The sequence below is a fragment of the Sylvia atricapilla genome, chromosome 5 (assembly GCF_009819655.1).
Source record: "Sylvia atricapilla isolate bSylAtr1 chromosome 5, bSylAtr1.pri, whole genome shotgun sequence".
Classification (NCBI taxonomy): domain Eukaryota; kingdom Metazoa; phylum Chordata; class Aves; order Passeriformes; family Sylviidae; genus Sylvia; species Sylvia atricapilla.
This window is the reverse complement of record NC_089144.1, coordinates 10,744,749-11,033,106: the sequence shown is the minus strand read 5'-3', so window position 1 is coordinate 11,033,106 and position 288,358 is coordinate 10,744,749. Positions and strand designations below refer to the sequence as shown.

General features: G+C 41.4%; 1 protein-coding gene across 1 annotated transcript; it reads left to right on the top strand.

Annotated features, from left to right (window-relative positions):
- Positions 1-50,334: 50,334 nt before the first annotated feature.
- LHFPL3 (LHFPL tetraspan subfamily member 3) lies at positions 50,335-210,688 on the top strand. Its single transcript, XM_066319236.1, has 2 exons — positions 50,335-50,808; positions 210,357-210,688. The coding sequence occupies exons 1-2, from the start codon at positions 50,340-50,342 to the stop codon at positions 210,686-210,688; spliced, it is 801 nt and encodes a 266-aa protein (XP_066175333.1). The 5' UTR covers positions 50,335-50,339.
- Positions 210,689-288,358: the final 77,670 nt, after the last annotated feature.

Here is a 288,358-nt window from a genome sequence, read left to right as displayed (position 1 = left end):
GTCAAGGGCTGGAAATGTTTCAGTGTTTCAATGTTCAAATGTTTCGGGGCAGTTTAACAAGGCTTGGGAGGAAGGATGCTCTTACTCCTGGTGGTGGCCACAAAGGATGCACAATGTCCGGGCCTCAAGGACAGTCCGCAGAACGCCCGAGGTTAGCACAAAAAGTCAAAAAGCCAACCATGCCAAATCAGCTCCGACTGGGGGAAAGGTAATTCCTGCAGGGACAAATGGTGACCATGGGCCCAAGAAATCCCCAGACCCAAAAGAAGAGAAAGTTTGAGCATGCAGACTAATTAGCATGAGAAGCGAGAGAATCATTAGTTGATGAATCCTAATTAATAAGAGAACTCTATAACTTGTAGGAAATGAACACTAACTCCACTGTTTGCTAAAATGTACAAATAGTAAAAGGTTTTGATAAGTTAGGGTGTGATTTCTGGAATATCACCAAGTGCCCAGGCTTGTGCAACTCAGGAAAAAATAATCAGTGTTTCTCTTGAGTGTATAATTATTGGCTTATTGCACACCAGGGAACAAATCTGATATCTGTGGACAAGTGGAGCCCAGCTTACACATATAAAGTGCACATAACTTATATGTATTCATACACAAAACTGCGTAAAGCCAGGTCTGCAGAGTCTCTGCTCCAGTCAAGCCCTGAAAATACATAACCATATGTTCAAATTACAGCTGAAGTTGTACTATGCTTTAGCAGTGCACACTGTATTAGAGGGATAAATGTGACAACTGCATGCTGGGTTATGAAAGCTAAAGTGATAAACTCCTTCCGTACTCAGAGTTGGGTGAAATGTTAAATAAGTAAGTAAGACTTATGTGAATTAAGCATGGCTTATTTTTAGCAGTCAGAGGTTTTTGTAAATATGCATGTACATGCAATATCATCATAGCTTGGCCTGAAGAGTATTTCAGAACTTTAGATACATATTGTGAATTTATAGACCAAGACCAACTTGAATGGAATTAGATAAAGAGAAGAAAAAACCTCCATAAACAAACAAAAAACCCACCCAAAAACAAACAAACAAAAAACCAAACAACAACAACAAAAAAAACCAAAACACCAAAACCCAAACCAAACCAAACAAACAAAACCACAAAAAACCAACCAAACAAAAACAAACAAACAAACAAAAAAGAAAATAAAAGAAAACTCCAACTGATTTATGGTTATCTATACATATTTGTGTATGGTCTTTTTGGGTTTTCTTACTTTTTTAATGGCCTGCTTTATCACAATTTTGACAAACCATAATAATATGGTGGAATTATTGTTACTGCTGCTGAATTTGCATAGATGTGTACAAAAGTTGTAGTATTACCAGTTCAGTCCACTTCTTGACTTGTAAAAAAATCTTTATTTGGAACAGTAGGTATGTTTTAAATCATTATATCAGGGCATGTGCTTCCCAAAAGAGTGGAATACTCTTTTTTTTTAGCTTTTGTAACCATGGAATCTATAGGGGCAGATTGCTCTGTGTACAGATAGACCATGTTTCAGAAAAAAATTCCTAATATCACTGAAATAAGTCTCAGTAAGTCCACAATTGTGTAGCATATGTGGGAGATGAAATGAAATACTTTGGAATAAGTTCTTAGTGATGTTTAGAACTTGCATCTTCTATGGATGACTACTGAGCAAATCTGAAATTTGAGTTGGAGTTAAGCAAGAATCCTAAAAAAAGGGCTCAGTTTTTAAACATAAGATTTTTAATTCAGTGATTATGTTGGAAAATCAATGGTTCAGGCTGGAGTGCCTCCCAAGGTCACTTCAACACAGCATAAGTTCCTATTACCTCACAAAGGAGATTCTCACTCTCCCTGCTGTGTCCTCACTTCCACTCATTTTCTGGTCCTAGGATTTGTGTGGTTTATAAAGGGAGCTTGTTGAGAGAACCAGTCCAGCTGAAATCAAACCAAAAGATACTTCAGTGATTCCAGCCTCGCTTCCAAAATCCTGCTTATTAACTGGGTGAGACCTGCACTCCTGCCTCCTTTAGCTTCTAGTCTGCAGTTGAAACAGAGTACCCAGTAACAATTCTGTAATCCAAAGTGCCACCATTTTACCAAGAGGTAAAATTTTTAAAAAAAAGGTATGTAGATTTAATAATTTTAAATCATTGAGAATATTGTTATTGATTGAAATGGTGGGACTATAATGCTATGGTTTTGCAGGACTTACCTGAAGTAACTACCACAGAATCCTGGACTCTTAAATCTGCAAATGAAAAACTATCACAAAAGAGCACTGAACAGTTCTGACATCTGCTTGGACATATCAGTGCCCATATATTCCTACAGAAATTCTCTACTTCCCAATAAAACTACTTAAATTCAGTAAGTGACTTTTATTTTCATTCAGGAGGCCAAAACTGTTTAGTAGCAGTTGCTAGAGATAGAATTCATGCCTAAGTATAGCTGGTTATGTGTAGCAAAATGAATTTCAGTTTAGATCTTTCATCAAACACAGTTTTCACTGATGTCACTCAATATGCATTTCTGAAGAGCTTTAAACTATTCCTTAATTTATACTAAGCTGTCACGTGTCTTTTTATCTTATTCTGACTATGAGTTGCTTAGATACCAAATATATTCAAAATGAGAAAGTAAACAGTAAACTGAGGCTTGAACCTTGTATGTAACAGAGCAGGAGATAGACCTTTCTCACTGTGTTTGTGATCTGATATTTTATATTAACACTTTTTTCTTTGTGAAACTTATTTTCTATACAGATAGTGATTAATTTCCATTCAAGTTTGTGCATCTATAATTCCAGTTCAGCAGCAAACTTTAAATATAGAATATTTACTCATTTAGTTCAAATCACTGGGATTCCTCATTTCTTAAAACTCTGTATTTAAGTGAATTGTAGGATTTTATTTTTATACATCTTTCTATATATTTAAATAGAACCATGTGTAGTACCCATACATATTTATCTAGATTCTGTATGTATGTAGAGCTATACAGAGGGAATTGTGTATATAGAATATGTGCAGTACTTTTTTTTATTTCTCCCTTTCTTTCCAAGATACATTTTACCAGAAATGCCATTGTATAGAGTGCTATTGAGACTGCATCCAGGTTATTTTTTAGCAGTCTCTTCCTATTCCAAAAAGTCAATTGCAGCTGACAAAGGTGTAGAAAAGCACTTTGACAAAGAGCAGGAAGAAATTATTACTTTGGAAAGATGTTCACTTGAAAGCACCATTGAGGTGGTTTAAGAAATGACTGCCACCACATTTCCTGCCTTGTTGGATGATACAGTTCTTTCAACAGAGCAAGTGGAAAGGGTAGTGCCATTATCTACCTCTACACAAATCATCCACTTAAATTCCCAGGTAAAGATTATTTAAAATATATACGGGGTGATTTTTCTTTGAAATGGATGAGAAGATCTCAAGTGACTTATCTCCTCATTGTCCTGATAATGAAACAAGAAAGTTCAGGGTTAGTTAGGCTTTGTAAAAGCAGATTTGTATGAAAGGGCTTTGAGTTACCTCATGAGAAATAGTCCCTGGAGGCAGTTCTGTGGGCTGTGAATGGCAGGAGCACAGTATATTCCCTTCACATCTTCTGCTGACTCCCACTCATCCCCTGTGTCTGTGCCAAGGGGTGACACCAGTGGTGACCTGGCACTGCTCACAGCCAGCAGGGGTTCTCTTCCACCAGCACTTGGCAGCAGAATCAGAAACTGAGATTTGATCCATAATTTCTCATTAAGTTTGCTAAAGATAGACAATGATGAATGTTTAACAATCTAGTTGTTAGTGATTATAATCACCAACAGTGGATTTTCAAGGAATTAGGAGTAATTAAGCTCTCATTTAAACTCATCAATATGGAAAACAGTAATTCTATGGATTAAATACTCCTATAGTATCTAATGCAGACGATTTTGCAGACAGAATATATGATGAATGATCTAGAGTTTGAGATCTCCAAATGAGATCTCACAAAAATATCACCATAGGCAATTACTGCTAAATTTCAGCTGGTTGCTCAGACAAATCACTTGCACAGTATCATAACAGTTTACTTAGAATTTAGGCCTCAAGGGAAGCAAGCTGCTAAAAGTGAAGGAAAGAAAATAAATACCTTTCCTCCAGCTGCCAATAAACAAAGTCAATTCATACTGGAGATATCTTAATTTTTAGTTACATTTCCATTAATTCTAGGCATGTTTGTTTTCCAAATTATTTTTCTGGGAAAATGGTGTTCTACCACCAACATACTCAGCTAAGTCAATGTATTAACTAGTAGGCTTATTTCTCTAAGAAGGTACATAGAAGATTGCAGGAATGTACATACTCCTCACAGAGAACATTTGCCAGGAGTCTATCAGTTTTGAATACAAAACTGCTGAGGTTTGATACGTTATTTTGTATTTTTTATAAATCAGAAGACCAAGTAAGGTGAATATCATTATAGCTATGTAACTAAAACCTGTCACTTACCATTATATATTTAGATTTTAAAAGTTGTGCTAAAGCGATGCCATTTCTAGCTCAGGTTAGTTCTACCTGGAATTTCTTGGTTTACTTGCCTAAATGCCTCAGCATAGGCTGAATTAATTAGGCATGTGAGTCTAGACTCAATGAATTTGCATGACTGTAATTTGTAGATCCCAGTGTGTATTGAAATAAAACAGAACTTGTTTTCATCTATATTAAACTCCCCGTAGTGCCAAAGAGTAACTCACACTACATTTATCTTTGTTCATGTGCTGGGTTCCCCTGAACAGAGCCTGACAGCCTTACAGCTTTACCCCAGTCACAGAGTCTGCAGCACTGGGACGTGACATCCTAGCAATTTTAAAGTGACTTTTTTATCTCTCATGACATTTGTGATACAGAATTCATATTCCCAGAGAGCATAATCTGTTGAGAGGGTTTTGCTTTCCTCAAGTTGGACATATAACTGTTGATACTTCATTGTGAGATGGTTTTCTTTCATGTGAGGTTGATATTATTTTGAAAGTGGCTGAGTTGATTGTTGTTGCATACTCACAGCAGTATCATTTCCATAAGATTTTTTTTTTGCTAGCTTCCAATAAATTATGAGAGGTAGAGCACAACTTTTTTTTTGTTAATATAGATTTGAAAGTTAATTAAATATTTAAAAAGAAAATCAACTAAATATTGAGTCTGCAGGAGAATGCAGCAACTGAGTCATCACGTTTGTGGATCTGGAGAAGTAAAAAGCAGTTAAATTTTGTGGTCAGATAGACTACTTATTGAGGCTGTTAAGAAATCCTGTCTACTTCTCATCTTGAACTTTTCATTCAGCTTATTTTCCATGACCATATAACTGTCTCAGTCTTATGCCAAACTCTCAGCAAAATAAATTTGGCATTTAGATAACTGCATAGGAAAAAAATTCCATGCTAACAATTTTTAATAATCCTAATTAATCATTGATTAGTGCTAATGACAGCAAAAAAAAATATTGCTGTTTGCACTGAGCTGAATTAATTTACTTGCAAAATGAATGCAATTAACCACTAAGACTAACAGTGATAATGTATTAACCTCCCATTTCTAATGCACTATATCAATTAAAAGGTGTCTGTTAAGTGATAAGCAAAGAAAAGCAAGGTAATTCCAGGTGGTAAATCTATGCATTTCTCACCAGTGTGTTGTGGTTTCTTTCAACTACAATAAATAATACATGATTTGATACTGTACAAAGTAGTACAAACCTTGGTAGATACAGGTATTTTTTTCTTCCAGTACCCTTTGGGCAGCAATAAATGACCATGTAGGGCCGACCTCTTTCTTCTTCATGTCTTTCAGCTACTTTGTCAATATTTATAACAACTGTCATTTTTCTCAAAGCATTCTAGCACTTAACTTACACAACCTATACTCAGCTTTTATCTGTAGAAAAGTCTGTGCTGCCTTTGACAACTTCTACACTTAGAAATGTTTTTTCAGCTCTTTACTTACTAGTATGGTCTCATAGTCAGGTATGCCCTGTGCTTGTGACATGCAAACATTATTTTTGCTTGTTGTTATTATTTTAATAGTCAAAATTAAGTATTTTAATATCAGTATGGAAGCCACGTGCAGTATTTCACTGAAACCATATACTGAGCATCATATTCCACCTTCAGGCTTCTGTTTGGTATCCCCATCTGTAGGTCCAGCAATTGTTGGCCCCTTAATTTGCCTATTTTTATGAGAAGTTGACTATCAACAAGCTGTTTATTGGACCATATAGGTGACAAATATATATAGATGACAAGTATATGGCCCCTTTTTGGGTTAAGTGAAGGTGGCCTATCCTGTGTCAAAATGAGAAAGTTATAAGTGTGGGTGGCTCAGTCTGTCAGCACTCCGCAGTGCAAAACAGACTTTGCCCAACTACTAAGACTTCCCACTGCCCCCTAGGATCTTTGTATAATATTATTTCATTCCAAGGGATGATCACATGCTTCATAATTATGACCTGTATATTCTGTTCTGATGTGTGAGGTTGCAGTTCAAAAAATTGGATATACACAGACTGGAGACAGATCAGGTTGATCATTATAGTAAACCATAATCACAATATAGCAGAAGCCTGATTATTGCTTTGATTCTTTTCTTCCTGGGTATATATCATAAAAGGGGTAATGTTAAGGAAGATACTGGAAAGAGAGAGTTCTGCTGGAATATGAGATGTATGAAAACCTTTTTAACTGTAGATGATTAGGAAGGACAAGGTTAGTTGACACCATGAGCTGATCAGAGAATTCAGGCAACATTTCCTGTTAAAGAGTGAGGAGATGATGTGTGGTGATGGGTTATATATGCAAAATTCCTGCTCTGAATGAGACATCATTTCAGAGTAAAGAGATCCATGATGGTGATTGGGTTACAAGTGACCAGGAGGATGGAGATGTTGCCACAGGAAATCAAGAAAGAGGATTCAGGCAGGTTAAGAACTCTGGATTAGACCCTTTAAACGCAGCATGACTCAGAGGGCTGGTGTGAGAAAGAGAGGCTGTGATTTTTACTTTTGTACAAAAGAGGACTGACTTAAAAAGAGGGAGTTATTGCTGAGCTAGAATAGAGGTAGGAGCTAAATCTGTTTTCAGTAGAGAAGATGAGAAGATTTAAAAGAAAAAAGGTTTCTGCTGGTGCTCTATCAAGAAAAATTCTTTCAACTATGAGTAAAAAGTGCTTTCATTTGAGGACATTTCAACTGATGATTTCAAACTTCCAGACTACAGTAATTGTTTTTTCTGCAAAACTAGTGATTCTGCCAAACCCTATCTTTCTGTCAATATGTATTTGCTGATATCTCAGTTTTATTTGTTTACATGTCTCAAGACACTGCATGTCTAGAATTATGTTCCATTCTGAAAAAATCAAAGGCAAAACAGTATAACAGCTACATCAATTATTTATTAATCAAATCATGATGTTGGAGGTGTCATTATTAAAATACAGCTATGGCTCAAAAGAGAACGCTGACCTCTGCCCCAGCTTGGCCCAAGGAAGAAACTTGTATGCCAAAGTTGTTCATTTTTGAATTGCCATTGTTACCAAGACTGCCCCAGCAGATAAAACCCAATAGCAACAGTGATCCTTGAATCTAGGCATGGCAGAAATGCCCAGTGCTGTAGACCTCCTGCATGTCTTGGTGGTTGTCACATGTTCACAGAGCACTCTAGAAGGCACTGCTTCCCTTCCTGAGAATGTGATACTGTTAGGGAAAAGGGAAGTTTCTACTTGTATGGCAGCATCATGTGTAGCCAGACTGGTGCCATAGTGGTGAAAATGAAGCTGTTTAGACTCTTGGCAGCCTGGACTACTACATTTGGGATCCTGAGCCTTTTGTCCTTCACAGTCAACTGCATGAGCAGCACTGGCTTAAAAGGACGTATTTCAAACCATGACACTAAGAGATAAATCAAGAAGTAAGGAAACTTGGTACAAATTGCAAGGATGATCCCACACTCTGCATGCAAAGGTTTTGATGGAGAATAGCTACATGCTGTAAGAAGGCTTGCTTGGAACATCTGTCAGGAATATAAATAGCTGTATATTCCCAGAAGATACAAGAAGGTTAAAAAGAAAAAGATACCCTTTTTTATTTTTTTTTTACTCAGGCTTTGTGCCTGCTGCTGCTAGCCAAAATATTCATTAATATGGATCACAAGGTAGGAGTGAAATCTGTAGACAGCAGCTGATCCAGCTGTAGTCCATTTCTTATTAGTAGTTCTGTACTGAAACTCCACAAGCATTGAGAAAGGCATAGGGAATCTGTATGTTTAGGGTAAGGATAAGTCTCCTGTTACTGACGCCTATTTCAGTGCTGTGCAGGGCTTGGCAGTGTCTACAGGCTGCCAAAAATGTGCTGGTGGAGAATGGAAATGGCATTATCCAAAACAGGTTTAAAGAGCATCCTAACATCCCGGTGCATCACCCCCAGCTGAGCTTCATTTCAGAGGCAGCAGAACCACTAGTGACAGAACAGGAAAATAAAGTGCTCTTGTGTCTGTAACTTTTTTTCCTATTCTCCTGTGGGGGAGACTGTTGGTTTGGGCTTTGTGCCTTCCTTAATAACCTCAGAGACTTAAAAGCCTTTTGGAAATGAGCACACACTATGTCCTTCAGAACAAGTGATAACTTCCAGGATGTATGATGCCGTGTCCAACTATTAACACAAGGAACGTGTATCTACAGCTCCAGCTCAGAAAGCATGAGGGAACTTTGCTCAGCTTTGTTAGAGTGTTCTCTTAAGTGAAGATGAATTTTATCACATAACTAGATTTTCATTCAAGAAAGCACTTTTCCTTTCTAGAGTTATCTCGAAAACAAAATTCCGATATATTGCTTTGGTATTAAATTTATTTGGGAGCAGGAACTCCTGCTGTTACCCCAAAGCTATGTTTCACTTCTAAAGCATTATATTGAAGCAGAAAGATATTTGCAAGTCAGTCTTTAAAACAATAATATTTCCCTTGAGTTTCATTTATGTGGGGTGAGGAAAGAACATCTCCAGTGTTTTTATAGTATCATTTACATTGCAGTCAGATTCTCAATAGCTCACTTGGCAACTATTTGGTATTTCGTGGTTTCTGCTGCAGTCTACACTAAGCCAGACAGGACAGGAGGCCAGATGCCACACCACTTAGGGATGACCAGAGCCCTGCTCCTGACCCAAGATCTAGCTGGATGCAGAGGGTAAAAATGTGCTTCTACTTTGAATGCTGCTTAGTCTATCCAGGGGCCATAAAAGCTCTTTCTTGTTCCTTTCTCCTTGTCCTAGGGCTTCACCTGAGTAATGTCAGCTACAGACTAGCAAACAGAGCACACCCCTGCTATGTTGTCTGTCCAACAGCTATGGGAGTGTTGAAATCCTCCATGAGTGCAAGGATTTCAGAGCATGAGGCTGTCCCTACCTGTGTATAGAGGGCCTCATCTGCTTGGTGTTCTTGTAGGAGAACCCCACATATTTAATGTAAAGCATATGCTTAAATGCCATCAGGGTGCCTGGAACAAACTTTCACAGGAAAAGGTGATCAGCCTGAACTGATGTGCATCAGCCTGTGTTTGAAGCACAGTGGTTTCAAATACATTGTCAAATTCCCTGTGTGACTCTTGTGTGTGTTTGATTTAATTGCTGCATGTGACAGTCCTAAGAGGAACAATCTGATTTTTAATGTACTGTACTTTTAATGTACTTTTTAATGTAATTTTAATGTATCAGTTACTAAACCTCATGTGAAGGAAACCAGCAAGAAGTATGTGTAACATGAGAAAGACTAATGTTCATATTTCTCCTGTATCACTCAGGCTGTAACTAATATCAGCCATTCCTCCAAGGGTAAGGGCTCTGAAAGAAGCTTATACGGCCCCTTACTGATGGAAAAAATAGGATCCTTAAGTTTGGACTCCAGCCTAGCACCCCTGGAAATTCAAGTCTTCATTAGAGTTGAAATGGGAGGTGTCTGGTGGGGGCCCTTTGTTCTGGAGCAGACAAACAGGGGCTACTTCATACTGTCTTTCTGCATCATTGAATTCACCAGAGCTTGTGTTACCATTTCCATTTAGTTTTAAAACTGTCTTTAAAGAGAAATGACTGTCTTCTTCAGGTTTTCAGTATGTACTCTGCAAGAGATTAAAAACATTAATTAGCATCGGTGCCACCTTCTCTCTTTCCATTCAGCCAAAAGCCTGCATTGGACCCTCCATCTCCTGTGTTTAGGCTGGAGGCTGCTCAGTGCTCCTGTCCTACATTTGCTTTACCTCCTTTTACAGTGGCTCAGAAAAAGAGGGGACTGTTTCATAAGTATTTACTACAAGAAGGACCCCTGAAATTTGGGTTGTTTATATCATTCAGAACATTGCATTGCAAGCCAAAATCCCTTACCTTTCGCTGGGTTTACTTGTCTGTCCACTAGACTTGGACTGCTCACAGTCCATCCAAATAGAGTAATTAACAAATCATTACTTTGATGACAAAATATTTGCAATTTCATCCTTCTTCATTTGGATTTCTCTGTGACACAGGCCATTCTTCAGTCCTAGCTTTTGTTGTCTATGTGATGTCCAGTACATCCATCCTAGTCTCTGGAGAAACACACTTGAGTATCAGCCACTATTAAAATAAACTTAGTAAAGTAAAAAGCAAGCCCGACCATTGTAACTTAATTTCAGCAGCTTTTCCTTCCTTTCAGCAGCTTTTCAGTCTGTGCCCTAGGTTATGTGGGCACACTTCCACCACAGGAGATGGAAACATACCTTGGAGCATACCCAGAAGCAACATTTTTCAAGTCTACCTTAAGAATGGGCAGCCATTAAAATAAAAAAATATATGTATAAAGAAATAAAGAGATACTAGCATTTCTTATAACTTGTGGACAGCAAGTACAGTATTTTAATCATCCCCTGGTCTCTTTGTAATAGCATATTATTCCAGTGCACTGCATGGCCCTAAATGAAATTGAGTCCTGGCCATGGGATGCCATAGGACTGACTGCAACAGATTCCTAATTTCGAGTACACTAATGCTTATTGCAGCTTTAACATTTCTTTATTTGAACCTTTGATAAGGCACAAATGACCAGGTGAACTCCAGCAGTGGCAGGAGCTGAGTGCTGTTCTTCCCCCATCGGCAGCAGAGGAGTTAACCAGGCAATATCTGAGATGCGCACTGGCCCCCAGGATAAAAACAAAGCTAATGGCAAGTGACAACCTGCTCTCCTGCAGCTCCAGCTGCAGAATCCCTATGGCAACTTAGCCAAAATGAAACTGTCCTCACCCACGTGTCTCTGCAATTGCGGGAAGCTCTCTCTGAGTGCCCAAAAAAGCAAGTGAACCTGACAGCAGATATGCTCTCTTGTCACCACAGGGATAAGGTATATCTTCAGCAATTTTTTACAGAGACCATCTTATCCAGATCATCTCTGTAACAAAAACCATGACTACTTTTCACTCTATTCTTAGCAAAAAGAATCCTCACAAAAAATCCTGCAATGCTCAGCAGTGTGTAATTCACTGATCTCTGCAACAGCCACAGATCAGCAGTAACCTGCTCTTTTGAATACATTGTTAGCACCACAGACAGAGAGCATGAACTGACTGAAACAGATGAGTGTATTAAGGACATTTTAATGGTTATTTCAAGACCTCCTTAATCTAATCTCTGTACTTGAATTTACAGAATCTATGCTACAAGTTTTGTGTTTCAACCTCATTATGTCATCAAATACTGCTGGAGGTGCCTCAACACACTTAGATTTTTAAAAAAGTCTAAAAAATCTGAAGAAATCATCCAAAAATATCAAACAACCTTTAAGTAAGTTACATTCCCCACTGGTATCAGGGAAGGCAGCAAAATGTTTTGTGCCTGTAAGCTTTTTGTATTACTTCTTAGTTCTGTACCGTCCATGAAAAAAATTTGCTGAGCACATAAATTTGCATTTACTTGAGTCTGCCTTTCCATTCTCTTAACTCTAGATGTTTTGATTCCTGTACCAATAAAGATCCTCTCACTTTTATTTCAGTCTGTTTTCAGCTAAATATGAAAAATCCTAATAAAGTGTCTCCAAATTTAATTTTAAAAACAAAGGATGCAGAGTAGTCCGTTGTTCCTAAACCTGTAGAAGAGCAGTCCATCCAACATTATTAATGGAGGAGTTTAGTGTTGCACAAGGTATATAAGGAAAAGGGTCTCAGTTTCACCCCAGAACTTTTTAAGGGAAGAATGCTAGAAGTTTCTATGCCCTCTTGATCACAATTGGCTAGGTGACAAGACAAAAACACTGATAGGTCTCTTTACCTGTTCCTCAGAAATGTAGCTATTCTTTATTGGGCTGTTTGCCAAAAAACCCACCTAAATCATTCAATACTTAAGGGAGAGTACAAAGCTTCTCACTGCATTTTCGGGGTGTTGCAGGTGTGGGGGGCATGTCCCTACACTATGTTCTTTTGGGAAAAAGCAGTGTGCTTTTCATTCTACTCAAAAAGTTTTTGCCTGAAGGCTCTACTCTCTGTGTCCAGCTGCATCAGACATCAAATGGAGAGGTGACCTCTCCACACAAGGTTTGTCTCTATCAGTAAGAAATAACATCTCTCTTCACCTGCTCTGACGTAGAATCGCTATGATTTTTAACTTGATTTTCTTCTCAAAACTCTTCTTACTGAGACCAAGTGTCTTGAAATGATTTAAATAATAACACATTTCTACATATGCAATGTTCTATTGCCTCCCAATAGAATAATATACTCCAGCTTTAAAGCAAACTGTCCTTCCACAACCAATACGATAAAATGCAGGTATTTTCTTATTTTTCACAACATGACAGAAGTCCTCATAGTGTGATTTTTCAGTTGGAATGTGGATCACAGGTCAGGAAATCTGTCTCTGCTCCTCATCTGTCCCTCAGCAATTTTACCATGTAAGTAGGGGTCAAGCTGATCTGTGTCCAAGAAGATGCACAGCTACAGTTCAGATAAGGCTCACCCCCACACATCCTGCTATGAGAGAGTTGCACCTGCTCTGGGTCAGTGCCATGCTGGCACAGCACAGGGCTGGCTCCAGGCTCAGACCAGAAATACGTTTGCATCTGCCTGCACAAGGGCACACAGAGGTGTCTGTGCTTCCAGATCTTCTCTAGCTATATGCATGGTCATTTTACATTTTAAGGAACAGAAATTTTTGCCTCCAGAATTTTATAACAACATTTGCAGGTAAACTGTGATTTTCTTTGTGGTGATCCTATGGAAATTATTCATTTATATGACACGTTAGTTACAACTAAAAACACCCAACTCTTGTCATGATAGTAGGGTACAAGTAGTCCAGGGAACTCATTATCATTATTTACCATATGAATTGGGAAATGCAGTAGTACCTGCTAAACAATGAAAAGATGTTCAGGTGCCTTTCCCAGGGAAATGACTTCCCTTCCCTATTGTGTTGTTATGTATAGCATAATCTGAGATGGCAATGTCTATTTCTTCTCCTGAATGGTTAGAAGCCTTTCTTGTCAGAATATATTTAGAGTATGGTTTGTCTTTAATTGCTTTTAGTTCCCAAAACAATTGCATCTGAGAGATTTAGGACTGGACCAGTGTGAATTTTTGTTTTTAAACCGATGAAGCTTTATCTTTAGAAACCTACTATTGATGCATATTCTGGATGTGTGGGTGCTTACCCTGCCAGAATCATAATTTCCCTGATAATACTGAAAACAGTCTCCACAAGATGAGGATGGTGCTGCTGCACCTAAGTCAGTATGGGTAACATTATGTTATGAACTCCAGTTTTAGCAAGACCTAAGAAATAGATACAAGTTCAGTTTGGAGGACATCCTGGCTTCTCATTGCTCTCTGCTCTTGATTCTGATTTCTGTACCTGACTAAGGACAATTACTGCTCTGAGGGCATCAGTTCTGGATTGCCTACAGCCCTTACATGCAGAGGTAATGGCATATGCTTCCATAAAGTGAGAATAAAATAAATAATAAATAAAGTTATAATGGTGGCTCGATTGGGTGACAGTGTGTGTTTGTAATTATGTCATCTAAATTTATTTGGCAAATCATCTCCAAAGCATACATGACCATGTGGTACAGTGCAATTCCCTTAAATGCAAAGGAGAACACTAATTTCTGAGCAAAGTCATTTATTTAGCAAAAGCATATATGCAACTAAAAGTCAGATAAAACAATTCAAAGTCTTTATTTTTAATTTCTCCTTATGTCCTTATGGAAGAAGGAAGAGATGGTAAAGCAACAGTGGGAACAGAAAGAGGATATCAGGCAAGTGGGTCAAGTTTCTTCTTAGAGTAAGATAATTATTTGAAATAATGCAAATTAATTTAAAAGAGGTGAGAGTGCAAGGGCAGAGACAGAATATCCAGAGTGTGGAGATGAGATGGTCTAGTCTTGCCTCCTCTAGAACTGACCTATAGAAGTTTAATGGCTTTGGACTTAGTTTTGCAAAATCCTGTCTGGCAAAAAAATCAATCTCCTTACAAAGCATCCAGCCCTAGCCCATGCTCTATAATTCACAAAGAATAAAGTTTGCTTCTTTGGTAACAGAGATTGGGAGGGAGTTTCTGGAAAGAACTGACTGAGATTGAATGGAACTGGAGAGGCTGAATGCTTTTGTGCGAGAGGTGCAGGTATAGGGAGAAGAGTACCAGCTCCACTCTGCAGTGCAGGGCTGAATTTTAATTTCCATTAGATTTAGGAATACAACAAAAAATTTCTATGCTTTAGCAGGCTGTTTTAAAACAAACACATACAAAAAAGGTAATGCCACTAATGGTTTGTTTTGGTTATGGTCCATTCGAGTGTAGAAGCTACTCTTTTATCTCAGGCTACTGACACAACTTTGCACCTTTCTGCACATAATCTTACTATCTCTTATACAAGCAACACACATTCAGATGTAAAATACTGGTTTCTGTTCTGGCTAGGGATATAAAGCCAAATAGCTTTGAAATATAATAAATAATCATCCATGGTAAATCTATTTCAGACAACTGCAGCGAAGAAGTCCATGACTATTTCTCTGTGAGTGGAGGATAATGACTTGTCGGGCACTGAGAACCGTCTTGATAACTTTGAAACAATTAATATGTAGACCAGTTTTTAAGGCATTACACAGCAGTCAGCCATTTCTTCCTTCCCATATGTCAATGTATTTTTCCCTTCTCTCTTTCTTCCCTCAGATCAGGCCTATAAAAAGATAAGTTGTGTTTCTATAATAGTAATCTGAAGAACTGAGTACACAAAAGGGTATTTAAATCTTTCTCAGAATTAAATAACCTGTTGATCAGCAAGATCCTGTGTTCATGTGTTAAGACACAGTCCTGGTGTACCTTTTCCTGCTGTTTCTCTGGTAATAATAACTCAAGCTTGCACACCTTCACACTTTAAGGAGCATTAGCCCCTTGTTGCTTAGAATATTTGCAAATGTGCAAAATTACTTTCATACTTGCCCCCTCAAAGAGAACGAAGTAATTTAGAAGAAAAAGAATGTCATCTACAACGAAAAGGCTCAGCTTCCATGTCATCAGTTCTGTGGTACTGAAGGTGAGAGAGGATCATTTCTGCAGAGTGCCATTTGCTTCACTATTTGCAGGTGCTTTGGTAGGATTTGGGGAGGGCAACAGAGGTCTCTTTGATAAAGATATATTTCACACATGGCAAAGTCTGAATAACGGCTCTGAGCACTTCATTCCAAGCTTTCCATGGGGTCTCAGCCTCTGCTGCACTTGACTGAATGTATTCAATTTGGGCTAATTTCAGCAGTTAAATGTCACAGGCCTGTGCCATTACTTGTAAGCATTGGGTACCAGGGACACAAATGAAGGAGTTGTGGCAAAACCAGGCAGCAGGCTGTAAAAGCTAAAAAAAATTGCCTATAAAGATGGGGAAGACAGGTGAGTAATTTTGACCTTTCCCTTCTAAATGTGTCTTTCAGAGTTACCTATTTATAACTTTTGGTATCATGGAAGTGGTAGAAGAGTAACAAAACAAAAAAAGAGGAGGGAAAACAGAAAGTTGCAACTAGAGGAGACATCCTGAAGTTTTGAGATAGTGATAGATGAATACCCCCACAGTACTTGAGCTGTTGCAGTTTTAGATGTCAGCTCAGTACCAAACATGAGAAATGGATGTGACATACAGGGGACAGAAGTGCCTCACAGAGGTGGGAGGAGGGACTGTAAGTGTCTGATGTGACTGGAGGGATGGCTCCTTCCCATGTCTCTGGTTTGCACTTCCAAGAGGCCAGCAGGTCTTATCCAGGCTTGCTCTGGTTCCCAGACTTTGGCTCAAGGCTGGAAGGCTTTTCTGTCAGTATTTTTTCAGCAGATATTTTCTTCTGTTTAGCAATTTTCCCTTTCTGAGCAGGCTGTCTTGTTGCTGCTCACATCAAGGTTCGTTTCTTGTCTTTGTTTCCATTGCAGTTGTCTGCCAGGTTTGAGTGTTTGTTTTATGGCTTCTCTCTTGTCCTTATCATCCCATTGACAAGGTCCTGGATCAGACAAACTTACCAAAATTAGCCTTATTATATCCAAAATCCTCATCAGTCAGTGTGGCTGACTCCCATCACTGCGTCATATCTGTTGTTGTTTAGGTTTGCATCCCTGTGCCTGTGCTTGTGGTTTTCTCCTTTTTCTGTCATCCCCTTTTGCATTAGGAAGGCCCTTGGCAAAACATCCATGGAGCAGACGCTCTCTCCTTCCCCATGCCTTTGCAATAATAATTATGATCTTGCTGAGCAGTGAGGAATATGCTACCAGCAAAGGGAACCAGTGTAACATCCAACATACTAGTTGCAAGACCTTGATCTTGACACAAAATTTCACCAGAAGCCCAGCAGAGAGATTTTTAAAAGGGAATACTATGTTGAAACATCTGAGCACCCAAAAGACTGTGAGCTGCTGCATCCTGTATCAGCTGCATTCAAGAGATAACATGGTTGGTAACTCTGCAAACAAAGAATTGCAATAATCCAGCCCTGAAAAGTCAAACCAACTCAAAATCCTCCCCCCTTAGGAAGGAACACAACCTGCGGTTATTTCATAGGCAGCACAAAGAGGGCCTGGTAGTACAATGCACACATATCTGTTGATCAGTCTGACAATACCAAAGCTTTACTCTGGGAGATGGATTTAAAACTGCAAGATGAGGTGAATCCCAGAATGGCAGTCACATTCAGCAAATGTCTCTGACAGGAGCCTTTTTTGACTCCACAGTCATTGTTGTGTCCAAGGACTGACTTTCTCCTCTTACATCCCCTTACAGCTTGGCCTAATGCAGTTGCTGGTGTAACCTTTGCCCTGTCCTAGATCTGTTGGGTTTTTTCTGTCTTTGATCCTTTTTAACACAAAAAGCTCAAATATTCTATTCACAGCCACTGGGACCCCTGTCAGACAAGATACCCATTAAAGGTAAATGTAAATGGAAACTATTAAGGCATCTGCAGCTGTAATCATCCAACGAAAGAGATTTAACTGATAGCATTGAATGATACCAAAAAGTGATGATTCAAACTCAGTGTTGTTTGTCTCCATTTACCTGTCAGCAGTTACAATCATGGAGTGGGACAGGGCACAGGGAAGGAGAGTTAAAATACTCATCCCATTTTTCTCTGTATAAAAATAGAGCCCCAGATCTGCCATACTCCCCTTTGCCACAAGAGCCTGTGTCCGCCCCAACACCAACAACACATGATGGCTTCTGCTCTCCACACTTCTTTCTTCAGAAAATCCTGCCTCTGTGGGGTAAGACAGTGTTAAATCAGACTGCAGAAAGCCCAAGCCATTGCAGTTAAGAGAGCAGCATTAAGACAGCAAGGACAAAGAGGCACCTGCTACCTTTACATTAATCAACGTTTCTAATCTATCACATGCCTTGAATTAATTTCCAGCCAAAAAGCAATCATTTTTCAAGCACTTAATACAAACCACATGCAGAAATTAGACATAGCTTTGATTGATCGTGATTTTTCTGATCAAAATGGTTATTTGTGATGTTTTCAAATTTCATTTCAGTAAACTCCAATTTTTTTGTTGACAAAACTGAAGAGCATTCCCTTGGCGATTCCTGTACCACAGAGACCCCACCTAACCTTGTATTTGAATATCATCTCATTGGCACCATCAGACCTAGGAAATGCCTCTGCTGCAGTCACTGAGTTGATTATATGGAACAGAAATGTCCACTTTAGTTCACAGGGATGGAGGAGACTGTGCAGTTGATGGGACACCCATTAATAGAGCACAGTCAGGTAAGGAATCACACGATGCAGAGTAATTGTGCAGTTCACTTCTCCTTCTTTCTTCTGTCAACCTAATCAAGCTTTATCCGGTGTTGGAGCCAGCTCTGTCACTCCTGTGGCAGCCATACAGGACTCAGAAAGGACTAATTTAGACTCATCAGGAGAAAATACTTAAAGAAAAGAGCTCATTCCTTAGTCATCACTGTGAGAGAGAAGACATAGAACTATTCATTTTGAATTGCCCTAAAAATGTGTGATCATTCCCTGAGAAAAGCTGTAATCTCAGCAAATTACCACAAGGCAGGTCAGGGATGTGCGCAGTGGCACGTTTGCTACATTACTGACTGACTCAACAGGAGAGGCTCATGTGCAGTGTTCTTACAGGTGGATCTCTCAAAGAACCAGACCAAGATCCCAAGCCAGCATCCAAAATCTCCTGAACACATCTCCTGGGTGCTTAGATCGGCTTTTTCAGTGCCCTGGTTGGACTTGAAGTCTTATTCCTTCTCACTGATTATCTGCAAAAAGGGCAAGTTGGGTCAGGAATGGGATGCTTCTCCTTGAACCCTGAGATGCAATCTTGATCGTCTCTATGAGACTGGGGGAAACAGTCTCATAGGAGTAGGCCAGTCGAGGAGAGAAAATGGTCCTCCCTTACCTGCTGAAGGACACATAGATGACAGTCACTTGGTGAAGTGTCAGTCACCTTCCCCAGCTGAGCTGTCTGCAATAATACAGTCACATGCTGAGTTCACCCTTTGATACAAGCACACACCACTGCCACACTCTTCAGAGGCAATCCAAAGGGATTTAGTATTTAGGAGGCTATCTGTGGTGTTACAGGAGTAATTCACATAGCTCCTCCAAGAGAAATAATCTCAAAATAGATTTGCTTAGCACTAATGTGAAGGTACTCGTATGCAATTGTATGTAGTTTTCATGTATTGAAAAAGAGACATGCAGCCTCATCAATCTGCTTTGACTGTGAGCCATTTTTCTTTTGCTTTTAATATTCTCAAGCTTAGGGAGTGCCAAGGGGAATACAGGACAGGCTGACTACAGAGAAGTTATTTTCTCTGAACTCATCGTCATCTGTCTGTCAGGAGGTCTTGAAACAACTGCAATAAATCCTGAATTTTTAATATGGTTCGCAAGTTCAGAGACAGAAAAATCAGTGCTCAGACAGCTGGAATTTTGGTAGTTATCTACGATGTCAGGGTACACATGTTTTTGTAAAAGGAAATCAAACAGGAAACAGTACTGAAAAAAAGTGATCAAATATGGTTAGAAGACAAAGAATGACTGCTGGCAAGCAGAGGAAGATGAGTCAATAGAAATTAATACAAAAGGTCAAAAGAGAAAAATGAGCTCCATGCCTGTTTCCTTATTGTTCTACATTGTAGCCTAGTGTATGGGTCAATATTTGCCAATACCATACATGTAAAGCAACAGTGCCCAGACAGGGGAACACAGGCTGTTAACTCAGAAATCCAGGTAGTCAAATCCTTGGTTGCATTCTCTCAGCAAATGAGACAGGTTTCATTTGATGACCTTGCTGTTCGTGGATCACTGACTGGGAAATTTCTGAAATTTCTGTCCTGCACTCCTCAGCCTCTGGAGTGCAGCACACAGGGTATGCAGGGAGGAATGGCTGCTGCTCTGCATGTGTGTTTCACAGCTGCAGTTGTGGCCCCACCAAGGCCAGACAGTGATCAGAGGAGCCCAGGCAGCCCAGCCCATGGGAATCAACCTGTCCCAAGCCCATCACAGGAGAATGATTAAGCAATTTCCCTGTTCCAGAACCCAATAAGACTCTCAAGAGAAGAATTTTGCTCTGCAGTGCTCAGCAAACCAAGGGGGACTTTGTCCAAAGGACTTGTTATGGACTGTTGGAGTGCACTAGATCTGATGGTCCTTAACAAACACCTACAATGCAAATGCATCTCCACAAGATCCTCACTGTGGAGAGGTCATCCTCACAGGGCACAGCTGTATCTTTGGCTGCTGAAGATTAATTAGGTATTGGCTAGGTCAGTCTGAAACTGATGTGGAAGAGTTTGGCAAGTTAAAACCTACATAAACCACCTGCATTTCAGCAAATGAGAGATGAAGAGCCTGAGTATGTCCAGAAAGAGGAGACCTTGGATGACTTACACGACCTTTTATTTGGACTTTGTATTTTGGGATCTTGACAAAATGTAGCTGTTTTCACCTGAATAAGGGTCAGATGAAGAGGCAGAGATAAGAAAAGAGGAAGAAGTACTGCTCCCACTAAGGATGGGGTGGAATGCTACAATAAGGTCAGCCCAGCAGATTTCCCTGGGTAGGATCTGCACTGCTGTGCACTGTGAAAGCTGCCAAGGAAGGTCTCTCCACTGTGTACAGACTGTACACACTGCTAACAAACACCCCCTGCACAGCTCATTCATCTGCACACAAATCAATGCTTGCACTTTGCCTACAGATAGCTCATCCATCCATCACAGCTGTGACAGAACCTGTGGCATCAACAGCCCACAAAAAAATAGAGGCAGCTAGATGACACAGGCTGTTGCACAAAATAAAACAAAAATGGTGAAAAACATGGAATTTGTTGGTAGAAGCTAAGAGAGAGATGGGTTAGGTACTACTGTGTTTTCTCTTTCTTTACATATACAGGAAATAAGTGAAAGCATATTGTGCACATACAGAAATATACTGTGCAGATATTGAATTGCTATACAAAACTTGTTAAATGGTGCAGATAGTGCACAATCTCAGAAGAATGACAGCCAAGGACTTATTTCTTATATTCTAGGAATAAGACAATGATTCTTGCAACTCCTTTTGCATGCCATGGATTTTAGTGGGAGATGGAACCAGTTTATCTGTAAAACAATAATTGCAAGCATTGAGTGTGGCTCTGGGGAAAAGACCCTTTTCTGCCTCAAATGCTCACTTTCTGTGAGAGCAGCTGCCAGTGAGAGCTGCTCACAGCCAGAATGTCTCAAGGTCTTCCACACACAGTGCTCACCCAGGACTTTCAGGTGCTGGGTGTATAGAACCTGGTGGTAAGTGGCAGTTTTCTGGTGAAAACAGAAGTTTGATACTGAAGTGAAAGATGAGGCAAGTGTGTGCAATGACAGGAATTTCTACAGCAGCAAAAGATGCTGTCAGAATAATTTCAGGAGAGCTGGAAAAGCTGTTTGCTTCCCATAGGGTATGTATGCCCAAATAATAAATAAAAAGCCAACCACTGTGCTTTTGAAATTCCCATGGCTTCCAAGGCTTATTTCTTGATTTTAGAGTTTTGAGTGGTAATTTCAGACCTTGAGTGAAAACCTGAATCTCAGCTCTTTCATTTGTCTCTCTGAAGTGAAGCTTAGGACACTCTGAACTCCTATGCAATTGCAGGGGTTATTGAAACCATCAGGTCAAGGACAGCTTTCTTTGCAGAATAGTGTACTTTTCTTTATCTGTTCATAAAAACACAATGTGGACTCACAAGACCACTCCTCCACAGGAAATTTGGTGTACCTGAAAACAAGGAAACAGAATGGCAGAGAAGAAAAGCAATGAGTGGCCAATCAAAATGCAAGTAGTTTTTAGTTGATTAAAAATAATTAAAAGTAGCAACACTGCAAGATGTTCTGCGGATTCTTTTTGGTTTTGGTGATCTTCTATTTAATAGGCTGAGAAACACTAGTCTAAAACCTGAATATCCATCAGTGCCACTTAGTGCTGTTTTGATGGCTTCCACTTTTTATGAAGTTGTCCAGCACATCCCTACCAGTTTACTGTGTTGGTTGTGCGCACAGGGCCAATGGCAGAGCAGTAACAAAGCAAACCACTCGGCAGATGTGGCAAAATCCATGATTGTTATTACTCACATCTCTGCATCTGCTGGTCTGGAGCCCCAGAGGGTCAGAAAGTCAGTGCCATCATCATGAGTAGGTAAGAGCTGCATGAGAAGTGACACAAGGAGACTGCTCACTCTCAGCATCAGAAGACTCAAACTAGACTTGAACTGCAGCCCATTTGGGTGAAAGTCTGGCTATTACTATTTTATTAATTTGCTTTATAAAATTTATGTTCCTCCTGTCTTTAAGTTCTGTTTGTTTAAAATCAGCACTCAGATAAGGTAAAGACTCAGGTTTCCAGAGGGAAGCTTGCATTGGAATTATTTCTATTTCATTTCTGAAAGAACCATAATATGATGATTTCCAGCTAATCGTACCCTATTTAATGCCAAATGCAGCTGGCAAAGTAATTTTGTGTCTAAAAATACCAAGATTTTGTCCTTTGCCAAATGTTTGCAGTATTTTTCTGCCATTTATGTGATACCTTTCTTTTTCTGACTAAAGCTATCAAAAATAGCCATCAATCCATCAAGTAATCTTACTGCTGTGTCATATGGCCATTAGCTTCTCTTTCATGGAAAAATTTATTCACATTTTCTATTTGGTTTCAAGACTGTATGCATTTACTGTAGTATTAGTGGCAGCCTGATTTTTGATCCAGAAAAATTCCATAAATATATGTGATTTCGATAGGACATGCGATAAGCTGTAGACTCACATTCCATCTCCTCTGTGCTGTTCATGAAACCTCATCCCAGTTCAAGCATCCCATCCATTTCCTTGCAGATTCAATCTTTGCCATTTTCCACTAACTAAAATCCTTTCCCAGCTCTGTATGGGCTTCTTACCAGTCGGGGAGGTAGTTCTGAGAGGATACCAATACCTCTTTATGTCTGTTTGATCCAAATATTCCTGCTGAGCACAGTTAATGTCCACATCTGTCATTGACTGCCAGACACATTTTGTCTGGATGTAAGTGGATTAATCCATGCATACTGAGAGCAACTGCACATTGACTTCCAACTTTTAACATCCAATTTTATTACTAATATCACAAAGTAACCAATAGAGTTAATGATTTTTTCATATCTCTTTGCTCCCAACACTATTATTATCTCATATTCTGCAGTGGTTTTCTTCACAATGAATATGCAGGCACTATTTTGCACTTTAAAAACAACATCATTGTCTTCCCTGTGTTTCCAAACCTCCTCTTAATGTCTGATGAAGGGAGATGGCAACAGAAGAAAAAGCATGAAGGAGAAGAGATAAGACAGTAAGAAATCAAAAACAGGAGTCTGTTTTCTGGTTTGAAGGAGAGTGGAAATCTGGTGTTGAAGGAAGAATTTACAAAGGAATGGGGGTCAGGAAGAGAAAGATAGTAGCAAAAGTGGGTAAAGAGAGTGTGTGGAAGAACAAAAGATTATTTAGAGACCTGATACATCTTCCTGTTTAAGGAAGAAAAATATGTCCTCCAAAAAGAGAGAAAGCAGAAAAGGAGGTCTGACACAAAAAGAAAAAAAAAAAGCAAACAACAACAACAAAAAAAACCAAAAAACCAAACCAAAAAACCAAAAAACAAAAACAAAAACAAAAAAAAACCAAAAAAACCAAACAAAAAACCCAACCAACCAACCAAACAAAAACAAACAAACAAAAACAACAACAACAAATAAAAAAGGGGAACTGGGGGGAAGAAGGATTTGTGGGAGAAAAAACCAATCCCACAAATGGACATACCATCTGTGTTAGAGAGGCAATTTGTTTCTGTTAAAGGAGAGCTGTAGATTTTCTGTAACCTAAGCATTTTTAGAAACACTACGGAAGAAAGGGGAAAACTACCAGGAGAGAATTACAAGAGGTATTGGTCTGTTTGTCTTAGGTAAAATATCCTTCAGTTAACTCCTCACAGGAAGGTTATTCATCAATCTTGTGAAAAAGGATGTTAAATATTTTGGATGCCATACTTGACCAAGAGTTTATGCTTGTTGCTTTAGAATGCCAATGATTGTGCCAGATAAATCTTTCCTGCCCTGCACACCTCTGCTGACCTCCACCCTGGGGACTGCAGGTCACACTGCCCTCCACTTGGAAACACAAGTTGGCACCTGAGTCTAATGGTGAGGATAAACATTGTAGAACATGTCCAGGTCCTTTAATTCCAGGAGCTGGTCAGTGAAATGAGCAGATGTGCAGACAGCTTGCCTAATCCAACCGTATTGCTGATGTCCACAGAGGTAATCCCTCTGGAGTGCTGCTTACCTGGATAACAGCTGCTACAGCCTGGCTCACCAAGAGAAAGGTTTAAAGGGAATCCTCAGCAAAAAGCAACTATATCTTTGGATTCCTGCCAACTTTCACTCACTTAAGGTAGTGTACCTATGCCTTCTTAATTGAGAGGAAAATCTGATTTTGAAATTGCCATGACACCTGGCATATGTGCATGGTATGTATGAAAGGCCATGTGGATGCAGAATTAAAATCAGGGTCCAAGAAGCAGAGCACATCACCAGATTTCCCCCTGTTTGCAGTGGGTACCAACTTCATAAAATACTAGAACCTCCTTGGACCTAGACCTGCCAACTGCAGCTCAAACATAGCTTATAGTCACTTGTTTCAGGGTTTGGCTGTTTGCAATCTTTTTCAAAGCAAGAAATGGAATTGAGAAAAGTGAGCAAAATGATTCAACTGGGATGGAAAAGCTTAACTAAATGAGCAATCTCAGTGAATGATACCAAAGATTTCTGGCACTGTAGTCTTGTGCTCCAGAGGAGCTGCAGCTGGAGCATCAGCTTTACCTGCAGAGCATGTTGACCTTTAGTGGATCACACGGCAGTTTGCCCGTGTGCCCTGTCTCAGATGTTTTAAGGGATGAGGGATCAGTTCACTCACCTGCCTTTACCTATTTTTGGCTTCTGTCAAACACAGCAGAGCAGCAGGAGGTGATCTGTGAAAACACACGCTCCAAGCAAGCCACCCTACCAGCACATCCCAGCTGAACTATCCTGCATCTGCAGGACAACAGAGGAATTCTTACATCCTTCCAGCTTCCTGATGTAGCACCACATCCCAACACATCCTATTCTGAGTACAAGAACTTCACTGTAAGACTTCTCTCAGGCAGGTCAAAGTGCATTTCCACCAGCAACCAGGTGCTCCTCACTCCAGACAGAAGTGCACCATTTGTCTTCATTTGTGCAGTAATATGGTTCGTTTCCAATTACTCTGAAGTCCATGCTGATGGCTCTGCTGCTATACTCAGATCTCCTTTTGTCCCTCAGGAAATTTTTATCTTTTCTGAAAATGACTGCTTCATACAGCGAAGGTTTAATTCTCCATTTCATTTGCATTAGCATAGTACAAAGTGACAGAAGTAAATCAGAAAATTTAGTCTGTGTCCTACTGTCTTTTTTTCATCTCCTTCTACCTGGACAGATTGCTTATCATGGTATCTATTATCACCTCCACTTTTCATTATCACTTGCTGACATTGGCCAATTTGAAATCTCATTCAGATAAGTCTATTCCTTTTCCCTCACTAAGCTCACTGTGAGCTGGGATGGGTTCATTTCCCTGAGTTCAGCACCCAGAAAGGAACAGTACATTTGGCAATTACAGGAATGGTGCATCCCCACTGTCACATCCTTATCCATTACCTTTTAAAATAATTTCCTCTCACATCCTAAGAAAAGGCTACCCTTCTGGAGTCACCCTCACCTGGAAAATGGTCTTCACCCTGCTAGTTGCTGCATTTTGCATGATTCCCCATTAATCTACCTCCTAATAAACCACTTCTGTCTGTTCCCAGTTGTGCATCTGCAGCTGCTTTCATTTTCTTCCCGGACTATTGCAAGCCCTATCAGTATAGTTTCAGGTCTATATTCCTCTCTTGAAAGACCTCTCTTCATTTCCTACCTCCTACAAACACACCCTAACCATCCCAAAGTCCCCTCCTGAGGAAAATTTTGGTATCTGGGCACGGTGCTGCAGCCACTCTCTGACCCCTGGGCTGTGGCTCTCAAACCTTAGACCAGCAAGGGATGAAACTTGGGATTTTTTTTTTTCATCGCGGGATTCACTGCTGCTGTCATTCCAGATACAAACATGATTGTTTTTCATGCTATTATACTCCTCCCCTATTAAGACCTTGTCTCTTTCAAAATTTCAGCTCACAAGTGCTCCAGTTTATTTTGTTTACAGTCTTCCAGGCCGTGCCCTATCCCTGCCTTACTCCTACCAAAGAATTCCCTGGTTTATGGTCCCATATCTCCTCGGATTTTATACCACTACACCTTACACCATTTTCCCTTGCTGTAAATACTGTGATTCCTAGGGTTTTGCATGCAGAGTGCCTTATAAAAATAAATTGCTGCTCTTTTTATTGTTTTCTACACATCGGGGAAGGTAATTAATTTGTTTGAGGAGAGGGGTGTTGAGGAGCCACCAGTAACAGGTCAAACACCTCAAACCTAAAAGAGGCCACACTTTGCTGAAAGGCACAGAGAAGAAAAATTTCTTCAAGAAGTATTCTGGATATTTGGAGATCAAAGTTAAAAACAAAATTGGTTTGTATGTATTTCCCTTCAGTTTGTGTCACTTTATCAAATACAGAAATTTTCAAAAATGTCTCAGTAATAAATCAGAAATAAAGCTTTGGAGAAATCAATGAATCTTCACTTATTTTTCAAAGATGCTTTTAACTGGATAGCATCCCACAGATATGCATGATCTTTCTCTGTGTGGATATTTATTACTGCTTCATCTGCCTCATGTGCCTTTTAATAAACATATTAAAGTGTCAGTTAGATTCATTGCATCTCTAGAAAGAACAATTTTGCATCCTTCACTTAAAAACCAGTTTGAAACATCCCAAAGCAATTATTCCTCAGTGAATCACAACAGACGTCTTGGTATTGTTAGAGGAAAAGAGCCTAAGGGTACTACTCTTTTTTTCTTAAGAACCAGAAAAACAGCAATGGCACACTCACACCTCTAACCTCTCTGCTCTCTATGTCTCAACCCAAAGAAACTCTGCTTTTACAGTGACATCCTCAAAAAGTGTAAAAAGGCAGTTACGTAAGAATGTAGGGGAGTATGACGATAGTTAATGGCCAAACCTACACGAATTTTTACTTTGAATCTTACTGCATTTTATTTCTCAAAAAATATATCATTTGTTGCATCTTTTCACATCAGTCCCTTATTATGTAGTCTTTCCAGTAGATATTACATCAGTTGCTGCTCTCCTGTGTCACAACAGGAATTGTGCACAACTTCATTTGCAGTTTATATTAATTACAGAAGATGGCAGTACTTAAAGTAATTACAATGCATGGCTGATTGGAACACTCCTTCATCTTTTATTCCCTCCAAGTGTGGCTTTAGAGAGGCTGTAGCACACAAAGCTAGACTAGACTTCGTGGTAAAAAATTGCAAGCTCTGAGACAAGAAGAAATTTCAGTATCCTCAGGTAAATTAAAAGATTTGGGTTATATTCTGTATGAATAGGAATGTTTCCTTGTTTTACTTAATTATGCTAAACAATACTAGATATACTATTTCTATTAGCACTGTATTTCTGTCCACCTTCTCCACTAAAACATTTTGAGTGCCCTGCAGAATTTTGGAAATTAAAAGGAGATCAATCCATCAGTACTGGAAACATTGTCCAATGCGGAAAAATCTGTAGGGGGATCATTCCAAAAGGACGGGGATCATCTGTGTGGATTTGAGGGTCTGGAAGTGAAGTCCTCTCTTCCTCCCTCCACCTCATCCCCTTTTTTTTTGTGGGGCACTCTGTACCTCGGGCTGGGAGCAGAGGAGAGGACGAGGCAGCAGCTGTGCTTGGGTTTCTGAGTGACCAGCCCAGGCAGCTGCTGGAGGCTGCAGGAGAGCACAGTGGGACTGTGCTGAATGGCTGCTTATTTCTGGAGGCTACAATCAGTTTTAAGGAGCCTACCTAACCTGGAGCAGGACTGAAGGAGTGAAAATTCTTCAGGATGGACAGTTCTGAAGGTTACAGCCAGAAACACTATGTAATGTATTTTTCTTTTAATTAGCTTTCCTAAATCTACATAAACTACAAGGAGGTGCTTTATTACTAGAGGATGTGTTTCCTATTAGATCCTCTGTACAAAGGGAAACAAAAAATTGATTTCTGAGGATCATAAAACTCTTATCACAAGTAGCTGGAAAAAGTACTATCTGCATTTCTGTTCAGGACCTTTAAGATGTAAATTCTGCTGCAAGTGCACAAAGCTTTACTGATGAGTCTGATGCTGTAAAAACCTGAACCGCCAAAATCAGAGGTTAGGCTCTTTTAATGTCCAAGGAATAAATCAAAGTATTTGAACTACTTCTGTGATTTCATTATTATTTGTGCCTAGACTTCATTCTTCATCTTCTTCAATGCAGAGATGACATTCTGAGAAATAAAGACAAAAAAAATCTAGTTTTACTGCTCATTTTCATGGGAGTTAATAGCCCAGTTACTTCAAAAGAAATGGCACATAGCTCACCAAGCCTGAATTTGGTTCACAAAAATAAAGTGAAATACGCTTATGCAAAACAAAATCACACAAAAGTCTTAAAGGATGAAATTTCAGAGTCATGGAGCCCACAACAGAAGCAAAAATTGAACAGGAGAAATTCTAACTCTGCTACCACAAGATTTCACAATTTTTTGTAAGAAGTGTGGGTAAAGTGATTTATTTCTTTAAGCAGGTTGTTTTTTTACTTAAACCTCCCCAGTCCTCAGTGATAAGCCTGCTGCAAATAACACAAGTGAGAGTGTGCAGATAATATTAAAAAATGCTGCAGAAATGGAGAGGCTTTTCCTCTCAGCAGACCTCGAGTCCTTCATTTAATTTTTGGTGATACTGCTTTTATTAGATTATTTTCCATAACTTCAAAGTTAATTCCAAAAGGAATTGAGGATGGCAGAAACTACTTAAAGAACAAAGTGGGTAAGCCTACTTTACATTAACCTGCAAATTGAGACAGACAACCAACAATTTGAGGGAGAAGAAGCTACCTTGATGATCCACTTATGTGCATAACCTGGTTTCCAAGTAAAGGATATTGTCAAAAAAAAGTACAAAGCAGAGAGAAAAGAAGGGAACTCTCCTGAAATATTACTGGGATATGTCCACAGTTGTTGAATAGATTCCTTTTCCTCCTGAACATGTGCCTTTTTGTCATGTAGGTGCAAGCTGGGAAAACAAAATGGATTTAAACTTGGCTTAATCAAATCCTGTTCCTGTCAATCTGTCTCACCTTGAATAAATTACATCATAGTATTTTTAATCAAGGCAAAGCCAGGGCAGCTCTGCCCACAGTATCCAAAACCCAACTGTGCCCTCTTTGTCATTGCCCAGCTCTTGTTTCAACTAAGAATATTTTGAAAAGTACCCTGCCTGAACAATGCTGCAAAGCTTCCAACTACCATACAAGGGCCCAGTTTTACAAAATGAGGACAAGATTGGGATCAGTGGAGATTAACTTGCAAGAAACTTTCCCTTTCTGCCCTCTCTGGCTCACTGCAGTTGCAGTCTACTTCTGCCAGGCATGAATTCATGCTCCAGGATGCTCCGGGTCATTGCTGTGAAGCTGAAAAAGGTCTACTTTATTAAGCACATCCTCCTCCTAGATTTCCACTGACACAGCACTATTCTATCCTTCCAGCATACACTTTTTTTATACATCTGCTGAGCATCAGATGAGCACAAAGGACACCCCATATATTTGTTCTAGCCATGTGATTCTCTAAATGATACCGTTGAAACCAGTGGGTTCTAGACCACATTCTATCAAGCACTGCTTCTAGTTCTGTTAATGTGGGTCCCAAATCTTTTGTGGCTCTAGATCTCATACAGTCCTTGGTCTCCCCAACATACTTACATGGCCATATTTGGCCCTAGCTAGGTTTGGGTTGGATTGGACTTGACAGTGAAATTATTTATATATAGTGAAATTATTTATATATAGGCCATCATTTATTAATGAATCCAGCAATACAGAAGAGACAGGAGACTTGAAGCCTCAGAATGCAAATTTTAATAGGCAAATGAAAAAGGTGATTGTGCTGTGGCAGTGCTTAGGGAAGTGCTGGTATGCACTCCTGAAGTGGTGATGGGGTGTAAAGGCATTGCAGGCCAGTCCAATCTCAACTTATGGTAAAATAAGAAAAAACGTTTTAAAAATGTGTTTCTTTAGTAAAAAGTAAGTCACAGGTGTCACTTTGCGGCTTGGGAAAATATCATCAGGTATGAACTCCTTGTGTGATTTAGTCACTTAGAGGTGATATTCAGTACAGATGGTGAAAGTAGTGGGAATATCATTTTAATGGTTTCCTTTATTATAGGCACCGATAACAAGCACCTATGACCAGCACATGGGAGTGTTCGAGGATTTAACAGTGAAACCAGACAGCTCTTCACCAGTCTTTTGCTAGTAAGAGACTCAACACACAGAAAAATAAGTTACATTCTTCTAGTGCCTTTTATTTAGTGATCTTGGAGTGCTTTGCAAAGCAGATTCAACAGCCAAAGAGGTTGTGTTGCTTCATGTTCAGTGTTACAAGGCAAATCATCCTGGGCAAGTCAGGAGCATGGTCCCAGTGACTGATCCCTGGGGTCTGCTCCAAACCTATGCAGTTCAGATTTGGCAGTCATTGTCATTTAAAAAAAGGATTAACTATGAAGGTGTTGTTTTGCATATCCTGAGAAAAGAAATTTCCAGTACTGGCTATTTTTTGTAAACTATTATTTACAAAACTGGACAATTAATACTATTTTGTTCAGATGTGGTGATGTTAGAATTCAGATACCAGCAAATCTCCCTTAAATCATTTTGTACATTGCCTTTTCATTCCTACTGAAAAAGTCTTAACCCCATACTGGTTTGAAACACCATCTGCATTGACTTTATCGATGTAGCTCTTAACTTGAGAAAAACTTCCACTATGTCTCCTTGAAGACTCTTTAATAAAAAGCAACACAGCTCCTTTAGCTTTGCTTTATAGCCTGTTTTGCAGAGCCAGTGTAAGCTTTGTTGACCTGGCCTGTACCCACTCCAGTAATAATAACCTACTGATGTGTGCAGGGACGGATGTAATGCTCAGTATTTGAAAGAGCGCTTGTCAAGTGGCTCACACACAAAAAGCATTGGGGTTTTTTGTTGCTTGCCTTTTATTGATACAGCATTAGGTGTATTTTTCTTTCTGAGGCATTTGTTGACATGAAAATTCCAATTATTGTTTTCACACAGACTCCTGGTATTATTTGATTGTTCTATTTAGCACCTATTTCTTGGGCTGTTTCCTTCATCTTGAGCTAATTATTTTACAGAATTCTACTCTGAATTTCCATTACGGTCTGCTGGTGTAATCCAGCTAATGATCCATGTCCCCTGGAAGCAGATTGCATTATTCCTCATTGTTTGCTCCTCTCCTGGCTTTACCATCGCTCGCTTTGCAGTCTGAGGACTTGGCTCCAACTCTTGGCTACTGATGAGGGCAATGACAGTGCAGGTTTAAGCAGATGTTGGACAAGGTTATCTCCAGAGGTACTATCATCTCCTAGCACAACTCACAGTAGCCTAAAAGCTGCCTGAATTGACAGCAGGCACCGTTGATCCCCCCAGCTACAATTGCTGAAATAGATTCAACAAAACTGTGTGTGTGGTGGGGGTGGTATTACATAGTGTGCTCTAAATGGTGCCAGAGGAGGGGGATAACACAAAAGACCACTTTGTGCCTACATGCTACCAGTGATTTCTCCTACCAAGACTGACTTGATGTCAATTTTAAATTTTCTTTCAGGTGTAAAGCAATTAAGTGCTGTAAAGATCAAGACCTTATTTTCACATACTTTTTGATCATTTTGATGCAAAATTGTTGAATGTATCAGGGTTCTTAAAACTGTTTCTGAGCTATTCTAGCTGTAAAACTGGCAAGGCAGTAAATAACTGTTCAGGATCTGAATGTCACTTTTTTCTGTTTTAAAGGCATGCAGCTCTACAGTGAAAAGAAATAACTGGAATTTCAGCAACAACTGATGTTTAAGCTCAGATTTTGGGTCTAACACAGCTGGTCACCCTCACTACTGCTTCTGTAGAGGCAGTTTCAGAAAACACATTGACCATTAGACTCCCAACTAAATTAGAAAAATTGAATAGGAAAGATACCTTTCCTGACAAGCTGAACACTTGTGTCCTCAGGTATAGAAGTATTCATTCATTAGAAAGTATTCATAAGATGTCTTCAGAGTACAAACCTACAGCAATAAAGTTTCTGCAGGGTTGATGTTAAGTAATTGGAAGCATTTTCTGTAGAAAGGTACCTTGATTTCCATGTATGTTCAGAAAAAGATACCTGTTTTTTTTTCTTCCACAGTGATGAATGGTCTGTATTTGGTTTCCTACAAAGAGGTTGTAAAATACCCTACAGTATCAGAAATATGAGGGCAAACACAAATCAAAACCCTTGGGAGACCCTTCTGAGATAGCAGTGAGAGGCGTAACTGTGTTCTCCAGATGATATTAAAAACTCCACAGCAGACAGGGTGAGCCCTAAATGGAGCTTCAAGACATGTACCAAAGTCTTCCCTAGCATTATGTACAGTTACTTTGCAGAGACTATCTATGGTAGTAAAAAAGCCCTAAAAATGGTGAACAGTGGCAAAGAAAGGCACAGGGATGAGGAGAAGGTGTTCTGAATGGCAACTTGGTTATCTCTACAATGAATATGTGGGGTGTTATTTTTGCAAAAACACAGTGAAGCATCACATACTGTCAGCCCATCCAGGGCATTGCACAATTAACATTTTTTAGAAGCTGTGATTTATACAATCTTTTAGAAGGAAGGAAAAGATAACCATTGCACATTCAACTGCCTGAGAAGGTAAAGCACAGATAAGAAATCAATGTTGCAGAGAGGCTCTACATAGAGAGCAAGCACATCCTGGCCCCAGACGAGCCTGACAATGTTTGCATTCTCACAGAGAAGAAGAGCTAATCAAAGCTGTGCCACGGTTAAGTTCCCCTAAATTAGAAGATAAGGAGGAAGGAGAACTGAAGTCCCCAGGAAATTATTTGATGCTTCATTTACACTCAAGAGGCCACCCAACAACTGTCACTGTCAAAGGGGGGACAGAAATGCAGGAGAGATGCTGATTCCTTGAGATAACACTGAAGGAGCAGAGCACTGCTGATTTGTTTCCTCAGCCTCTGTGCCCCAGAGAAATCTCACAATGACAAGTACACTGGAAGATGCTTTTGTTGTTTATTGTTTCCCTTTCAGACCTTGATTTGTAATCAGGAATTTAACCTTTCTTTTATACATAGCTTGTTTCATAAATAAACTTGCCGAGCTTCTGAAGTTGAGGTGAATCTTGTAAAGCTGTGCATGCGTGTTGCTTCAGAGGCCATGAATTCAGGGAGAGTGAAGCTTGCAGGCATTCACTGAAGGGAATCAGGTCTGGAAATTCAGAAAACGGGATGTTTTGTGCTCCACCTGGAAAATTTGGGTTTGGGATGTGCAGCAGCATGTGCCACAAGGAGAGAATTGCCACTGGCAGGGTGTTACCAGAGAGAAATATGGGGTGGGATCACAACAACACTGTGGCCCTGAACATTATTTAACAGAAAAAAATGCAACAATACTGTTTCAAATGTTTGATCCCATTTAAAGTGGGCATTGAAAATTAAAATAGGTTTGAAGGCAGCTGCATTCTTCAGGCAAGAATATGTGAACCTCAATCCACTATAAAACAGGGTGAGAGTTACCTGACGTGTAGTTCAGGCTAAAAGACCTCCTGCACTGCATTTGACAAAACATTTGTCTAGAAAGACCTCTGTTCATTACCTTTAGGGTTCCTGCATGCAGGAATCACAACAGCTACTCTCAAATCCTGCCACTGCTTTTAAGAGCCTAAATGTAGCTGGAATTCATCTGAGTTCCATTTTGAGCCAGTGACTCATCATCTCCATTTGTCTAATGTGGAGACAAGACATCTATTACTGAGTTTCTTTTGGAATATAGGAAAGGATTGATTGAGTCCTCTTGCAACCTCCTGTGTGCTAATCACACAGATTTGAAGTGTAGGGTCTTCCAGGTTAAAGCATGATCTCTCCTTTCATTGCTCTTCTGATCTTTATGTAAACCATTTCTAATTAATTAATACTCTCCATTAACTGAGGTACCTGCATTACATGTGACAGTGTGTAATTATTGCCAAATGCTCTCACTTGTTTTTTTCCTGCACGTACATCCCAAAATCCCATCTGTAGAGATGTTTCCCATCATTCATATATGATGTTGATTATTTGTAACTTCAACTTGTAAAATTAAATGTAGTACTAAATTAATGTATAGAGATTGAATAATATGGTGTGAATATCATTAATATTCCGTTAAAAGTAAAGATGCAGCCACAAGTTCTCTTTTTTATTTTTCAGCTGTGTGTTGAAGGTTGTTCCAGCTTCCATTAAAAATGGTTATCTGCACTTAATGCTTTGTCTGTTTCCAGAATAGCTAACTACTACATTATTATAGTGTATAATTCTCTGGGTGGGACATTCAAGGACCACAGTCTCTGTAAAACTGATCTCTGGAAGAGGTCCTGGGAAAATGTCTTTATGGAGGACTCCTGTTTCCTCTGTTGGCATAGTGCAGTTAATGCTAGTAGTTCTGCAAATCAAATGTAGTGACATTACCCTTCATCTTCCATATTTTAGTGACCTCAAGGTTTTTATTCAGTTTTATCTTGGGATTATATTATTTCTTGCTTGTCAAGGCAGATATGAAATGTTATGGCACACATGGAAGGAAGATACCACACATTTAATTTTTTGTCTCTGGTGTCAAGGCAGATGACAAGAATAGATAAGGAATCAAATGCTCAGATGGTTTAGAGCCCTTATGGTTGAAACCACTCATAAAATTGTTCCCATTCAAAATACAAAACTAAAACATTAATGCTTCTGTGTAGACTGGCCATGCAAAAAGGTTAATTCTTTGGAGATTGATCCCATATGTAAAAAGGTGTCTGTTGGATACTTTCAGTAGTATTTAAGAGACTAGTAATTATTAGAATAAACCACTATCAGCCTTTTCAGTGATACAGTATCATGCTGAGATTAAGATAAGCAGGCAAAAAGATTGAATGTAAGTCCTTCAGCAAGGAGAGGTCATTCTGCTTGTGGTAGTGAGGGCAGCTCCCATCCTCCTGTCCTGGGGGCATAACAACTTTTGGTGAGGTGCTCACCACCCCACAATCATCTCAATTCACCTGCAGCCTCACAGACAAATAAAGTTTGCAGAGGGTGGAGGGGGGCATCAAGACAACACTCACTGAAACAAGGACACCGACTTCCCATGCAGGAGGACTCTGGAAATGGAGGGAAAATTACTCACGGATGCACATTTAAGAAGGTTGCAGAGAAAGAGCTATGTCCTGCCTGCGACCTGCTGCCTGCTGCTGTATCAATGAGTCTTTCAAATCTTCCAGCTGGGCTTCATCAAACATTTCAAAGTCCAGGGCAGTTGCTGCGACTGTGCTGGAATTGTACCTGAGTGGCATTGAGAACTTAGTCTAGTGTCCACAGTCATTCTGGCATTGTCTTCTTTCCAGCCACAAAGAAAAGAGTGACTTCTTAGGGAAAAAAAATACTTTCTCAATCTGTACTTTTTATGCACTTAGATTTTCTTCTGACTAGCAAATATAATTATGTTTTGCTTTCATGTGATAACTAAGAACTTAAGAACAGTCTCTTTTTTTTGGTGACTTGTCTGTCTTTGAAGAGTTGCAGCAGGGATTTTCTCTTCTTTTGGACCCTTACAAAGGAGGAGTTTTTAGGGTTGTACTTTGCTTTGATATATGTATTAAAAATAAGACAAAAAATCTGCAACAATTTTGTTTCAGAAGATACTGCACAAAACAAAAGTAAGGAGTAACTAGAGGAATTTCAGTAACCTTGTCATGCAAGATGAAATACTTAAATATCATATCATTCAAGGAACAGGACCATACTTCACACTGAGAATAGAGGATCTATCCACTGAATTACTGCAGGAAACATTTAAATCTCTGCTTGAGGGCGAAATAATACCATACACTGCCCATGTAAAAGAGCAAGGAAGAGGCAGCTGATAAAAAGACTTGAAGGCAATCCCCCAGCAGTCACATTTCTATGTGATCATTCTTGCTCTACTCCTCTGGACAATAGGGGAAAAAAACCCACAGGGGCAAAAAAACCAACAAGAGTGGGAAGAAAAGCTTTTGCTAATCTGAGTTTTTCTTGAATCCATGAAAAAGCTGCTGAAAGGCAGAAAGGCAGCTCAGCTTGCTCTTAAACACAGTCTCTGTGGACAGCTTTTAACCAGGTAAAATCTTCTTTTTCCAGTCCTTTTCCTGTCCTGTGTAGCTGTGGTCCTAAACCCATCAGCATGTGAACTGCTCAGTCCTGCAGCCACCACAGCTCTGCAGTCATGAGCCACCCACATGCCACATTTGGGCTTTTGGGTAAGGCAGATGGCCCACATTTGCTGGGAGCAGCTGTGCCTTAGGAGGCACACAGGATTTTTATTATGGTGGAGACTGGGATCCACCAGTTCAGGTGGAGGTTCAGGATTTCTGCCTTATCCTGAGGGGTAGCTGCTAGGTGAGGATGGGCAGGGGTCTGCTGGTAACTGCCAGACTATGGACTGTTTCTGAGGTGTCTGCAAAAAGTGACAACGTGAAAACTTGCTACACCAGCTCTGTGCCTTCCCTGGGAGATGTTTATGGGTCTACAAGCTGGAAAATCTGTGGGTCAGTGCACAGCTCTGCTGGAACCTGATGGCTGTTCTGCTGCAGCACTACTGGGAAAACCAACTCAGGAATGTGCTTCGTTCACCCTGCACAGGAAGCAACAAGTACAGATTCCCCAGCGTGCAGCAATTCGAGAGCCACAGGAGAAATACATGGGAGTGAGGAGGGAATCAGCCTGTTCTCCAGGTGGCAAAGAAAACGTGATGTGTAATTATTGAGCTGTGGCAGGTTCTGAGGCACAGCTTACTCCTTCTGCAGACCTAGGGGATAGCTCAGGTTCTGCTTATTATGAGAAGCCTGCAGCCTCCCTGTCCTCCCCCGGCTTGCCAGCTGCTCTTCCCTGGATAATGCCACTGTCACTTACTGGCTGCCAGAGAGGCAGCACAGGGTGTGCCACTATGGCTCAGGGTGTAAAGTCACCCAGGTGCTTGTTGGAGAACTATTGTGTCCCAAGATGGGGATACCTACTCTTCAGGAAATTACTTTCCTGAGCATCCAGATGGCTGTGAGGAAGTTTGCTAGCAGGAAAAGGATACAGAAAGTGCAGCCCTGGAAAAGAACAAAAATATCTGAGAATAAGGAGAAGCAAATTTACCGAGAAGGATAGCAACTTAAAAAACCCAATTAACCAACCAAAAAATCCTCACAACAAAATCAGAACCCGAAACAACAACAGCAAAACAACAACCAAAAACTTATCACACCCCTTCCCCCCCAAGAAAACCTCAAAATTAAAAAAAACAACAACAACAACAAAAAAAAACAAAACAAAACAAAACAAAAAAAAAACAGAAAAACCAAACACACCCCTCCCCTCCATAAAAAAAAACAACAAACCAAAAAAACTCCTTTCACCAAGAAAACTAGCCAAACAAACAAAAGAAAAAAATAAAAGTCAATCCCATCAGACTGAAGTCCGTCTCCCCTGCAGTGCACACCCCTGAATGCAGAAGAGGGACCAGAAGCTGCATTGAAGCTGTCAGCTGGATCAGGTTTGCCATACAGAAGGGGCAAGGTGTTACTTAGGGCAACAAAACATCTGTAGCTGCTTAAGAAGGTGGCTGTGTCTCCGCAGCAGGTCCAAGACTCTGCCTGCAGCAGTGACCACCCCTGGTTGGCAGCTCTGGAGGGCAGAACTGCTGCTGACAGGCAGCTCATCGGTCCCCAAGGTAGGGACAGGGCTGAGAGCACAGCAGAACTCAGCTCTGCTGCCCTTTGAGCCAACTGACAGGTACCAGGATGCATTAGATAAACATCTTCATCCAATTTAAGCGAAATAATTTATTCATAGGTGTCTCATGAGGAAGGGAAGCTCACCTCATTCAATATTTTATGTAGCTGATGTGGTTTGCAAAGGATTTGTAACTGACAGGGTAGTAAACAACCTTTTTTAAGCTCCTACACGAAAAGTGGGCAAATGGTTGCATTCAACCCCCTGCAGAAAACATTGGGAACCGTGTCTCTTCCTTTTAACAACATAGGATGTTTATAATCTTGAAGAATGCACAGGAAAAGAATAAAAAGTTATAAGCTGTTTTCTCCAGAAAGGCAATTATGCTGAAATGTGTTGAAAGATGTCATCAATTTAAATTACATTTGAAAGAAAAAATCATAAAACTTCAAGGCTGAGATGGAATCTTCCTTATGTCTAATTTCTTTGTTGTTGATATACATAGCTGTTCATATTACATGTTTACAATTTTTCTTACTTCATTTTGTGCAGATGAGGCGATTCGAAAAGGTCATATCAGCATTTATGAACTGAATTATTCTGTGATTTCAAAATTTCCATTTTTGTTATCTCTGGGCATAAAAATCAATCCCATCACCAATTCTGACCTTGGAGGTGGTGGATTGCACTCTGCATTCACAACTGTGCAACACAAAGCATAAACAGAATATAGTAAGGTCAGGAGAAAATCCTGCTTTGGAACTTCACAGTTCCTTTTACTTTGTCATGCATCCAGCATTCCTGGGAGAAGACTGAAGGAGAAAAAAAATCTAAGCAAGTCCTGTACAAAAGAGTCTGTCTATAAATAATTGGAAGAGTTTTGTAGTAAGGACTGTAATTCCAAGTATGCCTGTTTTATAGAGTAGTTGGGATTTAATTATAGTTGTTGCAAAGCTTTCCCAAGCTTTCGCTAATTCTTGAGATTACTCAGCCCATATTTAAAGCAGTAAACTCTGCAAAGTTTATAGACCCTGGTAAAGTGGAAATTCTGTTCAAAACTTCAGTGGCAATTTTTAATCATGCTAAATGGATAGCCAACAAATCATGAGTCAGTCAATGGTACAGTCATTCCTAGCAAGAGAGTGGGAGATGGGACTTTTTCAAATTAGTGTGCAAGAGTGAGAGTTCCACAGAACATTTAACCTCTGATTCAAAAATTAACACTATCCAATATCAATATTGCAAATACTAAGTTATGATATGATTTATTGAGTATTTCTTAGGAAGAATGCTTAAGAAAAACAGGAGTCTCAGAAAAGTTCTGTAGTAATGAATGCTTGGCCCAGTACTCATCTTTTGTTGTTGTTGTTGTTGCTGTTGTGTTTTAATAAAGTTTGGAAAAATTCACACACTATCAGAGTAGAAAATCATGATAAGAACTTCTATAGCACTGTATAAACTGAACACATATCACAGAGGAGAAAAAACAACAGAACAAGCCAACCAACCAACAAACCCTACCACAGCCAAGATTGTTGCTGCCTTTGAAGGACATGGAGTTTTACATTACTTGTCTTAGCAGAGCCAGACAATAGCTATCATATTTGTAACCAGAGATTGCAGTTCTGCCTGTGAACACTGGGGCATCGCTTTAGGATAAACAGGGCTGAAAACATTCATGATAGACCAATCAGCTGAACAAAAGCACTGATGACCAGATGGCTGCTGCAGGGCTGGACTGGGAGAGCAAGGACATTTTAGCCTCACTGGAATGGAGCCCCTGGCCTGAGCAGGTCTTGGAGCACCCACCATGTCACCAAACAGTCGAGTGGTCCCGGGCCAGATGTTTCACGGTGACTGTCTTTACTTCCTACCTGATGGTGCTGTGAGCCAGCATAGATGTTTCTTCCACCTCAAAAGTAAAAATATTATTTACAAATTGGCAGAGGTTCAGAAGTGAGACAGGCAGTTAATCCAACATCTGGGAAATGCATATTGCAGCGATCTGTATCTTTGGCACCTCTGGCAGCTTGGCTTTTTCAAAGAGTAAAAAGCAACTTGATCAAGGTCTTCATGTGAGAAATAGACACCATCTGATACATTTCAGTTCTCATACCTATTAGAGAAAGGTACAGCAAAATCTATTACCTGTAAGCTAAATCTAGACAGATAATTACCATTCTATTATATCCTAGATTTTCTGTGGGGTCTTGTCACAGGCTGTCACTGGGTACTTTTTTGGACAAGTAAATCTGTAAAACAGACCTAATATTTCAGTGTAGCATCCTGATGTCAAGACACACATTTAGTTTCTGACCAGTTACTGTCCTTAGTTCTTCCCCTCCCCAGGACAGACAGAGAAAGAAGCACCACAAAGGAAAAAATCCAGTATTTTTTTAGTCAGATTTGTTTTCATTTATGACATTTGACCGAACCAAAGCCTGAAGCAGCTTCCCTCTGCCAGGTGTCCCCAGGCACACCAGCCCTTTCCATCTTCCTGGCCACAGCATTCCCACGGTGAGGGAGGGACAGAGGTGCTGCAGGCTGAAAGCAAACACCTCTTCTGGCCTCTGCCCACCGTGGGCTTCTGCAGAGAGACATCCTGCATGGCCTTGTGCTAAAAATCTCCCTGGTACAGCAGGGAAGAGCTGAACGATGCTGATGCCCTTTGTCCCATCTTCTCCATCCCTGGTGGCTGGAAAGGACCAAGGCAGTGCTGTCACATGAAGGCTCCAGCCCATGGTGACTTCTACAGGATTTTAACAAGACCATACGGGATTTGTGGTTTGACAAGGAAAGCTCCCAAACTGAGTTGTTTTCCTAAACACATATCCTGAAGACCAAGCACAAGGTTTTAGTGTGGACACGCAGCATTCTGGGTGAATTGTTACAACGTGTGTTTTGCAAATAGGTATATTGTAGTCATTTCTCAAAATGACACACTATGAATCAAAAATCAATTCGCATGTTGAGATATTCATTTTGAGTGATAGTACCAGGGGAACACAAACAGGCCAGAAGTGCTCTGTTGCAATATTTTCTAGATGAAATGGTCTTGGCTTTGTTATCTAATACTGTTTCATTCTAAAATTGATCCATGTTTAGTATTAATAAATAGTAAAAATATGTGAAAAGTGAGTAATGTATCTAACTGGATATTAGTTTTCCCTAATTTATTTTCAGTTTGGCCACCAAACAAGAAAATCAATTATTCTCACAACTCTATTCAGTGTAAGTAAGTCTCTCTTCCAACATATTGCTCTCCACAGTTTTCTCCTGTATTATAGAGACTCTTACTTCCACCAGTTGTATTAACTCGTGGTTTTCCCCAGATGACGACTTCTGACATTTTCATTTACGTAAGTTCCCTTTAAATTTTTCTGCTGTTAGTTGTGATTATAATGAATTAGTTCTGCTGTAAGTTTCATTAACAAAATGTTTATTGCCTCCTTTGGATAATGAAACTATTAATTAAAATTGTATCTAACAAGGATCCACTGGGTATATGACTAAATATTTCTCCAACATTGGTTTTAATTATTTTCATTGTCTTTCAGAAGACATATTTTCACTGGCTTTCAGTACACATTGTAAAGAACTTATCCAAGTCACTTCAAATATTTTGGATAAGTTACTATAAAATGCAGTATCACGTTTTCCAATAAAATCAGAACGCTATCCCACTACCCTCCTACTCCCTCCTTAACTGGCAAGAACTATGTTGGATAAAACACATGCTGTGTAAACTCCCACTGTTTACTGCTGTTTTGTTCCTTTAACCTCTTCATGTTGGTGGCCATCTCCACCTATTTTTCCCATCATTGTACACATTGTACACTTTTTTTTTATGCAGAGTGTAAGAATATTGTCTTTTTCCCACTGTAAAAGCCTTGATCCTTTTTTTTTCAGGGCTATTAAAGTGCTTTACTTAACAGCTCTTTACTTTGCTACCACCATTAAGATGAAAAACTAGTTCAGAGACATTTTTGGGCCAACTATAATTTCAGCAGAACATGTGAAGTAAATATTTATTCAAATGATTGCTTGGAGCTAAAAAAAGGGAGGCATTCTAGAAGTCCATTTTCATCAGGAGAAGTATCAAAAGTCTACATAAAGTGTTGTAAGGGAAAATTTGTAACAGGTGACACAAGGACTTAAATTTGGTGGGATTTTTTTCCTTTTCCATCCTCTTGCATGTTATATTTGATCATATGATCATATGTCATTATCTTTATTATAAAGAGGTGAAATTCCAGGTGTGGAATAAGAATAGGTTGAAGACCATGTAGATGAGATTTCTTATTTTGGGAGCCTACAGAAATTACTGAGGGAATTGTAAATCATATAAGAGGCTGAGATTATAGTACAGTACACAAGAGGGACAACGGGTTTTAGAATATTAGGAAGATTATAAAAGACAAATACAGTGTCTGCATTCATAAAGGGATGATGGAGGAGTATGAACATGGAGCATACAACTGAAGAAATAACAGATTGGTAAGCTTTAATTCCTAGAGCAAGTAAAAACAAACTTTTTTTTATGGATACATGGAAGACAAAACAGGGCTGGGGAACACCTATAATACAGATTTATCAAGGAATGGTCCTGTAATGTTTAATTTGTTCTGTTCTATTGCAGGATAACATGTAGATAAAGGTAAAGATGTAGGTATCCTCTATCTCACCTCTTTTAAGGCTTTTGATGCCCTCAAGTAATATTTTCATAGCCAGATGAGAAAAGTTTTAGGTAAAGCTCCTGGAAGCTGAATGCAGAGGTAGGTGGCCAGGAAGGTTTTAAAAGAGCAGCTGCTTGCAGCTCACTGATATATTGAATTTGTGTATCTTTAGCAGTTCCACAAGAGTCTGCCTTAGGTTTGGTTATACTCAATACTGTTATTAATGGCTTGAACAGTGAAATAGGTTATATGCTTATTAAGTCACTAGATTATATTAACCTAAGTGAGCTGCAAGCACTCTGGAGACTTAGGCAGTTAAGTACTTAAGCTGTGCCCAGGTTAGTATAACCTGCTTGTCATCAGGGCTAATTAATCACATTAACATCTTGCTAATGTGACCATACTGCTTGGGGTAGCTGTGATATCCCTGAATGGCACTGCATTATGCCACAGAGATTCTCTCAAAGAGAGGAATTCCACACTTTCTCCATTTAATCACATTCCCCAGCCTGCTCCAGGTCAAGATGCTGATTTACTGGCAGGTCACTTAGGTACATTTAAACATTTGACCATAAATCCTCCTGGAAACAGCAGACTCAGTTGTGCTGTGTTGTGTAATGCCAGAGTGAATGCTCACTTTATGCTCGGATATCATCTTGCGCAGCATCAAAATCACACACTGCAGCTCCCAGGCTTCCCCTGCAGATTCCTCTATCCAAGTATTGATCAGGCCCTCTGTTAGAAAGGTCTGCATAGTTCCTAGTATGTTTACTAGAAGAGTGATAATTTTCCTGTTTTACATGAAAATATACTAGATTGCAGGAGGACTATGGTTCTAGCAGATCAATGCCAGAGGAGTTAATATCACCTACTTTTGCCTCCCTGTTGTACAGTTCTAAAATTAGAAGCAAGCAGAAACACTGTGCAGCATCCTAATTGGCTTGTCACTAGGGTAAAGTAACTGGCCAGCTTCTGATTTACCAGAGATCAGAAGTTCCTCCTGATACATCCTCACTGGTCTGTTGATTAGCCTCTTGGAAAGAAATATTTGGAAATAAATGTAACATGTATTTAATTAATTAGATTTTTAATCTCTTTAAAGCATATATTTTTATCTGGTGTGAGGTAAAATATTTTAGTCGTTCTCCACTGTGGAAAAAAAATTACCTGGCAACATTTTAAGTCACATCCTGACTGCAGTAATTTTACCTTGTTAAAGGCAAAGAAGGGGACTTCACCACTGCCAGATACAATTTTTGAGAGCAACATCAAAGTTATATTTAGCATCATATAATCCTAACAGAGATGACTGAATGTTTATGGTAGTGAAGTTTTAGCTACTACGTGATGCTTAGGGTTCTGGAAAGAAAACCTAAAATGCATCTTGTTGGCAGAAGAGTTTATGTACTTACCTTAGTCTAGGCTGGTCTAGAGAAATATAAGTCCTTCTCCACGTGAATTTCAGTCTAGGGGACATACATTAACTAAACTTTTATTACATGAAAAACATGTCTAGACAGCAGCCTTAGCTGCACAGCTGTCTTTGAAGATGTACAGCATATAGCCTGCAGCAGGGTATTTCACAGCACCTTTTGTGTTGGATCTCCTGACCCTCTGGCAAACAGCTGCCGCAGCAAGAGCAGCAAGATTCTGTCACTTCAGGGGGAGTCTCTGGTGGTGTCTCTGAACAGCACAACACAGCGAGGCACCTGGAAGCTCTGTCTGGGTTAATTAGCAGCCCTGACAAGCAGGCTATGCATGTGAGGCACAGCCCTGCACGGGGTGGCTGATGCTGGCAGTGGGATGACTTCCTCAGAGCAGGTCCAGGTGCACTGGGATGTGCAGAATGCCCCCGGCATTGTAACAGAGCTTACAGGTCCTCAAGAGGAACCATTCCTTGGAGAGCAGGGACTGGAGAGTTTAGCTTCCAGCTGGTCCGTGAAGTTTTCTATTTTAGACAGTGTGTTTCAGAATCATTTTGCAACTCCTCCAAGTTGGGGAGGTTGAGGGAAGGAAACTGAAGCAGGTCGTAGCTGAGTCATGTGTCACGATGCCTTAAGATCTCTCCTTCCTCACTTTGGATCTTAATAACTGTGTTCCCACTTTGCCTGTACTTTTACATCCTCAGCTGCATCTCCACTCCCACCTGCTCTCCCCTCCAACAGCCACTGTTCACCCCACTTTTATGCAGGTGAATCTACCCTGGGTTATGAAGTCCAATCTTCTTCCATCGCTGGGAACCCTGCTACTTAATCCCTTTACAGAGGCTTTTCCTTCTTTTCAAGGCTGGTGGGATCTTTCCTTCCTTTCAGTCTTTGCTTCCACATACAGCCCAACTACTTCTCAGCTTCCTCATGTTCTTCCCCTCAGGAAAGCTACTGTTCCTAACCCAGCCACCGTTCTCCCCCTCTCTGTCTGCTGAGGTGGACTTCTGTCATTTGCAGCCAAGCACCTTGATTCAGGGTAGACTTTGGAGTATGTGGCTTTTTTCTGGTGATTGCACACCATTCCCCAGTGCTTTGGGATATCAAGTCCTGCAGCCTTCAGGGAATGTGGTTTCAGAATGGCCACATTGTTCTTTCCATCCCTTCCCTTATGGGTGCCCTACATGACTCCCCCTCCACTATCACCACCACCAGCAGGACTAAATTCAAGACAACTGGTGTAAATTTAAGGTACTCTCTAATTTTTACAGTAGACCTAAATTGGATAATTTCTGACTGCAATAGTGATGGCAAGAACGGTTTCAGCAACATCAATAGCAGTAATTCTAGCCAGCCCTTTGCTGTGCCTCTCCCACAGTTGTTAGCACTACAGAAATAGAAAGAAATGCCATTTAATACTCCCCAAGAAAGAACATTTCACCAGTGCAGCTGGGTCCCAGGGGAAAGAAAGCCAGAATGTGCAGAAACTATAATAAAATAAGACATAATGTAAAAGTTAATGCTTTGTGATAGACCACTGGCGAGGCTGTGGGTTGCCACAGCAACAGGACTACACACACCAGGCTGCACATTGGGGCTGCTTAAAGGCCATCATCCTGCTGCCCTGAGCAAACACACCTGCAAGTGTTTGCAGCCAGCTCCAGACAACATGGGACAAGGGAAAAATCGATCTGGACTCACACATGCCTTAAGATGCTGTCTACCAGCAGTTAAGCTGTAATCAAGCCCAAAACCGGCATAGGTTATCTCAGTCATCAGTGAAATGGCACAAAAAGCCCTGCTTGGCCTTTAGCATTGCCCCAGCTTTGGCTCACACTGAATGCTGGAGAGCAGGGAGTGGAGAGAAGACCTTCTGATTTTTCAGCTTCTGCTCTGGATACCCACATGTCCTTGGACAAAGTCTACCCTGACTTGCCTTCCTTCTCTTCAAGACCCAGAAACCAGGCCAGCCCAAATTAACTGAGTCTCTTATTTGTACCTATCTGTATTTGTTAAAAGATTGTAACAGTTATATGTAGCTATTTAAGTGGGGTGAGAGTGAAATTCTAAGTTATTGATAGCCACTGGGTGAATATGGTAGCCAGTGAGGGATACCACAGAAAAACAGAAAATACCCTGAGGGGTAAAACAGTTCATGAACCCTTGCATGCAGCTACAGATAAAAAGAACTCCTAGCAGCCTAGAACTCTCTATGAACCAGAGGGAAAAAAACTGCTGAGGCAGAGCTGTATTTTAAGAGGATTCGATGGGAGACACTGGTCAGAGAGGTTGGCAGGAGTCAGTCATGTGTCTGAGCTGTCACAGAAGTTTGTCTATGTCTGTGTGAGCCTGTCCTCATGTGCTCAACAATCTTTCCCAGTTACCTCAACTGTCATCAAAACTTATCATTCATTGTCTGACACTTTATTGCTATTGATTCACTGATATGTAAATTCCTACTACCCAGTTCCCTCCTCACAAACTTTTTTTTGTGTAATTCCTCTCTCTTGACAACTCTTCTCCAATCATGCATTCACCCCTTCCCCATTCTGTTTTTTTCTTTATTTTCCACCATGTAATATCAATGAATTTCCAGATGGGCATTTCTTGCCAGACATTACCCATGGCCCAGCGACAGAATGCATCTGTTCTTCTTACCCACTGTGTACAAGGGTTTCCTGGCACAACATACAACCTCTCCCCATAGTGCTCCAATCAAAATATTTAAGCAGTTCTCCACCACAGCTCCACCACTGTAAGTAACTGACATGTTCCAAAGAGAAATGTTGTGATTAGGAACAGTAACTAAATAACTTTTATTATAACACTTTATTTTGTGTTTTGTGTAATGATCTATATAAACAAAAAAATGAGCACATGCATGGTCAGATAAAATGATCAGTAGTGCGCTCCAGGCAAATTTAGGGCACAATTATACGTTAAAAGATTGTATAAATTCTCTCTAAACTTGTGTATTTTTAACCACACATGCACATGAAAATGTTTTAAAAGCAATATTATGGCTGGAAAATCCAGTACTGAAGAGGATGTGCCAAAAAAAGAGCTGTCTGTGCCACTTGATTTACATCCCTTTGTTCTGCATTACACACTCATATGCTAATTGGTAAACAGGATCCTGCCTTATCAGGTGGGGGAGACAGCAGCTGCTGTCCAGAAAGATCAGGATGATGAGAATCCTATCTTACCTATTGAAGAAGAACGTGGTGAAAATCCTGGCTCAGAAGTCAGACTTTTTTAGATGAGACTAGATGGCAGCCACAGGGCTGGGACCCAGTTAATTTTCAGGGAGAAAAATCGTGGAGGTACAATATTGTTGGAGAAAAAGGATAATCTTCTGAGGATTAAGATGACAAAAGCTGTCTGTAAGAGCTGGGGACTATCCCTGCTTGTGCCACAGAATTCTTCTGTGATGCCAGGCACAATACTTAAAACCTTTCATAGATAAGTAGCACCTCAGCATGGCTCCTTCTGAGGCCTCGTTTTCAGAGCTGCTGCAACCAAATCCATGCGAGGTCTGCTCTGAGAAATAAGGTACCAGGTGCTTTTTAACTAGTCCAGAATATGCCAGTCTTCTATCTCATAGAAACATTGTATTTTCTAATGCTATGAAGCACACTTATAATTGTGGTAAGAACCATGAAAGTACCTCCTAAGCCTGTCTTCAGGTATTCTGAAGAAATTCCAATACCAAAAAGTGAGGCTAGAGGATTCAAAGCTCTAGAGAGGGGCACAGCCTGAGGGATTCAGCTGCCCCCAAAACAAGACATCTAGTACCACTTTCCCATTTCCAGTGCATTAAACTGAAGGACTCATGAGTATCACCTAAAGTCCATATGGAATACGTGCCTTTTTGGTGCTGCAAACCAGAGAGGATATCCTAGGACAATCAAACCAATCACTGCCAGCCAAAGGTCTTTTTTCCACAGTCTTTTACTCAGCTTTTCAGCAGAATCCTAGTTTCTTCCCCTACTTTTTTGTCTTTTCTTGTCAGGACTGGTTCCCACACTTACATACTCTAGTCTGACTCTTGTTCCCCAGGTTCTTCTCCAAGCTCAGTATTTTGTCCTCATCAGCTCTGTTTTCCCATTTCTTCTACAAGCAACTCATTTCTCATCTCCTGACTCCTTCCCAGGCCCATATCCCTTCTTCCTGCCATAACAGTTCTTAGGTTCATCTTTACTGTATGTGTGCATATTTACGGGCTCACTACCACTAAACCACTAAACCTCCCCATTTGGCACAGATTCCTTCCCCAAAACTTTTTTTTTTTTTTTTTTTTTTTTTTTTTTAGTTCCACCGAACATCCTTCCCAACCCTGCCTTCGACCTCCATTCCTAAATTGTCTTGTGCCACTTCAGTCTTCTTCCAGCCTTCTATATCTGGCTCATGGCTCATACCGCCCACACCTCCATACCCCACTGCCGCTTAGAGGACAGTGAAGAGGCATCCCGCACCGAAACCTGGCGCCCGGCAAGCCTCAGCCTGAAGAAAACAGGAGCGAGCACCGAAGAACCATCACTCCTCCTGGTGCTCGCGGCTGGAACGAGTTCAGCTCATCTCTGAAGGCAGCATATGAGCAGTCCGGTCACGCTCGGCAGCTGCAGCAGGAGCGCGGCGAGGCAGCGGAGCACGCCCGGGCACCTCCAGCAGCGCTGGACAAAGCGCATCCCCTGTCAACCAAACCTCCAGGAATTTTAGCGGTACTTTTCACATTTGGACCCTCCTACCTAAGAAAGCGAGGCAAGTGTGAGTATTTGGCGTCCGCACTGCCTATGCTGCCTGTGTCTAAGCAAACCCATGTCATGTGTGCCAAGGGCAGTGCCCCCACGGCCCGACTGCGCGGACACGGCTCCCTCTGTGCTCCCAGCCCTCGGCCACAGCTTCCCAAGCTCTGACTTCGCCCGATACGAGCGCTGCGGTCTGAAACTGGTATAGCTGGTGATGCCCCTTCCTAAACTCCTTCTGCGGGAAAGTTGGGAAGGGCTGGCGTTGTCTCTCCATTGGGCTGCTCCTGGTTAGTGGCAGCCGCGGGGTAGAAATCAAACTTTGCTTGAAACAGTCGAAAATTTAAGGAATGCCAGGAATCATTTCCGCGGGAGTCTCTGTCCCTCCCGCCGGCGCCGCCGGTGTTTGGCTGAGCGCGGCCCCTGCCGGCACCGCCCGCCCTGCCGAGCCTCCCGCTGCCAGCTCGGGCTCACGCACAGGTCGGGGGCTGCAAATCCGAGTGTCACTGCCACACGAATGATTATTACCAGATGCTAATTGCTCGCTAATGTGTGCTAATCACCGCTGCGTGCCAGCGCGCTCAGAGCACCGGGTGTCAGGCGGAAGGCACTCGGCTGGAGAGGAGCGGCTCCTGTCTCTCCCCGCAGCCTCAGCCCCGCGCCCCCACGGCTCCGCTGCGCTCACACCGCGCTCTCCTCCTCCGCCAGCCCCCTCCCGAGGCGAGCCGCGGTGGTGATTCCTGAACTCCACCGCTGTGCCCCGCGGAGGTTCCCTTCAGTCGGGAGAGGAGCGCCTCCGCTCCCCCCGCGCCGCGGCAGGCACCGCGGCTCCCCCGGCTGGTGCCGCCCCCGGCTGGAGAGGCGATGACGATGTTCTGTGCGGCGAGGGGAGCACCACACACACGTTCTAAACTTTAAAACCCGCTGCCTGAGCATGTCTCCCAGGACCGGGAGCGGGTCCGCTCGGCAGGCGCTGCCCCGGCGGGGAGAGGCGCCGGCGGGCCGAGGAGAGCCGCGCTCGGGGCTGGGTGGGGAAAGGGCGCGGAGCCCCTCGGCCCCGCCGCCGCCGCCTCCTCTCGGGCCGGCCCGCGGCCGCGCAGGGCGGCGGGCGGTGTGCGGGAGGCGCCGGCGGAGGGCGGGCTGCGGGGCGGGCGGTGCGCGGGGCCGGCGGCGCTGCGCTGCGCCCCGATAGGCGGCGGCGGGCGGTGTCGGTGCTGCCGCCGCTGCCGCGGCTGCTGGGGCTGGCGCCGAGCCGCTGAAGCCCGGCACAGGGGCTCGCCGGCTCTCGCACGCAGCGGCGGCGGCGGAGAGCGTCGCGTCGAGAGGAGCGAGCGGGGAGGAGGAGGAGGAGAAGGAGGCGGAGGAGGAGGAGGAGGAGGAGGAGGAGGAGGAAGGGGAGGGGGGCACCTTCTCGGCGAGGATGCCCGGAGCGGCTGCAGGGACGGCGGCTACAGGAGCAGGCTCGTCAGGAGCGGTAGCAGCGGGGATGCTCCCAGCTCAGGAGGCGGCCAAGATCTACCACACCAACTACGTGCGGAACTCGCGGGCCATCGGCGTGCTCTGGGCCATCTTCACCATCTGCTTTGCCATCGTCAACGTGGTGTGCTTCATCCAGCCGTACTGGATCGGGGACGGCGTGGACACCCCGCAGGCGGGCTACTTCGGGCTCTTCCACTACTGCATCGGCAACGGCTTCAGCCGGGAACTCACCTGCCGGGGCAGCTTCACGGACTTCTCCAGCCTGCCCTCGGGAGCCTTCAAAGCCGCGTCCTTCTTCATCGGGCTCTCGATGATGCTCATCATCGCCTGCATCGTCTGCTTCATCCTCTTCTTCTTCTGCAACACAGCCACCGTCTACAAGATCTGTGCCTGGATGCAGCTGACCTCGGGTGAGTGGAGGCAGCGGCCCCGGTGCCGGGGGGCTCCGGGCAAACTTGCGGCGCCGGCTGCCGCCCGGCTCGGGGAGGGCGGGGGTGGCGAGGGCCGGGGGTTCCCGGCCGGGGCAGGCCGGGAGAGGATGCTCGGGGATGCCGCGACACATCGGCAGCGTCGCAGAGCCGTGCCTGTGCCTGCCCCGGGCCGCCCGACTGGGCGTGGGCCGAGTCAGGCTCAGCCCGCAGCTCCTCGCACCTCTCCGAGGGCTGCCCCGGGGAACTGCCCGGTTTCGGTCTGTGAACCCACCCCTGGGCAGCTCCGGCAGCTCCAGAGACTGCGGGTTGCAGCGGGCGGGTGTCCTCCGGCGCGTGGTCTGCTGTAAAGGTCAGGAGAAAATGGCAGTGGGGACAATTCGAGCGGGCGACGGTGAGTGAAGGCACTGCCCGCCTGTTGAAGCTTAGTCCCGGTGCCACAGTTGCACCCGGCCAAGGCAGAGCCCATTTCGGTTCCGTGGGAGGGGTTTGTCGAGATCTTTTGCTGGTCAACTGGAAGGGCAGCTGAGGTCGTTGGATGTGGCAGGCACGAGTTTTGGTTGGGGTCTGCTTCACTCATCCACAAGGATTATTTTCCACTGGATGTTAAGAGCGTAAAGAAACAGAATTAATTTCGGTTGCTGATTTTGTCTCAGAAGATCTCCTGACTTCATTTGACTTTCCCCATCACATCCAGTGTCTCCCAGGGGAAAGCATATGGTGAGAAAGAGGGAAAACACCAGGACATCCCTTTTCGCATTTATAGCACAGCTTTCCCTCTGAGTTAGTGGAGAACTGGTTATTTGTGTACAGCTGGGACGGTAACAAGAAAAGAATGATCTGTAGAATTAAGATAGTAATACAAGCAGTTTCAGCAACACAGAAAATATTAATTGTTCCATCATTTTGGGGAAAGGAGCTAAAATCAAAGCATACCTGTTACATGTTCTTCTGGTAAAACCCTGAAATTGAGAAGTTTTGGAATAAGCAGTAGTAATCTGTTAGGGAAACAGAGCAAAATGTCACCAAAATGGGCTCACCATCACTTTTTCAGTCCCCTTAACTGACCTACATTTTTTTCAGTACCTAAGCAAAAAGTCTTTTGAGTTTTCTACCGAACAGCTTCAGAATTATTCAATTTGTCATCTAGTCCATGAGACTTGGTGGAATTCTCTGGTTTGTATGAAAAAGCCTTAACCATTTCTCTGTCTGAGTACTATTATACTTTTTTATGCTGTTTCCATCGCTGAAGTTTCCTTGTAATTTATTTCTGTATCACTTGGGGAGTGATCTGCAGGCACTTGAGGTTGGTAGGTTTTTCCCAATCCCAGTGAGTTTAGGTTTGGGTTTGTTATCTCTGTACATTTTCCTGTTTGATGCTGGTGGCTCCTCTGTCCATTCAGTAAGGCACATTCTGATAGAGTCTGGTTAATTGTACACAGTCATGTCACTTGGCTCAGGGCAGAGCAAACTGTTCCATCTTTGCACGACTGATGTCTCCTCTGCTCCATTAAGGACTTCTGCTTTCAACTGTCTCCTCTTCTTAAGGCTCTGCTGCTAAAAGGTGCCATGAATATTCACTGTTCTGATGCATTTCAGCATGTTTTTTTCATGTCCAGTATGCAGTAGGACAGTACAATTCCCAAATCTCTTCCACTTTCCAACATCAACATCTATTTATATGGTTGCGCTTTTTCATGCCCAGAGGTGCTAGTGCAAGGTAGATGAAATGAATTTGATTTCTTTACTGCGTTTCTATACAGGTGAATAATAATGTTAAGAAACCACCAAATGTGACAGATCTACTGGAGCCCAGTCTATATCACACTGCATGTGTGACTGGAGAGACGTTTTCAGGCAAAGCAACACAGAATTTTTGTCATCTCCAAAGCTGGTAGATACACTGTTGGCATTAAAAGCCAAAAAAAGAACCCTCATGTCAGCAGAAGAATCACTTCTCAGACTGCTTCTCTCCAATATAAGGGAATACACAATGCACAACCAAGTGGTTGTTTGCTGTCTTTCCCAATTTGTACATCAATGCCCTGGAAGAACTAGAACAATGTTGAGTGTTGAGAGAACCTGACTTTATTGTTTGCTGAACATTTTACCTTAATTCAGTATTTACCTCACTGTTCATTTACGTATTACTTAAAGTTTCCTCAAGGGAGAAAAATCTACCAGAAAGTCCGTATTGCTTTGGGTTGCATCCTTTGAAGAAAATAAAGGTGGTGAGACAGAAGGAGAACATAGAGCAAAATGTTCAGGGCAGGAGTGCTGTAATGATAAGTTTTCTCTGAGCTATATGGCCTACTTCTGTTATTAGTTTACTGTTTGGAGAGTATAAGTAATGGATAATAGTAAGCCTAAAATGCTTATCTCACAAAAAACAATATAGTAATGTCATCTAAGTATGCAGATAGCTCTGTGTAGTACAGGAACAAAATTGAGTCTGAGGTAGTGGAATAAAGAAACATGTGAATATAGCTTTGATTTTGCTTGCTATTATGTACCTTCACAGTGTTAACATTCGATTAGGTCATATAACACTTAAAATTGATGTAATTTCAATCTTGTTAGAATCAGGTTTCTGACGTGGGATTGTGCTTGGTTTAGGATTGCAAATAAAAGCTTAGGAACTGATTTCTTTAGGAGAAAGATTTGGATCACAGTCTGTCCAGCATGAGTCATTATAAATTGTCAGCATGATATAGCTCTTGTTTAGAAAAGGTGGTTTTTCAGTAAGAAGAAGTCAAACAGTTTCTTGGGGGCATACACTTTCAGTTGTTGTTGCTGTCTAATCATGTCTATGACTACACATGTCTATGAAATGATAAAGAAGAAAAATCCTAAGGAAAAATGTATTTCCTGTGTGTGTGTGAGTACAGCATAGATTTGATGGTCTTATGGTTTAGCCATGGCTTACATTGCCTTTTTTGTTGCATGTGCATAATGCTGTCAGGATCCACTTGATACTTTGAGAGCCAGTGTTGGCAGCCTCGTTCTCCATCCCCTACCCTCCTCTTTGCAACTGCAAAATCATAGGTAAAGCAGTTGCCTATGCACTCACCTAATTTGAGCAGCTGCATGATCACAAACTCTTGAAATCATTAGGAATTAGGTATTATTGTTCTTTATTATCCTACACCTAAAATTTGCAGGCAACCTCACAAATAAAGATAACTCTTGAGATTTATTCCTTTATAGCTTAAGTGAATTAAACACTTCCGTTTTGTCGTGATTTTTTTTTCACTATTAGATATTTGTCATTACTTTTTTTTCCTTTACTAGGACGTTTCAAGTTATAAGAAAGAAAAAAGTAAAGAAAGCAAAAGAAAGGCATAGAAGTGTCCCATAGACAAGTAGGATGAAACCAACATATAGGTTTTTCAAGAGATGCCTAAGCTCACGCTCACAGTAACAGGACCATTGAACAAAACATAAAATCTCTGTACTTTGGCAAATCACAGTCCAGTGATCTTTGATAGTGGTCTGTAACATGGGCCCACAAAAGAATCAGAGCAGCTCAAGCTCAATTTGCCCTCTGTATTTTTGGTTCTCCAGCACTTACAGTCAGGGACTTCCTCAGATGCATCTTGGCATTTAAAAGCTCTTTCTGGGTTTTGGTTTTTTGAGACTTTGGTTACATTTTGAACCTGTGTAAACTTTAAGCATTTACAGTGCCTCTGAGCAAGAGGTTCCACAGTTTGATATGTGCTGTGGGAAGATTCAATGGGTTTGTGTTTCAGATCTTGCACCTGCCCATTTCATTTGATCCTCTTGGCCCATACCTTGGAAGAGGCTGTTAACAGGGAACTTGGAGACACATTCTCTGTCCCAGCTCTGATTACACCTTTGCTGCATCTGCTCAGTTATGTGATTTTGAGACCTTTGGTTTCTTTGTCAGTCCTTAGTTAGGTTGTACTGAACTTGTGATCATCCCTGCTGCCTTACCTTTAGCCATTTCCAGTCTACTGTATCTTTTCAGAGTCTGTGGGACCAGACCTACACACAATACTCAAGACAGACAAATCAGCCATTCCTACAGTGACTTAATAATATTCTCTCTTTCTTTCTTTGCTCCTTTCTTAGTAATTAGTAAAACTCAATTTTTCCCTGTTAGTGAACTGTGGGTTGATGTTTTCACACAACTGCCTATTATAACCCCAAGATCTCAGTCCTGAAGTGGTAATAATCACCTTGGGGCACATAATTTTGTGTAGTTAGTTTTTTCCCCCCTTAAAGAAATGACTTCTTATTTATCTACACTGACTTTAATGTGACTTTTTATTGCCTAGTCACTCAGTATTATAAAGCCTTTCTTCACAGTCAATCCTTATCGTAGCTACCCTGAATGAGTACCAGCAGCTAACTTTGTCACCTCACCATTTATCCTGTTTTCCAGCTCATTTATAAATAAGCGAGTAGCTCCCAAGTTCCAGCACAGATCCCTGCAGGATTCCACCACTGACCTCGCTCCAACTGAAAAATTGACAGTAGTGTCCTACCATCTGTTTCCAATTATTTATCCTTGCAAGGGCATTTATTTTTATCCTCTGTGAGTCTAGGTTTTTTTAAGACTTACGAATGATAAAAACATCAAATGTCTTTTGGAAATCCACGTAAACATTGTTAATGAAAACCACAGTACATATTTTTTTTTAATTTTTAGGAGAACTTTAGTAGTTTTGTGAAAAACTACTTAAAGTAGGTGTATTAGTCCTACCTTATTTCCTTTCATCTCACAAATATGTTGTGTTTGTATATATGCTGACATACAGTTTCTTTTGTAGTTCTACTCATTTATGTGGTACAGCTGTTGGTCTTTCTGTGGTTCCCCAGGTTTTCCCTGGACTTGTTTTAAACTAGTATTTAAAACTCATTTCCTGTCACTCAACTGCCAGATCTTTGAGGCCAAAGCAGTCATAATGAAGAGGTTATTACATGCAACAGTTAAAAGCTTGTTTAAAAAAGGGAATTGTTTCAGGATGGAAAAGAGGAATTCTTCATTGCTACTGTGTTGTTTGCCTTTATGCTTGAAGTCAGTCTGCAGGACCAGGTGACTTTTATGTAAGAGTCTTAAAAGGCTTGACCTTGATGCTCTTGGAGCCTTTGTTCCTGCTGTTTGACAGATCTTGGTATAGGGGTAAATTCCAGAAGGCTAGGAGAAAACCCAGCCTTGCACCAGTATTTAAACAAGGTATCTCATCTCATGGAGTCAGACAAGGATCTTGTTTGTAGTCTCAGTATCATTAACAATTTGTTGAGAGAGTAATTTACATTTATGGCTCCTGAACTTTGCAGGTGGCATAACAATTATTTGTTTGATAAATGATAGTTATTTGTCTAATAAATTATAGTAAGGATGGCTAATTACATAGACTGATTTGGATGTCATAATACATGGGGTTATTTCTACAACCTGTATTATAATACACTAAATGCAGTGTAAGACTTCTAAAAATCAGGATCATGGCATCACAGAACCATAGAATGGCCTGGGTTGGAAGGGACCTTAAGGATCATCCAGTTTCAACCCCCCTGCCATGAGGAGGGACACCTTCCACCAGATCAGCTTGCTCAGAGCCCCATCAACCTGGCCTTGAACACTTCCATGGATGGGGCATTCAGAGCTTCTCTTGTCAGCCTGTTTCATTGTTTCACCACCTTCATAGTGAAGTATTTCTTCCCAGTATCTAATCTAAACCTACTTCTTAGTTTCAATTTGAATCCATTTCCCCTTGTTTTGCCTCTATGTTCCCTTGTAAATAGTTCCTTGCCATCTCTCTTGTAGGCTCCCTTCAGGCACTGGAAGTCCACAATTAGGTCACCCCAAGCCTTCCAGGCTGAAGAATCCCAGTCCTCTGAACTTTTCCTTCACCTTTCCTTACAGGAGAGAGGTGCTCCATCCATCTAATCACCTTCATGGCTCTTCTCTGGACTTGCTCCAAAAGATCCGTGTCCTTCCTGCACTGGGGATGCAGCACTGCATGTGGGGTCTCACCAGATCAGAGCAGAGAGCTGGAATCCAATATAGAGAGAAGGATGTTGTGAGGGACCAGGTGGCAGGCTTCACAGGAATCTGGATAAGTGACATCCATAGCCCTTCTCTTGTCCACTGGTGTAGTCACCCCATCATAGAAGTCCACTGGGTTGGCCAGGCAGGACTGGCACTTGGTGAAGCCATGCTGGCTGTCCCAAATCACCTCCCTGTCCTTCATGAGCTTTGACACAGCTTCGAAGAGGATCTGTTCTGTGATCTTCCCAGGCACAGAGGCTGACAGGTTGGTAGTTCACAAGGTCCTCCTCTCTACCCTTTTTAAGATGGGTACAACGTTTCCCATTTTCCAGCTACCTGGGACTTCACCTGACTCCTGTGACTTTTCAGATATCAGGGAGAGTGGCTTGGCAACTACAGCAGCCAATTCCCTCAGGACTCTGGGATGCATCTCGTTAGTTCCCATGGACTTACATATGCTCAGGCTGGTGGTCCAGCCTGAACCTGGTCTGCACTTGCAGGTGGAAGCATTCTGTGTCCCCACTGTGCAGTCCCACGCTCTCAAGAGGTGTGGGAAGAATGGTTAGCATTGAAGGCTGAGGCAAAAAAAGTTGTTGAGGACCTCAGTCTTCTTCTTGTCCATTGTTACAAATTTTCCAGCATTACTTATCAAGGGATACATTTTTGACCTTTCTTTTCTGTTAATACACCTGTAGAAGCACTTCTTATTACTGTTTCCATCCATTTTCAGGTTCAGTTCCCACTTCAAAAAACTGTAGGAGGCATCCTGCTGATGGGAGAATTATGAAATTATGTGTTATGGAAAACAGTTATTTCGAAGAGAAATTACAGACTGTGGTAGATGGACATCTGCATGTGAGCTCTCACTGCAGCGAAAAAGTCCAGTGTTGTCCCTAAATGTGTATGCAAAAAAAGGGGACTCCTCTGCCCGCAGTGGTTCCTGTGCCTGTTCTGTCTAGGTCAAATCTCTTTCAAGATGCCCTTTCAAGTATAAAGTAGAAAGGATCTCAGAACTGATTTAAATAAATGAAAGAAGAAGAGCTAAAAGGATGAATTTTCTTGCTGTTCAAAAGAAGATTAAAAATTGACAGATGATGGCATATGAGGACCTACAGGGGAAGATTTCAAGTCATGCAGTTTTCCTTAGCTTGACAAATGCTGTGTTTGGAAGCTGAAGTTACACAAATTTGCATTAGCCATGAGGTATGTGCATTTGTAACCTTTTAAGATGGATTTTTCATTTGTTAATTGTCTTTACTATCTCACCAGAAACAAAGGATCCTAACCAACAGTGCTGTCAGCTTTTGTTGCCACTACATACTCCACATGTACTGTGAGAAGTTACACGGGAGGCAAAAGGGACAGGAAGCTAAGTCCAGGATACTGAGCAGGTTTTTGAGCTTGAGTTTCATCATTAATGCTGATTTTAGTAAAACTGTAAATACACCCATGGCGCCTGCAGGGTGAGGTGACTGCAGTTATTTAGTGGTCTCTGAACAGTAGTAGATGTTGGGCCATCAGAGAGAAAAATCAGAGTCATTAAATGCTCTGACCATGGTATGACGAGTATTGCCTCTGCATTTTGGGGAAATGGGGTGCTGGAGCTGTGCAGGCAGGCAGGCAAGTGCTCTTTTTGTCACCAAATGGAGTGTCTCATCGAGCCTATGAGGACATCTAATTCAAACGGGCCTGGTGCACGTGCTTCTTTTTCCCAGAGGAGAAATCATGCTGCCAGTATGATTTTGTGTATGTTCAGCTCCAGAGGAAAGTATCCCATTGGGTTTAAATGAGATCCCTCCTGCACCCTTGCCTGGGAATGCCCCACGGTAGGCTGTGCTCTGTGCTGTCACACTGGCCATTGGGAAGTGCCTGTGTCCTAGTGTGAGTCAGAAGGTTAGTTGGGGAGGTTGGAAAAATTACCTGGAGTTTTTAGTGGGAAGTTGTGGGTGAAGTGAGTGATGGGGCTGTGCAGCTTTTTCAGTTTCATTACGCTGAAGTAAACATTTTCATATACTTCATGTTTGGCTATAAAAATGAAAGTTAAAAGTGTATCATGTGAATAATGGAAATGAGGGAGAAATGCTGTGCCCAGTGTCCCATCTCTAAGTAATTTCTTTCCCCAGATACCCTGTGCCTGTAGTACCAAAATTTCTCTCCTGCATCCCAAGATGTCATGCCTTTGACAGCTAAACTCTTCAGCTCCTCACAGGCTCCCTGTCTCTGTAGTTGACAAAGGCACAGCATGTAGTTGACAAAGGCTATACCTGGCAGAAAGCTATTTGTCTTTTGGTTTGATGCCCTCAAGTTGCCATCTAGATTTGTTAAAGGATAAACTATCCCTGTCTTTCCACTGGTGGGAAATTCGGATTCTTTCTGCCTCCAGCTTTTTCACAAAGCTTGCAGGAGTTTAGTGTCTTGAAGGCTTGTAGCATCAGTCCAGTTGGGTTGAAATTGGTCATCAGGCTCAAAATCACACAGTCACATCTGCCTTGATTCCAGAGGGAACCTGTCTAAAATGTGTCATGTAAGAACTGAATATCTTTTATTTGTATGAGTGATTTGAGATTTTGGTAGCAAAACTTGTTTTTCGAAGGAAAAAGGTGTTTTGAGAGTGGGGAAGAGATATTTTCTTTTGGTTTAGAGTGTAATAAAAATTTCAGCATCTTATAACTCTCCCAATTGCCTTTTATGAACATCCTGGGGGCTGTGGTCCACTGTTTGAAAAACAGTAAGGTAACAGAATAGTAAGATGTAAAAGGAAATGCATAAAGTTATCCAGGCTATTTGAGGATAAATAACACTTCGCTGGGAAAAAGTATATGTGTGAGGGAAGAAAGCAGGGGAGAAAGAATCTGGGAGAGAGTTTAAAAGAGGAGAACATTACCTAATGAAATGTGGGGAGCTGAGAACTTGGATATGGTTAGAAAGAGAAGTAGGGGTGGGGTTTTGGAAAGTGGCTGGTTTCAGAGCAGCTCTATTTTCTTGCTGCTGGAGGAACATCACTGGCATAGGATACAGCTGCTGCTGAGTTCTTTCTGGGATTCCTTCTAAAAGTTTAATTAAGACAATTGCTATATGCCAAAATGAAGCCAGGAAGAAGTAAACAAAGGGATATAATCAGCAGTAAGAAGGCATGGAAGAAAAGAAGTCTAGATTTCAGACAGGAAGGTTATTTTACTCTTTGTGAAGTGAACCTTTTTAGCACTGTGGTATAAACAGCATTAGCTTTGATCTTGCAAACATAAAGACAGCAGACATATCAGAACAGAAAATCTTTGGTATGATCAGATGGTGTGGACTCAATATTTGAAAACTAACAAAATCCAGCTGTGAGGAATGGCAGGGTCACAATATTGAGGCATTACAAAGGAAAAAATAAAAACATTTTTGCTCAAAAATGATGAAAGAAAAAAAAAAAGATATTAACAAGGCTATAACCTGGAAAATCTGCAGAACTTGATAACATCAGTTGCTATCAGCATGGTTAAAAATGCAGTGGCAGCAGCATGACAGTGAATAGCTGGAATATGCATTGCTGCGTGGAACAGTGTGTGGCTCCTGATTACTAAGAGAGAATTATGGCTAGAATCCCTATAAAAAGGCAATATAATAGACTTCAAGATCTGTCTATTCTAAGAAAGATATTATCTATCTTCACATTGGCATTCAGAGATGCAGAAGACTTGAAACAAGCTGGTCTTAGAATAAGAAGGTCATACTTACCGAGGGAAAAGGTTCTTTTATTTTCTCCTTGAGAAGCCAGATGCAAATTTATGAATTTAATTGATTTTAAAAGGTAGCTGATGGCGTCTGTGGAGAGCCTCTTTGACACAAGCACATCATGTGCTATTTCAGAGAATATTATTCAATCAAGTAATTGAGAGTGCATCAGAAGGAGAAAGCTGTGGAATACATGGTTTGAAATAAATTATTACAAACAGATGATGAGTTGTCACACATTCCACTTTCTTTATTTTTCTGGTTATCTTTCAAAAGGAAAAGTTTATAGAGAAGAAAACTAGACATGCTGTACTTGCAAGGTCAAAACCAGACATTTTCAGAGTTCAGAGGTTCGGAAAAAGCTATTTGTGAAACCTTGGGAGGTTCTTTTATTTACTTCTAGAACTCAAAAGTCATGTGCCTTACTTTGCAGAAGCTGACTGTATAAAGTGGGTGATTTCATGCAATTACCCTGGCCAGGATGTGTCTTGTCCTGCTGTGCTAGACTGTACCTCTGCAACCTACAGTAGTTTGCTGGTCATGGTGAACCTTTTGTGCAGTAGAATGTGAATAAAATAAGACAAGGTCCCTTCAGATCAGGGAAGATTTTAGCAATGTCTCTCCCTCCAGTTGGACCTTTTGCCTGTTCCTGTGGCATGACAGGCTTGTGCAGTGGCTGCAGAAGGTGAATGCTCCTCAGCTCCATGGAGTTTCTTGATGGGGGCAAGAGCCTTGGAGAGGGTTGTTCTGCCCAGATGTAACAGCCTGTAAGCATGGAACACTGGCATAAATGATCCTGTGCTTCCTGGAGGGACATTTCTGTACTGAGCCATCTCATCTTGCCGGGGCTCAACAGAGAGATGTGGTTGCTGTGCCTGTACCCACAAATTCGGGGGGTACAGAGTCCCCCTCTGCTGTAGAGTCAGCTGGCACACTGGCCAGTGTCCATACTATTGCAGTTTTTACCTTCTAAAACTGGGTCACTAGACTCATTCTGCCTGTTGGGAACAGTTTCTGGCATGTCCTGGCTTGCAAACTGTGCCCTGGCAATATTTTGGAAGATTGTTAGATGGAACAGACTAAAAACTGTCCTGTGACACATGCTGAGGGACAATTCTAACAATTTAATCACGTGGACAGTCGAGTTTCAGTGCCTGGGAATGCTCCCTGGTACTGCTTCATTTATCTGTATAGACATAACCAATATGTAGCCAGGTCTCAAAATAAGGAGTTCAAGAATTAATTGTGCAGGAAAGTTAAGGTAACATGGAATTTAGTCCTTTAATTTGAACTAATTTATAACTGCAACTTAGAGTCGTAGTATAAATTTCTGATTTGCTTAATTTAAATTGACAACAAGTACTCTCCAGATAAAAAATTTACATGAAATGTAGTTATCTTTGAAACTAGACTTAGTAATCACCTTGAAAAGGACAGATGTTTGTAACCTTTGGCAAGAGGAAGAAGTGATCAAAACTGTAGAACAAACCATAAAAAAAGGTTTTCACTTAGAGACAATTGAAAAATGTTACCCATGAGCCTAAAAATCATAAATGAGACTTCTCTCTGATGTACACTGTTTCAAAATGAGATTTCCCACAGGTATCTTCAGCTTGGCTAATACATCTTTGAACACTATAAAACTGTTATGTATTGAGAGCATATACTTAAGAAACATTCAGCGTCATTTCACAAAGAGTTAATTCAAAGTTTTAGGATTAATTTCATGAGAGAAGTATTAGAATTTCCATGAAAATAAAATTATTCATCCTTGTAGCTTTATGTTCCTCCAAAGAAAGTTAATTATTACTTGCTTGCTGTATATCAGTATTTAGCCTTCCCATTACTGGTGAAGTTATATCAGACCATCATTAAAATAAAAAGGCTGAAATTGCAATGCACGGCCATTACACTAGAAAAATATAGCCCAGAACATTCCAAACATGCAGATGTCTGACCAGCCACAGTCACTTGTGTTTATTCCTTGTCAGGCCTTTGGATTTGATCAGATTCCTCTGTCAGTGTGGCTCCCCAGCAGCCACTGCCGAGGTGACACGTGGCCATTTGTCAGCCTTGAGGAGAGAGGGGACAGTGCTGGCACAGGGAAAGGCTGTGCAGCTCAGGGTGGGGGACAGTGGAGATACCCAAAAGCCATCAGCTCACCATCCTGAGTATCCAGGAGCCTGCTGGAGTAGGGATGTTGGACTGGATGGACCTCCAGTGGTGCCTTCCCACCCCGTGATGCTGTGAGGAAAGAGAGGAGCTGCTCCCCAAAGGATGGCAGCGGGATGACAATGTGATGCTGCCCTGGACAGGTATTCATGGTCCTGGCACATACTTTGTGAAGTGTTTCCAGCTGATTCAGGGCAATGCTGACATAATTAAGGGTGCATCGTGATATTTCATGTGGGATTCTGGATCCTGATGAATGAATAGCTTCTGAATGAATAGCTTCAAAGAAGGAAAATCAGAGAGCAGTGACATGTCTCGGAAAAAGAGAACTAGGAAAGCTTGGTTAGTTTAATGTGGAAAGAGGAAGGTTGATAAGATGTCCATGCTGGCTGAAAACACCTGGAAGGGCTAAGAACAAGAGGAAAATAAAAGAACTGTTTGAGCCACTGATTCTTTCTTTGACTTGATTTGGTTTCCTAAACTTTTTCCAAAGGTGGTGCTACATGTCATGTAACATTGTTAGAACACACCACAGCCTACTTTGGCCTACTTTGCTTCATGGCACTTTAAAAATCTCAGGAGAGTTCATGAACCCTCTGGCATGCATGGACAGTAGAGTGAAATCTAACAAGTCTAAACTCATGGTACAGGAAGAAATGGGTATTAGCTGGATATAAATCACTTCAGGCTGAAAATGACAAGGTGGTTTCTAACTATTAGAGCAGGAATGTTCTACAGCAACTTTCTGAAGGAAGGAGATTTGGTAAAATACTGAGCTGCATACTAGAAACAGATTAATACCTGAAAGGCATTACAGAATGTAGTGTTTGTAACAGTGTGCCTTCTTCTCTTTCTTATTTCTGAAAACAAACTCATCGGGGTGAATGATCTTTTCTATTCTACTCCTATTTGATCTGTTTTTTCAAACAGTATCACTTCTATCTTGGTGACTTCTAGGATTAGAAATAGACAGTGACCAAGATCTGTAGATCTCTCAAGTAAGGCTCATTTTTACCTGGCATTCTGATAAAACAAGCAACGGCTTTCCTTAAATTTCCAGCGAAACTGTAAAACTTGGCCAACAACAGCTGTTGCAGTGGTGTGCTTCATATTTTCTCTTTGTCTTTGGCATTTTCATGCAATTTGGATATTTAATTTCTTTAAGAAAATCTCTTTCATGTTAACTAAGTGCTGGTGTTTGAACGTAAAAGCAATAAAAAAAATCTTTAAAATATCCTAAAATATCAAGGTTTCAGGAAAATAATTTTACAAATTGTCGATTCTGTGACTAACCTGAGATGTAATTTTGCTAAGGATGTTTCCTGGAGAAGTTGTCCCTTGTTACCTTCCCATGCACCTAATTATTTTGTGTTGATATGCTGCTACATAAAACGATCTTCCTAAATAGTCAAGAAACTCATCAGATCTCTTAATCTTTTTGATTTGCAACTGCATGTGCCATGTTTTGTGTGAATAGGTTGGTGTCAAGGGTGTTGGGTGTTGAAAGAAGAGACTCATTGAGTGGTCCTGGCTGACACCAGGATGGGTAGCAGGGTGATGCTGAGTTCCCTCTTCTGTCCTTGCTGCTTCTTTTCCTGCCTCCTGTGGAAGTTTCAGAGAGGGAGAGAGAGGAAGGGAGCACTTTGTCAGCAGGATAAACAAGTGTTCGGTGCATCAAATAACTGTATTTAAGGCACACCCTGAGCTTCTAGTGAAACACTGTGGATGGTCTGTGAAAGCTCTTGCATGCAGGATTGGATGCTTACAAGCGCTGCTCAGGATTTTGCACTCTTGGAGGGACAGATCTGCAGATACAAGGGTCTGGGTTTAAATTTAGTCTTACTGAATTTAGCAAGTTTATGTTTGAACCTAAGATGGTATGTTTAATAACTGAGTGTTAAACATATAAGACAGCATTTCATTTCATTGTAGCTGTATGGTACACTGGAGGAATTGTGCCGAGGCGAAAGTGAGGTGGTCTGTGAAATTGTTACTGCGTTTTTGTTTCTTCACAAGAGATTTAGTTTCTTTTATTCCCTGGGGCTGCTTTTCCCCAAATCAAGTCTGGACCAAATGCAAATCACACTTCTACAGACAGCTCCATTTTACTTTGCACTTCACTAGGTGATGGGTAAGCACAGATTCAAGGGCAGGGATGTGCCAGAGAATGTGCAATGAAATACTCAACTACACACATCTGGCTTACCCTGTCAGGCTGCAGTAGGGTGAAAGGACCATTGGCCTTGGCAGATGTGACCTGCTCATGGCAGGGCCAGTCGAGTGTTTCTGCACTACTCCTCCTCTTCATCCAGGAGTGGTCAGGCCCTTTGGATATGATGTCAGTCTGTGGTAGCCAAGCCATCAAGCAGTTGCCTACATCCAATTTTCCCAGCTTAAAATGCCTGGGGGATCCTGTCTGATCTCTGACTGCTTTTTCAGCAAGACAGAGGTGTTTTATGGGTTCTCTGTCATCTACACACAGATGTCTCACAAGCAGTAAGACAGCCCAAGTGACTCTTAGGCACCAGCATGCTGGCAAGGTGAATCAAACCCTGGTTCTACTCTCAACTTGCCTGTAAAACTTTCGCTTAGGTTTTGCAGTGTAGAGCTGAATCCTACCCTCTGTGGCTATGCTTGCTTGTCTCTTGAATTTATGAAGTTGAATTTAGGGAGGATTGTTTCTGATTAGCAATATTCTGTCAATCATAGTTCCTTCTTAATGTGCTTTTGCCTGGGATTAAAAATAAAGCCAGAGTGTCATGAATACAAGCATCAGAAAATGATAAAGGAATTTGAATTACCTGATGCTAAACAAGATTAGTGGATAGCGTAGGAAGAGCTGCAAAATACATATTGGCAATTGCTAAAGAAAGCTGTTGTTATTTATTGCTTCCATTTATCATTGTACCAAAAGTCAAGTCCTAATCATTTAAGTAAATATCTCAGTTCTGCTGAGCTTCAGTGATGCCTGGCAGAGAGGAACAAATGCAGGTAGTAATGTGCACCTAACATCAATTTCTGAAAATTCTGAATAGTCTAAAATGAACTTGTGTTAGTTTTTTTTATGTAGTTATTCAGTGCCTTAGTTTTTGATGCTGTATGCTCAACAGACATTGTGATAGGTCATTAATTTGTATGTGGATTTAGCCAACTGAAAATAGGGGCAAGGAAAGTCATTGTAAATGAATGCTCATTCTTTTGCTCTATAACATAATGTATTTAAATTGTGAATTCTCAAGCTCTTCTAGAGTACATTATGGTATTATTGTGCTCTTCTAGAATATGTTACTGTCAGTGAAAAGCTGGTTATTTCAACAGAATACATCAGCTGAGCAGAAGATTTATAAGCACATGCCTTGATGGACTGCAAACATGTTTTGAATGTTTGGCTTAATTGAAATCTGAAAAAAAAATGCCCACCCATCTGAGATTATGGATTAAATTATTTAGATAAATAAAATTAATATAATAAGAATATAAAATAATACATATCAAATATTTCTTGTATGCTCTTTTACATTAATCATATGAATACATGCATTATAATAAATTATAGGGTAGCAGATACCTGCCAGAAAATTTAGGAGTTGACTTCTAAGGACCGTTGAGCAGTCTTGACTTGGTACTGAGAAATCTTACCCTTGAAAATAATTCCATTGTGTCTGGTTCATTCAGTCTTAGAGGAGCTATTAATTCTTACATTAGACTTAGTTAAGGCTTCTAAAGAAGAACGGGTATATGGTCATTTGGTACACAACATTCTGCTAGCGTGGAGCCACATTAGGTTGCAGTGGGAGACAGTAAGGTGGGAGTAAATGTGTTTTTACTACTGCAGAGATTAGCAGCAGTCTTATGTTAGCATGAGGGAAATGAATCCATTAGCTCATGGCTGGTGTACCAAATTGTCATGTGTTATAAAATGCACAAGCACATAGTGTATAAAAAGGTCTACAGCAAAAATTGCCCTAACAGCTTATTAGAGAGTTGTAAAATTAAGTATAGCATCACTCCCTAAGACATATTGGGTGGGTGCAGTGTGAGTCAGTCTCCTGAAGAGCAGGATCCAATTGCTGTCTCTCAATGTAATCACAGACCACAGGAGTGAAAACAAAGTATTTGTGTAATGAAGATTATGAAGATAAACTGCTACCGAAGTAAATAGCCAGGCAACTGTCAATAATGCATTTATATTTCTTGCTAACCTAGATAACTTGAGTAATAATAAGTTTCCAAACTTCACGTTTATCCAAAGCAAAGTGAAACCTTGCACTGAGGTTACTGCCTTCTGTCTCTCCCTCTCTCCTTGCCTCCCTTACCAGTGTGATTTGTGTTCCCACAGAATTATGTCCCTACTGAGATGGCAAGCCCCCCTGGTGCAGGGACCGGATTTGATTTGGTGTTTGAACAGAGCCCAGTGTAAGCTGAATCCTGATTGTGGCCTCCAGCTTTGTCTGCCGTGCAAATTGCAGTAGAAATAATAATTATTGTTTGAATTGTATCTGAGTGGTGTGAGTAGCATAAGCTTGATGAGCTACCCAATTTGCAACAATAGTAACTATGTACTGAGCAGAGCCTGCTGTGCGACCTTGGGGAAGTCATTTCACCTTTCTGGGCTTTCCTGGCTGTAAAATGAGAGCAAGATAATTTCTTTAAAAATGCTCTACAGGCATGGACTGTTATTACTGCAAAGAACTGATTGCATGCTGATTCTGGTCTGCTTTGTGCAACGTGACCCCTTGCCCTCAGAGCAACTCAGAGATCTCTAGGCCGTCTTAGAAGTAGTCAGTGTAAACAAGGAAAAACTGTAATTACCTAAAAAAAGGAAAAGGCAAAATTAAACATATTTGTGGATGTACATCACTGTGAGCAACCATCTGTAGAATGATAAATAGTGGCATACATACATAAACACACTGCGTTGTCATTCCAAACAGCATATTCTGTGTATTTATCTCTGCGTTAATGAGGCACTTGGCTTGGTTTTGACATCTGTCACTTTGCAGTCATGGCAGTGCAGCTCTGAATTTGAGAACAAAATTCATGGGGGATTATTTTAACCTTTTATTCCATGCACTGGAAGTACTTGTGGTGCAACACATTTGTCTAAACCATGTTTTTCCCTTGGATGACAAGACCAAAATGAGTGCACAGCATAACCAGCTGATATAGCTTGAAAAGCATCAGTTCAGGAACCCAAACAGGTACCAAGGCTGTCATCATCATGGGAAGCCCTGAGAAGACTGCTTCCATACAGAGAGGAATGACTGAAGATAAGCAAAGTTTAGCTAATCCTATTTATTTGGTCACTCCAGCATTCAGCCGAGTGTTACACTTCCTTGTTGACTTGCTTTTTCTTTCAGAAGGGAACTGCAGCAAAGCCAGATATGTAGCTCATGGCTCATTTACTCACAGTGCCAGCAAGTGTCTCTACAGTGATTCTCTTTTGAATGTACATGAGTGACAGATTGTTCAGACCACTGGTTCTCAGCATCCCCAGCATGCTGGTGTGCTGTGGGGTGTTCTGTTGGCAAGAACTGCTGCAGGGAACAGATGTAACACCAGGAGTTACCAAAGACAGTCAAGCCACATCCTGGGACCTTGCCAGTGAGTGCACTAGCTTTAAGTTCACACAAGATTTAGCATTCCACTTTGTCCTTCTTCCTATACATGTTCTGAGTGTTCAGCTGTGACTGTTTGGAGTGGATAGATGATGGGATACAGGAAAGATGGCATGCATAGGGAAGAGGATTCGTTTATGGAGTGACAGAGGAACAGCAGCCAACACTGATTTTCTGCAACTGAGTGGAGAGAGGCAACCTCACCTTGATCAGAAGGACCAAATCTTGGAGACTTTCAGTGCACTGCACTATTAAGCAGAATTTAGTTTGTCTCAATAATGAGAACTTTCTCCTTCTTCAGTGTTGGCTTCATTTAGTGAGGTCTTTTCCTTATGAATATATTTGCCCTGCTTGAGAAGAGTCTGTGAAGCTGTGCTAATTCTCACACGAGGCATGCTGGTGAGAAAATACAGGTAGCACAGAATGAGAGGGATGGATAAGTAAGAACTCTTTGCGTGGTCATGCTTGATGGCTGCCCAAGTGAGTTCTACTGTAAAATTTTCAAAGATGGATAGTCATTTGTGGTGCATTGCTGCAAGCTAGATTCCTGAAAAGTAGAAAACCTGTGAATTGTCTCTGAGAAATTCTCAAAGGCTGCTTGTGCTATGTATGCTCTGGTTGTCACTTGCAGTTCTGGCAAACGAACTGATGTGAGCCTGAAAGTAAAGGGATAATAGTGAAACTCCAGGTAAATAATCCTTGCTATTGTACTACAAGTATATCTATTTCTTCTCTAGCGCAAATACCCATCTGGGAAGAGTTGCCTTCCAAAAAGCATGAAAGCAATAAGAAGATAACAGTTTTCACCCAAGGCTAGTAACCTGGCAAAGATCTGGATACTGCTCCTGAGCTGTGAGTTTCAGTGCTACCTGCAGAGATGGTGGATGGATAATTTCAATCACAAACACTTTGAAAAATCTGACATGGGGCACTGTTCCAGGAAAGCAGTGCCAAGGATAATTTTATTCTTCAGTGAGTTTTCGGGTGGTACTTACCTTATGCACTGAGAACCTTTTATAGGTTATTTCTTGAGCCGCATTTTGCCAATGAAACTTCTGCTCTTCAGCCAGAGAACACTTCTGTCTGGAAGAAAAAATCCATAGTGTTGGCAGCAGATTTTATGACATATTGGGTGATGTCATTAAGGGAGCTGTTAGCAATCTGTCATTTACAGAGCAGTTTCAACTAGTCCAACGTAAGGGAAGTGATTTAATTCCGTGTCTGCTTGGATTTCTCCTATATAATCAGTGGAGGCTCAGGAGAGTTAGGAGGCACAGCATGATCTCTCCTGATTGCTTTGCTGTCACCTCCAATTTATGGCCTAAAATGCAAGAGGATAAAGTCTTTGTGCCCACAGGGGCTCATGAGGGGTTGGTTCAGGTGGACCCCCAAATCTTTTAGCTGTGGTGGCTGCACAGGCTGAGCACTCTTGAGCAAGGACTAAGCAGAGTGACTGTAGCTTCTGACCCAGGTTATACAAATGTGGTTGTTGACAAATTGCGGAGGTGTTGACAAATTGCAGAGGTGTCCACAAAGAGGCACTGAGGAAGTGCTCTTCCTGATGGAAGGCAGCACATTGGTCCAGCTTGTACCTATCCCCTGAAGCCTGTTGTGGCTGTTGCAGCCTTCATTTCGCCTGCAGCTAATTTGATCCTTGAGTTTTCCGTGCCTTCAAAACTCAGGTCTTCCATGAGTTTTCCTGTGAAGGGGAAATGGATGTCCCACAAGGAAGACAACTAACTAGAAATGGAAACAGGGCATATTCTTATGCTGCCTTTTTCAAAACTCCTCAGGTCTTCAGTGTAATATTCTATTTCTTTTGGATATTTGTGGTTTAGGTCAAAAAGGAGAAGAGCAGAAAATTGCCCTAAATTGTGCTTTGGACAAGCTGCATAGCAAATCTAGCATCCTGCTTTTCTGAATGAACGCAGGCTTGGGAATACCATCATCAGGAAACAGGCTGGTCCTCCTCCCTGTCACTGCAGGGTGCAGAGCATGGTGCTGTGATGCACCACATTTTGTTGCTCCCGTTTGCTGCCAAAGGATGTGGAAAGCAGAAGCAGAAGTACAGGTTGCTTCAGGAAAGGATTAGACAATTAAGAGAGAAGAGATGCAGTGGTGGCTGTTACATGTTCTGGTCTGCATGTTTGTCACAGCTTCACGCTGTGGGGAGCAGACTGGTGGGAGTAAGGATGATGCAATGGGGGAAAACCACTTCAAATTCATCTTGCTTCCAAGTGTCTGATATTGTCTGCTGTTGAAAATGTCATTCCATGCTAGATGAGCCCTTGTTCCCACCAAGTATGTCCTCTGTTGTGTATTAGTTGCTCCTTTGCTGGTAGGTTTAAGAGAGATTATTTGTTCTTTCTGTGGGCAATGACATATTCCAACACTAAGTGCCAGTCAGAGGATTGCCTGATCATCAGCATCCTGTTTTGAATTTTGAAAATGCTTCAGGAGACACTTTCTCCTCATATGATGAATCCATGGATCTGTAGACTTCACTGCCAGACAGGTCCATTAGTCAGCTTTAGTGGGTAACACACACCATGGAGCTTTACCAAGCTATTGCTGTGCAGAGCAGTATGCTAATATTGCTTCCTTTACTCTGCTAGAAACTGTAACGAGGTGCAGTGAGTGTTTGCTGCCAGAGTCAGGATCATTCTTTTCCCTTCCCAGGAGATGGCTACTGAGTTTATTTTCTCCAGATGATTTAAAAAATACGGTTGTGGCTGACTAAGTAGATGGCTTGTGCATAACATCTGTGAATGAGAAAGTGCCCTAAAGTAGGAGCAGTGTCTCATAATACGTAGTTAGCATTTACATAGTTGCTTTCAGCCAACTGTTTCAAAATATTTTTTACATAAGGATAGGCAGAGATATCACTCTCCCAGTTTTCAATAACTGAGGGCAAAGTGCTTTGCTGTCTGCCAGTTTTTGTGTTACATCAGTAGCAGAGCCCAGAACAGAATCCAGCCTCTTCCTCTGCTCTGTTGTTGTCAGGGTCTAATCAAACTTGTACAGTTCAAGCACAGCCTGTTATAGGGCTCGTGGTTGTGCAAGTGGCTGAGCTGGAAAGGAATAGACAACCATAGTGCTATGGCAGATGGCATTTTTGACACGCAGCTGCTGTCCTCACAGTCCTAGGAGGTGGTGGGAATGATGTGATAAAGATGAGAGGTCAGAGGAGTCATGAGTCTGAAGGTACGTTACATAGTGGGGACCAGGATTGGCAGCAATGTGGATTCAGATGATACTTCAATTCTCAAATTTGATTGTAAACTAATCATGAGTCAATTAACCATAAGGAGTCATGAGCCAAGACCCCCTAGAATCAAAAGTCTCATGAAAACACAGCATCACAAAACCCAAATACATTTTGGAAGGACTAATTGCCATTTAGAGTCATATCAGATTCAGATTCTCATATCCAGAATTTGGTCTAGAACTCTGAAGGTTAGTGACTTTTTTGTGTTTGCACAGTTCTCCAAGAACTATCTCTGATAAATCACAAAATTTCTGGGATTCTTGGTGAAATTCTGAGGGTAAGCAAAAATGGTGAAAAAATAACAATTACCCCAGAAACTGCAGCCTGATATTCGGTGGTAAAAAATTCCAAATGTGTGTTTTTTAGGATAGAGGAGTAGTCTTTAGCCTAGTAGGAAAACCACTAGTGAGACAAAAAATTTAAAAATCTAGGTAGAATGACAGGGCTGAATGATGATCTTCTTTTAGAAAAAGGTTTATGTAGAGGTGAAGTGGTTTGAAAGCAAAGCCAGCAAGACACTCCAAGCCAGAAACACAATTTAATAGGAAGAGGAAAGAAAATAAGTAAAATAAAATAAATGCAATAATACAAAAGACCTCTGACAGAGTCAGAAACACAACCTGACACCCTGTTGGTCAGGATGTTGGAAACAGTCCAAAAGTAAACCCTCCTGGAGTGGCAGATGTGGTCCTGTTGGAAGCAGAGATGGCCCCATTGAGAAAAAAAGGGTCTGGAGATGGGTCCAGTCTTCCTTTGGGAGTCCCATGGGAACACTGGATATCCAGTGACACTCGTGGCTTCTTTTTATCTAGGTGGGAATGGTTTGGCTCCTCCTCCCTGGGTAGAGCATCTCACAATGGGATGATGTAATGTGTCATGTCATTGGTGAGCTTTAATGGCCCATTAACAGAAGATATCCCCATGGGGGTAGTGGAAGACTGAGCAGAGATAAGAAACAATGCCCTGCCTGGTTTTAAGAGCTGGCTGTTATCAGAGAAGGCAGTTACCCCCTTCCTTCAGGAGTTACAACAGATAAAGAAAAAAACACCTTCCCAACCGGATTTCAACAGATGGAGTAGAATAAACATTTTTTTGGTTACAAAACCCAAGACAAAAGGACAGAAAACCAGCAGAAAATGTAAATAAGTCTACAAGAAAATGTATGACAGTAAATACTAGCATAAGTGATAAAAATTGGAAAAATACCTAACAGAGATAAATTTGTCTATGCAGTGATTGTCTATAAAAGCAAAGTTAAATACAAAAAATCAGTATTTTCAGGTTTTTAAAATGTTAACTGTATAATTTCTAATAAGCTACAAGGCTTGCATCCTTATCATGAAATTCCTCTAAGCAGGAATTAAGAAAAAAGTAGAATGAGATTTTCATTTTCCAAAAATAGATTGCCAAGAGCAGAGTTTTTTCCTCCTGATTGCAAGAGAATCACTCTGCAGTGTTTTACCAAAGAACAAGTAGTGCTGAGTAAAAGAATAATTGAAAAGTGATTTTTCACGGATTTTTCTACATTTCTATTCTCTGTACTGGATTTTGTTGTGCTGTCTAGATGAAATATTCACGATGGCACTGACCCCTTCCCTTGTGCAATTTGTCCAGTGTTTGCTTGGCAATGTTCAGAAGTAGTGGAGCAGAAAATCCCTTGCTACAGCCAGCATTTGCTGGGGATTACTCTTCACAGTGGTATATGTTGAAGGAGATTCACTGGACAAAGTGATGAAATGGCTGTATGGCTTCAAGACTAGAAATCTTTTTCCAGCCTGGAAAGCTGTGTTCTATTTTTTCCTTTTCGAAAGGCGTAAAAACACTGAAAATGCTGAGCAGTTCTTTGAAATGTGCATATCTGAGCTTCAGGTTAATGTGAGAGGTGAAGACAGTGCTGCCTCTTCAGTTCCTAGGAAGAGCGCTCTTGGGGTTGACTGGGACTCCCCATTTCCAGCAATAATGCTGGATATTTGCTGTTTTGTTGTACCTGCTCATTCTGACTTCACTGAATTGCACAGTGAAGGGCATTGTTAAGCATGAGGCTTAAGTCTCAGTTAATTGAACTGTCTTGGATGAGTGTATATAGAAATACATGTGTGTCTTGCAGAGTGACCGAGGGATTTGTGTTCTCTCTTGTGAAAATTGGTCAATTTTCTTAGGACTCAGACTTAGGAACTCATCAGAGTGGTGACTCCTGGTGTCTGAGCAGGCTGTGCTTCTCTTTGGGTATTCAGAGTGACTCAGAACATTAAAATACTTACCAACATTTGCCCCATAGCCTGTCTCCACTGTCACCTTCTGTTCATTGCAGCTAAGGATGGCTGACAGAAGAGCAGGTGCAGCTTACAGCCTGAATGCACCCTTGGCTGCTCTGTTCTCTGTGTCAGATATGTTGCAGTGACCACCTCGCTCCAGTGCTGGCATTTTGGGACCTGGAAACATCAGAAAATTATCTCTTCCAGCCTAACTAGATGTGTCAGAGAAGCAAAGAGAACAGCATTTCATGTCCTGCTTCCTGCTTGAACTTCTCTTGTGTTTCCTAGGTGTCTCATGCCATTTTTATTTCTCTGTAAAATCCTTCCCAAAAAGTCTCATCTCTTTTTGACTTTTTTTCTGGCAGTTGATAAAAATGGCTTGTGGCAAACGCCCAAGAGGACAAATCTCACTGAATTCAACACCTGTGACAGGAACTTACTCCCTGTCTGGATAAAAAAGGAAAGGGCAACCCTTTGGTGATGGGGGCAGTCAAGGGAGCTCTCAGTCATAGGCTTGCATTTACTGTGTGCACCTCCTGGGACTGTAGGCAGGTAACATTCCTAGTTTTATTTCTGTCAGTTGACTGAGCAGAAAAGGCTGTTCTTCTGGCAAACTCTCTGTTATTCCATGCAGTGGGAAGGTTGTTGAGATCACCAGGATGAAGGAGAAGTACAGGTGGTGTCAAACATGCAGATAAGGCAGCAGGAACTTGTGCATGGAGAAAAGCAGGCCTGTGATGCTGCTGATTGCATGGAAGAGCAATCTGTAAAGCCAGCTCAGGGGAAGTGCAGGGTGGTGCAGTGTGAGTGCAGCTGGCCTCTTCCCTTTGTGGGGCTCCCATGGAAGGTGTCCAGCTGGGATCTGAGCCCTGCTGTGCTGAGCCCTGCCCAAAAGGTGCAGAGGCCAGTATCACCCACAACGTTCTATGTTCAGAACAGGCAAGGCAGGAAAGGAAGCAGTGGCAGAGAGAAATGGCTTAAGCATGGTGCCTGGAGAGTTGGGAACACAATCTGCATCTCCTGACTTATGATCCAGCCCCAGCCACCAAACTCCATGGCCCAAAAATGGTCATGGGAGGGTTCTTTGGGCTAATGTTCATGGATTGAGCTGAGTGTTTTTAAAGAATGCTCTACCAAACTTCACAGAGAGGTATTAGTGGTAATGGCACATCATTTGCTTCACAGCGCTCATTTCAAGTTGCTTGGTTTCTTTCTCTAAATTACTATAGCACAGCTTGTCTCTGCCTCCAGCCCAGCTCTGTACCTGTGCTTGCTAAAAGTTTCTATGCTGAATAGATGTATAGATGCCATAATAGATGTATAGATGTATGCCAAAATAGATGTATAAATGCCAATAGATGCCATAAATGTACAGTATCAGCTTCCCTAATGTGGTTAACTCAGTATTTTTTCATTATTTGGTTTTTACACTATCAAAAGGTCTGAGTGCTTTTATAGATGGATGACTAGAGAATACATTTTTGTAAAAAGGATCTCTTTTTTAGTTAGGAAGTGAGTCTAAAAATGCCTGAAAAATCCTTAATGGTATTTGTTCTACTCATATGATCTAAAAATAGGTAAAGCAATTTGAGTAGGAAAGAAAAATCATGTGCATATGGAGTTTCAGCTCTAAGTGGAAGGCAACCTACTCTCATATCAAACAGTGTTGTAAAAGTCAGGATTTTCTAGTTTCGAATTGCAATTTTGATACTTTTCAAAAGTACTCTTAGTGGCTTTGAACACATCACAGAGTTTCTTCCTTAAGCCAGCTACGTGAATTACTTGCTACTGATGTCTGCTGTAGAAATGTGTGAACATTTCTAAAAGTGCTTAATAGATCACATCATGCTACTTTATAGCTGGGATGTGTTTGAGTACAAACTGTGGCTTCATTTCATGTAGACCATGCCACCCCACCATGTTGGCTGGGCTCCTTTGGGAATTATTGTTGGAGAGCAAGAGGTTAATATGTAACCTGTTGAAAGCCTGTTTGGCCTCAGGAAGAACAGGTTCCTCCTTCCTGCTTTGCAGTCTGTGATCACTCTCTGATCTAAGAGTGTTGGAGCACTTTGCAAAGTTCCATGAGCTGAGCCTCTCAGCCCCAGCAGCAGCAGGGCAGCTCTGACAGGCAATGAGGAGAAAATTGAGGCTCAGAGGAACTTACACCAGCAGTCTGGACTCAGGTCTAAGTCCAAAGATGCTGGTTTTTGAGACTGACTCAAGGTTGTTTGGGAAGGTTGTTTGTGTCATGTCCAGGTCCATAACCTATAGCTGCAGTCTCTTTATAACCAGATTAACCCTGCTAGAACTGCCAAACATTTCTCTAAAGGGAGCTCCATGCGGAGTTGTAAGTGCTTGAACTGCTGGGGGGATTGTCACTGTATTAGAGCACACCCTGTGACCCTGATGTGATAATATGTCCTAGATCAACAAGAAACTTTGTGCTATGATTTCAAAGAGCTATTATTTTGTATTGAATGGTCTTTTCTGTCTTTTTCTTTCTTTATAAATGGAGATGAATCCAAGTTTGACTAAGGCTGCAGTTCTTGGTGCAGCTGATGACAATGTTACAGTGAAACTGTGTAATGGAAAGCCTGTCCTTGTGAAATCTCCCAAATGACAGTCCTCTTGTGAGCATGCAGGGATTCAGGAACCCTGACAGTGTTGTCTGTAGGAGTCTGATGCATGGGGGCTAAGAAAGCAGCACACACACTGTCTACCTGCAAGGCCACAAGGACCTTGCTTTAGCTCAGTGTAAGAGCCTGGAGAGCAGCATGAGATTGCAGTAAGAAGGGAGAAGCGCCTTTTTGGTGGCTGAGGCATTGTGCACTGGTGTTCAGGCTGGTCTCTGTGCTGGAATCTGGTACAGAGAATGAGGTGCCTTTACTTTCATCTGGAAATTTCATCTTCGTTGATTTTCATACACCAAAAAAGACAAAGAGAATTGCCTTGAACACCTAGTCTGACCTTCTGGTTAATGTGCCCCACAGTGCTTCCCTGAATTAATTCAGGTTTAAATTAAAGAAAGAAAAGAAGAAACAGAAGCTGGATCCTCCTGTCAGTTCACCAGGTTCCTAACCAACTCATATTTCAAAATTTCTAATATTACTACTTGTCCTGCAGTTACTATTTATTTCCATTTTTTTTCCAGTTCAGATGAGGATTAGAGAACACAATTTTGGGTGTGGTTTTTCCATTGCTACCAAAGGCTTTGCTTAGGCACGAGGGTGTAAGGAAGGATTTGTTGCAGAAACACCGTAGGGTTGGGTAGGGGCAGGATGGATCTAGTTCACTTCACTGTGGTGTAGCTGAGAGAGCTTCAGGGAACAAAGACACCCTGCACAACAGCCTGGCAGCAAAGGGCTGAGAGGAGGCTGGGTGTGCTTACAGGGAGACGAGCTGGAATTCCTGTTCCTAAGACCTGGAGGTGTGGAAGGAAGCTATCTAAGTAGCTTGTCAGTTTAAGATTATTTTGATAAGCTTTGGAGCTAGTCAGCAGATGAGATGGCTTAGGAAAAAGATACTCCACAGTGCAGGACCTGCTGGGATTCTGACTAGTAAAAAACCCAAATCTCTTGGGCCTCAGAACCACAAAGCCAGAACCTGTGGCTTCTGCATTGTAGGAGGAATGAGCCAACAGCCTCTGGGCAGTTTGCAAAGTCAGATGTGCGTTTCCCATTTCTGGTCTTCTCCATCCCTTCTTCTCGTGGAATGTGATTCAGCAGCTCTTTGGGGCATGGCTGCACTCGAGCCTGAAGCATAAGGTGGAGGTGCCTGGTTTGTATGGCCACTGAAAGCCTCTTGGTACAAAGCAGCAATGAACAGGCTGCACAAATGTCTGTAGTCTGGTCACTTTCTGAGATAACTGACCAGGGTATCTCAATATCTGATTGTTTGCAGTAGGAACATACTTCAGTTACTGTGTGAGGCACAGTTTTTTCCACTGATATTTGCTTCCCAGCAGGGAAGGGCAATGCAAGCTGAAGCTCTCACAAATGGGAGAGTGATGGGAGACCCTGTCCTGCCATGTCAACCATAACTAACTTTTTTCCTCCCATAATTCAACATATCCTGAAAACACAGCCTTTTTCTGCGCCCTGATGGGCTGCCAAAATTCTCCAGTCAGCACCCCAATGCCAAGCCACTCACTCAACCTTCCCATGTATCTGATTCACCCTGTTTCCATCGACAGTGATCCGTGTTCTCATTCCTCTAACCCACCATGGTCACTGAGCCACCTGTCTGTCAGCCCTGTTCTGCTGAGATGCCAAGAAAAGTCCAAAATTAACTGTTAGTATTTTGTAAAAATATTTTACCTGTGAGAATGTTGCATAAAATACTGGCTTCTAAGGAAAACCTGATTTCCCGTACGAAATTTGACTGCTTTTCCTGACTCCATTTCCAAGACGATAATTTGTTGCATATCCCTAAAGAGAGGAAAGATCATACAAAAAAGGCCACAGAATATTTGTGTTAGAACATGTGTACTATTTTTCTTCTGTCCAAGCCTGTATAAAGAAAAAGAGTTTATTTAAGAAGCCCAAGGAGACTCATGGCTACCCAGGTTCACTGCAGCAGATAACAGAGCACTTGCAAATGGTGCTGGCAGCTCGAGGCAGATTGCTGGGGATTAGCAGAGCTGTGACAGGAGCACGTCTGACCTCTTAACTGGCTGTGCTCTCCAGTCTCCAGCCCTGCTAATTACCATGGAGCACAACTAAATAAATAATGCATGCTGCATTCCTCTGAACTTATAAATAGGCGAGTGTTACACAATCATAGGGACCTTCCCATTAATGGTGCTCTGTGGTGCCCTCTCTGCTTGAGTAGACAATTTGAGAGGGCATCTGTCCTGCTGCTTGGTGTGAGACTCAGGGAGAGGTGACGCTTTTCATTTCTGCATTTCCTAGATGCTTGCTAATAATGCTGTGTCTCACATCCCTAATCCATAATGATATGGCTGGGAGCTGTTGATTTGCATGAATCACTCACATTCTGGCCTTGGCCACTATCAGTTCACATTGTAAAAGGTTTTCAATTGCTTTATTCAATGATGAACAGCAATAAGGAGACATTTCCAGTGTCTGTTTATAGGATTTAGTGACAAGATTGGTTCAGAAGTAATGCATGCAAAGGCATTTTCAAATCTGTCCACAGAAACATTTGGGAAAAAATTGGTTGTTTTCAGAGCTAACCTCATGGAGTAATTCCAAGATGATCCATATAGCTGATTGGAAATTTTAATAAAAAGATTTTTCATTAGAAGATGCTGACTTGCAACAACCAAAACCACATCCAGCACTCTGCCAGTTCCAGCAAAACTGAAGGCAATGGAAAGGTATCTCCTGTCTCAGGCAGGAATTACCCAAGGGAATACTCCAGAGTTGCCTATTGTGTGAGATGCTGAACACCCATTATCAAACATTTCCTTTGAGTCAGAAAGCCTGGATACCTAAATCTTGGAAATTGTCCCCTGCCCAGGAGGATGTCCTGGTGGTCACCCTGAAGGGTGTCCCAGGATGACTCTCCCATTTATGGAAAACTCCTGAAAGGTTTTGGTTGCTGTGTGGGGAGGAGTGAGCATCTTTCAGGTTAGTAGAAAAGCCATTCCCTCTCCAGGGTTACAGCACACACCATCCAGCACAAACCAGCTTCCTTCCTGCCTTGCCTGCAAAACACTTTCTCCTGGCAGCTCCCAGCAGCCTCTGAGGTGTCCTTTGCTGAGCCATGGGTGTGCTGAGCCTGATGTGGTGTCCTGGGATCCCCTCTGGCTCTGGCTGAGCCACCTCCAGCTGTGCTCCCTCCTTCCTCTGCAGGCAGGGAGCAATCCTGCCTGTCACTCGTGGGAAGCTGAGAAAGGAGGAATTTTCTTGCATGAACTTGCCTGCTGTGCAGCTCCACAGAACCAGGTCTTACAGCTATTGTTGTGTTTGCCCCTTATGGAGGAAATAGATAGGCCAAATAAATAAGTGAAAAAGGCCAAAGGCTTTTTGTCAGTGGCCGTTCTTTAATTTTGTATGGTTCTTTTCCCCTCCTGCCTCATAACTTAAAGGAAGCCCTTTACTATCAATTCTCATTAATAAATGAATGAGGCCTCATTAAAGACCATGCATTCCTATAAACTTTTGCAAAATTTAATATCTGTCCTTCCTGGCCTCTCTAGAAATTCAGAGTATTTCTTGGGGTGCATTATGAGTATTATGATGTGTTACACTGCCTTCTTCCTGTCTGAGGTTAATAAGGAAAGCTTGCCATAACCAATATTTTGTCTGTCTAACATCTGCTGTTGCTTCTGAAAAAAAAAAATTAAAGATTTTCATGCCTCATGGAAATTAATTTCTTTGATCACAGAGAGAGTAAATGTTACCTGTAAATACATAATGAAGAGCTAAAGCCTTTAGCCATTTCTGGAAGCTTTTCTGTGTCATAACATAGGTGGCACTGTAGTCAGATTCACTGTGAAGAAGAATATTTTATGCTTTACCCTTTTTGTGGCTGTGAATGTGTCATAAGGTCACATCTGTATTAGTATGTTTGGCCTGTGCTGTTAAGTAATTAATTCAGTCATTATTAAAATAACTTGTTTAGATATTATTTTTTGTTTCAGTCAGTGCTTTCCCATTTGCATTAATATCTGCAATATTTCAGATGGAAGTACCATAATGAATTTTCTGATGCACTAAGGAGCTCCAAAGTGAGAGTTACCTATTGGTGCATGAGAGACTATGTTTGGTTTTAAGAGTTTTTCTGTTTTGTTATTACTGCATATTCTAGATAAATAGACCAGATGGAAGGGTTTAAAAAACATACATGAGCCTAACAGTCCTTAGCAGTTCTGATAATTTTATTTGGCAGAATAATGATATGGGAAATTTAACTGGAATACTTTCCCATGTACCATGCCATTTGAAAACGTGATGAATTTGGAGTTCCTGTGAACTGAACTGTCAGCTATAGCACATTACCTTCTGTCCTGTGTGGGCAAGTTCTTTATGGAGTTAATAAATTCAGGTGACCAGCAGCCAAACTGCTGGGTTGCACCCTGCAGACCTGTTGAGGTTGGACATGAGGCAGTGTCATAAAATCCAACCTAAATGATTCATTTCTTCTGTTTCAGTTATGCCAGCAGTGTGCTATGTACTGTAGGAACACTACCGACACCAAATAGTTTACTTTTTTATGTCACCAAAGGGATAGAATATATTTCCAAGAATGTCTTTTAAAAAATATTTCAATGATTTCATTATTTTGTCATCATTGCTTGACTGTGTTTCTTGTATATGACAGTAGAGAAACGAGTCTCAGGGGCTCAAAGATGAGTCTGTACCCACACAGAGTACCCTTAATCTGCTAAATAGCCAAAGTTTAGTGCCTTAATCACAAACATTATGGTAGGATTATTTTAAACTTTCAGTAAAAACTTAGGACAGCAGGCCTTAAGCCACTAGCATTGACTTAACACGGGCTAGGCACAATCATGTTCCAGAAACGAATCACAGAAAATTGCTTTTTCAAGTTTCTTTGCTGTGGTGGATCCAGACCCAAACAATCAGTTCATGGACCTCCACATGTAGGGTGGGATTTGCTTTGCAAGTTAGGCAAGCTGATAAAGTCTTTCTTCAGGGGTGCCTGGGCAAACCAGTGATTTCCTTTGTCTCTCTCTCTTACTCAACATTTATCTTGGGAAAGAGCAATTGCTGAAAAATGATGAGAATCAACTTCATTAGTGAGTAGAGAACAGTAAATGCAGTGAACACAGTCTTCTGGTGAACACACTTTTGGTGAATCATTACTTTGTGCTGGAAGTAGCTCATTGCAGGGAAGATCTCAGTGACTGCAAAACTGCTAGTGCCTAACTGATTTCAGCTTTCCAGTGTCCTACATTCACTCTTGGCCATAGTCTATTGTAAAACTTTCACTGTTGGATTGGAGTCTTTTTTGGATCTGGCTGTTTGTGGTTAGCCTGTTCTGCATCCGCTGCAGTGGGTTGTTGAGCACAGAGATGATGGATGCCTGTCACAGCTTTCCTTAGGAGCTGCTGCTGCCTCTTGATAAGGAGTATTCCCCCTTCTCTCCTGCTCTTTTTTGTCTTCTGCAGACTTTGGGTTAATTTGCTCTTTGTCTGATTAAAAGCAAAGTCTATGAGACACAAGCGTGACTTGTGACTGACAGGGACTTTTGAATGTCACATATGTGACCATAAAAAGCCCAAATGTGCTACTTATTAATGTGTACTTTTCTGTAGTAAAGACTGTAGTAAAGTAGTTGCAACTTTGTGCTTTCCTGCCTATAACTTTTCTTCTTTCAATTATTTGTATCTTTTTATATCAAAACAATTTGAATCTATTTCTGTTGCAAGACGTTGTAAGGTAATGACAGGCATTTATGATATTCTTTGTTAAGCTGCAGAAAGTGTTTTAAAAGCCTTGAAGATTTATTTTTCTCTTGGAATGTCATGTTACTTAGAAACCAACATCTTCATCAAGGCTCCCTTATGAAAGGACAATGCAACTTCCTGTGCTCATTGACAGTCCTTGGAGCTTATTTCCCTCCCTGCTTTTTTTCTGGAGACTCTGTTTGAAGTAGGTAAGGTCACTGAAAACATGGTGAGATGTGAGAAGATCCAGAAAAATCAGATGGCTGAAATAACAGTGATTGCTTCTAACAGTGATTTCTCTTTTTCTCTGTTTGCAGGCAGATGGCAGAGAAAGGTCTGTACTGCAGTCATTTACATGATTGCCTGCTTTGTCCCTTGACCTGAGAACCTGGGTATGGTAGATAGCAGAAGTGCTAGTCAGGCAATGAGAGGCCAAATGGACGAGTTTTCTTTGTTTAACTCATCCCTACTGCTTTTACCGAATACAGATAAATTCTGTCACTTCCATACAGAGGCATTTTAGAGTTGAATAGCGATTAAAGGGGGAAATTCAAGCTATCTGGCTTTCTTTATGTGAAAGGTCTGCATTAACAGTTGATACTGTTAGCAGTTCAAATGCAATGGATTAGTTTTCTGTACATCGTGTCAGTCTTTGTGGCAAATAAACATTTCTGCAAACACTAAAGAGCTCGAAAGATTTATTACTCATCTGAATTAATCTTTTTTACCAATAAATGGTGGTGGGTGGGAGTCTTAGAATTGAAAGCAAAAGCATTTAGCAAGACAAATTTGCCATGACAGCAACTTTCCGAATCAAAACAAAACCCAATCCTGGAACGGAAAACATCACTGAGGAAAACTTGGACAAACTTCTCAGGAATAACAAAGCTGGAAGAGAAATGGACAGGAATATCTCTATTTCCCAGAAATCTAGGACAGGTTATGAAGCTGCTTGTGCAAACAAGTGTGCTTGATTTCATGCCTAATGCATGCTCAGAGGAGGGGATGATGGAAGCAGCCAGAGCATCGCCCAGCTGCTGCTGCTGCAGGAGGCTGCTGACTACAGAGAGGGAGCTGGTGAAGTGTGGAGCCTGCTGAAGCAGGGAGCCCCCCTGAAAAAGGGACCCTGGGGGCCGTGGAGGGAAAGGTGCACCGATAAACATGCTTTGGGTGTGTCCCAGATTAATTCCCATGCACGCCAGATCAGCATGCAGGAGTAGAGGAGATAAGCTTATCAGCTACAAAGCAGTAATTCAGTGGTAGTTATCTTTCTCAGAAAGGTTTATGAAAAGGATTTGTTTTTCTAGCCAAGCCCACAACTAAGAATCTAAAAGGCAAGTTGTGGGGTTTTTAACCATAGAGCTAGTGATTTGTTTACTGCCTTGAAATAAGTTATCTAATAAACGAAGCCACAGTTTAATTACTTGCTGCTTTTGAGGTACATGATGTGATCTAATATTAGAAAGCAAAAGACCATTCTAATATTTCATTACAACCTTTAAATTGCCACCATAATTTCTTCTGCTAGGGCCAAATAACTTGCTGCTGCTGTGGTGAGATAACTTAATTACATACAATTCGTGACTTAGGTAGTTTTATATAAAAGCTACATACACAGACATGCCTGATTTTTTAAAAATTATTAGAATAATCTGGAAGCCAACAAAAAGAATTGATGAGTCTTTTAGATAATGGGCTCCTGTTATTTTAAATCTGAACACAATTCTAAAAGTGTTCTGAAAAGGTGGACCAAGTAAGTACATGACCCTTTTGGAGTTCAGGTAAAGGTAAATGTCTTTGGTGTCATATCTGGGCAATGTGTAATGATTTTGGGCTAATTTGTAGGAGTTGAGGATTTTTCTTAGGTACAGTTTTCTGGAAAACACATAAGGGTCCTTCAGAATTTACCACCTCTGGGTGCAAAAGCACTCTGATATTTGAATAAAATGATTGAAGGCAAAAATTATGTCTGTGCCTCTGAAAGGCCAGGTTGTTTTGCTCATCAGATTTGTTCATGAAGACATTGTGCAGTTTGCCACATTGCTAATTCCATTTTTACAGTTGTCAAACACAATTTATTTCTAAAGATTTTGAATTACCTTGGAAACTGGATGTTCTTTTGCTGACACAGCAGATCAGAAACCTGGAACAGTGGAATCCATACACATCGAAGGAAGTGAGGATAACCAGGTGCAGGCATCCACCAAACACATCTGTGGTCAAGAGGCAGCTCCAAGGTTGGGCAGGGAAGCCCACCCATGAGGGTCAGCATGGCACATGGCCAGGTGCTCCCATCCCTAGAGTGTATCCCAGTAAACACTGGGAGAACAGATCTCAGTCCTGGGTCAAGTCTTTACACCTCCTTCTCCCACAGCTGAGCTGTTCTCACAGCAGTCATTCCCAGGATCCCATCACTGCCCAGGGCCAGAGCAGATCTCAAAGAGAGCAGCTGGAGCCCTGAGAGGAGGACAGGGGATCCAGAGCCTGGTGGTTCAGTCTGCATGTCCCTGTTCCTAAATCAATCAAACACAGCTGCAGTTGCAAGCTGGGCTTCTCAGGTGCTTCTGCCAGGTGACACAAGTCCTGGGTGCCTCAGGGCTGCAGTGGGGCTCTGGGGTTAGGTCACTCTGCTTCCCTCTCCCCAAACCTGCACCAGTGCCTGCCCTTCGCCCCCACCACAACAGAACAGCTGCTCTCCAGCTGTCTGCCCCTTGGAGGCTGCCCATCCCCACTGAGGCCCCAGCCAGCAGCATCACCTGGATTGAGAGTTAAAATTAATGGTAATTAATAGTTGCGACTGCTGCTGTTTTCCATTGAGCAGAGCTGTGTAACTCTCAAACTCTTAATGGTGTTTTTCGGTTGTTCCTCACAAACCACCAATCAGGGAGATTTTCTTTGCCATCCTCTCTGGAGCACATTTTCAGAAATTCATCCAAGTTGATGTCTATCTGCCTATCTCAAGGCACACACTGGTAAGGAAGATAAAACTGCTAGGTTTGTGGATACATATTTCACAATGGATTTGATCATGATTATGAATATGGTTTCCATCCTTTTAGTGAAAAGCTCTAGCTGTGTGAGCAGGCAGAACCTAGAAATGATAACCCAGAAATAATACCCTTGGAAAATAACCTTGGCTGTCTTAGCTGAAAATGTACCTTCAGGGAGCTGATGAATTCAAATGATGAGGACTTCTTTAAAGAGCAGATATGCAGAGCAGGGACTTTGTTCACTTTGTTCACAAGTGTTACAGCCATAAAACATGAAGTTTCTTAAAAAATGAACAGACCTATTCAGGGTTCAGTAAAGAGCCAAGTGAATAACCATGTGTAATTCCTTCCCACTTGTTTTCTAAGATGCTTTTCTTTAATAATGTGAAGGGAATCCAGGAACAAGGCCTGCTGATTAGCACTGAACTCAGCTATACCAGAGAAGGATTGAGTCGTGGCCTTTTTGAGAAGTTAAAACTTACTGATTTTTTTCCCAAACAGGTTGACATATTTTAGTTAAGAATTCAAATTTTAGATTTTAAATATAAGTAAACCTAAATTTCTTTAACTTCTACGAAGTCTTGGGTTAACAAGGGAAAGATGTAGTCAGATTTGGACATTGTAAAGATAAGAAAATTCCATTTACTGGGGCACTTTTTCTGAATTAAAACAGAAAAGATGCAGAGGAAATCACTTATAAAAACGTGCTAGCCCTGCAGAGCTGAGTATGATGGCAAAATCGGTATAGAGTAGGTAGTTTTCTTCCATCTGTTTTGGGATGTCTCACTGCTTCTGCATCTGAGTTCTCACTTTCTTCTCCCCTTATCACACACATCCCTGTCCAGAGCAGAGCTGAGCAGAGCTGGGGCCAAGTGCCCAGATGCACCCTTGCAGATAAGCTCATCTGGAGTAGGGTTAGCCAATCTCTTCTCTCTATCTCAAAGCCAAAATAGTGGCTAATTTTGCCACTTTTTGCAAAGTTTAATCCAGATACCATAACTGGGGCTATTTTTTTTCTTTTCTTTCTCTCTCTCTTTATTTTTTTTTCCTCCTAAACAGAAAGCAGATAAATAGTTCAAAACTTGAGATTTGGAATTGATATGTCTGTCACATGATTTCTTGTAGTGAACTCAAACAACGTAAATCACTGATACCTCTGCAGGTACTTTCACTCCCTGCTTACTACTCTTCCAGCCCCCAGAGAACTACAAGATTTCTTTTCTGGGTCTGCCTGCAGGTGCAGGAATTGTCATGGTTGTCACACAGAGCATGGCACTTCACCATGGAAATGGAACCTAGTTAATACAGCTGACAGTGGTCATGGAGACAAAGTGTTTGTTTCAGCTTGGAACCTCTATGTTTGAAAATTCCTCTTGAACTCACCATCTTCATGCCAATTGTTTAGTTTATTTTAGCAGAGGCCATCCCATAATAGAAAACTCAACATTTTCAGTGATTTAAAAATTTTGCAATGTATTGATAGTGTTGGGATTGCACCTGATTTTCCCTGGTTTTTATGCAGCCCTGAAATGGAAGCTCCTGGACAGAATCTATCTGCTTTGGCATCTCGTCTTCCGTCTCACTTTATCACCTGTGGGAAAATCAGCAACATTTCCCTTTCTGTGGAGTACAAGATGAGAGAAGGCAGTAATTTTTTTTCCAGAGTATGCTTGCTCCTTTGAGAAATCAGATTTTGTCTCCTACTTAGAGCAGTGTTTGCAATCTATCTCTTCAGCGAGGGCTGTCTTGACAAGGCACCAACAAATTCCTGGTGCGGGGCTGCACAATCACAGCGCTGCAGGTTTTCCAATTAACCGGGTTTGCAGAATCTGTCCCAGGTGTTGTCAGGGTGGATGCTCAGTCATGATCTGAACAGCCTTATCTACAGGCCAAGCTGCAAACAGCCTGTGAGTGTCACCTCTGTCAGGGCTTTGCTGCTGGTTGTACAGTGATCTTCCCCCCTGGAATTACCACTGCTGTAGACGGTTGTTATCCACTTCAGCTCGCCATGCATTTATGTCAATAATTCTCAGAATTGTTGCTATTTCCTGAAATTTTACTAGTTTATTATGTCATGAAGCCAATATTGGGACAATGACAGGAGTCTTTGTAACTTTGTAAGTGGCAAATCTGTCTGCTGAACAGTTTCACAACAGTAATTTGGGTTGTTTTTTTTTAATATTCTATAATAGGAATGTAGTCCTACAAAACTCTACGTATCTGTGGACACTTGGAGAGCTGGGCAGTTCAGTGAACAGCTTTCTTCCATTACGCTGATGAAAGGGTATTTTTGCTGATAATGTACTTCCAATAAACATCAGACCTTTGGAACAACTATCAGTCCTCTGGCTTTAGGGTCAGATTAGCAGTTTTCAGTTTATTTGACACCTGTTTTAAATATCCTAATTCTTGCAGAATTTTTAGCTGACCTTAGAATATAATTTTCAGATAACCTGGGAGCTGAGAGAGGTGCACTGTTTTATGCTGCCTCTCTAGGACTGTCAGATGTGACAGGTACACTGCCCAAGCCAGAAAGGTCATTGTACATTTCTACAGTGTGTGTTCAGCTGTGAAAATTCTGTTTCCTCTGTCCTTTCTGTCCACTTCACCTTGTCAAGACCATTTTTTAATTTCACTTGGTCTACCCTGCTGCAGAGTTAGGTTATCATCTATTTGTAATAATGGATAAAAATTATTTAAAATTACTTGAATTTTCATGGACTCATAGAATAAGCTAGGCTGGAAAGGACCCCAAAAGATTGCCTGTCCTCTCTTTTCTAAGTTACGTTTTCTTCATTTCTGATCTGATTTTATCTTATTTTTCCAACCAAGCCTCTAGATGAGCTCAGACAGTGGTCAAATGCAGTTATGTATTTTCTCACTGATTAATGGTGCTTTTCCCTGTTGGGTATTGCTATGTGGCAGGGTGGCAGGGAATGGGTTGGTGTACTCCAGTCTCATTCTCTTGCTGCCCCTCTGCAGGCAAACTGAATGGCATTCAGAGAATGACTTCTGCGTACTAACCAGAAGCACCTTCTGTGCTGGAGGAGGTATCCCAGGTTATGCCTTAAATGACACAGAGAAAGAGCTCTTCGCTCTTGGTGCCGCATCTTAAAAACCCACACTGGGGTAGGACTCAAGGGCCATGCTTCCTAAGGGAAGGAAATACTTTCCCCTTGTCTTGAAAGCAGGTGGACTGGTGTGGGAACTAATAATGGTCAGAACATGGATTCTTTGGCTCCAGGCAGTGCTTTGAAGCCTGTGGGAAAGCCAAGGACAAAACTTGTGGACCCAATATTTTCTGAGCCTGAGAATTGCTGTGCAGGAATTGCACATTCCTGCTCACATTCCTTGCCTCTTCCCAAGGCAAACTTTTCAACAGTTTTCTTTTTCCCAAAACAACCTTGTGTAAACAATATTCCTTTTCCATAACAAGTGTTGTTTGCTATTTCTGTTAATTAGAGAAGTATCAGTCCTATGGACCAGTAATGTGCCTTCTCAGCACAACAGGTTATAAAAGGGCTAAATGAGTTGTAATTAAAGCCTTCTGATTTCTACTGCCTTCTGACTAGAGTCAAGCATCTTTATTTCGTTTCCTGTTTTGACAAAAATTCTCTCAGTCTGGCCTGGGAAATCGTGAGGAGGAGCCCAAAACAATCCCTATAAATCACTGCTGTAGATATCCTCCTCATGACACCTGGTGTTTTTCCAACTTCTTTACTGGTAGAGGTGTTTACAAAAAGGTGGTGCCCTAAAGGACCAATCCTATTCATTGTACTGAAACACTGTATAAAAAGAATCTCTCTTTGAATAAACTTTGCTATAAGCCCTCTGAAGAAATTGGAGTTCTGCTTGTCATTACATGAGCCATCCTGAATCACAACGATAGACTGGGGCTTTTGCCTGCATACATCCACTTTATGGTCAATGAAGAGCTGATTCTTTGGGGTTTGCTACAGTGGGCAAGTCCTTGGATGATTCTAGCAATGTTTAAACCATTAACAATTTCAGTCTCTCACACCAGTAAATTCTCATTGGTTCAGAGCAAATTTTCTCCATTTTAGCTTGCCCTAAACAGTTCTAGTTTAGAGCACTTTTCCCTCTACTAAAACTGTCTGGGTGTTTCATAACTGACAGGAAAGGCAGGGTCCCAAGCTGCATCAGTAGTCAGTCTCTTCCTAAAGCGTAAATCCTTTACAGGGACAAATGGACCTCCAGTGGCTCCCTGCCATTCTTCCCTTTTCTGTAGCCTTTAATTTCTTCCCAGAGTGGTTGTTTGTGGTGTATTTTCTAATATCCTTTTTGTAGTTCATTTCTGTTCTCAAATTCCTGATTGACCAAAGTCTTTATCCACATACAGGGGAAACTCAATCTGCAGTAACTACACAGATGTCTTTGCTTTTCTTACTGTTCTGGTTGGGAGTTTCCATCAGAGCTCAACTCTTACCTGCCCTTGGGGCCATACCCTCGGGTTGTTTCTGTGAGATGTCCTGTTTCTTCACCTGTAAAGTTGCCCTTAAACATGCATGTCCATGCCCTCCCACTTCCACACACACAAACACCCACATACACACACATAGATTGATAGATAGATAGATAGATAGATAGATTAGATAGATTGATAGAACCCTGCACCCCAAAATGCTCAACACTATTGTTTCTTCCAGAGCAGTTTCTTCCATAGCAAATGTTCACCTGTTATGCACTATACCTAGATTTTAACTAGCAATGTGCATTTCTCTGTAATTTTTAATGATGTGAATGGTGGTAGCCAACCCTACTGATGTCAGTGAAGTTTAACCTGATTTGAAAATACCCTTTTGTTTAAGTTGAGAGAGTCAAGCCATGTCCTAAAAACTGACACCATCAACTGTGGCTGTTGGCATAGCTCCATTTAAACCCCAAGTGTGAACTGACAGGGGGTCAAAACATCCTCTGCCCAGACAAAGGGAAGAAGTATTTTCTATTGAGAGCTGCAGTAGAGGTGGTAAAATACCAAGGAGGTGGATGAAGGGGGCAGGTAAAAGTGTCTGAAGACACTGTAGTAGGCTCTGTATATAATTTTTTCTGGAAGCACAATAAGGCAGTATTATCTATTGATTCAAATATGATGAATATAAAGAAGTAGGTGGATAGATTTCTTTTAAAATGCAGAGGAAAAGTCAGCTATACATCAGGTTATAAATGAGAAGGCTTGACTATAAATGAGATGGCACAGTAAATGACAAGATGTATGAAAAGGAAGCTTTTTGGCAATGACAGTAACTTGTTTTGTTCTCTCAGTCTGGAAACTTGAGAGACTGAAAGAACAAAAATGTAAATGAGTGCTTGGAGTTTAGTGATGCGTACAAACCTCAGGCTGGAGTCTTGCTTAGCCTAGAGGTACCAAACTGAAAGTAAAAAAAAGCTGGAGTAACACAAAGCTGAAATAAGAGATAGTCAGGCTCTGTACGAACAACATGAGTCCATCATGGCAATCTGGGCTCACTGTACTGGGTGAAGGGTTCACACCAGACAAAGATACTTCAGGGGGCAATGGAAAGAGTTGGGAAAAGCCCATTTTAGCCCAGGAAGAGGTGATGTATCTAAACATTGTCATACATTTTCTGGCTTATACTTACGACTGTAAACATCCTTGTAGCGAGACAGCAAGTGACTGCCATGGCCAAGTTCATTAGTACAGGGATCTGAAACATCTGTTTGCACAGGCAAATTAAGATACACATATTTCCCTGTTGGTCCTGCTGAAATCCATAGAAGTACTTGTCTGAATCAGAGTCTGGGAAAACAGTTTATTTTTTCCTCTCATGTGGAATTCACATTGCAGGGTGTTCTATTTAAAGTACCCAAACAACTATTATTAGCAAGTCTTTGCAATCTTTCTTTCTTTTTTCAGATGTAGTTCATGTGTAAATACTGATGGTGGAAGGAAGATTATGATATGGCAATGATGCTGCAAAATTCTGCTACACAAATAACCTATAATCTGGAATTCTGCCATTTCAAAGATCGTGGTGGATATTTTCTGGTTTTCTAAGGGAGGATTGTAATTCAGAGAATATTTTATTTATTATTATTATTGAAATTGCGGAGAGAAACAAAAACAAGTATGTAACATCCTGATTTGTGGGTTTATGTTAAAAGTGTGGCTATGGACATGATGATCGGAGGTAAGAGTTACCCTCTCCAGCAACAGAGTTTTCATTTTTTCCTATGTTCCTGAAAAGGTTCTGTTGAGGAAATGAGAAGAGAGGAACCACTCATGACATCTCTTTACCTTTACCTTAAACCATTTCTCCTCAGTGATGGTCCTTTTCAGCTAGAGGAGAAATAACCATTGTAGAAATAATCATCTTTTCTGTGCAGAATGTGCAGCCTGGAAATCTGCTTTTTTGGGTGGGCTTACAGGCTATTGCAGTGTGGGTTAGGGAGACTTTAATGCACATGCATGAGATCATCTTCATGTTTCCACAGACATCAAGGGTTATTGTTCCACAAGGAAATTATTGACTGTAGGTTGCTCTGGTAAATGTTTGCCCTGAGGTCAATAAATCTTGATATTCATCTCAGCAGAAGTCAATATCTACTTATTAGTGTTTTTTAAGCTGAGATTATTGATAAGAGTACAAAATTGCCAGGTGTAGGTGACGGGTTGCTGATAAACATCTTGAAGACGTCAAATGAGGACTGTTATGTGAAAGAGAGGTAAACTGCTAGAAAACATAGTCTAGCTTTTAAAATATATCAGCTACATCTGAAATGTGAAACACAGGACACCAGTGCTTGTACCTCAGGCATCCAGGAAAATAAAGAGTTACTTAGTCACTGTGTATTTGTCAAATAGAAAATATACACGGAAGATAGTTTTAAATTCAGCCAAATAGTAATATTTTGGAGGCTTCATGCTTTCAGTGGTATTTATTGTTGTGCATGCTTCTTAAAAAGTAGCAGCTAGAGTAGTGAGAGACATAACATCATCAAATATATTGAATATGTTCTATTCTCCCCTCATAATGGGGCGAACACCCTATCAACAGATACTCAAGCATATATTGTGCTTACAACCAAGAGGGGAAAAAAAGCCTAGAGAATTAAAAATGTCACCTAATGCAGTCTGTTGGCATCTCTAGGGGACCTTTTATTGTTGAAGTTTTCTTAGAAGCAAGATAAAATTTCTAGTGAAAGCAAGGAGAAATAAAGAAAATAACCCTGCATTTTCCTTTCATCAATGGAGATCAATAAAATGCACAGTTGGAGTAATTTGTACTCTTTCCTCACTTTTGCTCAAAAAATTACAGAAAATAAGGGGAATTTTATGTTGATTATTCTTACTGTTGTGCCTAATGCTACAGCACAATAGAAAGCAGAAATATTTACATCCAGATCCATACTGGACAAAAGGCTCCATGTTTGAATTGGTAATAATCATATTCCAGGACAGCTTTCATGTTTTTAGAGCACAAACATCTCTAAGGGATGTAATGATTTTATTTCATTGCATTGTCTCCATTTTTTTACTTTTCTTGCAAGTCACAAAGGTAGAAAAATAAAGGAAATACTGGCTTTTTAATGATGCTATAGTTCTGAAGATAGATATTCTCAAGAAAAGGATCTAAAGCAGTAGTTGAAGAAAACTGCTTCATGATACCTTTGATAACATAAGGAGAAAAAATCAGATGGAAATAATTACTTTCTTTTAAAAAGCAAATAAGATAGAAGATTCTTCACAAGAATACAGGAATCAAAAGCAGTTCAAGTCACATAACTGTAAAGGAAAAACTTGCTATATACTAACTGAAAAGTGCAACAAAAAATTATCTGAACCACATTTTGTGAAGAGACTATCAAAGCTGAACAAATTTCAGCTTGTTTTCTGGAAAGAGAAATTATGAGGACAAAATTTCTTAAATAACAACTGAAAGGATGTGATAAGATAGTCTAGATGGTATTAAATCTGCTTTTGGGGGTTCCTCACTATTGTGTACATACCATAAAACAGAAAATGTATTGACAGAGACTGAAGGGGTTGTAAACCCTTTAAATTAAGTTTAAAATCTGACAGAACTCCAGCACTACTGCTATATAGTAACAGTCTGTAAAATAACACACCTGTATACACCAGGTCTTAGTCAGTGTTTGACAAAGTCGCTCACTCAGAAGGACGCACTGACTTAGTATCAGATGACTCACAGGAGAACGATGCCACAGATCAGAATGGATGTTTTATCACCACCATCTCAAAAATAATAACAAAAAATTAATTATGCTGTATGGCGGAGAGAATGGCCATGGGCCTTATGATCACAGAGACATCTCCAGGGTAGACATTGACATCTATATCTGAAGCTTCCTTTATAGTTAAGAGAGAAAATTTGGTGGTTTTTTTTTTTTTTCTGTGTTTGGGTGAGATAAGTACCTACTCCAAAACCTCATAAGTGTCTGATTTCTTCATTGCCTCCTTTGTCGTACCTCTAAGCAAAGCCTGAAATCTATTTCAGATATACTCAAACTGGAGCCTACATTTGATCAGGTGAACCCCTCTCCAAATGCTTTAGACTACAAACATACATATTTCTTAAAGCCAGTTTTCAGAAAATATATAATACATATTGACCTGTAACCTTACAACCAGACGACCCAAAACAGAGGATCTTTCACTTCATTGTATTGATTCAGTGAGGGCCTTCAACTTGGTTGAGAGGCTGACTTTAAACTTTAAATATTCCTGCCTGTAATCCCTAGTGCATCAGTAGATAAATGTTTTATACTCAGCCTGAGATCTAATTTTCTTTCAAAGGGCTATGTTAAAGGGAAAGAGAATAAAGCTGATCTTTTAAAAACTTTTATTTGCCTAGTTAATAGAGCAACTGGTGAGGGAAAAAAAAGATCTTGTGTATCTGCTCAATGTTCTGAAAGTGAAGTGTCAGACAAAATGACCTTACACTGAGATGACATTTTAATTCATTTTACATAAGTTGTATCTTCAGTACCATCTCTTTTCTGCGACAATTTGCTTTATCCAATTATTGAGCTACGAAATAGGTACTTCTTAGAAATGTCATTGCTTATACTGATGAAGGAGAAACCCAAAGTTCAAAAGTTTCCTCTCATACTACATGAGCCACTGCAAAAATAATTTTTTTTATATATATATATGTAATTTAATGGACTACTTACTGAGTATTCCTCCTTTTCTGGAGTGATCACAAGAGGGAAGCCTGCTCTAGAATGAAATACATATACATTGGCTAGGCAGATTTCATACTCTATGTATGAATTTTCCACCTCATGTCATACGCTTTCCCATATGGGTCTGATAGCTCCAAGATTTTTACTGGGAAAGTAGAAAAGGAGGTTGTGAGGAGAAGACTGCAAATCCAATTTAAGATTAATATGTTCTGTTTTAAGAGTTGTGGTTTCTGAAATAAGGAAGAATGCTTGTCTGCTTCCTAGAAAACCGTTGTCCTTTGGAAAATACTAAATAGCATTCAGTTAAGGCAGATAATCATTTAAGGAGAAATAAAATACACCCCCTGGGTTAGGAGAGAGTAGACAGCTATTGGGATAGTGGTTGTAAAGCTTCTCCAGCCTTTCCACTACAGCACCTCAGTTTATGTAAAGCATCTTTTTGACACCATGGGTTTATTCTCTAATTGACTCACAGGTGTTGTGTTGCACAGTGACCACACAGATCACAGGATGTAGGAGTGATTTACATGCCACAGCCTTTGTTGGAAGTAAATGGCCACATAAATTATGGCATCTGTAGTTGTCTCCCGTTAAAGGAGATAATACTGTTGTTGTTGTCATTATATTTGCTGTGTTGTTTTTATACAGGCATATGTGCACCAATCTGCTTAGACATTGCTTTTGGGAAAGTAGGAGCCCAAGCAAAGCTGTTCCTTTGTTAAACAGAATGGATGTGCCTCAATCTGCGGCCTGAGGCATTCAGACACTGTGGCCATCAGAGGAGCTGTGATGCCATCAGCTCAAGGGTAAATCAACACACCTTAGGAAGTGTGAGGTTTCCAATCCTTCTCTGCACAGCTTTCCTGTGGATGATTTTAGTGGAAGTCCAGAATAAATAGGGTTTATTTGTAATTGGGCTTGAAATTGCTTCCTGAAAAATTAAGAGGATCAGCCTCACAAATCTTACTCATGGAGTTGGCTTCTGGCAGAGTGTTCCTGCCTTGGCATCGGTGTGTGGAATGAATGAACTGAACTGTGGGGGGCCTGTTCACAGTGCTCACATTCCTCATCCTCCTCACAGGGCTCACATTCCTCACCCTGCTCACATTCTTCACACTGCTCACACTGCTCACAGTGCTCACAATACTCACATTCCTTACCCTGCTCACCCTGCTCACATTCCTCACACTGCTCACCCTGCTCACAGTGCTCATTGTGCTCATAGTGCTCATAGTGCTCACAGTGCTCACAGTGCCCACATTCCTCACCCTGCTCACACTGCTCACTGTGCTCATGGTGCTCACACTGCTCACAGGGCTCACCCTGCTCACAGGGCTCACCCTGCTCACATTTTTCACACTCCTCACACTGCTCACACAGCTAACACTGCCCACATTCCTCACAGTCCTCACCCTGCTCACAGTGCTCACTTTCCTCACACTGCTCACACTGTCACAGTGCTCACATTCCTCACACTGCTCAAGTTCTACACTGCTCACTCTGCCCACCCTGATTCACACACCCACTTGGTTTACTCTCTTTATTCTCAGCCCACTCTTTCTGGGTTTCTGACTGTGCTCCTTACAGCCGTTGCAGCTGATGGAGCTCTGCTGAGAACATCAGCTTGATTGCTGGTGTTCAGCCATGAAGTATGGTGTGAGCACCTTCTCTTAGTAGTTTCTTCTGCATACAAGATTGGCCACAGCCACAAAAAGCCAACAAATTCTCAGACAAATTCCTTCTACATCTGTGCAGTTTGTTCTTTTCCAATTGGCATGGCACAATGCTTAAGCCTGCACTTGGCTTAGTAAAACCTGCTCTGTGTATCTGTTGATCATCTCTCTCTGAAGCTTCTGGAGAAGGAAACACAAACTCTTGCTTTTCCTCTGTAAAGACTGTATTTATAATGCATTGAGGTCCATCGATCCCTGTGGGAATCCCTACAACAATTGCCTCTGTAGGAGCAGAGGGTGCTGGGCTTCTCCCTGGCTTGCATCCCACGGGAAGAGTTGAACTCACCAGCCCTGGCTCACCAGCCTTGAGCAGGTGGAACAAGTCTCTGTGGACTTCAGAGGCAGCCCTGCAAACAGCAAATTTAGGTGAGATTAATTACCCTTTTTCTACTGGGTACTCGAAAGCATCCTAATCTGTACAGCTAAATGCAGGACTGCTGCTGAATATATTCTAATCTTGCTGGATATTTGATATATCATTATACTTAATGACTGCCATTATTTATGTTAAAATGGTGCTGAGACACTCAAATTTGGAATCTGCACCTATATTGTTTTTTGGCATTTCTTATTTGTAAGATGCTTTGCTTTGCAAGCCTGAACTTCTTATTCATACTTTGGGATAATTAGCATTATAGTTCACAGGGGAATACAGCAGAATAAGGGATTCAACAGAAACTGTTACTTTTAATTAAAATAACAATTTAACTAATATTTTTCGTGTTGTTTTGTTGCATTAATAATGTTGGTGGACAAAATTATTGGAGTAAAATAGCAACTTATATGTTGAAATGGCCAATCGAACATAAATCAGTCAGATTCAGTTAATGTTAATAAAATAATTAGCATTTTTTGAAGGAAAAAAGGACAAAGATCAATATGGAAAAAAAATATTTACACCATGCAGAAGGGTTTGAAAAATTAAAGGGGAAAAAATCTTTAGAAAAATGCACTTTCAAGTGTCTTTGGGAAATAGATCAGAAACAAAATAAACAGCCATTGAATGTTCAGAAGTTCAATGTTGTGAAACTGAAAATCTTTAGGAATAATTAAGGTGGATAAAATCTCCTTGCATTGCTAACAGTAGAAACAAATTCTTAATCACAGGAGTTACTTGATGAGACAAAGATACCAGTGAGGGTGTCACGAATAAATCATTACCAGGCTGTGATCTTACTGTCACTCAAGGTTCAAAGTCTTACTTTTTAACTGGTAAATTTGTTTGCGTGGGGGCTGCACAATTCTGCTGGATGGTTTTAGAATGTTTTTGCTCATTCAAAGTAAGGAACTTCTAGAAGCCTGCATGTAAAATGAAACTCAGTGGCATGAATAAAAAAGTATTAGAGATACCTCATTAGGAATTTCCTCATCCCCACCATCACCATTTTGCCAAATTTTGATATGCTAAATTCAGCGATGGTCTTAAGAACTTAGTTGAAAATTGTGAGAGTTTGGTTTGATTTTTTTTTTAAGATAATATATTGGTCAAAATATATTTCATAGCAATTGTAATGCATACAGCTCAGGGAGTATGTTCCAAAGAAAATCTATTCAATCGAGAAGCATCAAAGCATTCAAGCAAGACCTTGAATGAGTTATTAAACAGTAAATAGTCTGGGAATGAAGGTAGAGAAATATATATGAGAGGGGAGGCAGTGAATGTGATGAGCCTTCTGCAGAAGCTGGTTTTTTTTCCCCTTGGCCTGTAATTTAGATATGAATTTATTCTGCAGTGAACATATTATTTATATCTCTGCTCACCACCTTTTTATCTCATGCTTTTGGGCTTGGAGTGACTTTAATGGGAGCAAGGAACAAGACTTAGCATAAAATAAAGACGTCATCCTGAGAGAAAGGCCAGGGTTTGGCCCCTGTGAAGATCAAGTCCTGAAATATTAAGGGTCATAACAGCTGCTGATTGCCTGCTGGAATTTCTCCTAAATTGTTGCCTTAAAATACTCAGAGTTTAAATGGAAAGTGTCATTTTCCCTCAAGTAAGCTATTTCTCTGTAGCCATTAATTGGAGAAAGGATACTGTGAGACATCTGTTATTCTGCTCCATTTCTGCAGGTTACATAGCAAATTTTAGTGATTTTTGTTTTTCCAGCTCACTGATTTTTTTAGTGATACAGTGTTTTCAGGTAATTATTTTAGCTGCTAAAGATCCTTTATAGCAAAGGTTTGGTATAAATGTACACATGCACAAATGCAGAGGACAGGAGAAAGAAGATTGGTGAAAAGCATTTCATCCCTAGATTATCAATATAAATCCCAGCCAAGCCTGGTGATAATTTAAAGATTTAAAATGGGCATTTAACAGCCTAACTGGCCTTGTTGAGGAGTCTTTTTTCAAATAGCCTAGCAGCAGGGGTTGAACTGAAGTCTCTTGTCTACAGCATCTTATTTATATTAGTTTTCTCTCTCTCTGTGAATTCTGCAGCATTTGTTCTTGGTGGCCCATTTTTTTTCTTTGCAGGCTTTTGGACACTGGGACTCACAGTCATTGATTTACAACTGACATCTTCAAACTTTGGGACTGGATGAAAAAGAAGAATGTTATTCGAAAAGCATTTTTGACTGGACAAAGAAACTTTACCAGGAGAAGGAGAACAGGAAGAGAGAAAACTTTTTTTCCCAAGGAATATTTCATTACTGCTTCATATTTCCCTGATAAGTAGATATATTTGTAGAATGGCAGTTTTCAGGTTCCAAGAACACACCATAATCAGCTAATCTAACTCCCAAATAGCACAGACCATGTTTTACTCAGATGAATTTAGGTTGAAATAGGGCATATTTTTTAGAGAAAAATCCTGTGAAGTGTTTAGTGTCTAGTGATGTGACATGTGTCAAAGAACTGGAAAGATATTCCAGGGGTAAATCATCCTTCCTCTAGAAAGTATACACCATATGTCTGAACGGATGTTCCTGATCCAGTTTCCAGTTCTTGGGTCTATTTGCCAGCTTGAAGAATCCTCTAAATCCAGTCTGTGTTTGACATTGTGTCTTGGACTGTGAGCAGAGACTTTTTGTTCTTAAATCTCTTGAACACCCTGAACCTTTTCTCATGAACTGTGCTTTCCAGCTCCTTCATGATTCTTTCATCTGTTTTTTCCTGAACTCTTTGACTACTCAATATCTGTGTTGGGCTGTGGGCAGCAAAGCTGGACACAGTATTTCACATCCCATTCAGTGTTTGCACATTTAGGGATTACATTCATTCATTTAACAGAACATCTTACCCAAATGCACGTTCAGCTGAAAACCCTTTGGTTTCCCCCCGTCCTTTTCAGATTTGCTGCTGTTCTTAACGGTGTGGTCTCTGTCTGCTGGAGTCTGTGTTGGTTGGTTGTGCTGGCTCCCAAAGAAATCCAACCCCCCCTGTACTGCAGACTCAGTCTCCTCATTATTCAGCCACTCCTCTAATCTTTATCCCATCTGCCAACTTTATTAGTAATGATTTTATGTTTTCTTGCGTATCCGTGATAAAACATAAGGAAGAGCAGGGCTAAGAATAGCTCTAGGATCCCACTGGAAACACACGTTCAAGAATAATTCCCTAAAGAATGAACAATAACTCACATTTTAATCCTTTTAATGTACGTCATGTTGATTTTTATATCATTCAGGTTAATCAAAACATCATATGGTAAGCACCATCTAAAGCAGCTTTTAGAAGTCTATTATGCCACCATTGTTACTTTTAGCAACTTGAAACCCCATAAAAAATCAAATTAGTTTGACAAAATCTGCTTGCCATGAGCCTGTGTTGATTGGCAGTAATTACATTAGCCATCTTTATTTCCTTATTAATCAAGTCCCCCTCAGCCATTTCATTATTTTCTCTACAATCAGTCAGGCTCACAAGCTTTAATTACCTGAGCTGCCTCTGTTACCTGCTGAAAATATTGGTACAACGGGAGGTTTTTTTCCTGGTTGTCTGAATGTTTATGTCCTCACGTATGAAGAACAATGCCAATGGCACAAGGACCTCTCAAAATTTGTGATGGCATGTGGAGCAGTTTATTTAAAATGATGAAAAAATTAAGAAGGGGAGTATGTAACATTTTTTGCCTACAGGACATTAGCAATCAGGGCACATTGTAGGCAGGTAGAAAGATAGTATGTGGCTTATGTGGAAAACAATTTTCTGGTTTCAGAGGATTTTAACATTACCTCATCCATTTGGAAACATGAGAAACTTGATAAGTGGGAAAATGTTATATGAAAGTAGCATTTGTAAGTTACTACTTTCTGAACATTCTGACACTTATCTCTGGGCCTGTCAATCAATATTTTTTTCTCAGTCAGTCATCAAAAATATAAACAAATTAAACAATTGCTGAAGTTTTCTGTCAGATAATCTTTACTAGAAGTCCTTGCTGATATATATTCAGTTTTGAAAATTACAACGTCTTGCTCCAAATTAGAAACTCTTCTTGTTCTTCAGCATAAGTAAAAAAAAATCAGCTGCAGTTATTCATTATTCATAGATGTAGATTTGCAAACCCAGTATCCTCCGAGAGGGATCCCACTTTCTTCCCTTCTCCCTCTCGTGGCCAGAGTGCCCTGATCAGGGGGAGGGTGTTAGCAGGGCTCTGTGACAGGGGCACACACAAGGCTCCTGTAGGTTTTGGAGCTCAGCATCCCACAGGGTGGCCTGGGCTCATGCTGGCTTTCTCTGGCAGGGTACTGGGTGTGTGCAGATCCCACAGCAGCACAGGAGGACAGTGCTTTGTCTGAGCAGGTGCACAGCTGGGAGCTCACTGCTTTGTTGGAGACTGCAAACACTGAGGGTAGACAGCCAAGGGCAAGACTTTGGGGAGTATGTGCTGATCTTCTTGCAGACTGACAGGAAAGAGGGTAAAAACTTGTGAAAAACTTGGCCGTTCTTTTCCCCAAACCGTGTAGCCATGTACTGAGAAGTGCCCCTGCCCTGGCTGTCCTCACCTGGCAACCCACTATCCCAGCCAGGGGCAGGGCTGCAGCCAGCTTCAGACTGCAGACAGCACAAACCAGGTAGAAAACTGAGGGGGTTTAAAGACTCTTTGGTGTAATGTTTCCACCTGTGATTTGGTGCCTGAATGCACCCAGTGAGAGAGCAAACCCTGGTGATGCTGCTGGGGAGGAGATGCAGAAGCAAACCCTGTGAGTGCAGCATCTTCCTCTTCTCATTGTGCTGTGCTTTGTGGATAGAGGCATTTATCTTGGTCTTGATTCATTTCCAAAGGAAACTAAATATCAATAAAATAGCTACCCAAGTTCATTCCAAATGGACACCACTATTGCTGCTGTTTCCAGAAGCCCCAGAAGACACCTGCACAGAGGGACTGGGCAGCCCAGTGCTGCACTGGGGGTACCAAGCAGTCAGGAAACAGCTGGTGGAAAGAAAATTCCAGCCTTTATGGACACCTCCTTTTACCATACCCACTGCTGCAGTTAATACAGTATTTTCATAATGCCTGAACTCTCACACAGTTTTAGGATGTTTGAGCTGGAGGAAGGTGCTGCCCTCATGTTGCATAGTTGTTTGTATTTTTCCTTAGCTGATAGTAGATTTTTCTTGTGCAACAGCCAGCTAAGCAACGTTGTACATGAGGATTCATCATGCCACCCTCATCCACAAAGGTCTGCGGGTCTCCCAACAGAACAAAAATTACTCAGCCAAAGCATGGAAGCACACTAGTGCTAATTAATAGCTCATTTTTAATCTACGCCGTAAGTGTATTTCGATGCTCTGGCACTCAGAGATGTGAAAATACTCATTGTTGAATCCATACCAGCAATGAAGATATTGAGCTGTAAAAAACAAAATAGGGGAGCTATTTTTTACTCTCAGAGTTCCAAAGCCTTAGTTTTATAGTATCCTTACTGAAAAGACACCATTCTAAAACTTCAGTCCTTGTTCTTGACCTCACTGTTGATGTAAGCAGACTGCTGTGCTCCCCTTGAACATCACCCTGGCTGTGTCAGCTTGTGTGTGAACAGCTGGCCAAAGTTAGAGAGAAAAAACCCTCTCAAATCAAAATCACGTATTGAAAGTCTTGTCTTGTTTTCTTTGTGGAAGGGGATCTTATTGCAGCTTCCTAACCTGTATGGCTGTCATTCACTTGCAGCAAGTGTGGCTTAACCATGACATTGAAGAATCCTCCTTGTTTAGAAAAGAGGTTTTATCATGAGGAGGCTGATATACAGCACAAGATCATTTTGCTTTTCCTTGTACTAAACATTCGCATGTGTATATTTTTAGATAATTTAATTTAAAATGTTCATTCCTATCTGAAACCAAGTTTTAATTCCTTATTATTTCTTGGGTTTTCTCGTATCATGCCCATTATTTTTTATCTTGTAAATAAAATGTGCTTAGGGACAGACGTTTGCACAGATGGTATATCTTAATGGGCTTTGTACCAGCCTGGTATTAGATACTGTTGCTCATAATAGTTAACTTTCAGTTTTGGGATTCAGAGGGAGTTGCATTTTGCTATGGCTGGTCAGATACAATGACATTGGAATCCTGTAAAATTTGTTAGTATGCTCACTGCTCTTTAAACCAGGTTTACTGCTTATGTTGTTTGGGGGTTTATGTTACCTACTTGACATTTCTTTGAGCACAGCATGTGCTCAAATGTGCAAATTTTATATTCATAAAGTAAAATGTGCTGAGAACTCTCAGGTTCACTATAGCTGTGTCTGAGCACAGCATTTTTCTTTGCATCTCAAGTGAAGCCAGCATTCGTGCAAAATACTGTTACAATGCCAATCCAACAGCTTTAGAAATCTGCTTTAGGTTTGGATTTCTAGCACCATTCCCTGTATCCCCCATCCTCTGGCTCACAGGCTGGCACAGCTGGAGGAGTCAGTCTTGCACATCTAGAGTTTGCCAAGGGCTAAAGGAAGAGGGAAAAGATGCTGCTGTGTTTGTATCCTGATTCCCATTGGTGTCAAGCAAGTATTTCTTCCACTCCATAAATATTCAGAAGCAGAGGGAAACTTCTTGGCTTTGAAATTATTTGTCAAGCTATCAAAATTTACAGAAAGTATGAAAGATTTTTTTACAGAAAATCTTCTGCATAATTCACTCATCTAATTTCTTATCAGATCTGCCCTACCAAATCTTTCTGCTGACTCAGGCTAGTGTGATCATGTACTCCTATCAAATGTTTACAAAACTTACATTTTCAGTTTGTTGCAGGGAAATGTAGAGAGTATATTACGTTTTATAGAAAGAGAGATAGCTGTTACAAGAAAAGGAAATCAATTTCTGACTGATTTGTCTTCATTGCCTATGAAAATGGTTTACTTGGCTTGATCAGATTGTCTCTAGAACCAAATCCAGTCCATTTTCCTGACTTGTTCCTGCAGATGACTCTGATGAGGTTACCTGTATGAATGATAGGACATGAAGGACTTGGCCATAGATACCCAGAAGACCCATGATAATTTAATAGCCCTAGGTAGTTTCCATCTTCCCCTTCTCTTTTATCTGCTACAAACACACCTGTGTGCTCGTGGTTTGTGCTGATGGCTGTACAAGATATCCCTTCTTTGGCAGCATTTGCTGTGTTTGGGCAGGAGATGACTCATGGAGAGCAGAATTCCACAGGCAGCAAGTGGGATCTGACAGTGACATCCAGGTCCACAAGGGCAGCCAGTGATTCCTTGCATTTGGTTTTATAAGTGCCTGCTCCCACAAAAGAAGTCAGAGCAATGACTTTGGGCTCCTCACATTCGCTGGCATGGAAATTGAGCTTGTAGTGTTCTCCAAGCAATTTTAGTTCAGGACTCCCCACATCTTGGCCAACATATCTAATAAAATTCATACATTGTAAAATGAAATTATCAATAAATCATAAATCTTGTTTTCTTACCACTTTCTGTAGGAACCAGTAAAGCACTTTCTTGCAGGCCAGACCTTGAAAATCTATCTTTGATTTTATTAGGAGAGATTGTAGCATTTAGAGCCCCCAGATGGGCATCTTTCTATGATGTTTTACCTGATTATGGTGACTCAACAATCAAAAGGCATGGAAAAATTTGTTAAGAAGCTCTCTTCACTTTGTGGTTGCTATTGCAAGTCAGAGGCTGCATGTACTCTCCATGGGTACACTGGAGGAGGACGTGTGTTGGAGGAGAAAGGGATGAAGAGTTATAGCTTCACGACCAGAGTCCTCAGACATCTTCAGGCTGAGGGCACTGCACACCAGATTCATTCATGACACACCCACAAACATGGAACAGTGCACCTCAGTGTCACATTTTGTATGGATAAGGGCATGGCACATGGGACTGATTCCTCTCCTTGTGTGTGAGCCAGCACAGGCAGACACAAAGACAACCACAAAACCATGGATTAAATGCAAAGGATAAATTTATTTCTTTTATCTCACCAACCAGGGGATCCCTGAAGCAGATGTTGCAGTTCTGGAAAACACTGCATAGGCAATTAGTATTTTTTTAACCTCTGGTTCACCTTCCTCCTTCTTAGTGTTTAAGTCCTGCTGCCAATAGACCTAACAGACTAGAAACCTGTGATGAAAATGAAACATTCAAAGCACGTCCTGGTCACAGCAAAATAACCATTATCATTAATGGGAGTTGCTTGAGCATACTGAGTGAGGGATTCACCACTTTGCTTTTAATTCTATGTCATTTAAAATTACTGAATAAATAGGACTGTGTGTATCTGGGGGGGTTTTCTTCCCTCTAATGTACAGAAGATCAAATCCTAATTAAGGGGAAATAATTATCAGTCCATCTTCTCACAGTTCTCCTTCCTGTGTTCCACTGAAATGGTTCTGGGTATGTATAGGTGGAGTCAAATATTAGCAGTGGTTTGTTCCCAAATTCTGACTTAATATTGCAGCAGCACTGGCAAACTCCTAGAACAGTAAATATAATGACTCTATAATTAGGCTGGTTAGTAAACAAGTGCTACTATTTAGTTGATAGTGCAAAATGCTCTTCAGCAGCATTCATCAAATAAATGCTTATTTGGGAATATAATTTGAAAAATGTGGGTTATTTGGTGGACTGAGATTTCTTGTCAGACCAGACCAAATGCTAATTTGCTGTTGTCTGACTGGCTTGTGCCTTCAGATGACTCCTTGTGGTGAGTGGAAAACAAGGGGCCTGACAGATATCAGAGCATTGGAGGGTGCACCTGTAAGTGCCATGTCCCTGTCAGGACACTGTCTGCACAGTGCAATGTCCTGCTGCCTGTCCTGGGGCTCACCACGCCTCCTGACTGTGCCGCACAAAGTCCACCTTCAGTCCTCTGGCTTCTTGCTGGAAATGCCCATCCCGGCTGAGGCAAAGCCGAGGTGTGTGGGTGCCTCTCCCTCCTCAGGTATTTCCCTGTCTGTGGGGCACAGCCACACCATCCCATCCTGTCCGTGCTTACATCTGTCCTGGTTTAGGGCAAATTTGGGAGGAAACCTCTGAATGGGGTTCCTCTGGGGAGCAAACCCAAACGGCCCCACCCTCAGCCGCTCCGGGGGAAAATAATTTCCTCAGAGAAAAGTGGAAAAAACTATTTATTTAGCGAACAAAATGCTCACGGGCATGAGGAATGAGAAAAAAAAAAATTAAACAACAAAACCTCTCTCTGCTCCAGAGAGAGATGGCAAAACTGAGGAGGTTCTGGCCAGAAGTTAGTTTCAGTCTTTTTGGTGCTGGAAAATGCCGAGGTCCAGGCCCCAGAGGGCCCTCAGATTTCGGATCCCAATCCTTCTGAGTTTTCAGTCCAGAGCAGACTGAAACAGTCCCAAGGAAAAGAGAGGAAAACAGTCCAGGAAGCTTCTTTGCCTCAGCTAGCTAAACTAACTAAAAGGAAAAAAAAAAAAAAAACTCTCCCGAGTATCCGACGAACACACCGTCCCGAGGAAGTAAAAAAAAAAAAAAAAAAAAAAAAAAAAAAAGAAAAGGAATGTGGAGGAGTGAACACTTCTCAAAAACAAACTGCGCGCGTCTTCTTCCCTGCTCGCCCTCAGAACCACTCCCAAAGGTACAGAACACAAGCTACAGCGCACACAGAACAGACGACTGGGGACACAGAGGCATCGCTGTCACCCCAGGACAGCATCCTGTGGCAGCACTGCCATCAGCTGCCTGCTCCAGACGAGTGCTGCAAGTAACAGCGATTTACAGCCGCTGCTCTGTCTCGCAGCTCCAGGAGGATCGTGCCACAGCAGCAGCCACAACATAGGAAGCATCTCGTCTTGTAGTCACTGTACTGGAAGAGTACAAACTGCTCTGAAAAAATCACTTCAAAATAATGGATTCTCACTGACGATTGTATATGCCGGTTTTAATGAGTGTTTGTGAGTCAGCTGGAAAGGATTTGGCAGGAGATTTGTGCAATGTGGGACCCTTTAAAGCAGTATCAGCAGGGTTTTTTGCATGTCCCTGAATGGAATCAGGGTGACTAGAATGAGTCTTTCCAGCCTGGAGTGTGGCAGTGGCATTTCTTTTACAAGAGGAAAGTTGTTTATTGTTCTAAGAGAACAAGGGTCAGACTACCTGGAAGAAGGGAGGTGTCAGATGTACAGGATTTCTCTGAGACACTTCTAAGAAAAACAGAGGGGGAGAAGGCCCACGTCGCCCCTCAGAATGTTGTAGATGGCAGTTCATGGGAGAAAAGATTCAGACTGGTTCTCAAGTTGCAGTGAGTTTGCAAGGTACAGGATTAGGAGAGGAAGTTTGCTTTTGTACTTTGTGAAATGAGCATATTTAAAATAGAAAGAAAAACTTGAAATGCCACAGACCATGAAATGAAAATTTCAAATGCTATTTCAGGACAGAATTATGCACTGGATGCTGTGCAGTCTGGCAACTGTGCTGCAGTCCTAAGTCCCACAGCAGGACACCTGTTCTGGCCACAAGCATTTCTGGCCTTCTTCAGCAGGCAAAAACATTTTGACTTGTGCCAGAGGTTAAGTGACCAAGCCAAAGAAGACTACAAGTGTATCACCGTGATAGCAGGGGATCATCACAATGCTTTTGATATTCCATTATTTAGGAAACCCTGAGAAGACTGGAAATGCAGCAGTGGTGGGCCCAAACCAGCAGGGTCTGCAGTCAGCAGCTTAGCTTGGGGCTGTGCAATGAGTTGGCTCACATGGAAAGCTGAGCAGCATTGGGCCCAGCAGGATTTCAGTCCTCATGCTGCTGACACTTGTCTGTAGCTGTGTATACAGCATGTTCTTGTGTCAGTTTGCCCAGGCAAAGAGCCTCTTACATTCATGTACCTCAGTGCCTTTAACTCATCTACTGCTGGCATGAAAGCAATTAAGCAAGATCTTAATTAAAAATGACCATTGTCGGAAGGTTGTTGTCCTCATGTGGAATTCCTTCAGTCTCAGCTGTCTTGGACATTTGAGTTAAATGGCCCTCTGGAAGAATTAGAAAGAGATGTGAGCAGAATCTCTGTAGGAGCACTTTGAAGGCAAGAACGTTTCCTCCCAGTCAGAGTCATGCAGAAGCCAACACATAATGTCACAGAGCAGGATACACGTTGGCCACTGCACTAAAAGTTATTGCTAAAAGATTTTTTTATAGTTTAATTTCCATAGTATCTAAATGCCTCACCATCCCTGTTCATCTTCATCCTCACTTGGTGAAAAGCAGAACAGTGCAAGTTCTATGCAGATGTAGTCAGCAAGAGGTAGAGGACTAGAAAACTACCAAAGACTAAAGGTAAGTTGATGTAGTCTTTAAGCATGTTGTGTTCTTCAGCCTAAGAGACCTCTCTAAGGTCAGGTGAGATGATCAGGCCACAGCAGGGAGCTGATCCAGGTTCACAGAGTCCTCGATCAATTCTTGAATTATCATGGGGCCAAAGCAGACGAGTTTAGAAATGCAATGGATGTCTGTTTGATCCTTACCCCAGTTTGATACAACGAATTCAGAAAAGATGGAATTTGGGTGCAACCTTTGATTTCACTATGTTGTGATCAGCATATTTAGTACTTTTGATCCATGCTGGTAACACAAAGATGGTATTTCAGAGATGCGAACCAGCAGGCAAAGTTTCTTATTTTCAAGACATGTTTTATTCCTAATCAAAGCAAGAACAAATAGACCATCAAAATTCCTACTCTGCATCATCTGAGCAGAGAAACTGGAATGAATGATGTGCTGGTGATGAATAGGCCTATTACCTTGTGAATTGTACTGTATATTACCACTTGTAACAACACAAGATTTATTTTTTCTTTGATGATTTATTACTTACGCAATTTTAGTTCTCCTTCTAGAGGCAATATGGACAGAGAGACATATATCTGATATTTATTGAAGTTAAAGTTGAGAACTTGGTTTCATATAACCATCTCCAAAATAACCATGCCCTTATAAATAATAAGAATAATAGCCTAGAAGGCACACTTTTCTGGTATCAAGTTTGGAAAACTTCAACCAAAGATACTTATCTCTGTGGCATCATCCCTAGTTGCAAATGGAAGATTTTCAGGGCTGTGAAGTTAGGATAAAAGTTGATGAGCTAAGCTAAAGTCTTGCCAATCCTAAAATGCTTGGATACTCTCTGCTATGGGATGCAATTGTTACAAATAGTTCCAGAAAGGAGAACTAAATAATTCTTTCTATAGATAATATACATAGTTAGTGGTATTTTGGTCCACTTACATCACATGGGTATGAGATAGAACCAGCTAATGTACTGCATTTAGTGTAGGGGAGAAAATAGTGCACCAGACAAAATAGCTAAACTCAGCTAATTCCTTTCACCAGAAAAATGAGGTTTCTGCCCCTTCAGGAAAAAAACCCTGCAAAACAACTTCTTTTTATGGAACCATAATCATGGAATGAAGTTTGCATCTAGAAGAGGTCACAGAGGAAAAGTCCCACTGGAAATAAAGGCTCTCTGCTCAACCTCTCAGTGGTGCTCAGCCATCAAAAAATTCTCTGAAGGGGCCTCCAGCCCCCATGGTGGCTGGCAGCTGTCTCATGATCTTCCTCCTCAGCCATATCACCTTCTGTCTGGGAAGGAGTTGGCTTAGAGTCCTCACTGCTCAGTTCAAATGTTGATTAGAAGTGCCCTTCTAATATATATATATATATATATATATATATATATATATATATTTGGTATAAAACTGTTAGCAATACACTCAGACTTGTTTGTTCTCTTAGTCTCCTCATCTTGACCTTGCTCTTTTTCTGCTGACAATAATGACCAATTATAATGACCAATTATAATGACAATAATGACCAATTCTTGCATTTACTGTATTTGCCTCTAGTGTATTTATACTAAATAATCAGCTTTCTTCTGCCCATTGCCACCCAAACAAACCTATTTTTTAGTCTCTTCTTGTAAGTCAAGCACTTAATCCTCCACAATGTCATAAATGCCCCATCTCTGTTCTTGCTCCACTCCCAGATCACCTTTCTTAAACATTGCAAGCAGTGCTGTATTTTGATATGCAAGACTGTGGGGGAGGTCTCACAATATTTGCACAGGAATAATGCCTCCCCACCTCTGTAGAAATAATTATTGCATGTTCTAAGATTTTTTTTTTTCATTTCTGCCTCTTGGTGGTTTGAGGTGATTCTGTGATCAGCTAGTGCTTCAGAATGTCTAGAAGCATCTGTCTAGACAGAGAGGTGTCTGTCCCTTAGCAGTTCCAGATTATGAGCTCCCTGCTCATTTATGCCAGAAATATTCATTATTAGTCCCTAGCTGTATGGCCTTGCACTTTGCACAATTGATTTCCATCCATTTCTGTTAATTCAGACCTCAAGGTCATCTGGTTATTACTGTGTGCAATCCCAGTTCTCCTCTGAATTAACAGAACTCCTCCTAACTAGGTATCATCAGCAAAGTATTACCATCCTCTTGCTTTTGGTTACAGTCTTTAATCAAATCAATCCCCAGAATGAATCATTGAGGAAATCTTTTGGTAGCCCAGAGGGCTGCTCTCAGGTTTCATTGGAAAGGCCCCACTTGTGTCTGCTGGAATTTATCTGCATTTTTTCAGATATTGCTGTCTGTTTTTTGGTAGCAAACCTCCCTCCTTCTGGTTTCCCCTGCAGACGTGTCCTTTACATAAATACTTAAATTCTATGGTAACTTATAATTTCACTGTAAATATGAAGATTGGCTTAAAGTCAACATCTTTTGCCATAAATAGAGAGCATTTTATGACAAGTACATAATTAACTTTTTTTTAATTAATTGTTGGCTGCTTGCCAAATTAGTTCAGTCACAATATGTATTATTTAGAATGATTCTAAGCAAATTATCAGCATGGCAACCAATTGAAAACACTCAAATATTAAAACTTTGACAGCCTACAGTTTCCATTCAGACAGATCAGAGTAAAGCTGCAGTAACTTAAAACAGAGAGTTTTTTCCATAGTTGTGCTAGCACCATTTGTTACCCAGGACTGATGCCATCCTCAGAAGTTATGATCCTAGTGTGTAACTGGGTAAAGCTGATCCTGGAGTCACTGGCTTCAGTCACATTGTCTTAAGGGTGAGTTCAGCCTTATTCTAACATAGTGTACATAGAGTATTTCCAGCATGGTGTAGTAAGCCACGTGTTTGTGCAATAAAGAACAATATCAGCAGGTTGACTTCTGATTAGGGATTGACTTCTGGTTAATAAAAAACCAAATTAAATTGGTACATCTTAATTGCTTTATTGGAAAATAATAGTTTGATTAGGCTTGGTACAAGCCTTTCAGCCTGGTGCTGGGAAGTGCAGGGCTTTCCTTTCCCAACTTTACTCCCACAGTTGGAACTCTGACCCTGGCACTCCTTGCTCGTACTCATGTAGGGCACGGATGAACTATCTGACTGCATGCTTTTACTGACAGGTGTCTTTCAGCTCCTGGAGAGAGAGCTGTGTTTTCCAGGCAATCCCACTGGCAGCAAGGCTGGCACATGGAATGATGCAGCATCCCTCTCCAGCAAGGCTTGGTGCTGCCTCACACACTGCTCAGGCAGGGTGGTGTGGCCTTACCTTGTTTCTCTGTCACCATCTGGACACAGGGGCTGCTGCATAGTACAGGCAAAGGATTTCACCTCTAATCAAAACCTTTTAATGCTTAGACCTTTTCTGTAAGTCTTGCCACAGCCACTGTCCTTTAGTTTTCCCATCACCCTAAAGCATTTAGAAAAGGTAATGATGAAAGAGGATTAATGTAGGGAAGACATTGTTGGTGCTGATGAGACAGTTTCAGTCACTGGGCTTTTTGACTTTTGCACATGTCACACTAGAGGGTAACATAGAAGAAATGCCATGTACCAGATACAGACTTGGTTTTTCATGTAATCATACAATCCTTTAGGTGGAAAAGATCTTTAAGATCATCGACTCTAACCTGTAACCCAGCACTGCCAAGCCCACCATTAAACCACGTCCCTAAATGCTACATCCATACGTATTTTAAATACCTCCAGGGGTGGTGACTCCATGGCTTTCCTGGGCAGCCTGTGCCACTGGCTGGCAACCCTTTGAATGAAGAAATTTTACCTAAAATCCAGTCTAAACTTTCCCTGGTGTAACTTGAGGATGTTTCCTCTTCTTCTGCCACTTTTACCTGAGAGAAGACACTGACCCCTAACTGGCCACAACCCTCCTTTCAGGTAGTGATAAGGTGTCCCCTGAGCCTCCTTTTGTCCAGGCTGAAAACCTCCATCTCCCTCATCCGCTACTCAGCCGACTTGTGCTCTAGACCCTTCCCCATCTTCATTGTCCTTTTGTGGATACATTCCAGCACCTTCATGTCCTTCTTGCAGTGAAGTGTCCAGAACTGCACAGGGTGCTCGAGGTGTGGCCTCACAGTGCCAGGTACAGGGGTCACTGCTGCCCATCCTGTTAATGGTACAAGCAGCACACCTAGGGAGAGGTGTGCTGCGTTTAATGCCACTTACAAACTCACACCTTTACCTGCCACTTGCTGTAAAAGGATGGTGAAATCTGAGCAAAGTTTGGCACCACAAGGTGTCTAGAGGAGTCAGAAACTGTTTAGAAAGAGTGTCCTGAGCTACTTGTGAGCTCATTGTTAAAATGGGGGCTGTGCTCCTGCAATGCAGGAGATGTCACCGCAGGAATCAACTGTGTCTGGAGGAGAGGACCTGGCATACAGTGGATCTTGAGCTTTTCCTTGACCAGGTTTTCATGTGACATATTGCCTAATTTTATATTTTAGCCGTGATACCACATAGGCTTTTGTTGTTGTTGTTGAGTTAATCTAAATCTGAATAAACAGACTAAACCACTGAGACCATTACTTGGCTGCAGTAATCTCTGCATGCAGCAGCTGCCTGTCAGAGTTGCAGTGCAGAACCTAGAGGCTTTGTGCTGTTCTGTAAGTAGATCTATTGCAAAGCTGAATCATTAAAAAAATATCAGTTTAAATGAATCTAAGAACTTCCTGAAGAGATGCATTTTGGTCTCTGCTGCCTCAGTGTTGTCTCATAGTCACGCACAGTCTCAGTGTCTCCGAGCTCTGGTTTTCACGCCAGAGTGAGCCCTTTGATGTCCACTGGCATAAACCTGACCTATGCCTACAGCTGAGGTGACTGCCCGTGGGATGAGCCTGTGCTGAAGGGCCACGGTGCTCCCCTCACCTTGCACACCTGGGCACAGTGGCTGTGCACCTCTGGGAAGGCAGGTAAGGTTGGCAGAGGTAGATGACTTCATGCTCCCTACTGAAGAGGTCTTTCTGCAAAACAGAGATTTGCATCCTCACAGTGCACTTCTCTCTGTTGACTGTGAATTCCCAGTGTGATTTACTCGGTTTAGTGTTGGACATGGTAGTGCTGGGTTAAGAGTTGGAGTCCATAATCTTATGGGTTTTTTACAATCTAGATGACCCCATAATTCTGTTATTCTAGAACTGGGTTAGGTGAAAGTACCTGTTTCGTACCAGCACTGGGGTTATGATAGAAATATCACATCTGGCTTACATCTGTCTTTTCAAGTACAAATTACAAACTTTTCAGGGCAATGCCTCTCTCTTAGAGGCCCATTTATATCACCTTGCAGAGTGTGTCCCTGAGCTTAGCTGAGGTCTTAAATGGTCACTGTACTGTATCTCCACCTATTTTTTCACTATTCCATGAAGGCCATTATTTTCATTATGTGATCAGTAGAAGAAGAGATGCATTATACATTTGCGTTCTGTTGATGAACATGTCAGTCTTTAGTTATAAAGAAATTAGGTTTAAAATTTTTAGCAAACATTTTTTAAACTAATGTACTGCAGCGGTCCCTTTTTAGTTAGCCACTAGAATACATTAAATGTCAAAGTGCTTTAGACTGTACAACAAAATATGTCAGTGTTGTGCAGCAGCTGAACACTAGATACATTTTTAGATGCCCAGCAAAGGAAGAGAGATGCTACATTGTTGGGAATTCTTCCTGACTTTCAATCAAATACCTGATCTGCAATGCCAAACACAAACTGCATTTCATTTAAAAATGCTGCTGGGTAGTCTTTGATAGAACACTCTGAACCTGATCAGAATCTAATTTGGGTTTGCATTGCAAAAGACACTTATATTAGCACCTCTAGCAGATCAATAACAGGTTTTAATGCATACTAATAAAAAAGGTTCTTATTCCAAATACAGCTTTAAGTTTTGCAAGAGCAACATAGTCCTTGCTAATCAAATCTTTGTTGAACAAGAAGCAGTGAAATGGAGTACTGTTTTCAAACAAACATCTCAGAATTACACTTACTAAATGCCACAAAAGGAAACCACAGTAATCTATTTTTCACAGTTGTGAGTGCAATTAAATGGCACACGTTTTAAATGCTTCTTCATGGGGGAATTCTGACTTCCTCCTGAGGGTTAGTGGGCCTGCTCTCAGTGTGTGCTGCAGTAAAAAGTTTCCCTTTATGACAATAAAAACCATCATCATCAGTAGAGTTAAGAAAATGTGGAAGAAATTATGTCCATACATGACTGCTCATATAGCAAGTAGAGTATTGAGTGGCAGAATGATTTTGCTCTAAGGATTTGCCATAGTTGTACAAACAACAAATTTGGCTAATTGATAATGAAGACAGCCTTTTGTCTCTTTTCTGTTGTACCCCAGCCAATGCTTCACTGGCAGACTGGAGCCCTAGGAGTCTGCTGCAATAATAACTGTATGTCAATTTGCAAATAATATTTTAATTCAAAGTTCTATATGGACAGGATGCAATTTGATTTCCCAGGATTTATTCATATTTTCTCCATTACCTTGTTAATTACATTACTGGGTTTGGTGAGCAAAACTCTGTGTGTCTCCCAGATCTCAGCAGCTGATGCAAAACTCCAGGAATTGATCTTGGCGGTTTCTGTAGCACTGCAGATGATGCACTGCGTGGGAGGTAGAGGAAGATTCTATTGATCCAGTAATGTCATTCCCCATACTCCTGTCCTCCCTCTGAACTGGTCATTCCATCTCCACTGCAATAATTTACGTGTGGCAGAGCCACACTTCTCTCTCTGGTGTAACACCAGCCCCTCAAAGGAAGATGCTCATGACCTCCCTTCACTTTACTGAACCACATCTATTTCTTGGGATTTGCATTCTGATTCTGTTGTGGCTGGTTGAGGTTTTGGGGGGGTTTTGTGGGCATGTGTTTGTACTCACTCAAAATATTGAGGTAGTTTTTGCTGGGCCTGCAGGAAGAATGACAACTGTATAGTTGTCATAAAAGACACCAGGTGTATGAGTTTGTATTTGCTCACCAAAGCAAACAAAATGTCCAGAATGCCTGGGGATATATTCATAATATGAAAAGGAGGAGACAGTGTCTGTGAATGTAAATCAGAATTTATATACTGGAGTCCCTGTTTCTATAGTTTAGTCCTTTTCATTTTACAGAAAAAGCTACAGTGATTTTCAATTAACAAGGCAGAACTATTTCTGCAATTACATAACTAAACCTCACAGCACAGTTATGTTTCCATAGACAGGGGCTATGATGGAGGGTCTGAACTGGCCAGTGACAGTCTGGAGTTGCTGGGACACAACCTCCAGAGCTTCCATTTCATCTCATGGAGGTTGCTGCTGTGAAAAAGGAGATGGAATATGGGGGTACTTGGGTTTAAAATGCCCAAAACCCTCCCTTCAGAAGTAATGAAATGCTCTCCCTAATGCTGCACCAAGAAAACAAGTGCTGAACTTCAGTGTCATCCTAATGTGGTCCTTCTGTGAGTGCTCTCCTTCCCGAACTAGACAATACCCCTTCCCTCTGTAGCTGGCACTGGAAAAAAGGGGGCTAGCATTTTTGTTTTCAGACAGGAATGATTCTCAGCTCTTGGCTAGCTCCTTCATGGCATCACCACGAAAGGTCATGAGAGCTCCTGCATGGCATCACCATGACAGGTATCACCACCAGAAAGGGTCTTTGCAGCTGATGGCACAAAATGGGCACACAAGGTCCTCCAGCCAGGGAACCTGCTTAGACATGAAACAGAGAAAGAAATGGTCACTGGAGAAGGTGTTCTTGAGGTGCACTTTGGTCTCCCTCCTGGCAGGTTGAAGTCACAGTTCCACTGAAACACGGAGTGCTTTTGTTATAGGACAAGCAGACAGGGAATTGTGTGGATTTCCCTAACCATGGTCCTGGCCAGTGCTACATTGCAGCCATTCCTGAAGTTTCCACCCATCTCTAAGTTTCACTTGCCAGACTGTAGGGTGTTTGCTACTGTGGGATTTGTTCTTCATACATGTACTTTTTGTCATTCTACCTTAATAAACACAACAAAACAATGACAGTAAACATATTAAACATGTGAAGCTCAAAACTTTTCAAGAGTATTCAACATTATTTGCCAGCTAATTTGCTGTTAATATTCAGGAATGCAGTGTCTTTTTTGCATTCATAGTTCATATGAATGAGTATTTCTCACTTAAACTTTTTTTGTTTCCCTTACTGTTATTTGCTGTAGTAGAAACCATTTGAGGAAAATAGATTTTGATTATTGTTCATTCTGTAATAGCAAGCTTACTAATGCAAAAAGAAATCCAGATACAGTCCAGAAGATTTTATTAACATTTTATTTGCTGATATCTTAAATCTAGAAAGGTTATATCAAGTTTAAACTACATTAGCATTTGTATTGAGCAATAGCTAGTCCTTAATGACTTTAGAATTACAGTTTACTGCTGCGAATACTTAATCTTTCTTACAAGCTTTTAAATTACAAGAATAAATGCTGCTAAAAAGAAAAAAATCATGTAATGCACATAGTAGAGTTGCAAAACTATACTCTGTCATTAAATATGCTATAGTATTTTGATTTAGGACTCCAAGGACATACTTATTTTTCACAGAGAACTATACATGGAAAATAAATAATTTTAAATACAGTTCAGCCAAATAGAATTTAGTAAGACAGGGAAGAAAAGGACCCTGAACTGTATCACATTGCTTTTTGGAAGCACCACATTCTTAGCTTTTATTATTTCAGGCACATGTGCTGTCATGGGATTCTGATGCCAGGCTTGTCCATGTCCATCTGCAGCTTGGGAGCCTGGATTCCCAGCAGGTAGCACCAGATTTCCCCAGGAAAGCATGGCTGTGGTGTTGAGCTGCAGTTTCACTCTGCTAGCAGTGTATCCTCAGGACAATTGTACCAACTTACTGCTTCCAAGATACAGAAAAGGTTGCTTGGAATCCTCCTACCAGATTGTTAAACTCAAAGACTTGATAGATGCAAAAGGAACCCACATTAGATGTAAAGCCAAGAGCTTAGTCCACTCAAAGTCTTAAGAGCCCAATGAAAGAGTTATTATTGTTCCAGTTATGATGATCACAATGAACACTAGCACAAATTGTTAAAATTATGCATATGAAAACTTTTTAATCCCCATCTATTTCTCTGGTGGTGGGTTCATCCTTCCATTGCTCTACTGTGTTCTGCTGCCAGTGTCTGAAGTCTTGGAGTACAGAGCATCCTCAGTATCCCAAGTTGCACGATGCTTCTCCTGGGATCCTCTTGGGATCATTTTTGGCTTTACTAACGTGTACCACAATTTGCCATTTCTTCACTGCCTTGCCAGTCTGCAGTAGGTCAGAATCTCTTGTCTCTCTTACATGTGGCTGTTGTTTCACTGCTCCTAAGCCAGTCTGCTCGGCTCCCACACTTCAGTCCTTAGATGACCAGTAAACCTTGACATAAATTGCTTTATAGCCCTGGGTCTGCTGGTGTCGTCGCTGTTACAAATTTGTGATCACTTGGGAGGCATTTTAAAGAATGTTCCTACTTTTAAGTGAGTTACTGAGGAGCTACTGAGAAAACTGATGGGGTTACTTCGGTAGAGAAGAAGAAATCTTAAGGCGAGGAACATTTTGAAAATTTAATTGCAAATAATTCTTGCAATACTTATCAGATGAGTTGTATGTATTATATAATGTAAAACACTGTGCTAATCTTAGCAGTGATTATTATGCAAAGCCTTTTTCCAAGGTAGGTCTTGAAATGCCCTAAGGACACAGGAGGGAAGTGCTGGGGAATTCAGGATGCATTTTCACACTTTTATTACATTTTATTCCGTCACATTTCACAGCACCTCGTGCCAATCATTTGTTAATGAAGAATAGGGACTTTCCTTGTTGCTATTTGTTCCTGGAATCATACCTTGCCTCTGAGATACACTGAAGGAAGAACTCACTATTCAGATGTTGCTCTGCTTTCAATCAACCTTTGTAGATCAAATACAAAAAGAAGGTGACCCTGAAATGCAGTGACCTCCTTGGTCCTGCAGTCTCAAATCAACAAACATAGGAGAAAATGAGTAGGAACTCTTTTTCAGTATCATAAGGCTGTAGAATTTAGTTTGCATTTTTTTCCAGTGAAAACTTTGAAAATTATTATACAGTGATGCTCACATCGGAAAAGCAAAAATAAGAAGGTGCAGGATAATAACAGCATTACTTTCTAGCATCTAGATTTCACATAAATTGGACTATTCCACACCATTATCACTCTAAATAGACTATTTTCTACACCAGAAATGGAGGTCTTCATCACACTGGTGTGCAGTAAAACCCAGCAGAAGTCATAATAGTCAAAGCTGTGACTCAGGACAGTGCAGGCTCTGCTTCCAGCTGTCTCCTGGTACGAGTCTTTCCCCTTCACTTACTTGTTGTGTGCATGCAAATCTACTGTCTGCAGCAGTTCACAAATTTATACCTGTTCTGAAACCATCCATGCCAAGTGACTGACTGTAAGAAGATTGTTTATTTGCTTTCCCAGTGATGTCACTGACATAGCAATGGATTTGGTTGTCTGGCCAGTTATTAATTAGAGTGAGTAGTTAGGTACATAAAGAATGGACTGTCAGCCATTAATTCAATGTATTTTCTAGGGCGTGGTGGGTTAAAGTTGAAAATGTGTGACTTTTTAAATACTGGGGATTCTCTAAAATCCTATTTCCACTTGTAGGATGTTTTTTATTCAATTGCTCGGTTGTTGAAATGATAGTGTTCAATCCTAATGTCTGTCTTCAGATCCCAGCTGCCATGGCTTTCAGTTAGTGATGTCTTTGCCTGAAGGTGATGTTTCTGAAAACACGCAGTGGTTTGCAGGGCAGAGTTTGAGGATAGGTGTTCAGTCTGCCTGGGGGTCAGTCAGCCTGTGGGTTGGTCAGGCTCACATCGTTCACCTCCAGGGAAGGCTCCCCCTCCTTCACTCAGTCACAGCAATGTGAAACCTTTGACCCTGTGAAAAGGTGGGAATTCAGGTCATCTCCTCCTTGGCAAGCAGAGAGGCAGTTTACATTTTGGTCACTGTCTCTGCTCCAGTTACCTCCTGCCAAATGCCAGCATTTCCTATGGGGTAGAGCATCTTCTGTCTTTTGAGAGTTGGATTTCCATCACCCAAACAGGCCTCTCTCCTTGGTCAGGACTAGTGCTGCCACTCCATCATGTTTCAGGATGGGGAAGAAGTCAGGAGTGTCCCTGACTCCACCAACATAAAGTACATTCCTGGAGAGATATCTGGACATGTCTGTTGTAGAGGCATCTCTCCAGACAGTGTGGGCCATGTGCATCCAGAAAAGTTGTCAACACCCATCTCCTCACAAGGCTGGGGAGGGTTTGGCTCAGGTTCTTGGCCATGGTTAGGTCTAAAGAAGGCACTAAGCTGTGTAAATCAAATACAGTCAGGAGAGCACTCACTGTGGGGGACAGACGCACTGCAGGCACATCTCATGGTTTGGCCTGATGTTAAATACTGCATCTGGGATCTGAGACACAGAACTCCAACAAAATTCCACAGTAGCCACCAAGTCCTTTTGTTATTGTGTGCCCAATCCAGAGCAGGGCTTGAGCTCCCAGGTCTCATTGTTACCCCTGATGCCCTGTGAGGATGGCAGGCTGCCAGGCTGGCATTAGGAACTCTCACACTGTTGTGGGCTTATGGCTCCAGGTAATTAGCTTCCTACTGGAATAAAGCAACATTTGTTCTCCCCTTCCCAGGCATGCACTGACACTGGCTGCTTTCTGGAGCATGAGAGTGTCTCATCCATCTTCCCAGTTCTAGATGGGACAAAAATTTACTCCAGCATTTAAAGCCAAAGTAGGGAAATTTATCAGCAAGACCATGGAGACATCCATCTTCCTTTGTCATCATGGAAAATAAGTCTTTTGGATTCCTAAAGTCATACTTTGTATTTTTTAATAGGCCCAGACTCTCTCTTTGGTTTTAATCTGGACTTTTTTTTTTTTCCCCCTTTTTCTTTTCTTTTAGCCATGCATGCAGGGATGCAGTGGGATGGTAACCATAGTAACTGCAGAACATGGAAGACATAATTTCAGCCCCAAAATGCATATTACTGAGTTTGTGTTTGCTGGACGTGAATTGTCTTGATCCCTAAACAGCAGAAGGAAGTGAAAAGTGGTTGTTTCACAGCAATTAAAGAAGAAATTCAGACAGTTAGCTGACAGTGGGTGAAATATGCATTAGGTGCTGTTCTGGTATGTCCAGGAAGCTGCTGGAGACAGATAAGACCAAAACAAAATTAAAGTTCTGGTTTTATATATCTTATAATATATTTGATGAAAATATTATATATATTTAGTAACAATAAAACGATCTGGTCTGAGACTCTCTTATCCACACTGGGCATTTCATCATCACTGTGAGCACTGTGAGGGGACCTCAAGGGTCTGCTGTGCAGGGGCTTCACTGACACAATGCCAAAGCCTTGGCTCTTTGCTACAGATGATGGGTTACCTGCCCATTCCTCCAGAACAGATGCACCAAATAGAGCAGCACTGGGGCTCAGCCCCTCATCTTCTTCTTCATTTTGAAAATACAGTCCAAAACAAACCTACAGAAGGCGATCTCCCAGGTTTGTGCACAGCTGATGAAGCTCAGCACTTCAGGAAATCATCCTAAAGATGGAAGCCCCAGGGAAAGGAAAAGGAAATTGGGAGCTAGAATTTGTTTCATGTGATTTAAAACTGCTGAGGGGAAAATGAAAGAGTGAAATTATACTAAAAACGATAAGAAGTTATCCTACTGTACTGATAATCTCCAGTCTGATAAACTTGGCCTCTTATGTGACTGGTCAGATACAACATTCTGTGCATGACCAAAACCTTTTCACTCACTAGACAGAGGTCTCCATTTGACCCAGGGTGATATAGGACATTGCTGTAGAATGCTTGTTGCAAAAAATCTGATGTTTCTCTCCCATCCCCTTTCTCCATATAGACAATCATATTTCCCCTGTGCACAAGAGTCCCAGAGGAAGCAGCTCTGTGACTACAGTGGTTTCTGTTTCCAGCTGCACAAAAGATTTTAGGGACCAAGCCAAAATCATGGCAGTACATAGAAATGTTGGGTGTAGTCATTTACCTTGCCTGTGATAGCAAGAGACAGACAGCTGCATCTATTGTTGAATAAAATCACTTATTATAAAAGTACTTCAGTACTAAATAGTTCTAGCGATTTATTTTTATGTGCATCTGAAAATTAGTGCCTTGATGAATCACAAACCAATTAACAGTTTCTTTTCCTAGAAATGTCTTTTTTCAGGGGACTGCTAAGCTTCACCCTGAGGAACTTAAAAAATTACTACACTGCTTAAACTAATGAGATTATATTTATAATACCAAATTTGTTATAACTTAAAAAATAAATTACTCCTTGCTTTTGAACTGATGTTTACTTTTCGTTTCTCTCAGAGGGTAACAAACTTTAAAATGAGAGAAACTGAGTTTTACAGAGTAATAAGACTCCCCAAGTCGGATATTAATGAAAAACAATATCTGTGAGAACTGTTGACTTAATAAGAAAAGAAAAATGAGGCAGCTTAGTACTCCTTAGCTGATCTAATGCTGAAATTGGGTTTACTTATTTATCTTTTTAGGAACCTCCTCCCTTTATGGCTTTCCACAGCCTTGATATTAGTATTAGTATTTTCATTTTATGGGAAAACTTGTTTTCCTCCATTACATAAAAAAAATTACCTGGTGACAAACAGCCATTTTTGCAACAGTGGAGAAGAGCAAGTGAAGCAACAGATGTGTGACAACAGGCACCTTTCATGGCCACGCTTTTTTGCAATTCCACATGGATTAACAAGGGCACATACAACTCCCAGTGAATGGCTCAGGGTTTTCCATGCTGTGTTTCTCCCCTTCTTTGATCTCTGGAACAGATTTCTCATGAAAATGACGGATTTTTCCCCAGATTTTGCTCATGAGCATGGAAACAATGAGCTAATTCTCTCTTGTTGAGCATAGAAAGTGGGAGGTTACTGCGATGACTGTTGCAAATTCAGTAGTAATATGAATGCTTATTAACTTCATTAAATAATTACAATCAAATAGGTAAAATTATTTTTTTTTCGTCTGAAAGAAGGAAAATCCCTTGGAAGGCTTCCAATGTACAGTGGAGAGTAAACAATGCAACCAAAAATATTTTAGAAGTGTAATGATAATCAATGAATAAATTGATGACAAGAAAAAATATGCTTTAAAGATTAATGAATAAATGCAGCTAACTGAATCATTCACCATGACAATTAGCAAACCATGTATGTATGAAAAATGTATTGTCAAATGTTTTGTAAGTGAAATCAGTAAAGGAGGCTGTTTCTTGTACAAAAAGGAAAGAAGATTAATTGGTATTTTTAACTGAATTGAAGATTATACTTTATTCTCAGGAAGAATTTGATTTCTTACCTCAAGCTGCAGACCTGTTCCCTTTCAAAAGGCTGTAAAAATATTTTTTCAGCATTCAAAGGATGTCTTTCTGTGTCCCTTCCTCCCAGCAGAAAAATAACAAAAACATCTAAAGTTCAGATGTTAAGAAAAATATTGCTCTGAGGTCTGAAACCAAATATGAGAAATTCCCTGCTGAAAGTGTTTATTCTCCCTACAAGGTGGAAGCCGTGACAGGTGCATTTATTTTAAAGGGAAGGTGCCCCAGCTGTCAGCATCAGAGCTTGGAGGAAAACACTAATAACTACAACTTCAGTGGCTGTGGAGAAGGAGACTTGTCTGGCCAAGCAGCTCCTGTGTAAGGACTGATATCCCAGGAGTAACAGCACAGGCACCCACTGCAGGTGGAGGAGCAGGGGCTTGGCAGGTTGGATGTTGGACCCACTTCTGGGTTATTTGCTTCTCTTTCTCAGAGCCTGGCAGTGAACCAGCAGGACCAATCTCAGCTTTGAAATTGCTCAAGAAGCTGCTTAATAGTCTGCTACCCCTGGTGGAGGCATTCATTTCAGTGGCATTTGTCTCTTCTTGGACAGCATTGACCCATCACAACCAAAATAGAAGCTCTGGTTGCAGTTTTGTGCCTGCATTGATTGCCTTGGTTGCCTACAATGCACACCAGATGAGCATGAGGTGAAGTGTGGATGAGCAAATATGCTCTTAACATGTAATTTCCCATACTAATTTAGGATATCCTCGGAGCTCCTTGATTTTGTGAGCTCTCTGAGCTTGCCTTCCCTGCTGTCTTAAAACTTCATGTTCAATTTCTTTTGGTTTGCAGTGTATCATTTGTGCTGACATGGTTTGTCTTGGTTTTGACATTTTATTATTGTCTTCCTAGCCTTGTGCTGCTGGCTGCATGAGTGTCTGATGATACTCAGTGGCATGCAAACAAACAGACAATTACAGTTGGTACAAACATCCATTGTACTTCACAATGTGCAGGCTCCGTACTTGATTTCTAAGCCTAAACATGTGTAAGTGGTTTCAATATGCTGTTTCCTGAAAATACCCATTACTGTCAATACCAAGGAAAATATCTATTTTAAATGTCTTTATTCTGCAGCCAGTGCTTTGTTGACACAAAAATCTGAGAAGGGTCCTGCTTGCCTGCTGGGGGCTGCACTGCTCCTTGAGCATCCATCTCTCATTTGGGTGCTTGTCCACAGGCTTTGCATGCATCCCAGTAGCTTCCGATGTTATATTTAATTTATTCTTAAAAACTTACAATACTTTGGTATATTTCTACCCATTTATAGTGGGAGAATAATCCCCTTCTTTCCTTTTATGTCCCAACTGTGTATTAGATGATAACGAAGGGAATTTTATCAGTGTTCAAATATCCGGTCCAACATGCCAACAAGTTTTTGTTTAAGATGTGATGCATGCCGTGATATTCTCCACGCTGAATATCTGATGGTCTGGATCCATTATACAGAGATCAATTTCTCTGCCTCTGTGCAGTGCTGCCTTCAGTTTTAATGAAGGCTCTCCAAAAGGGCAAAATTAGCCCAGAGCTTAGTCTGGCTGTTCCTGTAGGAAACATTCTTCTGTGTATTGGTTTCAGTTCCTCCAAGAATATTCAGGGGTTTTTTTCCTATGTGCTGTAAAACAAAGGTAGGATTTATGACAGAGTTAAGAGAGGTGGGGAGTCAATTCTGAGTTTCCACTAACACCAGGGGGCTTGCTCTGCTTGCTGCTCTCCCACAGCTGCTGCTGTCCATGCTAACAGTGAGTTGTGTAGACTGAAAGAGTTGCTGTATGTCCTGGTTGCTTTTGGGTGTTTGTCAGATTGTCTCCTGTTTATGAAGTTAGTTCCAGGTGTCAAGAAGCAGGAGACACCCTCTGGTGCTTTCCAGTCCCTCTCATGACCAGGTGCTCAGGGGAACAGATCTCCAGCAGAAGCAGCTACACCAGTCTGAGGGGCACCTCCATCTGAAGAGGAGCACCTTTGCAGTCTCAGTACAAGGTGAATTTGAATGAAAGGAACTGTGAGAACACAGTGAGGTAGTGTGAGAATGAGGGACAGTCATGTACAAACATACTGTGTTCTTGCAAACAGACATCCATGTTCCTTTCCTCTTAACCTAGTGGCAAACAGGACAGATAGGATGCACATCTGTGTGTGCTTGTCACTACAGGTTCCAGAGGATGCTGTATAGAACAGTCATGTTCTGGGATAAAGAAACAACGTGATATAATGGTGCTGTTTTCCTTTAGATCCCATTATTTTTTCCCTGGCAGAAAATAGAGAAGAGAATCTGACTTTTCTATGTGGAGGGACAAGCTGTTTTAGAGAGCACTGCCAGGAAGTTGTAGTGTTTGGTGATGAGATTCAGGAAGCAGACTGAAGGAAATTTCTGTGCTATCCATCATAACTACATGATACAGCCCATCTTTAAGCTGGTTTTATTCCTGGGCTTAGCAGCATTTAGTTGAATCTACTCATAAAACTTCATGGATCAAATTATCTATTCCACATTCAAAAGTTGTGCGTTCTCAGAGAGATAGAATTAGAGCAGTTTAAAAAAGGCAGTTGATTGAAATGTGAAGTCAAGTGATTGAAGAGCTGTATAAATATTAAAGTTTCACATTTCTGGAACACATCATGAGAAAGCTCATACAGGTCCTCTGGCCTACAAATCCTGCTGCACGCCCTGTTCTCCTGCTCCTGTATTACAAACATCTTTTTCATCTGCTCTAAGTAAGGTCTTGGTCCATGAAGCTCAGCTTATTGACCATTTTCCTCCCTAGCTATCCATCCACTCTGTCTGCTCAGGAACAGGAGCATTCTGGTGATCTGGTTGTCAGTTCAAAGCAGCAATGAGACAGCTGGTTGAGAAAAATGGCATTGGTTGGCTGTTACCTGTCACCCAGTACACCAAAGTGGAGAGTGTATGAAGGTGGGATAGAAGTTCAACATTAAGGCAAAATTCACCTTGAGGAAGCTGTGTAAGAAAACTGAAGATTTAGGTTGGTGAGTTAGAGAGAAACTAACTTGAGTCAGAGAAAAGCACTCATAAGGGAAAATAAACCTAGCACGGACAACTGAAAAAAAAAATGGAATTCAAGTTTTGAATGTAAAGATGACAATGGGGTGAAAAAAATAAAAAAGGCAGGACCAAAGCATAAAGGAAAAATGGAGGAAACAGTAAAAAGCACAGAAGAAAACTATATCCTACTTGTAAAACAAACTGATGGGAACTACAGTAACACACCCTTACACGCAGATCCATATCAGCTTGAGTAAGCTCACTTAGACATTAAACCTCCCTCCTGATTCTGAACATGATACTGAATCCAGAATCCAGTACTGTTTAGATGGGCAGTGAGACTGACAGTTTGTAGTGCAAGGGCAATCTTTCAACAAACTAGTTAAATCCAATGTTTGGGTTTTGAAGCAATATATTAAAGTTTCCATTATGCTTCATCTTAAATTCCCATCTGCGCAATAGAGTAACAGAAAACAAGAAAACACTTCAGCAGAAGTCTCTAAGACTTGAATTCAAACAGACCATTTCCATGCTCCTGCACTCCATTCCCTCCCCTTTTAGGTTTTCCAACCCCTGACAGAAAATTCAATAGCAATAATTGTTCCTATATCAGTCATTAACCACATCAAAGAAACACATTTTATTACTAAATAGGTGTTAGTTATAGAGAGGTTCACCGTGAATAATGAATCCCAAGAACAGTGGCAGTAATGCTAATCTTTGTTTTGCAAATATTCTCTCAGGCCTTCTTCAGCAAAGGATCTAAATGCTCTCCAGTGAACATCAGGTCCTCTTTAATTTCTTCCATCATTTTCCCTTCTGTTTTTATTGCCATCATCTATTTTTAATTTCCTAACCATGTGCTTAACCGAGCTGTATTGGTTTGAACTCTTTATGATGGGTTTGCAGGGTTAAATTTAGCAATTACAGACCCTGAAGTCCCAGTAATGTTGGTTAGGCTCTGTGAATGTACATTTGTGATTGTTTGTACTGAAAAGGCTATTTTTAGAGGAAGGAAAGCCACTATTCTTCCCCAGTAGCTGTCTCACTTAGAGACACAAAAGAGTTCTCCTCAAAGGCTCCTCCAGGAGCTCTGCTCCTTCTTCCTGGGGAGGTGTTCGGTGGGGATCTTGGAAGAGGCAGGAAAATATTCATCAATTCCATTACCCCCAAGTAAAGAGTAGATGGCTGTATAGAGGTGTAAGTCTTCCAAAGTATAGCTGTGTAATACTACTCTGCATTCTGTAAAATCCATACTGGCCTCCAGGATCAAGTATATCTCTGTTGCCTAAGACTTGGGGCAGTATGCAAGACTTAAAACACTCTTCTATTCGTAGTCAAGAACAATACCAAAAGTGTAACTCTGTTGATAGCTCATTTTTAAACACTGTAATCTAGAAAAGTAGGCGTAAATGTTTGGATATTTCAGTTAATATCCATATTAGATGAACTTTCTTACTTGATCATAAAGTCACAGCCAAAGCTTATGCATGGTTGCCTTTTGGGATATTGATCCATGGCCATGCAGGCAGCCTGGCAAAGCTTCTGTTAAATTAATGCAGCTTTCAAGAGTGACTGAGCAAAGGATTAATGTAGAAGACTGTTAATCAAATTAAGTGTTTCCTAAAATTCTGTAATACGTTTTATGCACAAAGGAAACTTTGGTAAGAACTCGTTATTACAACAGAAATTATTTTTTCTATTGTATTTTGTAATACCAAATGGAAATTTATTCTTTACTTCAGTGAAATCTGGTGTTCAAACACTGCAGCACGAAACCTGGAAAAAAGCCTGTATGTATAATGATTTCCAGCAGGAGAAGATTCAGTGCAATATGAACAAAAAGGTGAAATGGGGGTTCAGCTTTCGTTGAGTCAGTCATATGTCATTTGGCACCATCACGACTATCTCTTGTTGACAGCAGAGTCACAGTCACCCCTGAATATGAGTCCCCAGAACTGTCCTCTGGCAAGACTGACACCATTACAAGTTCTTGAGGGCACACTAGATCACCTGGATCCCAATGGGATCCTGCAATTCTTCTTCTCACCTCTTCTGTAACGTTAATGGACTGCTGCTGATAATTATGTGTGGATTAATAGAGCTAGTAATGCTCTCTGGGCTGGTGGGTGGATTCATTAAGTAATGCCTGTAAAGAAATGCAAAAATGAAAATACTATTCAAGTTCTAAATGGTAATATTTATGTTACCAAAATCGTAGGAGGAGTATAATGTTGCAGTGTGTCTGTGTGGGCAGAGACTGTCTGTGTGGGCCAAAGGGATGACTCAGACACATCACAACTTCTGAATTCCCAGGGAGTTCTGGATGTTCACTTCGTACATGGGTGAGCTTTCCATGTGTGCCTTGATGGATCACAGCAGGCTCATGCTTTTTTACTTTTTTCTTTCTTCACTCTTAATCTGCAACATTTACTCCAAGCAGGTCCATCCTTTTCTTTCTTCACTCCTAATTTGCAACATTTATTCCAAGCCCTGTTTTGATAACTCTTTTCCCACACTCTAGAAGTCTGGACCTTAGGAAGAAAAAAATCAGATATATGTCATCAATATGCTGTTTGCATATAAGAAACCACTTATTAATTTTAAAGAGTCCATTTGATACCTGAATAATTCATAATATACATGAAGTTTATGTAATTTAACAATTACATGTATCTGGGTCTGGGTTTGAGAAGCCTGACTTATTTGGGCTGATGAATTACAGACTGCATTAAGTAATTGCAATGATTTAGGACTATTCTGCAGAAATGCAGCTGAGGGACATTACAGTAAGTCTTTTTATTTTTAAAGTGTATATTTTAGGAGCTCAAATTGCTGCCATAAATGCTGTTTTAAACTTTAACCATACAAGTAGGTCCGCTTTCAAAGACTGCCATTTATTTGTCTAGTGATAAACAATAATTTATGATACCCAGTGTTAGTTTTCAATGGCTCCCCATCTTTTTGGCAGTGACATAATGCTGTTTATTTGCTCTTATAAAAAAAGACTACATCACTATCATTTGTGTTATTCAGCAAGACAAAAATCCTTCCCGTGTTTGAGATATAATAGTTTGAAGGTTGGAGGGAGGCCTGGGATTTGTTTTGGTTTGAAAGTTCCTATCCATGGCAGAGGTCTTTTGGGTGACTTCACTGTGGTTCTGTGGAGGGCTGGAGAACAGATGCTTCTGCTCTGGCAGCATCTCTGGTGAGATGAGATGAAACCTCTGCTTTGGGACAAGTCTTCTCACAGTCCCACACACAGGGCATCCAGGTGATGGTGTGTATTTGGCTGTGGTTTCTGAGCGCTGTTTTAATGCCTGAGTGCTGGCATGAGAGCTTTTTCTCTGATACATAAGCCACCTGATAAATTGGATCTTGAATGTATGCAGTATTTCTTAAGGTCAAGTTACGCCACTGTGTAATAAAATACAATCAGTAACCATTGCAAGAAGCCATAGGGTAGTGTATCATTTATCTTGAAACCTTCTGCTCTGAATAAGAATCCTGAATTCACTTTTCAGTATAAATTGTGATCTCTCCTAGCTTCTGCCAGGGATACCATAAAGTATGTCATTACATTAATCAAAGTCCCAGCATCCTGGCATCCAAACTATGAATTATTGCTGTAGTACAAATGCTCCATGAGGAGTATCACATCTTATCCTAGACTTGCTGAGATGTGTAACGTTTATAGTGTGATGGCAGAGAAACAGGAGACTTTGTAGGAATGCTAATTAAACCCTGTATTTGGAGATTAGATTGATTTGATAAATACTCCTTAACACTTACTTATCTCTTTATTAGATGCCTATAAACCATTTATGACCCTTTATAATGCTTTATAAATAAACTTATTAAATATTTCCTATCTACTTGCTGAAAAGATTTACAGACCTTGCTGCATAATGCCGTGCTTGATGTTATCATTTAAAAATTTTTCAACACTTGAATGAATGTTCAGAGGAATTCAGGGGAAAAATCAGAGTTTTAATTTTCAGAGCCAAACCTTCCTCAGTCTTTGGAAAAGACAGCTCTAGGATTTTCTGTGAGTGACTGGCCTCACAAATTAAGTCTCAGCTTTTTACTTCATTTACAGGGAATTATCTTATTTAATTTGTGCAGAGAGCAGCTATGTTAAGCATTTACGTAGGCTCAGAAAGGATCAGAAAAACACAATAAGTTGTCTCTGCATAAATATTTTTATGAACTGTGAGTAGACTGCATTGAAGATTAGGTAGGAAATATTTGGTTAATTCATTTATATATTTATGGAGTTCTTTCATGTGTTTGAAATGGATTACAGAGGGATAAAACCAATGTCAGGAAAAAGCCAACATCAATTTGCCTTGAATAAATCATGTCAAAACAAAATAATTCCCTCCTAGGACAAAGGCAGGAGACTATGGACAGAGGGGAAAGCAAGGGGCATCACATAAGGCTTTCAGGGCTGTTTTGCATTGATCTCAAAGCAAGATGGAGAGGGAAGTTTCATTTAGGGGAAACTGGTAGGGCAAGAGAGCACCAGCTCCCATAGCCATGCTCACAGAATGAGGACCATGGTTTAATTTCCAACAAGGAGCTCCACAGGGCAGTCCTGAGCCTAAAACTGCTCAGTGCTTACATCAGCTAGAGGAATGGAGACCTAAGGAGGGTGCTTTTAAAATCTGCATGTAACAAAGGAGCTGGAGGATAAGTTTAAACTGATCTTCTAAATTGGAGCAGAATTCTGAGATATGTAGCATACAACTGGCGAGTTTCTGTAATTTTCCTCCCAGCCACCAGCTGCACAGCACATTGTTCACCTCCCAAACACAGGTGCCTTTTCCAGGTCCTCTTTCTAATTCAGTTCATCCAGGTAAGGGCCAGTCTGCTCACAAAAAAACCCCTGACTTGGCACTGGACCCATCATTAGTATTTATTTATGCAGGCAGTGTGGTAAGTGGTGAGCTTCACTCTCTGCAGGAGACTGACCAGAACACACCCAGCCAGGATGTTCAGGAAACTAAACCAACCCCAGCCACAGCTTCCCTTCCTAAGGAGTTCTGATGAGTTCCATGGACATTGAATCGTGCATTTCTTTCATGTCCTTTGAAGCTGCATATCTTTTTATGCACATTCAGTGCCTGCAATCCCTACCAGGACCCACACTTCCTGCTTGGCTTTCCAGTTTGTCTTGACATTTGAGCATTCCTCAGATCCCTCCATACAGTGATATGTGTGTCTGTGTACACCTATGTCAGTCTTTTCATAAACTGAAGGAATCCAGATTGTCAGCAGATGTTCCAGCTGCACAACTGCAGCATCTTTCAGCAGGAGCAGCAGGAGATCGTGCAAAGCACTGAGCAAGATCCTACTGAACTGTGACTTTCTTATACAAATGGTACAAAATGTGGCAGCAGGGTCCTCTGGGTTGCAGAAACTAATGTAAGTGATGAAGCAGTTTTCAAGCAGAACACAGGTCAGCAGTGTCTTCATTCTCCAAAAAACAGAAACAACCCCCTTTGCAGGATGCAGAGCCGTGATTGGTAAATAAGACATTAAATAAATAATGAAAGAAATGTGCCACTGAGAACTAGTGAAAGCCTAACTGGAGTAATCTCTCCAGATTTGGGCATTGCTGCTCCAGAAACAAGTGGGCTACACTGGAGAGCAGCAAAAGCAAACAATTAGGCCAATTAGAGATTCAGAAAATACAGTGTAATAGGAAAGCTTGAGAGAAAACTGGTTGTTTAGTCCAGTGAGGAGATGACACATGGAGGCCAAGAGTCACTTCACACCAGAAATCTCCTCTCCCCTTTTCTGCTGCCTCTCCGAGGAACCAGATGCTCTGTATCCCCCATAAGCTGCATAAGAAGCAATTTGGTAAAATGGAGAGATGGGAAGAAATCTTTATTTTAAAATACTGAAGCTTTGGAGGAGTATGCTGAGGAACACTGTAGTATCTCCATCACTGGACAAGTCCTGATAAAAAGTCCTGATAAAAAGACAAGTCAGTGTGTTGAGAGTGATTTTAAGTATCACTGAACCTAACCGGATCTGGCAGAGATTAGCCCATTTCTCAAAGACCTCCCCTTCCTCTCCACAGGAAAACAGGCTTTACCCTAAGCAAAACATTTGTGTTACCAGCACTTAGGTTGCTGTTGTATTTATCCTGAGGCTTCTTTTCTTGGAGGAGCAGGCCACCCCAAAGCAAAATTTTAGTTTTTAAAAATGGAAATTTTTGTCATTTTTATTTTGTTGTGCTTAAAAAATGAAGTTAGGAAATGTAATTATCAATAAAATATTAGCATGGTAAAAGAATCTTTTAAATGTCATAGTTTTTAAGATGACATCATTTTTCATGGGATTTACTCACATTTTGGAAAGGTTTAGAGTTGATAGGCTGTTAATCTGATATTTCATAGTCATACAAAGAAATCCATGGTCCCAGTGAAAATTAGAGGCAGTATCACTGAGAACTGCTTGTGTGTGACTTGGGTGTTTGCAGAATTAAACCCTTCTCTGCAAATTCCTAAGAACTGTCATCCATGAAGACCAAAGCAATTTAGAAACATTATTTAATGTTAAAAATCAACTTGGATCAGGCCATAACCGAGTTCAAGCAGCTTTGTGGAGCTGGCTGCTTTTCAGTGGAGAAAAATAATCCCTTTGGAAAGCAATTGGGATGAGTGTTTGTAGTATTTGGAGTGCTAAAACAAATTTAGGGCAGATATTCTTAGATCCACACTGGCAACCATCTAAGTCAATGCACTGATTCAATGAACCCTGTGTGACCCTGTCAGGGATTATTCCCTGTGGTGTGTTGACCCTGGCTGGGTGCCAGGTACCCACCAAAGCTCTTCTATCCTTCCCCTCCTCAGCTGGGCAGGGGAGAAAAAATATATTGAGAGGTTCACGGGTCAAGATAAGGCCCAGGAGAGTTCAGTCATCAGTTACCATCACAGGCAAAACAGATGACTTGGGGGAAAAGTAAATTAAATTTGTTACCAATCAAATCAGAGTAGGGTAATGAGAAATAAAACCAACCTTAAAACACCTTTGTCCCACCCCTCCCTTCTCCCTGGGCTCAGCTCCACTCCTGAGTTCTCTGCCTCCTCTGCTCAGCAGCACAGGGGATGGGGAATGGGCGCTGTGGTCAGTTCATCCCACTTGGCCTCTCTTGCTCCTGCCTCCTCAAGGGGAGGACTCTGCACCCTTCACCTGCTCCAGCGTGAGGTCTCTCCACAGGACACAATCCTCCACAACGTGAATCCTTCCCACAGATTGCATTTCCTCACAAACTACTCCAGGTGGGTCCCCTCCACAGAGTCCAGTCCTTCAGGAGCGGATTGTTCCACAGATCCCCTTTCATTACTCAGGGGCCTCAGAGACTTTGTTGGTGAAGGCTGAGGCAAAGAGACTGACTGCCTCAGCCTTGCCTCTGTTCACTGGTGGCATATCACCAGCATTTGTAGAACAAAAGGTTTCCCTCCATCAGCCTCTTGGTTTAGGAATTAAAGGAACTTTCTGAGTGCGGGTGGATGTCTGGAAAGAATTTTCTTCTTTCAGGTAACTGCAATTGTTAGAGGTGTTAGGAGCAAGCCTGACACAGACCAGGAGTATTCAGAGACATGCACAGTTCACTGCTGGGTGCTCTAAAGACTGAGATGATTTGGATCAAAATTTAACAGGCTCTATGAGTATTTTCTAAAGAATTTCAGAAGTTTATCCTTCACTGCTGCTATGGGTTTTTTACTGATTTAAGTGTCATTGGAAAGAAAGACCATTTTGTTGGTTTTTTTTTTTTAATACGGATTAATATACTGAGGCTGCAGTTCACACATATTGCTTCCCGCCCTCTATAGCAAGAAAAAATTCCGTGGCTTTTACTAACACAACCATGTAAAATATATGAACTGAGTATGTTACTAGTGTGCACTTAGACTCTATATTTAATAAGCTGGATACTCATTTAAGGAGAGCCAGAAGCTACAGTGGCTTTTATATATATATATATATATTTATATACATATATATACAAAGGTAAATAAAAAAGAAGCAGGAGAAATCATAATAACTAGATGTCATCCCAAAAACATTACTGTGCTGATATTGTCTGGCATGTGCTGTCATGGAACAAGTTGAATAGTACAGTGCTATGAAGCAAGACCTGGAAAATGAATGAAAGGTCTAAAAAAGACTCCCATAAAGCACAAGCAGGACATCAAGCACTTGAGAACCAAAAGAGCATTCCTGAGAAAAAAACGTGGGAAGAAACATGTAATTCTCTCGTATGAAGACTTCACAAAGGGAAATGTGATGATAGTGTCACAAAGAGAAAGACAAGCTGCACTTACAGGTGAAGATACCAAAAAAGTACTCTGGGAAGGGGCATGTGTAGCACTGAGATCCCACCAGAACACCTGAAACCCAGGAAAACAGGTAGAGTGTGCTTTCTGGCAGTGTTCTTCAGACTAACCAACAGTAAAATTATCCAGGAATATATACAAACTCAGCCTGGAACCCTAAAAAAATCACCAATGGTAAAATGTCCCTAATTCAAAACAGATAAAAAAATACATTTCTAGCTTTCTGGGAGATAAAAGTAGCTGGAAGATGTGCTGAATGTGATTGCAAAAGCATCCATGTGAGGATTTCTGTAAAATGTCCATCACTGCTACGTCTTACCACAAAAACAGGGAAGTCATCAGAGTTTCATGACAACACTTATTTGAAATAAAATTAGAGTTGTGCTTTTATACTCTTCTGAATCTCATTAAATATTTTAAGGTGTAAATCTTGATGTGCCTCTCTTGGTCATCCATGAACCCCAAAGCAATTTAGAAACATTATTTAATGTTAAAAATCAACTTGGCTCAGGCCATAACTGAGTTCAAGCAGCTTTGTGGTGTTTCATCACCAGAAATTCAGCACACCTGGCCAAGGCTGCTATAGAGGGGTTGGTGAAGGGAAAGTAACCCCACAGCTTGCTGAAACACCATCACTCCACTACCTGTCTGTAGGTTGTAATTCACTTTTTCCTAGAAAAATGACAGCTGTTTGCAGCTGAGAGCTACTAATCCATGATTTCACTTTTCAAATTAAGAAATCTGTCTTCCACACCCAGTTTTTACCCAAAACATGTGTCCTGGGCTGCCTTTTTACAGATTTCTTCAGCTATTATGTATGTTTACTGCCTTCCCTGACATTTCTTCTGGCATTGAATTAGTGTTGTCTGTGACTCCCAGCATGCAGAATTTGGAGACTTTTGTCTGACCACCTCGAAGACATATTTCAGCTTCAAGATAAAAAAACCCCGAAAACTCTATGAAACAGATGTGTCACAGTTAGACCTGTTGTAGTCTAACTCTTTGGAGTGCAGGATTAAGCTCACCACAAATCTGACACACCCTTGCCTTTGTACTTCTTTCTCATTGTTCTTCTTCCTTCTGGTATCTTTGTCAAATATTGCCTCAGGTCTATTAAAAGTGAAAGAACATTTCACGCTGTATTGAAACAGTGAATTTATTTGTTTGTCATTTAGCAGCAAGGAAACACTGCAGAGAGTAATCCTACCAAGGATTACAGAGTATTTTGACAAGTAGTAAGCGCTCAGATTCAGCTAAAGCCTCCTCCTTTCCAGGCTCCTCAGTAATCCTGGTTTAGGCCAGCAGAGTAATTAAGATGTTGCAGGAAAAGAGAGTCCTCAAAAAGAAAGGTAAAAACGAATTTGCAAAATTCAAGAGCAACTGCACTACGAGAAGTGGCAGAAAATGAAAAAAAAAGTCTTGAAGAAATACTGTTTGAGAGAGACAAATTACTCGTTCTGAAAAAATTCACAAATCCTAAACTCCTTAATAGAGCAACTAATCCTCCTTTACCCTAGAGTTAAAATTCCAGGTGTTATATACAATAGTTATTAAAGAAGAAAATGCTGTTTATTCTCTTTAAATTCATATAGTATAAAGGCTGGGTGAAGGAACAGGTATCAGCAAAATAATTCTGAGAAAGTTAGTTTGCCTTTAAGCAGAAATTTGCCAAAGGAAAACATGCATTTGGAGCTCTTTATCCCCAAGTTCTGGTTATGATATTCAACCATTCTTGACACATTTTGTAGGGCTTATTGCCAAATAGATTCAGCATTAGATAGCATAGAGTGTGATTACCAGTATTAAAATAGATTAAACAGGGTTATTTCTTGGGAAGCTGAAATTATATCTAGCATATGGACACACTATTCTCATTTGTATTTTTCCTACCCTTTCCAGTTCTTCAGAGAACCAGTCTAGTGTCTCAGTATTGCTGTTGGAAATAAAAATGATGAAAAGGGATGAAAGTATTTCCAGAAATCTTTCCTTCATTTAAAACTATAAGAATACCAATAAACAAACAGAAAAGAAGAAATAACATTTACAGCCTACTGATAGCTTCCACTGCCTTTCATTTGAGGGAAGATATTTTCTGACTTTTTTTATTACTGGTTATCGGTAGTATTTGATAACAGAATAACACTGGTCACTGGTGGTGTGTAACATACAGAGAAACAATCAGCAGACCAGTAGCAGCATTGGCTCTCCTACAGAGAATCACATTGTTTTTCCAGAGAGCACGTAAGTAGGCATGCTGCTGCTCTGATGAATTCAGCCCAAAGCCATGGATCTGCCTGCATTCTTAGTGAACTCAAGTATGATGCAGGTTCAGTAAATGATCTGTGGTTCTGGGAGACAAATCCTCTGAAGGTGATGGTGGTGCACCTTGCCAAGTCATTGGGTGGTCACTGCATGGCCCAAGCATAAGATACTAAGGGAAATTGTCCTTGACAACCTTTGGGAGATCTGCTTGTCAAAGACAACTAAGGAAAATCTCATATGAAGGCATTAAAGTGTATAGGGGCTATTTATTTAAGAGTAGACATCAAAATAAAATGGGAATAATACAGAGAAACAGCAAATAGGAGGGCATAGTCGATGAACCGATAAGCCTGAAGGAAGGGGATTAAAGGGGAAACTATGAAATACATTCTTGTATTGTAAAGAATGAGAATTTACATTTCTGTGCCATTAAAAATCATTGAAGCAGAGTTTAGCAGGATCCAAAACCAAATTGCATGTTTATATGGATGAAACTTAGAATAGTAGAACTTTGGAATTTAAGGCTAACAACAAACAGTTGGGAAACTACAAATCATCGAGTTTTGGGACTTGTTTTCATTGCCAGGAGGATGGTTTCTGAAGAGAAAGATCATCTCATAACTCTCTCGTCAACATCAGGCCCCTTGTAGGTAATCCCTAAACATCTGGTATTTAGCATTACTGTCAACAAGATTTCAGTGGAGTGAGCAGCCATGTGATATAATGTGGGAATTTGCATGAGAGGAAGGAGGTCCAAAAGGTATTCATTCTTATGCATGGAATTGCAGTTTCAGTGCCAAATTGCCCATGTGACTTGGTTTGTCTGGTGAAAGTGATAGGCAAAAAAACCCAACAAACCCCCGGGTAGAGGTAAGGCAGAGACTTTAATCAGTTTAACTTGATTCTTTAAACATGTTTTGCAGCAGTGGAGCCATCCCAGCTGTATTGGGTCTGTCTGAGCTGGAGTTTATTTTCCCATGGTGGCCCTCACAGTGCTGTACTTTGCAGTGATACCTAGAAAGGTGTTGATAACACCCCAGTGCTTTCGAAACTGCTGAGCAGCAGCAGCAGCAGCAGGGCTGTGTCCCCAGCATTGCCTCCCATCCACAGGCTGGGGGTGGACAAAGTCCTGGGAAGGGACACAACCAGGCCAGCTAACCCAAGTTAACCAAAGGAATATTCCATATCAAATTAAGTCAGCTAAGTTATAAAAGCTAAGGAAAGGAGGAGGTAGTTTTTATTTTCAGTGTTTACCTTCCAGAGCAACTGCTCCACATGCTGAAGCCTTGCTTCCTGAGAAGTGCTTGAACATCAGTTGCTAACAGGAAGTAGAGAATAATCCTATTTTTTTTTTCCTCTTTGCTTGTGAGCACACAAACTTTCAGCGTTGCTTCAGTAAACTGCTTTATCTCAACCTGAGTCATTTTCCATCTTATTTTCTCTCCCCTGTTCAGAGCAGTTTGGTGGATGCCTGGTGTCCAGACAAGGTCTGCCCCTCACACTAAATTCACGAGCCAAACTGTTCACAAGCCACTGTGTTCATGGAGCAGGAAAAGGTTTTTCACCCAGAGGGTGGTTGGACACTGGAAGAGGCTCCCCAGAGAGATGGTCATAGCATCAACCCTGACAGAGTTCAACAATGTTTGGACAATGTTCTGAGGAGCACAATGTGATTCTCTGATAGCAGAAGAAAGCTGCAGTAGAAACAATAGTTTGCAGATGAATTTGGAACTACACGAGAGGCAGAGCAAACTTTTCTTGGGGAAAATTACTTTGATCTTTGCATTATAATATTTCACATTTTTGGCAAATGCAGCTGTAGGGAATATTTGGAGAAATGCTTCAGCCCATACTAGTAAGAAGAGAAGTTTATACTCCAGATAACCATGTAGCTCTTATGTTATAGTTGGTTTATATTCAGGCAGAACTTGCTTTGTGAATAAAACCAGTTGTGCCTAACCTACTTTTAATTTTTGCATTTACCTCTTTACCTGAGCTAACATGAGACATTTGGACATAACATAGCTTACAAATATCTGCTCCCACCATTTCCTTAATGCATCCTTTTAACTCAGGCTGAACTCCTCTGTGATATTCAGGTCCCACTTGCACAGCCTGTAGCTTTTTCAGAGCACTGGAGTCTCTCTCATGTACACATCTCTTCAAGCTAGCTCCTTATCCTCTTCCCTTGTTCTCTGTGTTCTCTGTCCTTTCTCTATCTCACAGAAGCTTCTTTTCTTTCATCAAATTTGTGTGGTTCTTAAAGCAATAAGCTCTGCTTCATGTAAGTCCACAGTCACATAAGACGCAGAGGCAGCTTAGGGAATTTAGGCAGACTGAGTTTCTGGCTTCAAGAGTGTAAATCCTCTTGTCCCATCTCTATGGGTCTCTCTGTTAACACCTGAGTTTTTAATGCCATTTCACTGAAGCCAGGAACATGTCTAGAATGGCATCAGCCTTGGCAGTATTGTGCATTTTGGTGCCCATCTCCTGTACAAAAGGGAGATACACAAAATCCATGTGTCTGAAGTGGCTGCAGGGTGTACCATACCCTTATGCATACACCTGCTTCTGTAGTCTCACAGGGTTCCCATTTGTCTTGGTTTATTTTCTCCTGATGTAGGAGGTAGTGCTGCCGTCCTTGAATCCACCCAAAAGCTCAAGAATTTTCCAGAATTTCCAGCGTGGATGACTTAGTCCCAGATGTCTTATCTTCAGGGGAGGGGTGAACCACCAAGCACTGTCACCATTGTGGCTGTGTTGCTTTGAAGCAGCAAAAGGAGAATTGATTTGACCCAAGGGAATTCCACTGCAGCCCAAAGGTGGGGATGCCTGCCCTGTTGTCCCTAGGCTGCTGCCATGAGGCAGCCCCTGGATAAAAGGCAGGTTCCTGAGGTCATATTTATGGCTGAGAGCTGCTCCTGGTTGTTCCTTTCAAAGGTTGTCCCTTTGTGTTTAAAGCCTCCACCTCCCTGCGGCTTGGCATGAGGAGTGTGAAGGGCAAGTCTCCTGGGCTTTTGAAACAGCATCAGCACTGAGCTATGGGCAAACTAATGCCTATTTTAAGACCTATTTTTATTTTAAGCTTTTAATTGGGTATTTTTGACACAGTGAAGGTGTATTGTTTACAGGACTGATAAGAGAAAATTGAGTCTCTCACCTTTTGCATATGAGCATGATTCATCTTCGAAATTGTGTCCTAAAAAGGACACTGCATTAGGATAATGCATGTCGCCACTCTTTAAAGGATGAACTTCTGCAAGAGATAAGGTTTAATCCTGGAAGAAATTTTTCCAGTACTGAAACTATAATGAAGGATTTGGCCAGATCCAGAAAAGAAGGAGGCACTCCCAGTTAAGTGCTACAGTGCTTAACTTTCAGGGGGCATGATCCAGAACAATTTGGTGTGAACCACAGGGTCGTGTATCTCCTGCTCCCCTGCAATGCCTTGCAAAAGACGGGAGACATGAGGAGAAACATGCTCAACACTCTACCTACACAAAAATGTTCTCAAGGTTCCCCTTCTCCCTGTGGAAACTCTTTGCTCTAAAGAGAAGTGTATGAGAGGAGAGTAATGTCCAACAGAGAACAATTTCTCTGTAGGAGGTTGAAATCAGGAAATATGACATTACTTTCCCTCTAGTTCAGCACCACGTTTATGAAGAAACCAATTTTTCATCCTTTATCAAAAACTGCTGTCAAATTTCCATGTAATGTCCTCATCCTTTGCCAACTTCTTTACAGGGACTTTTTTATATTAAGAATCACCCTGAATTCAGGTAATTCAGAACCAATTTAATGAGCAAAAGCAACTCTGTGCAAGACAATGAGGAAACTCTCCTGGTGGGTGGAATCTGTGCTCACAGGGCAGAGGATCATAGCTGGAACCTACTTCCTCTAATTTTTTTAAAACTTTTTTTCTTTTATGCAGTTTTTCACAGGTTTCAATAAATACAGAATTTATTCTGTAAAAAAACTGTATGAAATGTATATTTCTTCAAATTTAATAGGAACTGCAGTTGCAGTGGGACTGTGAAGAGAGGTCAGAGAGAAAATGAAAGGGTGAAAAAAGGACATAACAGCAAATGGAAAATGTAGGGGAAAATATAAGGGGAACTGAGTAAATTGAAGACGGACTTTGCAAAGACAAAAGAACAAAGTCAATTTTGTAGGCACACTTAAGTTCCACATCACTGAATTATGATGAGACTTAGATGAAACTTCCCTCTTGATTTCCATCTCACTTAGTGCCCATAATGAAATGGTTTTGAGGCTTCAGGAGGACCATTCGGGCCTTGCAGGGAGTTTCTGGCTGTTTCCTGTAGATACTTCATCAGCCATAACATTACTGCCAGAAAACAGCCTGGGCTGCTTTCCCAGAAAAAAATATGAAGACTGTAACTTTTTTGGGTGACTTTTCTGTGTAGGCAGAGCATCCCGAGAGTTGAAGCAAAAATTAAGGGACATGAAGCTTTCTATCTTTGACACCTATGGCACCACACCACAGCACTATTTGTGTCACCTGGATGGGCTGTACCCCACTGCACAAACCTGTTGGGCACTTCCTACCAGAAGGAAGCAAAAACTTGAGGTTTAACACTAGAGGCAAGAGCTGGGGAAGAGTGAGTTACCAGGAAGCTCAGGGGAAAAAACCCAAGTGGGTTGGTGCTTCCCAAATAGGGATGGTATTTATGTTGGAGTGTGTGGCTGGTGTCAGGGGCCAGGTGCAGGAAACCTGTGCCTTACAATTACTCTTGAATCTTGTTTCTTAAAGGTTGTCTGGTATTTCTGCAATATGAGAAATCCCTTTGGCCCTCTGTGTATGTGTTTGCTGCAGGAATTTGACAAAAAGACCCTGAAATTGGTAGTCCAGCAGGGTCAGAAATGTTCCAGGGCAAATCTAACACTTGAACAACCCAGCTGCATTAAATTGATTTGAGCAGAGTGAAAATGGAAGGAAAACATTGTCTTTTTTGAGGCTTTTGGTAGATTTTTTTCCCATCTCTTCACTCATTCCTGTGACTTAAGTTCATAGGTTAAGACATTTTCCCTTCCCAGAACCCTGTTTTTCACTTTTCCTTGGGTTTCATTTCACTCTACACTTTACTTTTCTTTGATCAGGCTTTACCTCTGACCATAGACTTCCATATCAAACCATTTTTCCCAGAGTAAAGCACTTTGCACGTCTTCTCCAAGGCTCACATTATGTTCAGCTTTCTGATAGTATACAGCTAACTGACTGCTACTGAATTGGTACAGAAAAAAGACTAGTACATTCTTGTTGTGGTTTGAAAACAAACTGAGTGAGAGGCTCCAAGTCAGAAATACAATTTAATGAAAAGAAAAAGGAAAAAAGATAAAATAAAATAAATGCAATAATGCAAAAAAGACCACTGACAGAATCAGAATACAACCTGATCAGGGTGATGGAAGCAGTCCCGTTGAGGTGGTCTTCCTGAAGCAGTGATCCCATAGAAAGGTCTTGTAGCTCTAGTCCTCTGGGAATCCAATGGGTGAGAACTGCTCCTACTGTCCCAAATCCCAGCTTATATCCAGGTGAGAATGCTTGGCTCCTCCCCTGGGCGGAGCATCTCACAATGGGATGATGAGTGATACAGTAGGTCCTTGATGGCCCATTAAAGAGAGATAAGTCCCAGAGTGAGTTATCTCTGAGTCATGCACAAGGCATTGATGGGCCATTAACTGCAGATGGTGATAGAATACATCCTAAACTACAACCCAGGACAATTCTGAAAAGTAAAAAAATTAAGTTGGTCTGTCTACAAAAAAATAATAATACAGATATGGCCAACTGATAAATTCTGCACTAGCTAAAAGTAGTCTTGAAAGCATACATAATTTCTCTTTCATTCAAATGGATATGGGATGCTTCATGAGATTTTTATCTCCCAGTTGACTTTAGAAGTTGAAAGATCAATTGCATGACTTCAGAGATACATTTAAGCCCAAAGGATGACGAGTATATTACAGTGTCTTGAATCACAAGAAAAGCTCTAGGCTGGCCTGGGACTCCTAAGTGCTCAGACAGAAATTAAAGCTGTAGTGTGAAGCATCAAAATTCTTCTGTGCCCTCCAGAGGTCTGCTTTGCTCTGATGTCCAGTTTGGGTGGGAGGGCTACCAGCAGTGGGAGAGGCAAAGAGACCCCCACAAACCTCAACAGTAATGGCTATCTCTTTGTGCCTAGCAAGGTAATGGCAAAGGTGAATGTTCCTCTTGCTGTTCAGTCACCTGGAGTTTTGAAAGGTGGTTTTAAGGCTTCTGAACTGTCTGCAGAGAATTAATCATGCTGTACTGGGGAGTGCAAACGTCAAAAACAGGGAAGTTTATTGTTTATAAAGTTCACCCACAGCCTGTGGTATAAAAGAGAAGTTGCTCCCAGTGATTTGTAATTTCTGCCCTGCTAAAATGCTGTGTTACTGACACAGCTTGTTACTATTTCTTGGCTTTTCTGTTGTTCAGAGGAGCCTTAATCACACAGCAGGACTGGGTACTGCACAAACATGGGGCATAAAGACAGCCAGGTATAATACAAGACAAGACAGTGGATGATTGTATTCAGAGGATTGAAAAAAAAGCGGGGAAATAATATAATTTATCAATTGCCTTACTGCTGTCAAGTTGGATTTTTAAGACACCCCCATAAAAGGAAAACTTTGCCTTGTCTGGCTTGGATGCTTTAGTTGCAGTTCTGGCTTGAACTGGATGTAACTCTCTAAATCACCTGCTCCCTGTAATCTGTGGAGATAAATGGACCAAAGAAAAGTAATTGTCTGTCTCTGGCCTATGTCTGAGCTGCTCAGGACATGTCGTAGCAAGGGCAAGTCTAGAGCCATTTTGCAGTGTGGCCTCTCTTGCAGTGAAAAGTGTTTTTCCTGTGTTGTTTCCCATAACTGAGCAGCTGATGGTGCCCTATGAGTGAATGAGACATCTGTAGCAGCAATCCTGCACTGAGTGGGATGGGATTGCTGCAGGAGCAGCTTCCCACCAAGGCCAGCTATGCTGTTCATCTGCATGCACAACCAACCAGCCTCAGTAAATGGTTCTCTCACGGAAAATTGCTGAATATCCAGGCTGTTTTCTGTGGTTTCCAACTCCAATTAGTTCTTGTGAGGCTGCGATATAATTTTTTTTCTGCTCTGTAGCATTTTACTCTGGCATCTCAAGTGTGAAAACACAAACATAAGAAATGCCATCCTAGGCAGAAAAGGGGTCTGTGTTACCCCATGCTCTGAGCTCTGTGGTGGCAAAACAGCTCGGAGGGAGCACATGAGCCTGGCCACTTTCTCCTGCCACTGCCTTGAACTTCTCCAGCTTCCCTGCCTACTCCACTTCCCATGTATTCATGATCCTGCCTAATCTCTTTTTACACCTGCCTCTGAGCACCCTGAACCACATCTTCTGCCCAAAGAGGGGTTTGTCTGACCCCCCAGTGCCTGTACTGAATGTCTTCCCCTGCTGTGCCTGGCCTCAGCAAACAACAGCTCTGATTTCCCCTATCCCTCCACTGTCCCACTGCTGCACCACCAGCACAGGCACAGGAACCTATCCCAAAAACTTCCATCTTTTCTTCCCTTGGGCCTTGTCCTGAACTTCACCAGCATCAAGCCCTTTTCTGCAGTTGTCCTAATGGCAGCTGGGAATGCCCTTGGTGGGAGATCTCTCCAAGTCCTTCTCTGTTTCCTCATTTTGAGAGGATGATGTGATAAGTTCCTTAGTTGAGAATGTGACTAAATGTCTAAGATATCTGAAACTGCAGCCAATGTCAGTCTATTCATTTTTACAAAAATTCAACCTTGCAACAAGAGCATTCAGTGGCAGCCTCCACTGACCAGACATGTTGGTAGTCTTAGAGTGCAAAACCCAGCTATTTTCCCATTAAATGATCTTCAAAATGGGCACGTGTAAAATTCTGCTTCTTTTGCAACGCCACCAATATAAAAAATTACATGACTTTTAATGCAAGCTGCTCATGTTCCACATGGTTCCAAGGTAACCATTTGATCTTTGTCAAACTTTACCAGACAAGAAAACATTTGTGAGCAATCTGAAATAATATGTGGAGCACATTGCATAATTCACCTGTGCAAGGTTTACAGCAAAAATGAAAGGAGATAAATCCTATAAATTAATCAGAAAGCCCTTTTAAATTATTAAAATATTCTGTTCTTTCAATTAGCTTTTTTTAAAAATTATTTAAAAGCTTCAGAACATTTAAATAACGAGTGCATTTAAATTAAGGCATAATTTTTCTATTTATGCATTCATTTACAAGCTCCCTGATATTGAAGCTTACAATAGTTTCTAGATTCTTGAATAGCTTTTCAATGCTATAAATATTTTATTGTGTTAGTAATAAATATTTGTTTATATACTGGGAATTCACCTGTGTATTTAAATGCTGTCATAAAGATACAACTAATAAAAATGCAATTTTTGTGCTTTCCTCTATTGTCAGGAGACTCAGCAAGCTGTTGTGCTTTTTTTAGTGCTGAATACTGATTTCTATCCTGGCAAAGACTTTGTTAAGGAAAATAAGTTTGGTGTCAGTGTACTGAAAAAGCTGGCAAAATGCTGACAAAGTGAAATGCATTTATATTTAAAAAGCTACATATTTTTAGATAATGCCATTATTCTCTGAGGCCCAAAGATTTGAAGTCTGGGAACTTTGCTATCCTGCTTCCAAGTACAAAAGGCGACAGTTACTAAATTTAGCCATTGGATTATGAAACATCAACACCTTATTCATAACTACAATAGAAGATGATAAGATGCAGAGTAAAACAAAAGGTTTCCTTTTTTTAAGTTTCTAGGGAAAAAAAATATTGTTCTCAAACTAGAAAGTGCCCGATTTTGTGAAGCATTCAAAGCAAAAATCTATGAAGAGATGGGTGTGACAGGGTGTGACACTCACATGTCTACCATCATGATGTTCTCCATCATCCTCACTCCCCTTTTTTCCTACTTTTTGGGTTATGTTTGGAACAAACTTTCTCCCTTGTGTTTTCTTCCTTTTCCCTGTTTTTTTGTCAGTTTGTGCATGCATCTAACGTTCAGAAAAGGCAGGCTAAGCATAACAGCATTCTTCACTGCAGTATAGATAGAGTTTTAGTGGTTGTTGGAGCACTTTGTGGCCCATCAAAATCTGCCTTTGTAGTTCAGATGAAAATCTTACATGCATTCAAGTGAAACGGAGAGAACTGGCCATCCCAGCAGAGGTAAGTGGAGCAATTTATTTTTTACTTTAGATGATGACTAAATACAGGCATCTCTTAATGCACCCGGATCTATATCTGAGGGAACTTGCAGAATATATTTCCACAGGGTTTGTGCATGAGTTTGGTCAGGGATAAAAGTATTTTGGGGTCTAGTCAGTCCTGGTAACAGCCTTGATAAGGTCTCTCTTATGAAGATGAGTTGGAGCTCTTGTTTATGAACGCCTAGTGCTGGAGGTATTTGTATTCATACCTTACTCTCACAGATTCTAGGAGTGAAGTGCAACAAATATCTGCCTGCCTCTCACAGCACACGAGCTTTAAAAACCAACAGGATGAAAAATAGATCTCAACAAACAGCATATTCTGAATATTTCAGTTATTTGTAAACAATCTCTCAAATTTAAAGTGTTGGTCATGGATGAAGATGTTTTGCTAATTAACGACCTGTGCTTGTTTTGCACCACAGTGCAGCTGCTGCATAAATGCTTCGTTACCAACATTTTGCTCATTTTCCTGCTTCTGGCTCTCTCAGCAGTTGCAGGCATCTGTCTTGTATCTAAACCAGTCTAAAAACTCTTACTTTAGATGAGATTGCTTCCACTTTTAAGGGAGATTAGGTACACTATTGTACCTCAGGAGCATGGTTTATTTTCCTCACCCATCTGGACACAAATTTTTGAAAGGGATTTTTGGTGTCAGTTTTGCCTCTCTTCCATATATGCTAGCTTGGATTTTGGTGTTGTCTGCAAGGCACACACATGTATGTATCACAAAATTCACCAAAGAATATTATGGCTTGTGTCATACTACTGTTGTCCAGTCCATTACCTACATAAATTCAACAAACAATATTAAAATTAGGTCTCACCTATTTATCTTCCGTTACAAAAACCATCTGCTGTGAATTCCAAATTTAAATGTTTTCAAGCTGAATAGAGTGTGGTAACACTGGTAACACCCATGACTCACAGTAGAACATTAAAAAATAATAATGATGCTCAAAGATGTTTTAAGGGAAGGATTCATTGCTGATGTTGAGGTTGTGGAGAGAATTATAAACTGCCTTTTCTAACCCACACTGTGACCAGGGGGAACTGGCCCATGGTTAATTTATGTGATGTGCATTGAGGCAGCCCAGCCAGTAGTATGGGATTCAGAAATGCAGGAAGTAATAGCAGGTAAATTGAAAAGTGTCAGTTCTGATTTACTGGAAAAGAAAGAGATAAAAAGGGGAATGTAAGAATGGGGGCACATTCTGTGAAAAGGGGTCAGCCACAGGGTGGGTTCTCAGTGTCACCGTGGGTGCCACCAGCCCTGTGACAGCAGGACAGCAGGACAACCATGAGTGTGGCATCTTCTGCAGCCAACCCATCTCCTCTGTCCTTTGCTGTCATGCTCCAGCTCACTCTTAATACAGACCCTAATAAAATGTGTATTTGAAGCAGCATTCTGCTGTTTCATTTTGATCTTCTTATATTTTCTCTCCCTCTCTGTTCAAGGGAAATCTTTGTTGCAGTCTAATTTGAGTGCCATGGCAGCTGGAGCTTGAAAGAAGATGTATGTGTATATGCAGTTGAAATGGCAAAAAAAGGAGACTGAGTGGCACTGGAAATAAGTTTCTACTCATTAAGATATTTATTGATAAATCAGATCTTACAAATATCACCCCAAGTTTTTCAGGAAGACTCAAGAGCATCATATTTTTTGTATAAATCATGTATCTTTTAAACATGCTATGTAGCTCTCACTCTGTCTACTTTTAAAAAAAATCAGAAATTTCAAACAACATTGAAGTTTAATTAAGATAATGATGTTCTAATTGTGCAAACTTGCCATAGATATTTTTGCCCATAAAGATCCAATCCCATTGCTATCTCCAAGACCTGACTGATACAGAAAGATGTTACAGAATAATACAAATGCAGACCTGGGAAAGACTTAAGTCCATTTCACTGCATTAACACAGAAAATTAATGACCTAAATCACACCAATTTAAAATGCATTTTATCAAACAAAGCAGCATTATTTATCCAAAAATTTGTCTCTGAAGTTTTTTGTACTTCATCAATACATCATTTAAACTGGTCCAGTTAGGAAATAGAAATAATACTGTGCAGCTTAGCCAGTGAGGTGCACACAATAAGTAAAGTATAATTATGCATTTTGAGCTTTGCTTTATGACAGCTGTTGTGTCTATATATTCAAGTGGATATTGAGCACAGTTTGATGCAGGCAGACTTTTGGAATAGGGCAGCACAAACACACGATTGTGTGTTTGCCGTTTCCTGCAGTTAGAACAAAGCCAGGCTGACTGGTGAGAAATCTTGGCTTTTTGTAGGTCAGTTTGCCTCATTGATCTAACCATAGGATCATCATTAGTAGATATTTAATTGACTTGTAGAGATAGCAACTACAAGAGTAGTTAGAACACCCACAGAGGGTAACAGAGGGTGGAGTTGAAACTCTGCCTGTGGACAGCAGGGAAGTGCATGAAAAGCTTGGGATCTTATTGAACTTACTTTGAGCTCATCAAAGCTTTCAGGTTGGGTCCCATTTGCTGGAGTGGGAAATGGGACCCACATTGCAGACCCACATGTCAAGCATCCCAGCATTTAGCCAGCCCTGTCACCCTGTGCCCCTCCAGGTGATGGGCACTCAATACTCATTGTCCTAGACAAACCACAGTGCATGTGCAAATGCGTGGGTTTTGCAGGAAGAAATGCTTATTATCTCAAGAAGCTACTGTGGTAAGTTGTGTCCATGAATCCCTGTTACCACTGAAAAGTTGTTCAACATAAATATGAAAACCAGATTTTGGTCTGAGTTAACCCCCTCACCCCAGTTCTATAAAAAAAAACCCCAAAAAATAGACTAGCTCAGTTGCAAGAGAACCACAGCGACCATCAAGTCCAATTGTCTGGAATATGGAATTTATGCTCTGTAAATTGATCTGTCTGGTCCATTTTCCAATCTGTATATTTATTTTTTACAGCATTCTGCAATGTTGCATTCACAGTTCAATTGAGTAATTCTGTAATTCTGTAGGGGGGAAAAGAATCTTTCCCTTTGTGTGCTATAAACATCCTGCTTGATGATTTCCCAGTATTTCGCTTCACAATTGTGTTACTAGAAAAAGAAAAAAACATCATTCCCTATGCACCTTTTTCATGCCCTTCTGGATAACACTGTCATCAGTCTCAGCAGCGTGGAAGCATTCCCAGTGCTGTACCCAGCCTAGCTGTGAGATGGGGCTCTCCTGCAGCAGAGCACAGCACAGACAGTGAGGGTGAGGTCCTCTTGTTAAATGCAGCTCCTGAGCTGAGCAGAGGGACCTGTGCCAAGGCTTCCCACAACTTTCTTTGAAGCTGGTCACCTGCAGCCTTTCTAAACTTGTATGACCCAAGCAACCAAACCTCAGAGATGAGAGAAATCACTGATACAAGGAGAGACAAAGCCCCTGACTACTGCCCTCTGAAAGGTCAGTGTCATGTGTATGAGGATCACAGTAATGTCATGGTCCTTTTCTGCTACCTGTGCCATGAAGGACATAAACTTGTACTTATTACTAGACCCCAAAAACACCAGCTCATCGTTTCTCTAGCAGCTCTGCCTCACTAGTTAGTGCTAGTAATAGGGCTAGTGGCTTGTCTTTGGAACTGATGTGCTTTGGCATGGGTCAGAAGGATGGTTTCTATTGCTGCTGCCTCTCCATTAACTCCTTCTCCTTGGGAGATTTCTATTTCCATTGCCCTTCAATATATGCCATGCAAGGAATCATGTAGCCCTAATTCTTTACTTTAATCTGTAATTTGAGCCCTTGCTAACATTTATGAAATTTTAATGAATATTGCTTTCTGCTACCCTTGAAGCAGTAGACACAAAGAAGCGCTGTTGCTGGTACAGCCATCAGACAGGTTTAAGGAGAAGGGGGAAATCTCTTCTAGAGAATTACTATCTGCAGTGGCTTACACTGGGCCATTAATGCAATCCATTGCTGCTCAATAATGCTATGACCATATTTTACACCATTACCATCCTCACCATCTTCCAGTATTTTTATTTAACCATACCAGCATCAGCTGTATGTGACACCACACTGATGCTGCATTAGCATGCATCTGCTCTCCACAAAGTTTTGAATTTAGGTGAAGTCTTTACATGTTGACTATTTTGGCAGGCCATATCGTTCTACAATTTATCACTTGATAACTTTTGCTGCCTCACAGACATTGTGTTTTCCCAAGTGAAGAACCATTGGCTGAGCTTTGGAAATATATGCGTTTCACAGAAATGAAAAGTTATTAAATCAGTACTGTGGGGGAATGCAGAGGAATGATCCATTTGTAATTCTGGGAAAAACAATTTAGAGCACTGTTTTTAAAGCTTAACAAAATTACTTAAAATCTTTCACAAAAACAACCAACCTTTTTCATCTGGTCTCCAAGGATTTTGTTTATCTTTCAGATCTAGTTGCTGCAAAATACTGATAATGCAGAAATTCCATGAGGCGTTAAATCTCTATCTACCAGTGGCTTGCAGAATTAATCAAATTACCTTTTAAGTTAATGCAGTCGGTGAGAAGAGTTTAATGATATTCAAAACCGTCATGGTAATAATTACAGATGAAGAGGGTCAGTCAGTTGAGAATTAATGCAAAAAGTGCACAGAATGATAATCTGCATTAATGTATCAGACCGTGCAGAAGGCATTGGGAGAGTAAGCCATGAAAATAAAATTCATTTGCTTCCATTCAGAAGAGTGAAATAAACTTGCTTGTGTGAGAACATGAAGTAAATGATGAATTTGAAGTTTAAGTTATGCTAGAGAAGAGATGGCAGGCTGAGAGAGGTAAGGAAGGGAAGAAGAGGAGAAGAGAGAATGAACAGGAGTTAATCTGGATTATCTCATAAAATTTGAAGCTGTCAGCTTTCTATTGGAACTCAAAGACAGAAGCTTTTCCATACATTTCCCTTACACTGAGGCTCTTCATCTTTTTGATTTTCTGTATTCTGCATGCATGATTTTTTCACATTTTAGAAATTATCAAATATTTGTTGAGGGCAGGATTTTAACTGTCCTTTTCCATGCAGTTCTGAGTTCTTTCGATAACAAAAAAGTGGAACAATCTTGAAAGGACGTTCTTAAAAATTAATTCAGCATGTCCCTGCTTAAACTGAGTCTAGAAACTGGATAAGCTCAGGCTGCATTTGGATCTCACAGAAATGGCAGAGGACCAGTCTGTATCCCAGCAAATGTGGAGCTGAGCACTCACGTGATCCAAGACAATTGCCTCTGAGCACCTTGAACTTCTGATGGCTGTCATCAAAAACCACTATCACTGAGGATGTCACAGTTCCTGGGTACATGGTTTAAGATGCTGTACAGTGATGTTGTTGTCAGAGAAGGGTTACTCAGCACTTTCTGAAAATGGGCCTCTATTGCAACTTGACTACACCAAATATCTTCAAAATTATAGTCAACTTTTGAAAATCTTGAGCATCTTGATCATTGATTTCCCACTTACAACTTTCATCACATGTATGTGACTTAAATACACCTGTTTGTTCTGTTCCTCTGGGAGACATTGTCAGTTGCTATCTTTTCCATACTATTAAATCAGCTCAGACATTATATTATAAATGCTTCTAAAAACTGAGGCAGTGTTGCTTTTATGGTTAATTGCATATTGAACTTTCAGTGTGCTGTTTTCACATTTCAAGCTTCACTGCATGTCAGCCTTCAGATCCTTAATTTGCATGTAAGAAGGGACTATTGAGTGTGCCTGCTGGGTCCCCTGTGGAGAACCTCTTTATATAGCACTGCGATTATGTAATTGGGCTGTAAAGGTGCAAAGGATGTTTCTGCATAACTACATATTGCACTCTTCAGATCAGCAGTGCTCTACTTGCGGCAGCCAGAAAGTTGCACTGAAAGTGGATACTTTCAGAGGCCCAAGCTGCTTTCTTCACTGCAATCAGAGAATCTTTAGTTTGGAGAAGACATTTAAGATTATCGAGTTCAACTGTTCATTGCCAAGTCCACCCCTAAACCATGTCCTTAAGCCCCACATCTAGATGTCCTTTAAGCATCTCAAGGGATGCTGACTCCACCACTTCCATGGAGAACCTCTTCCAACGCTTGAGAGCTCTTCCAGTGAAGAAATTCTTTTCAAATATCCAATCTAAACCTACACTGTGCAACTTGAGACCACTTCCTCTGGTCCTATCACTTACCTGGGAAAAGAGATGACCCCCTCCTGGCCACAACCTCCTTTCAGGCAGTTGTAGAGACTGATAAGGTCTCCCCTGAGCCTCCTTTTCTCCAGACTGAGCAACTCCACCTCCCCAAGCTGCTCCTCAAAGGACTTGTGCTCCAGACCCTTCACCAGCTGTTTCCTTCTCAGGACACACTGCAGCACAAGAATGTCTGTTTTGTAGTGAGGGGCCCAAAACTGAACACAGGATTTGAGGTGTGGTCTAACCAGCACTGAGTACCCAAAGGGGGAGTGCCAAGAAGCTGGAGCCAGGCTCTTTTTGGTGGTGCCAACCAACAGGACAAGAGTCACTGCACAGAAACTCAAGTTCCACCTGAATATGGGAAAGAACTTCTTTACTGTGCAGGGGACCAAGAGCTAGAACAGGCTGCCCAGAGAGCGTGGAGTCTCCCTCACTGGAGATACTCAGGAAACACCTGGATGAAATTCTGTTCTCTAGGACATCCCTGCTTGATCCCACTGTGGATCCTTCCAGCCTGACTGATTCTGTGATTCTGAGTAGAGTAGGACAATCAGTGCCCTGGTCCTGCTGGCCACACTATTTCTGATACCTGCCAGGATGCCACTGCCCTCCTGGCCCCCTGGAGGGCATAAACCATCCCATGATAAACATAAGCTGTCTCATGTTTAGCCACTGCTCACCACCACCCCCAGGTCCTTTTCCATCAGGCACCTTTGCAGCCACTCTGCCCCTAGGCTGTAACAAATCCTGAAACCACATCAACTGTGACCATGTGCCATCATTGCAGCTCTGGTTCATCTCTGGAAGCTGCTTTATTGCCCATGTTCTTCTGCTGGCAACCACTCTTTTCATGTTTCTACTTATGTCCTCCAAGAGCACTCCCAAGAGAAAGCTCAGGAGCTTCTTCCAAGCCTTCCACAAATCTCACAGTGTGGCTGTGCCTTACATGGGGCTGTTTTTCCTGCTTTATGGAGCAACTGACGGACAAATCGAGCACATCACACTCTGGCTTCGTGCTTCAGTAGCCCCAAGTAGTGACATAAGGACATACATAACTGCAGAATCAGAGACTGAATATGGTTCAGCTTCGTTCAGCAGAGCTGACCTTGCAGTAACACCTGACGCATTGTCCCACTGAGAGTTTCAATCAAAGCACTTAAAAATGCAGCAACTCTCATTTTTCTGTTGCATTACAAAGAAATTTGGCACTTTCTTTATTTTGCTGCAAATATTTTTGTTTGCATGTTTGTCATTTGAGAATTGCAGATAATTGGTTTGGCTCTGTTTGATCTCACAATCTGGCAAAGAAAAAAAAAATTAAAAAGTAAAATTCCCATGGTGTAAGCATTTCTTCAGGAACTGCTGAGAAGCAAAAATGATTATAAAATGTTACAGTTAATCCCTTAGTGATCTTGACATTTGCAAAAGGAACGAGGGCACAAAAACTCCTGTGATTAGGGAGTGTATTCAGCACAGGCAGACAGTTGTTTTAAAAATATGCGTTTGGTGATTTGTGTGACATATTGTTATATGGACTGAGGTTAACTCCCTCTTCTGCACTGATTTCTTCTGAAAGATCCAATAGGATTTTCCAAATAAAAATTTGTTATTGCTGCTATCAAGTCCAAAGCCCTGCTCTGAAGGCCTTCCTGTAAGACACATTAAGATTTTCCTTTAAACCATTTTCCAGTTGCCTTTTACCTAGGCTGAGACTTTGGTGAAAGCTGGCTGTAGACAACATACAGTCTTCTTTAAAAAAACTGAGTATGGAAATAAACAAAATTGAAAATTAAATCCATATTTGTTCTTCTTAATCCCAAGTTACACTTCAAACCAGTTAGAAATACCTCCTGCCCTGTTCCCCACTCACATCACCTCCTTCCCAGCCCTGTTTGAGGTGGGTAAGCTGCAGTGTAATGCAGGCTGGTTTGGTGACCTGGTCCAGATGTTATCACGGGGTGTGAGGTGACCAAATACACTCATCTCCTTCTGTGTCATCAGCAATAAAGAACTGATCTATGAGAAGTCAAGTCTTGGCAGATGGTGCCCATCTTCTATTTGCTGCTGCCTAGATGGCTCTTTTCCCAGGGCAAAGCACTTTGGTGATGGCAGGAGTGTAGCTTGTGCAGCAGAGAAGTCTCAGCAGCTGCTGTGCAGCCAATTGGCTTCATGGATTTAACTGTGCTGAAGAACCAAAGATCAGATTTAACAGCTTTAAAGCAGGTTTCAGAGTTCAGTGCTCTTTAATGAACGTCCTCACTGCTTGTGATAGGAATACATTAAAGTCAGCCTGGCACTTTTGTTGAGGAGGTTCACTAGCTGCCCCACAAATTCTTCTCAACAGCCCTTTGTTCTGAGCATGGGAAAGAAGAAAACTTTCAGCAATTTGCCTCTGCCTTAGAAAAAAGGTCCTGCCTTTTGAGATTGCTTTATGGAGTTAACTGCTGACATCGTGTGAGATTTTTAGAAAATGCAAAGGTAATGCCTTTGGCCATGTGTTTCTCACTCATGCTCTTTCTACCTCTCATTGGGAAGTTTCTGTGCATCCCAGGCATGTTACAGAGCAGCAGCCTTGGCACACCAGGCAGGTCTGTGCAGGCAGCACACCCCAGGGTTCAAAACCCCAGCCAGTTCTTGGCTATTTCCTTCCTTCAACTTCAACTAGAAAAGGACAGTTAATATCTGTTCTGAGAAAATCCATCCAACTCCAGCCTTAAGAGATTTTCTGTGGTTAGTTCAGAGTTTTGTAGCTTGGTAGAAAGTCACTGCCACAGCTGGAAGCCTGTGCTTGGCCAAACATCACAGGGTTATCAAAGTTCAAGTGTGCTGGTGGGGCCCTGGAGGGGATTTTATCTGCTCAGACATAGAGCAGGTACATTTGGATTTATTAGTTTCTCAGTTTCATTTCTGACTTGTGCATGGCCATGACAGCATGTACACTTTGTATAACACGATGCAAGCTCTTTTAACACTTAAACCCTTTAACAGTGTGTGTCAATCTTGCCCAGGGCTGGACCTGTAATGAAAGCAAAACCCATAAGCTTTCTGCCTTCCCATTTCTCATTTTCAGCAGGTGTTTGATCCCAGCCCTGCTCTTCCCCAGTGCCATCTGCAGTCCCTGTGCAGCTGCTTTCAGCCTTTCATTTGCTGAACCCAGAAAGTCCATTATCTTAGCATATGATACATGTGTCTTTTGGCATCAGTCAGAATCACAGACTCCTAGAATAGTTTGGATTGGAAAAGACCTTTAAAGACCATCTAGTCCAATGTCTCTGCAATGAGCAAGGACATCTTCTGCTACACCAAGTTGCTCTGAGACCCGTTCAACCTGACCTTGGATGTTTCCTGGGAAGTGGCATTTTCACCTCTCTGGGCAACGTGTTCCAGTGCTTTACCACCCCAATAGTAAAAAAATTCTTCCTCATGTGTAGTCTGAATCTACTGTCTTTTAGTTTAAAACCATTACCACTTGTCCTATAGCAACAGTCCTAACTGAAAATTGACTCCATATTTTATATAAACCTCTTTCAAGGAGGGTTTTTTTCCATCATAATTCTGTGATTCTATGCCTAGCCTTGGTGTTTTAGATCAAGCTTCAAGAAACTCATATACAACATTAACTAAAAAATAGCTTTGAAGGGGAAAATTAGGTGGTTTTTAAATGGTAGCTAATAAGCAAATTGTCCAAGCCTGCCGAAGAAATGATCTGTGGGTAGGAGGGATAATTAATTTATATGAATCCAAAAATTCCTCCTGAGATGTCAGCTGGTCTGCTGCGTTACAGCACGAGATATTCAAACTGCACAGTTTCAAGAACAATCCTAGAAAGTCACAAAGGGTCCAAAGGATGAGGCAGCTGCTCACTGGGCATTGCAGTATTCCACATCATGTACAGTTTCTGCGCTGAGAAGGTCATACTTCTGTGGTGAAGGTGTGGCTGGACTGGCCCAGCTACAGAACCTGCCAGGCCAGGCTTGGAGACCTGGGAATGCTTGATGGTGGCATGAGGGCCTCTGAACTGGTCCAAGCTCTGGTCATGTGCTGGATCTTCCACTCCTGCTGTCGTGCCAACAGAGACATCTTTGGGGCAGCCTGCAATGGTGGGCTTCCAGGTCTTGTGGTACTTGCACAAAGGTTTTTGCATTTCCACAGAGCCAGGAGAGGTGCAAGCAGGTTTTTGGGAGGCAGATCAGGCAGCCTGGAGGAAAAACATGATATGGGGTTGATAGTCTGCATACCTTGGGTTTCTCACCTGTAAAAGAAGAGTATCTCTATCACCAGGACAGTTTAAAAATAATAAAGCTGTAACCTACTACAGAAATTTCTAGAATAGAAAGGAACATTGTGCAAAGTACAGCTTTCCATGTCTTAGTGTTCTTGAATTGTGCCATTCTTGACGCTATCATAGAGAGGGTTTGTGGTAGGGAAGTTTCTGTGTTGAATGTCCATGTCCCAGCTAGCACCTGCTCCCAAGTCTCAGGCCTTGAAAAATAGCTCAGGATTTGTCTTCATTTCCATTCCAAATAATTGTCCCCTTTTTCATCCTCAGTGCAGACCCAGTACTAGTTCTTAGGGAACTTATAGCAGCTCTGTTTGGGGCATCCCAACCTTAGCTACCTTGGCTGATTCCTCTCCACTTCAGCACTGGTTTGCCTGAGCCTTCGAGGTGAAACTAAAATAATCATGTGCTTTGTCTCTAAAATGAGGCAATATCACCAGACTCTTCAGCTTGTGCATTCCTGAATCTCCAGATGTCCATACAAAAATAAGAGTGTTGTAGGGGATTTTTAAAGGCAGTAGTCTTGCCTGTGTTAGGCTAAAAACCAGGATTGCTCTTTCCAGTGTTGCAGCAAGTGGACTACAAATCCCAGGAGAAGCCATGGTTTTACAAGTAGTGACACTCCAAAGCTCCTTTCAGGCTTGAGTCCTCCCACCCATCCCTAGAGGAGCAGGTTGTGGCACTCCAGCTGAATGAGGATTGCCATTGCTCATGCTGGACACGGGGCTGCAACGAGCCCTCTGAACCACAGCCCTGCCTGAGGCCAGGGGACATGTACTCTGGTCACCACTGTTGTGACTAATCACTTGTTAAGAAAAGACAACTTAGGCACTGGAATCTTTCCAAGGTCCCCAGAGGCCTGGTGGTGTCCCTATACCCAGTGAGCCTATTACATGTTTGGGCTATTGCATTTCCTAGGAGTGTGGGATAGGATTTAATTACTCTGCTGCACCAAATACTGAGAATGTACAATACTCTGAATGTGGTGCTTGGTACTGACTGTTATAGAAAACAGTTATATAGCAGGAAAACTTCAAAATCAACTCAAGAATGTGTGCTCAATTTTTGTTTTACTCTCAAACAAGAATAAATTAACTCTTTGTTGGGCATTCTACAAAAATAAGTGGAATAAAAAATGTATGCTTGCATAACACTGAGCTTTCATCCTTATCTCTGCATATTGAAATTATGAATTCATTAATTCTCTATAGTCTGGTTTTAATTTATTTTTGTGAACCATTTATTGCCCTGGAAACAAACACCTCTTTTAAAACAGAGAACTGACAAGGATTACCAATGACTCTGTGGGTCTCCCCAGAATTCATTGCCAGTCAATTTTAGCTGCAATATTTTTTGGTTAACAGGTTATTTAGCATTCCTGCTCTTTTGATCTTTGGCTCTTCACTGAGATTGTCAACAAGGCTGCAAGAAAAGATCACTTACAGCCATGTTATCAGTGGACCATTTTATTGGTAGTAAATAATATATTAAATGAAACCTATCTGATACAATTGCTAAAACAAGAAATAGACTATTTATCAGAATAAAGAAAAACCATTAATTCCAGTTCCTGAAAAGAAACAACTGGAATTTAGCTTCATTCAGGAGAGGAGTTCTGTGTTCACAGAATAAAAGGAATGTGGTGGAAAATTCTTCATTCCCTCCCTCAACCCCTTCTTATGGACTGGGAGCACAAGTGCCACAATCCTGGCAACTTAAAGAGCAGTGGGGAGGAACTATGGTGAGGTTAAGTGCTCTGGGCAAAGATAAAATAAGAATTTTGACCAAAGTTGTCACTCTTCCCCTCCAGGGATGAGCACCCAGTAGTGTTGAGGTGCTCATTTCTCATGTCTCTCAGTGTTACATTTTCCCATGTGCTCATTCTTCCTTCAGAATTACAAGAAGGAGCAAGTGGTGGGGGAGAAGAAAAATGGTAGGGGAGGTACAAGTCTGCTCGTGGTAAACCTTCTCTTGTGAAACTGCATGTAAAACAACTTTTTTTTCCGTGAAAGTGTAGAGAATCAGTTTTTTCTGCAGATCACTTGTGGTTTGTATGCATGAAAATGCAATATTTCTGGTGCAGTGAAATGCTTTCCGGTGTAGTTTTACGAATTGCTTTGTTGCATTCATGTCTTTTTTATTGCTTTATTCTTTTCCTAGGAAGAGAAATAAGGCAAGTATGATTCTTTATAAGATGCCCACAAATCACAACCTGCAAATCATAGAATTATCTCCTTCTGAGTCCTTTGTGAATCTCAGTAACTTCGGGTTCATGAAGCAACAGATCTTTTGTACACATCCCAGTTTCAAAAATGTCATGTTGTGTCTACTCCATCCATGGATCCTGTGGACCTGGGCTATCCTGCTTTCTCCATTAAAAATGCATGAGTTATTTCTAGTTCTGTTTTTGCCAGAGGTTCATTTATAGGAATTAAGACTAAAACCTTTAGTACTAAAATGCTAACACAAAAAAATAGGAAAAACCAAACCAAACAACAAAAAAAAAAAATAGAACAAAAATCTCCCAATTGTGTGTGCATGTCTAGAAGCATGGATTAGAACACTCCTGTGGTCTAGAGGATCAACAGGAACAATAGGTACACCCATGTGCTCCTCCCTGGAGGAATGTTCTCATGTCCAGTGTGAAGAACATTCCTCCATCAGGAGAGATGGACATGGTTTTTTGTGACTTGTCAACTCCCAGCACCAGACAACCAGGTTTTGGGGCAGAATCTGCAATTTGCAGCAAATATAGAAATAATATGCAGGTTCCTGAAAACATTATGTTTCCTGCCTTTGTTGTACATACTTAAATTCATGTTTACTGGAATCTGCAGCCATTGGTTTATCCAAAAACCCTGACATCCCAGAAATATGCATTGAATTGCATGAACACTGCTGTTTGGTTAGATTGACTAATTGTTCATAAGCTACCTAACAACTCCTCCTTCCCTGCTGGATTCAAGGAAACACGTTATTTGGTATAATTAAACCTTTATTTTTCACAAAAGTAGATCTAATAAATTCATACTGTCTGCTCAAGCAGCCCTGTCTCTCTTTGGCCTGGCAGAGGTTGAGTCGTTCTTTGCTGTTAAATGAGGTATTGATTTCCTATTTCTGCTGGCTGACATCCTGTCATACGAAAGGCTTTAATCAATAGATCATATGTCAGCTGTAGTTATTTCACATATCGTATTATTATTAACATCATCATCATTTTTATTAGTTTGCATTTCTGCCTGAGCTGCTCTGGACTACTGCTGTGTCTTTCCATTTGCTCCTTCCTCCACTCCTTTTTCAACACAAGAAGCCTCACAGCAGAAACTCCCAGAGAATAAACTTGTGCTGCCTTACGCCAAAAACAGGTAGTAAAATGAGGGATTAAAGGGAAAAGTGGCCTTCAAAAAAACCTACTGCTGCCATATGCTCTCTGTATCATCCTGAGTGAGCCATTCCACCCTTCTTTGCCTGGTTTTTGCTGTACCGGATAAAACATGATCTTCTCTCCTTCACATTTGTGATTGCAGAACTTCTCCTGGCAGGGTCTGGGCATCATCCCTCTCCTCTGTGGGGAGTGAGTTGGCTTCCCTGCTGCTCTCAGTGGCAGGTGCCCACTTTCCCTTTGCCCATCTTTGCCCAGGGAGCAGCTGAAGCCCCAGGTCTCATCTCACAGCATTGCTGTGGGCAGCCACACTAACACGGGTTGTCTGTACACCCTGCAAAATGCAGTCACTAACCAAAGGATGTTTTCCCTTTTAGCCTTATCTCACTCACGGTAGTTTTTCACACACCTATTGGCCTCGCTTGTCTGTTACAGAGAAATGGTTGAGAGCTGGATCAAGTCTGCATTTCAGGAGAGAGACATTCTGCTACCTGTATTGTCAATCCACACGCCTCATTTTTCACAGGATCTGCAGGGACTCCAGGGTGCTCAGATTTATCCCGTGTAATTTGTCGTATCTCCTTTTCCCAGGCTTTTCTGTAGTGATGGATTTCTGTTGTGTCTAATGCTTTTCTGTCAACTTTCAGGTCCTTTGTTGGCAAAAGGCACCTTTGGAATCTCTAACAGAGGAATAGGACACAAAAATTCTTTTCCACAGTTGCATTCTTTTTAGCTATGGTGTTTCTTTGCACAACTAACACATAACTAATGGCAAGCAATTCTCTTAGAAAGAAGCTAATGTTTGGTTTGGGGCATTTTCAGAAGCTGTGGATATTCAGTGAAAATTATTCACCTTGCTTATGAATTTTTTTTCACATAAAGCTTTATTTTGGTTAAGAAACAGCAAAAGCTCATGTTAGGGTATTTTTATACTTGTATAATTAAGAATGTCTAATGAAATCTTGCATTTCTGTTTTAAAATTTTTTTGTGGCTTTCATCCAAAATAGATTAAATGCATAATCGATACATTTTAGGACATCTACTAATGAGTTTTACACTTTTTCCCCTTATAGAATCAGAGATATTTTGGCTCTTAATTGATAGCAATTCTGCCTTCTCGTGCTTCCAAGAAGGCAAGGCACAGTTCTCTGAAATACAGAGAAATATTGTACAACATCTGACCTTCAGGTCTTGAGAGACAAAGTTATCCAAAACATAAAGCTTTGCACAAGAACCCAGAGCAAGTCTTATGATGCAGAAGCAAATCCTTTCATTCTGCTGTGTGCAGCTGATAGTTTAATGATGAAATATTTTCGTTTCAGGCTATTTAAAATGCTCATTTAAATGACAGAGGATGTAACGATTTTTAATTCTTTGACTTAGGAAGAAAATTTGAGCTAGCAATATCTTAAGTTATATCCTAAGAAATTTTAAAGTGCTTATGCATAATAGAAATTTTACTTTGTATGTGAAACAGTACATTACATTCTCATCCTACATATTCACACTTTGTTTTCAACATTGGTCTTCTGCTTCAATGCAGTCATGAAAACCTCTCTGTCTGTAATTTGATGTAATTGGGCTGGGATGAGAGCTAATGGACAGATAAAATATCTTTTGACAGCCTTTCAAAATTCGTGGGGAAGGGAAAATACCCATTTTTTTTAACCTAAATTCATCTATAGCAGTTTTGACTGTGGTACTCATAAGTGGGGGAGAGTTACCATACACCACAACTACTCCTAATGAACCTACACAAAGAATTAATCTTCCAGTCTGAAAAAGGAGTTGTCTGACATTTTAGCTTTTCAAATTTCACTCAGCCTTCAAAACCACACCTTCATGGTTTTCCTTCTGACTTTGCAATAAACCTCTCCTAATTTCCATGAAATTTTTCCTTTCTCTCCACAAACTGTTTACTTGTGAACATGAAACCTTTAATTTCTCCCTTATCAGAAGGCATCAGAAGTCTGCCAGCAAATCATTGAATTTTGGTATGAAGCAATTAAAAATGTTGACTTTCTGAAGTCAGTAGTAATTTTGCCTTTGTTATTATTTTGGGATTTTTCCACAAGATATGTGCTTTCACATAAATGAATCCTTTCCTATAAATCCAAGTCCAACAGCAAGCAATGCAAGTTGTACATTTCTTTTTTAACTAATCTTAATTGTTAATCTAGCCCAAACTATCCAACCTGAATAAATCTGACTCTTTTTTTAATTAAGTCATAACATTTTTAGGTTATAATCAAAACCATTACCTAGTTTAGCCCAACTCCTAGGCACTCATTTAAGAACACACTCATTGGTTTTGATAACTCCAGTTCAGGGCCCTGCTGAACCACTACTAATGCTTCCACTGCCCATTATAACACCTCATAGATGAAGCTCCTGTTTGAGCCAGTACAGGAAGAAAAGCCAGCTGGGTTACCCTGACTAAAGAATTTAGTCTGCAGTGCATCATCAAGAGGAACATGCAGTACTGACATATTCGCTTTATCCTGTGCATTTTGAGTCACTGGTTTTGGTCTGTAGATTCAGGCACATCATAAATATTAATATGGAGATTGTTAACAACATGTAGAGAATGGATAGAAAAATTAATTAGATAACAAACAGTTTTGCAAGCACCTGTTCTTTCAAAGCCTAGTTGTCTACAGATTTATGTGTCTTGCTTGATTGGCTTTAGGACTGAATTAGAGTAAGATTTTCTGTTGTCCCCACACATCTCTTCCTGCAGAGTAATTTGACAGCAATATACAGACCACCATTTGACTGCACATCTCTTTCAAGGCTCACAAGTGGCTGAGGTAAGCCTGTGGGTACTGAACCACAGTGTCTTCTCCATGCAGCCTGCAGCTTTCTGTGGAGTCTGTAAGATCCTGATGTTCCCCAAGACATTTGCTCTATTGTCCAACATGACTGAAATTGGACAATAGATCGGAAAGCTGAGCACCCACAAAAATGTGCTTTTCGGTGCAGTTCAGAGTGATATGAGAATAACAAGGAGCTGGCCTCCAGAATGAGTATTTTCCAGATTTGCTGGAAGCTGAAAGTATATAAATAAGCTATTAAAGATCACTCAAGATATAGGAAAGTATGACAGATTTTACCAGGCCTCTCAGGGCAGAGCTGTGAAATTCTAGCTGAGCCAAACCATACTTCTTCCTCCAGAGACTGCTGCTGGGGCTGGTGGAGACCCAACCAGCTTTCCTAAGTGATTTGCAGACAGACCCTTTGGAGGATGTGCCTCTAGAAACATTTTTAGCACAGGGATGAGTTACAAGATACAGCACTTCACTCAAGCTTTCCCTTCTTTCATGTCTCTAAAAGTTTTCTACCCCCTTCACACTTTTCCAGGCTGAGGACTTCGAAGGTACTTCTCCCTCCTGTGAATTTGCTGCTTTCTCGTACAATTAGCACCTCAGTTCACCTGCCAGACATGTTCCCAGTCCTGCTTTCATTCCTCAGTGTCAGGGAAGATGAGACTGTAGCTCATAAGCTTTGCTTTAAGATTAATTCCCCTTTGCTGTGTGTTTGTTTTCTTAGTCTGGGCCCAACTCCCCCAGCAGTCGCACAGCTGAGGAGGTATAACTTTATTCATCTGAAGATTTTTCCTCCCTAAGGAAGTCAAAACTTTTCTTCCCGTGGATCACATGAGAGGTGCAATGTAATATTCAATTCAGTTTACAAAATTAGTTTGGATATTTTAAGCTTTGGATTTTCTTCAAGAGTCTGCTTGCAGTAAACCAAGAAGCAGTTTAGATTTTAATTTATTTCTCTCCCCAGCTATCAGCCACTTCAGAGGTGTCACAGTTGGAGTGGATTTCAGGATTATGTCTGCCATCACTTCAGTGCTGTCTGAGGCACCAAAGCAGGTGGCATATGCAGGGTTAAACTGAACTGTGTGTCACTTCTTAAGGTTCTCCCTATGACTGCTTCACCACACCAGCTGCAAAAGGGCAAAAATCTTTCCCAGTTAAGATTATAGGGATTTTTTTTGGTAGTTATTATCATGACAAATCTACCTAAAAACACATGAAAATTAAATTATTTAATTGTAAATTTTTCTCAGAGTCACAGAAGCTATGGAGGAACCTCAGGGCTTCTCTACAGCAGTTTTGAACCTTTGCAATCTCTAGCACATAACAGAGTTTTCGACCATTGGGAAAAAAACAACACAAACCTTCATCTTTCTATGCTGCTATTAATAGCTGGAGGAAAGGCAACAGAAATCTTATCTCAAAGCTAGCTACACCTAATAACTAGAGTTTGTTATGTTAGCTCAGACTGGAGCCTTTTACTATTTCAGAGTGAGACTGTTGGGCTAATTTCAGTTAGGTACTCCCATAGGAATGCCCCTATACCTCCTGATGGATGGAAATCTATTTCCTATGCAAAAAAGGTTATAAGAATTGCAAATTTCTCAGTCTGTGTCTCTGGAATTTCAATAGTTTCTGTAAGATTTCAGAGTTCCTCATTCCCTGGCTCTCCTGCAAAGCTCATAAATGCTACAAGAGCAGAGACCTTCTGGTCCATGTAACATATAATGCTCATAAATTTTATAGCAGCAGGGAGAGGTCCTGAAGGCAAAAGTCTCTCTAGTACTCCAGGTTTATAAATGTCACTGGTGTCATTAGCCTGTTTGGTGTTCTTGATCCTAGACAAAACAAGATCAAAGAGGGATACCTTCTGATACTTAAGTATGAATACATTTTACTCTCTTCTTGTTTTCTCAACCCTGAATTGTAAAATGTCAGCTGCACTGGTAAAAAGAAAAAGTCCTGCCTTTCTGATTTCCTACACAGAAAAAGAGATTTCATGTGAAATCAAAGTAACACGTGAAGAAAACACCCATTTGTAACAAAATGTTTGTGTAGGTTATGTGAATGTGCATTTGTGTTTGTCCTAAACAAAGTGGTACATTTCTATTTTCAGAAGAAAAGAGACAAAATTAAATAAATTAGATAAGCTCTTCTGGAATATCCTGGGTTTTTCAGGTCCATTGCTACCACTGTCCCAGCTGCAGATGGGACCCACCCTCGCAGGGACATCTAGGACACAGAAGCTGCCACAGCACAAAGCCTAGTGCAGGCTTGAGTATTTTTATGGGAACCACGGCAGAGTAATGTCTGAGGTAGAGCTCCTTAATTTTATATACATTACTTCCTTCAGCAATAACCAATTAAAACAGATTCACATTTGGCAGAATCCATTCAAAAGGAGGATATGTGGTTTGTAGGGTTGAGAGCATTTCATCAGTGCTATTTAAAAAGCAGGATACTATGCTCTATAATTTATCAGTTTAAAAGGAAGTTGTGTTCTCCACAGAAATCCAAGAAATTTTGTTGGCTTCAAAAGGGGACTGTTAAGAGGAGGAAGAAAACAGGCTTTGGGTAAACCAATTGCTACAATAATTATGTTTTTTGGTGAGACGGATCACAAGAAATATAAAAAAATGTTCCTGGAGCTTGATTGGCTTTCATTACATGTGATGGCATCACTTTCATCTTTAGACCTCACCTTACATTCTGCTGACTTGTTATCTCTCCGGGCTATGGTTCATCCTTACTAATCACACTTTATGTTCACTTGTTCACATGGCTACATTTGTCTGCTCTGTTGTACCTGTCTGTATTCAAGCTTTTGATAACAATTTCAGGTCTCTGTTATTGCAGTCTAGCTGCTGGAACCCTAAAAGATACTGGAAAATTTAATTAGAAGTTCATAACCTATTTTTAGCCCCACACTAATCTCGTGCCTACCTTTGCTGTTGTGCCAAATGAAAGTGAATCACTCCATGCATTAACAGTCCCAGAACACAGAACTGTTCCAGTCTTGGGTCTGCCTGTATCCAAGTATTATACTTTCTGTAGGGGGACATTTTCCCATCAATTTTGGTCCTCTGCTGTGCATGCAACACAGGGAACCAGGCAAAGCCAAAAGGAAAGCTCTTTCTTCATCCCCATATGATGCTCTTCTGGAGAATTTTGTGGTTCTCCTTTACTCACCCCATCCTTTCTGGAAACTGCTTCTCTCCTTTGTCCACAGCACAACAGATACCAAGGGCAGCCATGGCTTGGATCTTTGCATGGAAAATGGTGTGATTCTGTCATCTGCCACATTGGGACCATCCCCACCACCACCAGGGAGAGTGGCCAGACACCCTCAGACCACCTCTATTTCACACTAAGACCTGTACCTTTAGTGAGCAGTTTGAAATCCAGCTGACTGGTGGGACCCAGTGCAGGAGGAGGTAGCTGAGGGGAAATGCTTTCTTGAAACACACTTTCTTGAGCTTTTCAGGCATAGCTAATGTAAGGGAGAGAAGACAAAGCTGCTTTGAAGATTGAGAGATGGTAGTTACTTAAATTATTTCTGTAGCAAATACTTTGAAAACTGGAGCACAGGGAAGAGGCAAAACTAAAGGATAAAATCAATGGATTTCCAGCTGAGCTCCACATCACATGGGGAAGGATCCCCCCGACACAGGGAACCAGAATAGGGTAATGCAGTGAGCAGTAAAGTCCAAAGCCCTCAGTGGGTCCTTCAACACCATGTGCCCAGAATAAACAGGGGGGATGTCCCTCTATATAAGGGTCAAAAAATAAAATATGTCCTTTAAATACAGCATGAAGTGCTGTGAAATTATTCCTTAAAGATCTGCAGCTGCCCTAGAAGCACCTGGCCTTTTTCTTGCCAATCAGAGGGTTTCAGAACAATTCCCCCAAATGTCTGCCTTGCTCTCTCTCTCCAAGGACTCTGAGAGGAGCAAAGGGTGACAAAACAGCTGAGGTCTGGTCAGGCTTAATGCCTACCTCCAGCTTTTTGTAGCCAGATAAAAGTTATCCCACCAGTTATAAAGGTGTGCAAGAGCAGACTCCTGCAGGAAGGCATCCAGGTGCTAAGAGGGTCAGTGCCTTACCCTAGATCAAATTTATCTGCTGCACAAGTAGATAAACATCACTTCAGCTTTCTGGAAGAATGGACTCCGACAGCATCAGCTGCACAATGGCAGTGGATCAGGTCAAACAGAATCATAGAATGGTTTGGAAGGAATCTTGAAGATCCCCTGCTGTGGGCACTTTCCAATAAACCACATTGCTCATGTTACAACCAACCTGGCACTGAACACTTCCAGGGACGGGGCATCCACAATTCTCTGGGCAACCTGTTCTAGTGTAGCATCACTCTCTTAGTGAAGAATTAGCTTCTAATAAACCTTACATAATAAATAAATAAATAGCAACTAAATAATAAGTAATTGATAAATAAATAATGATGCATCACATCCTCCGTATGCTTTCACAAACAACACTATCAGGTCCACAATCGACTAGAAATGTCACAGCTGATGGGCATCTGCCTGGAAGAGAGAGAGAAACACAAGAGTCTCTGGAGATCCTTCATGGGTGGTGTCACATGCTCAGTTATACCAGGGATGCATTAACACTTCTTTTTGTATACAGCAAACATACAGAAAATGAGTGCACAAGCCTATAAGAAATCAGTCTTTCCTTCTGACCCCTGTGTGGCTCTCTGGTATGAGCACCTGAAAATTCTGCTTTTCAACTGCTGTCTGTAACAGGTGGAGGAAAGGTGAGGCAGAAGGTCTTTGAGAAACTGAAAAATTTGAAACCCCTGCCCTGGCAGGGGCCATTCCTTTCTCCTAGGAGATGGGTCCATGGATTTGTTTGAGGAAAGAACCATATCTGATGTTGCACAAAAATTGCAAGCAAGGTTTCTGGTTACAGGAAGATCAAGGAGCATATGAATGTGATGCCATATCATCTCCTTCAGATCAAAGTAATGTGACCAGTTCTTCATCCCCTGGACTCAAGATCAAAGAGATCAAGACTTCACCTGAAACCTCTAGCAGATTCCCTAATGGGCATCAGCAGCAGACAGAATTAAAAAAAAAATGGTTCTTCATTAAACTGAACTGCAGACATGAACTGTTCCAGGATTTTTTAAGTCAAAGGGGAAAGAAAATGGACATTCTTCACTTCAACATGTAACACTATTTCATGCACTGAAAAAATAATCTAATTCCTTGGGATGTGGCCAGGATGAGCTGCAGGCTGGTTTTGAACTGGGGTGGTTGCTGGGGGCTGCAGGTATTTCCTTCCCTAGGCATGGTGTTGGAGCATAACCATGTCACCAAGGTCAGCATGGCTCCTCCAGTGCAAGGAGCTACCAAGAGAAGAAAATCAGCTGCTGGCACATGATATCTGAGGAAAAGGGCTAAAAATACTGACAAGAGTCCTTGCAGTTAGTGCCTGGGTTCAGGTGGCAGAGCAGGTGGTCTCCAGCTGAGTTCCAGGTCACACCTCTCCCTGGGACAGGTGCAGCTCCAGCCTCAGCCCTGACCTTCCTTCACCTGCACAAAGCATACTCCTTGTGCTGCAAGTGCTTTTGATCCATCTCCAGCCATGGCCAGAGATCTCTGGGGTTCTTCTCAAATCTGCCTTGTTATGAGGTTGCAAACATAGCCCATCTCAGTTTTTCTCCCCTTAGTCCTTCTGTCTTTTTCAAGCTTCTTTGAAGGAAGGACTTTGCTTTGCACAGTTTCTGGGTCAGCATTATCAAATAATACTGGTACTGAGGGCACATTTTATTCCAGTAAGATAACTTCTATCAGTTTCACAAATTAACAATTTTTAGTGGCAAAGAACTTTTTTTTTGTATAACTATTTCTGACCTCATTTTTTCAATACTTTTCTTTTGCACTACCAGTTAGTTCACAGCAATAGTCATGTGTGCTCAAGTAAAGTAAATAGTCTTTCCGTGCTTTTTTTTTAATCAGAAGCAGCTGTGCTTTGGATATTTGTCAGCAAATTTCACCAATGCATGAAAAAAGAAAACACAGACTATATACTTCTGAATACGTTTCACTTATCACAAGATAAGCACACAATTTGATCATCATGTTATTTATCAAATTTCCACATAGATTTTAATTGCACTTGTTTTGCACTTGTTTGCTCTGTGTGATTTGTTTGGGGTTTTTTGGTTGTTTTGTTGTTCTTTGGGGTTTTTTTTGAAAGAGGGATCTTTTTCATTTCTGCACCCACCCTGGAGAGTGGCAAGCACAGGACGTCCAGGCATATCCATCCCAGAGATGCACCCAGCAGCTGTGGCATCTCAGAAACCTGAAAGCTTACAGATTGGCTAGAGGCCAAAAGGGTCTTCAGGTGACTGTGGGGGACTGAGAGGTTGCTATCACTGAAGTCTTAAGGATAAAACCTCTGAAATATGCCAAGATTCATTTCTTCAGACCCTTACAATAGTTTAGCAGCCGCAGGACCTACCAATATACTTGCAGCATTCCTAGTGTGCTTGTAATGTGCCATATAAGGGACAGGAACCCTCTTCACTCACAGGCAGCATTTCCACACTGCTCCACTGATTGTGTGAAAGTGAAAATTTGCATAATTTCCCCATCTGACAGTGAAATGGTACCTGAGGAATCACTTTGAAGGCATAGATTTTAATAGGAAAATCTAAAAATATTTACTTTAAGAAGGGGGTAACATTCATCTGGAGGCAGGCTGTCCGGAAATTTAGGCTTGGTTTCTGAATCCCATATATTCTTCAAAATACATGTTCACTCCAAATGAAGCCATATCTTCAGCTTAATACATTTTTTTATGTTGAGCTCAACCATCCATCTCAAAAGTTGAATACTCTAATTCAGAGCATTCAAGATTTACTAATGTAGCTCTCAAATTGTAATGCAGATAACAGTGCCTCTCTGTGAAAGCATTCAATTTAGAGATAAAATAGAAAAGGACTCTATTCTGCATTTCAGTATTGATGTAATTTAAATGCCACAACAGTGCAATTCATTCTTGCATGCCTTTGGCTAACTGCCATCACAAAAATGGTGTGTGGGGAGAGGGAGAAAGAGAGAAGTTATTATAGAAGACGTGTACTGGGAAAAGGGTGATATTTATGGTAGGAACTCTACCTGTGCTATTATTTTTGTTGCAGAGCACCAGTTACACTCTGGTCATAAAATGTCAATGGGTAGGCTTGACCCATAAAACACATTATTTTTCAAGGTCTGCCAACTATTTTTTACATCAGTTCTAGTAATTATTGCATTTGCAAACAAAGAAGCAGTAGAACTGAGAACTGAAAAGCAAAACTTTCAGAGATTTTCTGGGTTCAAACATTCAGGCAGAGTTACCTCCAATGAATGGTTTTAATGCACTGAGGAACTGAGGAGGCTTTTACCTGTGTGTGCTGCAGTGCCGGGAGTATCAATAGACCAGATCTGAGTGGGAAAAGCTGGGTAGTTTGCACTCAGATTTTCCTGGCTGTATGGTTTTAGAATTATTTGCTCACATTAGAATTAGTGGGAATAAATTATCTTTAACTAACTCTAAATATTATGACTCTTGCAATAAAAAGAGACGTGCACCTGAATTTTAGCAAACTCGGGAAAAGTCTCATAAATATTAAAGAGTGGTACATTTTGTGCAAAGTGCCTTTAAGCAACCCTACCTATTTCCATAGGGCAACAGTGTCTCAAGTCTATTTCAATAAAATTTTGTGATCATGTTTCTTTTCAAATAAATAATGCATTTAAAGTTTCTCTAAGAGCTCACTCCCAATGTAACTGACCCGTTCTCAAGCCAATACTGTGGTCCAAAACAAATTTTCAGGTCATCCACACAGTATTTCCATCAAAACAAAACAGCTGTCAGTCTTCACCATCTCTTTTCTTATAGTAATTATTATTTTGTTTACTTGAATTCCCATTTAACAAGACTTTCTCTTATTCAGAGACAAGCTGGTTTCTGAAGTCTGCAAATGCAGTGTCATTCACTTAGAGAAAGCCCCAGTCAATGTGATCATTTGAAGTTAGAGTATTTTAAGAACACAGAATTAAATCGTAAAATATTTTTGCTGTGTTGCAGTGAGGATTGCAGTGGTGAGGAGTGCTGTTTATTTTCGATTAGGAAAATCAACTGTAATGGGACAAAATAGTAGAGCGGAGTGAAGGAAGTGGGCTAGTTCTGGTTATGTTCTCAATAGAGTAACTGCTGTCTGTGTCCAGAGGTAGGATTACTATCAACACATTGTTGACTTCTACTTGGAATCTGTTGTGGTTTGAAAACAAACCAAGTGAGAGGCTCTAAGTCAGAAATAAAATCTAATGAGAAGAAAAGGAAAAAATAAAATAAAATAAAATAAAATAAAATAAAATAAAATAAAAGCAACAATACAAAAAGAAAAACCACTGACAGAGTCAGAATACAACCTGATCAGGGTGATTGAACCAGTCCAGGTGAGGTGGTCTTCCTGAGGCAGTGATCCCATAGAAAGGTCTGGTAGCTCCAGTCCTCTGGGAATCCAGTGGGTGAAGGCTGCCTCTACTGTCCCAAATCCCAGCTTATATCCAGGTGAGAATGCTTGGCTCCTCCCCTGGGCAGAGCATCTCACAATGGGATGATGAGTCATACAGGGGCTCCTTGATGGCCCATTAAAGAGAGATAACTCCCTCCAGGAGTTATCTGTGAGTCATGCACAAGGCATTGATGGGCCATTAACTGAAGATGGTGACAGAATACATCCTAAACTACAACCCAGGACAGAATCACAGGAAGCATCATATGAAATAAGGCTGGTCCCTATTTCCTCATAACCCAGTCTGCAGGTGCCCATGAGCCTGTGTGTCTACAGTGAGGTTGGGCACAGCAGAGTCAGAGTGCAGGTGTTCCAGAGCAGTGCTTGGTGCCCTTCCGTGCTTGCAGCCATGTCCAGTGTGGCTGTATGAAGCACTCTTTCACTGCAGCAAAGCACAGCTCAGTTGTGGTTGGGCTGCACCTGTATCAAAGCCAGTGAAGTCCAGGGAGTGCTGTACTGTGTAGTTGGATCACAGGTCTCTCTCTGCTTGTTCAGTTTTCTTTCCAACACACCCCACTTCGGGGTGTACATTCCACAGAAACTGTAAAAAATTTACAGTGCTCAAGTTCATGGCTAGCTTAAAAAAACCAGAAGTTTATTTTTCTATTAATTTTATCCAATGTCAGTGTGTGTTGCTGGCACTAGAGGTGTTTGATCCTCTTGTTTACTCTGTAAGGCTCTTTGTTACTTGATACCTTGAAACAAGGATATCCATGGGCTACTAACCTTTTTGTTTTCTGATTAAAAAGATGGCATTTCCTCAGATGTAGATAAGTGCTGCCTTCTACATACTTCAAATGTTACTTTTCTTTTGATTTATAGCAGGGTAAAGAACAATTTTCTTCGGTATATCTGCTTTTGTACACTTATTCTCAAAAGAGTCACAGTCTTTTCAGTTTGTCTCTAAAGCAAGGCTTATTTTCTGCCTTTATTGTGCCATATCCATTAATATTTGCACTATCCCTTTCTCTCTAGTTAAACTCTTTTTTCCTCAGATATGAAGCTCAATACAGACATATTGTTGAAAGCAAGAGTAAGCATTTTGTTTACTTTGGGACCTTAGGAGTTAAGAAATTTTTGTCCTGTTCCTTTCGCATCCTACTGTTTTAGCTGTTTCTGCAAGCAGACGTTCATACTGAGCACGGACACAGGGCTTTTGTGGCTGCACTGGATTTCCATTCTGGTAATGCAGAAGAGCCATTCAGACCACTTCCCTCACATTTGCCTCCTTGCCAGCTGTCACTTGGTTTCAGCAGGATTCTCTTGGGAAGATACTCCTAGCTTTTTCCTAGTTTTGATTAATGTAAATAATTTTTTTCTATTTGTCTATACTCTGTTTTTCTCAGGTCATATATCCATATAATAATTAACACCCTAGTTTCAGTCAGTAACTTCATGCTCAAGTGTAACTTTTTGTCCAGAGACAAGCGACCCTTTATTGATACATCTGTTCCCACAGTGTTTACAGGCTACATCATTGCTTGTCTTTCATGCCATGATTTACTCATCTTCCCACACACAGCTCTGCCAGTGGCTTTCTGAACCTGCTGCTGAACCATGTCAGCTGCTTCTGTTTCCATTTGCTATCTTGTAGGGTGGTGGAAAATGAAACAACCTCTCTGAGTCCCTTTCTCTGAGCAGCAGTTTAAGCAGTGCAAGAATCATAGTTGTGACTGATCCATTTGCTTTTTGTTTCTCTTATTCTAGATAAGGACATCTGAAAAATCTTCCCTGCTACAACATTTGACTTATGCCTTTCTTGTTGACAGATTCTCCCTATTATACCCTTGTCTTACTCTATCTTAAATTAAATCATTAGATATCATTGAAGCCAGGCATCCTTAGAAACTTCATGCTGATAGGCAGAGGCAGATATCAGCTAAGCAGCAGAATCATCTTAAGGAAAGGAAGATACAGCTACTTTATAAATGCATTTTCCATTTTTTTTCCTTCACTCTTCCTTGTGCTCCTAAAAGGGAGGTAGCAACACTCTTTGATCTTAGAAGACTGCAACACATTGTTGAGTGGAACAAAACCGTTTCCTTGCCTGTTATGAGACAAAATATTTCATTCTTTCCCATAATTTTTTGTGTTAGATTGCTCTGAAAATTGCAGAACAAAGCAGCTGATATTAAAAATAAAGTATTTATCTTGGCTTTTTACAAAATTAAAAAAAGGACTGGAGAAATGCACTGCATTAAAAATCCATTTTGGCCAATAGTTGCTGCCTCTGGCTCGAGATGTCCCTGACCTGTAACACCCTGCAGAGTGGGGAAATATCACTCTGCACTTCTCCTATGCAGTCATTCTTTTCTTTCTGTGCTGTCTGCCCTTGGCAGCTGTTGAAGAAAAGGTACTGGGCAGGATGGAGATCTCTGTGAGGTCCAGCTCTCAGGGGACACACGGGAGGGACAGCTGCTGAGTGGTGATGCCTGTCTGGGTGTGTGTGGGATCAGATTTGTCCCAGAGAAACAAGAGTGAGCACGTACACCTCACTGTAAGGTAGCTGGGACCTCTCCTTGCTTACACAGAGCACGGGCTTTTGGAGCTGCTGAACTGTTATCTGATCATTTTCTCCTGAGCTCAAGCAAAAGCTTCCATAAGAAGGCAGGCACTTCAATACAGAGGGTATTGCTGCTTTGTGAAATTCTTTAATGGAGATTATAGAAACTGTGCTCAGCATCTTTGAAATATGACGTCTTTGGTCAGCTGGGTTGAAAAGATGGGCTGAGGTAAAAGACAGGGAGAGAATTCATGGTTCCTTTTAATTAAAATGATTGATTACTACAGTGTATGATAGTCCAAAACTGATTAATGTTCTTAATGAATTACTTTATTTGTAGATTTCCTTTTAAGTCTATTGTGGATAAACATTATCAATACCTTCCTTTGCTAAAGCAAATTACTTTTCCTCTCTTTTCTAGGAAACACACTCAGAATTACAGACAAGAAATCTGAGTTTGCTTATTCATAAGCAGGAGATTTAAGTAATCATTATCTAAAGCATACAACCTTCTAATAACCTTTCCCAGAAAGGCAAGGTGCAGAACAAGACACGAGTAATTAGAGAAGTCACAAATGTTAAATTACAGCTTCTAAGTAACAGCTGAACCACTGATTAGTTCATGCTGGTCAGAGTTTTGCCCTTTAGGAGGATTAGGTGTAGATCCCACCTGAGGGCTGACTTTATTACCCCTCTGCATGGTGGACTGAGGCCCCTTGCCACAGCCTGGTCCTGGCAGAGCATCCCCTTCCTCCCATGGTGCTGCCCACAACGTGATAGTCCTGCATTCCCCCAGGACTCAGCAGCCCTTCTCAGCAGGGGGATGCTGAGGGATTGGGGGCTTTTGTGGAGGTTGCTGCTCTCAGCTGAATCAAAAAGAGATGACACATCCACACCTAGAGTTTGGCAGAAGTGATGGCAAACTGGTCACCTGATTGATGGTGTTTCTGCTTGGTTGGGAAAGCATGAAAATGGCACATCATCACTTCAGCCTCTGATCCCATCACGCATCCCATGCATGGTGGTTGTGCTGTCAGACAGAAGGTCCCTATCTCTTATTTATTTCTGACTCTTTCATGGAAGTTGCTGGAAGAAAATATCGCGTAAATCTGAAATTTAGTAACTCTGGAGCAAGATTTTTGAATCACACAGGTGTTTAACAGCTGGTTAGATACTGCTCAACTGCTTGGCAGTAGTCAAATTCACCTTCATTAGATGGATTTGCTGCCAGTGCTACTCTCCCTATGCTGCAATCATTATTATTGCTCCCTATAAAAGATCCCAGGAGATATCTCTCTGAAGGGGCTGCCTTGGGACAGTCATTCCAGGGAGGATAGAGGATCCTGTCATTTTTTGTTGGTCAATCATCCTTCCTGCCCAGAGCCAAGGCACCTCCTCCTGTGCAGTGCAAAATCTCATCTGCTGTGTGCTGGCAGGAGCCTTTCACAATAAAATAAGTGAGATGTCTGTGCAACTCTGGGCCACTGTGGAACCATGACTGTGGAAAGAACAACTCATTGTGCAGGCAGCTATCTGATGGCTTCTTGGCTGGAGGGAAAGGAACTGGACCAGCTCCATCCATCCAGAAAGCTTCAGCAGTGAATATTTCTCTTCTGCTTTGAGTTCAGCCCATAAAGGTATTACCCCTACGAGGGTAGTGCCCAGGGAATGACGAGTGCCCATGTCCAGGACCACACTGCGGTTGCCCAGGATTTGAGGCAATTAAGGAATTTTATATGGTGACAAAGTAGGCTATTTTTTTTTCCTAAGTTCTCCATGCTCATCAAGTTTGAAAGCCTAGGGCAAGATTAATTAAAATCAATGGAGCAAAGCAAATTAAGCACTTTAAAGTGCTCTTTGGGGGCTATCAAAACTAGAATCATTCAAAATAAATAGTCAAATATCTGGGGCTTGTTATGAGACTATTTTATCATTCTGCCTGTTCATCTGCTCTGTCTCTCCCTTATTTCTTTATCTATTTTTCACAGAGCTCAGCAGATGCTCTTTCCTCAGCATTTCACATCAACATGTTTCTGTGCATTCTCAGGACTCTGCTCCCACGCAACTAAAATAAAGTTCACACTGCAAACACACAGCCTAATCTAGCAACTTTTACTCACATTAGTAAACCTTGGAGATATAGAAATAGCACTGTTCAGGTTAATGGGGTGGTTTGTGAGAAGAAAAGAGTGGGTTCACAATTCCAAATAATAATGGGATGAAAATCTGCATTTTGTCTTGACTAGAAGAAGCACAATTTTCCACTGTGTATGTTAATAAGAAAAAACCCTATCACTTGCAGGTATCTCCTAATTCCTCAAGCTGTCTCCCTAGCTGTTCTCCAGATTAAAACATGGACTAAACTCTACACCCTCCATAGAGGATTCACTTGAAGAAATCTCAAGTGTGTTTGGTTTGGGGTTTTAATTCAGGCTGCGCATCTGTGCCACCTGAGAGTCCCTATATGACTCTGTTTGGCAAGAAAATCTGCTAACTAATGTATGGCTGCTGCTATTTGAGGTCTTAGCAACCCTTTTTTAAGTGATTCCAACTTGTTCAGTGCTTCCTAGTGTAATTCCAGATGTCATGGTGGACTGTGAAGTCACTGAAATCTCTAGCAAAGTAATCATTCATTAAGCTATATTCAGCCTGATTACACAAGCTCAACAGTGGCATTCATAATTCTGATGCCTATTTAGTAAACCTGATACTGCATTTACCACTGGAAAGTACAGGAATCTGGAAGTAAATCCTCTGGATTAGATTGGGCCTTTGGCTCCCTGTGGCAGGAATTAGGCTCTGAGTCTGCAGGCTCCTGGCTGCTTGGCTGTGCTCTGAGCCACCAGGCTGCCCTCTGTGCCAAGGCAGTGGCATTCTGCGATGAGTAGGAAACACACTTCTCTGCAGCTCTTGTTACCTGTGTGGCAGCAGAAAATAGATGAACACAGGCAATTCAAGCTACCAACATAGAGTTGTTACTTCAGATCTAGTTCTTTTAGCCTTTTCAGTAATTTTTAGAGCTCTCTCTGTTTAGCTGGGTGATTGGAGTGACCCTGAAGAGCATTTGCTTGCAGAAGGCTCCTTTGCTTCCTGAGTGTGAGATACTGCTACCCACACCAGAGCTGCTGGTCCTCTGACTCCTGTAGTTGTCTTGTAGACTCTGAATACAATTTTTGTTTTGGAAATATTTTTTTTCTCTGCCAAAGTTAAATTCATGATAGTTTGCTCAAGTCAGTGTGGAGACATTGTAAAAGCTGTGTGCCAAAACAAGCCATTGCATTGACCCAGGACCTCATTGTAAGAATACTATAGCTCTGATTCTTACTGAGTTTCTTTTTGTCCCATGCAGAAGTCTAAAATGTGAGATGCAATGTTTTATGTGAACCCAGAACAGAAAATAAACTGAGGGCTAATGTGTGACCTGGGTGAATGGATACATACACTAAATTCTCCTAAAGACACAGCAGTCTCAGGATTCCAGCTCAATAATCTACAACCAGCAGTTTCTGGATTAATACACTTCATCACAAAGCCTGATGGAAGGCTAGAATGGTAACACAAGTGCTTGCAGGGATTTAGCATCTCTGATCAGTTGTTGGCTTTTGTTGGTATCGTTGACAGACAAGAGAAACAAAGGGAAAAGGGAACTAATTCAGATTAAAAACCTTTTCTGTGGCAAATTACACAGCTGTTACTTTACTTTTCAAACACTTGGATATAAAAATTAACAACTTGGGAAAAAAAAGTGGAAACTGTCAAGGTTTTTATTGTTGAAAACTGGGACACTACTGAACCTAAATCTTCAGAGACTTTTTCCTGGAATTTCCTCAAAAAATTATTCCAAGGGGTATTGCAAGCAAAAAATACCTTGTTGACCTATTGCAAGCAAAGAATACCTTGTTGTCCTTCTGCATGGAAGGAAAAAAAGGCTTTTTGCCTCTCCTCACTGCTTTTAAAACACAGAAATTTAAAAATAAGCAATTTAGATGTATTTCTGCATTGGAAACTAACAAATCCTTCTTATGTCTAAAGAGCTTTTTCAAAGTTTTGGTCTTGTATTGGCTTGTTACCCTAACAAAAACCTCAGTTGAATAGGGAAGGGCATACTAAGAATTTACCTTCCCAAGGAAAGTTTTGATCTAGTCCAGTTTAAAAAATTAGTCAAGCATTACATAAAATTTATTTTTGATCGATTTATGGTTTCAAATACCTAATCCATTTCGGCTGATTTGCTCTTGGTGTTTGTTTCTCGTGAATATTTGAATGATGAGGTTTCACTGACATGGACACTCACAGCAAGTGGATATTTACTCTATTCAGTTAATACTACTTGCTTTCACATAGCAATTAAAGGCTCCCACTGGGTCTGGAGCTCCAGGGAGACAGTTTACATGAGGAAGTGTTCAAGAACTACATCCTATAATTCATGTCTTCCTTTTTAAGAGTTTCTTCCATTCATCTCTAATTTCTTCTCCCCTCCCAAGTTTCACATTTGAAAAAAGATTGCAAATAAAAAAAAAAATTAAAAAATCTAAGCTCCTTTTGTCCTATGCTCTGTCCACCCCTTTCTCTATTTAATGTTGACGTGAATACTTGGCTTCTTTGGAAAATTTTAATTCTGGTAAGTTAAATGTTCAGGTGTTTGTAGGGGGAAATCTGTTTTATCTTCTACTGTCTTCTGAGGTGATATAAATATTGCAATAAGGTAGTCATACAGCCTCCTCATATAGCTCTCATCTAACAAAGAAAAATATAAATCAGAAAGGCTTCATTTAATATATTTTACGCTTTAGAAAGTTTTATAGACTGGTGGCTTCCTCAGACCAGCAAACTGACCAACCTTGCTAAAAAAGCAGTTTTCTCAAATTAGTGTCCCAGAAGGGCAGATGTAATGCAAAGGCTGTAGGAGCCCTCTGTATATACTGTATATGTATTTACATATATTATACATATATACATATACTGTATATTTCAGTGGGAATAAAACAGCTGATATTTTGCTCAGTGGAAAGCCAAGGCCTAAAGCATCCCACCAGGCCTTGCTTTCAGAAAGTTAATGTAGTATAAACTGCTCTTCCATGCTTCCTCATCAGCAATGGAGGGACAGAAAGTGTGTACCCCCGAGGGCTTTGCCACACTGGGATGGGTGCCTGAGCTGCACGGGAGGAGTCACTCACTGGGTGTGCTTCTTTCTTTACACTGTGTGAAAAACGAGATTCACCTTTTTGGTAGATTTTAAGAAATAGGTTTTAATAAAAGATAAGACAATTAGGAAATAAGGAAAAAAAGCAAAGTACGGCCGGTTGGGTGACTTGGCATTTAGCCAAGTCCACAAATTGCCATTTCACAGGCTTTCTTTAAATACACTTTCTGTTGTATCAGTCTGTTGAATATTCATATTTTTCCATAAACTAGTTTCCATATTCCAGGGACTGTTTTGCACGGCCCCTCCTTGGGTCTGCCTTTTTAGAGCTTGTGTGTTTCTTGGCTGTGTCTTCATTATCACCTCCAGATTGGGCCCTGGTCCGTGCTTCCTTCAGATGGGAGATGCTGATAGTTGGTGTATCAATAGCAGAGTCTTCTTTACATCTTCACTGGATGTTATCCCAGCCAAACAGACAGTTTAAGCATACTATATCACTACCACCACTATGCCTAATTTTCTTTACTAACAGCAGAAATAAAAAACTTATATCATTACCACAAAGTTATTAATCATATAGCACACATCTTGCGAAAAGCCAGCTTTATAATAGTCATTTATAACACACTGTCACAGATAACAGGCTCAGAGGAAAAGCTTTGCTCCTGGATCTTCATGTGAGGCAGCACTGAGCAGGGTTATCCTTGTTGGAGTCCTCTCTACTGCCAAGAACCACCCCAGTAGCTCTGGCTCCTGGCAGACAGGGACTGGCAAAATGCTACTGCTGGTGACCCCCAGCAGCCCACCAGGTCACAGTGCCCAGGTCAGGTCCCCTCCACAATCTGGGAAGTGTGAAATGGCTGGTAGGCAGCCTGTGGTGACAGGAGAGGGGATGTAGACTTGTGTCAGCCCGTGGAGAGGAGGAAACTGCTGGGAGGGGTCTGTGTCCCCATTCCAACATCAGCAGATCCCTGCAGGAGAATGCACTTTGTTCACCAAGAGGAGGATGAAATAATATGCGGGCAATCTGCATTATTTTTCCCAGCCTTGCTTTTCTGGTTGTCAGGTTGCTGCCAGCATTGTTGCCTGCATGCATGTCTGCCACAGGAGAGCATTAGTAGCTACGGACAGTGCTTTTGAAACTGCAGTCAGAGCAGAGCTTTGTCCTTCCCTGCATTGCCAGCTGTAGCAGTGGCTGCAAGAACATCTTAAATATATTTATCTTAAATTTATTTATATATATATAAATATATATATCTCATGAAGCAGACACAGCTGAGGGTTATACAGAGGAAGGAAGATGGCTCATGGTAGCAATCCACAGCCCAGCTCCTGTGTCTGTTATCAGGGGACTGTTGTGAGCATCATCCCCACACACCTGTCAGACAAGAACATCATCCATCATGGTCTGTGACAAAGGCATTTTCACCTACAGAAAGTTCCAGACATTTAGAAACTCTGTATAGCCCTCACCAAAATACTTGCCTTTGAGTGCTTCTCCATAGACACAATATTCTTCCTCACCATCAAGAGCAAAATAATTTACAATTAAATGTTATTGTTCAAAAGCCAGTATCCTATAACAATCATATTAATTCTCCTCCCATCCATGCTTTAATGAAAACCTGTCCATGCCACAGTTTGGTTTCCGTGGTTACTATGGCTTTCTGTGATTCAGGTACGAATTTCTGATGTTAAACATGGTGTCCTAGTGCTTTTTACTGTGTTAAAGGTTAGAGGGGATCAGTGAGCCTTTGTCTGAGAAAAAGAAAATCTTTATTAATTACATAAAAATGGCAACATTTTACTATGTACCTGTTTGTATTTTTTAAACAATCAGAGGATGCTGTGGTTTGAGCCCAGACATAAACTGATCCTCACACAGCCACCCACTCTCTTTCCTGAAAAAATTACAAGAGTAAAGCTGAGAAAACTTGTGGGTTGGATAAAGACCTTTTGATAGGTAAAACAAAAGTTTTATGTACACAAACATGACAAAACAATTAATTCATGTCTCATGGTCAGGCAGGTGTAAATATCCCAGCCAACATCAGCACAGAGAAGAACTCTGTAACACAGAAGTGAAACTGAGAAAAAATTCTTGTGTTTGAGCACTGAAGACACAGGTTTTGTATAAAATTTGATGAATATTTGATTTGCATCTTTGTAATCTCAAGCAAAGTAATTGACTATTTTGAATACATAGGAAAATTTTACTTTGAGGGGTCATAAGTTACATTCTGTCTTCAGCAACAAATGAATGATGGCAGCTCTCTTGCATGTAGTGGTGCGGGCTGGGGTGGTTAGGGAACAGTTTCAGAACCCCCTTTGCCAGCAAAGTAATGAGAGCATCTTGCAAGATGGTTTTATACTTCCACCCACTTCTTCTTTCAGGGCTATCAGTGTGGATGCAATGATTTCTCTTGCCCAGAGGCTGTATTTAGACCATCCCGTTTTAGAAGGTTACAGCTGAAAATATTACAAATCTCATTCCTTTTCCCTTCTCATAATGTATGCTTAATATACATTGCATTTCATTCTACTTGGACCATGAAATTGGTTACATGGAGAGTTTTACAACATCTACACAAGCACTGGAGGAGAATGATGGTTGGAAGAAGTATTTTTAAATGTTGGCACTGTGTGGTTCTTTCCATCATACTTCTATGATAGCATTGCCTTGGCTGGCAACATTTTTTCTACATAGAGATTGTGGATTTGCTTATTTTACAGATATTCTAGCTGTGCAAAAGAGGAAAGGCAAAAGGGAGTTTATTATGAGTTTTATCAAATTAAGTTATAGAATCCCACAAAAGACAGAAATTAGTCTCTTCAGTTTTCCCAACTACTTCATGCTATTCTCACACCAACATTACCAACATGTTCTCTCTTGGCATACGCCTGTAATAGGAGTCAGAAACTGTCATTTTAGATCAAAAAGTAATTTCCTTGTGTCTGGTATTCTTTAACAGAAAAAGTATAAATGAAGAGGAATAGGCCTTCAAAGAATGTGTTGATTTGAGATATATTTTTTTTTCATACCTAAAAGAGAGCACAATCCCTCTGGATTAGGAAACATTGCATGATTTTCAAAATCCAGGCCTGGCATGACTGTTGCATTATTGACTAATGACTGTTTATTTTAAGGCTTAAACAAAAATGTCCTGTCCAGGAATCATGAGGGAGCTTTTTCTATGTGACAGATCAGGAGTTCATGATCTTTAAAAGGTAACTCCTCTCCTCTGTACAAAGGGGTTTTGTCTGAGGAGATTTTGATTTTCACCACAGTGAAAAGTCAACTGTCTGTCCTCTCCATCAAAGCAAGCCTCTGCTCTGAAGGCACTCCAGGGGTATGGACATGTTGTTCAAGCCCTTCTATCTTGGGAACACCTTAAGATACTCTACACAAAGTCACCTGTGGAACCCAGCATGATGCTGCACAGAGGTGCACACTGACAACCTGCATTGCTCTCCACCTCAGAACTTGCCACTTCAGCATTATCTGGGGAAACCCTGCACTTTTTGGTACTGTGCACTCCCAACTACTGGTGCACAACTTGGGAGAACTGTAGATGTGCTTCCTGATGATTAAGCTACAAAACAACTGCAAAGCTTCCCTGAGCAGACCAGTAGGAAAAGTCCATCTCCCATTGAGAGTCACTGTTTTCCTGCCCCATGCCATTTGCACAATGGAATTGGGCAACCCACATGTGCCTAGCTATGCTGGGTTGAATTTCTTTCAGACATTGCCTGATTTCTGTGAGATCTCAGTGACTGTGTATCTTTGTCTTAAGTGGTGTTAAGAGGAAGTTTCAGCTGGAGAGCTGGAGGGAATGGGAAGAACAAGGAGATGGTAGCAGAGACAAAAGTATCTCTGGAAGCAATCTCTCTTCATGGTCTTCAAGAGGCATCAGGAGTATTGCCTACACCTGGTTGGTAGGATAAGCGCCTTAGAGGTTTTTAAGAACTCAAATAATAGACTTAATAAAAATAAAGTCATAATAAACTTAAAAGTAATACAAGAAAAGGGCTCATCAAATTCCTTTATCCTAGTTGTATCTGTGTAGGTGTCTCTCTCCAGTAAATACTGGAGGGACAGAGAAAGGTACTTGCAGGGTGATTTATTCAGGGAACCTCTGTTTTGGGTTTGGAAACAAGTGGCCATCTAGGCTATCACATTCAGATTATCAACATCATCTGATCCTGTGAGAACCATATGAAGGTCTGTCAGATTTGCCACATTAAAAAAAGAGATGCAGACGGATTTCTGTTTAGCTTTGTGTGATATTTAACAAAATTACCCTATGGACTCCTCTGTATAACAAGATTTTTAGCTTGGCTTCCCCTTGAAATGAGGCATGTGCAATCTTGCTGTCTCACTATCTATCACGTCCTTCTCAGAAATATTATTATCAATGGGCACACTTCAGTCAGATCTAACACAAAGATGAGACCCAAGTGCCATATCTTCCTGAGAGGTGTGATACTGACTGGTTTCATAAAAGAGTCCCAAATCAGTATAATCACTGGATGAAAAACAGCAGTGAGAGCCCAGTGATTATCAGTGTGACCCCATGGCCTGTGGGTGACAACCTGTGTGCTGACAAATCAATAAACACATGGTGCTCAGCATGGAGCTGACAACCAGCTGCAACATCTGTTGTGTTTTATCTGGTCAGCAGTAAGAGGATAAAGGAGTGAGGAGTTCTCTTTCTGCTTAGCAAATCTGAAGAGAAGGGATAAGAGACTTGGAGATGGTGAGGTCTTGTACCCAAAAGCTATGATTTAGGAGACAAAGCTGTGAAAACATTGCCTTGCTGTGCTACTCCCTAAAAATTCCAGGTTTTTAATGCCACTGGATTAAATACTCACCAACATTTTCACTTCATAGCACCTGCCTTAGAACTAACACCCCAAATACTGACATTTGTAAAGTATTCTCAAATTATCCTCTTCTGTGTCTGTATGCACACTGTTCATGTTGAATTCTCTGAATTCAGCATCTGTCCAGGACATGATTACTTAAAGCTCTGCCCATTTACCTAACTCCTCAGTAGAGCCTAAATGTTAATATTTTCCAGGTTTTAAATGGTTGAACAACATGATTTACAGAGTCTATTGCAGTTATCTACAATTACTTGCAGAGTCTGTTGAGCAGTTATCATTTCAACTCTGTAACTATGGAAATCAAAATACTAAGACAGGATGGAAAGATAAATGACAGAAATTATACCTAGATAATACACAAAAATGGTATATAATTGGGTTAAATACAGGCCAAAAGAGCAGGTGGGTAGAAAGTGTCAAATGGTGACTCAGCTTCCATAAAGACTAATATCAAGGGCCATTGTTTTACTGTTCAGTTTGAAATGGGGATTCTCCATTGACTTTAAATTTGAACCATATACTGCCTGGGTATTGCCATTGCTATTTTATTTCTCTTCTGCTGTTCTTGAGTAGTGCCCTCTTGGTAGCGAAATATGTTTTGTATTTTTCTCTTTTCTTTTTTTTTTTCTTTCCTTTCCTTTCCTTTCCTTTTATTTTTTCTTTCCTTTCTGTTTTCCCTTTCCTTTCCTTTCCTTTCCTTTCCTTTCCTTTCCTTTCCTTTCCTTTCCTTTCCTTTCCTTTCCTTTCCTTTCCTTTCATTTCCTTTCCTTTCCTTTCCTTTCCTTTCCTTTCCTTTCCTTTCCTTTCCTTTCCTTTCCTTTCCTTTCCTTTCCTTTCCTTTCCTTTCCTTTCCTTTCCTTTCCTTTCCTTTTCCTTTCCTTTCCTTTCCTTTCCTTTCCTTTCCTTTCCTTTCCTTTCCTTTCCTTTCCTTTCCTTTCCTTTCCTTTCCCTTTCCTTTCCTTTTCCTTTCCTTTCCTTTCCTTTCCTTTCCTTTCCTTTCCTTTCCTTTCCTTTCCTTTCCTTTCCTTTTCTTTTCTTTTCTTTTCTTTTCTTTTCTTTTCTTTTCTTTTCTTTTCTTTTCTTTTCTTTTCTTTTCTTTTCTTTTCTTTTCTTTTCTTTTCTTTTCTTTTCTTTTCTTTTCTTCCACATACCTATACTTTCTGGATTTCTTTCACTAGTCTTCTCTCCATCTTTACAGCAGAGCTTCCTCCATCAAGACAGCCTCTCACCCCTCCTCCTTCCTACTCTACTCAGTATGAAGTAAGAGAAATATAAGCAAATGTGATAATATTTTCATGCCCCATTGAACGGTGCCATCATCTTGTTGCCACCTTTATCTTTGTCTTTGCTTCTACCATCTCCCTGCCTTGTCTTGGGTAGGATCACGTGCAGTCCTGTGCAGCAAACTCCTTGAATCAGAGAAGTGTCTTTCCTTTTCAGTGCTCTATGACATGTAATGTACATGAGAGTCCATGTGCTAACTACTGCATATTTCACAAGCTCTGAATTGAATGACTTGACACCAGGGAAACCCACTTTTTTCTATTCCCTGCACAGTGTGTTTAGACTTTACTGTTTAATCAAGAGATGTTTTTAGCTCATTTGAACTGACGGATGTACAATCCTCAATTGTCAATTCCCACAGCCTAATCAACAGCTTAATAACATGGGATAAGCAGTCATAACACTTCATCCCAGCAGCACACTGCGCATTGAGAGAAAGGTCTTGAATTCAAGGACAAAACTCATTCTGGGTCCACCTTTGTTGGGCCAGAGGAGAAACCAGGAGGAAAGCTAGCCATGTGGAACAGTAGAATTGTAAAATTGGTTTTGGGGTATGGGAGTTTTTTCAGCCAAAGAGAAAATTTGCCACAAGTTTGTATTTTCTGTGCAAAATAAAACTCCCCAGTACCTGGAAGTAGTTGAATGAATGCTAGAGAAAGTGGCTGGTGCTCAGTAGGCTTTATAAATTGTAGAATGTTTGGGCAAAAGTCTGTTTGGAAAGTGCTAATGAAGATAAATTTAAGAGTGGCTTCTAAAGCTTGAGTTCATCAGTTATCCCCATTAGAGATCACAAATTGGAAATATCTACCATCGCCCCTGAAAGCACTTTATGTAGCTGTTTCTTTCCATTACAGCATTAACTGAAACATCCATGTGAAAATATTTCAAATTATTTGTAAGGGATGCAGCTCTTGAATTTTCTCTGACTTCTCATAATCTCAATTATAAGTCTAGATGTCCTGAAGAATAAATTCACCATATGGATATATCAGTGGCACCATGATGTCCTTTTAAACATAAAACTTTAATGGCATCATTATGCTGTAATGGCATCAGTGCCAGTAATATCTTTCTAAAGAACATTATTAGTTAAGAGACACTAAATCCACAAATCTACAGGTTAAATTTGCCATTTCAGTAAGCATGTCACACATACAGCCTGGGTGTTTGCAGGTGTGCAGGTGATGCAGGCAAAACACTGCCTGTAGTAGCTCAAAATCTGTCTGTTATGGTTGGTGAGATAGAGATGTTGCTTGAATTTCACATTTAATTTTCTAGCTTTGAATTACAGTCAAAATCATAATGTTGTGGTTAATAACTACCATCAAACTGGCATTTGACAAATTGAATGACAGACTTCGTTGCCAAGATAAATAATTTCTTCCAACTGGAAAACAGAACATCACTCATAATCTATAAGAATTGTGTACATGAAATGTATCTTTTAATAGGAAAGCAGCACTGATGTAATGAGTGTAATGAGTATAATTACTTTTCAAAAAAATTATTTCCCAAACTACTGTCACCAGAGGCACATCTGTTTGGCTTTGCATCTCTGTGATTTTTATTGCTTAGGTCCCAACCCTGGGAGTTACCTTTACACTACTCACAAACCAAAATCACTTTCTATTCATAATTTTCTATTTAAATAAAACAAATATTTATCAGAAAAAATTATACTTTTTAAGAATGAAAACTGAAAAACTGTTAAGAAATGTGTTTATGGTCTCTCCATCTGCTGTGACTTACCACCCTTACAATTTCAGTGCACTGTGCTTTATTGTTTAAATTTGCTTTAGGATTTGCATGTGATGTATCCAAGATACCATGAATGGTTTGGTACTAATTAAAGAAAAAATACAATTATATGAATGGCTCTAGGGCAGTGGAGGCAGATCAAAAGAAGGAAAATACAAAGTTCACAAAATTTTTCCACTCCAATTTTGATGATATTTCTGAATTTGAAATTAGCATACAGCGTGCATTTGCACTTTAAATGTTTGGACACAACTTTTCCAGAAGCAAATAGTCTTTTGGGGGTCATATTGAGCATGTTAACAAGGCTGGAGGATAACAGAATATATCTTGCACTAATATACATCCTGCTTAACTCCATCAGAGACAAAAACATTCCAAAACACTGGGCTGATGCCTGCAGTAATGTTTTTCTTTTCAGATATGCTATACTGAAGCAGCGCTTCTATATTAGAAATACTGGCTTAGCCAATCAAATACTAAAAATCTGGTGTAATTGATACTGCTTCCCATGAGCACAACATGTAAACCTCCTCCTGCAGGAGTATAAGCATGCAGTTTAATACACAGCAGATGATCATACATTTTGTGACAGAAATCTGCTTGTTGCCTGAATACCTCAGAGGTGTCTGCATGTAGGTGAAGAGGACTTTGACCAGAAAAAGAAAAGCAGTTGTTGAGCAAAAGTATCTGAGATACCCCTTGGCTGACAAAGCTGACCTGTCATCTCTGTCCAAAGCTATCTGCCTTTAATTCCTTCCAGCTACATCAATTAGCTGTAGCCCATAGCCCATTAACATTTTATTTAGTTTATTTTACATTCGTTATTTTATTTAACATATTAGACTAACTCCACTTTGACTGCACAGTGTGAGATCAGATTTCTGTATGGCTGGTATATAAATGGAAACTCACGTACTTTGGAAACAGATATGCTGAAGGAATTGTAAATTCTAAAGATGTAAAAAGGGTCATATTTAAGAAGGCTTAAGTAGGCTTTAGTTATAAACCTTTTTAAAAAAGATTAGTCATGCTGAACAATTATTCAGAAATAGTAAATTTTAAAAAAAGGCAATGCTATAACGTAAGAACTATAAATGGAATAGCAACAAAATCATAGATTCATAGAATCTATGATTCACTATGAATTCACTATGGTTGAAAAAGACCTCTAAGATCAGGTCCAGCCATCAACCCAGAACTGTCAAGTGTACAACCAAATAATGTCCCTAAGGGCCATATCTACACATCCTTCAAATACTTCCTGGAATGGTGGCTCTACCACTTCCATTGACAGCCTCTTCCAGTCCTTGGAATTCCAGTAAAAAAAATTTTTACCTAATATCCAATCTAAACCTCACCTGGTGCAACTTAAGGTAATTTCCTCTTATCCTGTTGCTTGTTACTTGGGAGAACAGACTGACTCCCGCCTGGCTACAACCTCCTTTCATACAGTTGGAAGAGTGGTAAGGTCACCTTTGAGCCTCCTTTTCTCCAGGCTTAACACCCCCAGCTCCCTCCTCATAGGACTCGTGCTCCAGATCCTTCCCCAGCTTTGTTGGCCTTCTCTGGACACACTGCAGCACCTCAATGTCTTGTAGTGAGAGGCCCAGAACTGAACACGGGATTCAAGGTGTGGGTTCACCAGCTGAGCACAGGAGAAGCATCACTGCCCTGCTGCTGCTGGACACACTGCTTCTGCTAAAAATTCTTTCTAATACAATTATAGTTACACATTAGGGTATTCATGATCTATCCAGAGCATAAGAATATCCAAATCCTGGCTCATGTATACACAGGTTGTTTACCAGAGCTGAGATAACATTTTTAACACTGCTGGGCCAAAGTATTTGTTTTCTTTACAATGGCAAATATCTACCTTCATTGCCTGGCCTGTTATTGCTACAGCAAAGAAACATAAATCCCCAAACTGTGGAATAGGAGATAGAAAAGGCATGAAAAAACCTCTTAGGGTGATGACTACATTTCTGTTGTATGTACATTTCTGTATGGATGACTACATAATTACAAAACTGTTGATAGTTCGTGGGTATTTTTGGCCTTTGTCATCTGCACTTTGCACTTATGACTTCCTTCATGGCACTTCATGCAGTTTGGATTTACACTGCTGAAATATTGTATTAGACCAAAACCAAAAGTTAAAGAACAGAAGAAAATGAAAGTATCTTCTAATTCTCTGGCAGACTTAAAAAAGTTTTTCTCATTTAGGAATTGCTTCAAATAATTTACAGTGATGTATTCTAGCTGATAATCTTTTTCTTGACAAAAATTTGATTCTGTTCCAAACCCAGTCAGAGCTGTCCCTCTTTTGCTCAAATGCAGTGTTGACAAAAGCAGGCAAGATGCACAGGGCAGAATTCAGCTTACAAGTTAATACTTCAGTTTACATGTCTGTATGTGGAGGGGCACATGTGCACTCAAGTGTCCACTAAGTCCCCATATAGCTACAGAGGATGCAGTCAATACAGCCAGGGGACCTGGGAGCTATTCAGCTCACCTGGAAGCAGGCACATTCAATTGATGAGTGAATTGCCACCCAGACACCACTGGCTGTATTGACCACATCTCCATGGACTGCAGCTGAAGTGTAAACAGTTCAATTTATCTGTCCTAATCTCTGTGTACACTGATGATATGATTGCTGGCTGTTCTTACTCATGTCAGATTGAATTACTGAATGGAGCAAAAAGAAATCCTGAAATCAATCCTATTAGGAAATATTATGAGCAAGAACCTCTTACATAGCAAGGGAGTTTGGCAGCTTAACCAGATCTGCCTGGAGTGTTCAAAGCACCCAAAGTGATGTACTTAAACTCACCAGTTATAATTTTGTGTATTTCCATACCTTATTTCCCACAAGTTTTTAAAGAAACCTGAGGACCACAGTGATCACGAACTTCCAGTCTCTGGTGAATAGAGATAATTACGGTGTCAGTAAATCAAGGAGAAAGATTTTTAAAGCATCCTTCCCCCTAGTCATTCCCCTTAATGCTACTAGATATGGATCCACACCAGGTCATGGACCAAGGAGAACTAACACAGCTTCACAGACAGGTACTTGAAGCAGAGGTTATGGCCAGAGGCTATAGCAAAAGCCTCTGCCTATGGAACAAATACATCTCAAAAGTTTTTAGTCTCCCTGCACGGGTTTGTGGAGGGCACGAGGGTCAAAATGGATACAGTCACATTTGAGCCTCTGAAGCTCTGGTATTTGAGACAAGGATCATATTTCTGCAGCTTGAGCCTGCATGCTGAAGTACCAAAAATGTCCTACATGTACCCATGAATAACTATTCATCTTGAATATTTTTGGGTGAAGAAAACTGCATCTTGCGACAACTTTTATTTTATAAATCAAACTCCCTTTTTCTTTATAATATCTGCACAGGGACTGACCTTGGTGCCATTCAATCAATTTTGCACTTGACTTCAGCAGAAGCAAAGATGGGTCCGCCGTGAAAGCAAATCCAGAGGAAATTACACCCAGGTGCTTTTCACAGAAATGTTTATCCAATTAAAACAAACAAACAAAACCCCTTATTTCTTTATTTTGAGAAACTCTCAGTACCTCAGGCTGGTTTATACATGTTGTCTTTCTCTTCGATGTATTTACATAGTAAAATCTAAGATCAGGTGCAGCATTTGATGTTGAAGGGCATGTTTCATACACAGCTTCACCTAATAAATTCCTTCCCAGCCAAATGTACTGAAGTGCTGCAGTGTCACACTGCGAAGCACAGTCTGAGTAGTTAATATTTCCTGGAGTGTATAAGGGAAAGAATGTTTTGACAATATTCATGCTTGCAGCTTTTCAGGTCTTGTGCATATCTATTTACAAACCTTAAATATCTTGCATGTATTTCATCAGTGTCAGCCATAATATAAATCTTCCCTGAGCAAATTACACAATATTATCTATAGTAAGGAAAATGAACTGATACTCTGGAAGTGTTGCCTGGAGTTTGAAGCTGTTACAAGCATTATGATCCTAGACACTATTATTAACCTATCAGGGTGTTTAAATACATCAGATTAGAAGTTTGACAGCAGAGAGCTGGTTCACATTGCAGAGGGGAAAAAGGTGTGTGTTCAAACAAATTTCATTATATAAGAGCTTTAGAAGCAGTGTTATGTGTGGAGCCTGAAATCAGTCAGCTCAGGTCTGGGGTGCTCTAAAAGAACAATGAGTGAGTTTCACGTGTTTGATAGTGAAGTTGTGATACACTCTTCCTGACTCCTGTCCTGCACACCAGCCCTATGTGTGCTGCCACCAGCAGGTCCCATGGCAGTGGCAGAGGGGGACTGCCCATCTCAACAAGAGGCTGTGCTTCCAGGGGTGGCTTTTCCAGGGCAGAACTGAAATATGGTCTTTAAATGATGGTCCATGCTGGATCCAGAAAGACTTCTACCAAAAATGTCAAAAGTTTGGGGTTCAAAACAATGGTGAGCTGAAGGTTTCCATTTCTAAACAAGAGTGGGATTTAGGAACAGGGTGTAGCACGTAGAGCAGACCCCTCAATGTGACTGACAGGTCCTGCTGCCCAGAGAAGGAGCAGTGCTCACAGTGTCAGGAGTGCTCTCCTGCTGAGCATCTGGGCTGGACATCTACTCCACAGGTCTCTGTGGCCTTGGGAGACCACACTGGGAACAGGCTCCTGTTGGCCTCAGTGTGGGTCCCAGCAGAAGGCTGGAAGTGATGGATTTGTTCCAGTTTACTTTTAATCATTTTATCTGCATATGACCCTTTATCTGCATATACCATATGGTGGGCTCTCCATACTTCTTTTTAAGAAAATGTTGAAATCTTTCACATTGAGATGTTTATACACACTGTGAGATTCACAGTGGAATCCTGAGAGCTGGCAGCAGACACAGTGTGTGTAGACCCTGAGTGGGTAAGGCACAGCATTCCCATGTGTTAGAAATAACCCATGCAGTCAGCCAGAGCCAAGGTTTGAAGGCACCTTGATTCTTCTCCAGCAGAAGGAAATACATAGTTATTCTCATGCTCTAAAACAAACATTTCACTTATCAATGTGGCTCACAGAATTTAGGACTGCTGCATCAGCAGAGATAAAATGCAGCAATCATGGACTAAAATACTGCATCTTCTGTTACAGGGTTTGGGAGAGCAAACTTATTGATTTTTCTTGAGGAATGGAAATACTCAAGATCATCTGAATTTCCAAATCTTCACTGTTCATAATGTTCTATGACTGTTCTTAAGAGCAAATGCAGCACTGGGCTCTTACGAAGTTCAAATATTTCCCTCTGAATCAGCCCCACAGCTGTAATCTGTGAACTCTGGAGCTTGGGAAACAAAGACAACTTTGAATTCTGGAAATCTGACTTTTAATTCAAGCATAATGAGGGAGGAAAAGAAAAAGGAAAAAAAGTGCAAAATAGATTTGAGGAACATCTAGTATAAGCAGAAAAACTACTAATCCTTCTGCAAAAAACATCAGAAGGAGGAAATCTGCCAGAAGTCCAGGAAAATGATCAAAGAATAAATTCTCTGAGAAGTCTCTGATAAAAGTCTCAGAAAAAGTCAGGGATGTTCTTGGAAAATAATCTAAAATAAATCTTCTGTACGCACAGTTGCTTCAGAGGAGTTTGGGGAGGTTCCCACACTGGAAGTCTTTCTTCTAGGAGATTTATTGGGTGCTCTTTTTCAAACTGAAATGGAGATAACAAAGTTCATGGAAAAAATAGACTAAATGCATGATAACACATCAGAAGGATCAACAGTAACAGAGTTTTAAGGGAACTTAAGGATGATGTGTTCCATATTTCAACAGCACTGTCTAACCTCTAGTTTAAAATTTCTTTGGTACTAAAAGCTGGGAGAATGTCAACTTTATATCAGTTTTCAAAGAGTTTAGAGAAGAAAAAGTTACTGCAGAACGGGAAATTGGTGGCTGTATTGGCAAAGTGACAGAAATGTTGAATTAGTGACCACTTGAAAACATGACATATATACTGGGGATAGTCAGCACGGATTTTAGAAGTGGAAATTATAGTTCAGTAGAATAGATCTGCAAATTTTTCAGGCAGGGGGTGCAAGGACAAGCAGAGGCAGCAAACCTTTTCCACACCAGGACAGATCAAGGAGGCCAGGACTCTTCATCCCCACAATAACATGACATACCAGATAAAGGGTCTGGATAAAAGTGGGAAGTACCCGGGTAAGAATATTGTCCAGTGTAATTTCCAATGCAGGAATTCAGAACTATTAAAAGAAACTAGTTGGTGAAAATTATAAAATCATTTTCTTTTTTTTTTTGGTCATCTAATGGATAACAAACCTGTGGAACTCTTTTACCTCGGGATATTGTGGACACTGAAGGTTAACAAGAATCAGATGGGAAAATTAGTTGAAGAAGAAAAAATTTATGAAATGTCTCTAAGGATCAAGCTACCACCACTGAACTATAGATTGTGTAAGACTGGCAGAATGCCCCAGGGATGTGCTGCTGCCCACTGCTGGGGACAGGGTGTGGGGATAGAGGAATGAGAATAATGATACAAGGAGAAAATGCTGACACAGTGCATGTAAATTTGTATTGTTATGTTGTTTTGAACCTTTCAATTACACTCTCCTTCTTGGCTGTCCACACACAGATATGTGGAGAATCAGTAAAGATATTCGGATTACCCATCCCAGTGGATTTTCAAAGGAGCTAAAACAGTCAAATAGCAGTAGGCAGTTAAATAATATATACTCATTTGCTGTCAAAAGAAATTCTTTTTCTTTAAAACATATCATCAGAGTGGCATTTATTCAAATGGAAGCTTACAGACCTTATCTCCAAGTGTTACAGAGTCTGTTACAAAGAAATTTCATATCAGCAAGAGCTGTTGCTCTGTAGAGGTTGGATGCATGATTGGAAGTGACAGAGCTGTGACAGCACAATGCTCCTGCCTACTGGCACTGGAACAGGGTTATCCTTGTGGGACCCCTTTTTTGCCATCAAGGTGAGTGAGGCAGTGAGGTGCCTCTTGTGCACTAATAATTTGAGACAAAAGGAATTGCAATCTTAACACAAACTGTCAGAGAAGTGTTCAGCACCTATATTTGTTATTGGTTAGTGAGGATTTTGGTACATGAATAATTGAGACTAGGGATAGTTAGAGTGGCCTGGGCCCCAAACCATAAAACATTCAGATAGAGTTAAAGCCTTGCAAACCCCAAATAAAGCCAACTAAAGCAAGGTCACAACAGGAAGATTTGAGAAAAAAAAAAAATGCACCTGCAGCTCACTAGAAAGAGAAAGCAGGAAAGTGTCTGAGTGACTGACAAGGGAGCAATCAGCCTGCAAATGTTGCTGACATGTTCAAGGAGGAGGAAAACAGACAGGAGAAAACTGAGAAATTTCTGCAGGAAGCATGTGGAAATGATCAACAGAGAAGTGTTGAAATTCCTTCCAGGGAAATTAGAGGAAACATTTGAACAGAAAAATTAAGGAGCAGACTGAAAGACTGAGACGAAAGAAATGAGAGTTCAGAAGCACTTCCCAAAGCTGGGAAAACCATCAGATGCCATCTCTTATTCCCCCCTTCTGTACTCTAGATGTATTCACTGTAGTCCCTCTTAAATCTCTTACATCTTGTGTCCACACCAGTGCACAGTTGCTCATACCAAAACTGTGGTAAACTGTTCATTTCCATGCCTCCATTCAGCTCCCATGGGGGGATGGAGGTCTTGCTGCAGGAACTGTGGAATCCATGGAAGCTGCAGCCAGTCAATGCCCCTACCTGCCTCATTCAACATAAGGGCACATTACAGGGGCACTCCTGTACTGGAGGGATCAGAGAGGATCCTGAGTGGCTCAGTTTGAATTGCTTAGTTTTAATCGGGGTTCTTCCATGAGACACAGGTTAACTGAGTCCTCAGCAGGCATTTGTTCACACTGGAGGCTGCTTGGGTGTTCACCACCACAGACAAGACACAGATAAAATTAAAAATATTTAATATTGGCACCCATCTCCAAGAAAAAGGGTGTTTTTTTGCTTCCCTATTTCAGACAAATATATAGATAGATGTTGAACTTTTAATATAATCTCTCTGCCGTGTTGCAGACAGTTTATAAACCCCAGCAGTTGTGTGCTGTGTGGAAAGAGGATTGGCAGAGAGGAAAAATATCCTGAGCAACAGATGGTAGGTGACGTGATAACTGTCTGAGCAGTGATAACCTTAATCTAATTAGTTTATTAATCAAGATTAAGAAGACACCTAAGGCATGAGAGAACATGGTGAAGAAAGCTGTAATCAATAAAACAAAGAGAATGAAAAAAATGCTGTTGGATAAGAGGCAGGAATGGAGGGAAATTACAGGAAAAATTACCAAGTCTTCTGTCAATATGAAAACAAAGTAGTGGGACCTTGCATCAGCCAGCATGCACAAAACAAGAAAATATTACAAAACTACAAAACTTTTTATAGATAACTAAGTGATTAGGAAAGGTCAGCAAGATATGGAAAAGTGGTGAGAATCATTTCAAAAGTAAACAGGAATTTGGTAAAAAAGGAATGGTGGCAAACTTGACAAGAAAAATCAATTGTCAATAAACCTCAAATAACATCTTTTCTACCTCTGATGAAAATGCACTTTATTTTTGAAAGATTCTCAATAGAAGCAGAGCACTTTACAGTTTTTCTCAGAAATGCTTTTGGGTTGTATTCAGTCTGTAGAGTTCACACTGATCAACCTGAAGGTTTGAAATGTTTCCACTGCCCTGCTGCACTCTTTATCTGCAAAAAAAAGTTTCAGATGCAATGTTTCACTCAATACTACCAAAAATGAGAGGTACTTGACCTGGTAAGAGGGAAGGCATTATAGCCCTGGAAGCCCTGGCTGGCAAAGGATGTCGGGGCCACATATCTATCCTGAGAAAAGCTGAAGTCCAAGGAGGTGAAGCCATTATTGTGTCTTTCTGCACAAGGCTCCAAGCATGGCTTTGCACAGGGTATGACAGAGAGTCTGCTCACTGTCAGATCAGGTTGGTCGTATTCAATCGGAATAATTACTTCTCTGAGGTTTGTTTCTGACTGGCCACAAGAATTTTATTACAGAAATAATGGTTTACTTAACCAGAAAGACTTTTTTATTTGAACTAAGATAAGGATAGTTATTTGCCCTGCTTATGACAGCCCTCCTAGGCAGAAGGACATCACAGGAGTCCCACAGGCTCACAAGACAAAACTCCAAAGAACCAGTCCTTAACTGTGCCTTTTCAGTAATTCATACATTCAGTTTTGGGAACACAGAAGTGAAAACATAATTCTTGAACACAAAAATGACTTCTACCACATTTATAGCAGCATCTTACAACTTAGTTCCCATGGTCACACTATTATTAATGCAATTCAAGAGAGCACTTTCTTGCTAAACAAAAATTAGTCTAGCAATGAATCAAAATAAAAATAATTTGTTCTTATTGTCCAGTCTACCATTGGGCAAGGTCAGCCCAGCCTCTCTGGTCAGTGAGGTAGCTCTTATGTATTTTATTTATCAGTATAGAATATATAGGATATACCAGCAGAATACATAGAGTATACCAACAGCTGAGGTTACTTGGCACTGGTAGATGTCCATTTCTCTGGTCTCAGGTTGCTGCAAAGCTGTACAGTCCCATCTTCACAGGGTTCTGCACAAATTGGTTGTGCAGAGACAGGAGACAGGTTGTCTCAGCAATTTTTATGTTTCTTTTGGGCTCAATGAGATGGAAATTGTGACATGGTATTTTGTCTTTAATACCAAATATACAGAGTCCATACAGAATGAATGCTGCTATACAGGTTTTAAGGAAGTTTGATTTTACAGTCTCCGTATTTGATGCCTCTGGAGTTACATGGTATCTTGTGCACTTCTCTTTGTATTTCTGGAGTCCCTGTGCTTCAGCTGGTCTAAGCACTCTATCATCTCCTTTCCTTCCTACTTTGAACTTAAACTTTTGGAGAGAATTAGAGAATCTGTTGGACATATGTCCATGTCTTCATCCTCTTGAGAAGGGTGTTTGTCAGCAGATTTAAGAATATGCCTCCCCAAACTAAAGGTTTTCATAGAAATTTTCATGAACACTGAAGTAAATTTTGTATAATTCCAACGCATCTGTTTGGGATTGGTCAAAAGCTTTCAACTCCATCACTTTTTAGTACCACTTCCCAATGCAAATAGACCTGTGAGACTGAGAAATGAATTCATTGGTGTCCTGGGTAAATAGAGATAGGAGAAGTAGGAATGATGCTTTAAAGATTGCTAAATTACTGAAGCCAGTAGTGATTCTGATGGGATGAGTTCTTATGTCTCATCTAGATGTTTATTTTCAAAAACCAAATTTGAATGACAAATACTGGATTGTTTACAAGCAAGATGCTATATTTTCTGTGCATTTATTGAAATGCTCTGATACCTTTTATGCTGCCTTTCAATTGCCTGCAATGTAGTGATAGAAGCACTTGCTGCCTGATGCATTCAGGAACATTTTGAGTAGCTAGTGGAATTTTTTTTCTGATGCCTACCAGAGTGAAACTAAAGCAGTTGCTTCAGGAAACAATTTTATTAGACAGATTTTCAGCCATTATTTATTTATAGAAAAGAACATGGAGCTCCAGGACTTAAGAACATTTTTGAAAGAAGAGTTATTTGCAATCCCAGTTAAACTCTTCTTTCTCTGGTCCCATCTCTGGATCCAGTTGGGTTAGAATCCTCTTACTCTCTTTCAAAACAACACATCTCCTGGTTCATTCTTCTAAACGAGCCAGTGGGCAGCAAGCCCTTGAGGGGTTCCACAGGCCACCTAGTCAGCCCTCAAGCTTCATACACAACTTTGCAAATACCCACTCTTGTTTTCTGGCAGCCCATGTCAGTCTCAGTGGGTTTTGTGACCTTGTCAGGTTTCTCTCTTTGCCTGCACTGCTGCTTTGCCTTCTATTGTTCCAGTCCTTTCAATGTCTGACCATACATCATATTTTCTAATGCAGAAATTACCAGCAGTGGTATAATAATAGGCACATGCCAGAAGTTTTAAGTGGAGGGAGATCTACTTTCTGTGACTTCTGGGCATCAGTGCTGAAAATCAGCACTATTGTTTGCTGTGTTGGAACTACTAAGAATTACTTTCCCTCAGAGGCATTGCAGCACTAGAATACTACATGTCTTGAACTTCCAAAATGTTCAAAATGTATTACATATGGATATCATAAACCTAGGCAGGACCTGAAATTGCATGTGCATACACACAAGGATTTGCTGAATACTGTACTGGTAAACTTTGCTGGATAGTGCAAATCTTGGGGTTAATCAACAAGAATCAAATATTACAGGCACAGAAATATACCTCTGTAGAAGTGGAATTCCAAAGTTAGCCCTTCCAGTTAGGAACTGGTAGGAGTATCAGGGTTACCAAAGCACCAAGGAAAGGGCTGTTGTGGTAGTACTGGGCACATTACTGATCAGACCAACTTGATAGCAAATATGAGATGTGCTTGCCAATAAAGAAATATTATAATAAGATATTTTAAAAACTCATGTAGAATTCTTCCATTATTTTTTTCAGTATCTCAAAATCTATCAAGTCTGCCATGTCAAAAGCAATGGGTTTAGAAGGCTCAGCAATCTCACAGCCTGGCCCTAGGTAAGGGTAGATCTCCCTCTATCAGGAAAAAGGCAAAAGACAAAAACATCTCCAGTGTTTCCAGTCTCAGTCCCCAGGGCTCTCCCACCATGCAGGGCTCAGATGTTCAGTGGGGAGGGCAAAGCCCCTGATATCTCTGCTGCCATTAGGTTCTGTAGGACATCAGCTTCTGAAAGGCAGCAAAGCCTTGCTGCCAAATGCCAGCTTGAATAAAGAAGCAATGCAGCTGAGTGGTCTCAGGGCCTTTTGTCCATTTCTCTTTTCTTCCAAGGAAAGCAGCTAAGGGATCAGGAAGAGCTATAGCAGAGATAAGTGAAGAATAGCACATGACAAGCTGTGCAGGCATAAAGATGTATGCAGGTGCCTCGGGGGCATTGAAAGGAACTATACAAAAGTCAATGCCTTTATCATCTCCTCAGAACTTGTCTTGCCTCTCTGCCAGCCCATTTGCAATATTGGCTAGCTCTGCTTAAGAAATCAGATTTAAATGATTGTAATGATTTCAGTTAAATCTTAGCATTCCAGCTCAATATCAAGGCGGCCTCCTTCCGCTTCCACCTTTTTCTTCAGGGGAGACTGTCCCATATTGCTGCCTTCCAGCTCCCTGTCCCCTCCTTGTATTCCAGTCATCCCCTCAGCAGGCCTTTAGCTTTGCATTGCCCACTCCCCCTTGCCTGCAGTATAGAGGTGCTTCAAACCCTCACCCACTTTCTTCCTATCTCACAAACCACCCTGAGGTCCAAGGATGGGTCACCTCATTCAGAGGAGATGAGGAGCTGAGTGGAGGTTAGCTTTGAGAAGGCTGCTGATTTTAAAAAGGGAATGAAACCAATGTGGAGGTAGATCTTCCCATACAGAACTAGCTGGAGCCTTCTGGCAGAGTACATGGAAGGTTTCCCAGCCCTGGGACAAACTAGTGAATCCTGACCAGATTTAATACTTGGATCATTTGTCCCAATAGTCTTCTTGTCCACGGTCTCAAAAAAGGCAAGTACAGTTCCTGCAGGTCAAGGAAAGCACAGCATTGGCTCAGCTGTAGGGCACTGTTTAGCAGAACATTAGTGCTTTACAAAAGACAAGAGAACCAAGAGCCTTCCCCTTTCACCTCCAGGCATACAACTGCTTCTTTTTGTCGTGCTCATGACAGAATATTTGTTTGTCCACCTTATAATCTTCCTACTTGACTTCAGTCACTCCTTCTCAAAAGTCACTTTCTCCACTAAAGTACGTGGGCAACACAAAGTGCCAAGTGAGGGCACAGGGTGTGACTGTCATGCCACAGACAGAAGTTGAATGCCTATAAATTGTTAATTTTAAAACACTTCTAATTTCAACATTAAAACATATTTTCAGTCATGATGCATTGTATTCTGGGAAACATTGTCATGCTTTGGCAGAGAATGTCACAGAGGCCATGAACCTGCACCTGGGCTTACAGAAGAGAAATCTCAGCAGTGACTAACAATCTCAGCCACTGCCCAGCAGTTTCTTGAATATTTCCATCAGCTTCTGCAGGAGGGATTTCTCCTGCTGGACAGTGACCAAGAGCACACATCTGCCTGGCAGCTGTTTGTACTGCAGGTGTTTCTCTGCTCCACACCTGCCACCCAGTGTGCTGAGTCAGCATTCTACACCAGCACCCCGAGGGCAGCCACACAGAGGGAGAAGTGTCTGTGAGCCTTTAAGAAAACTACATTCCCCACCCCTAGCATCATTTATTTCATTCCCTCTTGCAAGTGGTTTTGGTGTTTGTGTTCCCTTCATGGCATGACAACAAAGTGGAGGTCAGATAACAACTGGTTGAATTTCTGGTTGAATTTTTGGTGGCAGTTTTGAATTCCCTGTCTCAGCTGTTGAGTGCTGACCTATGCAATTTCATGCGCTGGATATGGTGAGTTACCCCACTTCCCAATAATTCCCAATTCCGTCTGTCAACACCCTCAAGTGGTCATGTAAATGAAACTGTGAACACACCCAGGGCGTGATGGCAGATGTTTCTCTGAAGCAGGAGTCTGTGGGGGCTGATTCCTTATTGCAGTACTAATAACCTACTGTTGTTTGTGGCAGGTGGCACCTACCAGGTGAGATGCAGACAGCCCCCTGCAGTCCAAGGTGGCAGTGGTGTGCAGGGAGCTGGGTAACAGTGTCAGGAAGCCTTGCTGGTTGTGAACTCCACGGTGATGAAGTGCAAGCTGAACTGGTTTCACAGAGTGTGACTGTAGGATGGAAGTCAGCAAAGCCTTTGCTGACTACTGTACACGGCAGGGCTTAGCCAGGCTTTGCTACATTTATGGTCAAGGGAAAATAAATCTGCAGCTTTTCCTCAAAATGTCCATAATGCTCAAGCCTGGAGCTTGACTTCAGTGCTGCTCCTGCCCTGAGGCTCAGTTGAGTGATGTTTGCACTGTCTGTGGGTCCAGCTCTGCAGCTATTGCAAAGCTCATATGCTGAGAAAAGAGATGATCCTGGGTTTCTGGTGTCTGAAGATACCTAATGCAAGACCTCTGAGTTCTAGCAGTTACTTTAAAGGCCCCAAGAAGTCAAATTTAGCCTCACAGAGAAACATATCCTAATAAATTTTTAATACATTGATCAAACTCTGCCTTTAATAACTATTTACAGCATACACTTGGACAACTTCAAACTTTTTTGGCATGGCCCTGGCTACTGAGTTTGTGCCAGAACCTGTCCCCTGACAATTCAAAACTGCCTTCTTCTTTACAGCCTAAATTTATTCCTGGATGGTTTATATGCCTTTGTTCAGATGCCAAGATTGTCCTTTCAGTTAAATAGCCCTTCCCCCTCTCTGGGATCCATTCCCTGGTGTTTATACAGAGTAATCATAAAATTCTTCAGTTTACTGTAAGGCATACAGATCTGTTTTGTAGGCAACAATACCATGGCTTTTTAAAGGTTCTCACCTTTTTTGCAAATGAGTGCTTACTGACTGTGAAGTTGTTCATTTTTAGAAACAAAAGACTAAACCTGTTATTTATTATGGATATCACTACAGGCTTAGATGTAGAAATTTACTTTGTAGATTAATGTATTTTGCTTCTCCATTCTGTTTCTACCTCTATAGCTGTCAGAATTTTACCATTTTTATCCTGAAAACAGTGGCTGATGCAGTCCCAGACTTCCTCTCTTGCCAGCATGTTTAGATTTGCTTGCATTTGCAGTAATTACAGAAACAAGTTGGAGACCTGCACTGCCCAAGTCTAAAACCAGGCTGCTGTAGAAGCGTGGTGTTTGTCAGGGAAGTCAGGTCAGCTTGGATGAGGACTGGCAGGAAAAGAAAATCACTTAATGCCTCTCTTCTTTCTTTCTTTGCTATCACATTTTAAAACCTTAAATAATGGAGGGGAATTACAAATTTGTATATGGACCATAGTGAGAGAGCCCAGCAATGAGCTGCTTCTTTGCCTCTTACCCCAATTTATTTGGGTTTTTTTTTCCATTTTAGTTTGATTTAAAGAATTTTTTTGTTGTTGTTTTGTAGTTCCATCAAGCTCCCAATTCTTTGGCTGCTCTTCCCCCTAGGTTCTTAATAAATTCTTTATTAATTTCAAAGATATTTATCTCTCAGCCTCCTCATAAGAACATAGGCCAGGACAAGAACTACTAAATCCTCATTTCTAGTCCCCTTATCATGAGCAGTTTACATCTTCATACAATGCCTCTCCTAAAATATCTCCTTATATCCTAAAATAATCTTGCTTTGATTAACTGGTCATTGCAAACATCACTCTACTAAACCTTAGAAACCACCATCACCAGATGGGTCTAGTGCTTACATTGTGCTTAAAACCTCTGCTTAGGACTGCTAAAACTCTTTGCCATTAGTTCATTTAATTGGCGTCTCATAGTTTCCCAAGGAATGATCAACATACTTGTTTTCTTGTTTGTCCCAACACTCTTCTGCACTGGTAGTGCCTCCCATCAGTGGATTTCACTACCAAAGCTCTACTCTTGCCAAAGCTGCTGATGAAAACATAAAATTATTGGAACCCAGGCCGATCCCTGAGGTGCCCAATGTATCCTCACAACAGCTGGGGGCTTTTCTTTCGAGCAAAAGATGACAGGTCCCCACGAACAAAATGCATAAACACCTTAAATTCCCATGTTAAGCTCTGCATTTTCCAGTTAGCAAGTGTTTCTGCGTGACACACGGTCAAATGCTTGCTGAAAATGTGTTACTTTATATTTCTTTCCATGTCTTTAGTTATCCTTTATTTCAATAATTGTTCAAAGAACTGGGATAAAATCGAATGATAACTGGTCGTTCCAAATATTTTTCAGTTCTCAATTCTGTCTCTCTTTTCCCTAAAATTTAGGTGATGCATATGCTCTTCACCACAGTCTAACAATAAGTTTGATTTAAAAAACCTTCCTAACATCTTTGCAGTTTAATGTGTTGGGTATTTCAGTGTTTTGGGTTGGAAGGTGGAAGGAAATTCCTCCAATTTGAGCACATTATGATTGTTTTCGGTGCTGTGGACTTGCAGGCAGGAGTTTCCATTTCCAAATGCTCATGCCTAGCAGTTATGGCATCCTCCTCCTCTCCCCTATCATCCTCTTCATTGAAAAATTAGGCAGAGAATTAGGCCCTAATCCCAGCCCAACTCCGTATCTGCATTTCTTCTTTCTTTGTCAACCTCACTGAAGATTACTCCACTATTTGTATCAATCTGTCTTAAAGTTAGCACAGCTTGACTTCTGGAAAGCTGTATTTTTGACTTGCATTGCCTAGCCTTCAAAATGTATCTTTCTTTGCTAATAAGTTTCTTTTCCTGGAATTTTTGAGGTCTCTGCTGGCATCTTTTTTTTTTTTTTTCTCAAGGCTTTTTTGGGAAGATATGTAATGAGGGCAGAATGAAACACAGTTTGTTAGTCATCGATACAGAGCTGAAAGTATTCCTGGAATTTCATTTATCTTGTCAAGATACTTCAGAAAATTTATATCTTTGTCCAAAAAATTTTGAAGGTTTGCTCCACAATTAGTATTAGAACTTCTTCAGTCTAGTTAACTTGATAGGAGTTTCTTTAGCCTTTTAAAAAGTTCATCCATCTAAAATATCCATTAAAACCCAGGTTCAGAAACATTTTTATTCATATTCTCATTTCATTTAAATTGAATTGACTCATGGTCATTGAAAGTAAGGTTATTTTCAGCTCTTCCTTGTCTTTACCAAAACTGTGTTTAAAATATCTCCACTGTTTGATCAGTGACTTGTGACGGAATGTCAGCTGTACATATCTCAAAAAATGACTAGCCTGTGCCATTCATATTAACATCTATTCTGTAACCTACACAGCACCTGTGTTGAATTTGTTAATTAATTAGATCTAGTACGTGTCAGTATGCCATGATACGTTTTGGCTGAAGAACAGGTTCTACAAAGAGAAGTTAACATTTAATTAGAAAGATGTAGCATTCCTCTGTGACATCATTCGAAATAAACACTTCCAGTGGTAAGGCTAGCAGGGGAGAAAAGTGCTTTTTGGGTATGGCCACAGCATCACACAACCTGCCTGCATGAGAACTGACACCCAGGCCCCCAGCACAGGCGTTTATTTGCCTTTGCCATCCTGTGATCCCTGGGCCAGGACCCCAGCTGAAACACAGACCTTGTAACACACATCCTGTGGTAAAAAGACAATTATAGAAAACTCCAGCGAGTTTTGACATAGTTCCCATGTTATTTTAGATACTTTAAAGAGAAAATGAGAAGAAAGAAAATCGTTAAATCCCAGGGCCTTTGGACACCACAGGAGGTGATACAGCATAAACGTAACTTTTGACATGCATTTCCCTGTGGGTTTCCAGCTGCACCACCTCCCATACCTGATTCATGGTAAAGAAGTATTTTTATCTCTTGTTGTATATGATTTCAGTTTACCCACTCCTCATCAGTTAGTCATCTACCTCGGCTACAGCTATTAGCAATTTGTTGTCATGACATTTCTAAGGATTTTTTGCCCACACAGTGATTAGGCTTGGATCCTTTAATAGTCCCCAGCTTCCATATATTTTCTGATAAGGCACTAGAAATACCTATTCCAAATAACCATGGCTGGAACACCAGAAGTTGAGTTCTTTCACAAGGAGTTATTGGGACCCACCTTGTGGATCACGTGCCACACACTTATAAAAATCTATGATTTTCTTGCATTATCTTTATTCTCCAGCTAATATAGTTGTTGTACTAACTAAATTATTCATAGAGCTACATTAATCTCAAAGTTTAATTATTGTGGCTAATGATCAAAACTTGGAAGTTAAATGTTCCCAAGATGATACAACCCCACATAGAGTTTCTGTTTCTATCAAATCAAAAAATTTTCTATCCAAACATGAATCCAACGCATGAGGTCTAAAACAGGTTCCCTTAGTGTAGTGAAATTTCTCTTGCAGTTGATTTACCTGAAGTAGATTGCACTATCATTGCTATTCTTTTCTACTTATTTACAGCTTAACACATTTCTTCATATAACATTACTTCACTTCCTCCATTGTTTCTGTCTTTCTGAACAATTCGTGTTCTGTAGTGCTCATCTTTGGATGTAGCTGTCAGTCACCCCTATTTCTGATGTATCCAGCTTCACATCTTGCCACAGCTGATCAAATTATTCCATTTTGCAGCCTAAGCATAACTAACAGGCATCAAAATGTCTGCAACTTGTCTACTCAGCCAGTCTTCTCCCCCTGACCATAGCATCTACCTCACTAACACTTTCCACAATATTATTTTATCTTTACTGTCCAATCACTGAATGTTTGGTCTTCTTTCTCCCTTTTCCTAAAATCAGTATATACGTCTATTCTTATCGGATTTCTTATCAGGAAGTCCAAGCCCTAAAAAGTCAAACGGCCATAATTGCATCATGTCTTTAATATTATCACAGGAATGCAGTGGGAGATTCTCCTACTTTTTCTCCCCCTTAGCACTATCTATAAATATTCTTAATCCTGTGGTCAGATTCAGGCTTGTCTATATTACCAAGTAAGATGATGTGAAACAAGAGAATAAGTAGATTAAAGTAGTTACTGCTGAAGCCTCTTGCAGCCTCATCACAGGGGGCTTTAGGGTTTTGCTTCAAATCAGAAATAGCTCTGTTTCCTGGGCCCAATGCCCCCATTATACATATTGTTCAAAGTTTTTTGAAGGAAGATTAGCCCACAAAGGTTTTCTCCTTCACTTTTGGGAAGGAAATTGCTATGAGCATCACATCAATGTCCTGGAGCAATCCCACAGGGCATCTCCCATATCCCACATGGAAGCTCAGGTCACCAAAGTCCAGATAGGATTTTATCACTCCAGCTCTCTAAGAACACTGCCCTTGAATTAATTATACTTTTGTCACTGACTGCCTCATACTTAACAGCAGTCATGTGGTTAGCATCCATCTATGAGCACCACCAGGAATTTTCAATCTGCTTCTGCACAAATTAAGAAGCTGTGTCATCTCCTTGGGGAGCCAGCTGGCACCTCTCTGAGGAGCCTTTTCAAAGGTGGACGTTGTAGCTGGCAGCCTTCAAGCACAGGATAAAGTAAGAGACCATACATGACATTTGCCTTTTTGTATTGCACAAAAACTATTCCAGGTATTGTGGAAGCTCTTCATAGTACAAGAGCTTTCTCTTAGGTACAGGTTTTTGGTGATGAACCCCACACATTGAGCCAGAATTTTAAGGTCCCCACTTAATGTTGAAGAACTTTTGGAAATTAATTTCTAGGCTCCTCCAGGAATACTCTGATTGCATGCAGCAGAACTATTTCTGTGGATGAAATCAGCAAATGGAGAGAATAATGGCATTTGTTTCAGAATTGCACATTTCCTCCAAGCCATGACATAAATATAAACACAAGGGATTATTGTCCCACTCAGAAGTGCAGTCCACATCACTTGGATCAATCTCAGTTGATGGGTGTGTAGCTTCTGTCTTCACTGAGGATTGTGTTTGAGGATTTGTGTCTTCAGCCACCTCCACTCAGCATTTCCCTCTTTCCCAGCTAAAAGCTTCTGAAAGATTAATCCTAATCACCAACATGGCTGGCAAAAAACTGTTCAGTTTACTGGAGATTTAATGGGTCACTGTTTCTGTAAATACCATTTATGGGGGGAGAAAAAAGGAAACAAAAAACCTTTTGCATTTTGGAAACAAAGAGGTTTGAAGACTCTTGCATGTGTGGGCATGGAAAGAAAAGAGATGGTCAGCATAATTCCCATTCCATTTTTTTTTACTCCTCTATCAGGAAACTTGCCATCATCATACTCTACACGCAAGCAAATTTGGTCTGTTGTCAAGAAAAGAATGAAGATGAGAGAGGAGTCCTGCCAGCGGGAATTTCTCAGCACTGGTTTCCTGCATAGCAGTCAGCTTTTTTTATAAATAGAATCTCATTTCATGCAATGATATAATATTAATTTGTCACTGTATTTGGCACAACCATAGGATTGTGAGCTACTTGTTCGCTAATTACCATTTGAGCTCATGCACAGAGCACAGGCTGTGATAATATTAGCTTGGTCAGTCACAAATCTGTCAGTGCCAGCAACAATTCAGTGTCTGTTTCCAATCTCTCAAAGTGTTGTATCTGCATCCTTTCATCCCACGAGGTAAAAATCCTGGGCTCTCTCTCCTAGTATGAATAATTTGTCTTGTCACTCACAGCCCTAGAGGAAAACTGTGTGACAGTTTCTGTTAGCTGTTCACACGAGAGAAAACGGTTCAAGAAGAAAAGCAAATATATAAGGCATGCTTAACTGCTGTTTATTAATCATTTTTTTAAAAGTTTGGAAAGACTCACCAAACTCCAGTATGTAGGAGAAAGCAACTGTTTGGGTGGTGAGGCACTGGAAGGGGTTGCCCAGAAAACTTACAGATTCCGTTCCTGGAAATGTTTGAGGCTGGGTTGGATGGGGCTCTGAGGAACATGGTGGGAGAACTAGATGGTCTTTAAAGTGCCTTCCAACACAGTGAGTCACCTTGGGAGAGAAGGAAGGAAGGGAGGAAACCCAGGGCCACCCTTACAAAGATAATAATCCTGCAAGGAGCTTCCTCAAGCAACCAAGGGGAAAACAATGTGGATATGATTCTTGTAAGTTTGACAGTTGCCCAAATGGTTCTGAATGCTGTCAGTAACACTCGCCAGTCATTTATCAGTTCCCCCCTGCTGCTTACCATGAAGGCCCTTGGTTAGCTGCAGAGGTCCTGTGCTGGGCTGTCTGTCAGGAACCTGCTGCTGGTCTGATGTATCCAGATCACACACAGAAGGCTGCTTTCAACCAATATAGATTTAACTTGATTCTTACTTGAATCAGAGTCTGTAGGAACTGAAGGATGACTGAAAGGATTTAATTTAGTTGGCGAACTTTTCAAATCCAAAACTTTTGGAATTCATGAGAACGCTGTTACTACTTAGTAGTAAAACAGTAGTAGCTTTTGTTAAATTTCCACTTCAATAACATTGCCATTACAGACAGCGGAAGTTAGACAAAGATATGGGACCCACATTGGTGTTATAAAATCATCTCTTAGCAGTTTCACTGAAATTGCATTAAATCCTTTCCATTTTACAAATTTGTATAAAACTGAAAGTAAATTCCTTTTAGAGAAAAGTCTTCTAATCCTTTGTAGCAGAATTTAAATGCAAAAATTTCTAGCAATGCAAAGTAGATCTGTAGGTGGATTTCATATCTGTCTTTTCAATCTTGTAGCTGATAACAGAATCATTACCTGTTTATATTATTGAGCAAATCTGTATTCTTAGAGGCATTCAGTGCAAAATATTCCCTCCCTACAAATAAAGATTCAAGGTTGATTAATCTTACTTATGTTACCCTCTACAGTTAAGGTATCATTCCTGCACCTGAAGATGTTGACTAAGTAGTCATCTAGTAGAAAGCATCTTAACTGCATGGAGAAAAGAGATAATAATAATAATAATAATAATAATAATAATAATAATAATAATAGTAGCCCCCTCCTTGAAGTGTCTTTATGTGAAGGAACCTAGTCCAGACACCATTTATGTGTGTGCCTTTTTACCAAGAGAAGTCCAACTGCAACCAACAGAATGACTCCAGAAATTTAAGCAAGTATATCAAAGAATGCAGGAACAGAATTCAGGAAAGATGAGTTAATTGGAAATCTGAGGAACACAGCTGGGAAGCTGTACACTGAATTCCTGAGATAAGGGTCCATTTTTTTAATTACCTATGTCCAAAAGAACAAAGTTAAATTACTTTTAGGAAGTACTAAGGCTGTGTCTGATCTGCTGTGTAATAAAAAAAATGACAGAGATGTTGGTATTTGCTAATTATTCATGCACAATTTGCAGAAAAATTCCACATCTATTGATACTTAACTAAGCATTAAGCTTTCTCAAATGTTAAGGATGATTAATAAAAGTAAACTGGTCTTGGTAGTTGCTGTTATATAGTAAATAAAACTTTGTCAACAGTTAGCTGGGTAAATATGGACACTTTCATGAACACAAGAAGTTTGCAGATCTGCTGCACCATTTGAATGGAGTTCCTTGCAAGTATGAGGGAAACTCTTAAGCGTGAGGGAAACTCCACTTTCTGAAAATGTGTGTAACCAGCTCGAGCAAATAGATTATTATACTCTTTGTCTTTAAGGTCTTTGGAAGGTCTTATGTAATTGTGCAAATGAGTTAAGGCAGGCAATGTGTAATTTACAATTTGTCCAACCTGTATGTTCTGAGTAGATTGGTCATTATCTAATCACCCAGGTTTCTAAGCCTAATTGTCCTTGAAACTATTATAAGTTGTTTTATTTTCACACAAATTAGCTGCTCAGGGGGAACTCATCAAATGCTTTGGGTGCATCTTTTACCCCATGTCAGATGTTTTCTGCAGACGTGCTTTCAGGACATAGTCTACAGCAACTGTGTAGCTGTCAAAAGGAAACTGCCATAAACTCTCTTTATGTATCCCTCTTCCAGTATTTCATCATATTGATCCAGTGCAAGTCTGGTTTTATTTTGTGAGCATTAGAGGTATGCGAAATGATAGTGCCTATGCTTGTCCAGAAGAGACAAGGAACCAGTCACAACGACAAGAAACCAATCCCACAGTGACAGCAGCTGTTGGTTGCACAAGCTATTTGCTGTATAAACTGTCATTTCCAAATGACAATGAGGTCTGACTCAACAAAAACTTAAAAGACTGAAAGCCACATATTGCAGTCTTTTCAATTAGCACACTTATCTGCAATTTTGAGCCTATTGCATCAATAGAATATTAAGACTTATAAAAGAAGGTTTAGGATCCCTTGTATATCATCAGTCATAGTAAGATAGAAGGGCTAATGATGGAAATGTGCCTGTTTCCAAGTCAGAAAAGGCCCTACAGGTAATTACTGAAAGCAGATAGATTTTCTGATTCTCTTAAATGAAATAAAACCTGAGGAATAAGTCCATTCAGCATAATCATTATTTTTTAAATTTGTTATGCTACTTTATTTTTGTATGCTATTTGCTCCTGCTGAAGGTGACTCTACCTGGCTTCAAGACAGGTGTTACCAGAAAAATTTGGAGATTTTTTTACCATAGGTCAGTTTGTACAACACCAACCCTGTTGGCAACAAATAAGGTCCACCTGTCTTAAAGAATTTTATGTCAGGAGTTAGCAGAGTTCTTTGAGAGAGCTTTAAACTGGATTTGAAGGGTAATGGGGACATAGACAGGCTTGACTGACATAAGATGTGGGAAGGAGAGAGCTAAGGCAACCACCCCAGTAACAGAAGAAGGCTTTAGAGAGAGCATCTCGAAGAACAAGCAGCCAAAGACACAACCACAGGACAGGACTGGGGGTTCCCTTTGCACCCCTGCTGGGATAGTCACACAATCAAATTTTTCCATAAAGTGCCAGGACAACAATGCTTGCAGTATGGAGAACAAACAGGGGGAAGTGAAGATCTGTGTGCAGTCCCAGGGCTTTGATCTCATTGCAGTCACAGATGTGGTGGGATAGCTGCCATGACTGGAATGTCATCGTGAAGGGCTACACAGTGCTTAGGACAGACCAGGCAGGTGCTGGGGTGGAGGTGTCCTCTGTGAGGCAACACTTGGAATGTATCAGTCTCTGTCTTTGGCTGGATAGTGACCAAATCCAGTGTTTATGGGTTAGGATAAAAGGGCAGATTACCAGAAATTATTTCTTTTCTTCTCTTTTAAACTGATTATTTGCCTGATGACTTGACAGTAATCCAGTGTTACCTCTGAATATCCAAGCTATTAACCATTTTTCCTTTTGGTTTTCTGTGGTCCTTTCATTCTGCATTGAAGAAATTGGTAAGAGAGGAAAATGTGATTGTACCGATGCAAAACCTGACCAGGGATTCAGGATGTAACAGCTTTTTAAGCAAGGTGTGCAATTCATGTTGCATCTTAGGTTTCTATATTAAATACTTAATCACAGCATGTAATTCTGTGACTTGTTTTTTTAGTAGCCTAGCTTTGGAGTTCAGGATGAAAAAGTCTCTTGCTTTAATAACTTTGTGGGTTCTCATCAAAATGAAAACTTGGTCTCATTATCCCATTGTTCTCCTTTTCTTTTTTCTCCAAGCTGCCTGTCTCGTCCTGGGTTGTATGATTTTTCCTGATGGCTGGGATTCAGATGAGGTAAAACGGATGTGTGGTGAAAAGACAGACAAGTACACGCTGGGGGCTTGTTCAGTCCGCTGGGCGTATATCCTGGCAATTATTGGAATCTTGGATGCCCTGATCCTCTCATTTCTGGCATTTGTGCTTGGAAACAGACAAGACAGCTTGCTAGCAGAGGAGCTCAAGTTGGAAAACAAAGGTAGGACTGCTTTAGAAACACTATTGTTGGGTGGCCTCAAGGGCAATTGCTTAAAAACAATATTCCGTTTCGATATAATTTTATTTAATGGTTAAAAATTGGTATGCTGGCTTACTTCCTACATAGCTGGGAAAGTAAATTCAAGGGACAGAAGAAGTTTTGCACTTCAGCCTCTAAAAATCTAAGAAAGCTCAAAATTGTTGTAATTTCTGCATTATTCATGAATTATCCTTAGCTTTTGGAGCTGTAGATGGGATGTTATTGTGCTCCTCACATGTACAGTATTTCATTAACATTTAATTTTCACTGTCTCCATGTTTTTATGTACCCCATGCAAGACTTGTTCACTTGGTTCCTCTGGGATTTTGCAATGCGATATGGATGTCTGTAATATAACATATGTGTTAGCACAGTACACAGTAAGGGGGCAGTGCTGGGGGCTGGCAATGAGCTGGGTAATGGGTCTGCCCATACAGCAAGGATTTGGTGGACTAAGGATCAGAGCCTGGAATGAAGAAGAATCCTAGTTCTTGCCTGAGTGTGTGACTTTGAGTTCTGGAGTCAGCTCATGGGAATCTAGGATGCTGAAATAACTGAATACTCATGCAGTGCTTTGGGGATAAAACTCATTTCTAGACTAAGTGCATGAAACTGGCTTGGACCAGTAATTTTTCACATGGTTGCAGGAAGAGAGATGTTTTTTGTAAGTGTGCACAGCCCTGGCTTATTTCTGCAGTCCCTTCCCCTTGTGCTCCCACAGCATCCCAGCTGAATATCTGATGTGATAGATACCACAGAGGGCATGTCCCTGCCTTATCTTTTTAATGGGCTTGTTGTCCCTGAATCTGTCTAATCCCTTCTAAACCTGCTGATACTGTCAGCTTCTCCAGCACTGCAAGGCTGCAAGTTCCTGAAGCTCACTACTGACTGTTAAAGAAGTACTTTCTTTTATCTGTTTCAAATTGATACCCTGCTAGTTTCACTGACTGTCCCCAAGAGCAGGATTCTGTGCTCAGCTCATCTGCCACCTTTGTAATTTTGTGGGCTGCTTCTAATAATAGCAAAGATATCAGGAGCTTTTCCACTAGAGCCAATCTAGCTTTAACCACTAGATTGCTGTTTGGCAGCCTGTGCTGTGTGAAAACCGCTGGCCTCAGTCCTGTTCCAGGAGGACCATCATCTGTATACCTGACAGCACCAGTACAGTGGCCCCTGCTTGCTGGATTGCAGTCAGCACACTCAGCCCAAAGATAAATGGACTTGAAGATTGAATATCACATAAGACTCCAGACCTGGGTGGAGCCTACTGATGTTGTGAGTTAGGGGAAGTGTGTGTGGCTTGCAATTGCGTGTGTGCCTCCGTCCTGCAGGTAAAGGATCCTTTCCTTCAAGGGCTGTGACCCTTTCCTGTAAGGATAATATTCATCTGCATTTGAAAATCAAAATACTTATCAGAAGGGCACTCATAGCTATGCCACAAGTACTTCTGACATCATCACTATGTCTGATTTGTCTACACCATATAGAGCTCATGTACCCAATAACTACTTATATCAAAGAAATACATCTATTTTGGCACGTTATGAGCAAAAAATAGCTACTAGAGCCTCATCACCTCTCACATTGCTGGCACAAACCCCTGCCAGAACGTTTGGTCCTCAGCATGTCAGAAAAAAATCATTCAGCAGCTCAATTTCATTGGATTAAACAGAGAAACATACCACACCACTGGCTTCAAAACAAACCAGAACTCAACCAAAAGGGGCCTACCTCACTCTGCCCTTCACTATCGAGCCGAATGATCACCACTTTTAAAACTGTCTTTCAAACTAAGTGAAAAAAAGTTAACTTGGCTTCTATAAAGAACATTCTCTCCCCTCTTGTCACAAAAAGCTTCTGCTAAACAACAGCTGGGCAAGTCTAAACCCCCCTGAGCCCCCCAGCATTTACCCACCTGCATGTGTTGCCACCAGGCACAGCTTCAGCCCCAAGGAGACCCAGCAGAACACAGCAGTGGCATTGGTCTGTACCCCTGTGCCCTGAACATGCATGAGTGCTTTGACATTTACCCCATCAACTACATCCCCTTGCCCCTTTTCGGATTAAGATACAGTGGGGAACTACTCATCAGCATTAGTTCACATGCAGAGTATCCATGCAGCTCTTGGAAATGGTCAGGATGTGAAAATACTGCTACATGCAAATAGCACTACCATATCTCCCATATGAACAAAAAGATAAGAGTGTATATATATATATATATATGTGTGTGTGTGTGTGTGTGTATATACACCCTCAGCGTTCCAAGCTGCTCCTACAATGTGAGGTCAAAGCCCTTATAACAAGTAACCATGAGTATTAGATACTCTCCCATCCTTTCTTCCCCCTCTTCATCTACATGAGATCTGCCCTCGGGCTTGTACTGGTTTCTGCTTCTGGATTAGCAAGTATGGATGAGGAATGGCTCTTTCTCAAGGAGAAACCCCTGTGTCACTGCTGCTTTCCAAGAGACAAAATCAATTTCTGGGTGGTCACATCTGGGACCCATTGGGTGGGATCCCAGTGACTCCTTCCCCTTTGTGGGGGTGTTATGGGGCATGGATGCCCCACAACCTGTGATAAGAAAAGGATCCCTCTAAGAGACAGTAGTGGCTCCATCATGGCTTTACAGGAGGATGCACCTAGAGAGCAATCAACCATGGACCCGAGAGGAGTCTCTATTTGCTGTATCAGCTCATCCTCTGCTGCTGGGACTTTGTCCCATGTGTGTGGGTGACATGATGCCTTAGCTCAGCAGCGGGTAAGAACACAAAAAATTAAGTATGAGAATCACAACAGTGCTCATTTATGTGGAAAGACCAAGAAATTACTAGGCAATGATCAGACATCTGAGCAGTTGTTTTCTTAATCAGGTAGTTTTGTCTGGAGACTTTGATGCTCCCACAGGTTCATCAATGAGGGTCTGTGGTAGCTGAGCAAGTACCTGTCCCCACAGCTGCCTGCACATTGTTGGCAAGGAAACAGTTAAATGTATCTGAAACACAACAGGATGGCAAAAATGTGAGGAGATGACAGAAAAAGAAAAAGCTGTACTTCTTTGTAGTTCTCATTACCATGCTGAATTGTCCACCTGCTCTGTGCTTTTGATGCCTACGCTTCTGTATATTTACATAGGTTAATGAATGCTTGTAAATAAGGAATTTTACTGTCAAAATTATTTATGGCAGAAAACGGCTGCGGTTTAGCTATAAATGGAAGTTTCCCTTTTCACTACATGATAAAAACAGTGCTTACTCATTTCTTATTTGCTTAGGTGTGAGAGCAAACTTTCATGCAGCTTTTACATTCCAGAGCTGTAGCTCAAGTTAGGCAGTTTCTTCAGCTTATAGTCTCTTTAATGCAGTTTCCTAATATTACAAATTTTACACAATAATTCATAAGTTTTTTTTTATTTTTAAAAACCATCATTTGAAAGGAAAAAGAGATATTTATAAGAAGACTTTTGTGTTATCTTTATGCCATTGGCAAAGGAGGGGAAAGAACAGTATTACATGCTTTTCCTTAATTTATAGGAACTACTGGTAATGACTTAAAGGCCTGTATGTCATTAAAGTGATGTCATACAGGGCACTAAGAAAAACAATCAGAATTCATCTTAGCTTTAAATTTCCTCAACACCATTTTAAGTGAGCCATCAACATCAGGAATAAACCTTGATGTGTTTTGTAATTGCGTAATTTAACATTTTGAACTGTAATGTCTTAATGACAGAAAATTCAAGTTTTGGCCGGAGGTAGACAAGCCCAAATGAGAAGCTTCCAAAATAAATTGAGAGTGCAAGGCAACTATGTTTATTGTAGAAAGTGGTAATATGTTCTGCATTATGAGTGATAAGTATAAGAGCATCCAGAAGATGCTATCCTGTTTGGTAGTATCAGTCAGGGCAGGTGGAAGATGCACCTTGTGAACAGTTGTGGCTTTTCCAATGGACAGAACAGCGTCACAAGCTGTTTATGTTTAACATTTGACTCACCTTTGGGGCCCATGTAAGCAATATAATCAATGGATCACAAATAAGCAATTTGCATTAAAGATTTCCCGGAGTTACAAGCCTAGAGTTGAAATATGAAAAAGGTAGCTGGGAGACAAAAACTTTGAAGGATTCATCCACCTTCCAGTGATTGTAACTTACCTGGACTCCAAGTACACCCTGCTGCTCCCAACAGCCACAGTGGAGAGAGCTCAGTGCAGGATGCCCAGCCCAGAACCTGCCAGCTGTTTGACTCTTCCCACCCTCCTTTCTCTCCAGGTAGTTGAAGGCTGGCTCCATACATCCGAGCTGCAGCCACTGCAGAATAAACATGCTTAAAGACAGAAACTAAGGGAATATTTTGGTGATAAAGCAGCATTCAGTAAAAAGAAAAAACAATGTAGTATTGCACAGAGATTGAGCACCTTTAGCTAGAGAATCATCTTCTCCAAACAGGAATGACCTACCCATAGGAGCGCTGCTGCAACAGAAAACCTTCTGCAAAAGCTGTATCTGAAGCTGAGTGACAGGAGCTCACCTGCCCCATGGAGGGACGACAGGACAGAATGCCCATTAGTTGCCATCCTTCAAAAGGAAATGGCAGGATGCAGTGAACATGCAAATTGTTGCAAAATTGCAAAGCCCTGCTTGTCAGCATGTAGTTTCCATGGCATGCACTCACAAAGATTCAAGCCAACTTGTTCAAAATTAGGTATATTAATATGAATATTCAGACCCAATTTAAGTTTTCACAGATAGGTACAAGACATAAAAGATTTGTCAGCAATCTATGCAGTAATAAAGAATCCAAATGCAGAGAGAACACCATATATACCCCTGTTCTCTGTCCAGTATAATTACATAGTCCCTTCTTTGTAAAGTTATGTACCCCAAATTCCTCCCGATACATAAAAAGTCAGTGTATGCTCATTTTCATTGCAATTAGGGTGTGTATTACAATAATAAAAATACTTCCAAAAACAAAAGGCAAGATTTCTGTTAGTCTCTTCCCGTTTTCAGAGTGGTGCTTCTCTTCATGTTGCTAGTCCCCTCCTTTCTTTTCTAAAGACTCCAAGAGTCACAGAGTCACCCACTTAAACTCCTGCTCCTTTGGTGTGTGGCTTTTCAGTCAAAGCACTTAAGGTGATTTTGAACTCAGAACAAATTCAACCACTTGAATTCCTATTTGAGAAGGGAAATATCCAAGAAATTCGCTGGGGAGGGATCTGTGATAAATTGCTGTAGACAGCCCACCACATGCTCTTGCCAGGCTACTGCTGGTCAGAGGAATCTGAGACTACGTTAAAAGGTTTATCCTCTTGGCTCAAAATAAGAAGTATTAAGGTACCCTCCTTTTCAAAGGCAAAATCAGACTCTTCTGAAGCCCACAGTCAGAGGTTCCAGGCTGGGAATTTCTGGCCTCATTTTTAGCTTCAAAACATGATTCCCGGCCATGTCAGCCAAGAAAGAAGTTTGCCACAGCTGTGAAGAACTCACATGCCTTCTTTGATCTTCAATTGGTAGGTAGCTCATCTAGCATAGCACCATTGCAATTAGATCTACTTGTTAATTTCCTTTCAATTACAACCTATTTTCCTTCAGGTATCACCTCCACAATGAGCTCTAGGTAGCTTTGGGTCAATAGAATGATAATCGAGCAGCCCCAGACATATTTAATCTAAAAATCTGCAACTAGAAGCCAAATTAAAAGAATTTTTATATTTTTTCTCCCCCAATTTTTTTTCTTTTGGTAATAGCAATCATTTTACCATGATTTCAACTTCTTAAATACCATGGTAAAAGAGAAAATACAAAGATAAACATGGAGATTCTATTGTTTGTGGCATCAGACAGAATATAATCTCTCCAGAATTAAGGTATTCATGGCACTGCTGTAGGATCTATGCCCACAGTATGAGGTTTCATCCAAGGAGTATAAGAACTGCCTTTGGACATATTCAGAATCTTCCTGTGCAGTGTCTTAGTGTCATGCACTCTATTGCCCACTGTGTGTGGATTTCTGTCACACAAAGCAGAACAGCACCAGCCAGGGCATTTTTGGCTCCCCCTGCCACAGCTGTCTACAGTGTGTTGTGTAGGACACTGTTCTTCTGCTCCCCTTTTTTTGAGGGTGTTCACTCCCTAAGCAGAAGGATTTCAGATTTCAGCCCTGTTCTCTAATGACAAAGTATTTTGGAGGTTTTAATAGAAACAGAGGGGAAGAAATAGAAGAATGAGATCAGAAGTCAAGGGGTTTTGACACAAACTTAGAAGAACCCTTTCGGGTCTTCCTTTTGAAAACATCTTGTTTTGGTCTTATGAGCTTGTGAGAAGCACATATATATATGTATGCAATAAAGCTAGCTAGATTTTTCTCCTGGTATAGAATGGAACTAAGGCAAAAGGTTTGGAGTGATGTTCAGAAAGCAGAGTTTGGTTCCTGATTCTCATACTGGATCTATCCTTTGATTTTTACATTTCTCTGTCTTTTAAATGGGAAGGAATGAGACAGACTTTGTTGATGTGTTGTGGTTCAGCAATGAAAGATGAATTAAAGGAAGGAAATGATGGTGAAATTATTATTAAATTATGTACTCCAAGATTAAGGTCTGATAAAAGTATTTTTCCCAGGAACTACTTAACCAATATGCTAAATCATGATACTCTTAAGGGGAGGCAAATGAGACATCAAGACTAAAAGTCAAAAGCTGATTAAGATACCTTATTAAATAAAGGTCAACCTTGCAATAGTACTGATTGATACATCAGCTGATCCAACAGTTCCTTTCCAGCTCGACTTTCTATAATGAGAAAGTAAAATTAGTCCTAAACACATGCATTAATTACCTAACTATAGAAGTTGCAGACCATGAATAGAGAGTCCTAGTTCCCCACTGATTAATGAGGAAAGAACACAGTGAATTGCTTTCTGTCTCATAGGAAGATGTATCCACCTTGCTGTTACCCTCTCTAAGGACTCTCATACAATGGCCCAGTTAAAGAAACTCTTGTTCCATTTGATGAGCTCATGATATGATGGACTTAAAGGACGGGATCTTACAAGAAAGCTTGCAGCAAAAAGGCAGCCTCAAAAATGCTTCTTACATGCTATAGGTAACTCAATGCATTAAGCAGGTTCTGTGCTTAGCAGAAAAATTCTGTAGTGCAGCAGAGGGGCAGGATGCATGGCAATAGGGGATGAAGACATTAAAGAGTGCTGCTATGAGCTACAAACAAATCTCCAGCCTGGTCAAGACAAGACTATAGTGAGCCTGGACAGACCAGGAGACCTGTGTTGTTAACTTAAAAGGAAGCCTATGCCCTGTTACAAGTAAGACCATGTTTACTGAACTAGAAGGCAACAAATTTGACTGTGCCATCACCAGTAGCTGCATTAGAAATGATGTTTTGAAGTTTGGACAAACAAGTCTGAGATATTTCACAATATAGAAATACCAAAGGGAAGTAGCTGACACATATTTCACTCCAGGTAGGACTAGTGACACACAAAATTTATGATACTGCACTATCCCTCTTCCTTACTGACAGGAACTGTATTTGCAGGAGGAACATCAGAGGATGCTCATGACTCAGCTGCCCTTGCATTAATATTTTACAACAAAGTTTCATGCAGATGAAATAACGAAGGCTTGTGCCTAGAATCTGGAGTATGACTGGAAACAGCTATTGAGAGGACATTTCTGCTGTCCAGTCCACCCGCCACTTCCAAGATCTGTCTGGGCTGTCCTTGTGTTTCTATCAGCCCTGATGTTTTGTCATCATACACAGAGGAAGCCCACAGCACTGAGTTTTAATTGGTCCTTCTTGCAGCAAGTTCCAGTGGTTTTCTCAGAAATCTTTATCACAATTTAAAAAGTCATTAGTATCAATATCTCATTCCACTGTGAACTTAGTGCGAGCCTTCTCCAGCAGTTTCCTAATGCCAGGATTATTTTCTATCTGCAATCAAAACACCTGAAAATAATTGAAGTCACCCTCCTTCTTTGTGGGCAAAGCATCAACAGAAATAAAGGCTGTTGTCAGTAGTTTTAGAATAAAGGAGCTAGCAAAAAAATCAAATGAAAGCAAAGAAAACAGCCCTGTTTCCTAAAGTTATATTCTAGGAGACATCCAAGTCATAACTAATGAGATATTTGAGATATCTGGCTCTTTCCTGCTTTTTGTACAGGTACAGATTACTACAGTAAAAAATAAAAGTTGACCTGCTTGGTGCTAACAGTGATCTTTTTAGCCAGTCATTAAAATATTACTTTAGTCTGGAACCTTAAAACTGTTCATCTTGTTTCTGGATCACTTACATGGTTGATTTGGACTTTCCATTGAGTCCCTCTTCTTCTCCTGAATGACAAGCTTGGTGAACTCCAGTTTGTTGTTCCCACTGACCTCTCCCTGGATGCTGGAGAAGCCTGGTCCTGGGACAGGCCCAGACTAGGGCATACATATATTTTAGTTTATTGTCCCCAGCATTATCCTGGTTAGCCCGAGTTTGCTGCAACTAAAAATTAGAGTTGTGCTCTTGACTTCCAAGTCTGTTGACTTTGATAGGTCTGTACAGTTTTGCTTGATAGAATCCCAGAAAACAGCCATGGAAGGGGAAACAGATGGGACATTACTGGGTAATATTGCACTAACATTGCTGTAGGTATGTCTTGGCCTCATCTCCTAGAAATATACACAATTTAATACAAAGACATTTTAGCAACATTTTTTCTGTCTCTTATATCCGGAGGTTATTTTTTTCTAATTCACATTTTTAAAATAAATCAATTATTTTATTCATATCATGTGATTATTATGTTTAATCTTTCAGACATTTGGCATGCAAGCACTCCAGTTGTCAGAAATATTTCTGTGCACCTACTTCAAGAGCATTTACCATGAAATATACTCAACAGACATGATCAAACTGAAAATAGATGTTTAGATGCAGTCCCATTTGACTAAATGTATTTATACCACCACAGCACATTTGATTTTGCAAACCACTTTCACCCTAGTTTTGTAAATCCAAAAGTTTTCAGGACGATAATGTGCTGGCATGAGGATGTCAATGCACACAGTTATTCATCTTAAAATGTTGTTTCATCTCCAAGCATTTGCACCCTTCTGGGTGACAGCATTTGGCACAAAACAGACCATTACTCTGGTTCCTATATGCTATTTTCCTCAGTTCCTGCTTTCTGATCTTCCCAATCTATTCTCTCCTAATCACTGCATATATTATTCCTCTATACTTTGTGCACGCTGAAAACAAACCTCACTGCTCTTTGTATGACTTTGTGTCTGATAGGGCCTGAAAGGATCAGCGTGGCCATTTCAGCCACATCCCAGTATCCCACAGGCTGTGGGATGTCCTGAGTCCCCTCCAGTTTATCAGCACTGTGTAAAATGTGGGATCAGAGCTGGACACTGTCCCAGGAGTGGTTCTGACTCTGCCATGGCCTGGGGAGTCACAGTGTCTCTGCTCCTGCTCAGTGTTTCCTCTGTTTCTGTCTGCAGCATGCTCTGGCTCGTGCTCAGCTGGCATTTCCCTTGCTCTCTGCCTGTGTGGGGCCACGCTTCTTACTCCTTGGAGTAGCTTTTGCATCAGACCATGCTTACAGAATGAGCCATTTGGAAACACACATCAAGAGTTCCTTGGGCCTCTTCTCTGCAGCAGCTGAGAGAGAAAAAGGACACTGCTTCTGGCACCCAGCAATCTGGAGAAAATCTGGATGTTGTGGCTATACCTGCTCCTTCCTCATTAGGAGATGCAAAGATGCACAGGAGGCCAGCAGCCACCTCCTCTCTTTTCTGCATGTGTGCTGAATTCAAACACAAAAACCCAGCTCTCACAATTAACAGTGTCAGGACACTTTGTGCCTCCTGTAATTTTGCTTTGCTTTCCTGCTCTTCCAACGGTTCCATAACTTCTCACTGCCTCTGGACAGTTCAGTCAATAAAGGTAGATCTTTGCAGTTTGGATGCTCCACACTGTCTGGTACAGCTGGAGACCCTCAGTGCCCACTCTAGGGTCTAACAGGTAGACAACAATCTTAAAATGCTGAGGAAATCCACCAGCACTGCTAATGACATGTAAAGGGAGAAATAATCTTGCTTCCTGAGCACAGGGGCAATAGTTTAGCTGTACTTTTACATTTCTACCATAACAACATACGTTAAAGATGAGAGCACGCCAGATAAGAGTTGAGAAAAATAGCAGTATTATGCAAATGCCTGCTAAAATGGATGCATCTGGAATTTCTGCAGAGTACAGTCATTCTGTTATTTAGTTATTACTTCAGAAAGAGCACATCCAGAAACCAAATTCAACAGGCATAACTAAAATGAACTCATTTTTATGCAAAATGTTTACTACAATTCTTTCTATTCTTAAGTAGATTATTGAATCCAAATCTTCATTTTTTTCCCCACTGGGCATTTTGGACCTGGTTATGCAGAGGAGAGGAGTAGGCTTCATCACGTGAAACCTGTAAAAATTTTAGAGGGTGGGAGTAAATTTTAGCCATTAGAGCAATTCATACATTTTTTTAATGGTCATGAATCTTACTTATATCAATTCTTGACCACAGAAATTCAAAATAAAATTTCTCAGGTGTTTTAATGTTTGACGTGTACCAAATATATCCACATTTCCTTTCAAGAACTATCATAGCTAACAATAACAACTGGCTGACCCCTTGCAAGTAAAACTGATAAAGCAATGAAGATCAGACGTCACATATCCTGCAGAGACAAATATTGGTCTACTAGAGAAAGTGGAAGTGTGCTAGAAATCATTCAACGTGTTTCAAATGTTAAGGAGAAGGAAAAATTGTCAATGGGTTGATTGGAAATTCAGTACAGAAGCCATGCTGGCAAAGTATAAAAGTGCTGTACCTAGAGGAACAGCCAGAAAAACAGTGTTTGTACCCTTAATAGAAATTCTGGATTTATCAAAATGGAAAGAAGTAATTCCAAATGATTAAGGAGCAGTTTGCTTGGGAGAATAAAAATTTCTATCAGTGTTTAGGGGGTATTTCTGTGTCCTTTCAGAAGTAGCCTGCAGAATCCTATTGTTGAATTTTAAAAGATTGTTGAAAATCTCTGGGTATTCAGTGCTGTGTAGCCTCAGCACTTCCAAGCAGAGGCAGTAGCTGTCTGAAGAGCAGGACTGCCCTGTTTTGTCTGCCTCAGTTTTGTACCCATGCTCCCTGCTGCTCTGTAGATGTTAATTCTTAGCCCATACGGACAAAGATGACAAATTATTAAGTAAAATAAATCTTCCCCCTATAACCATCAGCCCCACTTTTTTCCTGAAGAAGACTGACAAGTTTACCTTAAATAAATCTCTAAAAAGGCTCTGTGAAATGATTAGAATTTGTATGTTTACAATGATGCCAGAAGATGAGCAGGTTTATACACTGATCAATCATTTATACACTAGTGAGCAGCTGACATTCAAGCCTGTGTCTGCTCATTTATCAAGCAGTTCTCACAAAGGTTAGAGGCACTTCAGCTGTACTCAGACACAAATACAGGTATAAAAATGTTATAAAAATGCTAAGTATGGAGGATTACAGCATGAACTGATAGGATTTCATACTTCAGAGTAATTTCTATATAAGATCCCAGTCTCAAACAATTTGCCAAGGTGTCACCTTCTTCACTAAGTCCAGCTAGAGCTCATCCATTGCCTTTTAGCTGATGTGACTGCAGATATATACAGAGTATGTGCTTACCCAACACAGTCTCAAAAAACCTCTTTAGACAGGCTAACACTGGCCTTTGTTCTCTGTACCGTGGAAACTATTTTTGAAAGAATAGCCAGGGAACCTCTGGTGAAACTGGAGCTGCATGCAAAGAGGAAGTGCAAAGGCCACTTCTTGGTTCTCTGGCTCTCACAGGGTGTCTGCTTTGGAAGGGAGCCCATTTCTAGGCAAAGACTAGATCTGTCTTAATGAAGAAATATGAAGAGAAGTCTAGGAAGAAAAGTTCGTGTTGCTGAAGTCCAGTAGTAAAACAACAGCCAGCAGTCTGGGTCTGGGTCCAGGCAGTCTGCCTAAAAGGGTTAGCAGCATCTTCATATTATTTCCCTTTCCACCCAAATTCTTACTATATGCCTATTGCTGTGAGCACACATGCTTTGAGCTGCACCATCTTCTCAGTTTCTGTGGTTTTCACTTCCCAGAGTGGCCTCTGGAAGTGAAAATGGAGTGGAACAGGCAGGGCCCTTTGGAGCACAGGGAGCACAGGCACTGCTGGCAAGGGAATGGGTGAGCACTGCCAGGGATCCTGGTGGCAGGGGACATCAGCCCCACCACGGCACACTGTGTGCTACTTAGATTATTTTTTAATATTCTGGAGCTACACCTAAAACCCATCAGGTTGGTTCAGCACCATCTATGCCCGCTACAGCTGCATTGCATTCTGTCCCATTATTCTTCAGAATGTTCTCTAAAGCTCTGCACAGCATTGAAATCACAGTTATCAGCCTTTGTTTGTCTAGACCTATAGTCAGGTTGCCTTCTCATGTAAATTGAAGTCTCCATCAAAAAACTTGCAGAGAGAGAAAGTAAATTTCTTTGAAATTAGACATTTTAAAAGCAATATTAAACATTCATGTTTCTTCTCCTGTCAGATTTCCTGGGCTGTGCCTCGTTTCCACCTTGGTTCTCCTTTATTCTTGTTTTTTTTCTCCCATCTCTTTTCATAGAGCATGTCTTTATATACCATTTGCTTAGCAAATATCTCTATTTCAATTTTATTTAATATCTTCAATATCCATAATTCCAGGACCAGGCATTTTCTCAATTTATGTTTTCATAACTAAAGGGGGAGGAGAGAAGAGATTGTATCATCATTTAAGCAGATGAAAACAGGAAGTTAAAGGGATTTTTTAATGTATGTCTAATATTACTTTCTAAGCATTACCAGAAAAGTGTTAAAAATTATATTATTGTTCTTAGCCTGCTTTAGGAGGTGAATGTTACCATATTAAAAGTGTATGTGGGCTGGTTTAGCTATAGCCCACTGCATTGACTAATTCAATTTTTTTAACAGGAAAAGAATGCAGCAGTTCATCACTTGTCCAGTCTAGTTAACATTTTGTGCCTTTTTATAAGAATGGAATTTGTGAACTGGATAGCTTTGACAGTTTGAGGTAGTTGATGCTTTTCATTTCTGGATCATTGACTCAAGTACAGCAGATATCTGACAAAAATTGACTGAAAACTGAATCTGGAGAAAGACTGATTGCTGAAGTATGTAAGAAAAGGGCTTTTTCTGCACAGCTGATAGTAGACTAATGCAATAACAAAAAACCTACAGGTATCTTAACCCTGTGCTAGCAAACATTCTAACTGGGGGAGACTGAGAAATGCAGAACATTTGTAGCTTTGGATGCCTTCATCCTTCATCTGTTATTTTTAGCTATCTACTACCTACTGGCAGAAAGGGAATTTACCTAGACATGCCTCTCAAGTCTCTGAATACCAATATAGGATATGATGCACCCAAAAAGTGAGATCTCTTCTGAACAGTGTTCATGGCGTGCTCCTGACAGGACTGTCATTGAAGACTGGGCATGTGATGGACATGGGTGCCATGTAAATGTCAGGAGAGAGATGCTGCATTTGTGGGACAGCCAAAGTTGAATTCTATGGAATTAGTCAAGGGAATTGACCTAGTACATGACATTTCTTCCTCCAAGTTTCCAAGAGATTTTGTCTCCAGTGGTTATGATTTTCCTTTGTCTGCCATTTTCTAGTGACAGAAGGACTATTTCAACAGTAATCAATATACTCAGAAATTTAATTTCAGCAATTTCACTGTTATTCCTTGTGGCATGATATGCACCAGCTTCATCTTAAACCAACATCAGAATGGAGACTTTTTTAACAACCTGCAATTTCAATGACTAATAATGTTTCAGGAAGCAAAGCCTTCTAATGGATGGCTCTTGATTTTAAGCTTTGATTTAGCTGGGGTTTTTATGCTAGTACATTTCATTTTGATATCTGAAGGCAAAAATTCCTAATTTCCCCACCAGAATAATTTCCTTATGCAATTACATTGCTTATCTGCCCACTTGTTTATCAATTCCCTTCTCTAATAACCTTTAAACCCATTGTCCAATTTCAAAATTTAGCAAAGGCTAACATCACAAAAATTTAAAACTCTCAGAAGTGTTTTGAAGATTAATGTATGAATGTAAAAAATTAGCATGTGATTCCACTAAGGGAAAGCCATTAAAGATATTCAGCCCTTTTAATAGCACTTGGTTAATCTCAAGTCAGATATGCCACTCTTCCTGCCTTTTCTGGATCATCTGTCCTGCTAAATAAAGTAGGGAGGGCACATGTGTGTGTGTCTGTATACAAATATATATATACATATTTAAAAGTGTAAGGAAAGTGAAGACAAGTCCTGTAACAAAGAGACTCCAAGAGACATTTGGGGCCTGTGGGAAGCATAAGAGTTTGGAAAAGTCTGGGGCAGGAAGGGAGTCAGAAGTACTAGTGAGGGATCTGAGGACATGAGAAAGACAAGAATCATGAACAGAAGGAGCAGGAGTCTAAGAGGAAACAGAGTATTGCTGTGGAGGAGTCATGGGGCCGTGACAAAGAAGCTGGGTCATTATATTCTGTCCAAGTGGGAGAAGGAGCACACATGCTGTTCATTGAAAGTCAGGCACTGATTTCTTGTATCACTCATGCAACATTAGGTTTGTTTAAAGGTGACCAATAAAAAGGCTATTCAAGTACATAAGTAACTCAAAAAGTATTTTGTGAAAAAAATCAGTTTAACTTTAAAGAAAGCAGTACAATGGAAAGTCATGGGAACTCCATTTTTCAATAGAAACTGCAAAAACTCTGTTTCAGTTCCTCCCCAAACTATTTTTTCCACTGCTTGCTTCAGCCATTGAACTGAAAAATTGGCTATTTACCTAACAGTTATGCTTTAAAATATTTGCAACACAGGCACGGCCAGTACCTTTCACTTAGAGCTTTGGTGTGGAGGCAGCTCAAAAAACATGCCAGGGAACTGGCACTGCCTATCGAGTTCTGGCTGATAAGATCTCAGCCTGTGCTTCAGAGAATTTGTTCCCTTGTTCAGACGAAGATAAACAAAGTGGAAAACCAACAAACCTGCCTCTGCCAATGATAATCTTCTAGGAGATACTATCATTTCAGCAGCTGCTGTGAGAAACTTTCCTGAAGGCTGGTGCATACAAAATAATCAATTCTCATCTACAGATTATGGTTCAAATGTGCCAAGTGCTACCAGGGCTTATGCTACCAGGTTCATGAGATGCAGCCTACAATATTGATTAAAGATGGGATGTTTGCTGCATCTGACAGACTGAATGGACCATGGACCATGTCTGGGGAACCTCTAGCTTCCAGAAAATAGGTATTATCTGTTTTTATAGAGCAATAGGCAGGCAGTGCCCACAGTATAAGTGGTTTGTAGATAAGCAAAAAGCTATATTCACAAATCCTGTCAATCAACCCTTTGCAGCAATTTCCTTTAAAAAGTAAAAGATAAAGAAGAGCTGGTCTAGGAAATGCAGCATTTTGAAGAAGCAGCATTTCAGCAGTTATGGCTAAGGAAAATGTGGGATAAAAGTGTGTGTTGTTGCTGTGCTGCCTTGTCAGCACTGCTCTGGAGTGTGCTGCCCCTGGTCCAGGCCTCAGTCACCTTTTAGTCTGAACAGACATAGCACCTCCAACAGACAGTAGGGGCATCAGCAGGTTTTTGCCAGTGGGGTGGGGGATAAACCAACTTTGCCTGATTCCTCCTGTGGCTGCAATAAAGTTCAGCCCTTACCCAGGTGTGAGCAAGGTTTGAACCAAGTCTGTAATCTTTGTTATAACAAAACTATTAAGCCAGTTTTTTTCTCCTGAAACAAAAACTTCACTGTGCTCTGTCCAGCTGAGTAAACCTAGTGATCAACCTGGAGTCAGGTTGTAATTCCTGGTTCTAAGTATCTGAGAAAAAAAGGGTACCCAATAACCAAGGGAAAAGTCTTCTTAATTCAATTGCTGTACATGCTGAGACAGCTTTAGAAGAGCGTTGTGGGTTTTCCCCACACTCTGAGGGACCAGCCTGGCAGAAAAGTGGCTATAATTTCAGCAAGACTGCTTCTCAAAGGTGTTTTGTAAATCAGAAGGTTTAACAAAGAAAAAATAACAAAATAACAAATATTGCAAAAAACAAATAATAAGCCGCACACAAGCACCTGAGAAACCTCAGACACCCTGCTAACACACCTTGAGAAGCCTAGAGTTTCCTTTTGTGCTCTTTCTTAAATACTTAGTGTTTTAGGGGGGATAACCTGGCTTGCAGCCAATAGAGAGACACACAGGGTTTGAAGGAGGGTGACATGATCCAACAGATGCCTGATGCCTCTCTCTTGGCCCTGAGCCAATCCTTGTCAGAAGGGTATGAAAGAATCTAGATAAACTTCCTAATATGTCTCAAGGTAAACTGAAACTCTTTCCCTATTTGGAAACACCTGTTGGAGGTGTGGGGATTGCATCACTACAGAGCATCAATACATCTGAACTCGGCCTGCAGGAGCACGTTCTTCATGCACATGAATCCCTGAGCTTGGGAAGTGTTGGAGTCCAGGACATTCCCTTGGATGGCCTGGGACCTGAGGAAGGGAATTTGAGCCCTGCACAGGGGGGTGTGGAGCCAGTGCAGGGTGCTCAGAGACCTTGGCACAGAGCCCAGGAAAACACCGGGTTTGTTTTTAATCCATGGGAAAAGCTTCCAACATTGCAAAAGGAATTACAAACCACTGGGATGGGAAAACAGTAGTTTAGTACAGTAGACAATACAGAATTCAGTAGTTTTAGAGTTTATAGAATAGAGGTAAATGGGGACAAGATGGTGGAATTTGGGTGGTACCTCATGTACTTCTTCTTCCTCGTCCTCCATCTTTTGAAGTAGTGATAGCACAAAGTAGATAGAATGATTTAGAGCAAAGTAAAAATGACACTTTTAGTGTAGGCACTGAGCATTAGTACAAAATAGTAAATAACCGACACGTAGTTATCTGTATAAATGTTAGGGAACATCCCCTCGGGAAGGCAGTCGCCTCGTGTCCCAGCTGCTGTCTGGACCTTGGCTAAGAGCAAAGAAAATTTTGAAATACCAAATAATAAACAACACAAAAAACCTGAAAACAGACCTTGAGGACTCTGCTTTTTTATACCAACACGACTCGGGACTTTTAGTTGGCCAAAGACTTTAAACCACCTAAATCTTGGGTGAGGAGGGAAGGCAGGAGGAGCAGCAGTGCAGTGGCACCATGGTGGGGTCTGGAGCTGCTGGCCCTGAGGAATGTAGCCAGTTTGAGGCCTGGAGGCAGCTGCAGCAGCGTGGCTCTGTACCAGCACCAGCTCCAGATGCCTCATGCGTCAGCACAGCTTGGCGCTGACACAGCCATCCCAGCTCCAGGACTCAGCTATATCTGCACAGCACCTTGTGCCAAGTGAAAGTGCTTTGAGCTGCTGGTTTGGTCTCTGCATTCCGATTCCTGCGTGTTGTTTCCTCCGGATATTGCTGAGATATTGCTGAGATGCTGTTACACAGGATCACAGACCAGCAGAATTCTTTAGTTTGATAGAGACCTCTAGGATCAAGTCCAACCATTCACCCAGCACTGCAAAATCCACCATTAAACTAAATTTCCAAGTGTCACATCTAAACATATTTAAATACCTTCAGGGATGGTGATTCAACCACTTCCCTGAGCAGACTGTTACAGTGCTTGACAGCCTTTTCCATGAAGAAATATCCTAATATCCAATGCAAACTGTCCTGGTGCAACATGATGGACAACAGGGCTTTCTCTGGATCATCTGTTCTGCTAAATAAAGTAGCAGGACAGGAGTGAGACAAATGGGCCAAACTCACAGGAGAAGCTGGTTTGGAATGCATCTTTCATTGAACATCCCTCTTTTCCCATACAGTCTCTCACCTGCATAGACATTTCCTTTATTCTTTTAATGGCTCCCTATTTCCATCTGGAAAGGAACATTTTGAATATTTTTATCTTTGGCCATGTTTATATCACTTAATGTAGCACAGTGCACAGATCCCAAAGCTCACAGCAGCCCACAGCAGGGCAGAGCCTGGCTCAGATGTTCACGGTCTCGTAGCTACATTATTGCAGTGCTGATGGAGCTAAGAAACCCAGTTGACACACATGATTTATGGGCTTGAGTGCAGAACTAACCCCCTGTCACAGCAGAGTCTCCCCTTTCAGACACAGGCACCTGCACAAGGACCTCAGAGTTGTGTTACTTTGTGATGAGCAAACACCAAGCCTCCCGCAGCATCACTGCCCAGTCTGACTTGTGGAGAGCTTGACTAGCTCCCTGCGACCAAAAGAAATACAGTTAGGGACAGGAAAGGAAAAGTAATTCAGTGCTGAAATAACTACACTTGGCTGGATTCAAAATGAACACTGTATTTGTTCCAAAGCACCCAAAAAGCAGAACAGGAGGAGGCTGGAACCAGTCCTTGCCTGGAGGCTAGAGGAGAAGGAGTGGCAGTCAAAAGGCTATTTCCACTTCTGTGTGACTTACAAAGCACATAACTGCTCCATGCCTCAGTTTCCTGCCTGTTCAGCAGAGGTGCCAGCACTATTTGCTTGCCTGCAGCATCTTCTGTAAGGATTTCTCAGCTAACACTTCTGAAATGGTTGGAGCTGCTCTTGGAGTAGATGCAGTAAAAGTGTATATTACTGTAAAAAAAACCAATTTGTCGAAAATAACTCTGATCAAACCGAGGAAGCTGAAAGGAGGTGCTGTTTTGTTCGAACAACCTAAGAGAAAGCCAAAGAGGGAACAAACCTTGTCCTGCTCAGAAGGACAAGGCCAAGAACTGTAGGTGCCATGACTGCACAGCACAGCTGTAAATCCCAAACTGCCCAGTGTTCCTCTGGCAAACACAAGGGTCAGGTGTGTCTGTACACAGCAAGCAGGCCAGGACGTGATGGGAGAATGGTGGTGCTGGTGGGGACAAGGTGGCACCTGTCCCTGGGTGGCTCAGCAGGAGGCTGCCAGGCATCTGTGTGCCAGGCAGGATCCACCCAGAGCTGAGGGCTGCAGCCCATTACTGCCCCGTTCTCATTAATGTTGTGTCAGGCTTCTCTTCACCCTGGTCAGCTCAGGGCTTTTCCTTTTCCACTTATGCAAGCAGCAACCCCTGAACCTGTGCAGCACAGGGAAAATGAGTCTCATCCATCAGCAGGATGAGCAGGACTGTGCATGTTGAGGGATTGCCATGAGAAACTTCAGCTGCTGTAGCAACTGTTCTGCCTGAACTGCGGGAGAGTGTCAGTAAGAAGCATTCACCAAAATACACACAAATAAAACTCATGCCGTTGCTTTGATACTCAGTCTTTGTTTGCTGCAAGCATTCATATCATTCAACTCACAGCAAATTCCAAGAAAGAGAAAGACCACCAAAACACCTGCACATAATGCAGGGCTTTTCTGCTTGTCATGTTAGTAAGAAACCTTTGATTTTTCTTTTTGTCCTTTTGCCAAAAGTTTCAGGTATTTTATCAGGAAGAAGAAAAACACGCCAGAGGAAGTTACAAAAAATATGAATTTCTTAGAAACTGATTATATTTGATACATTGCAGCATGGCTTTTGGTCTGAACCACTAATATTTTCACTTTGAGGAGAGAGGAAGCAACCTTTTCTTAACAGGAGTGAGACAAAATTAGATTTTCATTCCAGTAACTGAACTAGAATAAGGATTTATTGTAAGTCTGTTTATCTTTTATATACACTTTTTGTCTCCATTAGAATATATAGTTTCCATTAGCAATTACTGTATTGTGGCACAATTGGGTGCTTTGGGTACTCTACTAATGACATGAGTTGTATAGCAGCTGATCCAGAAGCTTATCACCACCAAATGAAGGAAGTCCAAATGCCTTAATCTCCTCAAGCCTCTGCCCCTGAGTACAGGCTCCATCCTCCTCCTCATGGCTGCTGAGCTCAGAACTCACAGAGCAAAAAAAACAACGTGAATATATTCCTGTAGTGGTAGTCATCAGATCACGGAAGAGTCCCACAGCTCTGGGGAGTAACCCAGGCTGTTACTGCACAACACAGGGCATGTTTGGGAGGGCATGGGAGCAGGGAGAGTCACACAACCATCTTGGTGGTGGCAGCACACTTGACATGGCTGGTTGCTGACCTGAAAATTTCTCAGACCATTTGGAAAGACTGGGACATATTGTAAAGCAAGTATTAGCCAGTTGTGCTGTTTCATCTGACATTAGAAGGGGTTTTCCATTCAGGTAAATGCACAGAAGCCTTCCAGCATTGGCACCTGATTGCATTAAATGCTGCTTTCGCTGTAGCTAACTGCAGTGCAAATGTGTGAATGAAACTGGGTCATGCTTCAGCAAAAACTAAATAAGACATTATTAACATGTCCATCAACTACTGAGGATGTGATATGTTTTTCAAACTGTTCATTAATTCTGTACAAAACCAGTGACAGGTACAGCATTGTTTTCACAGCTGGGGGTGAAGGATGTCATGTACAGAAACCTGCAGCATCTGCCTCGTTTGGGGATTTACCACCCTTTTTCTTAAAATGAGCAAAATGTAGATGAACATTGGAGACGTTCACCTGAACTCCTCAAAGCGAGTCAGTAATTACTAACAATTAATCCCGTTGTACTTTAATTCTGTGGATTGTAAAACACTTTCCAGCATAATGGAGCAGATTGTCTGGTCCACTTGGGAGCTGGTGAAACTTAACACCACCGAACTCTTTCTTTTTGAGACACATTGCTTTGTCTTAGAAAAGTGCTTGAATCCAGGTTCCTTACACCCTTAAAGGAAGGCTGACTTTGCCAGAGCAGGGGCAGAGGGGAGCAGAATAAGCCACCAATTTTCCAAGGGTGCACAAATCCCTAGAGCCTTTCCCACAGTGGGGTGAGGGCGAGCCTACTGTGCCAAAGCCGCTGAGAGCTTTTTCACTGGCCTGAGGCAAGAGCTGGATCAGTCCTGCATGCAATTCCACCATGAGAAAAGGAGACTACATGATGAACGCACCGTTATTCTTTACAATAAGGGCATCCGTGAAGGAATTATGACCTTTATAAACACATCTTCAGCTAAATTCCCTCGTCCTTCCTTAACACCTGCCTTTAGACATGCCCACCTGTGCACAACCATTTCGTGTTGACACCACACAATTTAATGGAGCTGATTTCCAAAAATAATTGGTGTCTCCTTGGCAGTCTTATAACAGCATATATCCCTGTATTTAAACTTGGATGATTGCACAAGAATATATGTAAGGAAATATTTACAGACACTCTGGGACTCATAGCTATGACTCTGGAGTTATACGCATGTTGAGTTTTCTTCCCCTGTGTTTAAAAAAGGTGCATAACTGCACTACAATATTAATACATGTTGTAATTACACAGCTTAATTACATGATTATATGTCTTTACACTAATTACACAATTAAAAACCATTACAGAAATGTTGTGAATGGATTTGGATAAATTAAATTATTTTTAAACCCACTGAGGCAGCTGGCTAACAAAAAAATCATCAAGGGGTAGCAAGCAAAGCCAAGTACATGGGAAGGTACCCTGCTGGTTCTTGTGAAAAACACCTTGGTGCTCTTTCATTCTCAGATGAATGGGAATGTGAAACATCACAGGTAAATGTTAAAAATAACCATTTTGTGCTCCATGTACATGGGGCAGAATTTCATAACACCTTCTAGCATGGTGGCTCTATAGCAAAAGATTTACAGCCAAGATCTGATGCCAGTGCTTTGAGGACCTGGGAATGATGGTTGTTAATGGTGAGTCAGGCTGCTGATTCACTGGATTGAATCCAGCCCTATCTACCATTGGCTGCAACAAGGAGGAGTGTTGTGAACACGTACAGGGAGCAGGGGAGGACAGAGCAGGGCTGTGCTGAGAGACCTGGGCAGAAAACAGCCCGTGAGGTTTGGTGCCACCAGGGACAGTGGAGGAGACAGAGGCAAGGCTGGGCTGGGGTGCAGTCAGGTGTTGGAATTTCTTAGAGAGTGACGACATGATTTATATTTGGATTGATTGAGGCTGAGCAATTCCAGACTGAGCCCTTTGGCCTGCAGGGCGTGTGGGCCCCTGAGCCCACGGGGCCTGCAGGCCACAGTGACGCAGTTAGAAATTCACAGTCGTGGCACAGCAGAAAATTCACAGTTTATATTAAGGTGTTGTGAGAAGCAGAATTCTAAATGTAGAATTCTGGCACTTTAGCCACCTTAAGACTTAGATAAATAAGGGTTGTTTGTGCTCTTTATATAGCCTGTAACTGTAAACTATATAGTGAACCTATATAACTCACCATGGGCTGATAATAAACGGGAATTCCACATGGGAGCCGGATCGGTTGAGACGTGTCGTTTGTCCTGTCAGACCTCCTAACAGCCAGGGACCCTTGCTACAGTCAGGCTCACCAGGGCAGGATGCTGCAGGCTGTCAGACAGCCAGCAGAGCAGGGCACAGGTGTGTGTGAGCATCCTCCCTGTCCTGCTGAGTCTGCCTGCCCAACAGGACCACACCTTGCTCAGTTGTGGAGGGACTTACAAAGACATGAGGACATTCTTCTGGTAACAATAGGCACAGCTGCATCTCCTATGGAAAATCCCATTTTCCAGAGGACATCAGGCAGCCTATAGGTGGGAAATTGTAGAGAAATCTGTTTCTGCTGGATGTGCTTCTGCTCTTTGGAAACAAAGACTTATTTTTTCAAGGCCGTCCATGTAATATTTTCTGGAAGCACTAAACTCACCTGGGAAGCTCTGGGACACAGCTCATGTATGCCAAACCTTGCTAAGGAACAACCTCATTATGATCACAATGCACAGAAAACAATAAATTATTTGGTTTGTCTGTGTCTTGCTTTATTTCTGTTTGTGCACTAAGGGGTATTAATGCACGGACAGGATTTGTGTATAGATTAGCAGCAGATCAGCAGCAAAATTGATGCAGAATTAGTCATAAGTTCCCAGTCCTGTCAGCAGTGAATGAGTAGATAGTTTTCTGGCATGAGCCTGCTTTGGGAAATCCCACTCCCAGACTTTATGGTTCCTGTTTATACGTGAAAGTGAGAACATTATTTAGGCTTTGATAAGCAATGTCTTCTACCCGCAGCATAATCATTAGAAGCTCAGCAGATGTGTTTCGTGAGATATATAATCCTTTCAAGCTCCTTTTTATCCTAAAGGCACAATAAAACCTTCACACAAGATAAAGATAGTGAGTCTAACTTCCAATGTTTTGTTCAGCTTCATGTAAATTTGTTCTGTTTGTGGTTCATTTTGTAGTTTCATTCTCCATTCATTCCATATGGTTATTTTAAAATATCTGTGTCCCTGTATGCATATCCCACTCCATTCTGGGCCTTACTTTTTGCTTTTCTGAACAGCAGGACTGCTCTGTTTAAAAAGCTGCTCCTTTTTCTCCCCATTTCTCACTGTTCAATTACATTTTAATAAACTTCAGAAGACACTGTATTTTTCTCAGAGTGACTAAGGTACGTCCCTAACAAGTTCAGGCAGGGCTGAAACAGCAGTATCTGACATGGTGTAGACATGGAGCCCATACACTGGTTTCAGGCACTTCACACCACCAGACTCATTACAGCTCTATCCCTCTTGGCCAGCACTTCACACATCAGCAGGGTCAGCTCTGCTTCTCTCCCTGTTTGATCTGAGCAGAGATGCAAGCAGACTTCCTGCAGAAGGTCCAGAGTTAGCTTCAGGCTAGATTGTAAAGGCACAGCGATAGAGAAGGAGTAGCACAGGCTAAATGTATCCATAAATAAATGCATCTGAAGGCTGGAAAATACAGATGAATGATGCCTACATCATTGCACCTACCAGTGCTGCAAGCCTCACTAAGTAGCAAACAGGCCACAGCTATCCTCGTATATCCTTGATTACAAACTGCAGTCACTTTGTCAGGTGGCTGTGACAGAGACATCTCTTCATTTGGCTTTGCCTTCCATCCCCAGAGTGTCTCTTCTGCAACAGCATGGCCAACGACAACACAGCGACTAGCACAGTTCAGGTGGGACTGACACCCTGAAGACACCTGTGCTCAGGTGCTGACACACGGGAGGTGCCCAAGCTCTCATCATGAGGAAGATGTAGTCAGTACTTGTCAAGGGACAGCGGAGTGTGGAGTCAACGTGTCCTTCAGGAGATGGATGTTAGGTGCCCACAGTGCAGGCAAGGCTGAGGAGGCTGGGATAGGTGCTGCCATGCTGTGCCTCTTGCCCTCAGGACTAGAGAGGAGAACATGGTCTGTTTTCATATACTGGTAGAGACATAACCCTGGGCCCAGCATGAAAACCTGAGCTGGCAGGGTGTGCAAAGCTCTTTGTGCTGAAGTAATCTCTGCTAATGGGTGTTTTCCTGCTGTTCCTGTCTCTGCTGTTCATTACCCATCCCAGCACCCTCTGGTAAATCTTCTCCACATTCTCTCCTGCTCAGTCTGCTTCACAATGGGAAAAGATTTCCATTCCAGCTCTACCTCACCACAGTCAATACACACTGTATGTGATGTAAATTCATCCCTCCTGCTGGGATTTACCTTTGTTTACTCAAATAACAACACAACATAAAGCTTAATCTGAAACTCCTCTTGACCTTTGCAGTTTCCAGTCTTTTCCCCTACAGGGCTCCCGATGAGCTGAAGAAAAAAGTCAGCCTTTCTGGCAAGGCCAATAGGCATTGAGACCTGTAAATTATTAAGTATGTTTAGCAGGCTGGCCTGGATTTAGAAAAACAAATGTGATAATTAATTGGAAATTAAGCCAAAGACCAAGATCTTGTGATAGTGCCTCTCTCACTGAAAGAAAGACATTTCATTAACATAATGTGGAAACCAAGTTAAATTAGGCATCAAATATATCTGATAATACATTGCTCCAAAGAAAATTGAAAAATGAAGTTTCAAGTGGCAGATCTTCAAATGAGAGATGTTGCACTTTTTCAGGGGATTCCTGTTTGCTGTGGGGTTTTCTGGGCGCCGTAGAGAGAGCAGGGGAGCTGTAACACCTTGCAGCCATAACCAAGGGCTCTGCCCTGCATCCCTCATGCAGAATAAATTCCCATAGCCAATTTTTTAAGTAAACAGAGTTGGACCTTTCCTAAAATATCTGCCCTCTGCTGAGTCATCAGAGCTGGAGGATGAGGTCCTCTCTTGGATGCAGAAATAGGATTAACACCCGCTCCATGGCTGCTCTCAGCCCTTCCTGCCGCCATTCATCCATCAGTGTCAGTTCTGCTTTTCCCCCAAAATTAGATTAATCTGTCACTCTGGGATTGATAGTTCAAACTATTTTCATACAGTATTGCTGCAAAGAAAATGTCTGGAGAACTTCTCTCTCCACTGGCTTACTGTAGTCCTTCATTCTGCATAGGTGGCAGTGCTTATACCAGGCTGCCACCAGACCAGATCCATCTGTGGGATTGCACTTAATCCATTAAAGCCAGATTATTGCCCTTTCTAGTTCCTGAGAACCCCAGTAAAATTTCTTCAAGGGTTATTGCTATTCATGCTATTCACTAAATATTCCATGTCTGTAACTAGACCAGAGAGAAATCTGAATGGTTAAGCCTCCTGTAACTTTACAAGGCAAACTTCCTCCTTGGCATTACATCAATCAAATTCCATAGAAAATGCCCCCATCATATATTTGACTTACTAATGAAGGCAGTTCAATACAGCTGTAATTGATTTCGCCTATGTCTGAGCACAAATAATTTCAAAAGTTCTGGTGTCTGAGTAACTTGAAGATAAATTTTGTGCATCTTGGTTGCATAACCAAATTTGGAAAATAACTTCCTTAACTGCATGTCTGGCCCTTGGTTTGGTTTCTGCAGGTTACCTCAGACAAGGTTTCCAGCCTCCCCACTCCACGTGATCTGTTTTCTCAGCATGTGGCTCTTGTCAAAAGCCACCAGTGGTTGAATTCTCCCACAGAAATTGGGTACTTGAGCAAGGGATCATGACATCAAACAGCACACACTGTCAAGGCTACCTGACAGAGGAGACAGCCCACTGCTGACCTTCTGCTTTTCAGGGCCTTCAGGGCCCCATGAGTGTGTCACACACATGGATCACAGACAGCATTGCTTCTAAACATAGCCACAAATGCAGAAGAAATAAAAATAGTAAGCAGAAACATCTTTTTCATGTCATTGGTTCCTGCCAACCACTTTATAAGAATTTTTGATTTTCTCTTTTCTGCGAATATGTTTATTCCAGAAGAAAACAATGAAAATTATCATTTCTCTTGCTAAATAAACATAATATCAAGGGGAGGATGCTGTCTGAGCAGAGTAAAGTAAAATAAAGCTTTACTTTCTATTCGAGGAAAAAATTATAACTTGAGGAAGGAAGAGTTTTGCTGAGCTCTAACTTATTTGAATAGTGTCAGCTATGGTAAGGTTGAACAGTGAGTTAGCTACATAAGGTTAGAAATTCATTCCTTGCAGATAGATTATTGTTGATAGTGGCAAACAAAGAGTGTGTACAAAACGTGACTGATTTACTGATACAAATTATTTTTCTTTTACAGACAAAAATATTTACATTTCAATTTAGTTCTATTTTTCATTGTTTTTAATATATTCACATACAAAAGCAATCTAGAATAACATGCAGAACGTTTAGACACCTCAAGGTTATCTTTATGTGTGTATTCTATTATTAATGTACATAATCATTTTGATTTTATTCTCATCTGTTAACATTCAGGAGAAAATGCACTGGAATGTAAAAAATCTGCAAAAAACAATTACAAGATTTGCAAAAAACAAATTACAAGATTTTCTTGTTGTGAATTTGGTATAGAGAAAACATCTTGAAATAAATTTTTAATAACCACAGGGCCAATGCTGATTTCAATCCCTTGTCATTCTTCAGACTGAATTGAAGCAGAAGTAGCCCCAAGTGTTCACCAGCCTGATACAACACTTTGTATTCCAGGAAAAGGAAGAAACACACTTTGTACTTTCTCCAGCCTGAAACTCTAAGAAAAGCCAGAAGAACAGTTGGCTCATCAAGGTCAAATTGGGTAGATCCCAATCCACAGCAGTAAATACACAGTGTTAGGGTTGTGGGGATTTATGGACACTTGCAGCCTGCCCTCAAAGACTGCTTCCACAGTGGTCTAAAATGAGCATTTCCGAGCTTCAGGGCATGCCCATCTTCCCTCCAAACGAAAAAAAAAATAGTTAGTATGCTTAGAAATTAAATACCTAACCTGAAAAGAAGGTAATAATGAGGCATCACTTAAAGGAAGAAGTAATTAATGAAATGCAAATGCTTTGCATTGGTTGGAACAGAAATCTTATTGGAGGAAGAGGAAGCTCAGAGGAGGAGGGGAGCTATGCAAGGGCCTGTGACATTTCCATGGTTGTCATTTCCAGATCTCACATCTTCACCAAAACCCATCCCACTGTGCACAGGGCCCTGAGGTGTACCTGGAAATGTGTTTGAGCTCTCTTAGGGTACAATCCTGTCACCTTGGGTCAGAAGAAGGTGCCATAGAAGAAAGGAGATTGGGCATTGTGTTTGTGACCTGGTCCTGCAGAACCATGGTTTGTGCCCCAGGTTTGTCTGCTCAGCTGCAGTTATGGATGAAATTCATATTCCTGAAGTTTACAGTCCAATGCTCTGCTTTGGAAGCTCCTTTCCTTTGCCTCTCTCTCTCTCTCAACAGGTGACTGAGTGAGCTCTGTGTGTTTCACCTTGCACAAAGGGGTCAGTAATGCTGAGGGTCAGAGGTGTAGGGATGGGGCAGGGGGAAAAAGGAAGAAATGGGCTGATGCCAATAGATAAGAGACCCACCAGTAATATAAATAGCCAACAGGGAGAGCTAAAATTGGATCAAGCTACAGCTTGCTTCCATACAGTGGGAGAAACACAGGGCAGCTTCAAAGGAGGCATTTTATTGATGCTTTGGTATGTGCCAAATGTAAGGTGACCCTCAGCAGCTTCCATCCCTGCCCATGGCACTGGGCTTGAACCATGTGATCCTTGATCTAGGCCCCTTCCAAGCCAAACCTTCATGAGCCATGGTTCAGGAGTCTTTTGCTGGTGATGGGATAGGACATGTCTCCACAGAAGGAATTACAGGGTTTCACCCCACTTGTCCCATCAGGCTCCATGTTGGGAAGCAGGGCGTGGGATGAACCACAGTGCTGGCAGTGCTGAGCAGAGCCATGAGCAGGCACACATGGAGTATGCCCAGGGCCAGAGCTGTGGGACTGCCTCCCTCTTCTTCCTTCATCGAAACCCTCTCACTGACCCAAAAAGGAGCTTGCAGTGCTGCAGTGCATGGAAATCACCCAAGAGCAGTAACTGCACTGAGCCTCTGCTGCCACGACTGTTTGCAAATCTGGATTTTATGAAGCCTGATCACTTCAGTAAACGACCTCTTGACCCTGGTGTCCATCCATCACACAGAGGAATGTGTTTGCCAACAGGAATATCTACTTGGACAGTCAAAGATTTAATAAGCTTTTCTTCCTACACAGAGTTTATTGATTTTTGCTTTTAGTGAGAGCAAAAGACTATTGTCAGAGTAGGTGTTCTGCAGTGCTTGCATCCTTCCTTCATGTATACTTTGTTATATTTCCCTCTGTGTGATTTCCATCATCCCTTATTGCCACAGATATGCTTCCTGTCATCTTTGTGCCCTGAAGCATCTTATTTTCTTTTCACTCATGCCTTGATTAATGTCTTCATAAGTTCTGCTTTCCTCTACTTTACTGTGGCATGATTGCTCTAGAAGGTACTTTTCTAAGAAAACCTTTGAGATTTGGGTTTTGCTTTTTTTGCCATCATCATTAATTTCCACTTCTCCATTTATCTTTGAAAATTCCAAATATTTTATGCTGATGTCTTTCTTGATTTCATTTTTTTCAAGCTAGCAACATGTTATTTAATAGTTGTTAGATCAGCTGATTTAAATGTTTATCTCTACAAGTCAGAATTCTATGCTTTAATTTACAAGCCTGTGAATGTGGGCTTTGAGTCTAATTTTCACATCCCTTCTGACTATTTATTTAGGACAATTCTAGAAAAGTCAGTGGATTATACCATGGCCAAACTTGTAGATGCTCATGACAGACCCCAATCACATCTTTCAATTTTCCATTAAATAACTCATTCTTCGTCCTTCTGAAAACACATCACTGACACATTATTTTTCCTGTTTATTACCCCTCTCTACATCCCTAAAACCAAAAAAACAAATGAATAAATAAATCAGTAAATATTTCTATGCTTAACCACACCTTAAGGTGTTATATTTCTCAAGAAACAGCTTTGCCCTTGTAACTCAACTGCTTTCCCTAGAAAGTCACAGGAAGAAAATATGTGTGGAGTCCTGCTGAAATGAGCATGGGCCAGGAAAAGAGCAGGATCTTAAATTTCTTACTGTATCACCATGAGATCAGGCAATTGCCTGCTGAGCATCCTTGATCAGCCACTTGTCAGTGGATATTTCTGTTTGGGAGCCATTCAGAGGCTGGAGGAAAGTTATTCCCTCTAAGGGCTCAAGGGTCTCAGACACAGGATCTGGGTTTACACAAGGCACTGCACGTTCAGGCTCAGTCCACATATCTTTTGTCTCCTTGGGCTGCTCCACCTCTGCTACCACTGTTCAGACTTTCACTCTTCTATAGTAAGCATATGAAGATTTGACAATTTCTTTAAATGCAGAGTAAAGGACTCTCCATGCTAAAAAAGTCTAGAAGAACCAGGATAGAATGTCAGCATTCTTTTTTTTTTTCCCATCCTAGATCTCCTCTCTCTAAAGAGCTGCATTTTGTCAAAGACAAATTGATGAAAGCCTGAAACATCATTGCATGACACACTCATTTTCCTGGTGCAAAGCCAAGCGTGGGAGTTAATTTTTGCCAACTTCTTGCCATGAGACTGACAACTTAAAGGAATAAAAAGCAGCTACAGTGAGCTTCAAAGAAGGTGGGGATTATTGTTTTGCTATAGGTGAAATCATACCGACCTTCTTTTGAGCCTTTTAGCCCTGTAAAGTTCAATCCCACCATGGACTAAGTATTCTAAATACACTGGCAATCATTTTCTGTGTGCAAAGGCAGAGCCACAGCACAGCATTTCTCGTCCAGGCTGCAGGACTGATGCACAGAGCCTGCACAGGTGAGCTCACCAGCTACGTGGGGCTATAGCTCTCTAATAGGCATTTAAAGGATTTTGGTGCTCCACTGAGGAAAAAATAATTGTTTATCTCTGGAAAATGAAGAGAGACATCAGAATGAGAATATTTATTTTTATGAAGAAAAAGTATTGAGTTGCAGGTGGAAAACTCTCTCAGGATGAGAACACAGGTTGTGCTCTTGAGTGATCCCCCAGATGAAGGCAGCACCCACTGGAGTTGTGTCAGCCTGGCCCAGTGCCCTGAGCTGCCCATGCTGCCCAGGACAGGGGGCAGCTGATGTGGTCACCCCTACAATGCTCTGCTCTGGAAACTGTTCCCTCTGCTCTGGGAACAGCCTCAGTGAGGACAGACAAGCGAGGAGTTCCTTGTGCTGCAGGGCATTTTTGAAACACAGGAAGCCAGGCTTCAGGACTGAATGCCAGTGCTGGTTCCTGACAAGACTGTCCTGCTGGAAGAGGAAAAAGAGCAAGGAGGGGCCTCTTCCCCCTGCAAGACCCCCAGCTGGCAGGTACACCCCTGTGTGCTTCCAGACAGCTCATACAGGGTCACAGGGCTGAAAGGGGGAAAAGACAACTGGATTTTATCACCACCCTTAAAATATCACCCATTTGTGCCCTTATTGGGATGGACTGAAACATAGCATGCATTCAAGAAAATTGTCTCTTGGAAAAGCATTGAGACATCTTCAGCAAGCACTGCAGACGCCTTGTCTTCTCTCAGCAGCTTGTTTCAAACACTCACTATTAAACATGTTTTGCCTTATTTCCATTCCAGATATATTTGGCTTCAGCTTTTAACTATTCATCCTTTTTCACCAAAATAAAGAGCTCATTTGTCCTGTGAAGGGTTATTCTCTGTAATCAAGACTTTTCAATCTTCTTGATAAGCTGGACAGACAGTGCTTTCTAAACCTCTCTTTCCTCATTAGGTGCTTTCTGTAATCTTTGTCCCACTTTTGCAGTTCTTCTCTGCCTCTTTCCCAGTTTCTCAGCATCCCCAGTAGTAGGTCTCAGTAGATACCAAGACCAGAGATAGCACTGTTAGCCTCAGCTCCTGCCTCCATCTCAGCACCCCCCGTTGAGCCAGTCATGGTCTCATTAACCTTCTGAGTTATTAGAGGACTTGAGTTTTTGTCTTCTTGTTTGGCCTCTAAATCCTTTAGAGAAAAAACAGCACTTAACTAGAGCAGCTACTATTTCTTCTGTGAAGTTTAACTCCCTATTTGGTTGTACTTAAAAACAGTGCATTTGTCTGGCCAAGCAACAGGTCTTGTATTGCTGCCTCCTCTTCATCTTTTAAACATATCATCGATTCTTGTGCGAGCTGCAGATTTTATCAGCCACAATCCAGTGTAGCATCTGCACTGCTGATGAGCAGTTTCAGGTCTAGGAACAATCTCTATATATCCCTGCTAGGTGGCCCTGTGTTTAATGATGATGGCTTATTGCCAAATGATGCTCAGGGAAAGCAGTTCTTCAGTTTAGTTCCCTATTTGCTTTATTCAACCTACACAGTGCTCACGTTATGCCCTGAAATATCAAGTCAAACACCTTAGAAAATCTTTTATATGGCACAGATATTGCAGAAGTTCACATTTTATATAAGCTAACTTGAAATCTGGGGCAGTAGCTAAATGTTTGTCTACACTGCAGGCTTCACTCTCGCTGTGCTAGTTTGGCAGCTGGAGGCAACCTCCAAACATAATCTCCGAGAGCCCTGCAGAAGCTTATTTACCCTGGCACCCTACCTGCCTCCTTAGCAGCACAGTTAAAAAGCCAGTTCAAGAGAGAAACACTCACACATCAATTCAATGAGAAAGTGATGGCAGTGTTTGGGAGAAACAAATGTGATTTGTTAATCAGCATTTTTCTGGCATTTGTACAGGCGTTTACCCAATAATTCCCTTGTCCACACAGCAAGAGGACCTACCTGTAGGAGATTTTTATTTAGGCCTGGGCAGGAGACATGGTGATGTCTGGGGAGTGTTCCTCCTACCCAAAATCTTAGACAGCACATTGTCAAAGGGGCAGTCTTGGCTAGGAATGAATACCCATCACAGGCAGAGATCAAGACTTCATCCCCTCCTGGCATTTCAGAGGTGTCCAGGGCAGTCCCAGCAGATTTTTCATCATGACAGCCACCTAGAAAGATTTAATACAGTAGAAGGGAGGACAAAAAATAACTCACTGTCTTCCTGGAATACAAGAGTAGGAAACAGCAGGGGTCCATAGAAATACTCTTGAGCAGAAGAAGCTCTCCACCAACCAGGAGAGCAGAGCATTTCCTCTGAGTTCTATGCAGAGTTCAGCAGTCTTTCATTTCAAATGCCTCCTGGCCTTTACATTTTCTATCACACACAGTCTTTCTGCATTATATTGTCTTTCCTGGGTCCCAGGAACCCATCTCTCTCCTCAAGGTGCAAGCTCCCTACATACATCCTGCTTTCTGACTGCTTCAGGAGGATTAGATCCCTGAAAGGTGGGTGCCACAGGATCATGGCTTCACACTATCACCACTTTATGAGTCTGACATTCCAGAGCACTCTGCACCTGCAAAGGAATGGTGGGATGGGTCTACACTGATATCTAATTGACAAGGATTTTTTGACTGATTTTCATCATCAAAGTAAAAAAAAAAAAAAAAAAAAAAAAAAAAAAAAAACACTCAATCCAAATACCATTCATTTAATGTTTGAGTACAACAGGAAAACTGATGAATTTTGGTCTCCTCTTGGAGTCAGAAACTCCTTAGGCACTGATATAGGTTCTCAAAAACTGCTGAACTGCTGTGCTGAAACTTTAAAGAAAAAAAAAGTGCAACCTGAGGCAGAAAGATGTCACAGAACATTCCAGTGCAAATTATTAACATTGCAGGTATTTATTATTGGCTGCAAACAGAAGTGTGCAAAGCACCCAGCAAATGGCACAGCCCCCAGCCCAGCACTCATGCAGCTGCCTCCCTGCTGCACTGGGGCTGGGGGAGAGCTCCTCCAGCACACCACTGCTCCTTGCAGGCTGACATGGGCAGGCATGAGCTCCCTCCTGGCTGTCAGCACTGCCTTCTGATGATAAAGCAGATTTTAGGGATCCCTTTGTTTAAAGCAGTTGTTAAGGCTGCAGAACTAACTGACTTGCTGCAAAGAAATAGGTGAAGTTTATACCTAAGGCATTCCCACTGAGCTGGATGCAATTCTTCTTCGGGTTCCTTTGAAATCTTCCTCTTTCATAGCAGAATTTCAGACTAATAGTTCTTCCTTTTTCAGCCTTTCCTGCTGGAATAAGGACTTTTCCTCCTCCACACGTGTCAGCAATGTGGTGGCTGTGAGGAGGAATGCAGTACAGGAGACTAGTAGTGGTCAGTCAACCTTTTCAAAAAGACTTTTGGGGACCTAGTTTGAGAATGTCCAACAAAACCAATTCCTGTGCTGAGAAGTCTAATGCCCCCAATGTCATTAGGTATTTTTGGGAAACGGGGTCCCAGCACTTAGCAGAAGACGAGGGCAAGGCTCAGCTCCTCCATCCTGTGTGACCATGTCCCCACCCAGCTCCATGGTGACCCCTGCCTGGCTGTGTGTGTTGAAGGATGATCCCATTGCCCCAGAGTCAGGGTTTTTTCCCATATAGCTGTGGCTGTGCTGTACTGACTGATTCCCAGCTGTGCTGGGGTGACCTTTATTGCCCCGCACTGTGGAACCTGTTCCACTTTTTATAAATACCTCAAAGTTCACTGCATGAGGGTACTGCAACTAGGGCTTCCTCCCTCTGATGCAAGGAGTTAGAACAGCTGCTTTGAGCTAGACCCTTTTGTCTGCCTCTGCTGGCTGTTACAAAGAATGTTATTTTCCTTCCCCCTTCTGCACACAGGTGGTACTTGGGCTATAGTTTCTCGGAATGCTTTATGTTGCAATATTACCTTTGAAATACACACCTTTTAGAAGCCACTCTAAATTCTGATTATATCTCTGTTTCTCCTGAAGAGATGAGGGAACGCACTACTTGTGTCCAAATTACAGAGTTATCTACCCAGGTGCAACACACATGCCAAGTGGGATGAATAGTGGGAAGAGGAGCTCGGCAGCAGTTCACAGTCATTGCTGTGTATTTTACTCCTTGTACTGTTAGTATATTAAGTTGCTGCTAGCAGAGAGCAGGAATGCCCCTGGAAAAAAAAAGCAGGGAGGGAGCAGGAGTAGCTGTGACACAGCTGGCTTGTGCCAGCTCCTTAGACTCAGAACTCACTCCTGTACGTTCCAGCCTGCAATTTGAGGGCAGCTGTAGCTGCTCACCTCAGGGCTGAATTTGGGTGACTGCTTGTCTTTGAATGTTTCTGATGATTGCCTACCACACTTGCTAATGATAAGTGCTCAGCGTGGGGGAATTCACAGGCATGACATTGCTGCAAGCAGAGAAGGAGCCTGGCTGTGATCAGAGAGAGGCACTTGGTTTCTGGGCCCCTTGGTCCCTGCAGCCAGAGGATGGTGCAGAACAGTGCTGACACCTCCAGCTTCTGCCAGAGAAAGCAGAAAGACTTTTGGTGGTGCTCCAAAATACGAAACACTGGAAGGATGTTCAAAGAATGACACTCACCCTGTGCAGAGGTACCATCCATGGGCTGTGCATCCAGAAGAGAAGGACCTCAACATTAGTGCCAGCTTGAAGGCATCTGTTCTCATGGGGTGAGAACTCCCTGGATGTTAATTACAAGGGCCCTGGTATTACAGTTACATATGAGATTTATCCAATATGCATCTTTAAGAGTTTATCTTGATCCTTCATGGCTGTGATTTCCGACTTAAACTAGTTTGAGATCTGAATCTGACACCTTATCTCGTGTGCTGCATACTGATGACTAGAAAACCTAATTTGTCCTAGAATAGCCTGGTTTTGCAAAAGGACATTGCACTGAGAGCCTTTTCTTGTATAATAATTTTGCTTTAGAAACTGATTACTCATGGTTCCTATCAGATCTGAATTGCAGATATCTGGGGGAGTGTAGCACTGGGATATTTTAGATTGAAATCACTCTGCTATCTGTTATACTACAGCTCTCTCCTAAAGTAGGCTTTATGTTATAAATTACTTTATAGATTTGTAAAGCATGACATAGAAACATTATATACCCTGTGAGTGCTTTAAAATTAATTTGTTCTTGAGCGTGTCCATGTATGAATGAATTCGACATAAGCCTTTCAATTTTATGCTTCACTACAGAAACTGCACACAGCACCAACTGTAAATCAACTGCCACACTTATTGAAATAACTACTCAGCTATGAAAAGAGAGTCTGCCCAATATTTAAAGAAGATTTAGATACAAAAATAATAATGTGTGCAGGAGAGCTGACATACTACCTTGGGACTTCTGAATCTAAGCCAGTGAGATTAGTAAGGTAACATCAATGTGCAGATCCTTCAGGTCAGGGCTGTCTGACAGAGACACCAGGAAATGGAAGTCAGTTGAAATCACTTTATTCTCTTGACCACCACATTCCTTGAGCCGAATGACTCACAAGGATTCACCAGCAGCTCTCCTATGTGTTCAGGTAAAGGTCACACACATGGGCCGTCACAAAAAGTGGGATTTTCAAGGTGTGTGATTGATGTCCAGAAGGGGTGAGCAGGATTTAGAAACAGCATTTTTCATTTTTTTTATTGTTAAAAAATACGATTTTGGATCATAAAAATTGTTTATGAACTTGTGTCAAATTCAGCAATAGTGGTTCCAGCCCTCCCTTGCCTGGGAGAAAGGAGCCCCCACTGCCCTGCTCCAGGGCAGCTGCTGCTCATCCAGCACATTCTGGGGAATGTGGCTGAAACCTGTTCTTTCAGTGTGATCTAATTCAATGTAAATGGCTTCACTGGCCTCTGCCACCCAGCTCAAACCTGACGGTGCTTTGTCTCAACCAAAGGTTGTACCAGCCAGAAAACTCCCTCAAATACGGGCTCTGCTCTGCTCAACTGCTGAGCGTTTGTACCGTAGCGATGAAAAATAGTCACAGCAGGAGACCCAGAGAACATCTTATTTCAGGTGACCTCTGGCTGGAGCTAGAGAACATCTCTAGCAAAAGAAGGGCTTTGGCTCAAATCTCTGCATGTAGAAGAGTGGATTTTGACCTCAGAACATCTTTTCCTTTGAGCACCAGGTCAGGGAAGAATAGCTGCCATACCTTATTCTTCCACTTTGTGATGCCAGGCTTTTTTTCCTCTACTTTTATACCATGTCCCTCAAATGATGTATTTTGCTGATCTGAAATTAATTTTTTCAGAATTGCATTTCAAAAGGCTGACAGAAATCTTTTTTTTTTTTTTTTTCCTGCTTCTGCTACTGAACAAAACAAATCAATGATTCTTACAGCTGCCACACTGAGAACCCTGAGCTCATGCTGCTGTGCTGAGAGTCTAGGGAGACCCAAAACAAAAGCAGAAACCTAAAGGGGAAAGAAACTAAAAGATGCTTCACCCAGCTGCCATAGATACAGGTATTGAAATTCCTGTTGACTGTAGTGGTTCAGGAAAGAAATCTTTGTCCTTTATACTACAGGGAAGTTTACTATATGAAACATACACCTCAGAAGCAAAACCAAGCCTTTTGATGGGTGAAATAACTTCAGGAACAGACCTTTGAAAACCATGCATTTATGGTAATAGCATAAAGGAATGAAGACTGAAGGTGCAATTAAACAGATTCAGCCCAAACTTTGTTGCTTCTCTGCCAAAAAATGTCGAAATAAGCTTCAGTTGCAAGATGAATTGTTTTTGTTTTTAACAGGGTGTTAAAGGCTGTGTTCTTATAATAACAGGCACAACATGATGCTTTTAAATAGCTCAGGTAAAGGAGGTTCAAGAATCCCTGCTTTGTGTGACTTAGATACAATCATTGACATGTTTTGCACACAAAAGAGCTACTCAAATGAAACTATTGTTAGTAGTAAAACCAAGTTCCTACTAAAAACCCCAAAATGCTTTTTATATGGTCAAGTATTAATATAACTACTAGTTATTCTAGTGTAAATCTAATATTTACACTACTATTAACAGCTGCCTGCATAAAATCCATGGTTGAGTTTTGAGGTGTTTCTTTTTTCAAAAGTCAATGGAGAAAACCTTTATCCAAATGTTTTTAGTAAAAAAAAAAAAAAATATGACAGAACTACTTTTCAGCTCAGCCTTGCTAATAATTCTCCCCAGGGTGGTCTGGGCTCTGGGCAGGTACTCAGAGCCCAATTGCCCAGTGCTCTGCTGACAGCAAGGCACTGCAGAAACCAAGTCAGGGCTCTCTCTACTTCTCTTGCTTACCCCTTTCCCACTCAGCATGTGAGAAGGAGAAAAATGCCTTCTCCTCCTCCTTGCAGGCTGCAGCAATGAAGGTGGGCCTGGCTCTAGAGCCCAGGTCTCCATCCAGCAAAGCTTTTAAGCACACAGTTAATCCATCCCCATTTAGAAAAGTGCAGAGGTAGCTCCATTCTGCCAAGCAAGACCCAGGAGCACACGCCAGCTAAGGGACTTTGGTAAGTGCTTTGGTGAGCAGGGATGGGCAGCTGAGAGGAGACCACAAAAAGGCAACAGCAAAAAGAGAGAGGGCAGCTCCAGTGGTATTGGAGCAGCAAGAGCAAGGACAGCTGAGTCAGGCCACGACTCAGAAAACTCACTCCAATTTCAGTGGCTTTGCTTGCTCTGGAGTCACCTTTTCCAAGTCACTTCCCTGTGTCATTCAAGTTAACAGCAACCTCTTTGACAATATCCTTCTGAGATTTACACAAACAAAGGGCATATTGTAAAAACCAAGTGTTAATGATGATATCTTTGGTGAAATTACCTGTTTTCAGAGATAATTTCCATTATCTCACTCTAGAATTTGCTAGAAATTCCTGATTCTGACCTTGGAGACACATCCATGACCTCATGTCTTCCACTGCTTCACACTTGTGTAGTCAGGATCCCATTAGGTCAGGCACAAGGATAGAGACACGAGTCAGGGCAAAATGCTCAGACTAATTCTCCAAACAGCATGGGCATATTTAAGAGCAGCCAAGAGAAAGTAACTCCCAACCCCTCTGCTTGTGGAAGGCTGTGCATGCCACATTCATGTGATCCAGCATCAATGAGCACAGGGAAAAGAGCAGCTTTCAGGCAAGTTAGTTTAAAGAATGGGAATAACTGAGTGTCTGGGGAGGAGGGGGACATTTTGGTTGCTGGGAGTAAAAAATTAACAGAGTAAATAAAAGACCAGACCAACTGAGGAGCCCCTTTTTAAGAGGCTCTTTGCACTGCCTGGGACCAAACCCCAGCTCAGCTGAAGAGCAGGGCACAAATCTAGATGTTCATGCTCAGAGTACTCCTCAAAACACCATGACTGCCTCTTACCTTTTGTACATGGGCAGTTAATTTACTGGAATGTTTGAAGTACAGGATGAAAATGTCTCTGATCATCTCAAATGGGAAGCCATTCTTCAACAAAATGCTTCACAGAAAATTTTCTTTTTGGAGAAGTACATACCAAAAAAGTGCTAAAGATTATATTGTTCAAGACAAATCTAAGAGCTGCTGTCATCTAAAATAAGCAGCTAGTGCACTTTGATGTACAGCAGAAACTTTTTAGATGTTACAAAAATAGCCCCTTGTATTAATCTGACAGGTCCAGCCCCCTGGAGGTGCACAAAGCCTTAGCACAAGCAAAGCTTTCTGATGCCTTGCTGAGTCACTACATCACCAGCTCCTGACAGAAAGCCTTCTTCTAAATGTGCCCTGTAGGCTTCACTAATTGCTGTGATGTATAAAATACGGCCTGTGAGGATGATACTGTTACACAGGCTGAAAAATGAAGTTTAATTATAAGCTACAAAATCTCAACATCATGTTGTTTCTGTTAGTGATCTGACAAGGCTTCTTATATCTTACTGACAGATCTCTGTGGCTTTAACTCATCGAGCACTTTAATTTTCCCTCAAAAATAGGAGAATTTCATCTTAAGAAACAAATTAAACAGCTACTTTTTGTGCTAAATATGCTTAACCAAGAGCACTCTCCCTATTATTTCATAAACACCTTGAGATTATAGAGGCTCAACTAGCTTAGCAAAGATGAATTGCATGTGATCCTGGGAATACAGCCATTGCATTAGTTATTCTTCCTTTCCATTGTGTTAGGCTTTTTGTAAATAATCTGCATGTTTATTGAATGGAGACTAATTAAGAAGAAAGGACACGCTTTACTGTACTATTAAAATCTGTTCATTTCCATAGGCAAGATGTCATCAATATTTCTAGCTGAAAATTACTGCTTGTGATATATCATGCAGAATTTTACTGTAGCCATTAAAAGAAAGGTAAAAGGATATTTTATCACTGGGTACAGCCATATGCAGATTTAAAACTATGTAACTAATGCATAATTCATCAATGTGTATGATACTTTGGAAGAAAGGCATTATAATGAACTTAACTGTTTCATAGATCCCAAAAGACAGGAAAACCTCTTTAAACTATCTCCAGAGCAAGGAGATACATCCAAACAGGACCAGTCAAGCGCTAATATCAGTTGTTTCACTGCAAATATGGCTTTCTTTATTGTCATAACAAATTTCCCTAAATTCACGGCGGTAACAAAACAGTTACCACTGCCCCAAACAGCTGATTGATATGCCAAATAGCATGGTGGAGTAAATGCCACTTAGGACCATTTCTATCAACTTTGTTCCTACAAACAATCGCATTGATTTAAATAGAATCAATCCAGTCAGCAGGATTGAGTCAGGCCACATCTACATTAGCAATGGGAGCAGCACTGAGGGAGGAAACAGCTTGTGCCGGGGGCCCAAAGTCCGTGCCAGCAGTGTGGGGGAGAGATGGCATTATTCCAGCCAAGCTCCTGCTTGGCCCCACACTTGCCCATTAGCAGCTGGAACAAACACAGTAACTGGGAAATTCGCTTCAGAAACATCCTGATCCCAGCTGAAACAAGGATGTGGGCACATCCCCAGATGGCCACAAGCCTGGCAGTGTCTCACAGGCATCATAATGGTTTAGCAAAGAAAAGTTCTTCTGAGTCTTCTCCATGGCATTCCAAGGAAAGGACTACACATCCCACGTGCTGAGGTGGCAGCACAGACTGTGTGTCCTGCAGGGCTGGGCAGGCAGGGACAGCCTCAGGTGATCCCAGGGAAAGCTCAAGTCTCGGGAAAGGGAGAGCATGAGGTGCATGGGAACCTTCATCAGTGCTTGACTGAAGAACTGGTTTTCCTAGGATATTTCCCAAGTGGATCCAATTGGTGTAATGCTTCGGAATTTCAACGGCTGCCACCTCATCTGCTCAAAACAGCACCAGCTCCACTTAACCAGGATGTGCCAGAGGAGGCAGGGGGCCAAGCATGATTATATCACTACAAATAAAATAGGGGAATAGGAAAATGATATCATTATTACTTGCTTAATAAGATACTTCCCCTCATTTTTCCCCAGCATTATAAATGAGACAGCTGCCTTGCTTTGTATCTCAGTACTCATCCAGTGTATCCTTCAGCACCACTCTTTGTTCTATTTTTCATTGCTGAAATAATGATAGAGAGAAGCCAATGGAGGCACTCCAGTACCAGTATACAAAGGCATAGCTTCCAAGAAAGACAGAAATAAAATTATTTTTTCAAAAAAAACCGTACATACACAGATTTTCTTTTCCTTAGTGCCCACTGTGAATCTTCTGAAAGGTCACTATGTTGATTGTTTTCAGCAGGGACATGCCAAACACATAATTAATACATTTAGATATTTCCAGCCACTGTATGTAATTTCTCTGCTGTATTTTGCAGTTCTTTTACATTAGCCCCAGCTAGAAAATACAGCTCTGGCGGTAGCTTAGCTCTTTGTGATTTATATGTTAAATCCACAGTAAAGTCCTTAAATTCTTTTCAAAACAGTTTTCAAGTGACAGTGGAACCATTGGTCTGTGTTCTTAGTTAAGAAATTACTGGTTTGAGCGAGTGACTCAAATTCTATCTCTTTTAGTATCTCCTTTCAGGCTCCCCATGAACAGCAGAAGTTTAGGGAAACAGATTACTCTGCCATTCTCTCAGGAGATAACAGCTTTCTCCATCTTGTTATGGATTTTTAGCTGTTCAGTAGTGTAAAGTGTAGATGTGCAAGCATTTTTTTTTTCTTGATACAAATCCTTCAGCTTTCAGGTGACTTAGTATCTGTCCTCATAGACGTGAAAGGTTTATGCACGGCACAAAGTACTGTAAATTCACAGTAAATTACAGAAGTAATCACAGGAGATGACTGAAGATACTCTGAGATCCAAAGTACTGTTAGGTTCCCCTGGGCTAGCAGGGGCACAAGATCTCACCAGAGGACACTTCTTTGGGCGCATAATTAAAAGAACAGTGCATGGCTAACCTTCAAATTTAAGCCAATAGGAAAGTTTGTGCATAAAAGGATTTGGTAGGCTGGGTCTTTCAAGTGGTACTCATGATTTTGGAAGTATAATCAAACTGAGGAGCAGTGTATCAACAAGATCTTGATGTATAATTTTTATTTTATTACTGTAATTTCTCACCTAGAAGAACGACTTCTACAGATCTTTCCATACCGAGATGAAAACAGATACAGTTTTATCTTTGGTCTAATTCACTGTAATGATTTGTAGGTGTTGGCTTTTTAATTTTGTATTTTTATTCAAATATTTTTGAAGCAGACAGATTAATATAGTGTTTAAGTTTGCTCACTGATCAAAAGGCATTCCTGGGTGTTTTGATTCTGACATGACAGCAAAAAAAAATTAATCTTACTGACACCAAAATTCTTCACTTGTTTATGTGTTTATTTATGTTCTGTCACTATTTCCTCTTCTGTTAATCCCAGTTTTTTTCATCTGCCTCCTTAGTAATCCATTGTATCACCTATCTGGCTTTCAGAAAGTCCCCTGTCTGGATAAGAGACAGAAGCCTGAACCATTTACACTCTCCACACTGCAGCCAATAAAGACGTTTACAAATTATGCTATGATGTGCAAGATCTCACTTGATTATACCTTAACTATTCTGTTTTTCCCTCCCTACCTCGCAGATGATGGAAATGCTTAAAACCAGTTAAGGTAGTATGACACAGACTAACGTAAGTGTGAGCATGGCATCCAGGGGACAAGCTGTGAAATGTTTGCGTGCTTCTGCCAAAATGCGTTGCATGGCTTTCTGCTGTTGTCTCGTGTTTCTGATGTCAGGCAGCATGTTCAGCAACATGTAAGCATTTGATTTGGTATTTATATTCCAGCTCAGCTTTGGTTTTGTGTAGTCTTAATATTCTGCCTCTTTTGGTAGCTTGTGGCAGCTGCTAGTGGCAAATCTGCAAGCTGTGTGTGTCATTCCTAAGTGACCTCCAGAAGTACCTGCTAGGATCAGGACTCCAGTGGTTATGGCTGTTTAGAAATCTGCAGTAGAGATTCTGAAGTGTGCAGTTCAAAGGGGCCAGGAGCAGAACTGACCCTCCTGGCCTTGCCTGTGGAAAGCAGCCACTCCTGGTTTGCCTTCTCTGGGAGCCGAGGCTGCTCCTGGTGCAGCTGGCTGACAAGGACTCTGCTATTGCCAATGCTTTGTGACTCTTCTGTTGTCAGAACCTTGCTTCGTGTGGCAGATGACACATCAGAAATATGAATGTTGTTTGCAGAGTCTCTGTTTAAAAAAGATTGCTATGAGTAAATATGATGTTTTCCTGTGTTTTTACAATGCTTTTAATCTTAGCGTGTGTAAAGCTTATGAAGGTGAGACTTGAAACATACTTATCCACGTGGCTCTTGTGGTGCTGCCCGGTGTGGAGAGGCAAAACTCAGTCATTCCCTTCCTGGGTTTCTTCTCTCACAGGATTTTCACTCATATTTTAAGTGTGCTGGTAGGGGGTTTCCATCATAAGACTGGTCAAATATTGACCAGGTTGCCCAGCAAGGAAGTATCATCTCCATCCTTGGAGATCCTCAGAACTTGACTGGACGTGACCCTGAGCAACCTGCTCTGTTCGAGCCTTCTTTTGAGAAGGGAGTTGGAATATGTGACCTCCAGAAGTGTCTTTCTACTTACAGTTGTACACAATTCCACTGTTTTGTGACTGTGCGGGTGGGGAGTAGAGTGAAGCCACCAAAATAACTTTAAAGCCATCAAAAAATAACTTTTAATCATTCAAAACCAGATCATCAGAAATCAGTGTTCTAGTGGCTGGTCCGCTTTCCTAGATAATAAAATGGAGTCATTTTGAATGCTGGTTGTTTCTCTCAGTATACCAAATTCAACTGAGCTTAGATATTTGTTGTTTTCTTATTGTGCAACAAAAAATACGTGTTGAATAGCATGCGTTGTGTGAGACCAAGATGACTTATCAGAAACACCTCTACTTTTGAATTACTGGAGCTATGCCAGCTGACACTGCCAGCTGTCTACATGATGTTTTTATAGCTCTTCTCAAGTTTCCCGTGTAAGATCCCTACCTCTGTTCCTAAGACATTAATGATTAGACTGTCAGAGCTGAGAAAATCCACCTCCTGAGCAAGGTCACCTTCGCTGTTCTCAGTAACAAAGGAAAATGCCAGGCTAATAAGGCTCAGGAAGTCCTAATTAACGTCAATGGGAAACTCAAAGCCAGGGAAAAATAGGGCTGGCAAAACAATTCTCTCTAGAGCTAAGATTTTATATTTTTTTTAGCCGTTGTAAAAGAAGCCTGGAAGCTGTATTTTCAAATATGGTTAGTGCTGGGGATGGGTTGCAGAAAAGAAAGGGAATCAATGAGGGGTTTGTGATTTCCTGCCTCCTTCTCCTCAGTGAGTTCCTGCCAGCAGTCAGAGCTCTGAGACTCAGCTGAGGCCCTGAGGCAGGAGCACTCTACATCTCTGTTCCCACCTGCCAAAACATCACCATGCTCCTTCTTCAGTTTAGCTCCCAAAAAAAATGTCTCCTCAGGGATGCTGGAGCCAGAGTTGGGCCACCCCACAACCCCCCACCTCCTCCCCTGGCTGCCAGAAGACCCATCTTCCCTCATTCCACACAGCAAAAAAACCAGTGGCCAATATCTACCCACAGCTGTTGGGTGAATGGATGTCCACACACTATATTTTATAGAAGACAACTCATATATCTGTCTCTAGCACAACTTAAGGATCCTGAATTTGTCTTTGAGTCTTGTGAAATAGCCCATCTTCCTGAAGTACCTTATTCAACGTTTTGTTCATATTTTTTCCCCTAAATTAGTTCAAAATTCAGATTCCCTGAATTGGACTAATCCTCTTGATTGCCACCTCCCTCCTCTCAATGCTCTGACCCCCATAACAGGCTTGGTGGAACCAGCTCTCTCAAACACCTTATCTGGCAGAGAGCTGCTAAGTCCTGCAACATTTCAGCCTATTCATTGGTGTAATCTGGGTTTTTCATGCTGATGTCCTTACTCAGCCATCTCTGGTTTCTGTGTATACTCAGGGCTACTAGAAGAAACTTGATTTCCCCTCTTATTTCCTTCTTATGCCAGGGATGTCCCCAACTCAGTTCTCTTATTTTATAAGTGTGAGGGAGCAGCCCAGAAATGAAAGTGGTTTTGGTTTTCAGTGCCTATATGTGGGTAATAGCACCTGCAACCATGTTTTAAATACCAGCAAGAAATATTCAAATGGGAATTGAACAAAATTCCCACAGCCTTTGCAGCAGTGGGGAGAACAGAGGAAACAATTCCCTAAGGGTGCTGTGACTTTCCAGCGTTGGAAAGCCCTAGGGATATATTGTTCAACACCATCAGAAGTGATTCTGATGCAATTAGCCTACCTTGGGACAAGAAGCAGCCCACATCCTGAAGTTCCCCCCTGCATGTTTTTGTATGGTTCTGTTATTTTAATGATGATAAAAGCCATGGCCAAAAAATGTAATGGTGGTTCTAAATTGTATGCATGTATAAGCAGCTGAGACCAGGACACAAATTCAGCTGTAAGAGTGTAAGAGTGGACAGACCACCACTGCAGACAGTGGGATGCAGTGAAACATCATCCCCCTCTTGCACACACACACACACAAGGGTGTAAGTCCACTGCACATTGCTTCTGCCTCTCAGTGTGACAACTCAGCCAACCCAGCAGTGCCCACAGAGCCAGACACTGTGGCCCACTGGATCTTGCTCCATGTGCTGCTCTGCAGAACATCTTGTCTCTGTCTCTGCCTTCCTCCCTGAGGCTCAGAGCCTCCATCCTCCACCAAACCCTGCGACACAGTCACCTTCACCGATTACACCATTCTGAGCTAATGACAGGAATAATTTTCCTAGAGATCTGCAGAGCAGTTTTATTCCCCACATCAAGTTTAAATCCTCAGAAAATTACTCACAGAATGCCATCATCGATCCAAATGGTCTCCTACAATTTCCCTCACCCTTCAGCCACATACATTGTTGTCAGATTAGGAGACTGGTTTCTCGCCCTGGTGGCTTCTCTCTGAAGGCTCAGTTACCATGACACCCTCTGTGTTTCCCAGGAAGGCACAGAACTCTTCACACTGATGCTGGGTGGCCTTGGATGTGTCCACACTGCTACTGCTTGCTGCTTCATCTGCCCCACAAGAGCACTAAGCAAAAGTGAATGCTCTCTGAAATGGTCACTGCCTGGCTCACCTGCCTACTGTTGAATTGCCTCTGTTCCCTGTGCAGGTGTTCCCTGCACCACATGCCTCCATCACAATGTTTCTCCTCTTATGTCCTAATCCTTGGGTGTCCTTTGCTGCCAGATACTTATGTTAGTCTCTGTCATCTCTGCAGGGTCTTCTGTCCTGGCATTTCCATTTGACCCATCCCTCATTCAAGCTGCAGTTGCAGTGCCACCTCTGGGGCTCTGGGAGCCATCTGTAACAAAAAGGGTAACACACCACTTCTCCCTCTGCCCCTGCCTGCTGTGTTCAGCCATGGGCTGATCCTCTACAGCATTGCCAACTTTGATCTCGAAGTCTTATGATTCAGGGAGCAAACAAGTGTCCCTGTGTTTATCACTGGAATAGTGTGCAGGCACAGCTCTCCCTTCCCTGAGGCTGATGTTGCTCACAACTCCAAAGAATGGTGCTTTTTGACTTCAAGCAGGGCACACTCACTCATCCACTGCTCAAAGTGTGGTTATAACTCAAGCAAGGAGTGCACTCTTGGGCAGAATCCCTACCCCATCCAGCATATTAATGTGGCTTCAAGGGATGTGGAGGAGCTTTATGTAAATGGGGATTTGAGACTGAGCCCAGTAAAGCACATTGTTTCCTGGAAGTGCGTAAGGAGCCCTAACAAATTCAGCAGGATGATCCATGGACTGAGAGGTGTGCTCTTATCTAAGTGCTTTTCTGGCTGAGGGCCACAGGCCAACTCTCTCCTGAGAGCCCATGGGACAGCTGGGAAAGCAAAATCTGCCCAGTGGAATACCAATGCCTCTCTTGCCCAAAGACTATCTGACTTCCAGATGTGTGAAAATTGCAAGATTTTTATCAAAGACTTCAAGAAGCTTAGCAGACCTCCAGCTTCCTTCCTTCAATAGAGCAGTTTTAATCCCTCATCAGGGCTGGCCAGCCTTTCTGCATCACGTGTCCCCAAAATGCCAACATTTCCCTGACCAACAGCCACCACAGAGACCGTGAGGATCTGAAGCAGGCAAAGACTTTGGGGTTGTTCCCAGACCAGAGCAGAGTCCCTCTCCCACAATTGCTGTGGAATACAGCTTGTCTGGGCTTATGCTGTTGTCTGCAACCCCAAATCCTGCCCTGCACAGGGACTCCAGAGTCAGGTGGATGCTGTCAGTGCCATGGGCACCACAGTGCTTGAACTACTCCTCAAACATGGCCAAAGGATCAGAAATTATCCAGTAGTAAGGTCTGGATTTGCTGTGTATTGTAGGCTTCCTTCATAGTGGCAGCATGCAATAATCCCTTCTCTGCATCCAGGCCACACAAAGAATACAACAGGCAGAAACCCAGACAGACCCGTGGCCTCTCACAACCTGGCAATTCTGGGAAGTTATTATTATACATAATAATGTATGAGTTGGGCTAGAGCAGGCTGATGCTCCTGCACACACTGCCTTACCTGTCTTCCTGATGAAGAACTATTTTAGATTTTCCAGTCATTCAACACACTCATCTGTAAGAACATTTTCTTATTTCTTAAGATACATTCCCCTTTTGTAGTCCTATTGAAAATGATGCTAACAACATGAGACTTCAAGCACTCATCTACTCAATCACAGCATTTTCAGCAGTAAATGATCCTCTGAAATTCAGACTAGAGACAAAAAAGACTCTCTACTGCTGCTCATGGAATCGGTTTTTCTCATTACAGATTTCTGTTTCATATCAAAATGTGCACTGAAAAATACACCTCTTGCTCTAGGAACCCATCTTTAACAGACTTGAAGTGGTATAAAGGGTAATTAATAGGTTAGTCCCATCTCTAACCTCTACGACACAATTACAAACGTTGCAAAATGCAAGAATATTCCCCTGCTGACGAATCTGATCTGTCATTAATTTTGGTCCTCTCTAGAGAGGCAAGTGGGGTTAAAGGCCAGGAGAGCATATACCTTTGCAAATCCTTTTGTCACCCAGAAAAAAAAAAAAAAAAACGGGGTGTTTTTTTCATTTTGGTACTGGCTCAGGACACCCAAAGCACCACTATCTGGATGTCGAGGAAATGCAGAAAAAAACAATTTCACGGAAATGAAGACATAGAGCTCTCTTCAGTCTATTATATATTAAGGAGAGGGCAGTCATTCTCTAGAATGCCTGAAGCCAACTCTGAAGGCAGAGCTCATGTATTCTCAGAGGTGTTGAGCTCAGATCCACATTGAGGGTGGGAAATTATTTCTTCTAGCCAGTTCATGCCAGAGTAGATCTCAAGAAGTAAATCAAAGTACACTGGGGACAAATCTTTGATAAAAGCATATCAAAACTTTGTTTAATTTGTTTGCACTGCTGCTGTTAAGCAGACTCACCAGAGACAATATGATGCACAAATGGAATATGTTACTAAATCAGGATACAATTTAGTGGAAAGATGAGTAATGATTTCATAAGTCATTACATCTTCTTATCAATAGCATATCTCTGTGGAGAACATGCTCACCTCCAGCTGAATATCATAAAATCCCTGTAGGAGAGGCTTCAGGTGCCTGACTCAAGGGCATGACACACCAAACCATCCAAAAAACAGTAGGGCAGAAGGTCCCTTGTTGAGATCAGATGTGCATAGATATGTACATTTTTTGGTATGTTCAATATCCAGCACACAATCCCTTCAGTTTACAAAACTTGCTTCTGCCCAGGTATGTGGGAAAGGGCCACTTGTTAGGACAGCAGAGAAAAGGGGTGATTATCCTGGATACAGGCATGATCACAGACCCTGTGAGCTCTGAGAGTGACACACACCCATGGGATGGCTGTGGAGTACAGACTGGACCAAGTAAGCAGGTGATTCTGCACATATATACCTCCATCCTGCTCAACTTTCAGAGGAAATATCTAAAACCCTCAAATGCTGCCCAGGCAGCTTCTCTGAAGAGAGCAGGATTAATGAGTGAATGCCTGGACTCAATGATCTTAGAATTCTTTTCCAACCTTGATGATTCTGTGATTCTAAGAGTACGTGTTTATAGGGGGCTGCACTGGATTAAATATCAGAATCACAAAATGGGTAATGTTGGGAGGGACCAGAGGGAGTGGGTCATCTGGTCCAACCTCCCTGCCAGGGTAGCTACAACTGAGCCCCTTATCTTACTCCACATGCCTTCTCTCTTTGACTGTAGTTGGTAAACCTATTCGCTTCTGCATCCAGGCAGCACACACCCCCAGTGCTATTTTCAACATTATAACTATCCTCTCTCTTCTCTCCAGACTGATGTTGTCATTTAATCCTGCTGACATTCCCTCAAGAGCATGTTACAAAATTATCTATTACTATTTGTTCCCACGGTACAGCCACTGATAACTTCATCCTCAGTTTTCACAACCTTCCGTGTTCTAGCCCTCTTGATGCTCACCTTGTCTTCCCTCAAAATGTCACAACTAAAATCAATTCCTAGCCTCAATTCCTTAGCAAACCATATTAAATCCTTTCCCTGTTTCACCTTCATCCTTTTTGTCAGATCTGTGGCCCAGCATCTCAAAAGTTTCCATAAAACTTCTTCTATGGTTTTTCCTACTTTTCTCCTCCTTTCTTCTGAGATGCTCATTTCCTTTTCCTCTTCGTGGCATCTCCTTCCCCCAGGCCTCCTGCAACACAAAACCTCTTCCCTGAGTGTCACCACAGTGAAGTTCAAATCATACCATTTTCCAAATTTTCCATAGGTTTTCTCAGGAAATCAGTCTTGGCTGTATTATTTTCACATGATCCTTTGATGTCCCACCTAAAACTCCTCTGGTGTTGAGGTGTTGCCTCCAATGAGCCATGAGCAGTGGCTCTCTTGCTCTGCAGTCCTCTGCACAAAATAAGGGCAGCTGAGGAAGAATCAATGCCATGCTCCTGCCCAAGTCAGCCTTGCTTGAGTTTACCTCCAAGTAAACCAGAGTCAGTCCTTGTCTGCCACTCATTCTTACAGCACAGGACCTACAGCCCATCCTGAGTCAAGAATATCCTTTCTGGGGAGGAGATACAGCTGCTGCACGTCTCCTGCCTCCATTGTGTTACTGCAAATGGAGAGCATTTTAAATGCCTGTGAAAGGCCTGGCATTACATTAAAGTTACATTGAGGAAAAGTTCTCTTTGGAAAGGAAACTCTGATTGAGATTTGGATAGGGAAAGTATCAGGCTATGTCTACATAGAAGATTTTTTTTCTTCCCCAATGGAAAAATAAGGGGATGTGACATGAGGACTACAAGATACTGTCAGAGTAGAGTCTCTTGAGCAGAGGGAACACTACCCACCATCCAGAGGACATTCATTCACCTCTACCTTGTCTATGGTGCTCAGGCTAAGTATGAGACTTAAAAATATTTACCATATCCAAGAATCTATTTCAACTCTCTGATTTACAGAAAATTATTTGCCTGACAGGAGCCGCCTCTGAAGCAGTTTGTAATTAATACATCCATTTTCATATGCCTTAAAGACAACATTCACAACAGATTAGAAAGATCAGAGATGCCACAAAGATTTCTAAATAACAAGAATTAGTTGTGATTAAGTATATCACTGTAGAGTAACAAATAGGCTTGTCAATTGCATATCAAAGTTAATAAACAAAAAAGAGATACTGATGATTTAAGAAAGCACATAAAAGAGTAATTCATTCAAGTCTGTAAATCAGAGTATTTGTTGGTAGCTGGCAAATTTTGGGTGCCCTGCATTAGACTTAGAAGTTTAAGTTTTTAGAGCCTGGATATTCACCTGGGTTTTCTGTTGGTTGGTGGAATTTTTGTTGTTCATTTGTTGGTTTTTTTAAGATGAAGATGCTGCAAAAACTGCATCAAAAATTAGAGGGCTTGAAATGGCTAAATCCATTTTGCCAAAGTCAAATAGCGAACATAATATCCTGCACTAAGATTGTTAAGTCAGTTGTAATAGGTTCGCAAAAATGTTGCAAAATATGCATGTCATCACTTAACTGAATTCCCTGTAAATTCTATGACTAATTAATTCTCACCTTCCAAAGGTATTTGTATAAAATATTTTGATGCTCCATTCACATGCTTAGAATTTAATTAATTTGTAGGTTATATGCCCCTAATAATAAATGTTTCTTCATGATCTTGGTCTGGAGCCTTGTAACAGCTTTTCATCAGCTTTAAAGGCAACTCTGTCACTGACACTGGTAAAGTTTACTGAGCCCTACAAAAACTGTCTGCTTCACATAACCTTTGATGAGCATGTTGTACAAAAGGCAACAGGCAGCATTTATAGGCTGCTCACATGAGGGAAAGCACGGGTAAGGCTCAGACTGCTTTGTAAAACCTACAAACCAGGTAGCAACTCACCACTGCTGGCCTGGGGATTCACATGTGTGCAGAAAATAGCCAATGTCACTTCTCAGGTAGAAAATTTAAAACAAAAGATCGCACTAATTGGCTGAATACAGTTTGTCCTAGCTGAGTCCTACAGTGTCCTCTTCCTACCTGGTGGGTTAGGAGCTGTTTCTCAAATTAGATCATCCTCGAGAGTTAATCCAGCCTTTTTCAGGAACAGTGAACTCAGCAAAATATGTTTTTAACCACTGTCTGATAAACATGTTGAAAAAAAAATAGTATTTTGCTCTGAAGAATAAAAAAAACAGGGAACATACATTCCTTTGGCAGGATTTGATAAATTGTGTGCCATCATATAATAACACTTATATTCCTTGCTAAGCATAGCAGCTGTCTGGAGGAACCCAATTAGGTAACTTGGCCATTCGCTCAGCTAGTCAGTGATCTCCATTCCTATTTTTCCTCATCATCCATGATAGGATCAGAAGGGGCAGCAAACTGTTTCCACTACCCTCAAAACGTCTCTTTCCCTGCTTTAGAATGGAGCACACACAAGGTCACAGCAAACAACGCTGTTGAGACTGAGGGAGCAGCCTTTTTTCCCTTCTAAACCTGAAGCCACACACACACTACTTGAAAAATTAATGACTGGCTGGGGATTGTTGTCTCCTGGGGAGTTTGAAGTGAGGTCAATGTTTATTCACCCTCAGGAGAAGAAGATGGTTTAATGGATGACACAGTGCCTTGGGCTGCAGCTTCAGGACAGTCAGACAGCCACATCCTGGGTGACCTGGACTCCACTTGCCTGTAGTTCTCCTTCTGGGATTTTACATGCTCAAAAGGTTCACAAAGCAAATGGATATATCCAGGGCAGAAAGACTTTGGGATACTTACATGCAGTGATTTCTGCTGGGCTCCCAAACTCCCCCCTCCAAACTGTTGGATGGTAGATAATTTTGAGGAAACAGCTCCATTGCTTTCCCTGCCCTGCCCTACATACCCACTGCTGGCCTCTGCCAGAAAAAAAGGTGTGGACTGAGTGGACTTCTAGTCTGACCCTACATATAGAAGGTGAGAACTTTGTTTTCATACCTGCCTGTTCTTGGGGAATGCCTGTCTCTGGGCTCCTCTGGCCACTGTGGAGCTGTGCCTTCACATGCCCTCATACTCTCCTCAGCCCTGTGCTTAGCACAGTATTTATATCATCACAGAAATGCCTCATCACGCTGCCCCACCACAGAGCAGGAGCACCCAGGAGTGTTGAAGCAGAACATGATTCATTCACAAGCCAAGCCGAGGTGCCTCCTGCTCCCAGCACTGCGTCACTTCTTTCCTGTGCAGTAGAGATCTCTGTTTTACTGACCTGCACAACACACGGATTTATTTGCTGGAGTTACAAAATATATGAGCTGATACAACAACCAGTTTCTACCAAGGCTGCAGGAAAAAAGGCTGTAACTTGCTGTAAGAGCCACAAGCTCCATCAGAAAACAGAAGGTCCCACATAAGGGAAGCACGACACGTAACCACTTAATAAAAACAACCCCAGCCCGCCAGGGAACTGGCAGAATTTACAGGCATTGTGCTGGGAACAGAAATCCAGCCCTCACGGTCAGCACAGAACTGTTAGCAAACACACAGAGCAGTTAATATTTTGAGGTTGTTCTAGCTTTATTTGTGTACCTTGATAGGTGACATTTCCAAGACACTACGAGTCTCTGCGGAGTTGGACCTATTTTTAATAGTGAACATGCAGCTGAGCTGACATGACAGAGAATAAAGAAGTGAAGTTCATGTAGTCTTTTATGCAGGGAGGGTTATTCCCCAAAGTTCTTTAGCAACCTTCCAGTCCTCTTCAAGCAGAGACAAATGCCTTGTGTTACCACTACACAAAGCAGATCTGGAAACCTACCTCTGCCTTGACTGAGGATGCTTCTTCCCAAGTCTATTTTCTCATTTGTTTCTGCTATTGCAGCTAAATGTCGGTGGGGGTTTTCTCCTGGGTGATATTCCCAGCAGGTATCTCCTGTGGGGTTTTGTTCTTCAGTGGCTCACTGGCCATCTGGCTCTCAGCCATATGGTCTCTTTCCTGATGGCACTCCAAAATCCTGCAGGGCAATCATCGCTGTCCCTTCTCCCAGGCAACCTGTGAATGGCTGTGGGCAAGAAGATTGCCAGAGCCAGGCCTGCAAGGGGATAAAAGGAGGCATTAGAAACACTGAAGTAGGAACTGGACAACAGATGTCATTAAATTCCCAGCAGGATCTCCTGGTGACTCAGGTGGATGTGCTGTGGTTGTAAAGGGAGCAGAAAGAGCTCTGGAATGACACCTGTCAACAGGAGTTCCTGGGAGCCCTGCACACAGTTCAAGGGAGGGAAATCCCTGATGGCCACACGTGGAAACAACCTGTGTCTTGGAGCCCTGTTACAGAAGGTACTGAGGCCAAACTCTCCTCCCCAGCACTGTGCCTGCCCAGCTCCTCACCATCAGAAGCGCAGGGAAAGCCCAGCAATTCTTAAAGCTGCTGTGATCCAGAATGAGACAGATGGAGGGAAGAATGTACTAAACAGTTGTTTCAGCAGCTGACTGTTTTTTTGGTTTCTTAGCAACTGTGGGAGAAGAGGCTGCCTGGGATCTGAGCTCTCTGGTCAAAGCCAACAGCATCCCTCTGGGGAGGACAGCCCTCCTCCTCTCTGCCCCTCTGCACGGGGAAACCACAGCTGGTGGAAGCCCTCCCTAAACAGGGAGATGGCAAACAAGTCCACCAAAACAGATGAACAGGCTTGTCCCCCTGTAATTGTCTCCACTGAAGGACAAGGGAACAAGATGGCCATCAGAGTCCTCAGTGCAGTTCCTCCAGAAGTGGAAAGGTTGTTTGAGATTAGACCTTCACCTTTTCATTTTAAAGAGCATGGAAAAGGTGAAGGAATCTTGCACTAACAGTTGCAGTCAGTGGTGTTCCCAAGTTGCACCCAAAAGAGGAGCTGCAGGAGAGAAGTCAGGTTCTTCTATGCCTCAGTGTCAGGGTCAGGCAGGAGGGGAGCAGGACACTCCTCTGGCTCCAGCCATCAGCCACTCCAACCCTGAAAATGAGCCTGATGGTTTGGTGCAGGGGTCCTCAGCTCATCTCCTGGCAGTGCAGGTGGACCAGTTACAGCATCCTTCACAGGTTGTTTTGAGAACACTGCTACTGAGTGCATGAAAAGCTGTTTATGGCTGTTTTCCCTGTGATCAGCACTGTCAGTCTCTTATAAGTCCCTTGAGCAAATCCACAGAGAGAAAGGGCTTATTTTAGCCAAAGGGTTTCACATCTCTGTGGGAGTTTGTTCTGGAGGTTTCAGCACAGGGTTTGTGTCAGTCTCGGTATTGGAGCAGCCATTTCACTGTTTTGGTTTTCAGGGACAGTGTTTAAATCATTTAAGTTCGTGCCTGTTACTGACATAGTGGCCATGCTCATTGCTCTCATTGCTAATAGCTTATTTCCATCCATACTAGCACTATCTCATTCATTCAGATATAAGTATGAGGATGCTGACCTGTAGTTAATCCTGCACGTCCCTGACTGTTAATTTAATGACTATTAAATATTAATGGGAGCAGAGAAGGGAAGTCAGATCACCTTTTCCACAGCTTAGTGACCCTGTCACCAGGCTACAATGTCATCCTTGATCTTGCTTTTTATATCCTCTTTCTCCCAGTTTCATTTACAGGACAAAAAAAAGTACATTTTAGAGAATACTTTGTAGTCAACAGCTATTGCAAGGATTAGAGATGCACCAGGACCTCCCATTTCTAGGTAGATGTTTGGACCACTACGCTGTTGGTTAAAAAAGGGGATGGATTTTTGTCTATTCTGGGTAAGGGCCTTACACCTGAGCTCAGAATATGCTAGAGAAGGGGAGAATGCACAAAAACACACACACCCATGACCTAGATGCTCCTCCTGATGCTGTACAAAGAACAGTTCATTGTTCAAGGAGAGATGCGGAGGTGTCTGGTGGTTGCAGTCCTCCCCAGGACAGGGGAGCACCATGGATCTAGCAGGATGTATCTGTGCACAGCTCATTAAACAAAGTACAGCCTGGTACCAAGGGTGGACCCTGAGGTTCTGGTGCAAACCCTCCACACTGCAGTGCCATGTGCCCTGTTGTGTTCCCAGCCTGGTGGTGGGAAAACTCTCCTGACCAGTCTGGAGCACAGAAGTGAATCCCCTCTTCTAGAGGAGAGTGTTGAACACCACCTTTCAATTTCTAGATGGGTACTACTATGTATTGATTGTCACAGAAAGCATCATGACTTCTGGTCATGCTTCAACAAAGAAAGCCATGTCCCCTGTGTGACCATCCACAGAACATTTCATTTGAAGCCTGTTATGTTTTCAGACAATGGGGACCAGGGATGGTGGTGTAGAGATCTCTTTCTCCACATCTTCCCATTCCTTTTCTTCTCATGGTCTTTTCTTTTGCATCAGGCAGTTGTGACTGCATCCTTATAACAGCCATGTTAACTGCTGGAGGTATTTGTCTGTGCTTAAATCTATGTATCTTCAAATGATTATAGTTTTCTGATTATAAAGCTAATGAGATAAAGCAGAAATCAATCAAAGTAGCTGGGCTTGAAGTGCATTAATACTTAATACTATCTTTTACTATTGTAATTATGATTTATTTACTTTTTAAATTGCTATCTGGTTTGCTTATCTTTATGAGAGACACTTCTCAAGAGTATCCTTCTGACTATAGTGTTTTATTTTTTACAGAAAAATGCAGGCATTTAGTGAGATGGAAATTACTTCCTTATTATTTAAAATTAATTCAGCCTGTCAAAATGAGCTCATTGCCATGCACAGTGTTTCCTTTTTAATTCAGTCTCAGCCTTTCTAGAAATTGAAATTCTGTGCTGAGATGATGTACATAGCAGGCTTTTTATACATATTAAGCCCTACATATTAGGAGGATTAAGGCCACATATACATTTTAGAATAGGGTACATAATTATAAAACAAATTTTGCAGCAGGGATAAAAGAATGTCAGTTTTCCATTGGTCTTGTAAACTGCTTTGCTAGCCAGGAATGAAGCTGCAAGGATGCCTGATGGGAATAAAAGGGACTCTTGCCCACTCTTTTAGGACTGTAACTTTTGCTAAATCAGGACAAAAGTAGAGGAAATATTTGCATATAAATAATTGGGATGCAAGTGCTCCCTTCTTTTCTCTTCTTAGAATAAAAAAGAAGAGAACGGGAAGCAGAAAAGGACAGAGGAGATTGAAACCTGTGATGGGTATAGGAAAAGATAACCTTAATAAATAGGAGAAAATTGCCTGTCACCTGCAAAGAGAGCAATGAAAATAAGGGGAGAAGGGAAACAAGTTTCTGACAGCAGCATCCCACAGGAATTTCTTCAGGACCAAGAATCGATTAGGAAAGGGAGAGAGGAAAAAAAAGGTAGCTTTAAAAAATATTCATACTTCCCATTCTGTCCTTTGAGCCACTCTCAGTTCCCACTGCACTCCCTCCTCAGAGTACCTGAATGGGCTTGTGGCAGAGGTTCCTTGGAAAGGCAACATTCCAGTGACTCCTCTGCACGGGGCTGGTGTCCTGGTCACACTCCCTGAAAAGAGAACAGTGGGAAGGAAATGAAGAGTTTGGAATGAAAGGAGCAACCAAGGAAAATTGTTGCTGGGGAAGGCAAAACCTGAAAAGATTGCTATTTCCATAGTAAGAAGATGCATTCACCAACAGAATCAAAAAAAGTAGTTAAATAATTTCAATAGTTTTGGGCATAAGACATTCAGTGTCACTCCTGTCCCCATGAGGGACAATGTGAGGAACAACATACATGGCAGTGCTACCTCAGTCCTTGGGTAGGTCATGGAGTAAATAGCCCTGGAAATCATTTCTAAACAAAAAGGACAAGAAGCTGATTGGAAGCAGTCAGCCTGGATTTACAAAGGGGAAATCACACCTGAGAAAACCTGAACATCTTGTACAGCAACATGACTGCCTCAGAGGTCACAGGGAAAGCAGTGAGTGGCATTGCTCACCTGGACTTCAACAGGGATTTTGAGTGCTCACCATAACTTCACAGACAAAGTGATGATACCTGGACAGTGAGATGGACCAAAAACTGGCTGAACTGCCAGGTTAAAGGGCTGTGATCAACAAAGTCCAGCTGGATACAGCAGATAAAAAACTGGTAGAAGTGTTGAAGCAGTAGAGGGTTATGCTGCTATTGAGAGGGACCTCAACAGACTGGAGAAATGGGTGGGTAAGAACCTCATGAAGTTGGGATACCCCTGGTCCTGCACCTGGAGAGGGACAGGCCCTCATGACAGAATAGGCTGGGGGACACTCAGCTGGAAAGCAGCTTGATTTCTCCACATCTTCCCATTGCTTTTCTTCTCATGGTCTTTTCTTTTGCATCAGGCAGTTGTGACTGCATCCTTATGGAAAGGAGCTGGGGTTCTAGAAGACACCAAGTTGCCTGTGAGCTAATGGTGTGTCCTTGTGCCAAAGCAGGATCCTCCATTTGGCTCTGGTGACACCTGCAGCGCCATGCCCTGTGTTGGGCTCCTCAGTGCAAGAGAGGTGTGGACAGTCCAGTCACTGGAAACAGTCCAGTGAAGAACCAATAGAATGATGAAGGGGCTGGAGCAACTCTGCTGTGAGAAAAGGATTAAAGAGCTGGTGTTGCTCAGCCTGGAATAGAGAGGGCTCAGTAGAGACCTTATAAATACCTGATGGGGGCCCAGTAAAGGAGACAGAACCAGACTATACCTCGTGGTGCCTGGGCACTGCATAAGACATAACAGACATTAATTGACATGCAGGAAATCGCATTTAAACTTCAAAACCCTACTTTTTAATAGCAAGCATTGTCAAACAATTGCTGCCAGAGAGATGCTAAAGCCTCCAGCCTCCACCTGACTGGACATGACCCTGAGTGACCTGCTCTGCTGACCCTCTGAACAGTGGACTAGGAGCAGGTGCCCCAGAGGTGCCTGGTGACCTCTGCACTTTTCTGAGTCTCTGACACCAGGACAAGAAAACTGCTGGCAACTGGCAGATAGAAAATACGAATTTGGGTTTAATGATTTGCAGCAAAAGAAAAGTAATAAACGAGGGGTTGATCTTGCCAAAGAGATGCAGTGGTGAGCAAGGTGCAAATAGATCCTCCCTCAGGATCACCACAGTGGCAGGGGAGAAGTTGCAGCACAACCTACAAATGGATAAATCACAGTATGAGGGAGGTATTCCCACCATTGTTCCCTTAGTAAAACTGATGGAAATAAAGCTCTGTAGAGTAAAACCTACTGGCAGGAACAAGCACCTTCAAACTGGCTCTTGGCAGTAGGCACCAGTGCTTACACATTGAACACAATTCTTGCAAAGAACAGCTGAGGGAGCTGGGGTTGTTTAGCCAGGGGAGGAGGATCAGAGGTGATCTCATCACTCTCTACAACTGCCTGAGAAGAGGTAGCAAGTGACAGGACAAGAGGAAATGTCCTAAAGTTGCACCAGAGGAGGTCTAGATTAAATACTAGGAAAAAGTTCTTCAATAAATAAGTGGCCAGGAATTGGAACAGGCTGCCCAGGGAAGTGATAGAAGCACTGTCTCTGAAAGTGTTCAAAAGGTGAATGGATGTGGCACTAAGGGGCATGGTTTAGTGGTGAATGTGGTGATGATGGGTTAAAGGTTGGAATAAACAATCTTAGACCTTTTCCAACCTCGACAATTCTATGATTCTGTTATTCCCTATCCTGGAATTCAAAATCTCAACAACTGCAAATGTGCTTTAACTTGCGCTACTTTGATGGATGTTTCTGGTGACACAGGCACCTGGAAATGTTTAATTGCCAAAACTGTAGGGATAAGAGACCATGAGAAGAAGTCAGAAGTTGTTTTCTCCCATTTTCAGAGCCTTTTTTGTGCCACCTGCTGTGGCATCCCCCAACAGCATGTCTAAGGTGGGAAGCACACCTGGGCTCTTATCTCTCTCTCTCTGCATTTTGTTTCAAGTGTTTGTAATTAGCTAAGGATCCTGCTACAGACCTGTTTTGGGGACAGCAAGGTGTTGGTTTTTGCCAGATTTAACACAAGTTACTGTGAATCATCAGGAGCATTTTGTAGGTTAGGTTTCTGATATTAAACAGACTGTGTTTTAATTTAAAGTATTTCATGTGTACATTGCAAAACAGTGTAGAAAAACACCCCACATTTTTCAGATAAACCAGAAGACAAACTTTAACTTTTTTTTTTTTTTTTAAATCTGAGAAATTGAAAATACTGTTTAATGAAGGAACCTAAATCCAAGGTTTTATTTTTTTCATTTTGTTCATTTAATAAGGGTTTCTGACATATTCCAATTTTACACTGTCTTGAATTATATTACAAGCATCAGTTATTAATTTTCTTAGTAATGCCACATATTTTGAAGTTACCAGAACTGCTTTCAGTGAGCAGGTAACTCTAGATACAGCAGTCCCCTCTAGTGGGGAAAATCAGACTGTGCCGATTCTGCATCAGCAGCAGCTGGATATGAAAGCTTTGCTTTTCCTCCATATACCCTGAGGAGTCCGAGTCGATTTTCTCTTTTTATGGTTTTTTATTTATTTATGGTACATTGTTTTTGTTCTGAAGGAGAGAGGGGCATGTGAGGCTCGGTTCCTACTTAGGAACCTTAAGAGCAGGAACACTACATGCCCTACAAATGCTCCTGCCAAAGGACAGCAAGTTTTGCCTCAAGTGCCTTATTTCCACGAAACATTTGGGAAGCTGGGTTTTTTTTAGTAAAAAGGAAACGAAGGGATTTATGTAGGACAGGTTCAACAGAGATCACCATCCATCTCCTGGCTCAGCAGCTCATCTAAACCCATTTTAAAATCCTTCTGTACTGGCATTTTCTGATTCAGAATTGTGCCCTTGTAATATTCCCCTGTTTTTTGAGCAAGAAGCAGTGATGTTTAGGTTTTAGGAAGCCATTACCATCAATTTAATAAAGAACATCCCCTCCTCAAGAAATTTATCTGCCCGTTTGTTACACTTCTGTTTTGCTGCAGTTCAAAGGGAGAACTGTGTCTACCACCCCACATCTCTTTTTTGTTTCTCTCTTACATAATTGTCATCATGTTTTTAATTAAGTTAAATAGGATGTTGCACTGAGCTCCTCAGCAGTTTCCTGAATTTTGTGATCTATCCCATCAATTGACTGAAATCAAAGCACTGTCTCTGCTGGTACCACGTGCACTGAGTGCAAGTCACAGATATTTGCATGAACCAATTTATCTCTTAAAAATATTTCTTCTTGACTGAAGAATAAATTGCCTTTACCCCTAATGCGCTAGGTAATGAATTGCATTTGAAATGCATTTATTTTTAGCAAACAAATGCTAATGGCAGCTTGCTGTTAAAAATAGACAGTACAGTTGGCACAGAAAAATGGGCTGGGGAATCGTTCCTCTCTGATCAGTGGAAATGCCCTCTGTGTAAGTCACCTGGGGAGAAAACATGATGTTCCTAAGTAATTCAGTCCCTCCAGCTGGAGAGAGGTTGAACAGCAAGACACTGCTGTCACCTGAGCCCTGCCTTGTGAATTGCCCCAGCAGCCCAGCATCCTCACAGGGCTGTGTCTCCCCTCTGGGGGCCAAGGGTGTAAGATGGAGGCAGCACATTGTTCTTTTCCTGTCTCCCTGCTGTATGTCAGTGGGTGCAGTGTGGGTTTTATGTGCCTCTAGCTCTGCCTGGCTGCAGGGAGTGAGGGAATTTTGGTGGGGGGAGCACTGCAGGACCCCAGCATTTGCAGCTCCCACTCCTCTCTCAGCAGTTGCTCCCCAGGCCAAGGGACTTTATCTTGGACAGAATTTTCCTAATGTCTGTGAAATTTCCCTGGCTGCTCTCTAAGTCCATTACTTGTCACATTCCCATGATTTATTCCCTTCATTTCTGCAGCAGCTTTTTTTCATAGTTAAGAGTGTTATGTCCACTAAGTCTCCTTTCCTCTAGATTACACAGATCAATTGCCCGTGTTTTCCCTCACATTAAGAATTCCAAGGCTCCTGACACTCTCATTGTTCCACTCTTGTGTTCACCAGGCAGGTACACTTCTCCCTTGCAGCCTAGTGCTGAAAAGCCAACCCTGCAGCTGAGGCCTTGCTGAGCAGCCTGTAGACTCACTTTGTGTGTCTTGCAGATAATTTTTTTCTGCTTCTTCAAAATGGTAGGGCATTTGTCTATTTTTCACAACAGAAGGGTCCTGTGGAGTCATGTGGTCGTTTGCTCCATAACTTTTATCCTGTACAACTCTCTCTTTTGCCCATGTATGTATTGCTATTGAATTGTGCCCTGTTTTTTGGATCATTTCTCTAATTCATTATAAATGCTGTTTCTGAGATCAGAACACACACTTGGAGCCCCTCCTGAATTACTGAGACCCACAAATGGAGGAGGATATCCTCTATTGCTTTGGAGATCCTCTGTTCCACTATCTAAGTGATTAGTGAAAGTATTTTAACAACATCTGACCTAAGACAGATTCCCATGAAACTCTAATAAATACATTCCTTCAGCTAGACAGGGAGGCACTAATCACCACTCTTAACAGTGTGTTTTTCCAACAAGTTTTGTATTTGTTTTCATAGCAGCTTATCTAAATAAAGTTTTCTAAATGCTATAAGAATGCTTTCCAGGTTTTTCAGAATTATGTTTCAACTCTTTTAGAAGTTTGGCTTATGGAAGTTGGACAACAGATAACCTTCCAAGAACACAGCTGCTACATCAACTAGCGTTCATCGAATGCTTGTTTTTTACTTCCAACACGCTTTTTATCATCCAGCCTTAATGGGGCTGTGATACAAGGGCTGGTCTTCTCACCTCACTTTAATTCCTGAGTGAAGTGTTGAAGTGCCAATTTGGTAATTTGGTTACCAGAGAGATGCTCTCAGGGTCTGGCTGCACCCTCCAAATCCTCCAAGTGTGGCAAACAGTGCCTGGGAGGAACCCAGCTGCTGCTGCTGTCAGCCCTGGCCATGTCAGCACCCCCTCGCTCAGAAAAGGGGCTGCATTTTTGCTTACAAGTGCTCTCCTGTGATTCTCAGCACTCCTAAGTCTGGATCCGTCCTGGGAGTTACTGCATGGTGCATTATGGAAGAGCTTTTCCATGCCCCTGAAGCTGCACAGAGGATATGTCCCTCTGCTTCCAATAAAACAGCCTAAAGCACATCTGCTCCTCTGCACCATCCGTTCCATCTGGAGCAGGGACACTCTGGCCCCCCTGGGCTGCTGAGTTTTCCAAGCATGGGAGTTATGGAGAGCAGGGATGTCCCCCTCCACAGCAGCAGAGACCAGGTCAGACTCCAGCACCTCCTGCTCCCAGGGCCAGACCCCAACATGTCCCAGCACCAGCATTCATTCCTTGGGCCCCAGATAATTTTTGCACAGAAACCTCGCTGTTAAAAAGGGGTCTCACCCCAATAGAAAGGGCTCCTCTTAGGAGGGATGATGTTAACTTTTCTGTGGGATGTTTTCAGTCACAGACAGGGAAGTGTTTTAGAAGGGAAGACACAATTCTGCTGGCAGAGGCAGTCCCCACCATTCACTGCTGAAGCACAATATTTGTACCAGACACAACCCATACTCAAGAGACTAGATTAGAAATCTAGTTTTGAATGTTGTTTTCCAGATTTTGCTTGAAAGGTAGGTTCAGTGTCCTTGAAAGGTAGTGCAGGATCTCTTACTTCCTACCAGAAGATCTTACATAGAGATCGCTAGCCAAAAAAATACTGCCTTCATTTGAAAGAAAGGACCCAGTAGGACCAGACAAGAAAGCCCAAACTGAGCTGTTGCTAATTGAAAATTACCTAAAAAGACTAAAAATTATAAGCTTAACCAGAAAAAAGCCAAAATCTTGGGAAAAAATCTAGTAAATATTATTCATTTCATAGATGATCAAGAAGAGGTTCTTCTCTTGGGGAAGAAAATCCCAATGCGAAGTCTTTGATTGATCCTTGGTGCTTCTCATTATAATATGATCTTAGGAGCTGGCTTGGTTCTACTGAGTCAAAAAAGAACCAGGAAGATCCAAAAGGGATTCCATCAGACGTAGATTTTAACACAAAATGTGGCTGGGAGTCTAGATAAAAAACTAGTCAAATAAAAGTAGAACTGATTACTTATTTATAGTCTTTAGTATTTCCTGGGACCAAACTCATTACTTCCTAATTCTAGACTACAACCTAAACTGGAATGATAACAATTAAAAGTCAGGAATACAAAGTAAGGAAGATTCACCCATGGTGGCATGTGTTTCATTAGCAGGTAACATGAAGAATCAATATTTTATGACCTGTCACATATTTGAGTCATCTGTCATGTTTTATCCTTAGATGTTGAAGTTGTTTGACAGCTCTAAAGTAGAAGGATGCAAAACAGAAAAGAAGTTTTTTGCTGGTGTCACACTGTCAGAAAAATTTAACAGGTAATAGTCTTCAACAAGCAATTAAAACACATTGGTCTCTTATTACAGAACAAATTCTACTCCGTGGGGCCTGAGGGAAATGCATCTCATAAAATTTGCTATTTTTATGTAAGAAGCCAGCACAAACTATGCTTTCCCTGCATGAAAAGAAATCAAAAAGAAGCAGAAACGCTGCTACTTCACAGCGCACAGATGAATACTGATTTGGAGACCTTACATAACAGGGAAGCAGAAAGATCCACCTGAAAAACCTCAGTTTGTTTTCTGCTGAGGTCCAGCAGAAAACAGATCCCAGACCTATGGGGGAACATACCCATATGGAGGATAGAGTCTATCTTATGTCCACATAAAGGACAGAGTAAGAAAAGGCAATTAGTTCAGATGAAGACAAGGAAAGGAAGAAGATGAAATTTCATCTTTTGCAGATGTAATTTGTACATCTACAAAAAATACTTTGTAGAATTACCTACAGATTTAGAAGTGTCACAACTGCTCATGGTTTCTGTTTTCCCTGTTCCAGTTCTGAATCACATGCTGTACTTCAATCTCAGCTTTAAAAAAGAAAAAAAAAAGACAAAACCAAAACCAAAAAAAAATCACCCTTCTGTGCCCCATAATTGCAAAGAAAACCACTTGCTCTCAGGAAATAAGAAATCAGGCTTTTCAGAATTCATGTTTATATATCTTCCTGGTTTTTGAATGTTTGTGGTTCATTAAGTCTTTTTAGAAAACAAGGACTTCATTCCCTGAGCAGCACTAATAGGATAGATCTTTGTCTCTTCCAGTGTGGTACAAAAAAAGGAGATATTTTCATTTTTATTTGTTTCTGTAGGTAGTTAGTCTAAAACTAGCCAAGATCTTGTTTATCAGAGCATTTTCTTTCATTTTCCACATCCCCCTAGAATAGCCCCTTTCATGTGTTAAAAAAAAAAGAAGCATCCAAGAAAATTTCAGTCTCAACAACTTGATATTTTGCACTGAAAATTCCTTCAATATAAAGTTCCTATGGGTAGCACCAGGAGAGTCCAGGAGAGTGAAGCAATCTGAATTGCTGAAGAAATCTTTTTTTCCCTGTCTCCAAGCAAATGATGATGTGAGACTTTGCTAGCAAAGGGGTTCCATGTCAGAGAATAAAGAGGATGGACACACAGTGAGGAAAGGGCTGCAGGAATGACCACCAAGCCAAGGGTCACCCCAGTTCAGTGACCCAGCACTTTGGGGACACCATGAAACAAGCACACTTACATCACTACACCCAGAGCTGACGCCTTCCCCAGTGCTGTGGAGTGAGGCACCACATGACAGGTTCTCAATCCATGGTGCTGGGGGCTCTGTGTGTCCCAGAGACAGCCCAAGCTGGGCTCCTGGCCACTTGTCCCTGGTCTGTACAATAGAGGCTCAACTGCCTTACCAGGCCCACTGGAAAAAAAAAAAAAAAAAGAAAAAAAAAAAAAAAAAAAAAAAAAAAAAAAAAGTTTTCTTTTTCCTTGAGTTTGTGGTTATTTTTAAATGTGCCAGGACTGGCACAGCAGCCTGGCTCGCCCTGGCTGCAGGGACTTTGCTGCCAGCAATGCCAGCCCCGTGCCCTCTGGAGCTCAGGCAGCCTCTGCCCTCCCCCAAGGCTGGGAGATCCGGGAGGATGTGACCTCTAGAAAAGGACATCAAATTAGGAGATGTTTCAGTGTCTGAGGCGATGAAATATTTAATCCCTGCTCTCTCTGGGATATGCATCATGGCAGATTTACTTATCTGTGCTGGGTGACAGCAGCGGCTGACAGGGACGGTGACAGCTGACACACATTAACCCAGCTGCAACACGAGTTATCACTCCAGAGCAGAAATCCATCATCATTATTTAAGCACTCAGGAGGTGTCTCGGTGCCAGATACTGAACACAGGCAGCACCTGCACCTGAAAGGCAACGCTGCAGGGTCTCTTGGAGGCCAGGGAGCTCAGCCCCAGCAGGGCCAGCAGCAGTGGCACTGGTCCCCGAGCAGCCCAGCACCAAGGGTACACACCGGGTCTGCTCTGCCCCCACTGCTGACCTGTTGGAGTCCAGGACATCCCCTTGGATGGCCTGGGACCCGAGGAAGGGAATTTGAGCCCTGCACAGGGGGGTGTGGAGCCAGTGCAGGGGGCTCAGAGACGTTGGCACAGAGCCCAGGAAAACACCGGGTTTGATTTTAATCCATGGGAGAGGTTTCCGACACTGAGAATGGAATTGCAAATCACCGGGATGTGAAAACAGTAGTTAGCACAGTAGGAGATACAGAATTCAGTAGTTTTAGGGTTTATAGAATAGAGGTAAATGGAGACAAAATGGTGGAATTTGGGTGGTACCTCGTGTCCTTCTCCTTCTTCCTCGTCCTCCATCTTTTGGGGCGGTGATGGCACAAAGTAGTTAGAATGGATTAGAGCAAAGTAAAAATGACACCTTTAGTGTGGGCACTGAGCATTAGTACAAAATAGTAAATAACCAACACGTAGTTATCTGTATAAATGTTAGGGAACATCCCATCAGCGGGCAGTGCCTCCAGTCCCAGCTGCTGTCCGGACCTCGGCTGGGAGCAGAGAAAATTTTGAAATACCAAATAATAAACAACACGAGAAACCTGAAAACAAACCTTGAGGACTCTGCTTTTTTATACCGATGCGACTCAGGGCTCTTAGAGGGCCAAAGACTTTAAACCACCCAAATCTCGGGTGAGGAAACCCTCCCCGAGACTGACCTGGCCATACACTGATGGACCAGAGTGAGAGGGAAGTATGGACAAATGTTACTTGTTTAGGGTGTGAGTGTGTGGAAGCCTTTTTTGGAGCTTTTCTCGAGCTACACAGCAGGACAGTGCATTAACCCCTCTTGTTAAAAGCTGCAGTGGAGTGAAAGGCTCCTCAGGGAGTGCTGCTGCAGATGGAGCTGTGCAGATGCAACTGGACCTGACTTGCTTCCCCTTTGTCTAAGCTTCCCTCCTTTCCACACACGAGCTTCTTTCTGAGTGTCTTCTTTATCTAAGAGGTCCTTCTGAATTATTGCTGTCTCTGAGAAACTAGTGACTGTGCACTGAGGAACCCTGGTGAAACTGGGGTTTGGTGTGAGATGGTGGGCTGGAGATTTCCCCTCTTCCTGTTCGTGTTTGGTATGGGATTGGTTGTTGCTCAAGAGTGCCCTGCTGTCTCTTGCTGCTACAATGGCAGCCTTACACTGAAAGGCACATTTTACCCAAGACTTCCCTTATGGCTGTTGGTGGAAACAGCCAAACAACAGGAAAGTTGTCCATGTGTCTGTGTGTATTATCAGGTGCAGGAGAAAAGGGGGAAAGAAGCCACCAGGAATGATAAGCCCTAGAGCAGATCTTATGCTGTGTGGGGTGTGATCCTTCCAGAAGAGGAAATGAGGTGAATTATTTACAGCACCACACGGATGCCTGCCTTAGACTGTAGGGTTTGCTGGATACGCTGGGATGCCACTTTCCTGTTCTGACCCAGAGGACACTGTACCACACGTGTCACTCAGGCTCCTGCAAACCAGCTTGCCTTTCTGCATGCTCTTCAGCTGGCAATTTCCTAACACAGCCCTTCCCTTTCTTCCCTGAGACGGGTTTGTTGGTTTTGTTTTTTTTTTTTTCTCTGCACTGCTGATTGCAGTTTGCCTTCTGTGCTGAAAGCTCTTCAGGGAAGGCATCTCTTCTTTTTCTTTTACAGGAGTGCCCTTCACACCTCTAGAGCAACTCAAGAAAATGTTTAAGGGAATAATATAAATTAATAGCAATAATAAATCCTTACACATCATCCAAAGCCTGCACAAATTGTGTTTGGAGCAAGAAAAGGAAGATGACAGAAAAAATGTCTTCAGGATCATGAGCATTCAACATTGTCCTTGCTACACATCAGACAGGTTTTCATCACAGATAGTATTCACCAAAAAGCTCACCCTCTCCCTAGACCCTGGCTTTGCCAACTCCCAAATCCAGACCCTCTTCCAGCTGAGTATCATCTAACCCCACAGAGATTTTCTTCAGCAGTTTAACATGTAATTTCCTACCTTTGGAAACAATTGTGAGCCTTAGGTACAGTTCTAAACACTTCCTATTTGCCTAGAGAGTATAGAGACTGTTAATTAACATTCCTGTGCTCGCTAAGCTAATCACTAAACTGCAGGTTTGAAATCTCAGACCAAAGCTGCTCCAGATCATTATCTTTCTGTTGCCCATAAACATGTAACTTGGCACTTGTATCTTTCTCAAAGGCAAACGGGATCAATATTTGCAGCTCATTAGCAGGTTTTGGTTGAGACCCAACAGGACAGCAGCCAAGCAGCCAGAGAGGAGTGTGAGGAGATGAAGGACACACAGCCTTGCCTTGGCGAGCCCCTGCCCCTGAGGTGCTCTGGACAAAGTCCTGTAGCTGCAGGACCCTTCCCCTCCACAATGAGCCCCAGCAGCCAGAGCCCCACTCCCAGCTCCATCCCAACTCATTCATCAAATTTTCTCTTCCCACTCTTCCCATCAGCACAGGTACACACACAGAGAAAGTTTGGAAAACTTTTGGAAATCCTTGGATATGCCTTTCTTTGCCCAGCATGGATTTGTGCCATGTTGCCAGGTCGCATAGCTTTGGCACTGGCCAAAGAACAGGGAAATTCATTTCACAAACAAAATAAGAGAGTTTAAATGTTTTTATTATTCTGCAGCATGGAAGGTTCATCAGCATTGGGTTTTTTCTTATGTTTTCTGTGACATTTAAACTTCTTGCAATGCTTTAGTTATTATGTTAAAATATAAAACCAGCTTTTTTTTTTTCAAGAAATTAAATTCACAGAAATGTCATTTTGGAATGGCCAGAGAACTGTCACAGCCCTCTTTGTTTCTGTTAGGAGGAAGCACTCACATAATGAATTGTGAATTCATCTGGAGAAATCCAGTCTGTTGGGAAAAAAAAAAAAAAAAAAAAAAAAAAAAAGAGCAGAGCTCCTTTTCTGTCACACCACTAAAAATAAGCCCCATCGTAGCAGCTTCCTTACACAGAGCTCCTGGCTGGCACTTTCAAGGATCTCTTGGCTCTCTCCCAGCACTGAGCTCCCACTCTCTCGGTGCTCACAGAGAAGCAGCAGAGGCTGAGCACACAGGGAGGGCAGTGAGTGTCTCCTCCAGGCTGGGGCTCACCCTCAGCCCCCAGCTGGCCCTGGGCTCTGCCCTGATGGCCCAGCCCAGACAAGGACACCTCTGCATCAGTGGCAGCAAAGCTTGTTTTCCCAAACCAAAAAACGTGCCAATGTCAACATCTAACATTGCCTAGCGCAGGAAAACTCTTGGAAGATATAATGTTACTAGAGATAGATAGAAAATGTTACTAACAAAATTTAAAAACCACAGGATTGTACAATGCCAGTCCAAATATTTTCTGGCTGAAACACCCAGAACTTTGTCAAGATACCTCACTGACATGGCTGGATCCTCAGAGAAGCTCACTCTAAACAAGTAAATCAAAGTTTGTAAGTTTTTAAATACAGACAATGAAGAACTTTCTGAGCAGTCTGATCACACAGTGATCAGAAGGCTGGAGAAGCAAACAAAAATACCTACAGATCCTCTGGGTTCCAGGGGAGAAACTGAAAAACAGCTGCAGCAAATGGGCAGAATATAAAGAAAGTGAAACATTTTCTCATTTAACAGTTAAAGAACAGGAAGAGTTTAGGAATCACCGTTCAGAGACTCCTGTTTAGTGACAGCAATTTATTTGACCATCTGGGCAAAGAAAGACTGCAGCAAACCACATGGAGGAAATAAAAATAGATGAACAACAAGTGACTGATTTTGCTTGACTTGAGCCTACAACTCTGCAGAGCAGGAAGCTAGTTCGTGTGAAAGACATTATTGATGAAGGCATTTCAGCCCCTTGCCAGTTCTTCCAACAACATACTAGATCTCCCATGCCAGCAAACCTGTCCTGAGACGTGACTCCCATCCCAAAGTCGACAGAAACTCCACCAAGTACAAAAGACAAATTGATGAGCCCTCTGGAAAAGGACCACCAGAGGAAGGAGCATCTCTGTGATGTTCCACAGTAAAAGAAAACTCTTGAGCAGAAAGAATAGGAGGCTTTTTGCTGTGTTTGTTCATTATGATAAAAATCTTCCTTTTCTTGACAGAAGCAAATATTGAAATGGAGGAAAAGGCAGCCCACTGTTCAGCAGAATCTGATCACGACATCCCAGTGCTGGTTCCCACCTCAGGCAGACACCCAGCCCCTCCCGTGTCCAGGGCACACTCACTGAGTGTGACAGCAGCAGGGGATGGTGATGCCTGCCCTGGATCTACAGCCATGAGCACCACGCTGCCCAGATGAGGAACCCAAAAGCTGTTCTGAGTGAGGCACGGCTGGCAGAGCCATCACCCAAGGGAGCCCTGTTCCCACCAGCCCAACAGATGACAGAGATTACAGCTACAATTTGATCCATCCTTGGATTGGTCTCTCTTCCCTCTGTCTGTCACTCAGCTCCTGTCTTTCTCACCAATATGATGTATTCTTGGAGCTGCATTCCAACCAGAGGAAAGCCACCCCAGCCAGGGATTAGGAAGGGTGGCAGGGAAGCCTGAAGCCTGCCCATATTCAGAGTTTTGGAGCCTGTCACTTGCCACCTGGCTATATTTAGGGGTAGTCGAAGGAGGGTCTTTCAGAGATAATGAAACTGTCAGGCTCTAAAGGGATGCCTTCTTTAAGCTGCTCTAACACCATTTAGCAAGATTTGCAGTCAAAATTCACCTGCTCCTTCAGGCACAGTCTCACTGACAAAGAGCCAAGCTGAGGGCTGTATGTAGCTTGGCTCATGCCCTCCTATCAGGCTGGCCTGCTGCTGGCATCCCTGCCAGTCAGTCCTCAGGATGTTTCACTGATCTTACTGAGACTTCCTGGGGCTGGAATCTCAGCCCCAGCTCCTGCAAAGCTGATTGCTCTCCAGGAAGGCAGTCCTGGTGCACCATGGCACACCCCAAAAGGACTGAAAATACCCATCCTCAAACTGTGCTCAAACAAGGTCTTTGAGAGCTTGTTACAAACAAGCCTAATCTTCTAGGCTTTGTTACAAAACTGCCTAATCATTTGATATCTCCAGGCCTAACCTGTATCTGATTTCTCCTCCCAAAACATCTACTCACTTTTCTCAAAATTTCCATCTGGAAGAAAAGAGGAACTTAAGTCAAGACCACAAATGGTTAGGCTGCCATGACCCACTCTGGGCTCCAGATTTAATTTGCAAATACATGTCTCCTTTCACACCTTGGCACAAGGTGGTGACACTTCATTGCTGGATGCTTCCCATTTTTGGTCAATTTTTCTTGACAACCACACTTAGTTCTGGAGACTTTTGCCTATTGTCATAACAGCTCCAAAAACATTCTGTCTGGAGAAACCAACAATGCAAAAAATAATGTATCCATGCCATGTCACTCCTCTTTACTGTGAGGGTGGTGAGGCCCTGGAACAGGCTGCCCAGGGATGCCCTGTCCCTGGATATGTTCAAGGCCAGGTTGGATGGGCTTTGAGCAGCCTGCTCAAGGGGAAGACATCCTTGCCCATGGGGGAGATGGAATGAGATGACATTTCAGGTCCCTTCCAACCCAAAACGTTCATTGATTCCATGATTCTCCTCCCACAGCACACTGTCTGCAACCAAGCAGCCTCTGAACTGACACCCATTTCCTCCTGCCATGTTTCAGTCATCACATACAACAGAAAAAGGGGCAGAAAACCAGTGTAAGATTAAATTGTATTTTAGAACTACAAGAATTGGCCAGACTCTTTCAGGGAGGGACAGTTGCTGAGTGCATTAAGTATTCAAGAGGTGTAGCTTTAGGTCTGACACTGTGCTGGGTTTTTCCTTGTGAATGACAGCCTGTAAGCTGACAGCAAAGTTCTGTCCAGCTGTGTGCTGTACACAGATGCTGGAAACCTGGAAAAATTGATTTGACCGGATCCTTCAACATTTTTCTGTTTCTTCTCGGAAAACAATGTCTAATAAAACAACATTCTGTCTGCTCAGCCCATCATCGCCCCTGTGGCCCTGAAACCATCTGTCAGGGGTGGAATCAACTGAACTTGTAAGAGAGAAGCTACAATATACAAGAGAGAAGCAACAATATACTTTACGATATAAAACAGTGATTTACCAAAGTTCAATGGTAAATGCAAGAGTGGTTTAACAAGACTCAATGGCAAGATTGTTTATGTACTGCATAGAGGACAAGGTCAGGCAAAACTGCCAGAAACCCTGTCGTTGAGCCATGAGGTTCAGAAAGAACCCCCTTACATTCTAAACCCCTTCTCAAAGAGAAGTGTAGGTGTGGCTGAATCCAATCCTAATCCTAGACTTGTTCAGTGGTTTATGTCTGATTATTATATTTGCACAATCAATCCTTTATATCACTTAGCTAACATTTTGAAGTTTAGTGTGCTATTAACCACCTTTCAAGGTTCTGTTGCAGCGAGGAATCTCTCAACTTCGAGGACTAACCTTGAGAGGTGACCCTCCTCAAGGGGACATCCTGGCAGGCAGCCTACCATTCCAGACAGCCCTTGGTTACCATGCTGCTACCCCACGCCCAAAGTCCAGATGTGCTGGGTGCAGCCATCAGAGCCCCACTGGTAGTCAGGGCTGAAGCAGCAGAGGGGAGCACACCACCACAGCATCCTCTCACATCCTAGAAATGTGCTTATGCAGCCATGAACTGAGCCTTCTGACAGCAAAACCACCTGAGCCACACATTTAGAAAATTCCTGAATGCTCCTGAAACCATTTCCTACAGTCCTAGAAACACTTCCTACAAGCAGTGCCCAGAAGTTCAGCTGCTGCCACTAACAGGGTGAGCAAGATACCACCCAGCAGATTGAGCAAGTCCCACTGTTCCACTCAGCTCTGGTTTCATAGGGTTTGCATATAGAATTGGGAAAAAATCTTGTCATTTTTTATGTGATTCGATTCTATTTTATTGCAAGGAAGTGCTGCAGCAGAAGAGCAAGCTCACACACCTTCTGCTAAGATGAGCTTCTCCTCTAATGCCATATGGACAAAGCCGTCACACAGTCTCAATCCCAAAATTTTGTAGAAGTTTTAGTAACCCCTCAAGGTCTACTGTGAATTCTCCCTGCCCTTTCAGGTAGTCTTTGGTAGCTGTGAGTGATGGCAGAGCAGGCAGTTGCCAGATTCTGCTGGCTGGTTTGCCATGAGGAGGAGAAAATGCCTTGGGCAGCTCTGGTGTGGACAGGTAATTCATCACATCTTGTTGAGAAGGTGCTGAAACAACGAAAGAGAGCTGCTAGCAAAACAGTTGGGGAAATTCTGTCCATCCTTCTTTCCATCTCCACAGGGCAGCCTTGTGCCCTCCTCACTGTGTGTCAGCTGCAGTGCAGGTATAGGCAGCAGTGCACACTTTATTCTCCTCCTGGTCTTAGAGCTGTTCCCAGTATGATCTGTGGACAGACTCTCCAAAACATGTGCTAGAGTTTCAGCTTGGGTCATCAGGATTCTTGGAGAGGGCATGAGTTCATGTCTGGCTGTTTACTGAGAGCACCATTTGCCCCAGGGTCACTCTCCAGGTGATGGATAACCATCTCCCCATGGTTAGGTGATGGATAACCATCTCCCCAGCAATGTTCAGTGCATCAAGAGGGAAAAGGCATTCAGTGCAGACAGGGAAATGGAAATATACATACATCCTTTCTCTCATCACATGAAAAACAAAATAATTCTCTCAGACCACTCAAATTCGGTTTGTTATGTGTCCTAAAGAGACTATCTTCAAGGAAATAAGAGATGATGGGTCACTGTGCAGCTGAGCATCTATCTGCCTTTCATGCCTTTTAATTACATACACATGGATATTTTCCAGGCCATAAATACATGTTGCTGCTTGAATTTTGGGCTGCAGTGGCTACAAGTGGAGTTTTAACACATTTAGCATTTCACCAACCCCGATGTAAGCAACAAAACCATCTACCTGGGGTTATAAGGAGCTGACCCAGATCACTGTGTCCAAAAAAGTCAACAAAGATGGTGAAGGGCCCAGAGCACAAGTCCTGTGAGGAGCAGCTGAGGGAGCAGGGGGTGTTTTGCCTGGGGAAAAGGTGGCTCAGGGGAGACCTTACCATGGTCTATAGCTCCCAGAAAGGAGGTTGTAGCCAGGTGGGTCACTTCTCCCAAGTAACAAGTGACAGGATGAGAGGAAATGGCCTTGAGTTGCACCAGGGGAGGTTTAGATTGAATATCAGGAAAATTTCTTCACCAAAGGAATTGTCAGACACTGGAACACAATGCCCGGGGAAATCTGGGATTCACTGTCCCCTGGAGGTATCCAAAAGGTGTGTGGATGAGGCACTTGGAGCTATGGTTTAGGAGTGAATGTGAACAATCTATGTTAACGGTTGGAATTGACGATCTTTGGGGTCTTTTCCAGCCGTGAGGATTCTGTGGTTCTATAAGCAGAAAGGTGAGAACTCTAACACCTCATTAAAACTGAACTTGTCCAATTTTTTTTGGCCTACAGCCCAGGCAGCAGTGTTATCCAAGGTGCCTCAGCATGTCTATTTTCAATTGCAGAGCTTCAGCAGCAAGGTTTCTCTCACCCTTCGTCTCCTCCCATACACTAACCACAGTGCCAGCATTCAGCAGAGGTGATGTTTAGGCTGGAGGAATCCTGTGGAGCTCCTGGGAGGAAACCTCTGGTACTTCATTAGCCCATGGCTTTCTGCCAGCTGATGTGGTTTTGGAACTGTACCAATTCTGCTGTGACCACGAATGCCGGTTGCTCTTTAGCAAAGCAGATGTGTGTGTTTGGAGTCAGCAATAAAATATTAACACTTGGAAAGGTGTTACTTCCTAGATGCCAGTCAAATACGTGGCAAAGATCATTTCGATATGGCTGGTGACAATTAGCAGTATAAAGTGTTAAGGTTGTCTGAGATAATACATACCCAAACCTAGAAGGTCTGCCTTTCTCTCTGTATTTACTGTTCATTTTACTGACTTTACAGTAACAGCACGTAAGGGACCATCTGAATCCAGCATGTCTTTTATACCTTGTCAGGGAGCAACCTGGAAATCTCCCTGTGGTTCATCTTTACCACAAGCAATGCTGAGAGTCCTCTTTCTGAAATGCACATAAACACTGAAATGCTGTAAATCCCTCCAGGCTGACTGCAGCCCAGCTCTGCAGTCAGCAGAAATGATTGCCCTGATTGAGTGTGTCAATTATGAGTAGTAACCGTGTTGTGGAGAGGTCAGCCTAACAGGCAGCATTTAAAGACTTTAAATAGGGAACTTAACAGCAGAGCACCTGGGTGGTTTGGTAATACATGAAGACTGCTTTCATTAACTGATTTCTAGGCAACAGCACTGTAAGTAGCTCTAAGAAAACAAACTTCAAGGAGTGAAAAGCCTATGGTGTGATACACAACAGACTGAGAGATGTTGCATGTGAATGACTTACTTATGTCTTGTCGACTAGGCACCTATGGCATTTGTCAAATTTCATTTCCATGTGCATAACACCTGTGTGCAAAATTTGTCCAAAGAATTGGAAAAGGTCTTAGTATGTTACTGCTGAAGCACTGAGTGCTGCTGGAAATCCAATCAGCAATGTTAGGGGTTTGAATTACACAGGTATCATGAAATTATGATCAAAAATAATTGAAAGAAATGGCCCATTCAGTTCCATTAAGCTTTGATAGTTCCTAGGATTACCCAGGCACGTGCTCCTTACCATGCAACGTTATCTTTCTCTGGATTTCAGTTTCACCAAATATGGATTGTTTAAGAGGCTCACAAACCCCCTTATCTCACTCAGCAAATAAACAGATTAGAGGCTCAGGCACTTTTTCATTCACTTTATTTGGTTTACCTTTATTACTAATTACTACATTAATAACATTGGTAACCACATTTATCAGATACACCAAAGTTCCAGACTCAGACCATTTTTAATAGCTTTTATGTATCACAAGTATGTCTATTTCTCATTCACAATTTAGCCTTTATTTTTGCTACACATTCTAGAGGGTAAAAGGAAGCTCATGGAGCTATCAATGGCAAGCTTTCTTTTGCAATTGGAAACTACCATCCCATTACATATTCACATCTTAAAAATGTTTTTACCACAGTGAACATTATATTTCATATTAATTTTTTAACACAAACAAAACATTTTTCTTTTTCAGTGCCCTCCATAGTTCACCTTATGCTTCTTGCATACTTATTTGCTACTTTCCAGTCTCAGAAACATCAATTAAAAGTGTCTTGTAAAATAAATCTGGACTATAAATACATGCTGAACAAGCCAGACATTTTCCCCTAAAACAAACTTTGCTTGAAAAATGTCAGTTTGTTGGAAGTTGATGGGGAAGCAGGCATCCAAGGCACCCATGGCAGAAGGGTTTGCCAGCACCAGGCCCAGTGATTCGTGGTACCACCACCCCAGGCTTTAGGGTCTGGGTGTCCTGCCCTGGGGCATCAGGCTCTCTGGGTCTGTGAGTGCATCAGCTGCAGGCCAAGGTGACCACAAGAGTCAAGAGTGTAGGGAATTTGAGGGGATGGGAGAAGGTGGCTGCTCCGTGTAATATGGGGGGAGGAAATGAAATATTTCTGTCTCCTTACAGTAATATTTTTAAGTGTTTCTAGCCCTGAAATTCTTCGTTTGCTTTCATTTCACAGTGAAATTCATTCTTGATTTTTGTGGTCACAAAAACAGTGATCTCCCCCTAGGTCCTGCACTACAGCATAGGAAGTGGGGTTGTGATGACAGTGGTCCTCTCCCCAGGCTGTGGCTTTGTAAGACCCCTGAGCAGTGACTCTTTCACAGGAGGCAGTGGAGAGGCTGCCTGACAAAGGACTTCATGGTTTGGTCTCAGGGGTCTGGGAGGGTTTAGCTAACGGTGAATTGGCAGAGTTCATTTGGTGCAAGGACCTTCTGTTGGCTGCCAGATGCTGGGGCAGCTGGGTTTTTACCTTTGCCTGTGTGTGGGTACTTGCAAATAGATCTTCTCATTGTGTCCCGGGGTCCAGTGGTGCCTTTGTCACCTGCTCCCAGTGCCAGCACAGCCCCCGTCCCCCCAGCCCATAGGCAGCTCTGCTTAAGTACATGGAAATAGGCCAGGGAGGATTAGTTTTAAAGGGTGAGTTTGATTTGAAAACACCCCCACACCTCGGTCCTCGTTTGAAATTTAACACAAGGTACCGCTTTATCATGTTTGCAAATGTGGATTGTGTCCCCGAGGGAAAGAAGTTATTGATAGGGAACAGAAATGTCAGGATTTAAACTCAATTCATGGTATTCAACCAGTAAATGTCATTCTTGCCCAGTATGCATTGCATCTTTATTTTCATATTGCTCAAACTTTAGATGAAATAATCTCATTGTATGACTTCCTGTGTTGATTAGCTGATGAAAAATTATTTTTGAGAATTTCAGATTACAAATCCCATCTACAGATTAAATTTTTCACTTTTCATGACAAATGGAAATATATATCATGAAGTGCATTAGAATATTGGTCAGAGGCTTGCTGTAAGCTAAGCACAGTGTGAGCATCTTTATGTTTGCTGGCAGTAAACCAGCTTCTCTCTTTTCTCTGTTTTGCACAGTCCTACTAAGCCAATCCTCACTAGAATGAGCACAAAACAAATGAATAACAGCTTTTGTACATCAACATTAAAATGGGAAGAAGCTTGGGAAAGGGCCTCCAACAGAGAAGAATGCTGACAAGTGCAAAAATGCCTGATGGATAAACACCATCTTCTAAACATAGATCAGCCAGACATGGAAGTGATTTCAGAAGAGAAATGCAATCATGGATTACACACCAGCTCATTAGAAACTGTTGCTGAATACAGCATCCAGAAGACATGCATGAAAAGTCACATTTGGGGAATAAATTAAAAGGGGTGTAGTTGTTGCTAGATAAACATATGTAATATATATGCATTGAAGAGGTTTGTAAATGTCATTTTTTTTATTCGGACGGAAAGCAAAAAGCTTTAAAACCTTTCACAGTAGAGAGGCAGTTAACT

Excerpts from the sequence above, each read along its gene's own strand:
- LHFPL3 (XM_066319236.1), top strand. The coding sequence starts at position 50,340 with ATGCCCGGAGCGGCTGCAGGGACGGCGGCTACAGGAGCAGGCTCGTCA. Across the intron at positions 50,809-210,356 it reads CTGGATGCAGCTGACCTCGG|CTGCCTGTCTCGTCCTGGGT; the intron begins GTGAGTGGAGGC and ends TTTTTCTCCAAG.